A 204,268-nucleotide genomic window follows, 5' to 3' on the forward strand; every position below is an offset into this window, starting at 1 on the left:
CTGTTTGGTCGTTGATACTCAATACTAACATCGGTTAGCCCTATTCCTCCCTTTATTATGCGCGTGCGTACAAATTCGGGTCTAGGTATTTCTTAAAGAGGAAAGTGGGGTGAATCGAAAAGCTGGGCAATTTGAATTTCTTTCTTTCGACATATGAGAGGAAAAGATGGCATTTTTTCCATGCTTCGTATCCTGGCCCATTTTGCTGCAACCACTTATAGGATCACGGGTCCACATTTCCTTACGGCCGAAGTGTCGAAAATGGCTTCTAGGATTGGCCGATGGCGATTTGCTACCTGACATTCTTTTCAAAAGCGTGCAGCTATCGTCAATTATTTTGTTTGCATCAACTTGTGTCATTCTTCATGTCTTTCGTCATCAACTCGATGTTTGAAATAACTTATGGTCACTAATTGTTTTTATGTCCTACGAGATGCACGCTGACTATCGCTTCTTATTCAACTTATCTTTGGTGCGATACTCTATGCAAGCGGGAGTAGTGGTGATAGTAAAAGTTTAAAAGCGCTGAGTAATCTGTCTAGTCAAGCTACTGTATGTAGGCATACCGTCTAGTTGAGACAGACACCTGATCAATTATCTGTCTGTCGTAGTAGTTGTCACGTCGATCATCCAAGTCATTTTTCAGGGAGAAAAGTGTGAAACTGGAGAGGTCATACACGAAAGTGTAAATAAAAAAAAAAGTTGGCGCTAGAAAGTCAGCTCTGTTCGATTTCAAGTGCATAGTTCGTACTCAAACGTATGGACCACTGATTAAAAAGATTGTTGTTTTGTCGCACATTATGCAGTGAGAAATGAGGTGACCTATAAAGTAATAGATTGTTAGACCAAACCAGGACTGTTTTCTCAAAAATAAAACTTTTTATTAAAAATTTTAATATTCTGATGTCTACGTGGACTCCATTTTTCATTTAACGACAAAAAAAATAAACTAAAGGATAAAAATGTAATTCCTTATTCCGATGCAGGGGTAATGGAATTGGCATAAAGAAAATTATTCAGGTTAAATGTTTTATCGTAAAGCCCAAAACAAGAAATTAACGTTTGCTTATTTTTTTTTTCGTTAAAAATTTAAAACATGATTCACGGTTAATGATCAATTGAAAAGTGGAGCACTGTAGACATCAATAAGTTTCATTTATTTGTCTTTTATTTATTTATTTTCGTCCATATAAAACAACCGGTCAACCATCGATTGTGACTTGCAAAATGAAATCTGACACGGATTCATCATGGGCATTGTTACCGACAAAGTTATTGTTTGCGCAGCTGAAAAAGACAATAATTGAATATTCTTCGGTGTACGAATTGACCAGGTGCAAGACGAACGTCAGGTAAGATCCGGCAGATTAGGCGACGACAGCGAAATGACGTTTTCATTGTACGAAAGTAAAAAAAAAAAAAAAAAAAAATTGACATACCGTCATTCTCTGTAAAGGTACAAAAAGAAAAGTTGAACTAAAAATAGACGCTAAAATGCGCCCAAAAGGAAATCAATTCTGGAACAATGATGGTTGATCCAATTCAAAAGCCCCACTACTTTCAGCGTTTAATTGTAGTAGACATCGACCATGTTCATTTGAAGGATGTCACTGTACGTTGAGCTATCCGACTCGATCTTCTGCAGTGTGTCCCGGTCATCTGCCGGTCACGGACCGTCCGAACACGAAACCAAAGTCAACTAGATTCACTAACGAGCCTGAATCAATGTGCAATTAACGTAGCCAAATCTGACGGATATCCGGTCGGATGATATCTGATGCCGGACGTCCCGTTTTTCAAAATAATTCGGTGTGGAAATCACGGCAAAAAAAGCTTGCACAGACCTTGCACATTGTCATTTGGACGCGGCCGAATTTCGATGAGATAATTTAAAGATCTGACATCCTTAGGTACAGACCCGAAATCAGGTCGTATTGGTTTAACGTCACGTAACGGTTTCAATTACAATCGAATCACGACGTACTGCGTGTTGTTGTCTACTCCCGGATGAGCAGTTTTGACGCAATTGGCTGGCCCGGTATTGGAAAAATTCATGACCGACGATCACAGTGTTCTCGTTGGACGTCCATTTTTGTTGGCTCTTCGCTAAAGCTTCTTTGTTCCACTAACATTTCACGAGCGATACCAGGAATGGTTTGAGCTATACTTGCCCCTCGTGTAACATGTTACATTACCCGCAATTTTTCTCGAACTGAGAGCCAATAAGATGGAGGCTTGAGCTTATAACATATGGACGGACGCTCAACTGGAACGGACTTTGTTCCGCCATCACCGAGAAGTCCCGCCTTTTCTCGATGCCAACCTCACTTCAGGGTAAAGTGCCACACCAGATCGTGTTGACCGTTAGAGGTTCCGCAGGCCACTGGGATGTTGCTAACGTGGATACCTGTATGGCAGCCTCTTTTGAAATGTGCTGGTTTAAACTAGGATACGAAACCTCGAAAGGGTATTTTACTTGCTCCGGGACGTAATGACGATCTGTTTTGGTGTGATTATTCGATAACGGATTAGGGTCATCTACCAGATGCTGGGACATCACCATGGTAACACGGCGATCATCGACGTCCTGAAAATGGATATCGAGTTCTCCGAATGGGAGACGATTCCGCAAATGGTACGGTCCAGTATTTTAGCGGAAAAAGTCAAACAATTGGCCGTGGATATCCATTTTAATGCTGACGACCCCATAGAGGCTCTCAGAAAAATGTGGGCATCCTGCAAGACCTAGAATCATTCACAGTCTCGTCTTCTGGAGGTGGAGAATTTGTCCGGTATACTTCGCGACCCAACCCTATTGAACTATTACGGTTCTACATGTTGTGGCAACCGTACTTCGAATACAACATAACTGATATTACCGCAAGGTCATTTATTTCTTTAACAATTGTTTTTTTTTAAAGCAACTTTTAACAAAAAGATTTGGGACGATTGCTGGCACTTATCGCTTATCATCATTCATACCACTCATGACTCTGCACTGTAAACGTACAACGTATAGCGACGAATTTTGTTTGAAATAAGTAGCACTTGACCATATGACTTGCTATTAGACAATTGGCCAAGGGCAGTTGACTGACGGGCAAACACTTCAAAAACCTAAAAAGTTTTGTTTAAATAACTGAAAATTCTTCTGTGAATTTCGAAAATACGACTGTGTCATGAAAGAGTTCCGGCTTCTGGTTAACACTCAAAGCATACGTACTGTATACGTAAGGGCTACCAGTAAACACATTGCAACATAAAATTGCGTGACAGGGGCGAGCCAACTTATTGACATCCATGCAGTTGAACGGTGCATAAGTAATGGATAGCAATTATCGACTTCTTTTACGCGAATTAGCACGTCCATGATTTTTTGTTATTGTGAGTTTGGAGCTGGATTTGCTTTTTGTGGCAGTTCGTGGTAGTTAACGAATTTCAAATCTTTCATTTCAAACATCGAGAAAGAGGAAAGCCGTTAGAACTTGACCATTTTGAATCCACTTGTAAGTCGTACGGCTGACCAGAGACATCATCAAAAAATGATTTCCTATTCGATTTATGGAAATTTCTGGAGGGCGGATGTTGTGAAAACATATTTAGAGCCTTTTAAAAAGACGCTGAGGAGGATTCCTTCGATCTACCCAGGTACGTTTAAAGTTAAACCAAACATTTTACACTAGCGATAAATAATATTCTTAAATTTGAATAAGGCCGGGTGGTACGTATTTATCACAATTTGACACAGCACGACGCGAAACTTAGGGTATGATTAACAATTGTTTAAATCTTAGAAGCCACATCGATTTCTGCAATGCAACAGAGATCATTCAAAATCGAAAGTTGGCCGACATATTCGCGATGACGTGGCGCTCGGTATAGACTACTACTCATGCAAAACTACTAGTTGAATTAAATATCAAACTATATTGCCTTTACAGTTCCTCTACTAGATGGCATAGTGGATGCGTTAATGTGGGGAGATTCGGACAGTCACATAATAGCTCGTGAAGCGGACGCCGCACGGGCGTGGCTGGCTAGCGACAGTGTTTTCGACATAATGAGAGATCATCCTTCGCATTGCAGATTCATCGTTGGATATTCGTCCATTTGTCTTCTTCGTTTTTAAAATCTAAAGAAACTAATTTTGCTTTTTGTGGGGCGTATCTGGAAATTGCAACCCCCTCATTTTTATTACTTTTAAACGGGAAACATCCGTTTCAGAGTGAGAACTTTATTTTACTTTTCATTTCTCTTACATGCCCAACTGTATAAGTCAGCAATATTCAAATATAAGGTCTTACATTAGAAACCTTGTTTACGTTTTTAATAGTTTTTTTCAGGTCTCTGAATACGGAAAGCTATAGAAAACGTACGACTGGTTCTTAAAGAACGTGGACTAGACCCACTGCCTGTTCATTATTATATGATGTAAACCTCATGTAATAGGTATATTATTTTTTAAATACAAAATTATGGAATTCTGCAGCTTGCGCACATAAATCAAGCAATGCAAATGCTAAAGCTAAAGATTTTAGAAACCCAAATTATAGCAATAGCCATGCTTGTCTGTCTGGGGTTGTTTGTGCAGTAGCGAAGGTCAGACTGGTATGTGTACAAAGCAATGAGAAACACTCGGCGTCATCCCACACACATTAAAGCTCAGACAAATACACCTGGGTAAACGCTCTACGTTCTTGACTGCATGCCTTTGCATGAAAAGTATAAGAACTTCAAGTGATGATGTTTCTTTTCTATTTTAAAAATATTTTGCCATGGAAGGTTATTCAATGAGATTGGGTTACCATAGCATAGAGGTACATGTACTTTCCACATCCTTCCAGAATCTGTGCGATGACCAATGGAGTCACGTAGTTTTGATTACAAAGCGTTTTCCTTTATTTTCATGCCATCTCATTGTCCAAAGCCAGTTGAGTTTGAGCCTCAATATAGTGTTTTCAAATCAGGCTCTTTTCAGTTGCTCATGAGAACGCCTCAGTTGTGAATCAAGGAAACGTAGGAACACGACTGTTTTCAGACAGATCTCTTTATTGAATTAAACCAAACAATTCAATTCTCATCTACGAGCAGACAGAGCCGCGTAGTTAGAGGAGTTGTGACACCAGTTAAATTGTTCCAAGTGAATAAAACAATGCGTGTGAATTCCACCCTTATAGTACGTCTCTTAGCAATGCCTACGTTGTTATTGCCCTTTTTCTACATCATCGGTATCATGAAAGTTGAATTCAACTTCGCCGTAGATCGAACGGTAGCAGGGAAGCATCGATCCAGCTCACAAAATCTTACCCATCCTATACCAGAAACACATCAGCAAAATGAGACCAGCAGCACGGAATCACTGCCAGTTGAATACAATTTGATGGAAGAGACCTATGGCAGAAAATGGGACAAGGATCAAGATGCTGTGTATGTATCGCCTATTGATTGTACAATGGGTATGTGCCTATAAAAGTACACATGCTCTGATGTCTGTTCATAGTTCTCTGTAAATAAAGTAGTCTCGATTTCAGATTACGTCAATGCGCACAAGTTGCAACAGGACCATCCTTGCGTTATTCAACTGATTCGACGTGACTACCTCCACCCGCCCGCATCGAAAAGCCTCGCCTATCAAATGGATCATCCTGATTCGGTCGATCCTTCCGATGGACAATCTAAAGTCATTTTAAAAATTCTACAGAACAAAGTAACAAACCAAAGCGATTAAGAATTTCAGAAATTCTTGTTGTAGAAATTATCAATGTACACATGAATTGAGGAGAAATTAAGTGTGGGTTATGATTATTCTTGGTTTTTGAAGCGCCGTGGATTTTTCATAGAAGCCGGTGGCTATGACGGAGAATTTCTTTCCAATACTTTATTCATGGAACGATCGCTTCAGTGGAGTGGTTTGCTGATTGAAGCTGACAAGACAGCCTATAGCAAACTGTTAAAACGCAACCGTAAAGCTTTTTCTTCGCCTGTGTGCCTCAGCACGAAGCCTTACGCGATGGAAGTTAAGTCTCCATTAAATAAAGTAATTTTGAATCTAACGAATTGCATTGCATTTTTCAATGCTGAAAATATAGGTTATTTACAATGGCTCCATTTCTTCTGGAAGTTTCATTATTGACCAAAAAGAGAATGACGGGCTTGCTCCAAATGATGGTGGATCAGCAGCCACCAACAGCGATAGCGAGGGCATTTACACAGCTCAGTGTTTTCCGCTATATTCCCTACTTCTCGCCGTTGGCAGAACCCATGTAGACTATTTTAGTCTAGATGTTGAGGGTTCAGAATACAAAATTTTAAAAACCATCCCATGGCACAAGGTTTACATGCAAGTACGTTTACAGCCTTCTATATTTTGTTACGTTATAGCCATGAAACATCTGACCCCTTTGTGTTATTTCTTATTATTGTAGACGTTGACAGTGGAATGGAATCATGCCCCCGAGGGCGAAGCTGCGGTTACTCGATTGATGGAAGATAGTAATTTCATCAGATTTGGAAGCTTCTCAATGCCGTATTCACGTGAGGTAGTTTACGTCCAAGATTTTCTGTATGGATACAGGATATTCGGAGATCCAGTTGCATAGATAACGTTGCGTAACAATCCTAACTTGTACCTTTAATAAAAAGGCTATCAATTTTGAAAATGGAATAAAAATAATACACAATAGCTAACAAACTATGTATCAGTAAATTGGTTTCACATTAAACTTCCTTGTTTCGTAGCTCGAAATAAGGGGAACTCAGAAGTTCGTAGAGTTGCGACTTCGCTGTTGTATGCAGCGAGTAGAATTGACTTGTATTAATGACCAGTATTTGCAAGTGTGTATCAGCGTGTGGTGTCTGTAATTACGATTAAGGTTAAGGAAAGCTAGGCATGCAACATATACAACAAATACCTGAGATAGCACGAGAGACAGTGTTTGCCACTCAAACTATGGGATCACACTACACAAGTTTCCTGCAATTTAGTTCACGGCGGTCTAGAATGCACCCACATGCAGAATGGGACAATTAGATAAGGCGAAAAGAGACAGAAAATAGAATTTACCTGAAGGAACAGATTCACTAACGATAAACACGGTGATTACTTCAATGACAAATGGTACAGCAGACGAAAAGTTGCAAGAGGAAGGGAAATATAGGAAAACAGAAAGGCGCCAAAACTATACGATTAATAAACACGCGTTGCCAGATATTATAGGCTGCAGCGCTACATTTGCGCCGTAACATTCCTTATACGTAAAAATCTACGCAGATTGGGTCCTGAACTTTCCCTCAATACGACTGTGAGCCAATGGCTCTATAACATTTCGAGCAAAAGAAGCTCAGTATTTTCCCATTCATAAAGAAAATTTGGTAACAAAAAGGCAGAGAATTCGTGGCTGTTGTGCGGGTGCGTTTTTTGAGCGGGTGGGCAAGACTCCACCTAGCTAAGTTTCGCCCCAAGCAACCTTGATTGGTCCAAGTCATGAGAAAGTACCACTCTTTAATGGTTTAGAGGCCAGGCATGGGCTCTTGTACCAGCAGGAATATTTACGAATGGGCCAACCCACTCGTTTGCGTAAGACAAGCCAACGTATGAAGCCAAGTTCTATTTACCCATTTACAACATGAAAAACAAAAACAGTGGTTGGTGCCAGATTGCTTTTATTGGACGACAAAGCTATAGGCAGCTCACCATATGGCTACCACGCCGTTGTCTGACGTTCAGTACACTAATGCTGTCATGGTGTTTAATGTTCCAAAAGTATGTTGATCGACAGATGTGGTCTACGATGAGCGACGTACTTAGAAACAAGGCGGGGAATCCTGGGTGAATAAAATCTCTGCAGTTACTGTACCACAGTTTGTCTCCACGTCTAAGTTCTGTTATGGCGCAAGCTCGTAAGTATTCCCCAACAAGGGAATTGACGGAGTCTCATAAAACAACTCTTGTGTCTCTGTTAATTTCATGAAATCCTGTATAGTGTGTAGACTGAAAGAAGGACCAAGTTGAAATGTGTTACGGGAAATAGCAGTCGGATTCGACTTTTGGCTCCACGGTGGCCACAGGGACGTTTCGATATGAACTCCTTTCGGCTTCGCTGTAGTGACGGATTCGCTATGTGGGTGTTTGGTCGTTGATGCTCAAATACCGACATCGGTTAGCCGTTAGTTGTGCGTACAAATTCGGTCTAGGTATTTCATAAAGAGGAAAATCGGGTGAATTGAAACGCTGGGCAATTAGAATTTTTTTCTCTCGACGTATGAGAGGAAATACCTTTGAAGCGGAGATCGTCCGTTTTTGTTCCGGCATATATATATCACTCTATATGTGTACATTGCAAAAAAATGCGGTAGTTATTCCCAACGTTTTGGTTGCCTTACCTATCCTTTTCTGACATCTTCCTGTAGCTCCTAGTTATAGTAGTATAGTTCAAGGAAACATGACAATTTTCCTATGCTTCGTTTGCTATACCTGACCTGTGACGCATTTTACTGCAACCACCTTAGGGTTAGCAGATGATGCTTGGCTACTGGCATTCTTTTCAAATGCACGCAGCCATCGTCAATTATTATTATTATTTTATTTTTTTTTGTATCAACTCGTGTCATTCTTCGTGTCTTTTGTCACCAACTCCAAGTCTGAAATAACTCATGGTCAATATTTTGTTTTTATATCCTACGTGATGCACGCTGCTATCGCTTCTTATCCAACTAATCTTTAGTGCGATACTCTATGCAATCGGGAGTGGTGGTGATAGTGAAGGTTTAAAAGCGCTGGGTAATCTTTCCAGTCTGTACCGTCTAGTAGTTGTCAAGTCGATCATCCAAGTGATTTTTCGGGAAAAAAGTGTGAAACTGGAGAGAACATTAATAAAAGGGTAAAGGAGAAAAACGTTGGCGCTTGTGAGTCAGCTACGTTTGCGATTTCAAGTGTATAATTCGTGCTCACAAGTATGGGCCACTGATTAAAAAGGTTAAGACTTTAATTTTTTTTTCTATAGTTTTAGTTCTGTTTTGCCTTACATTATGCAGTGAGAAATGAGGTGACCTATAAAGTAGTAGATTTTTAGACCAAAACGAAGACTGTTTTCTCAAAAATAACATTTTTTTATTGAAAATCTTAATACTTGGATGTCTACGTTACTCCATTCTTTCAGCCAAAACAAAAAAATTACGTTTGCATTTTTCGTTTTTCGTTTAAAATTTTAAAATGTTTCGCGGTTAATGATCAATTGAAAAGTGGAGTGCTGCAGGCATAGATAAGTTTCATTTACTTGCCCTTATTTATTTATGCTTGTTCAAATAAAACAAGGTGAGTGGCTTATTGAATTAAATTATGGGCGATCATTATTAGGATATAATAATAGCTGTTCCATCTAAATCGATTATAACAAATTTTCGTGTATTTATAGTTATAATTTTGTTTTAGACAAAACACTGTTGACTAATACGTACATCACCAATTCACAATGGATCGTGGGGAACGGAGTAATGGCCCATTAGATGCGTTGACCTCGTTATCATGCCATCACTATGAAACACCGGAAGATGTCTTTCAAGACATCTTAAGCTGGATTCAGGATGCAAATACCGACCCGAAACTAGCTGAAAATGCCGTCAGTCACATCAGTGAAAAGGTCGGGCGCATACTCAAACCGTTAGAAACGTCTTGTGTTGAATCGCAATACGTCAAGGCCCTCTTGACAACGTGGGTAAAGAACAGTTTAAACATGGCGTTTAGCTACTTGGAGGACGAAACTACTGATATTAGTAAAGAAATGTCTACTATTTTGGATGAACTGGATTCCGTCAATTCTATCAAAGATATTGAAACCAAATTAATCACAGAAAAGTCAAAGCTTTGGACCTGGTGTGTAAAGGGTAAAGGCTGTTGGTATTTCCAATTGATTCTCGTACAAGAAGAATTGCTCAAAAACACGCCCTGTTTCGTCACCCTTTTAAACCGCTATTTTAACAAGTTGAAGAGCTTTATTATCAATAAAATCTTCGCGCGGTGCAGAGATGACGTCATCAATGGCGGATTAAATGGTTCAGAAGTTCAAAAATTCTTTTCGGCTCTAACTGATTTTTTGACAAACGTCAATGAAGACCCAGATTCACATGACGTTCTTAAAGATTATATGCTTGGAAGCATTCCAACGACAAGTGACCATGAAACAGATAGGCAAGAATGGATCAACGAGTTAGTTGAGAAAATTTCAAAAATCTTCCTGCCAAAAACGAGCGATAATGAGAAGGAAGTAATCCCTGAATGGACGCAGCGATTCAAATTAGCCACGTTGCTAGTAACACCTCAAACCTTTCCGAAACTAAAATTGCTGATCAGGGAAATATGTAAGTATTTTTTATTGCCTAAAACCACAATCGAAGTGAGAAAACAGTATGGAAGGGAAATTATTCTTATAAACGGCGTCGCCGTTTTTGTTAGTAAAATGTTGGAGATAATGAAGGAAATGAAAGCTAACCACAAAAAAGTGAAAGAAATACAAATCGTTGGACAGTCGTCCATTCACATCGATTGTGACTTGCAAAATGAAATCTGGCACGGATTCAACGTGGGCATCGTTACCGACAAACTTATTGTTTGCGCAGCTCAGAAAGACAAAAATAGAATGTGGGACGTTTCAGGAAGACATGCTAGTACCGTCGGATCACGAGGTACTTGTCTAAGTAGACATAAAAATGTCCTGTGTTACGAATTTGATGTATTTTTTTACTTATCAGATGATCAAGAAGCAGGCGAAAGTGGTGGTAATGTTCGTATTAAATGTAATGAAATAATTGGCGCTGAGCGATGGACGATCGAGTGCAATGGAGGGGACGGAGGTTCTGCTCGAAAATGGTCCGTGGAAGAATTTAAAAAAGTCTTCAGTCCCATATTACCACTGGTGGAGGAGGCGAAAAATAAAAAAGCAGACAAACAAATTTCCGATCAACCGGCAATAAAAGATCTCTATGAAAAACTGGAGGATACTCTGCTTGATGATTTCGAATTTGTCGGTGTACGAATTGGCCAGGTGCAAGACGAACGTCAGGCAAGATCCGGCAGATTAGGCGACGGCAGCGAAATCACGTTTTCATTGTATGAAAGTAAAAAAACAAAAAATCTACACACTGTCATTCTCTGTAAAGGTATCCAATAGGAAACATAGTTTAGAACCAAATATGTATTCTGTTATATCTCTGATCACGCGCTGTCATTTTGAATATTTAGGCGCCGGCGTCGGAAAAGGTGGCTATGGCGGAGATGTAATCTTGGAATTGTCGAACAAAGAGCGTGGCCTTCCTCTCGCTGGGATGGAAATGTATCAAGCAATGGACATAGGGGGAGTTGTCTACAAGGCATCGGGTTCCGACGGTAGAACGGGACAAGCGAGCGGTGATGCTGGTTTCATTTACAACGGAGACCAGAACCAATCAGGAAATTTCATTGGTTTTGAAAATTACCAAACGCTAGAAATTCGATACTACTCGAAGAAAGATGAATTAAAAAAAGATAAAGTTATATCGTATGCCAGAGCTTATGGTTGCTCAGAAAATCAACGCTATGCAACAATCGTTTCAACATTCGGGCAGCAAAAAGGAAGTTCTGTTTCACCGAGGGAAGCCACAAAGAAAAACGCCGTCATTCGACAGAGCCTCGTCCATCATTTTACAAAGATTAATGTGCGGAAGCAAATGAACGAATCTCTCTGCAAGACGTTTTTGTTTGATCCGTTGGAAGAAAATCAGTCTCTAAACATCGACCAACTGATGGAAGAAATTCAAAGTAATGAGGCACATTTCGATGATCTAGTTTACTTACAATTTAATCAAGAGAAGGTACGATGTACCAAACCAGTACCTGTCGTGAAAAGCAGTGCGACCTGCGCTCCGAGCGTATCCCCAAAAATAGCCAGCAATGTCCGAACACTTAGCGAAGATAATAAAGAAAATCGAAGAATGCTAGAAAGATTCCTGAAGGACAACTTGGAAAATTTCAAGCCGGACACCTGGAAACAGCTGTCAGAGCAACTTAAATTGGAATCAAAGAAAAAAATCGAAAAGCTGGACGAACGACTGGTATATATCTTCAGCTACCTTAACCATGAACGGAATTCACGGCAGAAAGAGAACATCGGGAAGAAATGGAATAAGAAAATCAATATTAACGAAACAGAAGATGGTTTGAAATCGTTAGCCGTATTTTTGTACGACTTTGAGTGCGCCGTACAGCAACTTCGTAAACCCACAGACGACAACTTCCGACTCCGTGACAACCAGATCTTGGCAGTGCTGATGTTGCTCCCTAAACCAAAAATGTCGTTTGATGTGACTAAGCAACCATTTTATCGAAGTTTAGCTCAAGTATCAACTGGCGAGGGCAAATCGCTGATTGTGGCTGCCGTGGCCATTGTTCATGTTCGTCATGGATTCAGCTCTAAAAAGCCAATCGACGTGATTACTAGTAACGACTTATTAGCACTTCGTGATTCCAACCTTTTGGTCGCAGAAGGAGGACTGAAAGATCTCTACGAATATTTCGATGTGTCGGTGGCAAACAACTCCAGCCAATCAGAAGACATTCGCAAAGCAAGTTATTCTGCGGAAGTAGTTTACGGACAATTGGCCAACTTCCAGCGTGATTACTTATTGGATAAATTTTACGATCGTAACATTCGTAGTGATCGTGAATTCACGTATGCCATTATTGACGAAGTGGATTGCATGTTGCTTGATCGTGGCAACAACACTCTCTATTTATCCCATGACATTCCAGGCATGGAAACGCTGGAGTCTTTGTATGTTTTCATTTGGGAAAAGATATGCAACTCCACTATTGATAGGAACAATTCAAAAGAACAAGTTAAAAAATCAATTAAATGTGATGTGTTATTCGACTTGTATGGCGTGACAACTAAAGACGATCTGAAGTCAGTTCATGCGCCATTAGACGATTCGGAAAAAGATGTACTGTGGAACCACCTGATTGAGAAAGAAGTGATTGACTCACAGGGACGCCTACTAATTGAAAATGCCAACAAAATGACTAGAGAGGTCATCTATACCCCCATGCAACTCCAACGAAAAAATCTGGATGAGAAATTGATTTTCTATTTCAGCAGAGTGGCTAATCGCCAGCGTCGAATTCGAATACCTGTCCATCTGCTCGACTTTGTTGACCGGCACTTAAGCACTTGGTTAGAAAGTGCTTTTCAGGCCCTGGATCTACGACCCGACGAGGACTACGTCATTGATCAAGATCGAACACACACTAACCCCGATCTCAATCCGCAAGTGATTATTATCGATCCCGACACTGGAACGGATCAAACTTCTTCTCAATGGGACGGAGCCTTGCACCAGTTCATTCAGCTGAAAGAAGGATGTAAATTGACGCTACAGAGTCTCAAAGCGATTTTCATCTCGAATGCTATGTACATCTTGAAATACTTCGGACTAGTAGGTGTGTCGGGTACGCTGGGATCCGAAGAAGAAATGTTTTTTCTACAAGATACAATTAAGAGTGAGTTGTTCCCCATTCCTAGGGCTTTCGTTAACCGTTTTAAAAAGGAAGATGCCCAAGTCCTGACGACTAAAGAAGAATGGCTAAATGCCATTAGCCTTGAAACCAAAACTATTATTGAAAAAGGACGTTCAATCATCATCTTTTGCAAGTCCATCAAAGATGTTAATCTCATTCATCAACGACTAACGCATTCCATTCTTGAGCTGAATGGAAACAGTTGTCTCCATCGCTACACGCGCGATTACGTGAAATTTGCATTTCAAAGAACGGAACTGGACATTGGGCATGTTATTGTCGCTACCAACTTGGCTGGACGAGGCACAGACATAAAAATCAGCAAACAGCTGAGCGTTAATGGAGGATTGCATGTATGTCTTAGTTATTTCCCCGAGAATGAACGGATTGAGGAACAAGCGATGGGTCGTGCAGCTCGGAATGGAGCACCTGGAAGCGGAATCCTCATTATATGCAAGTCAATTTCGTGCAACGGGATGGCGCGTGACGGAAAGGACATTCGTAACTTGACAGAAATAATGAAAAATGAGCGCGACATTCGTGAGAAAGAACGGATCGCTCGGTTGGAAGAAGATTTCAAATTAATGGGTGATCAGGCAAAATTATTTGATCAGTTTTCTAAGTACTATACTGATCTAAAAAAAAAGCGGAAAAAATACGGTGATCAGTTGGTGAGTGCCATCTGTGGAAGTGTGTTAGATCAATGGGCTTTATGGCTCAACGAAATGAATAGTTGCCCATTAGACGTGAAAATTCATTCATATTTAACAAAATTTCTTCTAAAATTCAAAGCTCTTGATCAAGATAATTTTGATATCAGTCAAATCGGGTGGATGACACCAGCTCGTTCAGTTGTTGTTGCCAAACATTTAGCTACGAGCAACAAGAAGCCGAATCTCTCGGCGGCAACCGAACTATTGGAACAACTCATTCAATCAAAAGATAACCAATTTTATCCCGCCGCTTACTACTACCGCGCATTCCTTTTGCTGAAGGACAGCTATGAAGTAAACAAAAATGAATTTATAAAAACATTACGTACATGCGAAAATGTGTTGAGTGAGCACATCAACATGCAAATATCGTTTTTTTCTATTGTCCAAACGACGATCAGGAAAACTGATCAGCTTCTTTCCTTTCGTGTTATCTATGGCTATACACAACAAAAAGAAAACATGGTTAATCTGTTTCAATATTTTGTTGGTTCAGTTCGTTCATTGCTGGGCACTGATTGTTCCATTGAAGACTTTGAAGCAGCAGGACACCTTCCAAAAAAAATTGAAGAATTTTTTGAAAAACATCTGAAGAACTTTGAAAAATGGATTCAACGCGAAGTTCATGGAAACTTCAAAGTTTTTCAAAAAAAAGACAAAAACAACAAAGAATCAAAGAATTTTACAATTCCACCTGAAAAGGTAGAGGAATATTTCAAGTTATTGCTGGAGGGTGAATCCAAATGTATTGGTAACCAGCTGAATGACGCCAACACAATACCGAGCTGGAATTCTCCCATCGGAAAAAACGCAAAATCAAATCGAGAATGGTCCATTGAAAGAGTAGCAAAAGCCTATGGTGTCTCTGCATTTACCTTAGAAAAGTCACTGAATCAAGCGATAACAAAAGAACTTAACAAAGAGGATATTGAAAAAGAAATAGAAAACGAAACAAAAAAGAAATTTGAAGAAGACAATTTAATTCCTTGTACGAGGGACTCGTTCTGGGCGAGATTAGTTGAATTCGGAGCATTGTTTAACAATCAAAATTTCGTAGCCATGGATGAGTGCAACGTCGACAAGTATAATTTAAAACGGGAGGAGGCCAAAACATTTCCCTTTGACGACAAAGATTACGTGCTATACAACCCCATTAATGACAATAGCAAGAACGGACAAGAAAAAAAAATTATTTTCTCACAAAAGTATGTCGAAGAAACTCTTTATGGTAACCGCATGAAAAGCTTTCGTCGAGATCAGTTTCAGGTCAACAAAATTGCCAAAGTTGATGTCGAAAAACTCAAATCAGTCGATCTCAAATTATTTGGCCAATTGACCTACGACGATCTACGTGAGGCCAATATCAGCCCGACTGAACGTCAAGGAATTATAGACGAGTTGAAAAAGCAAGACATCATTGACGACGATGGTAATCTTTCACCCAATTACAATGGGCAAAAATTCGAATATTCAAACTGTCCTGCTTACGAAGACAGTGTCGTGCGTTTACTGGGGAGCAAATTACGTGCAGAAATAGTTAGACGACACTGGTTGAATTGCAAAGACAATTCAAATCGTCTCGAAGCAATCAATTTGCTACCTTTGACACCTTATCGAGATATACTGGATGATTTAATTGCTGCCTACGTCGTCAGTTACGGTGTCCGGGTGAAAGGAATGGATGAACGTATTCTCGAAACAAAAGTGAATGAAATCACCAAAAAAGACCATGAGCGCGAGTGTATTTTGGATTTTTTGAGAAGCCGGCAAGCAATTTACGAAGCCAGTTGGATGGCAAATCAAAAGGCAGCGCTTGACTTTATCGACAGTGACATCCGCAACGTAAAGGGCAACACCTTCGAAAGCGAATTGTGCCTTCTTCATTTGATAGGATTCGATCACGTCATATATATGAAGGATCGCCACATGTCTACAAAACAGGTGGTCTTGTCATCCCTTATTACACCATTCATTATCATCGGTGGAGTTGCCTCGATTAGTGCTGGGGCTGTTTTAACCATCTTCAGCAAACTATTGCCATTCCGTTTCGGGAAAGATTTGCTTTTCATGGGTGGTCTTTCGGACATAATCTACATATTTACGGCGGCTTTATCAAATGACAGAATCAGCTTTTCTGGTTATGCACGCCAAAAAATTAGGAGCTCAATAGGTAAATCGAATATTGCAGACCAAGTCAAGACTCTTTGGACGTTATCAAAACCTGGAAAACTTGGTGGCAATAACTTTAGACCTGCGGTCCTAATCCATATGGACACTTTTCACGGTCGACGAGGAAAAAATCGTGAAGCGGATAGACAAAAAATATTCAACGCTTTACTTCAGCTAAAAAAATAGCGGAAAATCCAAGTAAGAAAGATGGAAATTCGGTTCATTAGGCAAACTGATAAAATTAGCTGTCGTTTGGACGGTGAAATACTACTTAATTAAATTCTTATTTATAGACGGCGACGTCGTATGTGAAACTTAGATCTCGCCATCGGATTAAAGCAAAGTACGCAATATGGAAAATTAAGGTCAACCGAAGAGTTGATGGAATTCGGAATGCTAATTATAGTCAAAATCGGTACAATAATGAACTATAGAATTATATCCCGAGCAAGAAATGTGGCTGCCTTATGACGTTATTGGACGCTGCAAGATATTGGCAATCAAATAAGTTGAGTGATGTCGACATCTTGCATGAAACATTTGTGCATTGATATATCAACAATATGTCAAAGTGGGATTTTTTTGTCGTTATTTGTTTTTTACTTTGGTTTTCGGTTTTTCAAGAGGGAAAACATTCATACGGTTTTTTGGTTTTCTTTTTTACCCTACTCAATTTTTTAGGGAACAGATTACGAAAATGATTGTTGTAGTAAATTTGGGTAAAAGTTCGTATTCGGACAGCATTTTGGCTAACAGACTTCCTTATGGGAAATGTGTGTATAGCCGATTTGCTAATTCCGGACAGTCATAGTTTTAAAAACTAATGGATTCATTCGATTCAGCTTTTAATTCTGAATCGAATTGCTGAAGACAACAAAGTGGATGCAATGAGAAAAAAAACTGAGAAATTGATTATTAATAACCATAACGAGGATCTGTCAAAACGAAATATCCGTTCCAATCCAACTGACACACGACCAAGCCTTTTCCAAAACAAAAAAATGCATTTAATTGACATAATGATACATTAATCTCAATACGTAGCCTTGGTGCATAAGTTTACTGGTAACAAATGAAAAAGTAAAAAGTGGTGGATATTACGAGAAAATCACGTTAAAATTACCGTAAATATGCCTTAAAGTCCGAAATCTATCGTATATAGTAAAAATTCATCATAAATCAAGGTAATTCTCTCCCCATTTTATTCGAAGTTTTATACGAAACTTGATTGTTCTTCAAAAACATTTTATCCTACTTTCCTTATATTAAGAAAGTGAGCTGCGTAAAGTCGCAAGACATCATCGCATACCTCCTAAAGCAAACGAAGAGAGAAGCAAAACATTTGCAATTTATTTCTTCAATTAACAACTGCAATTCACAACGTTCTGTGATTCACGTGTGCTTCACAAACGGAACGGTTAATTTTACAATCATGCAGAAAAACGACATTACCTATTCAGCAGCCAAAGGAATAAACGAGAGACTAACATTCAAAAGAAGCGATATCCTCATAAAACATTCGACACCTTAAAAAAACCTACTAATATTTCATCCTAAAACATTAAACAGTTCCAAAATGCCTCAACATGCTTTGTGAGCAGATTAATTTAGACGGGAAACAGTCATGAAAAACTTAGACTGAATACGAAAAAAAAAAAAAAAAACAACACAAGCAAACAAACAAACAAAACTACAATACAAGCAATAAAAAAATTTAACCCCATTAAATGATATTTGGAAATAGTGGATATTCAGCGTTGTTGAACATGGGTCGTGGTTCTTTGGTGGTGCCAGTTACTTGCAGACATATCAATCCTACTACTTCACTTCGTCGGCTCCGTCTTCTAGTGCACAGGGCTAGTAAGTATAATTTTGTAACACTTACATTTAAAGTTCAAGTTTCAATTTTTTTTACTACCTTTCTGAGCTTCGACCAGTTCTTTCTTCAACTCTCACCTTTCATTTCAACCACATAATAAAGCATCTTTTTTTTGTGCACCTACAATTCGGATGAAAATAGGTAAGATTGTAGATGGGTTTCTGACACATGATAACCGATTTCAGATGAACCTCGAAATTTGGATTAACTCTTTTTCGCTGACTGCAACTTATTAGATCGACGGCATAGGAATTATTATCTAACGACGTTCATTAGGCGCGGCGAATTGTAAACTCTCACAGATAGCAGGATATCTTTCAGTAGAACAAATGTCACAATCTATGACTGATATTTTAAGTAATATGGTAAAGTTAGTCAGTCTCTTAAAGATAAGGATATCTTTTTATATACTTTCAGCTGTGTCCGGCCAAACGGAAGAATCGAGGACGGATGAACAATCCTGTTTCTCCGCTTCGGTATATTCTATTGGACAATTTGGAGTTACCTTCTCGTCGGTGCGGATTTGGCATTGCTGAGTGCAAAATTTCTCAAGGTCCTCAGAAGTGAAAAATGATGAAATTGTTACACCGTCAATTTCATCTATCTGACGAAGGGTTTCACATTTAATAGTTGAAAAGTCCCCAATGATTCTTTCACTAAGCAATGACCCTGGGAAACGAAAATGTAAGTTATTCTACATTGTGAGCTAAAATATGCAAGTAGGCCTACTCATGGGTATGGTCTTTATAATGGGCGCCACACCAATGCATAGAAAATTGCTGGCCGGAGTACAATGCCGATAATGCCCAGGGTTTCGGAGAGAAGACTTCCTTGAATGAATTTTCGCTCTAGCCGAAGAACGAATTTCGGACTTCTTCGATACGACCATGGAATTACAACTTAAAAAAGGCCCCGCTATTTCTCGTTCGGATGCAAAAGGTAACAATTCAGCAAATGTAGCACATTTTTTAGCAGGAATAATGCCCGACACTAATGGGTTATAGAAGAAAAATTCCGTTAATTTAGTTAATCTATCACTATGAAGAAAAAGTTTCAGACGAATTTTCACAAACCCGGGGTTTTGACTGCGTGCTGCAACACAGGTGTAGTCGGGAAGAATGAAGGAGTGTGAATTTCGGTTTCAGTACCTTCTACGGAAAGTTTTGAGGTGATTTTCATGTTTCCGTTCATTTGGAATTGTTGCGCACAAAAGTCGTCCAGGTCCTCGATAGTAAAAAATGACGAAATTGTAAAACCATCAATTTCATCTACCTGACGTCTGGTTTTACATTCCGTGTTGAGTATGTCATTGCGGTATTTTTCGCTGCAACTTAATGATACTGAAAAATAATAGAAACATTAATGGTGAAAATGACGAGGAAAAAAAAATTGCAGATACTTTTGGATTTTGTCTTCCTAGTACGTCGTCGACTTAGAAAAGGAGTGTCGCTAACCAAAGTGCAATACCGAAGGGCACGAGCTTTCCGCCAAGGGAGCTTACGCAATTTCGTTTTGATTCCGGTCGAACAACGCGAATTATGAGATAGGTCCATAGAACAAACACTATGAACAGATGTTTGTTCTTCCCATCCTTCATTTTCTTTTGGGCCAGTAATCTCGGGAGCAGAAAGACTTAAATCTTTTGGCACAAGATAATTTTGTTTAGAAAGATAAGAAGCAAATGCCTCCTTGTCCTCTTCATGGAAACGAAGCAAAGGTGGAGGCGACGAATCATCAGATTCGTCTTCAGAAAAACTAACACACTCATATGACCATATCTGTGTGCTTGCATTAAGTTTTAACTTGCGCCTGCGGCTTGTAAGGTTCTGTGGACTTCCTAAGTTTGAGAAAAACTGTTCTTGAATGAACACATGACGGATCAAATTAGACCACTGTGCTACATACCACATTCACCATGATCTAAAAAAAGTTTCGGCATGTCAGGATCAACATCAAACATGGACAAGGAAGTACAGGATGATGAGCAAGTAGAAGTAATATTCTCTTTTTTTCCGTTATTTTCCATTTTGTCTTTGATCTTTGATTTAGAATTTTCTAGCTTGTTTCCAAGAAAAATTCCAACCTCAACCTCAAACACAAACAATAATAAAATGTTAAAGCAAGCTAAACATATTCAGGAGGGGGATGGTAACCCACCTTTTTAAAATGGAAGTATGGCCCAAGGTACTGGGTAGGAATGGAATTTTTTCTTAAATACCAGACATTGTTCCGTAGTTTTAGGCACTCACTGCCAAAATGTATAGAGCAAACAAACAGAAGGCATGGTCGAACAGAAGATGGAATGCTGCAATAGAAAGTATAATAAGTTGTAACATACTTATTTTATATTCTGGTTTAGAAATTGAACAACCGAAAGAGGTATGGTCCAAGATGTGAAGATATGCCAAGCTGAAGTTGAAACCCACAGATGAAACACTGACAAGCCATGCTTACCTAATTATCATAACACTTCACTTCATAAAACAATAATACCTGCCTTGAAACGACATCAACACGAGAAGGTAAGCATTAGAACGATGAGCATGGAAATGGACTAAAACATAGAATCACGCAAGTTGTCAGACTCAGATGTGAAGAGTATCTAGTAACTGCCACAAAGCTTAGCACTCTTCTTCAGGCATGCACTCTTTCGAATAACATGATCTCCGCGAATCACCTTAGACCATTCGGGTTGTCCAAGGCTCAACAAACTTTTTTGGCTTACTGATTGGCTCTTTTCTTTTCCCATCCCCACCCTCACCCTTCCATTTCTTTCTCCTTCCCGCTCTAACATTTTTCTGGTGTGCATCTGTAGAGTTGCCGCCTTCATTTGTTTCTTTTTGTGTTATTTACGTTTATTATTTTTTTGTTTGTTCTTTATTTATGCGATGCAACGGTCTTTACCGTAATCCTTTTTTCATTTTTTAAAATATTACATAACTACGCAACGGTATGCTTCCTTTAAAATTAGCGTAAATGATGAAATGGTACAAACGGACATTCGGCTAGCCTAACCAGTTATAAAACCCGATTACATGGATTTGTACCCTGTTTGCCCACTTTTTTGAAATACATTGTATTTTACAGACTTGCCGCGCCGATCAATTTTCCGATCGCGATCTCCGATCCGATCTTTTGAGTTTGATCGGATCGGGCGATCCGATCAAACTGCGAAAGATCGGATCGGCGATCAAATTTTGCCGATCATTTTTAGCGATCATTTTTGTGCAGCATCTAACGGTAAAAATTTACACTGTTTCGCGAAAATAGCATTGGCTGTCACAGCGACAGTCACTGGCGGCCATTGAGGGTGAACACTAAACAGTTTCCTTCAATTGGCATTCGCATAAATAGCAGTGAAATAGAACCCTGCGGCTGAAAATCTACAGCTAGATGGCGAAAAGTTTGATCGCTAAAAACGATCGGATCGCGATCAATTTTTTGGGATCGCCGATCCGATCTCCGATCTTTTTCAAAAGATCGGATCGGCGATCAATTTTTGATCGCGATCGCGGCAAGTCTGGTATTTTATTTATATTTCTTACTTTCCCACTTATCCCGTTTGGGCCGAGTAGTTTCATTTACACTGGGTATCTTGAAGAGAATCGAAACCGCTTCAAAAATCAGGCTGGTCGCGAGGCAATATGTACTACTTAGTACATAATCGCGCCTACAGTTTTCTATATGGAGAAAGTGTGTGTTGTCGCCACTAGGGCTTTGATTTGGTTGCTTTAGTGGTTAAACCGCTAAAGTTAAACCAGTTAAACAATAATGCGTGTAGCGCATGTCTTTTAAATTTTTTTGAAGCGAATAATATGAATTCGGTTGATGTAAATTTTTCCAATGAGGTAATATGTATAACATAAATACTACTATATGTTACAATTATATATAGATATTTATATATATTACTATTATATACATACAATACTGTAATATATTGTCATGCTCAGATTTTTACACTAGCCTTTTGCTTGTCGGTGAACGTTTACTAAAAGTGCGGATGATTGCTCTGCTGACTCCCACACAAAAGTCAGTCAGTAGCAATAAGTCTCCACTGTTGGTGATCAACCCGGTTACACACTAACAACAAACCGTGTCCACAACCGACTACACTTAAGGTAGGAACTACACTCCTAGAAGGAAAGTACACTAAAGTACGCACAAACTACGTTACACAATATTCCCAAAGGTAATACAGAAGCAAGGTGAAGACAAAAGGAAGGGCAAGCTAGATAGCTTGCCCTTCCTTTTGTCTTCACCTTAGTATTATAACCTAGGTTATAAAACTAACAAATAGTCATTTAAGGTTAGCCATTTACACTAGTGTTAAAAGCGATGTTACAATATATTATATATATATTGTACTTATATAATGAATATGTACAATTGGTGTGATAATTGAAATAAAAGAATATAAGAGAAACAATTTTTTTATTATTTGTCAGCTAAATTAATTACCATAATTAGTTGATTAATTATAGTAAATAGCCCTTGGTAAGGGCTATCTATTTCTGGGTAAATGTTATCAACATTTTCAAAGGGAAAAAATCTCAAAGGCAAAATGTGTTTTTGTTGTTTTTCGATCTAAGGTTCTAATGGACGCAACAGATAAAAACAAAAAAATTGATGTTACGCTTAAACTTTTTCCTTTTCTGAAAATTTAACATAAATTTCATAGAATTAGATAGCTCTTGATAAGAGCTCTCGATTGATGCAAAATTTGTCAATTTTGACTGTTTATTTTCCTCATAAATAATTATTAAAGGATTTCATGATTTTAGAAAGGGGGGGGTGTGTGAAAAAGACGAAATTTTGCATTGATCGTTTGATGCTTAAGCTTCGTCAAAACAGGAAATCATTATAATATTTATGTTGCTTGTGATTCCAGGAACAAGTTGCTATAAACAATTACTTTAAGGTGCTATATTTAACCCCAAAAATTACGTTTGAAAAAGTGGCTTTTGATAAACCATTATGGCGGCCATTTTTTTAGCGCGCCAAGTTCAAATTTTAAAAAGCGTAAATAAGTGTAAAAAATTTTAATTATAAGTACATATTTACATTTTGTATGTGTCTAGAGAATTTCAATATCCGTCTTAGATAGAAAATCTTAAAAAGTAACTAAGATAAGCTAAACAAATTTATTTCATGGGTTCTCATTTAATTTACAATTTTAGGTTTTTTTTTCCACATTTCCGCGTGGAAAACTACGTTTTATCGCGAGTTCCGCATGGAAAAACTCCAAGCAGACAATATTCCAAAAAAACATTGACTAACGCCCTGCGCGTTTATCATTTAGCCCATAAGAAGTGCATCTGCAACTATGTACTGCTTAGTACATATGTAGTGAGACCATCTTGTCAAAAATACCGACACGTGTAATAACCGATCGACCATTTTTAGGTAGGTAAGTAGGTCGGTGCGATACAACGTGTCTCGGGTAATCCCCTTACCAAGTAGTACACGAAAATTAAATTGATTTTAATGGTGAAACTATTAGCCTAAAACAAATAATTTTTACAGATTGGATACCTCTTCATGAGGACTGTCCATTCCTGTAAAATTATCGTTTGAAAAGTACCCACTCGAGTAGTAAACCGATTGGCTACTTTTTGCGTAGGTCGGGCTGGTTTGCAGGTTTTTTTTTAGGAATTCGCTGTCCCTGTTATACGTGAAATTAAATTTATTACAATTGGTAAAATTATAAGTTCAAAATTGCATTCGTACGCTACATGACTTGAGCGTTCGTTAAAAAGCGCTGATGAACTCGTATGAACATTGTTAAACGAGCATTTATGATCGCCACCTGATGGTTACTGGCACAACTAACAACAGATTATTATAATTCTTTTCTCTTTTTTTTAGAATTTCATTTTTGATGTAAGCCATATTTTTTGTGGACTCATTCCTTGCGGCAGTCTTGCCGCGATCGCGATCATCGATCATCGATTACGATTAAAAAACGATCGCCGATCAAATCTTTACATTTTGATTTTGATTTGATCAGCGATAAAAAAACTTGTTGATCGACAGCGATCATTTTTGCGATTGAATTCAGCGCCACCAGACGTAAAAACTTAGAATTCATATAAATTTTTGCTAAACAGTTTCGCTGAGGAAGCTGTTTATCCTTCTTTCGCAGCAGACGCCTTTTTTGTCGCCATTGACTTGAAATGGTGACAGTTTAGTTTAAATTTTCACCACTAGATTTCGCCCCAAAAAGATCGGATCGCACAAATTTTGATCACCGATCAAATCATTTTAAAAAGATCGAATCGCCGATCAAAATCAATCAGTGATGATCGGATCGGCGATCAAAATCAAAAATCAATCGCAACGGCAAGTCTGCCTTGCGGCAAAAAAGGTTTTTTGGCTGCGCGCCCACGGCTCTAAATAATCAATGCACAATCAACGTGATCGCTGATTGGCACAATCATAAGTGTCGTGCTTGTTGTTGAACTGTTTCAAAATAAACTCCCAAATTGCTGCAGACGTCATGGGTAAGAATCAGTTTTAAAATTTTGTTTCCGAATCTTCATCAATGCCAGCGCAAGGTTCTAGTGTAATGGGCTACAATAATTTAAAACACCCACATGACCCTGGCTAAGAAATTAAACTACATAAGGCTTGCAATAGTCCTATAGCTGACCTTCTTTATTATATTTGATGTAAACAACATTCAGCAAAGTAGGTATGAATGGGGTCAAAACCGCACCGCTGCCTGCCACGTATACCTTAGGTTACAAAAGTAAATTGTTTAATAATCATCTCATAACTTTTGCTCACACCAGAATTTCAAGATGCGTTCGCAGACAGCATGTGGGTAAGTCTTCGAATGCCTTTTTTGCCTCGAAATGTTTGAATTGTACTTTTAAAAGTTGTTTCTGAACGATAGAAATTGAGCCTACAGTGTAATTATGTTCCAATCAGATATTTAATCTTGGTCGTTCTCGCGTGTGTGCTACCGAACATCTTGGCCGCTCCATCGAGTGCTGCAGTCGACCTTGAAAAAAATCAACTTGCTATGAAGAACTGAAAGAAACGATTCGACTGAAATTGGCAAAGACGTTTTTACCACAGCGAAGTTCATTGCAGTGCGTCGAAATTCTTACTATTGGTCTTGCAAAATTTTCTTTCAATTAATTTGTTTGAATTTAATTAATGGTTGAAAGATCTTTATTACGTGATAGTGGTACTAGCTATAATGCAATTGTTGCTAATACGTTTTCAAATTTTAACAGCCATAGGGCTGCTCATTCGTAAAGGCAGCAGCAGGAATGTGTAATTTAATATGCAACGCAAAAATCGACTATAAAGGTAAAAATTACGCAATGCTGGTTGGCAACATTAATTTTCCTTTTTGTAATTTTTCATTTTAAAAGCAATACTGGAAAGATCTGAAAATGAAGACCTGGATCAAATTGACATGAATCAAGTCCGCGATGTAGTTAGGGCAGAACAAACAAACATTTAAAAAAAATATTTTTGTCCAAAACTGTAATTGCAGGAAAAAAATATGACGTAACATCAGAAAAACGGATGTCCGGTAATAAAAGCCGTCTCGTTTGCCTGAAGTCTAGACTCTATTAACAACTGATTGGGATATCAGGACGGGTACTCGACGGATCCATGGTTGGTTGTGCCCTGATTTAGAGACAACAAAAAAAGAATTGACGTATCAATATCGCCCTATGTATTACGAGTTCTCAAAAATGGTGGATTTCGTTGACAAAAGGTAATTAATGGCTGAAAAGAGTGACGAAAAGGTCGGAACAGTTTGAATAACGATTAATTGTAATCACAGTGGCCAACCGCAAAGAACCAATCACAAGGTCAACTATTTCGTTATTTTGGAATTCGTTCAGAATCAGACTAGACTATGGCGTTAGTTTTAGTCTTGCTAGCCCTTGAAATAAGGCACTCAGGTTGTCACACAGGGCTGATAGCTACGGCTACACGGTCGATGTCAAGTACGAAGGCGAAGCCAAATATCCCAAATTCGTCACGTCCAAATACAACACGTACTCTGCTCCAGCCTACAAGGCACCCTCTGCCTCGTCTATTCTGCCGAAGCCTACAGAGCTCCCGAATACAGAGCTCCGGCCACCGCTGCTCCGGTGTACAAAACTCCAGCGTACACCGCTCCAGGCTACTAACCATCCACCTGCAAAACACCCACTGCTCCCTCCAAATACTAGATGGTAAAATATTGTCGAAGATTATACATGACGCCCGAATGAGGTCTGATACCGCAACAGAAAACTAGTTTACTTCTTTCCGCTGGTTGTGCTGAAAGTAAGGACCACTTTTTTTTCAATGTATCTTTAAACAACTTCCTTGAAAACTTACATAATTGATGAATATTAAGGGCAATTGATGTGGTTGAAAAAATCACAACAATGTCTCCAGTGGCGTAATTGTTTAGCGCATGGTACTTATAGGACAGTAACTAATTGTGCGCAATGAACATGCAATCATTGTAAGTAATGCCGAGGTCGCGAGTTCGAACCTCGCCTGGAGAATAAAAGTACTTTATCAATGTTGTTATTATAGCAGAATAATAGATGATACCTGTGCATTGTTTCTACAATGGTTTGATGACATAGTAGGCGAGTAGCATAGGAAAGATCGTATAATAGGTCGTAAACATTAATCCTAAAAGCTCTAAACGAACCATACGACAATAGTTTGGTTTTCAAAATTTGAATACCTCATAGTATAGCGTTGGAATCTTTAAAGTCACGATATGCTAATCGTTGTTGTAATGGATTTTAGCGCAATATCATTGATTCGTACGTTAATTGTGTCTTTGTGGCCTAAATGATAAGACACCGGGCTCCTAAATTGGTGTTAACAGATTCGATTCTTTCAATAGGTAAGGTGACTAATCATCAATATAGGTAGTTTTTTATGATTTCATCAACGTTGAATATGATTACCTGAACACCATACATCAGGTGAATTGGAAATAAATAAGTATATAATAAATATTATAAATAAGGACATAGTAGTTTTGCTTTAGTATAGTTTAATAAATGATAATTTTTTAATTTGACATCTTTTTGACGTAAAAATTCAGAATTCCGTGGACTTAGTAGTCGCGGGCAACGTTAGCGGAAGTCCTGTAGACTGGGCTGGTTGCGGGACCGATGGAGGCCATATTGTAACGAGCAGGAGTGATGACAACAGGGGAATTGTAAGCAGTGGAAACTGGCGCGGAGTAAACTGGTGCGGAATAGGCACGTGGCGAGTAGGAGGTAGCAGGGTATTGGGCTTCACCTTCGTACTTGACATCAGCCGTGTATCCGTAGCTATCAGCTTTGTAGGTAACGATTTGAACGCGGCCATCGGGCAGGAGGACGCGGTAAGTGCCAGTGGTTACTTTGCTGTCGCTGTTCTCTGAGTGGGAGTAGTCGCTGTCATAACCATCGTTGACAGCCTAGTTGAAAGCGTATGGCCGGGCAGCCTATACGGAATGGGCAATCATTCATTTAGAAAAGCGTTGAATAGATAAAACAAAAGCCAATTGGACTTACGTATTCCCTGGTCTCGTAAGTTGAAGCCGGGTAAGATAGGCTATTGTAAGGGGATGAAGTCGAATAGGTTTGGCCTGGGTAAGCGGAATTGGCTGCGGCGACAGCGATCAGGGCGGCGAGTACGACAAACTTGAAAATTGAAAGAGAGATTTTGTTAGAACGATAAACAATAATTTTGAACTGTTTAAATGCACAACAAATTTTACCTGCATGTTGAGGAGCTGGAAGAATGATTGAGACAGTTAGGCAACTGATGCTCTTTCTGCCATTCTCTCTCCCTTAAATACTGCAGAGCGATGTCTTTATTGTACTTCATGTGAGTTGCTTTTTTCTGTGTTTAGATGAGAAAAATGTTTGTTTATGCCAAAAAAATGGAGAAAGGAAAATTGTTTCTTACACCACTTTTGGGCAACGCTCTCGATTAGGATCTTTCCATGGCCATCGAATAACTCCAAAAAAACGGGACTTTCCCAATTGTGTTCTACACAGTAGTCTTTCTATAACATCAAACTCCCAAATTTCAAATTGACTCACTCGTTGAACAAATGTCGATTCAACCAGTGGAGGTAATAACAACTTGGTTGAGTGATACCTTTCAACATGTTTGATGCTAAAATCGAGGCTAAATGAATAGTTTGACAAACGATGCACAACCCATAAAAACAACAAAACTAAGAATTTATTGCGCATGGCCATAAACCATGCTCGTAATTAACCGTTGTTACTCAAGTTCACCTGCACTAACGTACTTAACTCCGAACAACCGTTGAATCCGGTTACTTTCGTTTCGTGCTAAGCATACTTACAGATGTGCCATATCCCACAGTTTCTCTCCTTACGTTCAACGTTCGGTATAAATATCGCAATCGAATCGACTCAAACCATCAGTCTCTAAACTATTTCAAGCAAATCACGCCTCCTGCAAAATGAAGGTAAGCGACATTTTGAGTTTTCAAAAGCTTCCTTTATAGAAGAAAGAACAATATTCAATTCATTTTATCACCAGTTCTTCATCCTCGCCGCTGTTGTCGCTATTGCCTCCGCTGATTCCTACAGGACCGCGGAATACGCACCAAAGTACGTGGCTCCTAAATATGAAGCTCCCAAGTTCGTGGCTGCTGCATTCGGCGGAGTCAACTATGAGGTAAGTTATCATTTGAAAATGTTTTAATGGTGTGTATTTAATTCGGATTCAAATGAATTGTTTAGGCTTAACCGTGCGAGTTTGGGTACTCCGTGAAAGATGCTTAATACTACGCTGATTTTGATCACTCCGAGAGAAGCGATAGTAAAGTCACGACTGGCTCTTCCCACGTTCAACTTCCAGATGGTCGCACTCAGATCGTCACATACAGAGCTGATAGCTACGGCTACACGGCTGATGTCAAGTACGAAGGAGAAGCCAAATATCCCGAATGCGTGCATACAACACGTACGCTCCAGCCTACAGGGCTATCGCACAAATTTACCCATCCTCCAATACAAATCTCCTGCTACCCGTGCTCCCGTTTACTCCACACAAGTATATAAGGCTACCGCCGTCGTCTACCCTTCACCAGCCTACAAAGCTCCCGAATACAGAGCTCCAGCTGCCGCTGCCTCGGTCTACTAACCTCCCATTTACACCACCATCGCTGCTCCCAGAATATCAGAACCTAAAGCATTGTCGAAGATAATTTAATACATAACGCCCGCATGACGTTTGATCACGCAATGCAAAATTAATTTACTTCTATTCATTGGTTATGCAGAAATTATGGACCATATTAGCCTATATTTTCAATGTTCCTTTTAACTATATTGTTATAGATATTCAAATAATAACATGAGTATTAAGGGAAGTGGATTAGATATGGAAAGTTCAAATCTTGTCCTCGGTGTCGCAGTTGTTTAGAGCATATGATTTGCAAAATAGTAATTAGTTTTGTGGACCTAATATGCAATTATTAAAAATAACGCATATGTCGTGAGTTCATTAACCCCCATCTGGAGAAATTAAGCCTTTTACCTATGCCTTTATTACAAGATGAAAGATTCTATTGCATCGTTTATATTAGTGTGGTAATATAGTAGGCGAGCTGCATACGAAAGCATGCGAATCTTGTTATGGGTGATATCGTGTATCCTCAATGCCCTTAAGGAGCCACACCGCAACAGTTTGGTTATTAATGTTTGAATACTTTATAGTAATTAGGTATACCCAAAATTGTGAAACAGTATTCAATGCGTCGAAGTTCTTCAAAGCTGCGATATACCAAGCAATATTATGATTGATTTGAATGATATTAATTGACAGGCTTGTATAACATGAGCCATTGTGGGTAACGGATAATATACCGACCTTTTAATACGGGCTATGCTAGTACGTATCCTGTGATTGGTAAAAATACTAAACATTGTAACAGACGGATATTAAAATTTCATCAAAAATAATTGTTGATTAGTTGAATACCTTCTCTTCAACAATGGCTGTATGGTATCCATAATAGAATATTATACTGTTAAGTTGGCATTCGGTTTAATAGTCCCGTTTCGGTTTCAGTCGGATATTTTCTCAATTCTTCGGGGAAATCCAACGGTGTTGAGGCTATTCATTCAATTATGATTATGTCGTACTAAAATACGCAATACACTCAGGATCTCGAACACCAATTTATTTACTCCGAAAGCATATGCGAAAAAGAGGTTTAGACATTTTGCATTCTCATAAGATGGAATGGGAAGCCTTCGTGTTGAATTTGAGTACTAAGCGTTTAATTTCGATAGTTTCCACAAACACATTCAATTGATGTTTCACAAGAACCTTTTAACTTTATGCTATCAAAAAATTACTTTACGTTTCAATTGAAAATTCATTCTCAAAAATTATTTTCTTTTCTATATGATTTATTACTCGTCTTTCTTTGGAGTTAGACAATAAATAAGGGCATTGTAGTTTTGCTTTAGAATAGTTTATTAAATGATAGATTTTTAGTTGGACATTTTTTTAATGTAAACGTTTCCAAATTTTGTTGGCTTAGTAGTCGCGGGCAACTGGTGCGGAGTAAGCCGGTGCGGCGTAAGCCGGTGCGGAGTAAGCCGGTGCGGAGTAGGCCGGTGCGGAGTAGGTGGCAGCAGGGTACTTGGCTTCGCCTTCGTACTTGACATCAGCCCTGTATCCGTAGCTATCGGTGTTGTAGGTAACGATTTGAACACGACCATCGGGCAGGAGGACGCGGTAAGTGCCGGTGGTTACCTGACCATTGCTGCTCTGAGCGTGGGAGTAGTCACTGCCATAACCATCATTGACGGCCCAGTTGAAAGCGTATGGCTGGGCGGCCTATAAAAGGGGCAAACTTTCATTTAGAAACTGTTTTGAATGGATAAAAGAAAAGACAATTCGGCTTACGTATTCCTTGACCTCGTAAGTTGAAGGTGAATAAGATGGCCTATTGTAAGATGAAGTTGGATAACTTGAGCCAGGATAGGCAGAATTGGCTGCGGCGACAGCAATCAGGGCGGTGAGTACGACGAACTTGAAAATTGAAAGAGCGATTTTGTTAGAACGATAAACAATCATTTTGAAGTGTTTAAATGCACTACAAATTTTACCTGCATGTTGAGAAGCTGATAGTACGTTTGAGACAGTTGGGTAACTGATGCTCTTTCTGCCATTCGCTCTCACTTAAATACCGTAGAACGATTTCTTTGTTGCACTTCATTTCTGTTTACCTTTGCCTTGCTCAAATGAGGAAAATGTTTGATTACGCTAAAAAATGGAGAAAGGAAAAGTGTTTCGCACCTTTCCATTATAAAAACGAACTATACTACAGATGAACTACATCATTATTCGGTAATGACCTCGATCAGGATTTCATCATGGTCAACGGGTAAGTCCATCGAAAAACGGGATTTTCCCTGTTGTGTCTATACCGGACACTTTCGAGAATATCCTACCTCTCAGTTCTGTGACCCACTCTATGAATAGGTGTCAGTCCAACGAAAGGGGGTACTATTAACTTGATTGTATATCGACTTTCAAAAAAATTATCCAATGAAATCAGCATTGAGCTCTAAATAATTTATTTGACAAAGCAGCGCCCCAACTGAGAGAAACGACACAACAATGAATTTATGGCACAGGGCCACAAACTTTGCTCGTAAGTTACCGGTTATCCTCCAACTCTGTGATGCCTAACGTACTTGTTCCAGAATAACTCCTATCCAGTTAGACGATCACTTTCCATCAAACTGTGTTTGGAAATGTTCCACATCCCACAATTGCCCTGCATTATCCTCACTATCAAAATTCGGTATAAAAGTCGGGATCGAATTGACTTAAACCATCAGTCATCAAACTGTTTCAAGCAACACACTTCTCCTGCAACATGAAGGTAAACGACACTTTTACTTTCAATTGCCATCTGCTGCCATTATACTGGAAAGTATATTCAATTTACTATACCTACAGTTCTTCATTCTCGCCGCTGTTTTCGCCATTGCCGCCGCTGATTCCTACAGGACTGCAGAATACGCACCGAAGTACGTGGCTCCTAGATATGAATCCCCTAAATACGAGGCCGCTTCATACCGCGAAGTTTACTATGAGGTAAGTTAAGATTAGAACACGTTTCTTTTTATGTGACGTATTTAATTCGGATTCAAATGAATTGTTTAGGCTCAACCTTACGATTTTGGGTACTCCGTGAAAGATGCTGAATACTACACTGATTTCGATCACTCCGAGAGAAGCGACGGTAAAGTCACGACTGGCTCTTACCGCGTTCAACTTCCAGATGGTCGCACTCAGATCGTCACGTACAGAGCTGATAGCTACGGCTACACGGCTGATGTCAAGTATGAGGGCGAAGCGAAATATCCCGAATACGTTCAGTCCAAATACAACACGTACTCTGCCCCAGCCTACAAGGCACCGGCTGCTCCCGTTTACTCTGCGCCAGCATACAGAGCTCCGGAATACAGAGCTCCGGCCTACAAGGCCCAAGCGTACACCGCTCCAGCCTACTAACCTTTCACTTGCACTACCCCCACTGCCCCGCCAAACATTAGATGCTAAAATATTGCTGAATATTATTTAATAAATGACTCCCGCAAGAGGTCTGATTACGCAACACAAAACTAGTTTACTTCATTTCACTGGTTGCTTCAAAGTAAGCGCCATATCTTTGTTTTCAATGTATTGTTCAACTATTTAACTAATTGCATGAATGTCAAGCGTACTTCATGCGATTGGAAAAGCATTGGAGTTTTCGCTAGTGGCACGCTTGGTAAGCGCATGGTACTTATACTAACAGTAATCATATGTGCGTTCGAAACATGCAATTAATGTTAGTAACGCTGAGGTCGCAAGTTCGACCCGCGCTATCGGAAATTGAAGTTTTGCCCATATCTTCTGAACTGATTCATTAATTTTGCTTTTCTAATGGTTCAACGAGGAAGTATGTGAGTAGCATAGGAAAGCGGAGTATCTTATTTTCGGTAATATCATTAATCCTCAACGCCCTAGACAAGCGATGCCACAACAGTTTGTTTCTTGAGGTTTGAATACTTCAAAGTAATTGGAATTACTCAATAATGCCGATGCTAATGTTTTAGACATACGACGTATATAAAGATCTCAAGTTAGACGTGTGGCAGTTAGAAACCCATCAAGTTCGACAGTTGTTCAGACGAACATTCATCTGATGGCTCGTTCTATGTTATCTTTAGGATTTGTTCCGCTTTTCGTGGAGATCAGAAAGTGGTGGGACTCCTCCACGAATCATGATGAAATCATTCTACACATATAGAATAAAATAAGGAGCTCAAAGACCTATTTGTTGTACTTCGCAAGCAAAGCAAGCAAAGGTTTAAACATCCTGTAGTCTCAAATGACGAAACGGGAAATGCTTGTGTTGAATTTAGGTAAAAAACGTCCCATGTCGTTCAAAACATACGGAATTCCTACTAATTAGGAAGCTAATTTACATTCACTTTGTAACCGAAACGTTCATTTTCAAACTTTTCCCGTTTTTATGACTGATGACTTGTGCTTTTTTGCAGCTATACAATCAATAAGGACATTGTCCTTTTGTTTTAATATAGTTTATTAATAGGCCAATTTTTAATATCACATTTCTTGATCGTAAATATTTCAGAATTTAGTGGCTTAGTAGTCGCGGGCAACGTTAGCGGAAGTCCTGTAGATTGGGCCGGTTGCGGGAGCGGTGACAACACTAGCAGTGTAAACTGGTGTGGAGTAAGCCGGTGCGGAATAGGCCGGTGCGGAGTAAGCCGGTGTGGAGTAAGCCGGTGCGGAGTAAGCCGGTGCGGAGTAGGCCGATGCGGAGTAGGTGGCAGCAGGGTACTTGGCTTCGCCTTCGTACTTGACATCAGCCCTATATCCGTAGCTATCAGCTTTGTAGGTAACGATTTGAACACGACCGTCGGGCAGGAGGACTCGGTAAGTGCCAGTGGTTACCTGACCATCGCTGCTCTGAGCGTGGGAGTAGTCGCTGCCATAACCATCGTTGACGGCCCAGTTGAAAGCGTATGGCTGGGCGGCCTATACATGGAAAGGGCAATCGTTCCTTTAGAAACGGATGGGAACTGATGGAGACAAAAGCTATTCAGACTCACGTATTCCCTGGTCTCGTAAGTTGAAGCCGTGTAGGAAGGTCTATTGTAAGAGGAAGTTGGATAAGTTGAGCCAGGATAGGCGGAATTGGCTGCAGCGACAGCGATCAAGGCGACGAGTACGACGAGCTTGAAAATTGAAAATATAGTTTATTAGAATTCAACAATAATTTCAAACCACAGTATTGCACAGTCAATTTCACCTGCATGTTGAGAGTAGATAAAATAATAGAAGCAGTTGAGTAACTGATGCTCTTTCTGCTATTCGCTCGTCCTTAAATACTTTGGAGAGATGTCTTTGTTGCATTCACCTGTGTTGCCTTTTGCTGTGTTCCAATGAGGAAAACATTTGATCATGCCAGAAAAAATGGAGAAAGGAAAAGTGTTTTGTTACTTTCTATTAAAAACGGACTCTACTACAGGATCCAACACCATTTTTTTTGGCAACGTTCTTGATAAAGATTTCTCCAAGGTCACTGAAGAAGTCCTTTAAAACGGGGCTTTCCCAATTGTGTTCTACATATCCGTAGCAGACTTTCCAGAAAATCTAAGCTCCATATAGCAATTTGGCGCATTCGCTGAACACATGCCTCTTCAACAAAGGGTAGTAGCAACTTGATTGGGAACGACTCCCAACAAGATCATATTGTGAATTAAGGTTATACAATAAATAGCACACCAGATGACGATTCGATAACAGGTGGATGTTACGAGGTCTTACCGTGTTCCGAAGTCTTGCCGAAATCGTTGAAATAGGTTAGCCAATTGAAAATCGAATTTGATTTTCAAATATCAGAGAAACGACATAACAATGAGTTTATGGCACAGGGTCACAACCGTAACTTGTAAGTAACTCGTTTTGGCTCAAGTTCAGAACCAACTAACGTAGACTACTGGTTCCAGAATCTCCCCTAACCTGAGTACTGTCATTTTACATTCAGCTGACCTTGCAAATGTGCCACATCCTACAATTGGCCTCCTTACTTTTTACGTTCAATATAAATATCGCGATCGAATCAATTAAAACCATCAGTCTTCAAACTGTTCCGAGCAATTCACCTCTTCTTCAAAATGAAGGTGAGAAGCAATTTGATTTTTCAATTGTTACCTGCTGCCATATACTAGAAGCACATATACATTTAATTTTTTGTATCACCAGTTCTTTATCCTCGCCGTTGTCTTTGCTATTGTCGCCGCTGATTCCTACAGCACCGCAAAATACGCACCAAAGCACGTGGCTCCTAGATATGAAGCTCCTAAATACGTTGCCGCTTCATACGGCGAAGTCAACTATAAGGTAAGCTACGATTAGAATATGTTTTTTTATCTGGCGCATTTAAATTGGATTCAAATGAATTGTTTAGACGGAACCTTACGAGTTTGGGTACTCCGTGAAAGACGCTGAATCCTACGCCGATTTCGATCACTCTGAGAAAAGCGATGGCAAAGTCACGACTGGCACTTACCGCGTTCAACTGCCCGACGGTCGTGTTCAAATCGTTGCCTACAAAGCCGATAGTTATGGCTACTCGGCTGATGTTAAGTTCGTAGGCGAAGCCCAGTATCCCGAATACGTGCAATCCAAATACAACACGTACTCTTCACCAGCCTACAAGGCACCGGCTGCTCCCGTTTACTCTGCCCCAGCCTACAAGGCACCCGCTGCTCCCGGTTACTCTGCCCCAGCTTACAAGGCACCCGCTGCTCCCGTTTACTCTGCCCCAGCCTACAAGGCACCCGCTGCTCCCGTTTACTCTGCCCCAGCCTATAAGGCACCCACTGCCCCCGTTTACTCTGCCCCAGCCTACAAGGCACCAGCTGCTCCCGTTTACTCTGCCCCAGCCTACAAGGCACCCACCGCTCCCGCTTACTCTGCCCCAGCCTACAAGGCGCCCGCTGCTCCCGTTTACTCTGCCCCAGCCTACAAGGCACCCGCTGCTCCCGTATACTCTGCACCGGCATATAAAGCTCCCGCACCCGTTTACCCAGCTCCTCAGTACAAAGCTCCCGAACCCGTTTACCCAGCTCCCCAGTATAAATCTCCCGCACCCATTTACCGAGCTCCTCAATACAAAGCCTCTACTACTCCTGCTCCCGTTTACTCGACCTCAGTCTACAAGACTCCGGCCCCTGCCTATCATGCACCATCCTATGAAGCTCCGGAATACAAAGCAACCACCACCACTGCTGCTCCAACCACCAAAGTTCCGGAATACAAAGCAACCACCACCACTGCTACTCCAGTCTACGAAGCTCCGACCACCGCTGTTTCGGCCTACGATGTCCCAGAATACATCGCTCCTACGTACACTGTCCCAGTCTAGTAACCTTCCACTTACATTACCCCCACTGCCCCTCCCCCCGTCCCGAAATGTTAGATGCTAAAATATTTTTGACGATTATTTAATACATGATGCCCGCATTAAGTTTGATTCCGCAACGAAAAATTTATTAATTTCTATTCATTGGTTTTAAGTAAGGATTACATTTTCTTTCCCAATTTTTCCCATTTATTAGAAACAAAAGTTTACGTGAATAAAATCACGTATACGTTTCTGGTTGCACAGTTAATTATTATGATTCTACACATTTTACTTATAAGACAATAACTTCATGTGTTGGTGAAACATGTTGAATGAAAGTAATGCCGAGATGGCGAGCTCGAACTTTCCCCTGGAGAATGTTTCCCCCTGAAAAACATTTTATCTAGTTTAAACACATTGAGATCTGCATTTGGCGAAATAAAGCTCACCGACTGCCTCCTTTGCAAAGAATGCTGTGACAACAAAGGTGCCTTTTACTTTTCCTTAATTGTTTTGGTATGCAATTATCTTCACATGTCTGTCTGTTGCACAATTTCAGCCCTTCATCTGAGTCAACCCGCACCGAGGCATGTTAGACCAATAACTTACCTACAACAGAGCTTACATTAAGTTTTGTGTGCATAGAGTAAAACACTCTAGAGGTTTCTCAGTTTAAATGCCACCGTGCGGTTTTTTTTTCTTGAAATGTGAAACTTTATTTATCGGTGTGTATGTACATTTTAAACGTGTTTTTTTACACTGATTCGTTTAGAGAACACCAGCAGCTCTCAAGTCAGCGAGCATCTTGACGACGTGTTCAGGCATTGGTGGAGGTGTAGGCAAGTGGTCTCCTGTTGCCTGAAACCCATTCTCATCGGCGACCCAGTTGACGGTAATTACAAGGCCATCGGGGGAAGTGTAGGAGTAGGATCCTTTCGAAACGGTGCCAATATCCTCAGGTTTAGGACCCACCTGTTTCTGACTTCCACTCTCCGAAACTTTGGTTCCATCAGCGCTTTCAAAACTATTTTAACGTATAAGATTTAATAAAATTTAATAGTTAAACGGTGTAGTGGAAAAGTGAAACGAAAATCTACTCACGCAAAAGAATAACTGCCATCGGCGTTCATTTCGCTGTTAGATGACACGATTTCGATGGGCTTCTTATCTCCTTGGGGTGCGGCGAGGGCCACGGCCAACAAAGCGATAGCGATGATCTAGTCAAACATTATTTGAATAATTAGTCGAACGATTAAATTGATTGAAATAAGAAAAATATGATACTCACGAATTTCATTTTTTGGGGTGAAACGGGTGAATTTCTTTATTAATCTTCTGTAAACAAACGAAGGAAAGTGTTTGATGTTGGTACCGACATTGGCGTCTTTTTATATTCGGCGGTTGCGTGAAAGTGATGGGAAGACCTTCCGTCACAGTGGCTCAAGAGAGCGTTCGTCTTTAGCTCCGGGCGTCGTAATATGCAAAAAGCATAATGCACAAAAGTGAAAGTGAAAAAAATAAAACAGAACGAAACAAAACAAAAACAAAACAGAAACAAAAGAAAAAACAAAACAAAACTGGAAGACATAACATAATTCCTGTATTTATTGCATGAGTTGCATCGACGACAATGCAAATTTGTTAAATAAGACAAGGAAAACGCATTTGCATCTGATTTTGATGGAATTTTAAATAACTCTAAATGAATCTATTATTGATTTTATCTACATAAATTAATATTCTCTGTTTCGTATGTTAAAATTCCATAAAAGCGAATTTGCAAAGTGAATGCTGTAACGCAGTTAGCGACCCTTCTTTCTTTAAAATGATTAGGCAACCATTTATTTTCACCGATTTAAGCTTCTTTTCACTTTCCGATATTTGCAAAATTGGCAAATTCGGCTAACTGGTTTCACCTTGGGTTCTTTTTTATTGCTACCTGCCTTTTATTAACCATTCCCTCGTACAACTGTAACCTATATAAGGCGTTACCCAAGCCACTTATTCATTCTCGAAAACCATACCGTGCTGGCAAGAACCAACTCTGTTAAGCTCTCGAAATACACGTAAGTTTGTGTAGTAGTGCTGTCGGTTATGGATGTTTGCATTTAATATCACGATACCGATATAGCACAAAATGTACCGATGTTATTTAAAAAATATATTTCTCTTCAGCTTCGACTTCCAAGGAGGGGATAAGTAATTCATAGTTCTTTTTTCGCCTTTTCATTCTATCGACGGCAAGATCACGAGTCCCTGCTTCAATGAATCTATCTTCTTGACATGCTTTGTGGTAATTTTTTATTAAGTAACAATATTCGTTGTTTAAATAAAGTGTAAGACATGAGACATGTTTTGATGTTAATTTAATATTTTCTTAGTTTTAAAATAGTACTAGGTTAACAAATTAGTTTCTTTTACTTTCGTTCGTTGCGTGAATAAAATAATTCAATGAAAGGTCAACCTTCTTGACCGAAATTCTTTTAAACGAAACATAATAAACGGGGAAAATACAGAAAAATTTAAGTAAAGACAAGGCACAATTAATTTTTTTTTCCGTTTCCAAAATGGAATTCATTCAAATTCGAAAGTCACTTAAGAGGCCTCACCAATACGTGTTACAATTTTTTTTCCGTCTTTCGATGAGGACCCATAGATTTTCTTTATATCCTGACTGTTGCGTATTGTAATGAGGCTTCAAGTTTCAAATGTATGCCGCTAGCTGAGAAGGATTGTAATGAGAAATGTAGTAAGAAATATAATGAAAAATGTCATGACACAAAGTCTCATCTGCTGCTAGCTGACAAGGCTAACTGACAAGCGTCAGAACTCCATTCCCGAGACCCTCAAACAGACATGACAGTTGCAATTGGCATGTTTTGCCGAAGGCGACTCAGCATCACGCCATCGTCACGTGATACACCTAGTGAAAGTCACCTTCCACGTCCACAAAGAGATTCGTAGGACCTATAAAAGACTAGAATAGCAAGAACCTCGGTAGGGAGTTTACACCAAGACATACATGCAGTTGTTGTACCATCAGATTACGTGTACTCATCGTGCGTGTTTGGAATACAAACAGAATTTATTCCACCATGTGTATTTAATTACTTTAACGACTCTCTGTGACCATTACATTTGGTGAACGTGTCTAGCTTTGAACTTCGTTCGAATTTTCCAGGCCGGAACCCTGCAAGCAGCAAAACAAGCACCACTTAGCTAGAAATCACAGACGATCGTCTGACGCCTAAAACTTCCCGCGATAAGAGTAAGTCAGTTTATACAAAACGTCAGCTCCATTAAATGAATCTCCGATACCGAAAGAACGTCCAACTAGACAAAATCTAGGGGACACCAAACATACGGCACAAAAAGTTTACCCTACTTTAGAGATCGAACAAAGGACGGAACTCTCAGATGAAGTTTGAATAGTTCCTGTTAAACGAACTAGAAGTGCTGGATAAAGTGATGAGGAAAATCAATTAAACAAGTATTAGTCAAACGAAAATCTACCCAGTAAAAAGACAAACAAATTGGCAGAGGAAAGAAACTTCCTTAAAACTGCAGCAATAGGAATCCAAGAGTCGATAAAATAATGCAAAATAGAATTAGAATCTGCAAAAGATAAGAACGACAAAATAGCTAAAATCACGTTTCAACGAAAAGGACTTAGAATACAAACTAACTCCAGAAAAACTAATAGCGGCCGAAACGAAAATTCAAGAACTTGAAAATCAAGGACTTGCCTTGATTCAAACAACCAGCATTCACCAGCAGGCAATCGAATTCCAAGCACAAAACTTAACCCACCAATTAAAACAGACTCAGAGAAAGAGAAATACAAATTTCCATTCTAACAAAAAAGACACAAGACGTACAGTTACTAGAAACCACTATTTAAAAACTAGGAACCGAACATTCATCAGTAAAAACTAAATTAGTGAAAGAAAAAGCCAAACGCCGAAACGAATTAGAAAGCTAAAACTAAGAGAAGGACAGCTCCTCGAGGAAGGAACCAGTCCATTAAAGAAATTTAGCGTTACCCAAACAGAATTTGACAAATTGCATTAAGTCACAAAGCTCTCGAAACTAAAAACATTGAGCAAGAAAAATAAACCCACACGCTACAAACGGGACACAAAAAGATAATTCTCAATTTAACAGAAAAGAACCAACATATTTCAAACTTATTGCAAACCATAGAAGTAAAGCAGACAGAGCTAGAATTATTTAAAAAGGAACAAATATAACAGAAACAATTCGAAAATCCAACTAGAAAATAATCAACTTAAACAGGAATTAAACTTCACCCATCAAACTCGCAAAACCTTCAACAGAATCAGAACCGCCAAGCGCACGTAATGTCTTCGTTGCAATCAACAAACCAGTTTTTGGAGGACAAGTTGAGAGCACTCCAACTGAGCCTTACGATCGCCGCATGCCTTAACAAGCTCGAATTGTCAGATCACAGCCTTGCGCTGAATAATCGAAAAAATGTGCCATTAGAAAACGAGTTATCAGAACTAACACAGGTCTTACAGCAAGAACGACAGTCTACTGACAAAGCAGCTAATCTAGATTTAGAAAAGGGAAATGTAAAACGAAATCTGGAAGCATTTATTCGTGAAAACCACGAATTAAGGGAACAAGGAACGAATATAGAAGACGATAACGATACCATAGGTAGGACTCAAACCCCACCCACTGAAACGACAGCGAATGATGACATTCGAGCCCTGGCAACATTAATTAGTCGAGGAGATGAAACCCAGAATATACCCATATACAGTGGGAATGTAAATGACCAACTGATAGGAGTACGGTTGCGCGTCGCGGAAGCAATAGCTACAATCCATGAATGGCCTCAAGAGTTCATCAAGATGATCCTGGCAACTCGCCTAAAATGAACGGCACTTCAATGGCATAAAGAGAGACTAACAGAAATTCCAAGAGAAACGTATAACGACTGGAGGAACGCGTTGAAAGAAGATTGTAAGCACTCAGCAGATAGAGCCCAACAAAAAAGAAAATTTTATTCCCTTAAACAATCTCCAAATCAACCAGTTAGACATTTTATAGACAAAATTACGAAGGCCTATAACATGATTTACATGGAGAGCGGCGAGGAAGCGCAAGCTCCGAATAACGAACTAACAGCGCTTGAAAACGACACTTTAATAAAAGTGTTACTAGATGGATTACTTCCACCTATTAAAACAATACTTTTGTATTGTAAGTATCCTAGCACACCAAATTGGCAAAACATCGCAAAAGCAGCCCTAGAAGCGGAAGACATCGCTTACAACACGCAAGCATTAGAACCCAAACCCGTGTTTAGACTTGAAAAACAGAAACCAGTAAGCGATATGGAAGCGGAATTAGTAAAACTACAACGAGAAGTGGAAGATTTAAAAAACAACCTGATGAAAATAAATCTATCAGGTACAAACCCAAAATTGGAACAAGAACCGTTGCTAAGCATTGTTGACACGTACCAACAAGGTAGGAACCCATCTAGACAAAATATCGTTCAATGGGAAGATAGATACCCATCTAGAGATAGCTCATACGGTAGAAACTGCCATGATCGATCGTACAAAGAAGATCGCGATAGATACCATAATAGGAACCGTTCCGAGTCCCGCGACAGGTCCGCTAGTCGTGGAAGATTTCAGAATAGCACCTACAAACAAAGGGAAAGAAGCGATTCCAGGACAAGGTCGTACAGTGGAAGACGAAGGCCTAAGAGCCCGCACCTTCCCTTTGATCCGCCTAAAAAACGAAATTCGTTTAAGAATAATAAGGCGGATCCCATAACTTGCCACAGATGCCTTAATAGAGGGCACATCGCGAAAAATTGTCGGATAAAAAATCCGAAACGATTCCTAACAAAAACGGAATAGGGAAGACAAAGCAAACATGTAAACTAATTTGAATACCCGTAGAATTTAGCAACCAGAAATCCCAAGCCTTAGTAGAGGCTGGAGCAGCAGCCAGTATAATATCGTCAGAAAACTTTGCTCTGTAACCCCCTTAGGCAATTTTAGTTGAGTTAGAACCCAGATACAGACAATCATTTATATTGGCGTCAGGGACTGTCATGTAATCTTTAGGATACTTTACATTAAGTATTAAATTAGCTCTGAACTTTGTCTTACAACATGATTTCTTCGTAGTACCAGAAGCCTAGGAAGGATGTATTTTAGGACTTTGTCAAGAAATGCAAAACAAAAATTGATGTAGCTAATAAAATACCAATAATAGTACCGAACAGAGTAGAAACCGTAATTAGTCTTAGAAAAGTATTAACCCCTATTTATAGCGTTAAAGAAAACTAAACTATTACATTCGAATTACCCCACTGTAGGAAAAGATGGTTGGTCCCTACACCCATTCCAAGATTGCTTTTGGAATGGGCAATATTTCAATTTTAACGATAAAACGTATTCCTGGATAAATGACTAATCGAAAATCCAAGAACCACTTATCCATGTTTTAAAACTAAATTTGATTAAAGCCTTCGAGGAATTACTTCTGAAATCGTACGATTATCGACCCCAACATCAAACAATGTATGAGACAAATAACGTCGACCAGTTAAACGTTCTTAATGAACTAACCAGTCGCATTCAACAACCCAATAGTAATTCACTTTCTGGATTAGTGTGAAACAAAAAAGCCCAAAATAACTTATGGGACATTACAACCTTCATGTCCATATTTAAATATGGTACACTAGCAGTAGGCATGCTAACACTCACCATAATTCTTAGCTATGTTTGTGTTGTATGTATTACATTTACTACTATAATTAACTCTTGTAAAAAAGAAAAAAAAACCAGGATATTGAACAAGAAATTCTGATGATCCTGCAAAGGACTTGTGCTAATGTTCGTAATGATACGCGCATCATTCCAGATAGAGGACTTTACTAGAATGATGGGTATTTGATTGTACCCCAAAAATGGGAAAAAAAATTCTCTTTCTTTCTGTTACATTATCTTACCTTCACACAAAGTGTCAGATACATTTTACCTTGAACCTAGAATGCCTTGAGCCAATTTAAAATAGAACCATGTAATCAAACAAGTATCAATAACTAACCTACCTACCCTTTCCCTTCTACTCAAAAACAAAAAAAGGAAAAAACGGTTCACAATCAACTTTGAAAATAAAATTGTATTCCGACGAAAGCGGATGGCAAAATACCGCACATAGAAAAAAGGGAAAAGAAAACATCAAACAGCGGAACAAAAAGAAAAAAAATTGAAGAAGAAATCAACCGCCCAAGGCACCTTGCGTAGGAGAAGTCTCGCCCGTAAGAAGGTAGTTAAGGATATGGGCAACGTTTCGCAGCGCCATGCGATCTTCGAATCCCTCCTGACGATGCTCCTGCATCAACCGTGAGGAATTAGGGGTAGGATGGTAAATGTCCTAACCCGATTCCAACCAACAGAGGTCCCGGATGAAGCGAATTGAGAACACATCGCGGTAACGAGCACAAAATCAAAATTGAACATCTTCCGAAGCAATTTCGCCAAGCGCCAAGAGAAAATTGAATTCGATCAACTCTGCAAGTGAACCGAATATATATTTTTCAAAAACCCCAACCTACCTGTCATACTAACCAATTTTATACGTTCAGAAATATTAGTGAAATAAGGCCAAGCTCTTCGGTTAAAAGAAAAAGGGCATACAAAAAAATTAAAACATTAAATATTCTATCTATCCCAATGTAACCTCATCTTTCATGAAAATATCCCTCCATCTAACAACCTATGTGGCAATTTCCTTAAAAGAGGGAGGAACGTAATGAGGCTAATTCATGTGAGGTTTCAAATGAATGCCGCTAGCTGACAAGAAATGTAATGAGATATGTAGTAAGAAATATAATGAAAAATGTAATGAGACTATTCGCTAAGGTTCATACTAATGCTGCTAGCTGATAAGGCTAAACGACAAACGTCAGAACTCAATTCCCGAGACCCTTAAACAGATATGACAGTTGCAATTCGAATGTCTAGCCAAAGGCACCTCAGCATCACGCCACCGTCACGTTATACAACTAGTGAAAGTCACATTCCACGTCATCTTCCACGTTACCTTCCACGTCCACAAGGAGATTCGCAGTACCTGTAAAAGAGGAGAATCGCAAGAGCCTCGTCAGGGAGTTTACACCAAGACTTACGTGCAGTTGTTGTACCATCATATTACGTGTAGTCATCATGTGTTTGAAATACAAGCTGAGTTTATTCAACCATGTGTATTGAATTATTTTAACCACTCTCTGTGACCATTACAGTATAAGCACAAATGGTTTGTTCGAGATCCAACCAGATCCTTCAAAATCGCCAAAAATTCTTCGAATTTTCTGGCCACGGATGAGCCGTAATCTTTTCTTTTCCGCTGATCCACTCCTGCAGTGCGTCCGTGTTGTCTGATGATTCTCCGTCCGTGAAGGTGAACTGTGAAGTTTGTGTTAAAAATTAAAACGCGTTGACTTTTCCACTTCACGTTATTCTGAGTACACATACAATTGAGGTTAAACGTTGTTTAAAGGGTTAGAAGCAATAAGGCCAAAAGGCAAGTCAGCTAACTACTAGGCACATATATTGCTATGCTGCCAAAAACTAAATGAAGCAAATTTTCGGTTGGTAAAATAGAATAACAACGGCATCGTTTCTCTTAATTTTTAACATTTTGAACTCAGTAAGTAGTTAAGGATCAAATTCGTCGTTGAACACTTCGATGATTTCACTGGAAAATTCTCTACGTGACAGATGGATCCTACTCCGGCAGTCGTTGAGAACCTAGCCCACATGCAGAGAATGCTTGGTTTTTTAAAATTATATCTGGAATTGTCAAGAAACACGTGTCCGGCATGATGGATCCTAAAGGAAAACAGAAATTGTTAAGAGAGTTTTTACGTTTCAGTGAAAAATCAAACCCCAAAATTAAAAGACTAACCTGAATGTAAGCGGTGTTGGTAAAAATAATGTTATTCCATTGATATCCAGAACGTTGGGCTGCAGGATCACTTGGCTTCGTAGATATTACGTTTGGAAATAAGTTGCCATGAGCACTAGCTGAGGAAGGGGGACGTATGTCGCCTGGTCAAGAGCATCTATAGACCTAAAAAGGCGTCCAGGGTCTGGAACTTAAAACTTTACGAATTCCTCCTGCTGTTTGGACTCACCAGAAGCACTGCGGATTCATGCACGTACTACAATCAGTAACGCCATCGGGAAGAGGACGAAGAATTCACTGTTTTCATCCCGTACGTAGACAGCGGAATCATTCTGAGCAACTTAAATGCAGTCCTCACTAACATGCTCGAGTTTCTGGGTAAAGGATTCGAAATTCGGCTGTTTCCCCCAGACAGGTTCATCGACATCAATAGTGACCGAGTTCAGCTCACAATCCATCTATCACAGCCGGACTAAATCAGGAAAAATCCCAAAGAACGAAGAGAAACTTGCAATGGCAAACACACCATTAATAGTTCTACCAGACTGGGCAACCATCTATGCCATCTAACCCCACTGGACTTCCCTTCTGGACTCCTTAAAACACATCCTGGCGTACCTGCCTGTCCAAGACTGTCAACTTTGATATCCGACGGTGGCAGTGGCCGATTGATCGACTACTGCCACCTCGCCTGTGATCTGGAAACTCGACGATCAAAATCTGGCGCAGTTTTCACTTTATTCCATGGTCCAGTATCTTAGTCATTGTCGCCGTCAATCATGTGTGGCTCTTTCAACAACGGAAGCTGAATTAATCGCGATTGCCGGAGCAACCAAGGAGCGATCACACTCATCAAAAATCCTGTTTTTCACCAACGCACCAAAGCAGCATGGAAGTGCGGTTCTCTTTCGTTGACGATCAGGAAAGTAGGAAGAATGACGTCGTCTATATCACTGAGTCACAACTTGCGGACATCTTTATCGAAACCTTTGATGCTCAAAGATTAACTGGAACAACTTCAAGGAAAAACTGAAACAAGAAGCCTCAGTGAGAACGAGGAGAATGTATTGTCGTTACAACATACGAAGAAAATCCATCGAAGTTTTGGGATTTAGTAATTTTTCTGTGGGTTTTTGTTTACGCAAAATGTGATTAAAGTTTTTTTTTATAGACATGTCCCAAAAGATTACATGGCAAGTAAGTAAAAATTCAAATTAAAAAACAAAGATGGAAAGAAAAGGACAGAAATCGGTAGTGTCTTGCCTTCACCCTTGGTTGGATACATGTCAAGGTGTTGGAGACATTGTCCTGCGTAAAGGCAACTGACCGAAATCTTTAGCAAAAAGGGCAATAATGGGAGATAGGAAGGCATAAACAATAATCAATTCAACTAATGGCCAGACAAATGGCCTGCGAACAGCGAATGGTGCATATAATTTAGAAGTGTCCGATGTACCCTCACCCTTCACTCAACGCCAACTCTTGTATGTTTCCACGAAACATTCACTGAGCGTGTGAATCATCTATCACTTATCATATGCTATCCGGCACCACATTGTATGTCCCAATTTCGTTCAAATTAACCCTCCCCGCGTACGATTGGGTTGTCCTCGACATTATATACATTGAAACACATATACCACATGGCTTATAATAATTTCTTTTTCTTTTTTGTTTTCGCTAAGGTAAAGATAAAGAGATATACAAATTGTGCAAGAGTCCCCACTTCAATGAAAATAAAGCATGTGATTTCTAGATCAAATCGTTACTGTCCGTTGTTTATGAGGGCAATTGTCTGTGCGAAAGGTTTCTGGAAATAAAACTTAGAAATCCCCAACCAATTACTTTGCCTTCTCCTTATTCAATTTTTCTGATTTTAACCAAGCGAAGTCTACGCGAATGGTCAACAGATGGGTTCAAAAGGGATGGAGTTGATTAGTTATTCCTCAATACTCACATGCGTGACACAGTGAGGGGGCATCGCAAATCTAAAACGGAACTAGCACACTCGCGCTTGAGGAGAGAGCTCTTGGCACCGTCCACCAGCAAAAACATAATATTACCATAAAGAATACTAAAATGAAGAGGAAAGATGAAATCAAATAATACAAGACATAATCAAAGGTTGAAAATGTTGTTGGCAAAACATAGCTTTGCGGGTTCAAGAAGTATAAAGGAATGTTTTCGTTTTGTTTGTTGTTGTTTTGTTTTTGTTTTTTTGTTATTTGTTTGTGTGTGTGTGTGTGTTAAAGGCAGAAAAAAAAACATAAACACGTCAAACAAATCATTAAAAAAAAACCCTGCAGGGTTGGCTGGGGAGAACTAAAGAAAAGAAATATCACCCTGTCTACATACGAACTTCGAATGTTTTAACGACGGAATTCTGCAAAAAGGGGTTCGTGTTGCTGGGACTACGCGTGGCTAAAGCGGCCCATTCGGCATCGAACGGATCCGACATTGAAGCGCTTGTTCGATTAGCGACGGTAGGGGAATGATTTGCAGGTGAACTGGCCGGCGAAGTAGAGGAGGAATGAAGCGCTGTGTGGAAAGGACTGCGCGGTGGTATTGCGGGCAGCTGCGGTGGAGCGGCGGCCGCTGGTTGACTAACCGAGTTAATGGAAGGGGTTTCAGGTGGCGATCCCAATGACTGGGATCGCGAATGTGCTACCAAGGCAGGCGGACGGCGAGGCGGTAGTGAGCTCGGTCCCTGAGATGTCACGCTCGCCGTTAAGCTGCCCAGCCATTGTTCGCCTCGTGACATTGAATTGTTCACTGGCACGTCCTTGTTGTTCACTTGAAATCCATTAGTTGGTGGGATCACCTAAGTAAAATGCATGTGTTAATAATTCCAATTTCATCTTTAGACGAGAAATATTACGTTGGCTTTGTTGTCCGCGAGAAACGGATCGTCCGTAGAGGATAAAAGAGACAGTCCTTGAGACAACTGCTGGCACATAGCGCTGACTGCGTTGGAACGTTCCACCATGGGCGAAGTTTCCGGAATAGGTGTCACTGTAACAATCAATCCAAAATTCTATGGCATAAGTTCTCAAATTAAGGAGTCATTTAAGCAAAAAGTCTTCCGACAATCTGCTGTCCCTCTATACATGCAACAGGCCGGGAATGGAAAGCAACAACATAAAAAGGAACGCAAAACGGTGATTCACTCACTAGATGAGTCTTGGCTAGGAGATGGCTGCATACGGTGACGACTAACTCGGGGGGGAGGTTGAGGACTTTCTATATGGACAGGGCAATGGTATTAAAGCATGCATTAAACAAATAATAGAAGAGAAAAAAACCAACAGACAATGTCACAAACAAGGACAAAAATGCGAGCAGACACTGGGACAGGATGCAGACGAGGAATGCAAAAGCTACAGAGAGAGAGACAGAATTGGGCAAAAATAAAATAAGAAAATCTTACCAGGCGTGACGATCAGGTTGGACTTGTAGCTCGGTGCTTCATTGCTCAATGAATTTTGTTGACGCTCGACGGTCGAAGGCAAATCTCCGATTCGAAGTGACATCTGTCGTTTGAAAGGTGAACTTTGATTCAACTGCGAAAGCCCACGAAATGAACCTTGCCGCTCTAGCAGGTGTGGGGCGGCATGAGGGCGTTCGATGGCAAACGGGTTGACAACCGCTTTTGCCGGCGCTGGAGGATCTAAATTGGCAAAAATTTCTCATATACCAAATCCCATTTTATGTGCACACTAAGGTTATCAAATGTTACCAGCTGGTCTGTATTCTTGTGGGTCTTGAATACGCTCTGTTAAGGGCGCAGCTCTAAAACTGCCCGAGCGAGTGAACGTAGAGTTAGACGTGTCAAAATTCATGGTGACACTGCATTCCTTGTCACGCTTTTGTTTCCTTTCCAGGCAGACGGCAAAAGCGCATCCTACTGCATGACTTAATCGCTCTCCCTAAACAAGGTCAGAAACAGGATTATTAGTTTACGAGAAAAAAAAAGATAAAAAGAGAAAGAACGCGAAAAACAAAAAAAAACAAAAAACAAAAAAACAGGAAAACAAAACAGGAAGCCATGAATTCATTATCGTTAACAACGGCCACTTCCAGTATTGAAGCAATCAAGCTTGTCTAGTAGATTGACAGCAATTCATATCACAGTCCTCACCGAGTCCTTGCTGGCCAAGAAACCGTGGCACATCCAACGACGCGTGGTTCCATCACGGCAGATATATGAAAAGCCTTTCTCGTGATTACGATCCGGAGCACAAAACGACACTTTCTCAATCGTCTGGTCGACAATCAAGCCCTGCCATCAAGCGCAAAGGGGAGGAAACTTGGTTTTTAGCTAATAATACCGAAAGCAATATGTATTTTGTTTCATACTTTGGTGTCTTCTTCGACGACTCGTAATCCATCGCCGGAAATGTGTAGCACTCCTTTGACCGGTCGGCGCCTAGAATTCTGTAGGAAAACAAAAAAACGAATGCACTTATTCACTTTGGGATTTGACTTGCGATGTACGGATGGACCTTACCCTTAGAACTTTAAGTGCCTCCTCGCACACAGGCATGCCACGTGACTCGTAAACTTCCACGCATCCCAGATACTGTAAATGTTCAGCCAAGATTCATACATTAAGAAAATAGCAGACCAGTGAATTAATACAACGCCTCCTTTCACGAACATTTGCAACATACAAGTAAGCCGAATCTAACCTTAAAACTTGGTTGGTAGTTACCTTGACGTAAAAGTTGCAGGTTCCAGCTCGAACGGCGGCCTCGTCCGACTGCCATTGGTGCGGTTTAGAACTCTCGGGTACGTGGTCTTTGCGGCGGCGGAAACTCTCGCGGAAGCTTCTCCGCAATCGCTCCATCCTCTTGTGGCGTCCGCTCTCTTTGGTCTCGCTTTTCTCAGCCTGTTGCAAACAATATACAAGTATTAGGTGCCGACCTTTTGTGTTTAATATGCGTCGGATACGAGTCACTTTGATCAGTTCAACCCGGACCTAAGGGGGTGAAAAAAACCTCATTTCAGCCAAATACGCCGTTTCACGAGAAAATTAACGTTGCAATATAACGGTATTTTTTTTTTATACATCGGCTCAACCCACCGGCTCCTGATGCTTTCGCAATAGCCACAGCATGAATCATATTTTGCTTACGGTACCTCTTCAGAATAATAGTTAAAAAATAAAAATAACGAGAAAGAACGGAACACCACCACAAGTATGGGAATTTATCGTTTCTGAAGAAAGAGAAAGAAAATCTATTGCGCCGTCATGACAACAAAAGAATAAACGCCAGCTTGAAAACCGAGAAGGGGAATTTGTATCCTAATCCAATGTGCACGTGAAATTCGGGAAGGACCACAGAGGAGGAGTTGTGCTGCTCGAGGAGAGGGGCGTGACGTCGCTTCACACGTCAGCAAACGCCAGAGGGCAACAGGTCATCGCTTCGCCCCAGGTAAGACGCAACGTGTTACACGCGTCAGACCCAACCTAGCCCGCATTCCAACAAATATTTTTTGTTCTTTTCTCTTGTGCTTCTCTACGTTTGCCATCGCTTTATTTTTAGACGTTTCTCTTGGTTTGAGCCGAACGACTTGTCATGACCGATAATTAACAAAATTTAGAAAGCCCGATAACCTTGTCGATTTCGTTGGCTGCTGGAGCGATAGGATGTGTTACGGCCGACTCAAGCGGATCGTGCGGGAGAGCAGAATGGGCGTTGCCCATTTTGTTTTTGTTTTTTTATAATTTTTTTAGCACTGGGGGAAAAATGTTTTTTTTTTCGTGACCACCCTATTTCTTAAGGTGACGAAATGTGCATCAACATCCGAGTGATACAAGTTCTTGAATCGTCACACGGTTGTTTTCCATCACGCCGGCACCGGCGATTCCCATAATAAAATCGACACAGGATCGGTTGCCATTCCGATACGTAAACGAAAAGTGCTAAATGTTTCCGTCTGTATCTTGTTGTCTTCTGTTTGCACCATCAGTTTCTTACGTGTGCGCACTGAAACAGATTAGATCCACTGCAGTGTGTCGAAACTAGTTCACTATGAAAGCTTAGGCAAGCACTCTTACGACACCGAAAAAATGATGACGAAGAACGTGGCAACAAATAAAATCCGAATGATGGTAGCTACGCAACACGTCCGAAAGAAATCGATGAGAACGACCGTTTGCTGCGTGCTGCTGGAGGAACAAGCTATAACAACAACCGAACCGCCAGGCGGATCATCAAAATGGCGCCCGTGACGTGAGAAACCCAGGCAAACGACTGCCAAAGACAGGAATGTAGTCCCGACCAGGTATAGACGCATGCGACCGTGGTTGGCTCCCTCCGTGTTGCCATAGTACATGTAACATGAGGCTTTGGCCTTCATGCTTGTTCAGCTCGAGGCCATCTTTGAACTCCCTCCTTTTTCTCTGTCTGTTCTTTCTTTTCCTTCTTTCTTCCACTTTTTCTGGCTCTTCTTCCATCAGCAAAAAAAAAACGTGGTACTAGAATTTCCACTCTTTCAAACCTAGAGGGTTAACTATTCGGGAAGAAGAAAAGAACATAGTAGAAATACAGATAGGGTCGGTGTCTATGTTGACGAATTACATACTGCTTGGGTGGACATAAATGAACTACAAGGTAAAAGTTGACTGTACCTGAAGCAAGCACTATGTCATCAAAGGAAGTATAAATCAGCTGCTAACGTCACGTAACTTCCACCACTTTTTCTCCTACTCTAGGAGAAAGCTATCTAAATGGTATCACCGAGTGCAGAAGATAATTCATTGTTTACCTTTGACGTAGACTTTGGACAAGCGTCGCATAAATAAATGAGCTACTTCGTCTGCACAGCGATGTTTCGATAAAACGTGGGCAGACAGCTATAGGACAAGAGTTGGGTAACAATCTGGTAATAAGTATTCAGGTACATTCACAAAGTGGACTAAAGCTACAAAGACAACTCGGTGGTTTTGGTTGGCCTAGTGGTTGCAATGACGCTGGATCACCAACGCTCTGTTAAGAAAACGGCTGACTCTTTCACTCACCGCCAGAAACGAAGAATATATAGAAATCGACGAGAGGAGAAAACTGTAAACGGCTTCTCGCAAAGAATGTCAACATGTACGCAATACTGGCGTGAGAGACTAGGAGGCCTCCACTGATATAGCTCCGATTCGAATACAAGTCCCTTATCGATCCGACTCATACACAGGCACTAGACCCTCTCTGTCTCTCTCACACACACTTACACACACCAACTGCTGCCGATAATGAAACTGATTTCTCTTTTTTTGTGCTTGTTGCTCGCTTTACCAACGTTCGAGGCTTCACCGAAACAAGAAACGGGGGGGGGGGATTAAACGGCCATACACATCGTTTTTCACCGTTAAGTTTTTGTAAAAATACATAAGCGAGATCCCTGAAAAGATAAACTGCAAAAATGACAAGAAACTCTGAAGTGTACGTTCAAGTAAAGAGTGCCAAAATGCCGTCGGTTTCAACTGATGATGTCGACACAGCCCTGGCTTGTTGAAGGAGAAACTGAACACAACCGACCACGAAACGGTTGTCGAACAATACAAGACAATCGGCTAAAGCAGACTTACCCGGTTTCGGATGAAATTGGAAGATCTCAAAACAATATGAATCACAAACGACGAACACCACTCCCACAGATTTTGCAGTAACCGTAGCACAAACTTTTGCTCCGCATGTATTGTAGAAATATGTTAAGAAACCGTTCTGACTGCTGCTTCCCCCCCGGCTCGCCTAGCTCGCCACACAAAAAAAATCGTTCGGTTTCACCTTGTGGCCATCTGGTGTTCATAATGCGCACACAGTAAAGTAACCTAGTTGTGCCATCTAGGTAATTTTTACTAATATCTCGTGTAGTTTATACCACCATTTGGTAGTGGCTTTGAGGCTTGTTGTAGCTGCCATACATCAATTTGTTTTCTTCGAAGTTTTTTTCCAACCTCGTTTCAGAAAATCATTGCAGAAATTCTACCCGTAAAATTGAGCTCTCTTATTTGATTTTAACCAGAAAAATCAATATTTCGATTGCCACGTTTCTCTATTGAATCACAAGTTATTTTGTGTGAATTCAACATGGATCATCACATGCCACCCGGCTACGGCCAGGAAAATTACATGTATGGAGATCCTTCTATGTCCTACCAAGGTAATCCAGTCGGTATGTATGGGTCGGGGGCAAGGCCTATGTCACCACCTCCTGGAGATGAAGATATTTCTGCCCACGAACATTTACCAACAGCACTTGAAGAAGTTCTTGCGTACAAGGAATTGCGAGTGAGAGAAACAGGACACTCTGGAGAAGTTGATAACATTAGTAAGTTCGTAGTAATTATGTGGTTTTATTATAGTTAATAAACATCATTTATTCTATTTTTAGTCACTGAAGTACCTGCTGAAACTGTTGTAGAGGTTGATCAAAATCTAGATGAAAAGAAAGATGACTTGGGTGGTGAAGAAAATGTTGAGGAAAAAACCAAAACTCAGAGAAATCAAAAAAAGAAGAAGAAGAAGAAGCGCACCAAGAGACATCAACAGAAAGAAGAAGAAGAAAATGAACAGAATGACGATGCCGACGAATATCCGCAAGTCGACATTGAGTACGTCCAGGAAGAGATCGTGTACGACGACAAAAATCCATTCTATCGGCAATTTGCTAAGATATTTGACGCTTTCAAAATTATTGATGAAAAGACTGCAAAGAAAGCTGAAGAAGAAGAAGCCAAGAAAAGAGAACTACAGCGGAATTTGGAACTTAAGAAAGTCCCCAAGTTTGCTGAAGAAGAAGACTTGGAGGAGAAGAAGGAAAACGCTGACGACGACAAACCAAAAGTTTCGAAAAGAAAACTCAAACAACTTACTCGGCTTAGTGTGGCCGATTTGAAACAGTGTGTTGCAAGACCCGACGTAGTAGAAATGCACGACGTCACCGCTAGAGATCCTAAGCTGCTTGTCCTTTTAAAAGCCACAAGGAACTCTGTTCCAGTTCCCAGACATTGGTGTGCAAAACGCAAATATTTACAGGTTTGTTTTGCAAAAACGAAAGTTGTTTATCTTTTTGAATGGATTGTCAAACTGTTTAACTTTTATAAACGTAGGGTAAACGTGGTATAGAGAAGCCCCCGTTCAATTTACCCGATTTTATCAAGAAAACTGGCATCATGGAAATGCGAGCGGCCTTACAGGAAAAGGAAGAGTCAAAAACGCTTAAAGCCAAAATGCGAGAGCGAGTTCGTCCAAAGATGGGGCGTGTTGATATTGACTATCAAAAACTGCACGACGCTTTCTTCAAATGGCAAACCAAACCTAAAATGACGATTATGGGCGATTTGTACTATGAAGGGAAGGAGTTTGAGACCCGAATGAAGGACAAAAAACCAGGAGAGTTGTCTGATGACCTGAGAACCGCTCTTGGCATGCCTGTTGGTCCGAGTTCAAATAAGTAAAAATCTATATAAAATCATTCGTCGGTTCCCTGATGAAAGGTTCATTCTCTATTTTTTTTTTCCCCACAGAATTCCTCCTCCTTGGTTGATCGCAATGCAGCGATATGGGCCACCTCCATCTTACCCGAATTTGAAGATTCCGGGACTGAACGCCCCTATTCCTGATGGCTCTTCCTTTGGTTATCATGCTGGAGGCTGGGGAAAACCTCCAGTGGACGAATTTGGGCGACCACTTTACGGTGACGTTTTTGGATTGACTGGAAATGCAGGAGACGTAAGTAGTACTCAGCTGCCAATCAGAAACACTTTTTGCTTGACAGTCATATTTCGTTTGGAGTTCAACTAATTTTTTTGTTTTTATTGACCGATCTTCTCTTGCCAGACGATCCTACTCGACGAAGAAGTCGACCACACGCTATGGGGTGAACTGGAATCGGAAGAAGAGGAAGAGGAAGTCGAAGAAAGCGAGGAAGAAGAAGGCGAAGAACAGGAAGGTGCCATTGATCAGTCGGGCTTAGTTACTCCTGCAGAAGGACTTGCAACTCCTTCTGGATTCTCATCTGTTCCTGCCGGTCTTGAGACACCAGACATGATTGAGCTAAGAAAGAAGAAGATTGAAGCAGAAATGGAAAGGTACGTACTTTAGGGTAGTTATTCGCCGCCTATGTTTATAGTATACATTACCTTTCTTTTCATACCAATCGATTAGTAACGAAACGCCTCAGTTATATACCGTACTACCAGAAAAGCGGACAGATAGAATCGGTCAAGCGATGATGGGATCCACCCACGTGTATGATATTGCGGCTGCCACCAATACGCAAAAGAGTAAGACCCGTTCTTGTCATGTTGGTGTTTCCAGTTTCATTTCCTTTTTCGTTGAACATGTATGGCCGCTATAGGTAGTGGCGGAGTGGAACTTAGTTTGGATCCGTCAGAACTGGAAGGCTTGGACTCTGAATCTATGGCCGCACGCTATGAGCAAACACTGCGCGAGCAACAAGGAAACTTGGCTAAAGAAGATTTCAGCGACATGGTTGCTGAACATGCTGCAAAACAGAAGGTAATTGGTCGTCGTAGCTTTTAATGGTAACTTCGACATTTATTGTTTTATCCGTTACAACAGAGCAAAAGGAAGAGACAGCAACAGCAAACCGACACAAAACAAGCCAAAAAGTACAAGGAGTTCAAATTTTAATATCGAAAAACAAATTCCTCTGGGATCATAAAATATCTCGTAATACACGATTTGCAAAAAAAAGGTATAGACCAGCCAGTCGTTTTGATCACTTCGAAATTCTTTTGGTGATATGCAGATCTCGGATCAATTTGTGAGTGGAAAGGGTCTATCATAACTCTTGGTAAATGCAGATACTACGGTTTTAATTCACCTCTTAGATTGTTTCTTTGTTTCCAATTTGTTTATTAATCTGGATAAGTGGTTTTGAAGACTATTGTAATGGAAAAAACGCTATTTGGCTCAAAATAGAGTTATTGATGATTAATAACGTATTTAGTCCTTACTTTTCAGTGCGTCCTCATCGTATTAAACGCATTGTTTTGCTACTGGCGTCGTATTTTGTAAATTTTTCCTTTTTGATAAAAATGATTCTCTGGTACCCCTTGTGCAAAAGAATTTCTAATGACGAGGGTATTTCTATAGCCTACCTGTGCAAACATCAGAAGAAGTTTATTCAAAACTGCATTGTGTTCGCGTTCAGCACAACTTCAAATATAAAAATAGGGAATATCGTCAGGAAATCTAGAACAGTTGAATTTTGATAGTTGTTTTTATATGTTGTACAAGTTGTAGACGAAAATAAAAGATCTAACGTTGATGATATTTTGACATTTATGTCGAAGCTGCAAAGAACGTCCTTGTGCCAATCCCCAAAATCGAAAATGGCAATATTTTTTGTAGATTGCACGTTGTCGGGCTTGGCTGTTTATATTCCACTACATCGTAGAAGCAAAGCCTTGGTAACATGTTAGGGAATTCTTCCGTCTAAAAGAATAAACCTACCAAGGTCGGGATGAAGTTTCTTTCAGCAGCTTGTCGGGTTGTTTGGTAAAAAGACGAACAATATGTGCAGTATTGCACTGCTGACACTACTGCTGCTCTACAATAAGTGCTGTGTCATTACCGCGATGAACGAGACGCTGTGTTGTAAAATACGGAGGGATAGGAGAACACCTGGTGTAAAGAGCGTGCGACATCACAGCCGTAGAAGCCTTTACGCTAGGTGAACTTCGCACTACGTAAAATAAAGGTAATACAAAAATGTAATAAAGGGAGAATTTCCTACGCTCACGTCCCCCTTTGATGGGACAACAGAAATATAGGAAAGGATAACACAAATAGCTTTTCCTATCCTAACATTTAAATAACTAGATTTACTTCTCGCTGCAACACATCCACGTCACTCTAATGGCATGCAAAGCATGATTAGTTTTATGATTTATTAGTCACAAACTTTCCGCTATTAGTTTATGTTCTACACCTCGTAGGTGTAATCGTTATTGTGATCCAAATACGCATAGTTTTATATTGTCACGGGGTTTTGAGCACACAAGCATGGAGTTGGCAGATCTGGTGCACGTTTCAACCAAACGTGAACCCAAAATGCGTTGCTTTTTTGTAAACACAAGACGATCAATTCACTCAGCCTTGATTCATTGGCTAAAACACGACCAAAGAGTGGATTTCATTGATTCACTAACAATAATATAAGTTACCAGAAGATAGATCAATATAAGATACAGCACGGGAAAACATGCAACACTTGCCAACTCTTAAACCAGACAATATGAAGAAAATGACATTATGAAGAGTCTAATGCGGTTTGCTTTAAGAAAGAGCAACAATTCTTCCATCGTAACCAGCAAATATTTCTCGTAAAATATGAAGCACAGAAAAACGCGATGGTCACGCTATAAGAATGCTACCAACAGCTTAATAATGTTATCTCAATAAGCCTTACTATACCATCTTTTAGTATAACCAGATTAGTTACAGACGACCTACGTACTTCAAGCTTAAAGTATCGGACATTGGCAATATCGGTATTTGAACGCTGTTGAAACCAATTATCAATCATAAAATTTTTTGCCAATTAGAACTAGTTTGCCGAATTTTAATTTAGTGCATATAAGAGCTTAAAATTGGCACGCACCGCAGACTTATGAATTTGTCCAAAAAACCCAATGATCTGCTCAAAATTTTGTATTTTTACCAATGGTAATGCCATCGTGATGTAGAAATGCCATAAAAAATTCCACTATACTTTATTTCGTCGTCCTATTTGATATCTTTTAGTAGCTGGAATTGTTGAATAGATTGAATTGTATCGGACAGTAATGCTTGTCTTTCCTCAGAAAACTCCAGCGACAGTACAAAAGGTTACCAATCTCTCAGCTAAAAGTTATTTTCCGTCGATTGGTTCGGAAATGGGTCACCTAGTTATTTAATTTGGCTGAATCCAGTTTAAGGGCGAAGCCTCGTCGTATGTGCAAGAAAACGGATGCGCCCCTACGTTCGAAGAGTTGAACGGATGATCGATGTCTTCGACATCAACGCCCGCCGATCCTACAGCAGCCAAACCCATGCTCTTTTGTTGACTATGTCTTAGCAGCATAGATGAAAAGCCGTAGCTGTTGGTTGCAGTAGTTCGATGGTCGCTCGATGTTGAGGCTTCACCAGAAGAAGTGGACAGCAATCCCACGGAACGCCAGGACGGCAACGGATCCAGAGAAAAATTTGTCGCTTCAAAATCCACTGTACTACCAGGAGGAGAAGCCAACAAAAACTGCAAATGACGTATGTACTTTATTGCCAACCTGGAGGAGTCAAGAAATTAAGCATCATAGCTTAGTTGATTTGAACCTTCGTACAATAAAAAGCATTACCTGAGCGATTCGATTTTCGATAATTTTTTCCCTGGGGGCTTAATGTATGGCAACTTCTCGCGTAAAGAATCAAATGCTCGGTTCATGTCTCTCATTCGAGTTCGTTCTCGATCGCATGCGGATTTTTTATAATCTAACATCGAATATTTGAGACATTACTGAGTTTCGGATCAACAGTTCTACTTTAAGACAGATCAGCAAACCTTTTTCATACTGGGCTCTGCTCGGGTTAGAACCTCTCAAACAACGGTAGGGGTTTGGGTATCGTTCTAGGCTGACAGCGTGCTGGAGCATGTCCTCCTTTTCAATGTCGGCCGCCATAAAAATGCCACCTTCTTGCAATTGCTCTAAACGATGTCCGCTGTACCCAGATCTGCCACTACGATCCATAATAAAACTTCCACCTGCTGAAGAGCTTTCTGGAACCCAGATCCGCCGATTGTTGGTGTCAAGGTGATACAACGCGTTGGATCCCGCAGGAACCGGCAATGATTTGAATGGATCTTCCATCATCATGAATGATGGATGTGGATACTCCAAATGGCTGTTTTTTGTTGACATCACAGTATAATGGCAAGGCGAGCCAAGCTGCTGATGCGAAGATTGAAGAGCCAAATGCGCTTGAGCTTCCTCGTAGCTGTTCTGCATCCAACAAGACGGATTGAAGTTGAACATGCTTGGAATTGGCATTAAACCATTGGTCGCTTCGATAGACGCGTCCGGAGATTCGTCAATATCTTGGACGACGCTAGGCAAATGACAAGATGCCAATGTTATGTAGCCGGAAGGCGACTGACTATCGTGTGGGTTATCAACATATGAATTTTCTAATTCATCCCTGTCTACGGAAGTTTCCGTCTTGAGGAGTTCATTTTCTTCATCAATTTCTAGATAGTTAGTGGAAGGTTCCAGCAAAAGATCTTTTCTAAGTTCCAAATTTCTTGGCAATTCCACTTCATCGTCTTGCTCATGCCTGAAATTGGATTCTGACACGATGACGCTGCGTTCCTTATTTTCCGCAGAGGGAGTTGTTTGGCCAGAAAGAGATGGGCTAGTTGACAGACCATTTTCAATGTCCCCCAAAACAGCGGATGCCATCGTCAAATCTTCAGCCTTAAAATATATACATATATATACTGTATATACATATATTGCTATTTAAAAAACACATGTCGCTTTACGTTTTAATTACGTACCGTATCCGTATCGAAAACTGGTACCTCCAATAAGTTACCGTCCTCATGAACATGACTATTGCAGTGTTCAGACTCTTGTCCAGCAGGGATTTGAATAACGCTTCCAGCCGATGCTGGCATCCAGTGAATAACCTCAACGGCTCTCTCGCAGTCGGCAATATGTGAAGTTGCAATGGCATCTTTGACTTCGTTGTCATCAGATAATGACTGGGAATCTTTTGCCTCTGCAGTTTTTTTTTCTTTCTTTTTGTTTTGCATTTTCCGGGTTGACGAACGAGTCTTCTGGTAACGTGCCATAGTTAATCCAAGATCGTTCTATTGTTTCGGCTCTGTACACCGTTATGACGAGAGCTGCTGCATCCGTTTGTCATCAAATAATTTAGCGATTTAAATTTTAATATTAAACTGTAACAGCAGCGGAGAATCTGAAATATATCCGTATCTGCACCTAAGTGTCCCCTCCATCCGCTCAGGCGTTTCCTGTGCGACTGCTTTAGTATGGATCTCGACAACGACTATTCAAATGGTACTTCGTGTCTCATTCTGCGCGTTTATCTCAACAGGGGACAGCGATAGGGCCATAGTCTAGGAATATTTATAAAATACTTTTTTCTCAATTTATAAGTTACGAACGTTTCGAAACTTATATACCACAGTTTACGGATTTTAATGTCAAATAGATGTTTACTGTAAATTTTACTAGCGTTCCAAGTTGTATCACGTACCAGTTATTTTCGCTAATGGGCTTTAAAGGGTAATTTTTTAAGAGAAGATGTACGCGACCGAGGTCTACATTCCTATGGTGTTTAGAACCTGCAGAACGAAGCACGGTGTACGAAAGCGATTTTTAACGGAGGACTCAGAACAAATATTTTCACGTAAAAATTCTTTTTAAAATTGGACTTTCCAACATTTATGACGTTGTTGAATGCATCGATCAGCTGGTACGACAGGTTCGTGCAAGTGCTACACGTGGTGCACACAACTAACACCTGTGCAAAGGGGCGAGGTTGGGCTGGCACAAAATGAAGCACGCGTCATCATCGCCACTTTTGAAACGCAGGTGGTGCACAGGTGGTTTATGGTTGATACGTTCAACAAATAATTTCTCTCCTATACACAACGAATTTGGAACAATTTGTTTACTGAAAGGACCATGGTTCATATTACACTTTCCTGTTTTTTCTGTATTTTACAAGGAAAGAAAAATAATTAAAAATGAAGATCAGATACCCGATGGATTTTTAAAATATTGTAAATTTTACAAAGGCTGCGCCTTCTTTCCTCATTACGATCTTCGTGTAATTAAGAAAAAAAAATGGTTTTAAACACGAGCATTTCTCGACATCTACTTGTATCAGATTACGAAGAATGAAATGACACGACTGCGACAAACGGGGCAATTTTCGACGCGCTTGAAGCAATTCGCACAGAGGCAAGCATGTCTGCAAGGCAGTAAAACATGGGTAGTCGGCAAATTCCAACAGATAATGCAGTTGACATTGCCTTCCTTGAGAAATCTCCGCCTTGAACCATCTTCATCTGTACTACTATTATTCTCCTGTGAATACAAAGGCTAACAAAAATGTAAAAAAGAAAATGTCAATCAAGATAACATTTCATCTACCAAATGAGAGATTCAACCAAAGACTTTATTACCTTGAGATTTAATACCCGACCACCTTTGAATTTCAGGTATTGACACAAAGTCGTTGGCGGAACGTTGCAATAACGGTCTGGGATATGGAGTATGGTGATTATGGCTGCTGGTTCCTCATCTCCGATACATTCAACATCGGTTCTGATGTGAAAAGTGACAAACGCGTACGTCAATCTGGGCAATTGACTAATCGAACTCTGTATTAAGAAAGGCTTGGATAAATGAATATCCTCTTTGGCATATCTGAAACAAGATAAATCATGCTGTAGCCATGTTGGCTGATGTCCTTATCACATAAATTAACTGCCAACACCATAGTACTTACATCTGTATATTAGGTAAAATTTTCTCTTCAGTTGTGAATATTCCACTAAAGTTTTGCCATGGCTCATTAATCAAGAGTCTTACTTTGTCTGCTGACATTTCTTTGCAAACAACAAAAAGGCATGGGAAGGAGCTAGTGGAGTACAAAGTTAGATTATGGCTATCTAAAAAAGAAAATCTTCAAAGTAAAGAAAAATCTTATGCAGTTGCTAAACTATATACCTAATCCAATGGTGTCAAATTTTCCTATTTCCAATGAAAAAGGTAAATCAACTTTAGCTAAGAACTGTTCCTGGGCTGGTTGTTTTACCTCTACAACTGATGTCACAGCAAGTTCAAACTCGTGGAGTCTAAGAATGACACAATGATAGACAAACTGTACAATATTAGTTTTTGTCTGCTTCTGTATAACATATGCTTGTCAAATTAGAAATATTACCTGAACTGCCGGATAAAAAGGATCATGGCTGCACAACATATCAGAACAGTGAAGATTGATCCAAAGTTTGAAACAATTGCCAGATAAGTTAGTTGGCATGCAATGTGTAGCATTTGCATTTTTCACGTTAACATTTGGCAGTTCTAGAAATGCATTTCGATGTTAGGCCTGCATAAAAAATAAAAAAACGAACACGAAAAAATGTTCTTTCCAAACCATAGCCTACTACAATAACAGCCAGTCACCGCGCAGGCGCAATCCCTCCTACGCTTAAAACTAATGTTGGGCTCGTAATACCCCAAACCGAACTCCACCTTCCACTGTTTGGTAACTAATACTGAATTGAAATGAGTGGAAAGAAGCAGTGGAAAGTGGAATTTTGCTACAGATACCTGTACTACGACGGCATTAGGCCTCCTCTCCCCCAGAGGAGAGATTGCCAATATCGAGGATATTGGAATGGGTGGGAAGAAGCTGTGGAAAGTTCTCTGTGGAAGAACAGCTGAAGCATTCTTTTCTTGTCAAAATATATGCAACCTTTCGGTTTTTGTTTCATTGCATTTTTTTTGCTTATTGCCATGTTTTTCGGGTTCGTCTTAATAAGTTTAGTTTCGTTAGGCTTGCCGTTTCGCTTAAATTTTTAAGCGGGTGCGCCGCACCACTCAAAGACAATTGAGCGTGATTGGTGAACCGCTCAATTGGTAGTTAAGAGGTGCGGCGCTCAAAATTTGCCGTATCGCACATTTTGCTTTCTGCCGTCTGCTGTCTGCTATATATACGACGGTTGCCTAGGGAGCAAACTTACTTGTGCATGACTTGTAGTTTTGAAAGGGTCGACTGCAATAATTTAGGAAATATTTATGGTACCGACCGTTAGGTGGCGTTATTTCCGTGGTAATGACACTTTTTGAGCGGGTTCTCATCGCACATTTTTTTTTTTAGCGTAGCGCCAATCACGCTCAAATGCCGTTAAGCGGTTCGGCCGCTTAAACATTTAAGCGGAGCGTAAATTCGCTCAAATTTTGTGCGCGCTCACGGCAAGCCAATGAAACTCAAGCAAGAGTTTCATTATGTAAAAGGAGAAAAATAAACTTTGTTTTACTGTTGCTTTTGCATTTAATTGATTTAATTTATGAATTATGTGTAAAATGAAAAGATTAAGCTTGTTAAAGATAGACATAGGAAATCATATGTAGTTATTCAATATAAACATGTACACCGAAGGAGTGTTTAAAAAAAAAAGAAAGGAGAAATTTTTCTAAACGAGCTTGTAGAAATTTCATTGGGGCACTGGAAAAATGCCTGCGAGAAGGGATTGTGTTTTCGTAATTTTAAGAGCAATAATGGAATTGCAAAAATATTAGTTCAAACAACATAGCGTTCACGATATTACAACGAGCACAACTAATAACAATACTGCTTTTGACTAAAATTTCAAATTTCACCGAATGCTTCATTCAAAGTTTCATCATTTCCCTTTCCCTACTCCAATCATCATTGAAAAAATGTGTTCAAGGTAAAATAGTTTAAGTTGTACAAAATTAATCCGTGTTGACCAACACTAAATAACCCATGTCATAAGTTCTAGTTTATTTGTTTTCATATCGATATCATTGACACTACATGCATGCTATCTGAATCCCAAAAGGTAATGCAGTGATCTCTCTCGGTATCTGATATTTTGAACATTTTCCTTTAATCGGACCACGAAAATTTCGAGCCAGTTGTTATGTTCCCAATTGTAGATCTGGATACCCTGGCTATCCAAGGTTTTTTTTGGTAAACTTTCTACGATTGGTGCACATATAGCTTTTACTGAAATTATTTGGAATGAAGTGATCAGACATCTGTAGACACGTGTTTCGTGTATAGCTGAATGACAGTGAAATTCTCAGAGAAATAGAGAAGTGTAATACAGTTTTGTTTCACTGGGAAATTTTCCCAGGACTGTAGTGAGGTAATAATTTAAAAAATCCTATACTATAATCTAAATTGTCATAATAATGTCATTGACTTTCCGAGATTCTTCGGTATTGTCCTATCATGTGAACGTGGACAGGATACCCCATCAGCAACCTCTTTCCTACTAATTTGCCTCATAGCGTAGATGTATGTTCCGGTCCACGACGCCCATCGTATTCAAGAAAGTTGACGACGAAGAAAGGATGCACACTTTAACGAGTTATACAGACTGCATGTTGAAAAACTTTCTCAAAGACTTTCTATTGAGGAGTATAATATGTTATGGTTCTTCAACTGAAAACCAGAAAAACGATTCAGCAGAAGAGGAACTGAATCTTGACGAAACGAACTCCAGTAAGCAGAGTCATAGAAACCTCGTTACTGCACAATGGGCTGTAAGTTCCATAAGAACGTACTGGGACTTGTGGTCAAATTCTGGCCGTTAAAAACCGCCCCTAGTGGTTTAGTTGGAGTACTAGTTGATACTAACCAATGAGCTATGTCCTGTCAAAATTTCGACATTCAATCAAAGAAGACCCACAAAACGAAGGAAGATTGAAATGGAAAAGCTGTTCATCACGTAGCTATTCTTTGTTTATTTAATTCAACTGAGTTTTAAGGCAAGTACATTACGAACAATTTTTAAACCCACAAAATATACCAATATTATACATGATTTGAGTTTTCCATGGGTTTTAACTTGGGCAGAGGCAGCTAGCAACATAGCATTTTTAAGGCGTTTAGACTCAAAATGGTATCGTAGACAAAAAAAACTCTCTTTTTAGATAAGGAAGAAGGAAATCACGATGAACATCGCAGAAAACAGGAATAAAGTTCGCTTTGGCAATTTTGCAAATGCATTTTTGTAAGTAATCTTCCACATACAGCTGCCCAAGGGGTTGAAATGCGTTTCTAAAATGTTTTGAATACCACGAAAAGTTTGGCACAGTGATAAAAAAAAATTAGGAACAAAACATTTCTTTACTTTTATCTGTTAGCTAGATCCTTTCGATGTGGGCTAGAATTGCTAACATATTGTTAAGAATGCTTTTCTTCTCAGACCAATTTGTTATTGTAATAGCCTACTCTCCCTAGTAGCACATCGGCACCGTTTTGGCACCGTTTTGGTGCCGGGTTTAGGTATGTCAGGTACCGTTTTGGTGCCCAGTTCCCATCCAATTCATTACGAATTCGCACACGATGTCCGCCCCAAAACACCGGAAAACCAGGACCTGTTTAACACCCGATATACGGCATCGAAACGGTGCCGTTATTGTAACCAAAATGACATGGGGTTTTCATGCCGGTATACGGTTACGGATCGGGAACCCAATTTTGGTTTACATTGGTGAAGTAAGAATAAATATTGGTAACAGAAACTGATTTCTTTATTTTTCTTATAATTTGACATAAACATGAGATTTCCTTGAACATAAACTACACAGAACGGAATGGAAACAGACATTTCTTGACTAAAGAAAATAAAGGCAAAAAAAGTTTTTTTCTTTTGAGTTTCCTTCGGGTGCCAACTTTTGCCAAAGCATCCCTGGCCTGTGTGTATGTTCTTGGAATATAGCAGCGAATAGCAATAAATGAAGTAAAATTTAACGTGTTAAAATATTGTACATACTTACCATAGGAATTTATGACTGTTGTATCAAGGGTGATCCACCCTGTAGAAGGTGTGCTACCTCTGATTATTAATGTGTCCACATTGTTATTGTTTTCAAGCCAACGGTTGGTATTGGTACTCTTGTTGTACCACGATGAGAGCCCTATGGCCAGCCACTGCAGCGACTTGTTTTCAACAATCACATATTTGTGAGATTTGGTGTTGATAGCCTGCAATTCATTGCAGGCTTCTTTGTAGCTACCTATAATAAAGTTATTAATGAAGGTTAGTTTAAAATTATAATTTACTTTATCACAGGATTTCACAAGACATCCTGGGACACTCTCCCAATCATCTGATGGAACACTGTTTTCTTTCACAAATGACGACACATCGACGCACTCGGGTGGCCACAAGACGTTTTCACCATCGAACCAAGAATGAAGAACGATGGCATTAACTTTTAAATTTTCCTATCGCACTACTAAGTACTTAGAAGGTCCTTCCATTTTTGAATCCTAATGTTTACGTTCAATCTACGAGTATAGAACACTTCTAGAGAAACGTTGCCGTACGTTAAGTATCTGCACTCTACATATTAAGACTTATATGTTTAAATATATATTACATCGAACATTCCCTCCACCACGTTAATTTTATTGATGCAAAAACATCTAATTTATTTTTAAACCTTCAAATATGGCATAATACCCAAGTTTTTCTTAATTACAGGAAGTGAGATAATAATATAGTAAAACAAGTGGCAACGTTCATTTCATCTCTGAAGAAGACGCCATTTTTAATGAGCACAACATTTAAATGATGCCGCTTTGATGCCGATTTCGTGCCTAAAACGTGTGTCGGCTCTCTCCGTCATCTGCGGAAGGTTTCGAGTGACGAAATGGTACCCTTTGCATACCCGGCTTGAGGATGCCTTAGGTATCCTGCAAACGGATACCATTTTGGTGCCTGAAATAGGTGTGGGCACCTTTCGGGAACCGAAACGGCACCGTGTGCTAATAGGGGCTCTTTGCAAAAGCGTCCATTCAGGACGTCATAGGTATCATCCAACAGTTTCGTTAACCTTTTGGTTGTATTTGAATCTGAAACAAAGGTTCGAAATTAACGAAACACATTGCTATAATTATTCCTATTACCATAGCTGAAAGTATCGGTTACCGGCAAACAGTGCTTTAGTTTTCTTCTCCACGGGGAACTCGACAGTCAGACCGCGATTCAAATATAATCCAAGTGCGTTGGTGTTTGAAAACAATTGTGCTGCCAATAGAAGATTCATTTTTTGAAAATTATTCGGATGTAGCATGTCATTAGTAAGCCGACAACACGCTATAAGTTTTTTCCTCTTTGGAAACCGAGCAAATCTTCATAGGATTTACAGCCACTTCAGAAACTTGAAACTGCTAATAAATAAAACGTCATTTATATGCTTGGCAGTTATGAGCAAATATATATAATACGTTTGTATATATAATTACCTGCAGAATTCTATGCTTCTCCGTATGGTAGCCTGTGCGTTCAAGAAGGTGTGGGACATCGGTTAACCAGTGAATTCAGATTTTATCATACATTGGATGAGTTTTGGCATTATCACCGTCTTTGTCACCACAAATACCAAAATTACCCATAGCTGATTTGTTGGTAAAAACAACATCATAAACAGTAGCTATGGCAATTGCACCGGTTCGGTCATAAAGACAAGAATTCTTTTCATTATGAGCTCAATCAGAACCATTCCTGGAGCAGCGCCCTTGGTGCCGAAACATGCGAATGGCTGAATGCACGAACCAAGCAGAGGTCGATCAACAAAAATTAAAACATGATCGGCTATGCCATTTGGAACCCGTGATGGTTCATTCATCCACATAATCTACCATTCCTTTCCATTTCAGAGTTCTTGTATCAAATCTAATGTCCTTCGTAATGGCAATCTCGCCCCACATAATAACGACCCATAGTTTATGCTCTTCTTTGCCTTGTTAAGCGAATATATGTTCGATGGGCTCCAAGGCTCTCTGCTAGAGATTTCCAACGAAATTGACATTCTGAAGAGCTGAACAACCGTCTATTGGTTGACGGATAGGGAAACGGTAGCAATTCATTGTCCCTAATATGGATGTAAACCTTATTGCTCTTTATTTTTAATATCACGCATTGAAGAAGGACAGCCCTACTAGCACTCGGCCGTCACAGGGACATCCTTATGATGTCTTTCGCATCCGAGCTGGATATCCTTTTAGATGTCGCCTCTTAGGGACATCGCAACAAGGATGTCCAATGATATCAATCTTCTGAGATCCCTTGTCGGTTCACATATGGATGTCCCCGAAATGTCCATGTACGGATATCCCTGTAACTTCCCGACGAAGCAAAATAAGGATATCGCGCGTACTTTTATGGACATTATTCGGACGTAGCAAGGACCCTCAAATATTATTAATTAAACGAATAATAAATAAATGTAATGAAACATTTTTTTATTCAGTTATTTTTTTGCTGCGTTGAAGACATACAATCAATGTTACTCCAGCTTGATGGTAACTGAAAGCAAAGTACACACAACTACCTGTGAACACTAAATCACGGTGTCACCTGTCTTCTTAGTTTCATGACTAAATTTGAAATTTAAAAAGCATATAGCATGCAAGCACTGTATAAATTCTGCAGTGTTCCAATGTCTTAAAAGAAGAGTGGTCTCAGCGTACTAGAAAACCTATAAAGAAGGAAAGTATTACTAACTTGTTTACCTTTCAATGAATGAACATATTTCTCAAAACCAGGAGACGCAGAAGCAAAGTTATCAAGACAGAGACCGAGTAATTTTACCCAAGAATGCGTGTAAGAACCTGTGCACAGAACCGAACTTGCTGATTAACAAGCAGTGAATCCACAAACCTATAAAAAATGAAAAATGAATGGCCATTACTACACATTATCGACAAATAATTGCACTTGAAATTTTTAATTTACATTTGGTATTTACTTCTCAGACATTGAAGAATGACTTCAAATTTTAACAATAACAAGGTAATACTACTTACGTTGCAACGAACTAAAACTAAGCACTTGCCAAAAACGAGAGCAGAATACAGTGGACATTGGGGTATTGCGATGCCTCGATAGCAATAATGTCCCCAATGACTGTTTTCATTGTAGCCTACCCGATGAAAACAGATTATCTTACGACATTGCTTGGATGAATCAGAAAATATTTCCAGCTAAATAATATAACTTTAATATGAAGTTTTTATGTATAATTGAAGAAGTATTTATTTGTTAAAATGCACTGTGCTGTGTTCAAACAAATTATTAATAGAAAAATACTATCTGTTGATTTTACGTAGTGATGGCAACGCCATGCTAATCACGTCATTTGACAGACAATTTTGTGACAGATCAGTAGCATTGCAAGTCCTATATAAGCTTATTAGTATTCTATCATGACTGATTGTCCTGTAAAATTCCGTGTAGAAAAACCGTGTGTTCAATCTTTACCTGGGGTTCGGAAAAAACACTGTTTGTAGTAAAACGACAAAGTCGAAGGAGGATCGACATCTGCATTGCAAAGTTCAATAGAAGAAACGAGATGAAAAATGATGTCAGTGATGAAGGCGTAGAACTGAACAGGTTAGTATGTTATAGGATGTGTCTGTATTGAATTTCCATTAATGTATCTCTTGTTGCAGTGCTGTTGTGCCACTTCCCATTGCCACAAATCCATCAATCCTATAAACCTTCTTTGTCCCATAGACGGTACAAACACTTAATGTTACTGCACGTTGGCGTAAAATTCTTAGTAAATAGTAATACGTGTAAAATTAATGCACCAAACGCAGAGAAAATGTTAAGACAATACGTGATCGCAAGAGCCATGGTGCCAAGTTTGTTATCTTCAACGTGCACAGCCCCATTCATATCGCAAACGATGTACTAAAACAAACCTGTCTTGAAGACTTTAGCGCTTTCCCCTTTAAGAACAACCTTCAGAAAATCAAAAACTTATTGAGGAAAAGCGGCAAACCTTTGCAACAAATTGTGCGGCGCTTAGACGAAATTAACAGGTCAAATTCGAAGAGAGATTGTTTGCATTCTAGTAACGGACCCCAGTTAATAGGGTTGCATTTCTCAGGTCCATTGTTACCTCATCACCAATTTACATCCGTGGAACAATATAAAAAACTAATTTCAAAAACTCGCTGTTGACGACCTCTACTTCTGATAATTGCTTTTTCGTGATAGAAGAGTAATACCAAATTGTTGTGAAAGAAAATTTTGTAAAATGTCATGGGCAATTCTATGTATTGGGAAAAAGTTATTTAGAGCTAAATGATATGTACATATACCTGTTGCCGTTATCGGCCATACACGAACATTTGGCATCTCAGTTGTCACCTAATCTCGAGGCATTTCGCTTGATTGACGTGCTTTGGAAAGCCGTTCGTATACCAACTAGCATTTCAGAGAACGGATTCTTCTTTATATGCCCCCTCTTGAATCACAGTGTTTTTTAATTGTATCGTGATTGCTGGCTATGTCTGAATAATAAACTGCCTTAATGATGCATTATAAGCCTCTTTCCATTATTAGTCCCTCTATAAGAAAACACACGTCCGGTTTTTGACATCCTTTGGATGTGGGCATTGTTATTTTTGCGGTACCTCCTCGTTTGGACATCCGCTGTATATCCCATTGTGAGACCACTACCCGAAAGACAATTTCATCTCCTTGTCGGGTATTTCTGAGATGTCCGGCTAAGGATGTTCAAACGACGTACCATTAGTTACGTCCCCAGGATGTGTCAATGGCGTCGAAAGACGACGGACCTAAATCGGATATACTAACGTCTCTATGATATCTCCGACAAAGTGTGGTAGTAGGGAGAATGCTCACATCTCATAGCCTTCCTTTGTGTATTAATTCTGTTGATGAAAACTCTCCGCAAGATGTTTTAACGAGATATTCTTGTCATTGCAGTAATGCAGAACTTTCTGGCAGTTATGAACTTGCACTGTCTTCAAAACATTTTACCGTCAAGTAACGTATCTGGGTTAATGCACATAATTGTTTGATTCCGGCTATTAACTACCACATCCATCCATGCCATCATTTCGTAATTGACCAAAGTGCCGGTGATTAGTATGTGGGAAAATTTGTCTTTAACATTGCATTTGTAGATTCTTTGGTACAGTGCTGGTGCAGTGGTTCTATAACCAGGCGCTTGATCCCAGAGCCACCTATCGTCGATTCCTTCATTACCCAAACTTTGACGGCCTGCGAATCTAAATACGAATAACACAGTGGTAATGCTGTTCGAGATAGAATTAGAAATATGAGGTGCTGGAAGATGAGAATGAGTTTTGGCAGTTACCAAAAGAGAATTTAATGTTTTAAGAATTCCTCCACTTCCAGTTACCCAAACGAGGTAAAAAATCTTTTAATACTATTGTGGCGCCAATGGACTTTGTCGCCTATCGCATGATGATAGGCGATCTGCAAGTCAGGCGTTGGCTAGCATTGCCGCTCTGTCCGGATGTCGGGAGCCTTAAAAGCCCGACTCTGACAAACCAGAGTGGTAGTTGGTAGTCAGTAGTTAGTTAGTTAAGTAGTGAAACAGTAGTCAAGTAGACGTTAATCGAGCTGCTGTGTCACAGTTGTCACATAGTCGATTGAGTTGTCACCTGTGTTTAGTGCTGTGTCTCGTGAGCGTGTCTAATAAACAAACCTTTAACCCAAAGTCGTTACACTACGAAATGGAGAGCCATATTACCATGAATTAAGAAATGTTTCTGGGATTGCATCCGTTCTAAGTCTCCAAATTTTCTAGGGATGTAAAACATTTAATATATTGACTGCATTTACTGCGTCGGTTCTCATCAAAATGACGACTGCATACATCAGATGTTTTCAACAATCGACTTATTGGCATAGCGACTTGCCACCTGCTAACGGACGACTTTGGAACTATGAAGAAAGTTACTCCATTTTCCTTCGAATTTCCTTCCCTATTAGAACAACATATCTTACTCCTATCTTTAAGATATATATATGTCTAGCCGATGTATTTAGTTCTCTAAGATATCTATTGTATATCAAAAAACCATATCAATTTTATATGTCTTTATACATATCTACCAGCTAACTGCTAGATATATTATAGTGCCGGTCACTCTTGCGGTAATTACCTAACTTATTCTATAATTATAGAAGATACATCGTCTCCTGTGCATATGCCAAGTCAACAATCGTTTCAACCTGGTAATAATGATATTATTTACTTCTTAATTTTTGGTTCAGTTACTGTTGTCTTGTCTATTATATCGTGTTTTTGTTCGCCGTTACTTTTCGGATTAAATGTGCAGTGCACTCCTTCTATAATTACCTTACTCTCCTTATTCTATAATTACAGAAGATTCGTCGTCTCCTGTGGATATGCAAATTCAACAGTCGATTCAGTCTGGTAATGTTAATTCTAGTTTAATGCTAAACCTTTTTTTTTCAAAATATTCTTGTGCATTAAATAGGTAATTCCGACGACTCATATGGAACCCACCAGTTCGGTAATCATAAAAAATACCTTTCTTTCATCAACCTCTTTTTCAACACTGTTTTACATATTTTTCTTTATTTTGTTTATTGTGAACATATCTGGCGAGATTCTACATCCCGAGATTCTTCGTCTTATTATGCTACGGATTCTCCATCGTCTCTTCCCATTCCAAAGAAAGTCAATCACGACAAAGAGAAATAGCCTACTTCTCTGACCTTGCCAAGATTAATGAAAAGTTGTTTATGATCGATAAAAAAATTAATCCAGTTGACGAATGCATTGAGGAAATAGATGAAGGCATTGCTTCTCTTCCATTAAAAAACGTAGAAGAATTGGAAGCATTCAAAAAAATTTTGAAAAAAGATGAAAATCTGAAGAAGCTAGTAAGTTTTCAATAATTTATATATTTCATTTAGTATGTTAAACTCCTCTTTCATACATGAATAGATAGTCCGAAAAATCCGTCTTTTAGGAAAAATGAATTCCAAAAATTCTGAAGGCGACTATGTACAAAGAGCGCGGAGAACAGTATTTGAAGATTCACTCTCTAAGGATGTAAATTGGCTTGGGAGACGTGATAAGAGAGTAAACGGCGGAATGGGAAAAAAAGGAATCCACTCTTGTCGTATAACGGAATTAGTAAGAGGTAACCATTTTATACAGAGAAGAGATATAAGTAGTTAGAGTAAAATAAGTAGTTAAATAAAAATATTTTATATTTATTTGGAATCATCTCCAATTCAAAGTTTAAAGATCTGGAAAAAGAAGTGTTCGTCGCTGAAACCAAATCGTATCTTAATAATGCAAAAGGGCATTTTGTGGCAGAACAAGCGAAACTTGCGGCGGAAGACAACAGCAGCGATTCTAATTAATAATAAGACTTGAATGTCTTCTTGTGTTTCTTTGCCGATTGTAATTCGGATTTTGAAAATAAACTGTCTTTAAAAAATGTATTCTTTTTTTTGTATTTACTATTTATTTTAGAGCGATAAGTTCCCTATACAGTTATCTAGAAAGTGGCTTTTAGGATATTCGTAAGATATATAAACAAGATATCTCCACCCCATGACATTTAGCTAGTACAAAGCTAGTACAAAGATAGTAGAAAGATATCTAAGATCTATTTGCCATAGATGTATCGCCATCTTTAAGATTGTGTGAAGACATCTTGTTCTACTAGGGTTTGAATAAATTTCACCACAGCCACTTACCTGACATCGATTCCCGGATGCAGCCATATTCACATGTTCATCTAAATAGTGGACACCATTATCGTCGGGATATATCTAGATCTACTCAATAGATAGTTTTTATCACAGCCAGATTCTCCCACAAAAACGGTGAAACTTTAACGAGGAGCAACCAGCTTTCTATCATTCTGATTGAAACAAGAAGTTGTAATTGCCCCGGTTTTCACGGAATTTTATTGTTTATAGCATACAGAAAGTCGTGTTCGGGGCTTAAACCAGTTCTAGGAGAAAGGTAAAACTGGGTACTGACATGACAGTTATAAAATTAATAATAAAATACGAAGAACACATTTCACGTGTGCCGCGCGAAATCTTAGCGCCGGTAGTAAGCTGTATCTCAGGTAACGCCGATGCCAAGCCCTATCAGTGATGCATTAAATGATGTATTCGGTTTTTGCTTTTCTCAAATGTCGGTTGAACATGATTGAACAACATTTCAAAAAATTGGAACGTTAATAATCACTTTTACTTTTGCAGCAAAGAATGGCATGAGAATAGATTTTATGTCGAAAACCCACTTGCCAAAAGACGAGATATTCGATCTTTTCCATAAAGGTCAAATAATAATTAAATTTATAATGTTTATTATTTGCCTCTTTCAACGAGTTTCATTACAAGAATCCAAGATGGGAAAAAGCAGAAGCAATCATCCAGTGTCTACCTCTGCATGAACTATACCTACACATACAACCGAAGAGAAAAAAAAAACGCGCCTACAAACCAACCCGTAACAGTACAACTTGATTTACCCAAAGTAAGTCTTGAAAATATCATCTAGACCTACGTAGACGAGGCAGTATTTTTTTTTTGTCACATATGTGACTCCAGCTATTCGCCGCTTCTTGTGTCAAAAAGGTCTCCGTTCAGCCACGGCGATTAATTATGACTACGCGGATTTGATGCAGACACTAAGTTACCACAACAACATCGACGGGAATCTTCTTGTCACGCTTGTCTCCTGCACGGAAATATGCAGCGCCGCTGTGGAAGAAACGAGATCTGCCATATAAATCTCCGGGCATTAAAATTAAACTGGTCGCTCAATTTCATAATTTTGATAAAAGTTTGCCAAAGCCTTGGTGATAACATAGTGCCACTGACGTGGAAACTGTTTACACACGCCTCATGGGTGGTCATCAACACACAATCGATGGCAGGCTTTTTTCTGTACTAGTGGCACCTACGAGGAACATGCCGCCTTCGGCCTAAGTCTGGTGCTTGATAGTTGTCTTGTAAGACATGTTGGTCACCCTCTTCGAAGTTTTTTCATCCATGAAAAACACTTCTCAACCTCAACGGACTTAGATGTCTTCATCAACTTGAAGAACATCATAGAAGAACAGAATATCATGAAAATTATCTCGCAAACGGTGCTTCGCAAAGGACTGACGCGTTAGTGCTGAAAGACTGCTATGGAAGGCAGGAACTACACTTGCCACAGGAGGTTTACCAAAGATTTCGAGCATTGGAAAATGTATCTACAGTCGAGAGTAGATCTACTCGTTATCATAAACGCAAAGGCCGCAGCTAAAAAAATTCAAGATGTCCTAATGCCATCGGTAATTTTGTGAAATTCGCGATAGAGATTCATACAAACTAATACTCTTCCGAATGTAAGATGAGCGTTTTTAACCAATTGCTTAATACACTTCGGTGTGACAACGTAAGGGTTAATTCAAAAATTTTTAAAAGTTAGATTTTACTCAAAATTACTCTGTCGCAGGTTTTGTCCTCAAGTATACATTTCTATGTACTACGTTGCTTATTCAATCGACTCATCGTAAATAGTTATGCTTCGTGTTTGTAAGTGTTTACCTAATTCTAAAATCCATCCTCATCCATTTCTCCTTTCAGGAATTTGCATAATATATGCTAATTGGGATGTTCTTCGAACATACCAATGCCTTGAGTACTGTACTGTAAGTATCTTATTTTAGTGGGTCAAAAAAGGAAAAACAATGGCACCATTATTTCAAAACTCTGTATACCCTAACGAGCTAGAGGTCCGTTTATTCTGCTTATGTTGGCAACATATTACATGAACCATATACTTATAGTAAGATCAGGCAAGGATGGCGTTATGGTATATTTTTGAATCCAAAATCAGTGCTAAAAAAAGTCAAGCAACTTACATTACATTACATTACTTACAGCTGGCTAACATTCCACTTTAATTTTAACGGTAATTAAGCATCTGTTTAATTACCTGTTTAAGTTGTTATTTTATTTAATATTGTTGTAATTATCAGTTTAATCTGTTTGAGTGTATCTGATAAAATGCCCGAAGAATTTCCGCGTTGAAAGAGTAACCTTGTCCGTGAGGATTGCAATCAAAATAAATTTTAAGCAAAATGGCTATTTAACAGTCATCTTTTTCCACCCGTCTATTCATTCGCTCACGACATCCGCCGCCGTAAGAGCCCGTATAAAAAAGGTCGAAAAACAGCGGGTGTTTGGACACTAAGAGCCTTACTGTAAACATTACTTCTTTTGATTTACAACAATTGGTTCCGTTCGTGCAAATTCTCGTATCCAGATGGAAGAAAAACAGGATGATGACATTCAATTCTACATTCCCGAGTGGTTAACCCATTCACAGGAGAGGTGCAACCGAAAAGGTTTCTCCTCTGAGTTACGAAGCTGAGTAAAGTAAACACGAATAACTTTTTACTTAGTCCATTTTAACAATGTTAATTTAGCGTAGGTTTGTTATGGCGTTTTGAAGAGTGCAGCCTACACTATTCTGTTATAACAAAAAACTAAAGTCATATATATAGTGACAAATAAATATATTGCCTGACAATGTTCATTTTGTGTTTATTTTTATTTTAAATTAGGGCTTGTAATTCATACATAATATTTCAAAGTAGAAAAAAGGGAAGATGCAAATTTGATACAGCAGTGGACGGGAGGTCCGCTGGAGTTCGTGAGGAATGATACCGGAAGCTCACAGAGATCCATTTTCGAAGGACTCTAGCGATTCCTTGAAACGTCCCATCTCTCCCGCAGAATACAGGATCTTCTACGGCATGTTTTGTGCCATCTGGGTCGTGAATAATGCGATTTGCATTGTTTTAAATATACAGTTTTCGGAAGAATTCCAAAGGAAAAAAATTCTAAACAACAATTATTATTATTAATTGTTTTATTTACATCAACAATAGGCCACAGAACAAAAAGTGACGAAAATATGGTACGGATTGTTCTACGAGGACGTTTTTTTTACTGGGATTTCTTAATGTAAGTTTCTCCAGAACAGCAAAAACCTTTAATGGCATTCTCATCTTGGATTAGAAAGGTGATTTATTCACGAAATTGTGTTTTCGTTTCAGCGAATCGACACTTGAAAACATCGAAAGTGCCCCCAAAAAACATTGGAAAGCAGGACCTATCTAGATATGATTGTTTAGTGTGGGACGTGGTACACTAAGTGGAAAAGTGTAAAGTTGGATCCCTGACCTCACGTTTGCAATGGTGTTGCGAATTATATACCTGATTTTCCTGATTTGCCGATTTCTTCGCGGACCATGCTCTCGCTCTTGTTTTCGCCGATACAACCTGCTCTCGATATAGCTCTTCGTTTTTTTTTGGCTCTAATGGAGATGCACGTACTTCCGTTATCGGGTTATGAAAAAAACCGTCACGTTATTGTACCTAAAAGGACGAATCGTGAAGAACGTAGTTTGAGATCGACACCAATCAAACAAAGACGCCAAAAAACTACGTGACTGTGATTATTATTACTAACTATGACAATGCCAAGCAACAGACTGGTATGAAACCATATTTCCTCTATCAAATGGATCCTAATATAAGAAATTGGCGCTTCTTCGACGTTCCGCGTTTATTAAAATGCGTTCGGAATCACCAGTTAGCTCACCCCTGTCAGGTATTTAATATAATTTCATTGTAATTTTAATTATAAAAACATATATTCAAGTTTATATAAATGAATTCCTTTCCTTAGTGTGCGTCAGAAATAGTAGACTTCAAGAATTACGAACTACTCTACGACCTGGAAGGGCACAACGCTCGCGACTATGCTTCCTACTAACAAAAGAACGTCTTAAGCAAAACAACTGGCAAAAGACACGTTGCTCTGGCATTCAAACTTTACAGCAAAACCAGAAACTGCAACAGATTTTAAATATAAAATACAATTTTAAAAATTATTTTTATCTGTTTATATTTAATATGTATTAAAACATAAATTTACAATTTTTAGATGCTGCGCGGACTCGGAGAATACCATTTCGCTTAAATGATTGTTTTGATATTCTCAAAAGTCGGTTCCCCAAAGATAGTATAAGCAAATCATATTGGCTAACGAAGAAACATAAGCTACAGAAAATGTTACATGTAATAGACATTACTGAAAAAATTTCTAATGATCCAGAGCGTGACCGAAATGAACTGCGGGCATCAAATTCGTGTCTTATACTAGTTTGGTTGCTTGGCGACTAGCAGACTTGCCGCTCCGATCGGTTTTTTATCTTTATCGAGCCACCCGATCGATCCCTCGTGAACCGCTCACCGATCGAATTTTGCCATTCGTGTTTTTCCTACATTTCTGGACGTCATCTAGTATTGGAAATTTTCACCGTTTAATTAATTCAGGATTTTTTAAATAAGAGTGAACACTAAACAGTATCTGTCGTTTGGCATTCTACAGCAATAGTAGTAAAATACTTACATGCGACTATGACATTAATCGCTAGATGGCAAGAAGTTTGATCGTTAAAATGATCGCATCGCATCAATTTTTTGGATCGCCGATCAATCTCAAATAATCGAATCGGTGATCAATTTTGAGATTCAAGTAGTATATTTAATAGCATAACTGTTAAACACTTATACTACTGACCGTTACTGGTGTCGATGATCGGTGTTTGCTTTTAATATCACGATTTCGATATATCGCAGAATTTTATCGATGTTGACATATGTTGTCATAGTCTTTCATTCAGACTCGAACATCAACATCATGTTACCAAGAAAGAGAAGCCCAATGAAGGGGGTATTCATTTTGTAGAAAGTGTTACAATATATTGATGTAATCGATACGGTATTTTTGGTTTTTAAGACAAAGCGTTTTTGGTCCATGTACTTTAAAACGGATTTGAACCCAAAATTCTTTGGTCGTCTGCTATTATTCTAAGGTACATATTATGGTTATAAAATACAATTAAAAAATCTGTCGAGTGATGTATCCCAAAATCGATCCGATCTATCAGATTTACAAAACCGCCTAGTACAATCTAATGCAACTTTATACTAATGTTATATGGTTTAACAGTTAGAGCGAGTGAAACTTGCGCGGGAAGCAGAGGTTTGAGCCCATCAAAGATGTTCTTCCGTATATGCTATGAAAGTATCATCTATTAAAAACAAATAATTGTTTAAAAAAACATTACACTAATTTTGGTAAATTATCTATTCTTTAAGGTTTTCAAATCTTTTCTTGAATTAAGCGGGGAAATCGGCGTTTGGTTATTTTACCGGTAGATGGTGAATGCAAAACATCGGTATCATATACAGATATCGGGTTTTTCAATGGGATATATTATATCGGTTTTCAGTATGTTTTCCGATACGATATATCGACATCACTATCACGGTGTGGGGTGTAATATTTTACCTTTTAAAAAGTGATCTCGAAGGAGTAAGTTAAAGAAAATTTGCGATGTCAAAAACAACAAAAAGAAAACATGTCACAAAGGAAGTGCTGGATGGTTATGTTCTTCCAGCAGAAAACCAAAAGATAGTAAAGGTATAAAATTCTTGTGCTCAATTTTAACTTAGGAAATTCTGAAACGTTTTTTGTTTTCCTTCTTTTTACCCTTAATTTTGTGCCGCACCAAGGTATTGGGTGGAAAAGGGAATAACTTGCATGAAGTAGAAACAGCAGAAGGTGAAAAATATTTAGTTTCCATGCCAACAAAATTTAGAAAAAATGTGTGGATTAAGCGTGGTGATTATGTCCTTATCCAGCCTATTCAGGAAGGAGAGAAAGTTAAAGCAGAAATTTTTGCCATTCTTTATGATAGCCAAATTAAATACATTCAAAGCCAGGAAAAATGGTAAGCCAGTGCTTATTTCCTGAAGTCAGTTTTTTCTATAAAACAATGTTTCCAGGCCGAAAGAATTTGTTCTGCCTTCAGCAACAGATGTGAACCCTGACATCAGTTCCATTGATACCGATGGCTCTTCCCAAAGCGATGATGATTTATTTGTGAACACAAACAGGCCTCAGTGTGTTTATGAATCCACAGACCATAGTGACAGTGATGATTCAAGTTCTGCTCAACGGAAAGATAAGGATTATGAATAAACTTCTATCATCATTATCCAACATTGTTTTTCCGTTATTACCCTTAAACGTGAGATGGGCTTGAAATCATCCTTTCTTAAACTAAACAGATTTTTATTAGGGTATTTTCATTTAACTGGTGGATTGGTTTGCACTGCGACGTTCACAAGTTAACGAAGAAGAGGGAACGCATACTGAACTCGGTAAAACAGCAATAAAGTTTTAATCTATAACACCTCGTCAGATGAACTATGAAAAATCAAATCACAATCAAATTCCAGGAACGACAAATGGGGTTGAGTGGACATTTGATGGGAATCTAGAACCAAAAGTAACGGAGTAAACGTCTGTCCAAACAAGAAGCCAAGGAACCGTTGATTAGCATCCACAATTCTTCCCTGAGAGCATCTCCCCGTGACATCAAACAGAAGATTGTGGCTGTTGTAGTTGTATGAGGTGATCCATTCGTTGTATTTTAAAATCGTGAAAATCAATACAACTCGAAATGGACTCTATAATCGGTTGTCGAATTTAAAAAGTGACAATAGTGTGAAACAGATGTCTATTGCTGGAACGAACACTTGGAATTTCGAAAATAAATGAAATGCTTATCTTTTTTATTTACCACAGAAAACCAATATTATCTTTGAAAAAACAAGTAGTATTGCAGACAGAAATCAGCAACAGCAATATGAAGTGCAGGCATTACTTAAAACAATATACAATTAAACTCCTAATAGAAAGGATCAATAAATTTAGAGATCAGAGAATACAAATGAAAAATTTTTAGATATCCATTAGTTTCCAAGCCGATTAGATAACCCATGATTCATCAGCGTAACAATCTACTCTAGAGAATGGCAAACCCGTTTGTTGTTTTAAGTCTGTTTATTACCAGATACCAGATTGCAAAGCGTCGTTTGGTCGAAGTCAATTCCATTGTAAATTAAGATTAATACCGTTTTGAAATACCATTCGCATAATACAATAACCGAAAAAGACTATTTGTTAGATCTTTTGGTTAACGCATATTGCTGATGGTCAGTAAATGATGCAGCCATCCTCAAAGCCACTCGTTAGCTCTACAGCCAATTTAGAATTTCGTGGTACCTTAAGCTACGACCCCACTGCTGTTTCAGTTTTTCGACGCTTTGACAAAAATAAGCCATCCACGGAATTTTGAATTAACCGACATAAAAATAAAAATTTATCGATAAATTCACCGTGTAGCGTTATGTCGCCTCGGTGGCATAAGGAGGCAATCAGGTAGGCTTTTTCACAATAATAGCAACTTTCAGCGAGAGAAATGTGGCCTGTTAAAAAAGCTGTTTAACCGTTGGCAGAGAAACACAGAGTACTCTCATTCATAGGTGCATTTATTAAAATTCTTTTTTACAATGTAGATATTTTTCTCTTTTAACTTGACGAATCTAAATTGATCCCTCTATTTCAATAGATCTCGCAAACATCCACGTAATTATTCACTGAAAATACAATGGCGCCTAGGAATCTTCTTCTTTTCGTATAGTTGCACATGAACCAGGCAAATAATGACATAACGCTTTAATGTCAATGTTGACGTACAGTGAACCCAGACACATCTCACACACTTCATTGCATAATCGGCACCTTTTACCCTATGAAGGCTCGCGAAATTCCTTTTCTAGTTTTACTTGCATTTTTTTTATTTAATGATTTACCGCTCGGACGACATGCGTTTTCTTTGAATTCCATACTGTTTGAATCTGAAAGCACGCGTGAAACTATTGGTTTCTACAAACGAGAATTCAATTGAGATAAATGTGGGAATAATACGATGTTAGTGTAGGAAGTCGCAGAAATGAATTGAACTTTCTAAACTAACAGTCATAAAAACTAGGTTGGAAGGATGACTGCCGTCCCATCATACTTACGCCTGTACAGAGGACACTATCAGACATACCATCCTTCCACCGTTTCGCCCTCAAAAATAAAAGGCATTTTTTAACATATTTTTATTTTTATTTTTTAATTTTATACAACAGAATTATGGTTTTAATATAAATGTTCAATGCAACTGATGAAGTGTTGGGCATAACACTGCTACATAATTTTAATATAAGCGACGTTGTAAAATTTTTAACTGGGCTATACCTACCAATTTTTCGACGGGCAAAATTTATATGGACAACGGCTAAGTGCATCTCATTTCAGTAGGTAACACCAAGATACAACTGTACTTTACTAACAATCTTCATTACAACGCGTTTTCAATGTCATGCCTAATTGAGGGAATGCACAAAATTGTGCTGCTACAAATTTTATGCTTTTCTATAATTCCAGATAAAGCGCGCAGCCAATGGTAAATGATCAGAAGGTGAAGCCAATGAAGGTATACCACCAAGTGCATCTAATTCTTCTCCAGTGAGCAATCCCAAACGACTGAGTAGTTGCAGATTCGGTCTCAGGGACTCACGACCGCTTAACACAAGAAAAAACCATTAGCTTCTATTTAGTGTAGGGTTTGTTTAAAAATAATTACTTGTGGAAAATGTAGTCAACTGTCACCCAATCGTTTTGGTACGTAGTGGCCTCTTTAGCTCCGTTAAAACGATTCGTGCGATGTGGATAAACAGACTGCAGCTGAAGCTGATGTGACAGCTGACCACTTGCGAAGCGTAAAACAGAACACTCGGCCTTAGACAGCTCTGATTTCGCAATCGTGAAGTTCTCCTGTAGAGTGCGTTCTCCAGTAGAATTGAGATGTTGACATTGATCTGTGATGTTGAGGTGTGGCGGTATGAGTTCATTTTCAAGCGTATGGCCTCGAGCGTCAAGAGTTAATTGTCGTCTACTCAAGCCTTTGTACAGTAGAGAACCCTGCGTGATGAACTGGTAGATGCTGGTATCCGGTGTCAAATTAAAATCTCCGGTCAGGATAGTAGGATGATAAGATGCGCAGTTAGTCTTCTCAGAGTTTGGTTTCCGTGAATCGGAGGCGATTCGATCTAATTCTGCGAAGAGTAATTGTAATTGTGCAAGCTTGATATCGTGCCGTCTAGGATTGTAAAGAAGATGGGTTGTAGCCACTACAATGAAAGGCAAGTCTTCATCGGAAACGTGCTTCGACTGTAACACGCGTGGGGTAAGTAGCGCTATTAAACCAATATTGTCACGGTCAAGAATTTCCACATTTGGTTTGCAATACTCCACCGGAATGCTTTTCTTCAATTCGAATTTCGAATGACGGAAAAATATGGCGCAACCGTCACGTTTGTTCCCGGTGCGTTTCTTATACACTCCTTTGAATCCCATGGCTGTGAGTCTTGGAACATAAAATGTATCATAGTGATCTGACTGAACTTCTTGGAGACATAGAATGTCAGCATAGGTGTTTGTTACTTCTCTCAGTATTCTTTCAGCACGTTTATCCCAATTAAGTGCCTCTGTCTCAACATTCCTGTATAGGTAAATATGCTCTTCCAAGAGGTGTTGTGCCAACACATTATAAGACAGCACAGTAAATTTAAGAGAATGGGGAGGCTGCTTGATTTTTTGTTTTTGAAGCTCAGTACCAAGTTTTGTATATTCCCATTTCCTTAAGGAACTGAGCCTGTGTCTGATTCTTGTTTCATTACGCTTGATTCGATGGGCCTCTGATTCCTCCATTAAGACATCAACACAATCATATGCATGCACTTGTCTTCTTTGGTGATTTTCGAAAGTTTTGGCATTGTTTTGATATGTTTTTGGTCCTGACATTGTTATTCCAGTTGTTCTAATTGATTGACTGCTGGGGGTGTAGTGATGTTTTGCACCCAAATGCCTTCTAACAAATGTTTTTTTTTCACTGGACATTTTCAAATCAGCAGTCACAAGGCAAAGCGGTTGACACAAAAATCTGCACCTAACCGAGAGAATAGGGCGAAGGGTACACCTGCAAATTTTTGAAGTAAACATAATTGAATACAAACAATAGGAAAAACCGTTGTGGAGCCTCAAAGAAATGTCTGAATCACTTTGCGAAACTTAACAGCATCCCATGAAAAGAACGCGTTCGCTAGAACCATTAATAATACAATGACCCAATTTTTGCAAAACTTACGTCATGTATCACGTGTAGAGATAATGCAACATGCGAAAGCTGAGAACGGAGGTGAGCGACCTCTGGGACGATATACTGCGTATTTGGAAAGTGGAACGGTATGCCATGGAAATCATACTGGATATGGGATGTTGTCATCCGCGGATATCATCTGTGGCAGATCTGACAGAAATGGATAAATTAATGTGGAACATTTTACAACATTGTATCAAATCATTTTGCTTCCTCCTCAAACTCTTTACCTATTTCACATTCCATTTGGGAAACAGCGTCTGCAACTTATCTTTACTGAATATCGTTAAAAACTGTTGTTAGATTTGGGAAGGGATTGAAAAGCCTGTACTGTACTGAAATCGGAAACAAAAACAAATTTCCTTTTCCGAGAAACTCAACCAAGTGATCATACGTTATGGAACAATCCCCGTTAGTGAAAGCGGGATTTTGGCTTTTAGGTAAGAAGGGTCGTTGCATTTGTTACGGTTTAAATGTTTTTTTAAGAATTAATTTTAAAAATTCCAATTGTTAAACAAAACTGGAGTTCCCAAATTTTAAAAACTGACTTTTAAATAGAATGTATTGTAGTTGGTTTCCTAATTTTATTCGTTACATTTCTATACTTCAAAGCATTAGCGCGCAGCAGACTTGCCCCGCCGATCAATTTTCCGATCTCGATCTCCGATCCGATCTTTTGAGTTTGATCGGATCGGCCGATCATTTTTACCGATCATTTCTATGCGACATCTAACGCTGAAAATTTACACTATTTAACGAATTTAGTATTGGCTGTCACAGCGCAACATGGTCTCCGCGAGTTGACTCGACCGTTCGGGTTGTAAGAGGCACAAAATTCCTGCGTTTTGATTGGCTCTCCAGCTCTGATGCCAGTGGCAACCACCACTGAAAGAAAGCAAACTGTTGATGTGTCGTCTGCATGTGCCGTCTGCCTGTCGTCTGCATCGATTTTAATTTTCAAAATAATTCAATTTTCAAATCACAAAATTACTAATCAAAAATCATAAAACGTTCCTAATATCAACACTGACATCTTTTACCACAACCCCTTGGACTCGACGGTAAGCAATTTTTTGGTTTTTAGTGAGCCATGATAATGTAAGTAGTTGTAAAAATAATGTAAGACTGTAAATATTTGAATATGAAAATAAACCAAATAAAAAAGCTTTTCTTTTCTTTTTGTATTATAATAACGATTATCCTATACCATAAGACAAACTTGGAATCGTAAAACTGTTTTTAACCTTTTTTTACGTTGACCATAATGGAAATTTTAAAAATGCCGCCTAAAAATAATGGCATCCGTTTTCTCCGTTTCGCGAAGATCGGATCGGCGATCAATTTTTGATCGCGATCGCGTCAAGTCTGGCGCGCAGGACATAAGAATGTTCTGTATAAAACGAGGACTACGAACTTTTACTGTATGGGATCGGCCCGCACACAAAAGTCCGTAGTTACCAGTCCACAGTCCGCATTTTACTAAAGCTCAATGCGCGCCAATATTTTGGGCATGGCTAACAATTTTGAATTTTAAAATGGAACTTTGTTTACGAATATTGACACGGAATTAATTGTTGTTTCGAACATTTACAAGTCTAAATTCTTATTCCACTACGCAATTAAGTCATATCTAGCTGCATAATTACGAAGGTTAAGGCAGTCTCTAGGTATAATAAAGATTAAAGGAAGAGGAGAAAAGGAAAGTAAAAAAATGCAAATTTCAGCATATACACTCCCTGAAATTTCTTCACAGGATCTTCGTTTGAAAGCTGTCATTGGTGTTTAGCTGGTGCCAGGCATGACGTGCGACACTTTTTTTTTGTTTGATCGTCCGTTTAATCATTTTTAATGATCTTGCTGAAAAAATTTTTTGCAATAATTTTCGGCGATCATTTTTAACTGGTCACGTCATCTCACGAAAATTTTGAAACTTGCATTTCAAAAATTGTGGTATAAAAACTATAATTCGGAAGAAGTTGTACTTTTAATTGCCAAGTGGCACCCAATAAAAAGACACCCAAAAAATTGTGCGCTAAATTTTTGTTACTGCAATCAAAGTTTTTGTTAAATTTCCGATTTTTTTTATCGGACTTTCAAATTACAGTTTTAAAAAATTGTAAGCACGGAATCATAGCAAGTTTGGTTGCAGGTTACGGTTTCATTTTCCTGGAAAGCTAGGGGTTTTTTTTTTGCTTTTGAGCCAGGATGGCTCAGGGTCATGCAACGCCCATATGCGCTCCCTCCATCGTATTTCAGTCCGCAGAAACAAAAATCTAAACGTAGCAGCAAAATCCTGCCAATAACAAATGTCCAAAAACGAGGGTGGAAGGCCTGCTTCAGGGCGGTTGCAATTATTCTTTTATATTTAACGTATCATACCATGGTGTGTTACGATAGTTTTAATATCAGTATGTAACGTCTTCCGAACGAAAATTACTGCAAGCCCATAACACCCTATTTGTTCGTTATTTCGTTTTTGCCTGTTTGTTTATTTAGGCTCCATTGCGTTATCATTTTGTCATTGTTTATTAGCGCCGATCAATTTTCCATTGCGTTATCATTTTGTCATTTTTAGCAGATCTAACGAAAAAATAGGAAGCGACAGTCACTGGCGGCCATTGAGGGTGAACACTAAACAGGGCATTCGCATAAATAGGCCCTGCGGCTGAAAATCTATAGATGGCGAAAAGTTTGATCCTTGTTCGTCGCCGATCCGATCTCCGATCTTTTTCAAAAGATCGGATCGGCGATCAATTTTTTGATCGGAGATCGGATCGGCGATCAATTTTTGATCGCGATCGCGGCAAGTCTGCATATAGCCTTGTTCGTATGCTAGCGTTTCATTGCATTATCATCAGCTCATTACAACAGTGTTATATATGAAATACGGAATTCGTCCAGGAGAGTTGGAATGGGAAGAACATCGTAATTTTCCATTAAGCTAAATCACACCTAGTCCGAACATCATATGACATGCAAAGTGGGGATGACCACTATATATATATGCCGCAGTAAACTGATTGAAATTATTTCAATTTCTTTTTGCCTTATGGATGCCTAAAACACGTTTATAAAATTATGTAATCTTACCAAATTCATTTCATACTTAATTTCATTATATTTCATAGAAGTTGGCGAAATAAAATTTTGAATTAAAAAATTTTGTGACTTCCTAATTTTTTAAATTTAATTTAATATTAAATTACCCACTAGTGTCAGAAGTAGTTCTGCTTCAAATTTTCGTCTGGTATTTAGCATTAGAGAGTCTTGCCACGGCTTTGTCATTAACAAGATCTATTGCGCATGTTTGGGTCCAGCATGAAATTATTTTTCGTGGTCTATCAGTAATTCAGTTACTCAGTTATTAGGGGCGACAAAGTGTCAACTTCTTTAGTCCTTGCACCAAAGGACGAAAAAGAGCCAAAATGCGCAGCAACACGCGAATACCAGCGAAGAGCCAAAGCCATAAATCTTGAGCACTATATTTACATTTTTTATGTATCGTCACACGATTCCTTAACCAGTCATTTCTACGCGAAATAGCTGCTTATTTTCAACTGCCTTTCTTTATGGTTAAGGGATAAAACATCTTGTACATCTTGCAAGTCTGTGCCAGGATTGTTCAAAGTTACACTTATAGCCAGCGCTCCTTTAAGTTTTAAAACAGGTTCAAAACAATCTAAACATACGAACAGCAACAAAATGTTCACACATTTAGAAATAAAAAATTCTAAAATTATTATGTATGTATGTATGTGTACATAATTTACCTTTGTTGCTTCTGCTAGGCTCCAAAAAAATGTGTGTTTTGATGAGATTGTCTTTTAATATATATGCCAGCTTTAAATTAGGTGTTGAAGTTGTAGCAGGTTCAAACACAGAAAATTTGTTGACTGTATTGTAAATCTGAAGAAGTTCTTTTGTTCCTTCCATTAACTCCTTAAAGAAAAGTAATTTGAAAACCACTATGGTTACTTTTTACAGCTGATATTACTTTCCACAAATTAGTGTCCATCCATTCAAAAGTGTAATATTCATTTCCATTCATCATAATTTTGCAACGAACAAAACGGAACTCCACTAGAATAAAACTGGTCCTGTTTAACTAAAAAAAAGTATACCGTGCATTTTCCTGTCAACTTCATTTGAAAGTACCAATATGGCTTCAGCTTAAATCAAAAGACGGCATTACGGTTCAAATTGAGAGTAGCATTTCGTTTCTTAAATCAATGTTAATTTCAAACGATGAATCCTGTGTGGGTCAATCTGCTTTTCATACCTTTAGATATTCACGAACTGATCGACTCATGTTATGATGTTGTGTTGTTTCACGTGAAAAACGTTGGCTGCTAATTATTAACAGTTTTAAAGGAACGTCTGGCCACAGTAAAGTGCGGACGCGGTTAAACTGAGGACTTTCATCTGCGGGATGGGCTGCAAAAAGGAAGGCCACAGTAAAGTGCGGTCGCGGACTTTGGCCTGAACAAACTGCGGACTTTTAGCTGTGGGCTGGCTGAAAATGTTTCACAGCAGTCCGCTTTTTCCCTATTTTTTACGTATTGCCCGAACACTGTTTTCTAAACTTCGGCGACAACATAGATATTCAAATATATACTTCCAGACTCCTTTTCATCTATAATTTCTAGTTTGCTTGTTCATTAAGAAGTATAGTGTTTCGAACAATTCGTGGTACTGCGTATTAGTGATAAATAATCGGGGCCAGTCCATACCTAAACATCTGCAGTTTACCCGGTCCATAGTCCGCAGCCCACGTCCGTACTTTACTCTGGCCCTTTTACGGTATTAGATTAAAGATTTCTCGATTAGAAATGGAAATATGTACAGAACGGAAAAAAAAAAACTTTTTTTTGCAAATATAAGGTAGGTTTAATTAAGCAAAGTATTTAGTCATCAGGTATTTAGCTCTATTGTACTTTTCTCTCTAAAAGGAATGTACGTACTTGGGAAAATGGAGTATGCTCTATCAATAATACCATCAATCAGGAAAATATTCCTACTTGGTGGCAGTTTGGTTTAAGACAAATGCATTTGGTTTTAAGACAAATGCATTTGGTTTTAAGACAAATGCATTTGGTTTTTCTTGTTGTCCGGGAAAAGAAGTGAGATACGCAGTACCTACATAAAGTATTTGAACACCTTAGGGAACCTTATGGGAAAATGCCGTTTCCGCTACCCTTTTTAATTAGTCCCCTTTGACGAAAACTCGATTTTTCGTAGCGTCGTGAAGACAAGGTTTTCCACAAGGTTCTCTCGTTTTGTAGGTAAAATATAGCTTCTTCTACAAACTGGAAAAAACGAATATTTCGGTGACCAAATGTACTTGCTCAGACTGTGCCAGCACATATTAGGAATAGCCTCCACCTATTCAGACAATTTTATATTTCAATCTCCTTTAACGAGCCTTGTGCAAAACTCACTTACTTCTTCGGAACAATGGTCAAGCAACGTCGACTTGTAGTGATTGAGCAGATAAGCATATTGTTACCAAATGTACCTTTTCCGCCATGTTATGTGTAAAACAAAGAAAAACTACCAAATCTGACGGGGACCGCTAGACACGGATGTGACATACTTAGTGTTCTGATTTAAACTTTATAATAAGTAATTTTTTGAAAGATGAGAGTGCAAGGTATCGTCCCCCCTCGCAAACGCTGTGAGCTGCTTGTTATTTGAATTTGTTGGAAATTCTGTTTTAAAATTTCAACGATCATTCAGGTTTTGGCTCATAGATGGCATTATAGGAAGCTAGGTTCCAATCTTCTTTTCTTGCCTTTCTGCCAAGTTTGTCAAATACTGAAGAAATTTATTTAGTTTTGTTAATATAACGCTGAAATAATGCTTAGAGAATTTGCACTTAAAAATTATTCATATCAAATGATTTTTAAATATCTTTTTAAATTGCGAAATTTCAGTAACACTACGGCAGCACTGGATCAGTTTCCGTTTGGGCCGGCAGCCATCTTTCTCTCAAAAGCCGTAGAAGACATCGTTTTCTCACGTCTGCAGCGTGTCAGGGTAAGAGCATGTATATTCGTCTCTCTCAGTTCCTATAGTGAATTAAGTGTCCATTCCTGCTAATTTGAGATATCATTGCTGGTTTAAGTCATTCGTGTTTAAGTTTAAGAGATTACATTTCCAACTTGGTTACATTGAAAATAAATCGTGCATTATTGGCATACATTTTTTAGGCAACAATATGCAGATTTTCGTTAAAACTTTGACGGGTAAGACCATCACCCTTGAGGTCGAACCGTCTGATACTATCGAGAATGTTAAGGCGAAAATCCAGGACAAGGAAGGTATTCCTCCTGATCAGCAGCGTTTGATTTTTGCTGGCAAACAGCTTGAAGATGGCCGTACTCTCTCTGATTACAACATTCAGAAAGGTAATGCAATTATTGCATTTGTTTTGTCTTAGTAAAAAATAACCATTTTTTCTTGACTTTTAAGAGTCAACTCTCCACTTGGTGTTGCGTCTGCGTGGTGGTGTCATTGAGCCTTCTCTGCGTATCTTGGCTATGAAGTACAACTGTGACAAGATGATCTGCCGGAAATGCTATGCTCGTCTTCATCCCAGGGCAACCAACTGTCGCAAGTCAAAGTGTGGTCACACAAATAACTTGCGCCCCAAGAAGAAGCTGAAATAAATGTATTCACAGGCATCTTGCTTGGAAACGAAATACAAAAGTTTCAATGGTATTTTATTGACAAGTGTTCTAATTTGACAGTGAAATAAGTGCAGACTGGTCAATTTGCAGGAGTTCAGTATATACCTAAAACAAAATGTTATTGGTATAATCTACAGGAACCATAATTTATTGTTACTTACTTGCGTCATAAATGGCCTCCGTTTCTTTTCTTGAATGCAAGATAACGCTATAGAATGTAAAGTTGAAGCCATGTTCTCTGGCAGTGGAACTATTTTAGGATCTAATAATTGAATGAAGTTGGTATCATCCAGAGCTGAGTCAACATGTGAAATCTGCAATGAAAGCTTTATCAGTATTTAAACTTTGAAACTTGTACTTAACATAAATACTATCTTATTTTACTCAATCGTGATGGGCAAATCAGCAAGGCCAAATGTTTAATTAGAACAAAATGTCATTAATTCCGTATTAATTTACATTCTCTACGGAAGAAAAATATCATTACGCTCCCACCCAAAGAAAAAACGAAATGCAAATTGATGGAAAACTAATGTGAAGAGCTTTTTCTTCTTCGCCAAGTATTCACTTACCAAGTCGTTGCCATCTCGTTCTTCATCATAAGGTGGAAGGCCGGTGAGCAATTCCAAGATGATCTACAGATTAGAGATAGACTTTAAGAACCGGCTATTTTTTTTTTTCTTTTTCATTTTAGATCAGCAACTTACCACTCCGAAGCTAAAGGTATCAAGTTTCACCGAAATATCACCCCGAAAAGCTTTGGCCAAGAAACGGAATCACGATAAAGACGTGGACAATATAAATTTATGAACGTCATCTAAAAAATTAATTTAAAACACCTTCTGGAGCCATATACGCTGAAGTTCCTAAAACGTTCGATGTGAAAGCTATACTTTTGGAACCTCGCCCAGTAGCACCGATTCGGATAAGGCCAAAATCTCCTAGCTGAAAAAGAAAAAAAAAACAAGTTCTTGGGAAACTTTAAAAAAAATAAAAAATTCTTATTCAAATTACGTACTTTTGCCTTCATGTCATGATCAAGGAGAATGTTGGCACTTTTAACGTCTCGATGAACAAGCGGTTGGGCTCTTCCCGTGTGCAAATAAATTAGCGCTGAAATATCTGTCACATAAGCCATTGAATTTAAAAGAGCATTGCTACAAACAAACAAAACCTTTTGCTACGCCATGCGCGACGTCAAGTCTTTGATTCCATTGTAATGGAGAAGTTCCTCCCTACAACGTGAGTTGAAATGAGAACTTTTGGGTCAAAATATTTTGCATTACTATGGCGGATACCTCGCAAGCTAATCGAGCTTCTAGTGATCCATTCGGAATAAATGGGTAAACAAGACAGCAGTCCGGTCCATCTGCGGAATACGCTAGAAGAGCTAACAAGTTTTCATGTACATATTTGGACATTGTTTCTACTTCTGTTCGGAAAAGTCGATTTATGTCAATGTCTACATCTGCCTTAAGCCAAAACAGGAAGTTAAACCATTTTCTTGTACATTTTTCTCAATAATGAAGCTAAATGTACCTTTTGATTGTGGAGTCTTTTTACAGCTACTTTAGTTTGAATAGGTAGTTTCAATTTTTGATAGATCTGAATGCCTCTACTGTCTAAACGTTGATTTTCTTGTAGCATACCAAGAAACACTGTGCCAAATGCCCCAGCACCTAAGAGATCAAACATTAACAATTTCAACTTTATGTGGAAGTTTAAAAGCATTACCTAGTTTTCGACCATTGGAAACTGGATTCTGGTCAAAGTCGTTAGTCAAATATTCTAGATCAGTATACGGTAAATGTGGCAATATAGTGTTAAAATCTTCAAACGGGGTCTGTGAAGGAATCTTTTTCTGCTGAAAACATTTTAGGTGTTCATTGGTTGCCTCCAATATTGTTTGATCAATTAAATCAAATGTATTGCTTTGAGCCAAATTTATGTCAGCAATGTTGGAGGGTACAATTGCTGATGGACCATTAGTAGGCCTTTCTAGAGGACTACCTTCAAGAAGATCCTCAGATAGGTAATCTGCCGCTTGATATAATTCCAACTTGACAAGTAGCTGAATAAGCTCTTGAATAGTTGGCCTTTTTTTGCCACTGGTTCCCCATTCATCAATAAGAATCTCAAAAGCAGGCTTAATTTGTCGTTTAGCTTCATTCTCAATCAACCTAGTACAAAACTGGAAACATTTTTATCTCTGGGTTTTTCAAGAAATATGGCAGTGTTTATTTACCTGACATCTTCCGACGAATACTTCTTTGTTTCTCCGTTTTCAGCGGATTTAGGGATAGCTCCCATTAAAATTTTCCAACTGTTATTAACATCTAACATAGCCGAAAGTCGGGATCTCGCCTGGATCGGCATTTTGCGAATTTCCAATTCTGGATTCATTTTCTTTTTGTTTTTATCACTTTGCAGGTGCTGCAGGTTTGTTTAACTATAGCGCTTGTGTTCGGATTGGCCACTATTTTCAAAACAAATTTCGACTGCTATTGCTAGGTGACGCTGACAACAAATAAAGTCCCACCCATATTTCCAGGTCGTTCTGCACCGAGTTTGGACATGACGGTATAAGCCTAACGGATTTTCATCCCAATTTTGCAACTTTACATCGATATTTAACCATGTTTAACTGAGGGGCAAATTTTCTACAATTTTGCCATCCATTACCAGTGTTGATTACCACTGTGATACACTGTAGCTTGTTGCAAGATGAGCACCGCGCTTACAACCCCCCTGCAAATCCATTCAAATTTTCGATTAGTGAATAGGTATCTGAAAATTGTATTTTAGGTGGCAGGCAAACGAAGCCACTGAAAACGCAGCCGAAATGCAGTGAAAAAAATGACTGGCAATAAGGAAAACTAATTTGAAAATCAAGAAAAGAAATAGCTTTCTTGTTGTTGTGGATTTATGGATGCTAAAAATGGTTTCGCATTAATTGTCTACCTGTGATGTGTCGATCACAAAAAATGTAAGTGAAAAAGATGATTCTGAATAACTGCATATTCAACAATGTTGGAGGCGGACGATAATGCTTAAAAAAACGTACAACCCTCAACATTGGATGCAAATAAACTATTCGGGACAAATGGCAGAGAAAGTCAAGTTGTTAGATAGAAAAAAAAGCGTCTAGATTCAATTGGCAATATCAAATTTGAGCAGTCTTGCAAGGCTACTACTAATAGAAGCTTTTGAGCTGTATGGGCTTTAAGATAATCTTTGGGAAACCTACTGTATAGTTTAAACTTCTTTTTATTCTCTTGTTGAGCCAATAAAATAAAATGGCAATAATTAGAGAGTAAAATGTTAAAATTTGAAAAAGAAATTGAAGCTAAAACTAATTTTTTCGAAGTATTCTTCCAGAAAACAACGGTTAATGCGTATTTACAGCAATTAATGCTAAACTAAACTGTCCATCACTTCAAGACTGCAAATGTTGCTGGCACTTGAAAAATTGGATCAATCTAATCATTTGCATTTCAGCTGCATACTTTTCAAAGCCACTGCGGGAGATCTAATGCTTTAGAAAAAAATTAGTACGTAACGGATGGTTCATGAAATGAGTGTTAGCACAGAAAACTAGTTTTCGCTAAATTAGACAAGCGATTGCTCTGCTGCTTCGATATCGTCTAACGGTACCAAGCATCACTCCATCGGATATTTATTTCTCACTGACACGTTTCTTGTTCCGCGTGCTGGTCGCAAACGGTTGCAAAAGACAAGAATTCATTTGAAACATTATGAAGGAATCGTAAATTTCCATGTACATTTAACTTGGAAAATTAGAGCAGTACATAACGACTGTCTGTGACTGTGGTGAAAAATCAAAACTGCGAACGCAAAGTGCTAGCAAAATTTGATCGGCATTCACGAGTCAAAGCTATTGCAGTCCCGATTTTCTATCACGAATTTCGTTAACCTCGTCGCCTTTGACAGAGGTATCTTTTAAGAAAATGCAAAAGACAAGTGGAAATAAGAATTCTCTTCAAAGCTCTTTGCCTAGGCTGCATACAGTACATGAAATTATGACGCGTAAATTTAAGCAAGCGATCAATCTACCGTAAAACGCATTCACTTTTGGAGGAGTATAACGCACTGGTGATCGCGCCATCTATAAACTACCTTAGAAACGGTTTTATTAGTGGTGTAGATACAACTAATCTCATAAGCATTGAGCATTGCATTCTGATGACGGGGTTGCGTGGGATCCCGACTTTGGCGAATCAATACTCGTATCTAGGAGGAGAGACACAGACGTAAGGAATGTAACTTACCATTAGTGTCAGGCAGATCTACTACTCGCCGACTTCAAAAGGGACGTTCATCTAGCAAAGAGTAGATTTCGCAAGATGAATCACGCAATTACTTGCAATACACTAGACACTGTATACAGAGCGGCCAAGTCAACAGCTTGGTTAACAATGCCAAAGCATTTCATGTGGTCATTTTCTAAGCCGATAGCTAACACGAGAAAAAGATTTAAATGTTCGATTGTTTTTGTGTTTTGTTTCAACTACAGGTACGGCCAGTGTTCCAGTGTGTGCCTCAATGAGCTAGATAGCGAAGAGAAGAGAGCCGTGAAAAGGAGAGCAAGTCGATAAAGAGACTTGTCGCACCATTTCAGGGGGATTTTGTGCATAGCTAATGGGGACGGCCTGCAGCAGTTTTACACCCTGGCCAAGAGTATACGGCGAGCTTGCTCCATGCTTTATCGGACTAACGCTACTGGTTTTGCGTTGCTGTATTGATCTGCCAGCCAAAAAGAGGAGGGACATGGCAAAAAGGCTGGGACGTGGGAGGAGGCGACGGCAGTCGAAACCGACAGAAAGTTGCAACGGTGGCGTCGTCGAGCGGTGGGATGCGGCGCGACGCCAACGTCACTCACAACCAATTCGTATCAAATATGGAACGGATCTCGGAAGATGAGACCAAGAGCCAAAGAGCTGAAGGAAAGGGGTGGCAGAAGGCTTGGGGGGGGGGGGGGGGGCCTTGGAAAAAAACAAAATATTTCTACATTATTATTGCAAAAAAAAAAAAAATTGTAATAATAATAAAGTAAACATAAATAAATAAATAATAAAAAAAAAATGGCCAGATTGAGAAAAAGAGAATCAGTCGTAGAAAAAAGAGGCTACAGTACAAAGAGTAGGCAAAAAAAAGAAAAGCCATGCTCTTGATAAATTTCCCGAGAGAACTCCTTGAATCGTGTTTTAGATTTCAATATCACGGCTGATGGTTTCCTCGCGGCGGCGACCGTCTTCTTCCTATTCTCTTCGTTCTCCCACTCATTCCCCATCACGCGTTTTTGCCCTTTCGTTCCTCTTTATCCCAGTTCGGTGTTCCTTTTTCGTTTCATTATACGTAATTATTATCATTTCATTTTTGTTTTTTTTGTTTTTGTTTTTCTTTTTGCTTCACGGTGGTGTGTTTGTCTCTTTCGTGATGGGAACGATGCAGTGAAAAAAAAAAAGAAATAGAGCAATCCGAAAGGCCTGGAGGCGTACGAATGTGTTATCATGGCGAGTGATTTGAAGCCTCTGTCACATAGTCTACACCTAGCACGCACACGGTTAAGACACGTGGCTTCATGAATTGCAGACGAAAATAGAAATCATTAAAACAATGACACTTTGCAAAATTCATTTCTAAAGCAGCTGCATTTAAAAAAACGGGATACGTGGAAGGAACTGACGCTGACAAATGGCAACGAAAGAACAAGCAAAAACGGATCGAAAAAATTGTACGCTCATCTCTTACTCATTGATAGAATGTAACATCGTCTACGTTTTGAATCGGATATAGATTCGTGACATGGGTATCAGTAAAGAGTGCTCGCAAACTGCTCCACGTGGATTCGAATCCATCCATCAATCAACATTTTGTATGTCGATGGACAGCGTAACCAACGGACGCTCCCTCTATCATTGCGGATGTATGACATGCGCTGCGCGCGTTGTCCACATTTTTGGTCTTGCTCTCATTGCGTCCATCTCGTGTCAAATAGATGATAAGAGTCGGGACAGCGACCAGAGGCACGCTAAGCTAATCGATTAGCAACTGTGCGGTGCCACTGTTTTAACACTGACACTAAGCTGAGTACAGAATCATTGCGACAGTTATGACATTTTTTTTTTTTCCATACAAAATGCACTTATTTAGCTTTCTATCGGAAGCTTCGCCCATTTTTCGTATTCGTTAGAGTGATGACATTGCTGACACATCGTCCCGTGTGTTGGTGCATTAACAAGAAAAGCAACAAACACAAGAAAATATGCGACGGCCATTCACAATGTCATGGCTTCTCCGAGTTGACCGACAAAATCGGACTTGATCCAACGCCATAAATTAAATAAATATACTTATATTATTGCACTACTGACTACTACTCGACCAAGAGTACAGCATGTGTTGACAAAAGTGATACCGGTTTTAGCCACTCTGCGCCAAAATCTCGGCTGTAATTTGTCGCCAGCCGGGGCCGCCCCAGTCATTTATCGTGCTACTTTATCGCCGGGAATAAGGCAACACACACAACTGGTGTTTGCGTTGCGCACCTGGGACCATACGGGATATGATTGATTGTTACAATTGATTTTTGTTTTTTTATTATTATTTATGTCGCTATTGAAAACATTAGGGAAGCCACAAGTGGATTTTGTGTTATGGTCCATACAACCAGGTGGCAGGTGGCCTCATTTGCCTATATGGAAATCATTATTTGTTAAAAAATGAGCCGTAGTGGATGAAGAATGAGTTCCGTTGTTGGTTAGCAACCTCGTAATGACCTTTGCGTGAAGCGTCAGTCATTCGCCCGGTAGCGAGTGTCCAGTCAACGTCGACTGCCGGCCGGATGGTGAGCTGAAATGAATTCCAACGGCGGTATTGATCAACCAGCAACCTTCTCTCATCTCTTCTTCTTCTCTAGTTTCTCTTCATCTTTTTTTTTTTTTTTTTTTTCTCTTCATTTTCCTTGTTTTCTTTCTTTCTTCTTACTCGTCTTATTCCCCTTCTCGCTCCGTTTTCTTATTTATTTTATTTTATTTTTTTTGCGTGTTTTATGCCTTTTGGTTTTGACGGGCATCCCAGTGTGCAACTAGGATGCCAATGCGGATAAAGGTACGCAATCGAATTTACGTCATAACCAACAGAAGAAAAAAAGAAATTCGAAAGAACGTCGGTAATATTTTAGACTGCCAAATAAAAAAAAAAACAATCTTTTTTTTTTTTTTTTTCAGAAAAGAAAGAGAGATAACTGTTGGGAAGAGTCGACCAATTACGAATGAACCTTAAGCAAGGCCCAAAGGAAAAAAAAAAAAAACGGGATGCAATGGTTTTCGGTTCGCCAATCCGCGGTTTCAAACGCCTGCCAAACGACGGTTGACTCACGAACTTGGCCAGATCATTCAAACATTTCAAAAAAAAAAAAAAAAAAAAACTGTGGCAAACAACTGCCATTTTTGCTGTAGCTCTTTCGAACGAAACCCATCCAACCGAACCATAACACTAACCTCACCTGAGTTACAACATTTAGGGGTTAGGTAAGGCACGACGGCGCCATACCATGTTGTTTTCACTAAGGTTATACAGGTAAAAAGCAGGTCTCTGTGGCGACTAGCATATAGTTGCGCACACGTCACGACGTATCGTAGTCAACTATTGCAATCGAATCTTTTGGGGTATAAATTATAAGGGGGGTCGGAATGAAAAGAAGAGGCAGATAGGAGAAAGAGGCCGTATATACTCTAATATTATTTAGAGGTACAAACCGAAAAAGAGAGAAAGAGAGAAAGAGAGAAAGGAAGAAACGACGAGAGAAAGAGAGAGAGAGAGAGAGAGAGAGAGAGAAGAAACGCTTGTGTGTGTGTGTGTGTGTGTGTGTGTGTGTGTGTGTCATGGGGACTGACAGTGGGGGACTGGGCTTGCCCGAGCTTTAGACCGTCAGTCCCCTAACAGCCGCCATATCGGACGGTTGCAGTCGCTATTTTCCTCAGCGTTTTCACCTTTCCGATCGATCTCTGAACGCCTTGCTGTTGTTCTTCTTGTTCCACGCTGGCCAACACCCCTCTCTCAACCCCTAAACGGACGTTGGCTCTTACGCTCACTTACACCTACCTCGGTTACACCCCGAACTAGAGCAAAAAGAAATATCCGTTCATTTTTATCGTTGTTTGGTTTTTTTTTTTTTTTTTTTTTTTTACATTTGCTCCACTGACGAAAACGACCACACGTTTCGATCGCATTGAACATCGTACGAAAAAAAAAAAAAAAAAAAAAAAAAACACGAGGGGGCGAACATCTTTGATGAGTGCGTTGACAAGAGTTTTGCCGTAGCGATTGGGGATTGTGTGGCTGGATGTGCTGTGCTGTCGTGTCGTGTACGGTGAGACAACGGTGCAAACAAAAAAAAAAAGAAATTGTTGAACGACCAGTAGAAAACCGCCCTTTTTGACGGTTTGGGAATTGATCGTCGTTTCTTCTTCGTCATCCCTTTGCCAGCTCAACACTTAGACACGCAACATTGACAAGCAAGACGCCGGGTTGACAGTCGTCGACGACACTCTCTCTGGGTATCTGTGTTCATGTGTGTGTATTCTCTGCGTGTGTGTGTGTGAGTGTGTATGTGTGATTGTGCGTCTGTGTGTGTGTGTGTTTCTGTAGCGCGTGTGGGCTTTGGCAAGCCGTGATTAGTTCCTGGTCATCGCGCGCCTTCCTCAACCAAGATCTCGCTTTTTTCCGAAATCACGTTCCTGCCCGACTTCCAACACCTTGGCCCGCGTCTGACATAGAACCTTTAAAGGGATTACTACTCGTCCCGGTCAAGGAACACTTTGACAAAGGTAAGAATTACAAAAAAAAAAAAACAATTGCCTAAACATCGTCTAGCAATAGCGTGTTTGCATTAGGGATAACTAGTAAACAATCAGCACACAACTTGCACCCAATGCCAAGTCCAAATTGGCAGTTTCCTGTCCAAATTCTGTGATCCGTTTTTTTGTTGTTCTTCTTTTATTTCAAGCTTTCCACATGTTATTTGAATGAAGGCAAGAAAGAAAGAAAAAGAGAACCAGACACTGTCGTTCACCTATACGAAATCAACCGGTCTGTTTACTTCTCTTCCTCCCTCTTACGTTCTGACAAATCCGATTGATATCGTCTGGTAGCAATCCATCCGTTCAATCCCTTTTTTTGTTTCAATAAAAATACTCGTATCAAGGTCTTCCATTTTCTTTTTTCGTGGTTTCCCCCTCTCAGTACCTGTTTTGTTATTGAATCATGTGCTTCGAGAAGCGCCCAGTAGATTTGATTGACGTTCGATTCCGGTACAACGGCTGTCAATTAACTGGTAATTATTCTCGTAACGCGTGTGGCTCTTGATTGTGAATTAGTTGAATGCAACACAAGCAAAACTTTCAGTTACCCAGGTAGTCAATTGCCTAGCCAGAAACCAGATTTGTTTTTTTTTGTTTTTTTGTTTTTGTTTAAGTTCCAGACATGCAAAGCATTTCTTGATTCCGACACGGACTTTTTATTTTTCTTTTTTTTTTTCCTATTTTTTAATTTCTCATCGTCGTTTGCGTAGAGGGGAACGAACAAGAGAAAGAAAGAGGTGGGAAATGGGAAGCCTCTAGGTGGGATGAGGCCAAAAAAGAGTCGTGAAGCGTCTACTTTTGGCGGTTAGCCTCGGGGCGGGCCGAAGACCTGTGTCTCAGGTTGAAAATGAAAGAAGAGATAAAAACTGGGAAAGGAAAGAAAAAGGGGGAAAAAGGAAGACGATGAAACAGGAAAAAAAATAAAAAAGGTTATACGAACAGAGAAAACAAAGAATCGAAATAGAACAAAAATTAAATGAAGAAGAATAGTGTTACTGCTTGGCACGTACCGTTTGCAAAGGTGAAAAATGTTTCAGTTTTTTTTTTTTTTTTTGAACCACAAGCTGAACATTTAGGGCCGCTATGCGACAGTCGATTCCGGCGTTTGAATTTAGCAGCCGACGCCTGTACGAAAAAAAAATAAAAATAAAAACCATTCCCCTTTGCAACGTACGGTATATTTTATGTCTTTTTCGTCCTCGCTTCGGTCGTAATCGTTGTCGAAGGTACGTATGCACAGTGCAATAAAAATCGTGGCCCAGAAAACAAGCGAGAAAGAAAACAAGAATACAAAATAGAGAAAGAAACAAACTAAGAAACAACGATGAAGGAAGTGGAGGTCGATATTGTTGCGTGAGTATGCGCGTCGGCAAAACGCGCAGGAGGTGGGTACAGAGGTGAACGAAACCGTCTGAATAAAGTAGGTGACTAAAAAAAAAAGAAAAAGAAAAATGAAAAAAAGAGAGAGAGAGAGAGAGAGAGACGGAACGACAACGACGGTTTGTGCTGGCCCGGAAAATGTTTTGAAGGCCAGACTCGGTAGAAGAGCCGTTGGTTTTTGTCGTCTGCCATGCACGCAACTCATCTACTACGTTAAAGGTTCCCCACGTATACGTGTGCAAGTAGGATATAGAGGGCGAAGAGGAATGGGAACCCCGAGTGGCAAGAGTTCTACTGCAATGGACCCTCTAAAAAAGAAAAAGAAAAAGGGAGAGGTGGAAGCGAACACGGAGAGAAGGGGGAAAGGAGAGGTGGGGGGAGGGGAAAGAGAGGGAAGGGGACACCCGAGGTAAGACAGCCATTCAAAACTGGTGGAAAAAGAAGCGCAGGCATTCTTTTCTTAGGAGGGTCTCTCTCTCTCTCTCATCTCTCTCTACGTTGCCACTATTCTTGGTGCTTTTCATCTCTTGCGCCAAGCCACCTCCCATTTTGCTCCATGCTGAATTCTCCTCGCTTCTTTTTTTCTTTTTTATTATTCATTTTTTTTTTCTTGTATGTCTGTGTGTGTTGGGGAAAGGAAGAATAAAAAAAAAAAAAAAAAGATGAAAAGAGATTTGGAAAGGAAAGAATAAAACCTACGCCAAGCTGCTTTAATAATTCATCAGTCATTTCGTTTTTTTTTTTTTTTGAGGGGGGGGGGGTTTGGTTTTTCTCCCTCGGCCGCTAGTTGTGTTTCTACTGCGATAGAAATCAACCGCGTTCGACCTGGCCATCGCCGCCGTCGTCCTCTGCGCTTACGGACTGGATGGAATGCGAACCGCTATCGCATTCTCTTCTTCATTGCATCTTTGTTTTATTTATAAGATTCTCTCTTTTCGTTCATTCTTTCTTCTTCTTATTCTTGAGAAGAAGGAAAGAAGGACGATGGAGTTGCAAGATTTTTTTTTTTTTTTTTTTTTTTTCGTTTTTGACATCCTGTAATCGAAGATGGATACAAGATGAAGCGTTGGACGTCGGAGAGAAGAGGGAAAAACGAAACCGATGACGAGAAAGGAATCCATGTTAATAGTTTTTCTATTGTACTGCACTTCTACGCTTGTAACGTATCCTTTAGCTTGCAGCGTAGTGCTTACCTTTATTCTAATTGAAGCTCCCCCTCCCCCTTGGCTTTCGCACTCAGCTAATCGTCATATTTTGGTAGAATAGTCTCAATAATTAAAGAACACAAACAGCTGGATAAGCTTTGATTTATTTTATTTTTTTTAATGCTTCGAAAACAAAGTAGTTCGATATTCAGATTAATGGAACGGTCAGTCATTGACCAAACATGTTCCAAAACGAATAGGGCTTTTGATTTTCGTTTTGTCTGACTTTGTCTTGGCAACACCGCGTGTGTGTGTGTATGTGTGCCTACTTCTGCTATACGATCAGCTGTTAAAAAGAAAAAAATATAAGTACCTCCCCCCTTTTTCTTTTGTTTTGCCAACCATTATATGGGCCGCTAAAGCGGCGGATGCTGAAACAGCTCTCTCGAAGACTTTCTAGCTTCTCTCTCAACTTATCCCGGACACAGTGCGAACATATCGTTCTCGTCTCTGCCCACTTGTCTTCTTTCGTCGACTCGTTTTTGTGTGTGTGTGTGTGTGTGTGTGTGAAGACCTATTCGACCAGACCATCCATTTTAACGGCGCCCTTTTTGTGGGAGGGTCAGTGAAATAAATAATAAAAAGAAAACGAACAAGACAGTAGAAAATAAAGAGAGAGAGAGAGAGGGAGGAAGGATAGAAAGTGTCGGGTCACCCTACCTCGGCCTACACCTGATCGGCTCTACACCGTTGCACAAAACTCTTCAGGAGAAATCAGGAGAGAGAGAGAGAGAGAAAAAAAGGAAAGGAGGCGGAGACGCTTCCACCCAGACATCATAGTTCAAGTTTCACAATTTTCTTTGGTGTGCTTTCTATCGAGTTAGGTCGACACAGTCTAGCCGCGATGAAAACTGCCAACAGTTTGAACAAGATTTCCCACCGATAAGGGAAAACGAAATATTCAAAAAAAAAAAAAAAAGATTGTCAAAAATCTTTTGAAACGTATCTGGTCATACACGTTTACCTATTGGGTACAACCAATTCACTTTGACGTTTTAAAGTTTGAAATTTCATGGTGAAAAACTACAAAGCGACGCGAACTGGCCAGGGGTAATAGAAAGGCAGTTAACTAGAAAAAGCGTTGTCAGGATATCCGATACCAATAAAGAGTCAACAGGACTACATTCTAAAAACAAAAATGAAATAAAGAAAAGAAAGAGAGAGAGAACTGTGAGGAATGCGGCATTCTGTCACGCATGCGCGTAAAAAGGCTGAGAATGAATTATTCTGTTTGTTGGTTTAACGGTACATGTTCTATACCAATAACATTAGCACCACCCATCACTCAACTGGCGGTCCGCCAGCTCTGCTATTTCACCTGAGGGCAAATGCATTTCCATATCGAACGAGCACCGATGAGTTTGATCGGACAACCTGCAGTCATATTTCATTTCTCACAATGGAACCACCGAATAGAAGCGACGCCGTTCACCGTGAAAACTTTTGCCTTTTCGTCTGTTTTGTAGGCCCTCAACCTTTTTCTTTTTTCTTTTCGTCTACTCAATTTTTTGTTTGTTTTTGTTTTGTTTTTTTATTTTTTTTTTTTCCCGGGGGTAGCTTGCTGTGTCGACTAAATGAAATCGAATCGCTCACCAGATGACGAATGCGCATGTCAAGAAATCCCGTAAAAAAGGGAAACATACAAAACAAATAAACATGCAGTGATCATCCTTGAACTTCCTGTTCGGTTACGATGCATTCCTATGAACAGGCACGGACGATTATTCCACTGTGGTTCTTGTTTTTTTTTTCGAAAATGAGCTTGTGGTTGTCAATGAATTATTCCTTTTGGCCTGCAGGGGTTATAAGAAAAATCGAAGCTTGCCAGCTGTTGTGTTTGCTCTAACTTTTTATATGAAGCAATTGGTCCAGGTGAAGAACCCATATCAAATGATTAAAGTGTGTCACATTAGAGGACGCGGCGATTGAGCGGCGTTCGGATTGTGATGTCATCTGCTATTCGTCTATATATACAAAGATAAAGGAAGTGCGAGGGGGGGGGGGGGGAGAGAGGCTACAAACGACCAAATTCAATTTCCCCCTAGAAATTGTAAGGGAAATCCTGGCCATAATTTCATTTTCTTTTTCGTTCACAAATTGTGTGAGCGGTGACGAAAGGCGGCATCGGTAGATGTCGTGGGTCCAGGTGCAATGCCAAACGGGAGAAAAGGTGGGACCCCACATCGTAGGGGGTTTGGTACGCACGAATCCACGGCTAACCATCCATTTTCTACAAACAAAATCAGGTTGATTGAATTATTGATTCGCTGAAAAACAAAAAACAGGAAAATAGGAAGAAAGAAAAAAAGGGAGGTGGGGGTGAGTGGGGAAATCCATGGAGAAATATAATCAAGAAAAATAAAAAAAAAAAAAAAAAAAAAAAAAGCGAACAAGAGCAACGCTTTTTATGGCGTAGAAACAATGACCGACCAAGCGAACAAATGCAGTGTCCGCCCTCCCAATCCGTCAGTTCTAAATGAGCCTCGGTTCCGGCTAACAGCTACTCTGTATCTGTCCTTCTTTTTCCCTATTTTATGTTGTTTTTTTTTTGTTTTTTTTCTAGTTTTTCTTCTTGTTTTCTATTTGTCTATTTATTTTTGGCTGTCGGCTTCCTGGCGTACCGTGCGGTACATACGCATCGTGTGCAAAGGGAGGGGGGGGGGCAGCAGGTACCTTTTCGCTTTTTTGTTCATATTCTATACGTATATACACATACTATATGCAGCACATAAACGTAGCCATCTCTCAGCTGCCTTTTTTTTTTCTTTTTTTTTTTTTATTTATGTATTTTTATTTATTTTTATTTTTTGCCCGCCATATACATTGTACATTCATTGGAATCGTCGTTTGGCGTGACTAGCGGCTATAACACCAACGTAAAAACCGAAGGAACCGCGACCCATCGGCCACCCAAAAACCTCCTCGGCCGATTCCCTCCTCACGTCATTTCCATTCCACAAGGAGGACGTGAGCCAAGAGCTAGGCAGCCATATACACACTAGTCGTGTACATAATATTATGAAAGAGCGCCTCTATGTACACACACACACACACACACACAGCATAGCACGAGAGGTCGTTGCAACCCATTTTCGTATTCCTCTTTTTCTTGCCCTTCATTCCATTCCTTTCACGCCATCACGTCCCGCACAGCGTGGCCCCTTCTCTACATAATCTTTCTTTTCTTCTTCTTCTTCTTCTTTTTTCTTTCGACCTGGCATCTGCTGCAGACGGTCGGGAAAATTGTTCAGCATGCCTATTATTGACGGCGCAGGTATACACACACACACACACACACACGCAGAACCCGTAGACGTCGTTTGCATGAAGAGGCGGGAAATGTGTGCCCTCTCTACACGTACAGCAGGTGAGCTGCGAAACGTGAAGAAACAAGCGGGAGGCAAGAGGAAAGAGAGAAGCAGAGAAAAATAAAGTTGAAAACGCCTTGAGGTAGACTTCTGTGAATACCTAACGGTCATCATTTCACTCTCAGTTCAAGAGTCTTCGGTTACAACCTTTCGGGATTTTTCGTTTTTACTCGTTTCGTAGTAAAGATCATAATCAGATATACGTGGAAAGATACGACGAGACGATAGAAGTGCGTCAAGCATTCTTTACATTCGTTGTTATTGATCCACTTTTTGTTTGGAAAGAGATGACTTTTTCCTCCGTGTTTTTTGTCATGGAGCAGGTGCTTTTTTTTTTTCACGCCATTTGCTTACGAAAAATCTTGTACGCACATTTTGACACATTGTCGGGCCACCGAACAATAATTGGAAATAGTAGGCGAATGATTGCTGTTCATCAAATGGTGTGCAGTTTCCAATTAGCATGGAGCGTCAAAAAAAAAAAAAGAATTACATATTTACATATCAATTCATTTTAATTAAAAAAAAAAAAAAAAAAAAAGCCTTGCAACGGTTTGTTAAGAGTGAACGAAAGGAAACGCTGCAATGGCTGGCTGGAATGTGTTGACTGAAGGTCAATGAAGCGCATTGGCCTCGGGAAGATTCAAAAACCACGTAGCCGCAACGGTCGCAACCCACCAATAACCACCACCACCAAGTTAACTATCAAACCGTCAGGTGTTTGGGGAGCTTTGGCTTTGTTGTTTGCTTTTCCTCTATCGTTTTTCGATGTCTATCGATTGCACGCCGCAAAACCACACCCTTACTGTATAGGGCCAAGAATAGGGCTATCCACGTCAAACCACGATGAACATTGTAGGCCCAAACTACATAGTAGACGTAGTGCATACTTTAAAAGATCAAGTCCTGACGATGATCTATAGCCGTTTTCAAGCGACCGACATTTGAAGCCTGTCTCCAATGCAGCCCGGAGGCCGTCCGTGACAAATGAAACGAGAACAACGGCAAGTGAAACTACTGCATTCATGCACACCGACATGAACGCAAAAACAAACAAAAAAAGAGACGTTTAAATGGCAAACGTCAATCTCGTCTCCGACGCAAGTCTTTTGAAGCGTAAGGAAAAAAACGAAAATGGTTACGAAATAAATGAGCTATTGTTTCAATCTCGGGATACCTAATTCAATACACACGCTGCGGTTCTGTGTTTTCTTTTGCATTGGCTAAGAGCCCACCAACTGGAATTGATTCGTTTGACAATCACCCGCGTTTTTATTATTCCATCTATAGAGTTGTCTTGTTTAAATTGATCTTAAATTATTATTTTTTTTTTCGTGTACTATTTGTACACAAGTAGTTTAAAATCAACTCTCTTCTAAACTTTCTTTACATCCTCCCCGATGTCTTTTCTGCTTGTCCGCCCCATTTTTATTTTTTTCTCTCTTCCATTTTACCTTATGGCTTCCACCGATGATGCCGTGTGGGGGCATGAGGATGACTTGCTTTGCCTCTTGAGGAGTAACCGGCTAAGGGATTTCGTAACGATTTCTTGGCATGTTTTAACCAATTGACATGCAACTCCGGTGCATTTGTCTGGTGCGGACGTGTTCACATCCATCTTTTCATGTCCCCTCCTACTATTCCAAACGCAAATATTGATTCTTTTCTTTAGTCATTTTTCAGAAAGAAAAAATAAAAACTTTTAGTTGCTTGTTTGCACTTGCTTGTTTGTTTTTTTTTCGGGCCTTTTCTTTTATGGTTATTATCTCCTCAATTGAATCTGATTTTTTTGTTTTTGTTTTTGTTGTTGTTGTTGATGGCTTCCGTGTCAAACGAGAACCGGTGGCTTACCGCATTTCAACGCCAGAACTGCACTACCCTAGTCTGTAGTGGACTGTTACCAAAAAACAGCAAGAAAACGAATAATAATAGTCAAGCGCATGGAACGTCAGTCAAATAGCAAACGCGGCTTTGCGTTGATGCTCTCCTCCACCTACACCGCCGCTATACGTCGAACTGCCATGCGATTTGCGCAGTATAAAAAAAAAAAATGTCTTTCTAGCGAAACAAAACAAAACCGAAATAAAACGAAGACTAAAAGTACTTCTCCAGGGAATGAGCTGTAACTTGACGTCGAACGGTCTCCCTCTCTCCCTTTTTTTCTGCTTATTTCCCTTTTTTTTTATTTTTTCTCCCGTTTCATTCGATTTAGTTTCCGTTTCTCGGTAACGTATACGCATTCCCTTTTTGACAACGTTCGCAGTGGGCCGCTGTGAGACTCTGAGAACGACAGCAACTCGGCAAAAAAAAAAAAACAAGCAATATATTTCATTCCTTCTTCCTCTTCTTCTCAAGAGTTTTACAACTTTTCCAGCCCGGGCTGGAACAGTGTGGCAAGCGTCAAGAGTCACGATAGAGCCAAAGTCGCTCTCTGCCAACCGAAAACAGAAGAGGGAAAGCGGATGCCGTAGCCACGGGTAAAAGTAAAGAGCAGTCCCTCAGTATATAATATAGCTTGATCAATATGCTTGGGCTATACGTTGACGTGAGTTTTAGAACTGCCGCTTCCCGTTGGTCCCAAATTGAGTTGGCTTGTGTGCAGGTTTTAGCTGACTGTTCCACTTGCTACTTACTCTCTTTTTTCTTATACGTCCCGTTCTCTCTCAAGCGTTGCCCTACACTGCGTCTGTTTGTTCTTGTTTTTGTTTGTTTTCGACATGCGACGTGACGGATCTGGGCGGCTGCGAGTGTCGTCCCGTTACCCGTGCCCCCCCCCCCTCCCCTCCCCCCACTATTCCAATCGTTTCACCGTGTCCATGAATCAGTCGACCAATGGATGGGTTGGCTTGCTATTTATCCCACACTTAAATCGTTTGTGTACTTAGTCTTCTTAGATGAAGGGCCTGGCCAGGGCGTATCATCCGCACCAGCACAAACACTTCATTAATGTATGAAAGTGAGTGAGTCATGCAGTCAAGACGCTCGACGTCCTCATCGTTGGCCATGCAATAGTTTTGCGCCCGTCGTTGTTCTATTGCTTAATGCTACTTGTATACTTTCGTGTTTGGCTCTGAACGAGCCCACACCGAAGCCCCTGCGCCCCCCCCCCCCCCCCCCCCCCGTTTTCGCAATGCAGATTGTGTCAAAGAGGCTAGTAGGGCTGGGTCCCGGGATTGCAGACTGTGTCGCCGGCATTTGAAGCGATAAGTCGGACTAAGGCACACTAGCAAACTCTCGACTTAAATAAGCAGCAGCAAAGACGTTAGACTCTGTGTGTCGTCAGTTGGGGTACTCTTAGGTGTTCGTGCGCCTCTCCTTGCCCAGCCAATGAATAGACAATGATCTTCCTTAATGACCGAGCGGCCGGTGAGGAGGTCCTCATTGAACCAATGACCCAGTGTACTTGCAACCGCCCCTCGTTTAGCGACGAATATAAGTGGAGCTAGGCGTAGAACTTACTCATCTAATATTCTTTTTATTTTATTTTTTATTTATTTATCTTTTTTTTTTTGTTTTTTGACAAAGTGTTCCACGTTTAAGTATGAAAGATCATGTGTCCAAGAACTCTTCACTGTAGACTTATTATTATCCAGAGATCATTATGGCACAGCTGAAGTGACAAAGAGGGGAAGGCCGGCACGAGTACAATGTCCGTCTCTCACTCTCTTGAGCGCATCGCTTTACGCCACGACAACACTGGAATGAGATCGTATTAGTTGGCACACCTTCCTTTACTATTTTTTTTTTTTTTTGAAAATCTTTTTGGGATCACAGCTGATGCTGTTATTGCCTCAAGAAAATTGATTTTAAATTTTGGTTTCCCCACACGAACAGAATGCAATTTTCTGATTGGGGAGCGCATATGATATTGAAATAGAAAGAAAGCAAGAGCGATCCAAAAATGAAATGCAATCAAAGCTCAAGTATCAGCAGCGTGGTTTGGAGTACATACTTCAACTTGAGCAGAAAATATCCAATTACAACGAACTGTGTGCACGGGCTCCGATTCTTGACCAGAAAACGCCGACCTCCCTCTGTTCTTTCCGAGTTCTTTGGGGTCGACCTGCATGATTGATGAGTTGGATCGATGCATAGCGCTAGCATAGCAGTTAGCCCCACGATGACAGCCGAAGCAAACAAAAAAAAAGGCTAGGAAGACGACACATAACTAATTGGAGAGTTGGCCCTGTATTTTCGTCATTCTCATAATATTAACTTACTAGACAAACTGCGCCATTTTTAATGCACCCCACCCCATTTTTTATGCACACCCCTCCCTTTTTTTTATTTGCACTGACGAGTAGAGTTATTTTACGATACGCATACTGCAACTCAAAGAGAGGTTAAACACATAATCGCAGTCAAGTAGATCCACCAAAGGTGAGCCTTTGGAAGCCTCTCAGCTAAAGAGGAATTTTGTGTAACTCATATGGAGATCAGAGATGCCTTTCCCGTTCGGGTTTCACAGACTTGATCTTCTATGGCGTTCATATTTACAGCTCTCGTCGCTCGTCTAACCGCATCCGCAATGACGGATTCATTTTTCGAACGGTGTCGATCCCCTTCACACGTACAACACGTAAAGTAAAAATGGCGGCTTGCGGCCTGAATCACCTTTGTTTGAGAAAGGCCGCTTAGCAGACCACCTTTTATTTTATTATTATTATTTTTTTTTTAATTCGATTTTTTATTATTTTTGAAAGACGGCCGAACATTAATGTCCAGCCATCCGGGGATTGTTGGCTGTCTTTTTCTAAAAAAAATCGAATCCAAGTGTTAAGATATCCGCAATGGAATGCTTTTGAATTTATCTTAAGTTTTGATACTTCTGGTCGCACTTTGCCGTATATCCCTATACATACAACGTGTTATTACCGTTCGCTTTGTGACTTTTTTTTTTTTTTTTTTTCAATTCATAATATCACAGGGAAATAGAAAGGGGGTGGAGGGAAATCTTTTAGTTTATTGCTGCCCTCTGCCCCCTTCTCTCTGATGCGAGATACTTGGACGTTCTCTTATCTTCCCTGTATAAAATATACATATATATGTATGACGATGCTTATCCATCACGGCTTAGTTTTTCTTAAATGTATTCCAGAAATATGACTGGTAAAAAAAAAAGGGAATTATTTTATTTATTATTTTTTTTTTTTTTTTTTTTTTTCGTGTGTATGTGTGTGAGGATGTGGAAACGAATATGGGGAGCTGAGGTAATGGAGAGCTTTGGCTGGCTTTGCTTCCGGCCTCTCCTCTTCTCCCTTATGCGGTTGTCCATTTCCTTCCATCTCTGTCGCTTTCTCCTTTTTTGAGTGTTCACCAGATAAACATGAATACATGTCCTTTTGTGATACTTGACGTGCTACAGGAACCATATAAAAAAAAAAAAAAAAAAAAAAGACGAGGGGGGGGGGGGGCCATGATGAGAAAAATAAAATAAATAAAAAATAAAAACTTGTGACACTAGAAGGAAGCCACACACGATCATTATGCATTCGTAAGGCTTCAAAACTACTTGACGTCCCCCCCCCTTACGGTGTGGAACAAACGGTGAGAGAAGAGCCAGGCATTGACCACAACTAACACGGCCCATGGTTGTGTTCTCGTTGTTAGTAATACACACACACACATGGCGGTGTGGAGCGCATTAAAGTGCAAGGACCTCGGCAACGTATACCGACGACGGCTGTTGATTCGAATAATACTGTTGTAGGTTTCCTGTTTCCGGTGTGGAAAGGTGATCAAGATGGAGTGGATGAGTAGGTGCAATAGCGACGCATAGATTCTTCTAGTGCTTCCTTCCGAACGCTAGGCAAGCCGAGTTAACTCGACAGAACATAGAGGATAGCTTTTCGGAATCAGCTGGCCCTGGTCGGGGTTTTGCTCTCTGCCTGAAAACGTGCGGTGGCCGATGCCAAAAGAATAGAACCCAGTGCCAAAAAAGACGGAAAGAGAGGGACAAGGACGAGCAGGCGAAAAACGTAGCCCTATGACAACCGAACGCCACCACGCACGATCGATACACATAGTATAGACTCGGTGTATCAAGGATGTAATGGGTTGAGTGGGGAGGAATCGGGCAAGTGTAAGATGGGATGGGGTGAACGTCGGCGTGAAGTTCTCTGTCGTTTTTTTTTTTTTTTTCTATCTTTATTTTCCTTTTTTGTTTTTTGTTTGTCCTTACCCGCGTCCATCTTCCTAGCGGCGTGTGGCACGGGCGGGCAATAACGACGCAGTGAATAGGAGCAATGGAACGTGTAACTCTGGCGACGGATCAAAAAGAAAATGATGGTAATAATACACACACACACACAAAAAAAGGAAAGCAACAACAAAACGAAAGGAAAAGATGATGCGAAAGCAAAGCAAAGGTTTTCGCACGAGAATCCTTTTGTTCTTCCACTTACCTTCTTGATTTTCACCATTTTCTTTTGAAAGAGTCTCGGTGTTTTGTTTTTTTAAGGGGAGAGCGGGAGATTCAATTCACCGTTTACTTTACATATGCCTAATAATACAAAATAGAAACTGAAATGCTTTAGCTATAACTCCGTAACTACAACATGTAAGATTTGCAGCGTATCGTCATCAACTCAAAGCTACTTCCCTCTTTCCCTTAAAAAAAAAAAAATAAATAAACAAAAGAAAAAAAAGTAATGAAAAAGCGAACAAAAAACAAAAAACAAAAAGGAAAAAGAAAATAAAAAACAAGGAAGAAAAAAAAAAAAAGAAAAAAAAGAAAGGAACTAAGAAAAAGTTTGCTCGGGAATCAGATAGGGAACCAATCGACTGTCAATGGTGGCGGCCGTGCAGAAACTACTATAGAGAAGATTCGGTAAAGGGAGTCCAGGGAAGGACGATAGAAGAAAATGATGTATGAAGAGTTGGACTAAGAAAAGAACAAGACGCAACTGGGGTCTGGCCGCAAGAAGAATCAAATCCAATAAGAACACGGACCAGGAGGGAAAAAAAAAAAAAAAAAAAGTTTTGAAAGGCAGCGAGAAAGAAATAAGGAGCGAGAAAGAGAATCGACTTGGAAGGCAGTCGGACGACTCTATTCCCCCTCCTTTTCCTTTTTTTTTTTTTTTTTTGTTCTTTTTCTTTCTTCCGATTCCAAGTCGTCCGTCTCGCAATCGTTCTGCTCTCTATATCGGCCTTAGATGGACCTTCTATCTCTGAGTGCATCGCGCGCCAGCTCATCTTATTTCCAGCCCGTCGTCATCTTTCTCTGTCGGGTTGTTTTCCTTTTTCTCTTTTGGCCTCTTCCCATTTTATTATTATTATTATTATTATTCGTGGCTTTCCGTTCTCCTGTTGTTTACGTCTTCAGCTTTTTTTGTTTTGTTTTGTTTTGTTTTCACCCTGTTCCTTGATGCTCTGTGACGGTCACGAAATACGAATCTGCGGCAACTTTCTTCGAGTTTTTTGGTCAAAGACTTGGATCAGCTGGACCATTACAGTTGATAGTTTGGTTTCTTTCCTTTTTTTTTTTTGGTTTTTGCTTTCCATCCATGGCTGTCTTGCTTTTTTTTTTTTTTTTGCGGTTTAACTGGGTCGGGTTGTATATTTTTTTTTAAAGGAGGTAAATGTCGGCGTCTTATTGCCGATAAATCCGCGTCTGCAACCCCTTGGCAGACGGAGAGAACACGGACGAATTTGTGGAAGAATTTCGCTTTTCTCAACTAGGGAATAAGCAACTGCGTTATTAAGAAACACCAAAAAAAAAGTCCGTGTTTTGGGAACGCGATGATTAAAAGAAAAGTGAGAAAAGGGATAACAAGAAAGAATTTCGGCCAAGAAGATGAGGCACACACACACATTTAGGGAATCTTTTGTTTTTATGATGATTTGAAAATGTTTTGACTTGGCCCGTTTGTCGGTTGGCCCGTTGTCGGTGAGGGATGGCGGCTAAAAAAAAAAAAAAAAAAAAAAAAGTCCTGGAATTTCCCTCTGCTACCCCCATCGATCCTTTATATAACTATCTAACATAATGATTGAGCGGAGCCGAGCGCTATACGGTATGAGGAAGATGCATGAGAATGCGACGCCACCACCACTGTCAGTCGATGCATAACATGTACAGCGCGTACACCCATCACGACCCCCTTATTCACCCTCGCCTTTAAAAAAAAAATAAATAAATAAAAAAAAGAGAAGAAAATACAACGATTCCTTTTTTTTTTTTAGGCACACAAAGGCAATGGGGAGAGAAATAACGAAAGGAAAATAAAGAACATTACAAATTACGCCGGCTCTTCTTCTTTTTTTCTGAAAGACTCACCATTTATGACCCTGGCACTAAATGTTACCCTGATTCTTTAAGCTTTCGGTTAAGACGTGGAGCTCGTTAAGGGTCAAAGGGCCGTTCAGATAAGAATACACAGCCATCGGTATACCTCTTGTTATTTTTCCGTTGTTGCCTTTTCCTTTTTTTTTTTCTTTTTCTATGCCGCTCAGGCGGAAAAAAAAGGAGTGTCAATGAAAACCTCCTCCGACATTATCAAGTACCCCCAAGTTAAATGGATAGTTAAACGAAGAAACGTGATAATGGCTGTCATGCTGATCCCAATCCGAGTTCAGTCAGGTTGCGCAACCTCGTACCGCTTCAACAGTCATTTCTCTTTCTTCTCTTCATTTTAAATTCTTCTTTTGTTCTTTTATAATAGATCTAAATGTCTTCGGGTGACACGAACTTTTAGTGCGTCAAATCTAATGGTTATGAAACTGATTTTAAAATTTGGTGTCAAACGTACGGCAAGGTAAATGAAGGCCGCCAGCCATTTGTCTCATCTCCGTCTATGTAATGACACACAGCGATGATGATGATCTCTCCATTGCGTAACGATTGCACCCGTTTCACTTTCGTCTTGGAAATGAATTCGGTAGTGGCGCTTGATTGCGGAACCAACACGACACTGCGGAACATGCGTTGCCCTACTGAGATTGTAGATGCATCACGAAGGAGAAGTTTAATTCACGCACATTTGGGTTTGTTCAAATGACAAAACTATCGAAAGTCGATCGATTCCGCCTGACGGCCAGCAAGGAACGCACAGATTGTTGAGCCGGCAATGCGCATTCAAGACGCTTTGCAACTAGTTGTAGCGCAAGTAACACAAAATCGATGGCGTTACGATCATTTTTTGTTGTCGCATTCAATATTCATTCAAAATGCGCAACAAATTCATAAGCCAGAGGAAGTGTGCAACGGAAAGTGTTTTGAGTGGGTAGATTCGATCTGTTGCGATTCTCTGGGGACAATGAATTCAAGACGTGGGTTCTGGTTTCTTTTAAGCCATCCGATTTTCTTGTTTTTTTGTTTTGTTTTTTTGTCTCTCATCATTTGTTTTGGCATTCCATTCTTTGGATATATACAGTAGGTTTTTATTCACTTGATTTCCGCCATACATCCTGCGTTGCGCTTTAATAGTTGAACGTCAATTTTTACAATCGGTTTGTGAGATTGTTTGTTGGCCTGTCGATACTCATTACACGCTTGCGTGGATGGCTTCAAAAAGACGAGTTTAGAGAAAAAGAGTGAGACAGAAGACGAATGAAATACAACAAATACACGGGGCGACGCGATTCAACTGCTGCCGTCTGTGTGTCGGTATTTATTGAGCGGAAAGTTGGACCCCTTTTGTTCCATCGTCTTTTTGATCCTCCCCACTGTCTCCTCATTCTCTCGTCTGCCATTGAAATGTTTGGGTTCCTGTTTCTTGTGTCTCATTTTCAACTGTTGTCGGGCATGTTGACGACCTTGTCGCCTTTCAAACATTTTATTTTTCATCTAGTCTTCTTGTTTGATGTCCTGATCGACTGGCCGACTACCTACTGGCATTCTCTGCGTGCCTACACCGCCGGTGATTACCCCCCGCCCCCCCCCCCTTGCTCAACGGTCCATTCTTATGACCAGATGAAAACTGACAAACTTCAATTATTTTCATTTTCCCCTTCAAGACATACGCCCAGCTAAAAACTGACAGCGGAGGATAACACAAAAAAAAGAAATCAAACAGACTAACTAGGAATTCTCTGACCTCCGTATATCGAAAACCATTGAATCCAGTGTTCTTGCAAACTCTGACAATGCGGGTGAACGATGTCCTATCGAACGCAGAACACCATAAGGCTGCGTATGTACTATATACCAGTGTCGAATGCACTAAATATATTGTTGCCACAGTAGAGCTAGTTGAGGCAGCACTGTTTACTGAAAAAGCTATCTGGCAATGGAGGATCTCTTAACTGCCGAGTCAGTGCGCCGCTCTACTCCAGGACGACAGTTATGAATTTAAAAAAAAAATAAATAAATAAAAATACCTAGATTTTTTTTTCCGCCTTTTTAAACCGATTGCTTTGTATAATCGAATGCATAACGCGGCCACAACTAGATGGAATGCATGTAGCTTGACAGACCCATAAAAATGAATGATAGTTAGGTAGGGGGGGGGGGAGCAAATGGCATAGTCATTGCCTAAGCTTTGTACGAGACGCCAAAGAAAAAAACAAACAAAACAAACGCGCATAAATAAATAGAAAATACAAATCAATAGTGTGTCTGTTTCTGCCGTGTCACCACCCCCAAGAGGACGAGGGAAGTTGGCAGACGAATAAGAGAGTTTTATTCGAATGATGGAGGGTGTTGGAAATAAAAACCGCATTCAGAGCCACCGTTACGTTGTACCACTGTACCTTGCCATTTTTTTTCCGGAAATGGGGAGCTGGGAGGGATAGAGGCGATAATAAAGACGGGCGTAACGGGAGAGAGAGAGAGAGAGAGAGAAAGAACAGCGCCGGGTACTTGCTGAGGGGGCCAAGGGAAAGCTAAGATTATTCTGATACAGCCCATATCTTTTTTTTTCTTTTTGTTTTCATTTCAATTTTGTGATTATATAGTGAAGAATGGATTTCAAAAACGAAAAATTACAGGGCATATCGCACACGGTATACCTTAAGCTGAGCACGACATTTAATGTGACATCAACAGAAGTAGACTATTCCTACCACGAGTTTCATCCGCGTTAACGCGAAAACGTGTCCAATTCACTCGACTCCCATCGTCTAGAATTAGATTTTTTTTTTCCCCACAACATTTACTGATTTCCGGCTGACTTTCGTCTGTCCTCGTACCGCCAGCCAAGTCCGGCCGATTCATTTTCTCTCTTAACTTCAAAACAAGGACACTGGGATGGGCTTTTTCTCACAATGGTTCTCTCTCGTATTATCTAGTATCAAACTGGAACACTATTTACTACGTAATGAAATTATTAGCATCGCTTGTACAGTCCGCGCATGGTCCCTCGTTCAGTGGGCTACTTTATGTTGTTAACTTCACAAAAGAAAAGGAAAATAAAAAAAAGTTCGTCCTACATTTGCTTTAACATTTGCTATAACGCCGAAAGTTGAAAGGTAGGAATTTTATAGAGAGAGAGAGAGAGAGAGAGAGAGAGAGAGAGAGAGAGAGAGAGAGAGAGAGAGAGAGTAAACGGAGATAAAGAGAGAGAGAGAAAGAGAGATGGGTGGGTGGGTGAAGCTTGGGAACAGATCAATAATCTGACTTTGCCATAGCTAACGTCTACACGTTTTCTTTCTCTTCCGTCTTTATCTTTTCCCATGCGCTTCATCCCTCTCTATTTTTTGTTCTTCTCCTTTCTCTTTATCTATGTTTCTCCTCCCGCTTGTCTATCTCTCTTGCCTGCCATTCTTCCACCCTCAGCCGTCTCCAACCCAACGCATAAGAACTAGGCGCACTCTTTTCTGCAATGCCGCATTATACTCTTCTTTTTCCATATTTTTTTTTTCTTTTTTTTTTCGTCGGCGAACGCACCTTACGGCCATCGAATGTTGAGGTTGATGATACGAACTTAAATAACCAGGCTGCCAGCAAGCCACTTGTCAAATAACAGTCGGCTTCATTGACTTGTACGGGTAAACGTACTGTACGTACATACGAGCGAAAGAAAGTCAAAGTTTGTAAACAAGTTAATTGTAGAGAAGTGGCTGTCTGTCAGCTCCTACAAGCCGCTTGTGTGTTGGAAAAGAGCAGGTGCGCTGTGCCTAATGGCAGTGGTGAAACTCAATAACATCGCCGACTGACAGACAAGACAGGCCCCATCGTTGCTATCTCCGCAAAAGAACGAAAGGCGCCGTGACGTGTTAGATACGATCGCCCTTTTACAGTCTGCATAGATCAACGCATCCATATTCCATATGGTTTCATACTATTCCCACATTCCCATCGATCAGCCTAATGATTTTTTTACAGAACAGTTTTACTTGAAATCTTAAAAAAAAGGCACGTTAACGTCATAAGGGATGTTTCACTCGGATGGAACTGACCAAAGAAAATGAGTGTAAATGTGGGAGGAGAGAAGTCAGTGGACCAGCATTTTTGCCTCCAGTTTCCAAGCCAAATAATCTGAGAACGGGAATTGGTAGCGATCACCAGGTGTCAGCTCGTTGGAGGCGTGTCTGGTATTTCCCCCTTTAAAGATCTAACGCCGTCTTGCTCGGCAGATTCTTCCGGCATTGCTTAGCCAATGGAAACCCTGCAAGGGGAAAGAGGGGAAGAAATTTCTGGAATTTAAAAAGTGCTTTTATCGGTAGTGAAGACGATGACCAATGTCAATCAGGCACAAAGCGATAGCATTCTTTTTTAACACTGAACATTGCTTTGCGGCCGTTACACTAGGTTTTTCGTCTACCTATCGCTCTATCTCAATTAGGCAGTTTAAACGTGGATATGCATGTTGTTTAGCGATTATATATTTCAATTCCTAATGCCTTGCTGGCGAGACTGATGATTAGAAGGAACACCTACATGAGAGGGGACGATATTAATTGTGAGTATTAGGTAAACGGAACCAAATTTTGCGAGATTGGGAATCCTCATTGAACATACTTAAACGAAGTGTATTTCGAAATTTTTGTAGGAAATATTTTCGGAATGTCGGAGCATGTATAATTTAAAATCAAACCAAAAAACACCTTGGTCACAGTGCACTGAACGCTGGTCTTACTGCATTGTGCCATAAATGCAGAGGTGTGGTTGACGTGGCTGACGTGAACGCAAAGAAGGGATCAATTTGAAAAGCCGAAAGGCGTTGACATTCTCGTTTGAAAGTGACGCAAAATGCGTCACTTTAATGCAAGTGACAAAACTGCCCGCTAATTGCTGCGTAGAAGGGGGGGGGGGGAACATCATATCGATCGTGTCTCAAAGGCAGCGCTGGTAGCGAGATGGAGGTACGAGTTCTATGCGAATGGAAAAGAAAGAGACAGACATAGAGAGAGGGCGAGAGAGAAAGAGATACAGAGAAAGAGTAAATCGAAGAGGAAAGAGGAACGAGATGAGCACCACCGGGGAGACTGAGCAGAAGAAAACGGGAGAAAAAGCGTAGAAAAGGGAAAGAACAGAAGACTGACGTAGTATAGTCACTAGCGGAGCATTAAAAAACAAATAGGGGAAGCAGGAAAAAAAAAAAAAAAAAAAAACCATCCAGCTATTTGCTGCTGAAAATGAACGGAGACCTGGATGCCACGCGTCTCGCAGTGGATACTCGCAACAACCGTAGACGAGTATGAAAATGCGGGGATGTGAGGTGGGGTGGGGGGGGGGGGGGGGAAAATGGACGCGGGTGTTGGCCTTGTTTGCATAGAAGCCAGCCAACCGCGTGCTGTTTAAACTAAAAGGGGATGCAGAGGAAGCGACGTGAAGAGCTGAAATGAATTCGTGAAAAGGGAACGCGTGACAGTAGTAGAGCCAGCAATGGTGGCAGCAACATCAACAACAGTAGCAGCGGCGAAATCTGAGCCGTTGCTGACGGAGCTGGCAATCGTTTAACAAACAAAAAATAAATGAATGAACAAATAAATAAATCAAAACAAATCAAAAAATAAAAATAATAATACTAAGACAAGCAGCGTATAACTCACCCATTACACATCAATGCACAATATTCCCATGATTCGAAAAACCTAAATAGAAATTCGACGAAAAACAGATCACGTTTGCCTAACGCGATTAACTTTTTTGTTTGATTTGATTTTGCTTTTTGGTTTTTACGAAATGTTTGCGGAAACCTTTTTTTTTTTTGCGCTGTCGAAAATCTAAGTGACCATTTAAGGACACTTGATAAGAACATTAAAGTAAATGACGCGAAGAAGTCAGGATTGTGATGCTTGACCTCTTCCTAATCGTTTAGACGTTGCTCTAGAACGAGTTAACGATTGAAACTTTGCAGAGGGTGGAGGGGGAAGCAAAGAAACAATGATTGTTTCATCCTCGGTTATCCTACAACCTTTCTATTATGGATACACTTGGGTTTAGGACCTTTGAGTACGTGCGGCTTGCGTTCCAAAGTGTTGCTTTCGTAGCGGCCAGCCAAGTATCAATTATTACTTTTGAAATGGTACGATGGTGGCGTTGCTGGATCCAATAAAAGGATGCAAAACTGAAATAAGCGAATGGGTAAAAAGGGGAATCTTCTCTCTTTCACTTGTAACTAAATGACTAACTTTTAATGCCAAGTTGTCAACTCTAACGGAGCAAAGTCTTCGTTCTGATGAACGATTACAGTCCCGACTTTTTCCAATTTCCCGCTTCTTTTTTTTTTCGCATTATTTGACATTTCGTTTTGTGGGTGGCAGAGATGGTTCTAGACCAGTTGAGAGATGACAACCTTGTTCCCAAGATAAATGTACACATCCCCCCCCCCCACAAAAAAAAGAAAAAAATTGAAAAAATAGAGAATGAAAAGGGATAATAAAAGACTTTCAGTGAGTGGAACCAACATGAAATGCTGTCGACGGCGTTGGCTATGGCGGTCGCAATAGAAGGTTCTTGCAATATCATGTTACTGCGTAGCAAAAAAAAAAAAAAAAAAAAACTTGTTAAAGTTATTCTTTATTTTATTTGATTTTAATATATTTCTTTTTCCACGTTGGTCGTTTTGGTGAGGGGTTCCTGTGAAAGATGACAGCATTGTGAATGTGTCTGAGCCAGTCGCGATTTATGTACCACAGCCAGCCAAGATACAGAAAGAAGGAACGAAAAAAAAAGGAAAAAAAAAAGAAAAACGAAGGATCGTTACGTTATCCGACATAGAGAAATCGACGCGGTCATCTGCAGATATTGGATTTCCGTTTGTATTTTTAACCGCACAGGCAAACTGTCTATAACTTACGTCAGTCTCGGTACAGTTTTTATCATGCAAAACATCAGCTAATGCGTGAACGGACTAGGCTACCATTTGCCACGCGCTAAAATTCAAGGAAGCGATCTCCTTCTTTTGAATTCCTTGTCCATTTCCGTCTTGTTTATCATCATAATGTACAGCTGTCAGAGAGAGTTGAGCCTCTTCTTCCACCACGTGTAGGGCAATGCTTGCTTTATTGTCTTCATTGTTTTGGCAGAGCGAAAGTGCGTCGTCCATCAATCTATAATAGTCTCGATGACTCCTGTGTCTTTGGCTAATACGAGCAATCGAAGGAAACAAAAGGGGACAGAGTGAGATCAAAAAATAACACAATGGAGCATGCGAATGAAAAGAAAAGAAGGGGAAGAGAAAAAGGATCTCCTCGAGGACAGAAAGACAAACTGCTCTTCAGTTGAGTTACCAATGGAAACAATCCCCTGTCAGCCGTTCTGCTCCTCCGTTCGCCAGTGGATACAGATCGTTACCAATGTGCCGTTCTTCCCTTAGTAAATACGCATGACATCTATAAGAAGAAAATGGATCCCATTTCTTTGATGGACGAGCTACTTCCATTTTTACGTTACCGCTTTCTAAACGCGTAATATTTCTCGGCGTGGCCTCGTACTTTCTTTAACACACAAGCCGAAGCTGTCCTGCACATAGACCAACGGTAGAGCTATTGTCCAAAGACGACGCGTTACTCTTTAACCCCGCTCGAACCTAACGAGATCATTCGATGAAACGTGACGTTTCAATATTTTCAGCAATTTTTTTTCTCCAAATGTTTCTTATTACATTTTCAGTAAAATGATTGGGAATTCTGTAAAGCTGGACGAGATACGCAGTCACTGAATGCGCTTCCAGGACAGTTAAAGTAACCGCCGGTTTACATAAAGGCAAAAAGAAGGGCTACAGTGGAAGGATTCCTTCTCAATCATTTACCTATTTATCATGTGTTCCTTGCGTACGTCATGTTCTATAGTTAACCTTTCTTCCCGGCTATGCAGCAACGATCTGGAATGCTATTTATAACCATTTCACCTCATATCGCCACTGTCTAATAGAAATACAATAAAATCTAGGATACCAAGACTTCATCGAAAGAACCGAAAACAAATCAAGTATGTTAAACTTGAAACTAAAAGCGTTCACAACTTGCGTGTGCAACTTACAGGCGGGGGGGGGACGATAAGCTAGTGAATGCCATAGCCAATGCACTTCGTTGCGTTATGTTACTGTAATGGACGTATCTTATTGGAAAATGTTCTTCCAAGTGGAAGATGGGTCAGACGCAGTACGCCGTTGATGGACAAGAGTTATTTCCTCGCCTGGTGGACACTTTTTTTTTCACGCCGGGCTCTTCTATTCCAGCGTCTTGGCATGTGTTATGGTTCCCATTTTATACTTTTTTTTTTTGCTAAGCCAGCAAAACACACACAAATAAAAAAACAAACAAAAAAGCTCGAAAATGATAAGGTGGAAATAAAAGAAACAAAACGAAATACATAAACCTAAACCAAAAAATTTGAGGATCAAAGGCGCATTTTTCTTTCAGTAAAAATGGTTTAACCCCGTTTTTACGGTCGGCTTGCTATACTGACTCGTTTCTGTATTAGTTTCTCATTTTTTTCCAGCTAGACATCATTGTGACTTGCCGTCACTTGTCGCGTTTGATGAGCAACCGTGACATGAAAATGCAACTGGGCTTACTATTCTTATGTCGTCTAATCATTGTCTCCGTCTGACGAGTTTGCACATGACTGCGCTGAAACGGTTGAAATAGCTCAAATCTTTCAAATTTGAAAGCGTTTCACTATTAGATACGCGTTGCTTTGGTTTTCGAACGCAGGCAACGGCCCAGGCAGAAGCAACCAAATGTAGAAAATATTATCTACAGTGGCTGATGAGATTGATTGTAATTGCCTGAGCCTTTTTTGTTCGCCCTTATCGTCTTTCACTGGAAATTCAGACGCACACGACATAGGTCGTAACTCTTTAAAGGTTGATCCGTTCGAGAGTAATACATTTTAAAGAAACGATTGTGTCAATTCATGTTTGCTAAACGTGTGGCATAGCGATCGATCACCTAAAACAAAGACAACGCAACAAGAAATATGGAGATGATACACGTGAATTGATAAACTGTGAGGAAAACTATGAACTGTTGTCGTTGTCTGAGTGTCCGTCTTTTCGTCACCAGATAAGCTTAGTCCTTAATCCAATGACCCTATTCCTGCTGACACTCGTTGCCGCGCATTGATGTGCCGTTGTTTATGTTTGGCACTATCTCACGAATTGTTGACAGTCTAAGCCACGGGTGAGGCAACGTTCTCCAAAGCTAAAAAACGACACGTCGGCAGGATCCGGTCCCGATTCAATTAGCTTTTCAGTTTGACAGCCGCGGGCTTGGCTTGCCAGTTGAAAGGAGTTGGGGAAGAGGCAGTCGCTTGCGAATACATTTCGACGTGCTCTCACGACAAACCAACGTGAAGAAGATGGGAAAAACACAAGCGCAGACTAGTTCCTGTTCGGGAACTTTTCCCATTCTGAATAAAATCGCTTAAGTCTTGAATATTAGAACACCACCCAGAGTGACACATGGAACCAATCTTCAAGCGGATGAATCTATTTTCATCGGATTTTCTTTTCTCCTCTCGTGTTCTTGCCGTCGCGCACACGAAAAGCAGTTGCATTTGATTAGCTGCCCCATTTTTTTCATTTTGGCTTTTTTTTCCAAACAGCTGTTTGACTTTGGATTGACTTGGAAATACTAAACTAATAATTAAACCAATCTTAGAGAGGATCACATTGCTTTACGTTCGAAATAAATGAATAGGAACACAAAGGGATAGATTTGCTGTGTTTTGTCTGTGCCTATACCCATGAGCCAAATGGCTGAAACTTTCGAAATTTGTTGCCATTGACGTCGAATAATTTAAGCTCACGTTTAGTCAAACTGCAAGGTCTATCCTGAATGTGAAAAAAGTCAGGCTAATTTAATTCACTTTCTTTTGCCACAAATCTTTTTGGTTTAATCCCATTTCTCCCTTGCCTATCTCGCTATCTTTTCAGTCCGTTTTTCGTTCCGTTCGTCGCCCTATACCAAGTTGAGTGCAGTAGCTTAAGAAGGACATATTGAACAGCGACGCGGCGACATGGTGAATATAGACCAATTTTTTTAATAACAAAACTGCGATCGGAACGCTGGCGGCGACATCACGGCAAAATCAATCTTCTCTGTTATTGATCGTCTTATGAACATGAAAGCTAAGATGTGAATAAGTCATCATCAAATGGGATCCCGTCACATTATTCTTTTTTGTTTTATGTTTTTTTGTTATTTTTTTTTTTTTAGCCCCTAAATTTCCATTTTCTCGGCCCGATGACTTGACGTCCTTGTTGGAGCAGCTCTTGTATTAGCTATTAGTTGTCATATTCGTTAAGGTTGGAATGTTATTATTCAATCTTCCTTCCGAGAAAACGAAAATTAAGCTTTGATTTTTGTTTCCATCGAAAACGGTTGTGACAAACTCTTGTGCTGATTATTGATTGTGACTTACTAGGTTATTTGTGGAGTTCTATTTTAACGAAACAACCATTTTTGGCTTGTGCCTTAATTAGCAAAAATTGATTTGAAATAGTTACTCTCCGTCGAATTCCTTAGGCCTTAAATGGGAATTTTGTCATAAAATTGAAACACCTTGCGTTTGTTTGACCATTTGCAGTAAAAAAAGGCATCATGCGAGCAAGTAATTCATGAAGTGAGCCTACATAAAACACTGTAAAGTGGATTAGAGGCTGTTGTAAAACGTTATTGACTACTACTGCAGACGCGCGGACATCCCTAGTTCGACTTTGTTTCATTAATCCATGGTGGTGGTTTGGCATTTGCAAATGATCTTACTGAGGGATTTTGGGAACCTGGTAATTGATGATTCGTCTTGTGCATCCGCCCTTCAGTCTAATGTTCTAAAGGCAGTGGAATTCAAACAACACGTTGCATTCCAACATGTATCCTTCCATTACAAATATCGTCTTCTTTTTTTATACCATTCCGTTGAGGAACATGATATAATTAGGGAAAGAAGCTTGTTTATCGAATTCTTGCTATTTAAACATGATCGCGGATAGTGCTTAGCGGCAGGCTGGAGCGTGTGATTCTCATGCAAATCGACACAAACTTGCTCACTGCCATAAAATTTCATTGATTCTTCAGTTCAGGACTGCTGACTACCCTCAAACCTTTTACGCGTGATCAGGAGACACGTACACGAAGCACGCAAAAACAGGTTGCTGGACTAATTTACCGGAATACTGGTCCGATTAGTAGACATGTTACGACATGTTACTCCAATTAAAGCTCAGTGTTAAGATATAATCAAAAACTTCCATGTTTCAGGCTACTGAGCGTTTGAAGTCTATTTCAAATAGGGTTGATTATGTCTTCAGCGAGATTTTTTTTTATATTAAAAAAACAAAAAAGGGAAAAAAAAAATACTAGAAAAGAAAATCATGTTGCCCCGCTTCATTTGACATGTCGGAGAACGCTTTCCTTTAGCATGTAATAAGCTCATCTCTGGGAGCAATGACTGGTCGTAATACGCTTAATGAAAGCAATAGTCGGAAAGGCAGCTGCCGGAAATGAGGTTCCTTCTACTGTACAGCGAAGTTGCTGGGCCTGCAGCGAATCTCAAAGTGTTTCTTGCATCGTGCACTGCACCGTTGGCACCGACGAAAACAAAGAGAAGGTCGTCATTTTGAATGAACGGGCGATAAGATTGTTGTTGGAGTGTATAAAAACTGGGCTTTAAATCGTTCATTTCCGCCAAGAGACTGCCATCAACCTCTCATGTCTCGTCTACGACCCGTTTCTGAGAACTTTCTTGTTTGTTCCCAAGATACGACCAATATCAAACCGAAAGTGCCGTACGGGTTTCGTTTAACCAATTTTGGCGAGTATACTTTCTTCTTTTCTAATTGATGTCCGATGGCGTCATGTTTGGTGCAATTGTTCTTGTGTGTCAAGGTAATACCAATATGCCACGCTAGCGTAACACACAAATTTCAAATGAGCAATATGCACTTCTTTTGTAAAAGAACGGCGAAGTCATTCTTAAGCCGACTGAAAAATTCGGAAGGATACACAACAAAACGCATATTGCCTATTTGTTCTTCTTTCTTCGTATGATGTACAATGCAAAAGCGGCAGATGCGAATGCAAACTTTAAATAATACAATGGCCTACCAAAGAAACTAATGGGACGTTTTTCTTTTATAGGTAATGCTGTGCCAAGGAAGTAGCAGTCGTCAGAATCCTGCTCCGGGATTATGGCGCCGGTAGAAGACGTAGTATCAGTATGGCTTGGGTCCGAAGGCGCATGGCTTTCGGCTTCACCCGATGTTGCCACGATTTCATGCCCGCGTACTGTTCTTGCCGACAATTCAGTAAGTGTTTTCTTTCATATCAATGGTGAATATAAAAATACAAAATAGATAAGCAAAATAGATACAACGAGAAAAACGGACCAGTTTCAACAAAAAATGAAGAAAATGATTGCTTCGAATTGTAGGGAAATTACATAAAAATTTACCCTTTTCTTTGCCGATGAAGTCATGCCTGTTTAGGGCACAATCGTTATGCTAATGGACTCAATGTGCCGCGTTTTACAAGAAATGGTGCAATTTTAGCCAAAGGTGTGTAGGGCATGAATTTTAGTTTAAAACGAAATATTTGAAAATGAATCGAAAATTCTTGTTTGAATGTGACTCAAAATATGATAAGAACAACGTTTCATGGTTTTTACATACCTACACACTTAATATTCCCAGTTGCTCTTTCTGCAAAATTGGACTTTCCTAGAAATATCCGGTACACCATGGTAAAAATGCTTTCGCTTTAGTTTTTAGGGTGATGTGATAGGCTACCCTGAAAATGAGATTATTTCACGAGCAAGTTCATAGTAGGTCTCACACTTACTTCAAGCGCATATAACTAGCGTGTTTCGGACAAAGGCTTCGTTGCATATGCGTAATTTACCAAGAGGAACGTTGTCGGGGTGGAGGTAAATTTGAAAAAAAAGGGATGGCGTAGATTAAAAGTTTTGAACAGAATCGAAAGCTTCGCCTGGGATTCAATTTTCGTTGTAGGCTTTATGGCTTGCCTTACGATTTAAAATGCTTGGTGGCGAGTCTGCTGCAGATTAACCCCTTACCATCCGTTTGTACTGATTTCATTAATATTAAAGAATGTTTAAACCGGGTGAACTTAATGCCATATTGTGTAATCTATCTATTAAGATATGTTGATCGCAAAATTTGTACCGATGTACTACTTGGGAACTGTGGCGTATAACGCAATTGTTATTATTCATCACTAATTTCAGGTGAAAAAATCAAGGAACCATCGGATGCTGGTGAAGCCCAAGATGGCAGGTCAATTTTCCTCTCTTCCGATGCTTTCAGCAGCTACCAGTGCAAAATTAAGTCTGGCAGGCTGCGGCGGCATCGATTTGTCTCGTCTCTTCTACCACGAACCACCAACGATGGCTGCCGGCAGTCGCTAGAGCAGCTTGTACTACGACCTACGATCTCTCAACGCTCCCACCTTATGCCCATCATCTCGTCCCACCACACTGTTGTCTTCATCATCGTCACTCTTCTCCACTCGCTATTCACCTCAGGTAGGCTATATTCGTTAATCAAGTGCATTTGAAAATGGTTCTCAATCAGCGAAGATGAGTCAGGGCAATTTGGCTGCTATAATTGGCAGAGAAGGGATTTGATCATTATCCAACTGATACAAACATTAACAATTACCACAAATGAAGGCACGTTTTATTAGATTTTTTTTCACCTGTCTATTTAATAAAGTTAATAGCGTCCGCTTAAGCATGCCACCAGACCCAAACTTTTTAGACTTTTTTTTCAGGCATCAATTTTCAGCAGAGATTTTTGAATATATTAGAAGGTTGCACCTAAGTGTGGCTCTTGGTAGAAAGTTCGATTTCTTAAAAGGCCAAACAGCCATGTGTTTCCTTTCTTCTACCTGGCAGATGAAGTAATTCAGTATGGAATACGGCCGTCGTACAGGCTAACGTAAATAGCAAACTAACCTTTTCAAATCCTGAAAGTTTCTTATATATGTGACTAGCTACTCACGTCTACAAACAAAAGCTTTGTGGGCGTGAAAACTGTCCAACACGGCTGAAGAATCTCATTACCTACGTTTTACTTTTTGAGCGTTTACTTGCAAAGGCTTTTGTACCCCCTTACTTTTTCTTATAATCCTTAGCACTTCCCGGGACTTCCATAAGATGATCATGATCTAGAAGGGCATTCCATTTCGACGAGATCCATCTATAGGCGTCACTCTAGAAGTAGCCAGGCGTGAAATTCGTTCTTCTTTTCTAGAACATAAAAAGAAAAAGGGAGTTGGATGAAAGACAACAGTAAAAGCTTCAATAAAATTGTCAGAAGATAAGTAGGCAGCACAGCATAGAGGTTTAAGTCGTCTTTTTACTTTTCTGTTGATTATCGTTGATGTTATAGTTCTAAAGGATTCTAGAACGAATTAATCGTAAACATGTTTTGAAAAACAGATTATTTGTTTCGCTGCCAAAGTCTGAGATCATTTTCATTTAACTATATTGAATGAATCCAAGTTCAGAAATTAATAATAATAAATTCATTCTTGAATACCACATTATACTTGGGGACCAGGAGATGCCAAGCAGGTGCTTACATTGTACGTGGTCAATCATCCTTGATGGTCCATAAATCCTAGCCTTTAGACTTTTATATGCCTTCATAAAAAAGAGAAAGACCGAGTCGTAAGAAGCCGAAAAGAGTCCTTTCACTGGGACGGAAAAGGAGAAACGCAATGAACCAGGGTAGACTGAGGGCGCTAGAGGAAGGACGCAGAGAGTGGTTTCACTCGGAGCGAGCCAATTCAACTCGAATGGGAACAACAACATCGCAAAGAATGAACGTTGATGCCCTTCCGATCGATGGAAGATTCTATTGTTTAATGCCAGCACGCTGGAGCATTAGGCTGATGAATTAAAAGCCACATCAGCCACCCACATGCAGCCGATAAGATAGAAAAGGCATGGCCAGCAAAAGCATTTGAATATTTCCATAAAGAAACTTGAGTAAAACAAGAAGTTCAGAAGGACGGAATGATGGGCATATGCAGCCAAATAGTTTCGAGAACTGGGAAGACGAGAGAAAAAGCAGCGTAAAGTAAATTTCCCTTGATCTGCACACGTTCCGGCCATCGATGTGTTTTGTTACAAAAAAGCAGTCGTTGGTGTAAATCACTTTGGAAAACGAATTTAAGCAAACTACGCTATTCCTTGTTTAAAAAATTATTTTGTTGGCTTCAGAGTTCTATGCTTTAAGTTTAAACAAATAGTAATACATAACGTGATGTATCTAGCCATATTTGGTTTTTCTTGTCTGTCTCTTCCTTTTCCGTTCAAACTCGGTTCTCTGGTGCTCATTCTTGCTATTCATTTTCCACAGGATTAAGCAATCCACAGGACGCTGAACATCTGACGGCCATGGTGGGCGATTCGATCGTCTTTAACTGCCACATCGAGTTTCCGGAAGCCCATCCCGTTCCTTACGTCATCCAATGGGAGAAGAAGGTATGGTATTATTCTTCTTAGTAGTATTTTCAGAATTTTTGTTTTGTTTACTTGCCGTAAAATATGCAGCTAAGGCCGGTCTGGTAAAACGTAAGCATATGGGCCTCACCTTCCTATATAGCTCTCTTCTTATGGATAAAATACAAAAACCAGGCATCTTTAGTGCAAGACTTTGCATTTTACATTCAACGTAACATTTGAGCAAATAAACATTGAGCTATACTCTATTAATGGCAATAACAGCAGTTTTATGTATAACTGCTCTACGGTCATTCGACATTGTAGCCGTTCCTAACATGCGTCTATATGTTTCAGAAGATGATAAAGAAGGCGATGTGCCTATATTATTTGGTAATTGTAAACCAAATCGATATAAATGCTAACCAACCGTATTTTGTTATGGCATTTTTAAGGGGGTAGAGATACCCATCTTCATTTGGTACGAAAACTACCTGCATACGGGCGAAGGATACGAAGGCCGAGTGTCTCGCGTGGCTCAACAAGGCTCCTCTCATTACGGCCTAGCTTCGCTCAATCTGACGCGGATACGCGAGTCCGACCAAGGGTGGTATTCGTGCTTGGTCAACTTTCTCAATCGTTCGCCTCGCCAGGACAAGAATGGCACTCTCTTCCATCTCAACGTTCACGGTAAAAATTTGTAAACATAATTTTCTGTTTTATCCACTGGCTTTTGAAATGCTAAAGAATACCAATACGATTGAATACTTAGCCCACAAAGCTTCGTTCTGAAAAAAAAAATGCCAGTTTAATAAGACATACATTCCGTAACAATCAAGTAATTAGAAATTTTTTTTTTTCATGTTAATATGATGACAGCACCGCCAAGGTTCACTATGACTCCCGAAGACGTGGTGTACGTCAGCCTTGGAGATCCTATCATCTTGAGTTGTCTAGCTGAAGGAACACCTGTTCCGGAAATTCTCTGGTATCGCGATAATGAGCTAGTGCAAACTTCACCCTCTTTAGCGGTGGCTAATGATGGCACCGAACTGCGGATTTCAAGTATACGGCAGGAAGACATCGGCGACTACACGTGTGCAGCCAAGAATGGTCAAGGAAGTGTGCGGCATAGCACGAAACTCGTCGTAGCTGGTATGTTGTTTTTTCTTTTACCAAAAAACTCCATTACAGGTGAATGAATCCCAAGCTTTAGAACTAGTAAACGAACACGGGTTACTTCTCGGGACGTCTAGTATGTAATTTGCATCGCACACGGCTTATCATGTGTGCTTTAGCTCAAAGCCAAATTGATCTACCGTCTATTTTAGGGCGCCATGGTCCCGGAACCAAAAAAAATATAAATAAAAAATCCAGAACATTTCAAAGAGCAAGTCCGTGCAAATCTGGGTGTTTTGGTGAATAGAATATCGATCTTGTAACTTATTGAAGTTCTTCGTTTGTGGGAGTAAAAATTTGACAAATGAACCCCAGACGTCCCAATTATGTAGTAACAACCGAAAAGCATTTCGATGTATTCCCAGTTATTTGCAAGAAAGACACAGTCTGAACACATTTACACACATAGAGTGGCAGTTTGAATGCAAAAATGAACCTAAAAATATCAGACAATCAAAATAAATATCAGTTAACACAAAGGCAATTCAGAAACGGGGAAAAAAGTCCAGCTTTTTTTTTGTGTAATGGCTTCCGTTTCTAGAAGAATGAAACGTGGGACATAGATAAATGTTTTCATAGAAAAAAAAATAGGTCGTCTACAAAAAATTTTTAATATTAACAAAAACAAACAACATTTTATAACCTTAAACTTAACGTGGTTGAAATCCATGTGAGCTAACCTGTAAATGATCCGGATTCAACTTTATAACATGTGGGATTTCAAGTTACGAACAATAGACGAGAATAATTGATTGTCCCATTAACTCCATTGATCATGATTTTGTGCAACAGGAGGGGCGGTCATAATTGTTCCACCATTGAACGTTACAAGACTGGAGGGAGATAAGCTGGAAATGCCATGCGAAGCTCGAGGCCTTCCTGGCAACTTTAGCGTCACTTGGTTCCGCGAGAACCACGCTGTTCGTTCAATTCCGTGGCTCGAGTCCCGTACTTTGCTTAAAAGAGACGGCACATTAGTTATCAGCCCCGTTCACTCGGACGACCGAGGACTCTATTCGTGTGAGGTCACAAACGGCATTGGAGAGCCCCAGAGAGCATCGGCCTACATCGAAGTCGAATGTAAGTAGAACTATCCCAACTAACCATTGAACCAGTTGCTGTTGTGCGTAACGCTTGAACTTTTTCATTTCAAGATCCTGCTCGAGTGACGTTCACCCCCACCGTTCAGTATCTTCCATTACGCCTGTCCGGCGTAGTACGATGCCACGTTGAGGCTCACCCGCCGTTCCAGTTCATCACGTGGACCAAAGACAAGCGTATCTTCGATCCATTCGAAACGCCTAACGTCGGCGTCCTCAAAAACGGCTCGCTGCTTTTTGAAAAAGTATGATGTCTTATGGTGACGAGGAATATCATACGAACGGATTGTCTATCAAGTTCTATTTTATTGATTTCACGTTTTTTGTCGTTGTTTGTGTCTCAATTTAGGTGACGCAAGAAAATCAAGGACGTTATACTTGCACGCCGTATAACGTGCACGGAACTGCGGGCTCGTCCGCCATCATGGAAGTACTGGTCCGAGAGCCACCGACTTTCGTGACTCGTCCCAAGCCTATATACCAGCACAAGATCGACGATGACGTCCAGATGGCCTGCGAGGCTCAAGGAACCCCCAGTCCCCGCGTTACTTGGAGAAGGGTAACGCTATTGCCGTCCGCCAAATGTGTGGGATCCTACATGCTTTTCTTTTCTTAATTGGATGGACAGATGGACGGGCGGCCTCTGCCTCGTGACCGTTCCCGGGAGGAACTTGGCGTATTGACGCTGAGCAAGCTCCGCCGGGCGGATTTTGGCTACTACGAATGTCACGTCTCCAACGAAGTGGCTACATTGGTCGCCACTGCTCATCTGGTCATCGAAGGCACTACGCCCCACGCTCCTTACAACATCACCACCGAATCCACCGAATTCTCTGTCAGCCTCGAGTGGCTTCCGGGCTACAGCGGTGGATCCGATTACTCTCAAAAATACGTTATTTGGTAAGTCCCTCCTTCATTTAGCCATCCCCTATTTGGTCAACAATAACACTGTGGCCACATTTGAACTTGTGCAATCGTATCAACGTGAACGAATCAGGTATCGACAAGAAGGTGCTACCCAGTGGATTCCTGTAGACGTTGACCCACCAGCAAACACAAAAACGGTCATTCACAATCTACAACCAGGAACCTCTTACGAGTTCCAAGTCATTGGCAAGAACATCTTAGGGGACGGTATGTTCAGCAACATCGTCAAGGAACGCACTAAAGGTATACACAATATAACGTTTTAGCGCATAACCAATCCATAATAACTAAGAAGTAAGAATCGTGTTTTAAGAGTAACAATGCGCCTCTCCAAGTCAAAATATTTTTTATTTTGAAACCAATGAATATTCCGAAACAACACATAGCAATAAAAATTCGCTGAATGTATCTCAGACATGTCTCGGAGGCATAAGTATAATAACAAAATTTCACGCACGATCGACATGTCTTTGCGCTCAGGGCAAAGGCCACCTGACCCGCCACCTCCAGGTCCTAGTCGAGCGACCACTTCTCCGGCTCCGTCAAATAGCGGAGATTCTGACGGTAACTAACCATCTAATGAACAAACGGGAATGCACAGAGCACGCGTAGCTAAAATATCCCCTGTCTCGTTTTCCTAATTTTTGTTATGATATTTGCATCGTAAACTAGATTTAAATATTTCCAAGTGGCAAAGGCATTTGTTTATTTTTGAGTTTGAGTTCCTTTTTTTTTTATTCGTTTGCGTTTTAGAACTTCGGAAGTACAATGTGATCGTTTACCCAACGGATGCTCGTGGGTCTACATACATTCCCGCTTTATTTCGCCCAACAGGTTGGAATTATTTTCGGTTTAGTTTTTTTTTTTATGATGTAACCTTTTGTTCGTGAATGTGTTTGGTTTAGTGGTCTGTAGTACTTGGTGTACAAATCTACAGTCTAAAAATTCTAAGCAAATACCAAAACTCAAAGGACAGCATTGCACATTATTTTTCATCTTCTGTACGTTTCCTAGGCCCACCTCCCACAGCACCAGAGAACGTGACACTGACAGAAACGTCCGACGGAGTTGTACTCTCATGGAGCTATCCGCGCAGAGGGAATATAGCAATTGCGTATTTCACTGTGGATTACTGCTACGACGACCAGTGGAGGCGGCTGAGCAAGACAGAGCTCAAACCCACCGAACATTATTTTCAAGGTGTTCGTCGATCCGATAACTAATCAACGAAACAATAATTGATTTTAAAAATATGTCAAGTTTGTTAACGCATTCGTGTTTTTTTTAGTAAAAAATCTTAGTCCCGGGAAGACCTACGTGTTCCGGATAAACTCGCATACGTTGACAAGCCAGGCCTCAAGCGAGAAGGTTACGTACATAATTCAGCGCAAAATCAAAGATAAAGCAATCACAGCTGGCATTGTTGGGGGAATTCTTTTCTTCATTGTGGCTATCATCTTGGCCGTTTGCACCGTAAAATGTGTCAACAAGAGGAACAAAAGACGAAGACGTGAACAAGAAAATGGTAATTTCTCACTATGACTTCGCATCCGTGGTGCCAAAATATTCCACTCGTCCTGTATTTGCACCCATGTCTACACTTCCGCATTTACCTTTCCATTTTCAGCAGACGGAAACATCAAAATCATATTATTTCATTGAAGTTAAAATGTGCACCTTATTGAATAGGTTATAAATTTTCTTTGTAACCTTGTGCATTTTCCATATAGCTTACAGCATGGTGGCGTGTCAGATGTCAGATACTCGGAACGGCTGTCAGTCGGGCCCTGCCAAGTCGGTGCCTTCCAGAAAGTAAGCTTTTGTTATTTCTACATTTGTCTCTTAAAACGACGTTTGGAAATTAACAGTCGGCAAGAGCTGCTGTTTTTCTCAGTATTGGCGTGCACTGTATTGTACATAGAGTGTACTGTACCGTGTTCTATTCTCTAGAAATGTCTGACCTAATACCAGAATGATAATTTTGCGACTCTTAGCAGCATGTAAGATACATTGTTTAGATACAGTCAACCAGCATAAGTGTGGAGAAGTCCGTCTAATGAGCCAATTGGTTTGACTTACCTTAATGTTTCTGTAGGCTCTCATCCGAGCTCACCTCCTCCGAGGCAAGCGTCTTAGCGGCTACTATAGCTAGTCTGATGCTCAACCGTAATAGCGTAGCGAGTCATCGTAAGAATCGCTCATTAACTTACCACTGGGAATTTTCCGTTTTCAAAGCGGCACATCCTGTTAACTATATTCTACCAATTTGACAATCTAATCCCACCGTTTGACGGCACAAAATCTTTCAGTCTCATTGACTGGAATCCCATGCAAGTTCTCACCTTCCCTATTCTTAGCGACTAAGGTTTTGGGGTTCCCTTATGCGTACGAAAAAAACTTTATTGATTTATTTTTAAAAATTACTTTTACCATTGACATTGACCTATTAAATCGTGCTATCCATGGGAACTGTTATCTGACGTCTTCTTTGTATTCTTTTTCTTCTCACGCTGCTCTTTTCGGGTACCTAAGGAGGAAAGGTGAGCGACGTCTGATTTCTCGTTTCGATTGTTTCCGTTTATAGAAGATTAGCTTCATTGCATGGCTTACCTCACACGTCATCTTAATTTTGAGACAAAAAAAATTATCGCAAGAACAATATATTTACCAATTCACAAAAAAAACAAAAAAAAACAAAAAAACTGCTGTTCAAATCGTATTGGCGATTTCTTTGACGCATGAACACATAAAAGGAAACTAAATGGCGCCGCTTGATTTCTTCGACAACGAACGCCTTCTGCCTTTTTGGAGAAAAGGGCAAATAGAAATTGACACGAGGTTTCAATGGCAGTTGTTACTGTGAAAGTACGAATACAAGATAAATATATTGTTTGCGAATCTTTTCGGAATTCAATCCGGCAACTTCTTTTATGAACGCATGCTGTACGATTCGCACTGAATACAGTCATTCACGGGCGAAAGCTCTCCGGAAAGTTCCGGACTACTTTGCACTTCAGTAATGCCAGTCCTTTAAGATACTGGAAGACGATGGCTGTTTATTTACCAATTAATAACAAGCGTTTCTAAATTATTATTGTTGTTTTTTAAATATCATCACAGAGGATGGATTGGCCGATTGCCCTCTATAACGCGGCTGTCACATGTGAAACGAGGAGCGGTCTCAATCCGCCATATTTTGCATATTTGTCCAGTAAAGTTGCGGGAGCAAGAGCGAGAAGGGAGAAGAGCGTCAACAGCAACGTGGTCAGGGACAGCCAACCTGCAATCTGGATCTGAAACGACTAGCAGGGAGGCTGCTGATTGGCTCGAGTACGGAGCGGCTGAATTGCAGACACGGAACGCCAGAAGGCGTTTGCAGGCTAGATACAACGTCCAGGCTGAATTTCTCCAACCAGCCGGATGGATTTCCCGAACACCAGAGGGCAAGTTCGTAGTCGAAAAAGAAGGTAGCCAACCGACCCATCCAATCTACGGCTACGGATCACCGCTCACAAGTCCCGTGGTGGAGAGCGGTGTTTACCGGATTGGCGGCGACCGTCTTATTTGGCCACGGCCAAAACCAATCTTGCGCAGGGAACTTAGCCCAGTACCACCCTATGGCCGGCCTTTACCTTCCATGATGTCGCAACCAGTTGCTTATTCGTCAGCAATGTTACATGATCCTACCGTTATCTCTCCCCAGTTCGGCCGCCATACAATCCCACTCCAACCATCTTCTGCTGCGCCAGTGCTACCTACAGGCCGGCGCGGAGCTATTCGATCAAGTTCGCCAGGTCCGGGACTGTTGCTGTCACCTTCATTGGCAAATTTTAGTGACATGAGTTCAGTTCATCAGCCCAGTTCGGCAGACCGGTCCTTACATACCACCCGTTCGTCACGCTTTTCGTCTTTTCAGAAACAACCTACACCCGATTTGCCTCCGCGCCAAACACGCAGAATCAATCACTTTTTCCCAAACACTGCCGTTCTATCCTCTTCTGGATCACCAAGTCATTACACACGCGAGCTTCCTTCGTTGCTACCGATTCATCAGCAGCTGGTTGCCCAACAATTACCGGGGGAAACCTCACCTTTGCTAGAACAGATGCGTACTGTTCGCGCTGAAGTCCACTCGACTGAAACACCACGCAACGCATCCAAGCAAAGAGTTGAAAACGAGTTTGGCTTGCTGTTGAATACTGCAGGAAGACACTTTCACGCTCCACCTCCTTTCCGGCCGCCTCCACCACCAGTTTACCATCAGCTGCCGTACACCATTTCGTATCCGCCGTCATTGCAGCGCCCGTTAGCTACGAGTTCACCACCGCGGAGTCGTCTCTTCCCTATTGGTTCTGCGCCTTTTCCTCCTGGCCATTACTCCCGACGTAGTGATGATCCGCTCGGTTCGCCCAGGCGACGCTCACCTCTGACCATAGCAGTCCGTTTAAGTCCATCTCGGACACAGCAGAGATTGAGTGAGCGAAGTCGTAGTCAAATCGTTGAGTACTCTCCACAAAGCCAATCAAGTTCAAGTGGATTCGACAGTAAGAACACATCTCAACAAAACCAGAGTTCGCAATCTGGGTCCGGACAGTCGCAACTGGTGCCCACTGACTCTTCTACGGCACTATGGGGGATGTCTCCGCATAGCCAAGCGAATTCCGGTGAATGTACGTACGTCAACTGGCCAGTCAAAGGACTAACAACTGCTTCTTTCTCTCTGCTTGATGCTAGTGTCGACAATCACTACGAATTCGATACGACGCAGAGTCCGAACGAGACGGGACAGGATCCTACTCTTCATTCGGCTACTTTCATTTCACCTCCTACAAGCAAATCTGTTGATGTTGCTGCAGACTCTTCCGGACCTGGACCAGGACGACATAGAAAAGCTGGGCCAATATCGGCACGATCAGAAAATATTGAAGCCAGAGTTCAGGCAATGAAGGAAGAATTTCAGGAATACCGGAAGCGAAGGGCTCGGGGTCTTCTCGAAAGTGCGTGTTAACTTGCTGTTCTTAAATAATGACTGATGTTTGTGTTACTTTATTTATTCGTTTGATTTTTAATACTGAATGCCAGATAAAGAAGAAAACGAATACTCATTACTTTCAAATTACGCTTCATTCCACGATCGCTGCATTCCGCATTCTTTCCTCCAAGTCTCAATTCCTTGCTATTATTGACCGCAAATGTATACCTTGTAACAATGTGTGCATGCATTTCGTACATACAAACTTGATTCACGAAATTGCGTGGCAAGTGCCCTAAACGCAACACCTCGTCGTGAAGGTTGGATCACATTAGGCAGAAACATTAAATCTATCATACGAGTGAATGTCATTTACGTAGATTTTCCACTGCCAATTGCTACTGTAATTAAATTCAGAAAACATTCATTTGCTTTCATTTTCACCCAATATTGATTACAGATTTATCAGCTTCATATGTAGTACATCAGATTATCAACAGAGCGACCTTTCCACGGGAGGCGAAGACCGTGTCAAAATGAGAAGAAATGGTCGCTCGCCTGGTCTCATATTTTACATAGTCTACTCGTTCGATTTAGCACACTTCCTTAGTTCAATTCTCCTTTGATCGCAATTTAAACGAAGATTTCAGTTCTCTTTTGAACGATTTTAATGGAAGAATTGTCGTCATTGTCTTTGACTACGTATGTGTGTGCAAACTTGCGCCTGAAAATAACCATGTTTGATACGATACAGCTGGTATTACAGCTTGTGGGTGTGAAATCCTAGAATATAAATACTCTTGTTTCATGCCAGATTCCTGTTTCTCTATTTAAAGCAGAAACTCTGATGATTGGTTCTGTAACCTTACTTGGTTTCTTCCAGTACAAATTGGAGGCTTGTCTCACCCTTCACATGCGTTTACGTCATTTATTTTAACAATGCAGACAGTTTCATCATTAGATACATAAACACATCAGCAACCTACTAATTGACTTTTCCCCGATAAAGTCTGCTTTAGTCTGGCCTGATCAATTTTCTTGGCTACAAAAAGAAAACATAAGAAAGGCAATAGTAATAAATATTATTCTTATGGTTGCCCAGTCACTAATCTTACTTGATTGTCGTTGATTTTTTTGACCATACAACATTTGCTGGCGAAAATTTGTTGCAATGCTAAAACCAGGTTTAGAAAACTTGTTCTTCCATTTTTTTGATGCAAGGATTGCTACACTAAAATCAGGTGATGTTACATCATCTGTCTCCAGTGGTATGTAATGTTCAAATCCTAAAAGTAGTAAAAAGGCTTCAATAAAAACAGTTTCCTATTAGATTTCTGTGGAACTACTTATGTGTTTGCTTGATGTGTCCTTTGATTTAAATTCCTTTCTCCGTTTTACTTTACTTCCTTCTTGGAATTGCATGGGCTGAGCAGAAATTGTATCCACCAGATTGTTAGGTAGTCTTTTTGAAACCAATGACTGTAAATGTTTATGCTTCTGTTCTTTCATTAATGCTTCCTTTTTCTGACCCTGCTTTTTCTTTTCTCCCTTCGTAGTTTTCTTCATCTGTTCTTCTGCATTAAGAATTGATAGTGCAGCAGTTTTTGCTTTACTAAAGGAAACTTCATCTGGAGCTTCATCCAAATCAGATGCAGGTTCGTTGATTTCCACAGCAGATTCTTTAGCGTACTTTCCTATCAAAACAATGTGATTAAGAGATGAGTGTCATCACAATCAGACAAAGTGAATCCTTCTAAAACCTGAGGGAATGTTGAAAACCAGATCACTATCCTCTGGATCTGGACAATATTCATACTGAGTCGACGACATTTCTCCTTTTCAAAGATACCTTCGCATGCGTCTGGGAAAAGCGTAATACAAACAGAAGATGATCGAAATCTGCTCACTAACAAGGCCTATTAGATTCAGGTCCTGGGTAGGGGGGGGGGAGCATGCAGCAACAGAGGGAAAAGCTTGCGGGGAATCAAGGCGTTGCCGTCATTCAATGTTTTAATACTTATTTACTGTTTATTTGGTAATGTTGTTATTTTTCTTAGGGCAACAAAATGCATATTCTCTTTGGAATTTTACGTTTACGTAAAATAATTAACTACGCTCCACATCCGATAAAAATTATTAAATGTAGAACAAATTTTAACGCGCACAAATGATGACAATAATTCATCCAAAAAGAATAAATAAAGGGATATAATGTAGAAATCGGTTGCACAGCGAGAATTTTACAGAAGCTCGGCAATGGTGCTTAATTTGGAACGTAAGCCAGAGATAGCAAATAGGACACGGAGGTGTCAAAGCGCAGCATCTGGCGGCTAATTCTTCTCTCGTCATCATTAGCAGACGAATTCCCTACAAGGAAAATGTGCGAGGCGGTTGATTCGAATTTGGTCAAGGCAAAGCAGGGAATTTGCCACCTAAGAACACACAACGAAAGTTCTGTGATTCATAACACGGAGGGCGATGGAAAATTCGATTAGGCGAAATAAGCCGTAATATCCTTCCGTACCCTCCCACCGTCCACACCAACCAAATAACATTGACACAAGACATTTTTTAGGTTTAAGCAGTGCATTTTCAGATTAAAACCAAAGCATGATACATACAAACGACATTCATACTCTCACACACACACACACATACACACGCACAACACGCAATAATTTTGACTAGGATATTACACCAAAGGTATACACATTTACACACGCAGTCATTCTTACAGACATACAACAGAATTTTGTCAATGCACGCTACTAATAATTTAGGCAAAAAAAAAGAGAATTTCACCACCTCGGACGTTTCTCGTCAGGAAGAGTTGCGGTAGCATCTTCTTCCCGCTTAAGTTTACCCACTGGTTTGGACGGTCCAGGATTGACAAGTGTCTCTGAAAAAACAGGAGCTTTAGTTTTAACCAAATTATTAGCATTAATTAGTTTTTGCTTAGCCTCAGCCTCAGCCAATAGTGCTTGCTGAACCCGCTTTCTCGTAGCCTCCAAGACGTTTCTCTCTTTTTGTGATTGTACCCGTGCCACCCGTATGCGTCTAGGCTTTACGTCCCTGTATGTTTCCTCCATAGGAAGCAGTTTTACCGGTGGTAACTGGCGCATCGTATCAGGTTCTGGTTTCGGCTACACAGGTATCCATATCCCTTGCAGCCGATTTAGATCAATCGAAACTGGGAGATATGGTCGAACGGTTGGCATTTTGTTGTTAGCTTGTGAATAGGTAGTTAGAATTTGAGCCTGAATATGGGTTGTAGGAGAGGTCTGCGTAGCTATTGGTTAAATAGTTCAGCAATTAAACTTTGCTACTTTTCAAATTCAAATAGACGATTGTAGGTAATGCATTCCGGATGGCGCGCAGGCCATACGCGACTGTTCATCCTTGAGAAGGCCAATAAGCCCTTGCCCGTGCAGTCTGTACACCATCCGGCGACTTTAATTCAAATTTGCTCATAGTCCGCCTTGGCTCGGCTCTCCCGCCACTCGCTTCCCCGTCAATAGAGGGTGGGATAGCCTGCGTGAGCAAGCAGGCCACCATTTGGGCAATTTACACTCAAGGACGCATTGCAGACCAGGCAAAGCCTGGGTTGGGCATGTTGCAGCCAGTCTCACCTGAAACGCACAGGTTCGTCTTGAGACTAGCCACATTGTCGCAGCATTAATGCTGCAGCCTAGACCCATACCTTGGGAAAAAGAAAAATAAGTTTTTAAAAATAGCTCGTTGGAATTTTGTTTACTTAAAAAGTACGGCTAATACTTCCCGTAAGTGCGGCAGCAATTACGCTTTTTCCCGCTTAATATCTTCTGTTACCGCCGTCTGGTACGATGTCGGGATATCGGCGTCTTCGGTCCTCCTAATAGCGGAAAAGCAGTCGCGAAATTACGATAATGTTTGGGAAATTCCGTTTTTCTGCCACCAGGTGGCACTTTCCAATGGTATTGTAAACTAGATATTCGTCTGCTATTGTTTTTTTTTTCTTTTTGTTTTAGTACTAGATGATACCCTCAAGCCGACCTAAATGCCCTTAAACAGAAAAACGGCACCCCAAAACCCAAAACGATCTTTGATCGGTCCAAAAGCCACCCGATTAACGTGGCGCCAAGGCTTGTCTTTTCAGGCCGAAGGGGTGCAAAGAAAATTTCGTTGAAATAGCGCCAACCCTACTTGTCTATATAACGCGAGAGCCCATACAGAAAGACATAAACAAAAGCTTTTTAACGTAATTGTTCGGTTCTCTCCCACACTACGTTAATTGAAACCTATTGTTATTTCACCTCATGACACACACAGGAATGTTACAATTAATGATGGATTTATCAACAGGTGACAACACTTTTACACCAAGAGATGCTGAGGTTTTTGATTTTTCTATTCTTAAAACATAGTTTTTCCTCTGTTAAACAACAGTTCACTCATAGTTGCCTATCAAGTTTTATGAAATTTATAATTGTCTTGCATAATTTTGTAGGTGAAATGTTTTGAATCTACTAAATCCAAAAACACCATTGCATGTTTAAAAGCAGGTTTGGAGGAAATGTTTGGTGCCATTATGTTAATTCCTTCAAAAGCTTCTGAAGTTTTGCAGGTATGTTTTTCTATTATTCTCAGTATTTTAAGGTATCTTTCTGATGATCTATCTAATCAGCAGGTTTTGGTTTTCTTTCTTTGCATTTATTCATTTTCTTTATAGAAAGACCCCTATCTCGGTTGCAAATGAGAACTATTTCGTTATCTTAGGTCCTTGAGGAGCAAATCGTGCTGCTTTGGTTTACCTCATTCATTTAGAAACAATTGAAAACCAAAGCAGTTTATGAAAGACACTATCTTCTTTTGTGCTTAGTCTTCACAGGTTTACCTGAAATGCGGCTGGCTTTCTAATGGTACTGATATCAAAGTATTTTTCATTCTTTATCTTCCATTTTGTAAGTCATCGTGCGAAGGAGAATTTTAGCGATATTCCGAATATGAACGTATAGAAAAGTTAAGCCACCCTAAGGTTCTTCGCCTTTTGGACATACGCCGTATTTATCGACCGCCAATAACTTCAAAATTGCCAGGAAACAACGATCCATCAGAGCCAACCGATTCCACCGTATTAGTTTATGCTGACGATCTCGCTGATCAAGTTCAAAAATTGTCCCCGTAACATTACAGCCTGTAGAGTTACCTGAGAATGGTCCGTCCTTTGTGCGTCGGCCAACAACTTAGTCGGGTCACGTAAGTCGTTGCAGGCATTCTGATTTCCCTGCACGTCATCACCGAATTCGAGAAGACGCTTATCAAGCTATGTGGAATGATTTTCACTGAGAGGTGCACCACAGCTAAACAATTCTATCATCTTTTCACGGTAATCAAAAGATGACGTTACATTATCCTTGTTGGGTCAAATATCTTAGTTTATTGTTGTCTAGGATGTAAGTCAATGCGGCCCTCATTAGCGCATCGCGTGAATTCCTCTCACTTCCATGCCTCTGAACAAATTCTGCTAAGTAAAAATGGCTATCACAACTCTTAGGCTGAGTTCGTCAATCACAGTGAAGATATGCTCAATAATATTGGGAAACCGTACACTTCTGGTGACGCTTCAAAATCTTATGCGTCTTTAAAAACGCCATCGCCATCATTAACAGGTATAACGCAAATGGGTTTTAAATTAAAACGATTGTAATTTTCAGAAAGATAAATATTTGTAGATATTGCGCAAAGTTGCCTAGTGATTGTTTCACACGCCGTATTCCTATTTGGAAATACGAACAGTAAGCGAGAATACGTTGACCCATCTGTATGGGACAAATGGTCCGAACTATTTCAGAGAAGTGATTGCAGCAGAGAAAATACGGTCGAACGTAGCGTATGTTTGCTCATTACAACTACTAATAAAGTCTCCAGTACGGCAAACTGTTTCAGGTCCATAACTTTTATCCCACCGAAAAGGAAAATCTTCAACTGGGGGAGAGGATTACAAAGCCAATTCGGAAGACGAAATTGTTCCGACAATTTGCCACGTCCGGCCACTACGAGAAAACACTAAATCGAAGACAGTAACGTACCAAATGCGCCTTCAAAGCCGCAGAAATGAGAGAGTAAGGAAGCGAAAAGAGCACGGGAGATTCTCTATTGGATGTCGGAGTATAGAACCCCTATACGATTGATGGCAACAATCAGAATGGTAATACGTCATAACAAGCTAGATCGCTTATTTAATAACAATGCTATTTCCATTTTGTCATACAGGAACGGGAGAAACGGTCGATGAAGGGTATAACTATAGCGATCTTCAAGCAATAGCTCTGCTGGCCAATGATAATGGAGCAGATTTTGACTGGTCTGAACCGGTAGTGGATCTTTCTGGACTAAAAGACTTTGTCTGTCGAGGAGACGCCGCAGAAGAAATCGAAGAACTCATTGACCAAAAAGAAAAACATTTAAAAGTCGAGAGGAGGAAAATTAGAAGGTCAGATAGACGCCGAAGAGCCTTATGAATAGTTCACAGATTTGCTTAGCATGAAAAACCGATGGAACGTTGATCTAACAAACAGTGATTTGGAAGGCAGACGAACAAAGAGATCCCTATTGTATCGCCTTTCCATCGTCGGATTATGGACCATCCAGACAATCTGGCAGAAGTTTCGGAAATGTGAAAAGCTCCCACGAAATCTCTGATACAACAACAGGCAAATCAAATCGACAACTGGCATCTAAGAGCCCAAATATTCTAGAGCTTATTCGCCTGTTGCTGGCACAGTGTACCACTGAAATTCATGACGAATGTGATCCAACTTCTGATCCCTCCACTGAACTCCCCCGCATAGTCCGTCCACTGCAAAAAGAAGAACCTGTATTAGGAACGGGAAAAATGTCAGTTCCTGGTTTAGATTTCTCCTTCAGTTTTGACGAACACGAGGTTTAGAAAGCAATCCGGGGCCATCTCCAAGCGTGATCCTACAGGCATTTACAATGTCCAGTGCCAATGATGGCATTAATTTAGTACGAATGGAAATGATTGGCTATTCGTTTTTAAAGTACTCCATCACAAATTATTTGTACTGCAAATATCGCAATATTCACGAGGAGAAAATCAGCCATCTGCTCTCGCGTCAGGTTTCTAATCTCCATCTTTATCAGTTGGGCAAGAAAACAGGCATGTACTCTTTTGGGCGAGTTACAAAAAGGACTCCAGGGTTTCCGACTTTTGGTTTCAGGTTTCCCGACACTTGGACATCTTTCCACCGACGTTTGGAGTCCAAACTTTGGACCAAACTATCAGTATATACAGTACCCGCCCTTAGTATCCGAACACCAAGGGTTTTTGGGGCTTTTTTACACGGTGTCTTATGGCGGTAGGGTCCCTAGCGCAAAGGCAAAAAAGGGTCAGTAATAATGACGATAAAAAAATAAAATTTTGTCCTGATGTTAATTAAATAATGGGCTATACAGCACTATTTTTTTAAATTTTTTATCTATAAGACTTTTTGACTTGCATGCTAGTCATATATTATCCGAACACCGCGTTGAGCTTATAGGATGTCTTATGACACTACCTCATTTTTTAGAAATTTTTTTTTAATACAAGGAAATGTTTTATAGACGTCGCAATTACATTAATCGATAGGATATTCATTAAACTATATCCCATTGTAGTAGTATAACTTAATATTAACTATTTTAGGAACGGGAATTTCTTTAAGTGAAGACGGTACTAAGTTTTTCCCGTCAAAAATAGTTTATCTTGTTCCTACTTGAGGCGCTGAACTCATTACGTTTTTTTCAGACAGCTAACACAGTTTTCTGTAAAATCAGGCGCATTTCTGTTTGCTTTTACGTAATGAGTTCAGCGCCTCAAGTGGGAACAAGATATTTTCCCCTCTGTTTGTTGCAAGTATTTGACAACTTGACTTGTCTTCTGGTATTATGCCAGAAACATCCCAATTCTGAAAGGTATTACTTTGTAGGTATCTTGGGTACGTCGGCGAGATTGGTATATTTGGAGTGCGGATTCTAAAGTATATTCAAGAGAAGAAAGGATTCGTGTTACTTCGGTGGACAATACCGAAAAAATTTCAAAGTTACTCATAAAATACATATGAAAAGACGACGAGGGTATCTATTAAATAAATAAAAACTTGATAAGTTTACCTCTGGCATCAGCACATAAACTCTTATAGTTTTATTCATACTTTTTTTCTATAATACAAATATTAATATCCATAAACCACCGATACATCATAGAAACACATCTCTATGGTAATTACATTAATTAAATACCCTATCTACTTGGCATTAGTATTGTTGCGGAATCGTCGACTAACCGACGATATCAACGCATAGCTTCCGTCTCAAAGGAAACAAAGGAAGAATTGAGGAAGACTGAGAGAAGAGTCAGTTAGTTCTAGGGTAGTGATGTGTTAAGTTCGGATGTTCAAAGGAGTCCCCAAAATCTTAAAGGTTAAAACTATGTACTGTTATTACTATTATTCTATTGTATTGTATTACTGTTCAGACCGTCCGGGTATTTATGTCGTTGGGACGGACGGTCTAGTGAATCATGTCGTGACTTGTAATTGTACAGATCGTCCGGGTATTTCTGTTGTTGGTACGGACGATCTGGGTATGTTTCTTGGTGGTACCTGTTCGTGGTACCGGAGACCAAGAGTAGGACGTTGGTAAAGACGTCCGACTATACTCGCCAATTGTTTCTAAGTTTATGTAATCTAGATATATCTGTTTAAGGACTTATATGCTAAGTAATAAAGACAAGTAATTAGGCTGGAATGTAACAGTATAAGTGAAAGAAATAAAAAAAATTATGTGTACCTTTATCGAGAGTCCATTTGTCGCTAGATCGGGAGTCCGTTTGTCGTTTTCATGGGAGTCCGTTTGACGCTTACAGTCCCAATCATCAAGTAAAAAATGCCCCAAGTCCTAATGTCGATGCACGGGAGTCCTCTTGTCGGAAAGTGTAGCGCTCGTTGAGTTCAGCAACAAGTTATTGTTGCGCCCAAACGTCAGGGACCAGTAGGCCGAACGTCGATTGGCAGATGTCCTTTCGTTGTGTATCAGTTGTCCAAGTGCCAGACCCTTAAGTCCTTTTGCCAAATAGCCCAAAAGACTCTATCCCAAGAAAACACTTTTTGGTGGATGCATGGTTGCATCGAAATTCAATCCGCACGGGAATTGGTTGCCACTTGGCTAAGTAATCCCAGATGCCTTGGAAAAAGGACTGATTTCATCCGCAATCCCATCGAAATTATTGTAATATGCGTGGATCTTCAGGTATTTTAACAAATTCACTTTAGTGGGCTGCCACGTTGTTACTCGTGAAAAAGAAATTGATTTCGTAAATGACACTCCAACAAGGTGGGGTAGGCAGTTATGACCTACTTCGATACTCGGATACTCGGTCTTGAGGATATATCATGGATATCATGAATGAATATCATGGGGATTTCTCAGCATGAAGGAAGTCCGCGTTTTGTGCAAGGTACCTTTCATTCTACTCTAATAATTACTGAAAACAGCGTTGAAACACAGCCGTTAAAAAAAAACAAAAAACAATATGACTTCCTCCTTTTCATTCTTTGATACACCAAAGTGCCAGTTAAATTGACCGCGTACACGCAACAATGGTACTTTTAAGTGTTACATTGCAGGCTCTTCCCTCGAGACGATGCAAAAATGCTACGCTGATTCTTGAGCAGCAAACGCTTGATCTACCCAAATGCGTAAACTGCGAACCTATAACGGAAGACCTCCGTTTGCCAATAAAAATGGCTAAAATCACACAAAGAGCAACGAAGACGTCTAAACAGCACCGAAAATAGCGAAAGACAGCTATATTATTCTAGATCAATTGCAGAGCTATAGTCGGCAAAGGGAGTAAATCAGGCAAGACGATCGGCAGAATGTTTTCGAAGCCATTATGAAGAGCAGAGCATCACTATATCGTCCTTCTTAACGCAGTTGGCCATAGGAATTAGAGTGCACGTACAATAGAGTTATGCGTCTTTTTATGTTTGAATTCCCGTGGCCAGAATGATTACAAGTTACGCGCCACAGATCGCATGTCAGTAGACCAGGATCGACGTGAAACATACGCTGACGTGGAGGACTTAAAAAACCTGATTTTCAACGTGACACCGGCCTTAATTTGTTCGCCGCATTCTCCTTTCGTCCCGGTTCCATGCAAAAGGAGAACAACAGTGTTAGCTTTTGGAACGCCCATTAGATTATGACGAGACCCAGTGATTACTACCCTCTTTTTTTATCGTCCATGCTGAGCTATGTGTTCCAACACATGAAAAGGCCTAAAACTGTTGATCTACACGTGTAGCGTGAGGAACAACCGCCCCTTGCGTGAACTTGTGGTTGCCTCGGGATCGATGAAAGAAATCAATGAAGGCCAAAGTTACGTGACCTACAACTTGATTAATTTTTTTTTTTACGGAGAAAATTCAAGACCGGGGGGGGGGGGGGTCCCTAGAAATCCGCTAGAACACAGATACTGGTCAAATGCTCACAGTGTTTTCCTCCACAGTAGGCAGACTTTTGGAGAAGAGTTTCCCTACCATAGGCTCTATGTCTGTAACTATGGACCAACTGGGAAATTGTTTGAATCCTCCAGTTTTCGCCCAAGGAGCCGCTGAATCTGCCTGTCCAGCTCCGACTTCAAACAACGACGGGTTGTGCGCTAGAAAATTGCACAACTTTTGAAAATTTGTTCCGCTATTTTTGAAATGATATAATGCTAAAACTATTTCTTATAGCAGCAAGCGCTTTTTACGGTTTAAAACATGGCGAAGGAAATTTTAGTGGGTTCAGTACACTGTGCACAAAATTCGGCTTGAGCTTAACGATTTTTAAGATCCTTACGAAAACAATCCTCTCATTGTTACGGTTTCCAATCTCTCTCATCTCTTAACCTAGGCCATCTGGGCAGTCTTCGACCTATAGGAAACAACATGATTTTTGTTGCAACACACATGAAACACAACATGCTCAACTGCTTTTTCAAACCGGATGCATAACTAGAGTCTAATGAAAAGTACATTGCGCTCAGAACTCACATCTAGCATTACAATCAGTCGCCTGTTGTAGCCTACTAAGCAAGCGTCCTCAGTCACATCCGCAGTCACGCCGCTCCCTTACCTGTGGAGCTTATTTCACTGCTAGTTTCGAAAATACAAAGTGCGTTTTACTTTTCGCAAATTAATTTATTTTTTCGAAAAAGAGCTAATTCTCAATTGAAACATTTTTGCGCAAAATATTTTCATGAAAATATTTGGCAATTAATCCATCTTTCCTTAAATAAAATTTCAGAGGAAATCATTTAATGAATTTTGTTTTATTTTTGTATGAGTAAAATCATCAGGGCATTGTGAAATTCAATGATGGAAGGTTAACCAGGTTGTATTAATATGGATTATTATTTGCGACTTGATGCAAGTTATGACGGTCTAACTGCTTTCGTATTGGATCTTCCACTTTTTCTTCTTTAAGATTCGCAAGTTCCAACAGTCAAGCCCAATAGTTAGACTGAATTTAATAGGTCGCAGCAGACAATGTAACCGGTAGTGGGATGATGGGCAAGAAGATTGCGGTTACTATCAGTTATCATAAAGTTATGATACCTAGTTGCACGTAGTAAACAACAATGGTTGTTTGTTTACATTAAATGCATTATTCCCAATGTTATTTATATTATTTTCTATCGTTTAAGAAAGATCACTGTCGTTTTAAGATACATTTAAAACATTTAAAATCCCTTAAATTTTGCGATTTTTTGGGATGAATGAACTGTGCACCACGACAATTTTAATTAAAACCCGGCAAGTTTTTATTATTTATTTTTTTTTTAAACATAAGCATTATTTTTAAAAATTTGTATTTCTTCCATCTAGTGTAATTATTTTTTTAAAAATTTATATATGTAATATATACAGTATAAAGTATATGTACTGTATATTTTTCCCAAATTGTCATAATAATATTGGTGAAAATTCAAGATAAGAAAACAAATGTGTGATAAGTTAAAAATTATTTGCGTCTCTGATTTCGTGGCCCCAAATCTTAATTAATTATTTTAATCATTTGCTAGTTTCAACCAACCTTCGGTCTACCGAAATACAAAAATATTGTCAAATAAATTTTTGACGTCGAGAACTTTGGTCGGCATCGATCAGTCAATGTTTTCCGCCGTTTTCCAACTTTCTTTTTCATTGATTCTATGTGATAATTCCGGATGTTTGAATTGCTGATATTCGATCCAAGTTTCTTATCTATTACTACTGAACTATTCAAATCCGAATGCACACATTTGGTTGACAACACGTTCTTGTAAAGCCACCTAATATAACGTTTGATTTTTATTATTGGATAAATGGATGATATGGCCTAGGATTTATCATCGGAGCAACAGTTGCCAATGCGTTTGGTTTCCGGTCGTTCATTGACAGCGAACGTCGATTAATCAAGGTATTTAAATAAGATCAGTCAAAGCATATAACAACCTCAGCTGAGACCTAGAATAATGAGGACTTAAATATTGTTTAAACTGAAGACGGATTTTCATGCGCAATGTATTGAACCCACTAAATTCCTTTGCCATGTTTTAAACCGTGAAAAACCCTGGCTGCTATAAAAATGGCTTCGGTGGTATATCATTTCAAAACTAGCCTAACAAATTTTAAAAAGTTGTGAATTTTCAAGCACACAATCCATCGTTGTTTGAAGTCGAAGCTGGACAGGCAGATCCAGCGGCTCCTTGGGCGTAAACTGGGGAATTGACATAATTTCCAGTCGGTCCATAGTTACAGACATAGAGCCTATTGTAGGGAAAATCTTCTCCAAAAGTCTGGCCACATCAAAGACAGGATCAGCGTCAAAGTTCAATTGCTTAAGAAGAAAAAATGCCTTACAGCAGTTGATTGATAGTAAGCCACTCCACAGCCTACGGTATAAGTAGTCGCCCATACAACTTGAGTGTAATGTCCAATAACAGCGGGTGGATTTGATCTATACCATGAGATATTATGAGAATTAACACTCCTACAGTAGAAAATGCTCGGTTTGGTATTTTCTTACGGAAAGCTTGTGACATAAGCAGGTGTCATGTCAAAAACTTCATTATACCAAGACGTAACAGCTGCAGGCCAATCAGAAGAGTCTAGCACGTCGGCAGAAGCCCCAGAAATGTAAATATTCTGACCCACTCGGAATCGGGCTATTGGTATATAAAAACCGTGTCAAATATCGAAATTAAATAGACTGATTCTGGACAAAGTATAGCGTATTTAACAATTTTACTTACGGACGTTACGGCACTTGTCGTGGTTAAATACGCACTGCTGGGCGTGCGTTTGCGCCATTACGGCCAATTCTTCATCCCAGATCTTAACAAAAAACAAACATTGAAGATATCATAACATTTCAAAGGCACTTAGAATATGTTTTTACGGTGAAAAATACAAGGAGTTTTTACATACCAATTGCCTTATGTTAGACGCCGATGGCTGAGGACCTGGAGTTCCGCTGGTCTCGAGACCCTTGGCAACTTTGCGCCGGTAATCGTTATGCGTCTGTAAAATGATGTCAATTTCTTCGGCGTTGACGCTCGATTTCGTTGGATACGATGGTAAACAAGCTGCTCCCCAGGTTAAATTCTATTTGTAACAAAATGAATATCATGAATTTATTATCATTACCATTGAATATCTTTAAGAGTATACCGAATATTTGCAGAGGGTATTTTCGGTAGGAACGCTGCACGTAGCAATGTTGCAGTATGCATTTTGAGCTGTGCGGCTCTTAGTTAGCTGCAACACCACCTGGGCCTCCTTTTCATACAAAAATGATTAATTAAGCATCAGAATGGTTAAAAACAAGTTTGAATATAAGCGAAAATGTACACATAGATTTTTTTTTCATGAAAAATACTTACTCCGCAAGCGGATAGGATGACGGTGATCACCAAGGATACAGCGAAAAGTTTCATTTCGACTAGAGTAGAACAAGCAAACAATGCTCTGTGTATATAAGCTGTTTCACACCTCATTATTTATACATTTATTTTTCCCGGATTGTAAGCGTATCACAAAATTTGGAACGCAAGTGTTTAATTCGAAACGGATCCAGCTGCATTTAGAACAGCACAAAGGTGTTGACTGAAACAAAGCTTGCGCTCCAATTAAAACTAGTGCACCTTAGAATACGAAAAACACAAAATAAGTGCAACAAACTTACTAGGGTGACGTGTTCGTCTGTAAAAAAACGGATCTAATGAAATCTAGGTCGTATTGCAATGTTAGCGTCCGGGTCGGGGGTTGACGAACGGAACTAGGTCACCACATGTTGGCACTTACGTGTTGAATAAATCCGTAGCGCGTGACATTTTTTTCGCCGTAGATCTCAATGAAAAGATCGTGATAAACGCAGCAGGCATATGTTGTTCCCTTTTTTTCTCTGTAAAAAAACAACGACAACAAACAAGCGGCAAAATGTTTCTGCGCTAAGTTGGAGTGTTGATACACGAGCTAGAATTGCGACACTGACTAAGGCAGTTGGGCTGTGATACGAAAGAAGTGGTTATTGGCTATCTCAACGTGAAGGAGCTCCTAGAAAAGAAGTTCCTCTTGTTAAGGAGAGCAGTTACGTTTGTTTGGGGAAAGATAACAATAATTGTTTATTCAACTGATGCACGTTATGACGGTCTAATTGCTTAAGTATGGGAATTAGCGCTTTAAGATTTGTAAGTTCTAACGGCTTAACCCAATAGGTAGACTAAATTTAATAGTCATAGCAGACAATGTAACTGGTCTGTAGTGATGGGCAAGAAGATGGCGGTTAGTATCAAGTCTCATAAAGTTATGAAAAGATTTGGCTAGTCAACTTGCAAATCATGCATGTATTCTGAATCAGCGTAAAAATTCAAATTTCAATTCAAATACCTACCTTTGTTGAGGTAGAGGTATATCTCTGCCTTTGTTCCTTCTTCCTACCAGAGCTCGGCAAGATTCTGAGACAAGGCTTACTAGCGGAAGCTACTGGCATGATACACGATTTGTTTTGTTTTTTCAGCTTCGTGTCCGTATCTTCTGACAGAAGGCCTATCTCAGGTTTTGCTTAATAAGAAATCGTATCCTGTGAACTTATCTCAACCCTCCTGTTTTCAGTTTTTGATATTTTGAAAATGTTTGTGATGTTCACACATCTCTTATCCGGTACCTGGTATATTCCTGAAATAAATTTTCCCATCTATTCCATAAAAGAATTGAATAAAATTGACCAAATCATACAAATATGATTGAACTAAATTTTTTATAATGGGATTTTTATATCTTCTTCTTTCATTATTTTTTCTGGAAATATGAATTTTAAAATACTGCTTATTTCATGTATATATTAAAACTTTTGTCTTGGTATACCAAACGTTCTCTTGGAATATAACGGCTAAAGCCGTTTTTTAAATCTAAGTATTTGTAAGTCATCCAACACATTTTTTAAAAGTTGTGCATTTTTCAAGCGCACAACCCGTCGTTGTTTGAAGTCGACGCTGGTCTAGCGGCTCCTTGTGCGTTAACTGGGAAACCAACATAATTTCCATAGTTACAGACATAGAGCCTAATGTAGGGAAACTCTTCGCCAAAATTCTGCCGACATCAAAGACAGGATCAGCGTCAACATTAAATTACTACTTAAGACAAGAAAATTTCTTACAGCAGTCGATTGATATATGCATCTCCACAGCCTTTAGTACAGGTGGAAGTCCATACAACTTGAATGTAATGGCCGATAAAAGCAGATGGGCTTTATCCACATCATCAGATATTATAAGAATTAACGCTCCCACAGTAAAAAATATGCGATTTGGTAAAATTGATGAAACCAAATTGGCATTTCTCTCTGCTTCGAGTTCTTTGATGTCTGTTAACTTGTGCGCAATTCGATATACAGTACAGCAAAGCTGAACGTCTCCCTGACGGCCATCTAAGAGTTACCGTTGACGCCATCGGGAAAGGGACTTTCAAAAGAAGAGGTCGGAATTATCGTTTAATTCGACGGTATTTAATTAGGAATGAAAATTAGCTGATAGGGCGTCAATGTTTTTACGTCAACGTGCAGTTTAACTGTTTAACGAATCGGAGCCGTCCACACAAAGCTTGTGTTAACAAGGCACTTGCTTGTGCATAGTCTGTCGCCAGAAAATAAAAGCACAGCAATTGCTTTGCTTTATGGTAAGGACCATCGCTCACAAATGGAAGTAGTGTTGGCTATACTTTGTCACTTGCACATCGTTAGGGCGAAATAATTTCTTTTGCATCACAATATAATGTCTGTAAATAACGAAAGTAAGTGTACTGTAATTTAACTGTGTCAGCACTTGAATCTGCTGTATTGTGCGTCAAAATCGAAAATACACTGCGTCCGAAATTGTACAAACTGTTTTGTTCGTTTTTCGTTTTTTTTTTGTCTTTTGGTTAACCAAAAGTTATTTTTATTGTAAATAATTAAATTTAGCAATAATAATTTTTTTTCTATTTCAACAGAATTCTCGCAGCTAACATATCTGATACCTGGTGATCTTCAAATTACCATATTGCACCAAAATAAATGGCAGCTACGTCACTTGCGCTTAAACATCGGAACACAGGACGGCAGGGTTGTTTTTCCAAGGCCCGTTTTTTAGCTTCGTATTGATGAAGCCGAGTGGAAATTTTTGGCTGGCAGTTTTGAACGGATAGCGAAAACAAATATCTATTTTGAAAGGATAGTGAAGAGAGGTATCTTACGTTTGTCTTTCATTCCGAAGTGCCTTGGAAATAAAGAACGTATTTTAACCTACCTTCTTTTTCATTGATTTTAAAAATTAATTGTGTGCTATTTTTCAAATTCCTAGTTTTATCCGCAGAAATGGATGAATTTTACACTTGTGTGAAGTAGAAAGGACGACAAAAGGTCGGATATCAAATTTATTGATCGCTCTATGCTTGGTTTAATCTATCATCTCTTCATCTCTGCAAGCAGAGTGCAGCAGTTCACGGTGGATTTCTGGTGTCAACATATGGTGGTGTGAACAGTGATTAGCTGAAGCAACGCCTCTTTCTGTTCACTATAAGATCCGTTTCGTATCACTGCCAAAACGTCAACAGCGACTGATGTCGCACAACGGGCATTTCCTTGGAATCGAGCTGAAATCCTCACAAACAACATCCGTACACACACATACACATCATTCACAACAAGAATTTTGACTAGATTATTGAAGTAAAAAAAATAATGCAAGCCGTGTAGTTTTAATTGCCAAAATGGGCAATCAATAAAATCCTTGAAGAAGTCCCCAACATGTTACATATTAGTGCGTTTACCAGTTGAGTTGTGGCGAGTAGTTTTAAGTAAGATTGTCGTAGGCGCCGTTTTTTGGCTGCGATTATTGGGGCCTTTAAAATCAAGAAATTAAATAAAAACACCTTGTGGTTAAAGCACATTTTATGAAAGCAACTAGTAAGACTGAAATACAGTAAAATCTGGTATGCGCGTTGTCTCTTGTAGCTCCGTACATTTCACAAACAAACTTACGCAGTACCGAACAAATGACGGCAAGCGTGACCGGATGGCACAACCTATGAGACTCCAACTAAATAATTATAAATTGCAGTTTTTTCAGTCCAATTGCAATAACCAACGAAGGTTAAGTACCACACTACGAAGCTCTCCGATTTTGGAGCAAAATTGATAGCCAACTCGTAACTGCTTGTGTCCATAGTTAACTAAGCTGTACAGAGGTTTCTTAGTAACTTATTTGGCAATGAATTCCGGTGGTTTCGTTCCACAACGTTCAGTCCGAGGTTGTATATTAAGTGCTCGATTTACATCCTTTTCCAAGTTAGACCATTCCTCTTCTGAAACCCTGTTGATAATGTGAATGGCGGGGCAAAGAGGAGTTTTCACAAAGATGGAAACCCTCCATCATCAGTCGATTCCTAGTACACCATGCTCAGACCACTCAGTTGTATAGTAAAAAAGTTCGATTTGTTCTGATTGTTCGGCTATATACTTTTTCCCGAAATAAACATGATGGTAAATAAACTTAAAATTATTTAGAAAGTATATTGTAAAAAACAAAGATGAAACGTTGCACCATCGCATTTTTCGGAGAGGGAAACGATTCGTGGGTGGGGAACCGACTTGACGACGTCTGCTGTAAACCATGCTAGCACCACTTGATTATCTGGATTCATCGCCTCTACATTGTGTTTTCTCCAAGGCATGGCCTACTATAATAAACGGCCAGCAAACGCGCAATACCCCCTGCGCCTAAAACTAAATTGCCAGAGGGGCCTAATACCCCAAATCGAATTCCACTTGCCGCAGCTTCATTCCACCCATTCCGATTTCCTCGACTTTTGCCACTGAATGGCAAAGGAGGAGGTTTACTAGTGTCGCGGTAGCGGAGTAACTACAAATACAGTGGTCTAATAGAACACTCGCTTGCAATGCGGGAGTCTCGAGTTCGAACCTAGAATAAATCTTTCTTTTTTCTCCTTTCCTAACGTAAACTGGCCACGCGCGGCGCTAGGTTCCACTTTCCACTGTTTTTTCCACTCATTTCAATTCTTTATTAGTTACCAAACAGTGGAAAGTGGAGCTTGCTGGTCGTTTATTATAGTAGGCCATGCTCCAAGGTAAAATAAGGTTTTTGTAAACTTCTTTGGCAAATTCTTTTTCAGTAAAAAATTAGTCTTCAATAGAAATGTAGCATACTATCGAAAGCTTTGCTGCTCGCATTTTGTATTGTTATTATTCCTTAAGTTCATGTGGAATACGTTGTCATCTGCTAACTGCAGGTAGCGTGGTAGATACGAATTCCACATATTTTTTCAAATAAAACAATTCCTTTGTTTAATAATTTTCTGTAAAAAAACTTTTTCGTTCATCGCAATTTACAGAATAAAATATGCTGATTCTATATCCAAAAGATAAGCAAAGAAAATTGCCTAAATTATGCTTTGCAAACCTAATTTTTATTTGTTCTACAGATATGAATCGCAATGTGAGGGTACCGTATCCTTTGGCGCGCTTCGTCTCGTTGGTGGCTACTACTTGTACGTTGATTTAATATGTTTTTAAGTAATGTTAAATATGATGGAAAATTTATCCACTCTCAGGTAAATGATGTATCACTTATTTCATCCTTACCTACATTCTCTGAAGCCATCACTAAGATATCCATGTGTTCGAAATGTATTGAAGATTAAAAGATTGTCTTTTTTCCAGGAAATTATGTCTGGAGCAATGTTAGGCGAGACTACGGCATGGAAGGTGTGTGTTGCATGTTACATATGTACTAGATGGTTATGGTGATTTGTTATCCATGTCATACAAGATCATGGTGATGTTTTAAGAATGGTAACTTTAAATTTCTGAAATTACTCAGGGATGAAGTGTTTGGGTTTTCTATGCTTTGGTTGTGATTGAGTTTTATTTTCCAGTTGCTGTTCTTTCATATGATGTGTTTGCTGGTGATTTCTGTTGGCATGGTGGTAATTTTATATCTTAACGTTGTGTAAACGGGTGGGCACCGGCACGTAAGCTAACGGCGGGGCGTTTTATTATTATTATTCTAATTAAATTTTAATTAATTGTATTTTATTTTATTGGTTTTATTCATTATTTTTATTGGCGGCGTTTTGGCGGGCAGAGAGGGGTTGGAGGGGAACAACGGCGAGTGGTTGGCAAGCAAAGTGGGTTGACGGGCAGAGGCAAAAAGTGAGTGGACAGGCAACTAAACGGGCTTTTTGACGGGCAGAGACTGCACAATAGATCGGATAAATGCTTTTTTTTAGTCTACGGGCTTGGCTTAAAACGGGTGTGCGCTACAATAGGTAAGCCGACGGGCAGAGACTGTACGGTGGAAGACGGGTAACTACAGCGGGTTTTTTGGTGGGCAAAGGGGGTTGATAGGCAGAGCCTATTCGAGAAAAGATGGGCAAAGGGAAAAAATGGGTGGACGGGCAACTACAACTGCCGTTCTCCTGGCTGAGACTTTGAAGGAAAGACGGGCCAAAGCAAATGAAAAGGTCAATGGGTAACAATTGTATATCGGTCGTTTTGGCAAGCTGCGAGTGGGTCAACGGGAAGCGAGTGGGTCGACGGGCAGTGAGTGGGTCGTCGGGCAGCGAGGGGGTCGACGAGCATAGAAGAGGTCGACGGGCAGTTAGGGGATCGACGGGCAGTTAGGGGGCCGACGGGCAGTGAGAGGGTCGACGGGCAGCGAGTGGGTCGACGAGCAGAGAAGGGGCCGACGGGCAGAGAAGGGGCCGACGGGCAGCGAGTGGGTCGCCGGGCAGCGCGTGGGTCGACGGGCAGGGAGGGGGAGACGGGCAGCGAGTGGGTCGACCGGCAATAACAGCGGGCTTCTTAGCGGGCAGAAGCAAAAAATGAGTGGACGGACAACTATAGCGGGGGTTTTGACAGACCGAGACTTCGACGAAAGGGTGGGCAAATGCAAAAAAAAAGGTAGATGTCCCCCAGCAAGCATTTTTGCGGGCACAATGTGAGTTGACGGGCAGATAGGGGGTCGACGGGCAAAGAGTGGTTTGACGGGCAAAGAGTGGCTTGATGGGCATAGAGGGAGTCGACGGGTAACTTTAGCTGGGTTCTTGGCCGGCAGAAAAGTCAGGTGATGGACGGGCAGAAACAGGGAGTGGGTCGGCGGGCAAGAAAGGGAAACTCCTAATTTGTAATAGGAATTAGTAGTAGACGGGAAAAACAATAAATGTGGATCGGTTGTCTTAAAAATAGCGTTAATTACGCTAGCGCCACCTATACCCCGGCCCTGGACGGGCCCAACGTTACTAGTCTATACTATATAAAACAACAAGGAAATTTTGGGGAGGAGTTTGTTTGTCTGTCACACTGTGCTTTTGCTGTGATTGGCTGGCGGGGGGACTACCTGAAAAAGGGTTCAGACCGCCGCCGGCTGAAGTGAATCGGCGTGATGGGGATTTGGAAAACTAGAATGTGGGTGGAAATGTGGACTCACGACAATTTTTCAGTCTACGGGCTTTACGTAAAACGGGTGGGCAACAGCACGTAAGCCGACGGGCACGAATAGCGGGTGCGTTAAATATAAAATAAAGAGTGGCGTGACGGACAAAAACTGTGGGATGGAAGACGGGCAGAGGCAAAGAGTGGGTGGACGGGCAACTAAAATGAACATTTTTGGCTGTACGGGCTAAATGGGACGATGAACATATACTGTACGAGGGAAGACGGTCAGAGGCAAAAAGTGTATGAACGGGAAAATAAATCGTGCATTTTGACGGACAGAACTGTGACAGAAGACGGGCAAATGCAAACAAAAGGTCGATGCGCCATACAGCATGCGGTTTGGCGGGCCGACGGAGAGACAGAGAGTGGGCCGGCGGGCAGAGAGAGGGTCGACGGGCAACAACGGCGGATTTTTTGGCGGGCAAAGGGGGTTGACGGGCAGAGACTCTACGAGGAAAGGCGGACCGAAGCAAAAAGAGTGTGGACGGGCAACTATAACGGGCGTTTTGAGGGAAGGAGACTGTGACAAAAGGACGGGTGTTGCGAAATGCCCAAATGCAAACGCTTAGCCCTTGAGCGTTTTGTCTTCCTGTTAGCCGTGTGCTAGTTTGTATCCCTGTTTTTCCTAACCCCCTGTTTTTAACCCCTTTTTTTTGGAGTCGAAATGTGACGAGTCAGCAGAGTGTGACGAGACGCTTTGCGAAACGAACGTCGTTAGGCAAGGCCTAAATACAGAGATTTCAACGTGTTCGTTGTTTTGCGTTTCGTTTGGTGGCAGCGGTGGGATCGCAACTGAGGTAATAATTCCAGTGTCCTGTCTCGCGAGGCCGTGAAGTTTTTCGTTACCGTTCTACGAATTCGTCACGAGGCAATATCGGTGGTTTCGTGAGTCTTGCGAGTTGTCCGTTGTAAGTCAACGTGGAAATCGCTCGGTGTCGGTCGTGAAATTCGCTGCGGGTCCGTTATACCCGTTTTATCTGATTTGCTGCGCAATCGATCAACGTAACGTTGCGAGCACGCGGTTTCCCTCGTTTTAGTCGCATCGTCGTGGAAAGGCATACCTTGCCTTGCGTGGTGTCTTGGGTCGAATCGCCTCAAATCTACGCCATTCGATATTAGATTGATCAGTGATTTTGCGTAAAGGGACAATCGAACGTGAAAGAAAACAAAAACTTTTGAACACACGTCATCTTAGTTAGGCTTGGCGAGGTGCGAATGAGTCGTTCGCGTTGCCGCTGCGGAATAGGGTTTTGTACTAGGTGCGTGTGCGCAAAGGGGCATCAACAGTGCGACGAAAGTTGTTCGTGCTTCCCTGAGCGTTGTTCGAATAGAAAACTTGAGGAATTCCTAGACGCCGAAGAAGCAGTGGGAGTCGAACTGACCGACATGGATCCGAATGTCCTGAACGCCGCTTTGGCCGCACTAACGGCCAATCAACAGCAACAACAACAGCAGTTTCAGCTTCAACAACAGCAGATACAACAACAACAGGAATTGCTGACGGTCCTAACCAACCGGCTCTTAGCCGTTCCAGCTGCGGCTCCACCCGGCCCTCAACCCCCAATCCAGGCCCCAGCCGCCGTTGTACGTATAACGCTCGAAAGCGACGTGAAGTATTCAGGATCAACAGACGAAATACTCCAGGATTGGTTGCAGCTGGTTAATCGGAAGGCTCTGGCGGAAAACTGGGGAGACGCTGATAAACGAAGAGCCGCCATTAGCTCACTGTTTGGGAAGGCGCTTACGTGGCACGAAGAAATTGGAACAAACATCCTTCAGTGGGACGACTGGATTAACGGTCTACGAGGGGCCTTTGAAGTACAACTAACGGAAGGCCAGTGGCAAGTACTGGTGGAAGGGAGAAAACAGCTGCCAAACGAATCCGGATCCGCCTATGCAATCGACAAAGTGAAGTTGTGTCGTCGACGGGCTATACCTCTTACTGATGCCGAGTTGATCCCATGCCTAATCCGAGGACTATACCGTGCGGAAATGCGGTTAGTCATGATGGGGAATCCACCCGCTTCAATTAACACGTTTCTCACTGAAGTTCGCCGCTTAGAAGATATGAGCGAGCCACTGGCCCACCCCCCTAGCGTATCACTAACAACTGAGGGAACTACAGGAAACCAGGAAACCAACAACTCGCTATTCCAGGCCGTTGAAGCCCTCACTAACCAGGTAGCTTTCCTAAATCGAAGATCCACTCGACCTACGTCGCCTGTACCTGAAAGGCCAGTACCCAAACAAGTAACGTTCGAACGTCGACCTCCTGGCTCGAGGAACGAAGTACAGTGCTGCAATTGCTCGGGCTATGGCCACATCTCACGTGACTGTCCTCATCCTAATCCGTGTTGGCCCACGTCGACGTCGGGAAACGCATCAGCCGACCCCTCGGGGCAAGGTCGGCAGTAAATTTCATTCAAGCCCCCGTAATTAAACCATCGAATGAGAGTCCCATTATCGACGTGGATGTTTTCCGGGTTGGCCCGTTAAAAGCTATGGTCGATTCGGGAGCAAAGAACAGCGTCATTCGTGCCGATCTTGTTCGCGGGCGGTCGAGCTTCCAAGTTAGAGAGCCTTCTAGCACTTGGCGAGCAGTAGATTATCAGGTCCTTCCGCTGGCTGGAGAAACAACTCTTATGGTGCGTTTTGACAATGCAGTGACTGAGTTGGGGCAGGTGTTGGTGATGGAAAACGCAATTTTTCCAATGGTTTTGGGAATGGATTGGATCGCGAAAGCTGAAGCGGTCATTCGTGTTAAGGATGGCGTGGCTATTGTGGAAGTTACGAACGATCGGAAGTTAACGGAAAATCTTAGCGGCAATGGCATGGTGAGTGAAGAGATTGGACAGAAGTTAGGCGGGTCGGTGGCAGCTAAATCAGAAGGAAGTCGTCAAACATCGAGAGCTAATCGGGCTGATTACGGGGGAAACGAGTCGAAACCGATTCCCAACGTGACTAAAAGTGAATGCAGAGAGGCGGTCGACGAATTTATGGTTATGGGAGCCCTAGTAGAAGAGGAAGTGGTTGCAGAGGAAGCTCCAACCGAAGAAAAATGCAGCGTCAAGTTGAAGAAAAAGAAGAGCATTTCGGCGTCGAGCGTACAATTCGTGGAGGCAGTGGCACCTGGGAAACGTGATGGGGTTTGGTTGATTGGAACCGCTAGATCTGTCCGGTCGGGCAAGGAGTGGGTCACACCAAGTTGTCTCTTGGAAAGCCAGGGAGGGAAGGTGCTCATTCCCGTTATTAATCTCAGTACGGAAGCGTTAGCAGTACGTGGCCCTTGGAGCGCCTCCCTAGTGTCAACTGATCAAGTGTTCAAGATAAATGGAATAGGACCTCCGGTAGTCGGGTCGCTACAATCTGGGGGCACTTCTAGGGACGGTGAAAAGTTGGTGCTCAACGAGGCTGAAGTAAACATCAACCCCGATTTAACCGAAGAGGAAAGGGAAGAGCTGATGAATGTAATTAGGCATCACTGGCGATGCTTTTTACCCAAAAAGGGACTGACGAAGCTAATAGAGCATCGTATAGAAACCGGCACAGCGAGCCCCGTTCATTCGTCACCATACCGGGTGAGTGAAGTCGAAAGGAAAATTATTCAAAACCAAGTGCAGAAGATGCGTGAAGATGGGGTCGTCACTTTATCACATAGCCCATGGAGCGCGTCGGTCGTCCTGGTAAAAGAGAAGAATGGGGAAATTCGATTTTGTGTGGATTATCGTCGCCTCAACGCCCTGACCATCAAAGACGTTTACCCACTTCCTAGGATAGAAGATGTGCTGCATCGCCTCAGCGGGGCTCAATTCTTCACTAGTCTAGACCTAGAGAGTGGGTTTTGGCAGGTTCCAATGGCTAAGGTACACCAAGAAAAGACGGCATTCGTTACCCCAGACGGGCTATTCGAGTTTCTACGACTTCCTTTCGGGTTGTGTGGCGCACCGCCCACGTTTCAACGTCTTATGGATCGCGTACTAGACGGACTTAAATGGACAGAGTGTCTCGTTTATATGGACGACATTCTTGTTTTTGGGAGCTACTTACAGGAGCACAACGATCGGCTCCACCGAGTCCTACTAGCCATCGAAAACGCCGGCCTAACGTTAAACGCACGCAAATGTGCCTTCGGTACGTCCAACGTGGTGTATTTAGGTCATCGTATCGATAGACGAGGCATCTCTCCCGATACGACAAAAGTAGAAGCAGTGCACCATTTTCCCCGTCCTAAAAACTTGACGCAGTTGAGAGCATTCCTAGGGATGGCCTCTTTTTATCGTCGCTTCATTCAAAATTTCGCAGCCATCGCCCGGCCCCTCCATAATCTTCTGAAGAAAGGAGCCGACGTTGAACGATACTGGACACAGAGTCACGAAGTAGCAATGTTGGAACTAAAGGCAAAACTGACCTCCGCGCCCGTACTGGTGAGCGACGACGGGGTATCGAAGATAGAGTTATACACGGACGCTAGCATCAAGGGAATTGGAGCCGTACTAATGTTGGCCGGAGAAAAGGGTCTACAACCGGTAACGTTTATCAGTCGGCGCCTCACACCAGCTGAGGAAAAATATCATAGTAACGAACTGGAGTGTCTAGCTCTCGTTTGGTCGTTGAACAAACTACGGCATCACGTCTATGGACGGCCACTCACGGTAAAAACGGACAGCTCAGTATTGCGGTGGTTGTCGCAAAAGAAAGACCTGAATGGCCGGCTAGCCCGATGGATCATAACTCTTCAAGAATTCTCTATTAACATCCAACATCTCAGTGGGCCTTCTAACGTCGTAGCTGATGCCTTATCTCGGGCCCTTGTTGGCGTCGAAGAACTAACCGATCCGGCCGACCGAATATTATGCGGAATTCAAGTGGCAGAATACTCCCCTCGACAACTGGCTCTCCTACAACACGCCGACCGAGATATAAAGAAGATTGTTCTCTGCCTTCAGGGGTACGGTGACAAATACGGCCCTCAAACGGGAAGCCACGACTTCGTTTTGTACGAAGGAGTATTGTACAAGAAGAATGTAAAACCAGGTCGTCAACGTCTCTTAGTGGTACCTTCAATCATCCGTCGGGATCTTCTGTTTGCATGTCACGATACACCGATCGGCGGCCACCATGGCATAGAGAAAACCTTGGCTAAACTATCTCAGCGATACTGGTGGAAGAACATGAAGAAAAGCGTAGAGGCGTATGTGAGTACCTGCGAGTTCTGTCAACCTTTCAAATCTCGGGTAGGATATCCAGTCGGAAAACTATGTCCTATTCCTCCACCTAAAGAAGTGTTTGAAATGGTAGCAGCAGACCATCTGGGTCCCTTTCAGAAGACAGCAAATGGGAACTATCACGTGATAGTCTGTATCGACTATTTGACCCGATGGATCGAAGTAAAAGCGGTGAAAGACACCGGTACCAACACGGCAGCCGCTTTTCTAAAAAACAACGTTTTCCTCCAGCACGGACCTCCACGAAGGTTCATCAGCGATAGAGGTCCCGCTTTCTCTTCGGCAGCCTTCGCAGACTTCTTGCACGAATGGCGAGTTCATCACATATTGGCTTCAGCCGAACATCCCGTAACCAATGGGTTGGTGGAAAAGGCGAACAGAACCTTAACCGCTACGCTAGCAGCTTTCGTGAATTTCGAACATGACGACTGGGACAAGGGGCTACAGGAAGCGGCGTTTTCCATCAATACCGCGAAGCAGTCAACGACACAAATTACCCCCTTCGAATTGGTGTACGGACGGTCTGCGGTTCTCCCTCACGAAGCCAACTTTCCATGGCCACCCAACGACGCCGAAACTCACGAAGAACGCCGAAAAAGGGTTACAAAATGGAGGAAATGTGCGCGTTACCTAACCTTCAAGAGGCAGCGGAAGAGCAAAACCACCTACGACATCCACCGAAAGCCCAGCCCGCTTTTCGAATTGGGCGACTTAGTGCTCGTGGAACGCAAACCTCGGAGTAATGGAAGGACAAAGAAGTTTTTGGCCAAATTCGTCGGACCCTATCAAATCTGCAAGCGAGTGTCAGCAACTTGCTACAAGGTAGAAGACCTTCCTGCCCATAGAAGAAAAAGGATCTGGCGCCGCTTTAACGTCCACGTTTCTCAACTACGACGTTACTTCCCTCGACGTGAAGTAGATTGGATACCGGACGAAGAGACTGACGAAGAGTGTCCTGGCCGTAGTGAACAGCCGGTATCTGCAGAAGACGCTACGGACGCCGACAGAATCGAACCCGAAGATGACCTGGGAACGGAATCGACGGCCAACGACGAAGAGGACGAAGAGGAAGTTCCAGTTAGAACGTCTTCGGTCACCACAAGATCGGGCAGACTGTCTCGTCAACCAAACCGATTTGTTGCCGGATCCCGTCGCTAAAATTTTAAAATCTCTTAGGAGACGCGTTCGCCCGATTACATTCGATGTATCAGTTAGTTTTGTGTTCCCTCCCTGTTTGTGTTCGAATTTTAAGACTCAGACGACCAAGTTTAACTTAATATGGTTGACATGTAGGCCTATGCAGTCTCTTTTTCGTCTCTGTACTTGTTTTTTTGTTTTCCCCAAATTCCTCTCTTTGTTGTTAGATCAGGAGATCTATTTTTGTCAGGAAGGGCCGAATGTTGCGAAATGCCCAAATGCTAACGCTTAGCCCTTGAGCGTTTTGTCTTCCTGTTAGCCGTGTGCTAGTTTGTATCCCTGTTTTTCCTAACCCCCTGTTTTTAACCCCTTTTTTTTGGAGTCGAAATGTGACGAGTCAGCAGAGTGTGACGAGACGCTTTGCGAAACGAACGTCGTTAGGCAAGGCCTAAATACAGAGATTTCAACGTGTTCGTTGTTTTGCGTTTCGTTTTTAAGATTTTCCGCAACACGGGCAAATGAAAAAAAACGTAGATGGGCCCCTACAGCAGGCGTTTTGGCGGGCAGTGAGTTGGGTTGACGGGCAGAGAGTGGGTTGACGGGCAGAGAAGGGGTCGACGGGCAACTTCAGCTGGTTTCTTGGCGGGCAGAGAAAGTTAGGTGATGGACGGGGAAAAACAGTGAGTGGATCGGCGGGCAAGAAAGGGGAAATCTTGATTTGTAAAAAGAATTAAGAGTAGAGGGGCGAAAAATAGGCGTTGGTCGATTTTCTCAAAAAATAGCGTTAAAATACGCTAGCGCCACCTATTCCCCGGCCCTGGACGGGCCCAAAGTTACTATAGTTTTTATATTTTTCTTACAATGATAGCTTTTTATGATGTATCCGTTATACGCGAGGCACTGCAGCTAAAACGTGAAATCTCTTACCCTCACTGAACTTACTTGTAGTCCTTTGGGTGGCAGGCGTTTGATGGTATTCTGTAACTGTTTTCTTTTTTGTAGGCTTAGCTGAGGACTCTTTGGGCGTTTGTACATTTTAGCTGGTGTCGTTTCGAGCATTGGTCTATGACTTGTGGTGCATCGTGTGCCCTTCATGGAGTCATATCATTCGGGTAATTATGTTTAATTTCCTTATTCCTGATCGCCACGCCTCCGCCATCTCCGTATTCAATGGGAAGAAAGGTGCCATCTTCTTGAAAGGGGTACATCACACTGCCACGTAGGAAGCAACCGGGGTTATTTCTGCCCATCGGTTGTTTTGTAAACGGGGGCAACAATTTTTCATCGCCTTTGTTATTGTTTAATGTTCTGGTGTTGTTTCTCAGTAGGTTCGGGATGGTTTCTGATGCCCTTGTAGTGCATTCTGCACCGGCCCTGGTTTTGAGTTGTTGGCTTTGGTGTTCGCGTCGTTGGGGCCATCTTGGTAATTTTTTCCCCTTGTTTCTCGTTCTGTTGTTCGATTGATTATTTCTACTACCGCCCCAGGCTGAAGGACAATGTTGATTGGTTGTATTCAATGACGTCAATTACCTTCATACTGGAACTATTATTTTTTCTTAGGAATTGATTCCGTAAGTTTATATTCAGAATCTGCTGTATCGATTTTGTCGACTTTACATTATCGCTCTCTGATGTTTCTGCCAATCTGTTTGAATCACGCTTCAGGTAATATTTTTTCTTTATGGTGCTGATCTGTTCCAAATGATGGTACATCTTTCGGGTCTGATAATTTTATGATTATTCCCTGTTTAATTGATGGAACAGTTTGGCACGTTGTTCCTGATTGTCATTCTTCAATTTAATGTTTTTACGCAGATTCTTGGTTTGGTGGCTTTAGTCGTCCAACACGTTTGTAGCATCGCGCTTATTCCATGGAGTTCGGTCGTTTGAGCACCTCTTCCTGGAACCATTTTAATCTGGTAATAGAATTTGTTCCACATTTTTTAAACAATTGTACTGGTGGTTGCAGTGCTTCACTGGTTAGAGAACTGTGTGTCGCCGTGCAGAAGTCTTTGCCCTTCGTGTGGGGTTTCCTTTATTAACAAGGTTTCATTTATTACTCCCGTGATGACTTGCTTATTGGTCCGTATTTATGATCAAGTGATTTTAATTAACAGTAAGCTCTGATGAAGTTAGTAGTTTATAGCGGGAGTTTGTACAGGGTAATGAACTTATTGCAATTTCTTTTTAAATGGCAGGCTGTTTGTTTAGTGGTTGCATCCCCCGTTCAGCATGTGGCCTTCTAGGTATGTTCTTCTTTACTGCGCTATCTTTGGTTTGTATGTAAATGATGAAAAATTTAAACATCAGAGCATTGGGATATGAATTATAGTGATTTTTATTATTTGTGACATTAGTAAAGTTGTTGCTTCTGTTTGTTTCTTGGGGTGGTTAGTAATTGTTGTCCAACTTTAGGTTTTTGGTATGGGGTTCCTGTGTGATTGGACCTGACTGTTTCAGCGTAAGTCTGAACTCTTCCCCAGTATTCAGGTTTATTATTCTATATTGCTTTCTTGGATGTGTACTCCATTCCGACTTGATTTTGGTGCCTTGGATAAAAGAAATGTGGCTTTGTTTCAATACTACCTGTACTAACGAGATCGATTACAAAGAGACTTCATGGGAACAACGTTGCGTTATGTTCCTTTGTGTCCAAGTAAAACGTTATGAGGTTTTGTAAACACTCGATGATTTCGTCTGATGGAGGCTGTTACTTTACGTCGACCCGAAAAAAGCGCTAAATTGCGCTGACCAACTGATCAGTTTCATCAATGCCATTTTAACTCACATCCACAAAGGAGGTGTAAGGTATCGGCTTCTGCTCGTCCCTATTTCTATTTGCGTCTGGTAAGGGTATAGGTGTTCATGACAATTTTTCAGCCACATTCGGCTGGAACAATTAAGTGTTTAAATCAGATGATGTATAAAATGTAACTCGATGCAGTGGGCCACCTGAATTGCTGCTGAACAATTTGTAGACCGACTTTTATTCATGTCGTACACTACTTTGTTTATTACTGACTAGAGTGAAAAAAGAAAAACGGCGATGGTTAGTCGGTCAGCTGATCGAGAAACAATTGGCGCCCTGAACGGAAATGCAGCAACCACGATGCAATCGCCCATTGTAAACCCCATAGTTTATCGATGGCTGTGCTGCGCTTGAATGCATTTCAAATGCAATTCGTAGCCATGGAAGTTCTCTGTTTCATTTCCAGGTCAGTTTTTAGATATTTTTTGCTTTCTGGTTGCCTTCGTCGTCGTACTCTGACGTTTCAGAAATGCTTAAAAACCCGACCCCCCCCCCCCCCCCCGCCCACCTCGTCTCTCCAATTCGTTTGGCTGTGATATTTTCGAATTACAATCGTTTTCGTTTTTTTTTTTCTTTTGATTTACGAGAGGTCTTTGAAAATGATGCAGTTTAAGAATGCACTGAATCCGTCTTTTTGTCGCGCACTAATAGTAGGCATTGCCTTCCAGTTCATCTTTTCTGGCCACATTTCGCCATTTCTGCTTCGATGGCGTCAGAGAGTGAGGCGTTACATCGTATTGCCCGAACTGACCAATAAGCGATCTGTATTTCTGTTAGTAATGGAATGGCTAAAGATTAGCTGTTTTTCCCAATCATTAGATGGTCTGGCAAAATTTTGAAGAACTCATTCTTTCTTGCCAACTTCATTTGATTGATTTTTCGCGTTTTGCTTCCCCAGACTTGTGAAGGTTACACCAAGAAAAGTGGCTTTTTCTTGGTAGATGTCTGCTCGTTCAAAAAATCATGAAATCAACTACATACCAGCAGATGATTTGGCTAAAAACAAATGGACAGAAGTCATATAATACAAGGGTTTTAAAAACCATTAAAACACTTGTTTTAGTAAATTGCTATGCTGTTCATGTGAACTACACACTTTGTGTAGTATTGCGGAGCCTCGGTATAGTACGACGGGGCAGCATAAATTGTGGTGTAGTAACTTGGGGCAGCGTAGAACTTAGGGGCTTCAGTATAGCATGTCGGCCCAGCGTAGTAAAATGCAGCAGCTGCGATGTAGTATATTGGAGCTACGTAGTACTTTGACGCCTCTGTCGTGGTGTAGTACGATACAGTTGTTTGTGTAGCTCAGAGCAGAATAATATTTCGAAGCCTCAGTGTAGTAAGAAGGAGAAGCGTACGTTGTGGTGTAATACTCAGGGGCCTTTGTGGTATGGTAGTTGTGAGCGGATCCAGACGATGAACCCATCGGCACACCTAAAGTAGACTCAGTTATCAGGAAGACAACATCTAGCAGCAGCATCACGCGAAAGTAACCTGGCATAAAACAAACACATTAGTTAACGTTTTTCCGCAGGGAAACTTTCCTTAAAGTCCACAAAACGATCATAAAGAATCATTTCACCTACTTGAAACATTCATGAAAACGACATCCGCATCACCACATTAACTCAAACAATTTAACATGTGTAATGTATACTTTACCCATGATTGCAGGTTGGAACTGAAACAGACTATATTGTTACGTTTCAGTCCGATTGATTATCTTTATTACTTAGAATATAAGTTCTTAAACAGATATTTCTAGTTTACATAAGTTAAGTAGCAAATGGCGAGTTTAATCGGACGTCTTGACCAACATCCTACTCTATTAACCTTGGTTTCCAGTACCACGAACAGGTACAACCAAGAAACAATACCCAGATCGTCCGTACTAACAACATACATACCCGGACGATCTGTACAAATAAGATAACATGATTCACCAGACCGTCCGTCCCAACGACATAAATACCCGGACGGTCTGAACACTAAGACAACACAATAGAATAAGAATAATAATTTTAACAGAACATAGTTTTAACCTTTAAGATTGGGGACTTCTTGGGACATCCAGACTTAACACAACACTACACTAGAACTAACTAACTCTCCCCTAAGTCGTCAACAATTCCCTCTCTGTTTCCCTCGATACGGAAGCTATACGTTGATATCGTCAGTTAGTCGACGATTCCGTAACAATATTTAACTCAGCAATCCAATTAGATACGTTTCCCTTAAAATGTAGTTTTAAAACATGCCTTTTGAAGAACGCTAATTAACAGGTTTGCTAATAGGAAAAATATACGCATACAAATATGTGACAAGCACAATCATATATTGAGAGAATAGACAAAGAAAGTTTCATTGGGTCAAGGAAGAAAACACACTCCGCTAATTGATCATACGAAAGGATTCGCTTCACCATTTAATATAGCCTACTTCATGTGGAAAGTGACCCTCATAATCTCGAGTAATTAGTTATCTCCGAACTATGGTTGAAAAATGCGCTGCAATTTGAGAAAAAACCAATTTCCTCGCTTAGCCCTTGGAAAGGTTATTGGGATCAAAGCCCTTTCGTCAGATCAAATCCACATTCCTCCGTGAATTTTAATTACTACAAACAATAAATAAAAATCATAAATTATGCGATATTCATCGAGTGGACTGAATGACCCTGCAGTGAACGCCTTGATCGCATTCGTTGAAAAGGTGCTGGTCGCGAAGCGATGCCACTCAATTGCCGAGACAACGGTTGGGCGCCTAGACTAGATGAATGTATTTTGGGCTGGCCTTGCGTTAGTCGTGAACTCATCGGCGTATACGTCTGCAGCCGACGGCACGAATTTCATGAAGCTAAATAGATTTTTTTAAAATTCACTATCGGTTTCCTTTTACCTGTGGTATAGCAACAGCAACGGTAGGAATAAGGGCTGGATTACTGGGTTCCGGCGTTCGGGCAAGATGTTAAGTGGCTCTTCTGCGTTTGTAGAGCTCCTGGACAATCGTCCTGAGCGTTCTGTTGCCATGGTTAATCTCGATCAACCGTGGAACACAAACTCCATCGCAACTCAAATAATGGATGGTAAAAGAACGCTAATCGCGTCGCTGATTGTCATCGTTATTCATGCTGGGCAGTAAATAATGTTCAACGAATTCCATGCGAATAGAAACTACCAATTTCTTCCTGTAGCACCAAACTGCCAAACTTGGTGATAGTCAGTGGTAAAAGTACCCAATGTAGAACCACCAAATCGAACAGATTTTTTCGTCTAATAAGTTAATGAGCAGGACACAATGGCACTGGTACAAACGAAGGGATCCTTGCTGGGCAGCTCTCACAGAGCAGAACATAATAAATAGAACGTAAGCAATATACGTTTGAAGGGAAAAACGTATATGTCAATTTCTTCCAAGAATATGTATGTGTATATTTTTGGAAAAAAAGAACTTAGGTATCCAAGTTTTTCAGCATTCCCTAATTTCTCACTAGCAACACAAAAGTAATGCTAAGATTGTTTTTAGTTTTGGATAAGAAACCAATTAAAACTCAGCAACATTGCAACATCACTCAAATTTTATTTTAGTTACATAAGCTTGTATTTTTTTTACTTCGAAGGACTCAGCAGCATTAAGCTTATTCAATAGCTGAGCTGCCTGCCTTATTTAAACGAAATATTCATTTATTTTATTTTTAAACATAAACTTTCAAAGTATCATTAATGGCGCTCCAAAATTCGAATAAAGTTCATTTTAAAAATAACTGGAAAAAATTGCAGTGATCAGTCAACTGTTGCGAGTAGTAAGTCACACTAGACACTTGCCCACTTTAAATCCTTTTTCCTGTAAGCGTGTCCTGATTTTCTCTGCCAATCTGTACATGAACAGCTAGAATATCTCAGCCAAAATGTAGTTGAACGGGTAGAGACACGTAAAATAACTTCATTCGCAATTTTTTTGTGGATGTCAATATATGCTGGTCACAACACACACGTACATACATGCAAATGTAACTAATAACAAATGTAATTATTCAGTCATCAAGATCTATGACGAGGAGACTAAGAGCTATCCGATTTACATAATGTATTGAATTAAAGGTAATGCTCGTGTTGTGGCCTAACGCGCAATATACTTTTAATAGGACATTTCAGCCATCAACCCCCAGTTATTTATCAATCTAGTTTTCTTATTGATTATTTCTGACAATTTTACTCAATCTTGTAACTCTAGTTGAAGATCGACAACGCCATAGTACTAAGGGGCATATATACTGTATATTTTTTCCAAACTGCCATAATAATATAGGTGAAAATTCAAGATAAGAAAACAAATTCGTGATAAGTTAAAAATAATTTGCATCTCTGATTTCGTGGCCCCAAATCGCAGTTTCCGACATCGTGGAAATACTTTCCGTCCAGATGGCTTATTATTTATTAGCTTCAACTAACCTGCGGTCTACCTAAATACAAAAACACTGAAAAAAAAATTTTGACGTCAAGAACTTTGGTCGGCATCGATCAATCGATGCTTTTCATTGTGTTCCCATTTTCTTTTTCATTGATTGTATCTGGTCGTTTCTGATGTTTGCATCGGTGATATTCGATCAAATTACTTATCTATTACTATTCGGCCATTTAAATAGGAATGCACACATTTGGTTGACAACACGTTCTTGTAAAGCCACCTAATATAACGTTTGATTTTTATCATTGGATAAATGGATGATATGGCCTAGGATTTATCATCGGAGCAACAGTTGCCAATGCGTTTGGTTTCCGGTCGTTCATTGACAGCGAACGTCGATTAATCAAGGTATTTAAATAAGATCAGTCAAGGCATATAACAACCTCAGCTGAGACCTAGAATAATGAGGACTTAAATATTGTTTAAACTGAAGACGGATTTTCATGCGCAATGTATTGAACCCACTAAATTCCTTTGCCATGTTTTAAACCGTGAAAAACCCTGGCTGCTATAAAAATGGCTTCGGTGGTATATCATTTCAAAACTAGCCTAACAAATTTTAAAAAGTTGTGAATTTTCAAGCACACAATCCATCGTTGTTTGAAGTCGAAGCTGGACAGGTAGATCCAGCGGCTCCTTGGGCGTAAACTGGGGAATTGACATAATTTCCAGTCGGTCCATAGTTACAGACATAGAGCCTATTGTAGGGAAAATCTTCTCCAAAAGTCTGGCCACATCAAAGACAGGATCAGCGTCAAAGTTCAATTGCTTAAGAAGAAAAAATGCCTTACAGCAGTCGATTGATAGTAAGCCACTCCACAGCCTACGGTATAAGTAGTCGCCCATACAACTTGAGTGTAATGTCCAATAACAGCGGGTGGATTTGATCTATACCATGAGATATTATGAGAATTAACACTCCTACAGTAGAAAATACTCGGTTTGGTATTTTCTTACGGAAAGCTTGTGACATAAGCAGGTGTCATGTCAAAAACTTCATTATACCAAGACGTAACAGCTGCAGGCCAATCAGAGGAGTCTAGCACGTCGGCAGAAGCCCCAGAAATGTAAATATTCTGACCCACTCGGAATCGGGCTATTGGTATATAAAAACCGTGTCAAATATCGAAATTAAATAGGCTGATTCTGGACAAAGTATAGCGTATTTAACAATTTTACTTACGGACGTTACGGCACTTGTCGTGGTTAAATACGCACTGCTGGGCGTGCGTTTGCGCCATTACGGCCAATTCTTCATCCCAGATCTTAACAAAAAACAAACATTGAAGATATCATAACATTTCAAAGGCACTTAGAATATGTTTTTACGGTGAAAAATACAAGGAGTTTTTACATACCAATTGCCTTATGTTAGACGCCGATGGCTGAGGACCTGGAGTTCCGCTGGTCTCGAGACCCTTGGCAACTTTGCGCCGGTAATCGTTATGCGTCTGTAAAATGATGTCAATTTCTTCGGCGTTGACGCTCGATTTCGTTAGATACGATGGTAAACAAGCTGCTCCCCAGGTTAAATTCTATTTGTAACAAAATGAATATCATGAATTTATTATCATTACCATTGAATATCTTTAAGAGTATACCGAATATTTGCAGAGGGTATTTTCGGTAGGAACGCTGCACGTAGCAATGTTGCAGTATGCATTTTGAGCTGTGCGGCTCTTAGTTAGCTGCAACACCACCTGGGCCTCCTTTTCATACAAAAATGATTAATTAAGCATCAGAATGGTTAAAAACAAGTTTGAATATAAGCGAAAATGTACACATAGATTTTTTTTTCATGAAAAATACTTACTCCGCAAGCGGATAGGATGACGGTGATCACCAAGGATACAGCGAAAAGTTTCATTTCGACTAGAGTAGAACAAGCAAACAATGCTCTGTGTATATAAGCTGTTTCACACCTCATTATTTATACATTTATTTTTCCCGGATTGTAAGCGTATCACAAAATTTGGAACGCAAGTGTTTAATTCGAAACGGATCCAGCTGCATTTAGAACAGCACAAAGGTGTTGACTGAAACAAAGCTTGCGCTCCAATTAAAACTAGTGCACCTTAGAATACGAAAAACACAAAATAAGTGCAACAAACTTACTAGGGTGACGTGTTCGTCTGTAAAAAAACGGATCTAATGAAATCTAGGTCGTATTGCAATGTTAGCGTCCGGGTCGGGGGTTGACGAACGGAACTAGGTCACCACATGTTGGCACTTACGTGTTGAATAAATCCGTAGCGCGTGACATTTTTTTCGCCGTAGATCTCAATGAAAAGATCGTGATGAGAAAGATCGGAGAAGATCGTTTTTTGAAAAAGAGAAATGGATATAAGCCGGCGCTCTTACGCAATACATTGCCTACCGGATTGGAGGCTCATCGTTCCCCTTGGAACAAGGTAAATGAAATAGAACTATTTCTAAGGAGAAATAGGACTGATGCCGAGGAGAAATAGGACTGATGCCATGGAGAAATAGGACTGTCCTAAAAGTTTTTAAAAGTCAGTCCTAATTCTCCCAGTCCTATTTCTCCAGTCCTATTTCGTTTCAGTCCTATTTCACCGCCAATCGATCTTTCAATGCGTATACAAACGATAGCTAATACTCTGCTACACCGAAGACTTCAAAATTGTTCAGCTGAAGCCGGCTTTTCATGCGCAATGCATTGAACCACTAAAATTTCCTTCGCCATGTTTTAAACCATGAAAAACCCTTACTGCTATATGAAATAGTTTTAGTAGTATATCATTTCAAAAATGGCGGAACAAATTTCGAAAAGTTGTGCATTTTTCAAGAGTACTTACCTTCATTGTTTGAAATCGGAGCTGGACAGGCAGATCTAGTGGCTCCTTGGGCGTAAATTGAGGCTTTAACATAATTTCCAGTCGGTCGTAGGGAAACTTTTCTCCAAAAGTCTATGGCTGCAAGCATTCGTCAAGAACACATAAACCAGTTTCCTTTTTTTTTAAAATATATTATTAGTATTACTATGAACGGTGTCTTGAATGTCCGAATTTGCGTTTTTTAAACCTGTTGGCTTCATTGCTATCTCATCTGCTTGTGACTGGTCCGAAACAACAGCAACAACAACCACTTTCTCCGTCTCATCCTAGCCATCAGCCGGGAACGTTGAATTAGGGCACTATAGCCGATCTGCTTGTAAGGGCGGCTGCACAGGGTAAATTTAATATCTTCGAACAGTTATTGCTACAGCAATTAGCCTAACATGATTAATACGAATATATTTAATACATTTAAATTCAACATGAAGTCTTTGCCTTGGATTTTGCGTGATGATTATGTCTAGTTATACTGGATATATTGTTAGTGACTTTAATACTTTTGTAATAAAGAATTTTCTTAGATTTGCGGCCGTGCCGTACTGTATTGATTAGGGATCCTTGTAATTGTAACAAGAAACTGAGTGAAATTTAAAACATAATCGCAGCCTGGATACGAGCGGAATATTACCGTCACATCACTTGTTCTTTTTTTTTTTTTTGGGGGGGGGGTCTTGAAAAATTTCGAAAAACTTTCACTTTTCTGTCGTTTTAACCGTGCTTGAATATGCACCATATGATAGAGGACAAAATTCCCTTTAGTGGGAATGAGAGTGTTTTGAGGGTTGCACGTGGATGATAGAAAAGTACAATTTCGGAAAAAATAAGAACCGTTAGTTAAGGCAAGAAGTGTGTTGGGGCGTTGGACTCCCTAGAACTAATGTTAGTCACTGGGGAATAGAATTACAGTTTATTGCATGTGGCAATAAGAGTTAATGGGAAAATCGAGGCGACGACTCTTGGGGGACGTAACTAATACGTTGTCTCCCGAATCTATAAAAAAACCCCGAAGTCCAAGCCCGAAGTCAGTTAGTAACCAAGATCTTCTTGAAGTGTTTGTAAGTCTACTTATTCATTTGTGTCAGTGAAATAAAGTCCTTAAACTACGGTCACAACAAAGTGTTTGAAAATTTCTGTTTATGCAATCGTTGAATACGGCTATTTATATTAGGATGAGCTTATACCTGTTTTCAGGAGTTTGGAATTGAAATCATGCTCAAAGAGCATGACTTCATCATAACTAAAAATTTCATTATGCTACATATTATTATTGTTGAAGGCTTTTGTTTATGAGTTACAAAGCTGCAGTGCGATAGTGGAAAAACGGTCTGAGCGCAACGAAATATTTCGATACAATAGGGGGAAAAGGCCCTTAGTGCAACAAAAGCTTTTGTTGCAATAGATTTCACTAGAACTGCAGTCCGTTTTCGTATGGAGATTTATTGACAACCCGGCGCTACTGAAGACTAGCAGACGTACCTAATCGCATCACAGCTCTTAAACAAATATATTATTTTTTGTTCAACTATGACGAAATCACTTTCTGTTTAGGCAATAGACGTCTGGATAGATAAACGTGACGGAGAATTTCAAACAAGTTCTTAGCATAATTTCATACTGCTCTATGATCGTAGGTAAATTTGGTTAATGTTTAAATTAGGGTTATCGTTAGCATTGGCATATTTCCATTTTTTTTAGAAAGAAAGGTGTCTAAACGAGTATGCCGTCTTGTCCTTTGATATGTCAGCCAAAGCCTTTTTAAAAGGGTCGTTTGACATCATTTGATCATTTCAGCACTAAGAAACACATAAACAGTAAACTTAAAAGTGGCCATGATCTTGCTTGGCATAAATTTTGATTTCCATTTACCACTTGAACGGCAGTCTTTAAATGAAAACTGGAATGCACATACATTTGCATGCGCAACAAAAAATGCAAGAAGAAATGTGCAAGAAAAATCGAGATGGCTGAATTTATCGGAAAGAAACACACAAAAGAACGATAGGTCTACTAGAAATGGGTTAGAACTAGCCAATTTAGCTACCAACTAACGAGATGGACAGCAAGAAAAATATAAATAAATAATAAAGAAAGAAAAACAAAGAAAAGCAAGACAAATAGCATGGTGTTGTCAACGAACGTTTAATATTCAACGTATAACTCGTCTTTCCCACCGAACAAGGTTATCTGCATTACATGTTTTATTCATCCATATCGTCTCCAATGGCGGCTTGGTGCAGAACTCGTTACGCGACGAAGTAGAAGGTTGGGCTAGTAACGGGCAAAAAAGAAGGTGACAATTTAAGAGGAGGGAGAAAGAAAGTAAACGAAAAAAAGGGAAAATGGAAAACAGAAACAAACCAGTTTTAGTCCTTATCAAAGAAGACAAATAATAGGAAGAAAAGAATAGGTGTTGAACAAGCTCACGTACGACAGGGCACAAGGTCCAATTCATCACGTCAACCGAAACATGTCGCATTGGTCTACCTTATCGGTCAGTTGGAGGTCCTCTTATTTCATGCGGTCAAACCAAACTCGATCAAATATATCTGTCGAATGCCTTGTATTCATAGCTATTCTATATATGCAAATGCAGACAGCCAGCAAAGGATAACCATCTGGAGGTATGGCCAGCCAACAAGTCCAGTTCGTTTTGAACTGTGTATGTGACTGCTGCCTGTGGACATATTCAATACAATGGCTTCTTACCTCTCAGATTTTTAATCAATCATTAATCACCAAAGCTAGGTTTTGTCACCGTATGCACGACTATAACTTTACAGCAACAGAGCGATCGTTAGTTTTCAATGCTACCAGATTAGCGCGATTAATTATATAGCGCAGAAATGATACGGGCCTTTAATAGCTACAGGTATATGTACGAAATATCGACTGCTCTTCGTATGGAAAATTCAGCGGCTTACTTGATGTGAATGAGCGTACGTTTATGTTGCTCGCAATGAAAAATTATTTTTTAAATGTTTCTTATAGGGAGGATTTCGTTAGCAATCAACATTTGAAATTTTGGAATTATTGATGTATTTCTTGTAATATTTCTGGTATCTACCCTGAGATTTCGACCCAATTTTGACAATACTTAAAGGACGATATTGTGACGGGCACTACGATAATTCACTAGGTTGTTGTTTAAGCGAATGACTCTACTGCTAACTGCACTCAGTGCATTGACTGCCACACTCAACACTTCAAATACAACTGTCCACTGAGAGCCCCGTGTCACTCGTAGGCTCTCCTGTTTAAAGGAAAACGTTGTTACCCGCCATGGGTGACGCGGGAAGTAGAAAGAAGATGGTCACGTAGATAACCTCTACGTGACCATTCGATTGGAAAACGTATAGAAAGGGGTAAGCTATTCCGGTAAGATACTCAAGTAGATAATTCTACTGGTCCATACGGTAGTGAAAGCGTAGAAAAGGGTTGGGGGCTGATGCACGAGGCGTCCTAAATCCGTATATGTCCTCAGACTCCACATATCAATCGTTAACACGTGGATGTCCTCCGAATCCACGTCACAATAAAAGACTTCCGAAGCTGTAATGGATAAAAAAACCGGAAACCAAAATACTGAATTCGGTGGTGGATAAAACGAAAAGATCTATAGATAGTAAATTTTCGTTCAGCTAGTGTGGTAGTATTTGACCTGACCGGAACACAACATATCGGTACTATTGATTAATGTGTCATTGGCGAGTTTGTTGCCCTCGTTTAAGAAAAATCTTAATAGTAAGCTTATCTCCCACAACTCCATACTCCCTTCATTATTGATTCTCATATTCTTTTATTTTGTTTAGGTATATTCGTTGTTTGCCCCAAAATAGGGGCATCTTAGAAATTTGTTTTTTTCCGTAATTAAAATGGCACATTAAGAAAAATGAATCGTGTGTTTAGAAAGAAGAATGAATGTTTCATTTAAATTATATTTTTTGAAATTTTAAAATAATTTCGCAAACCTCCAGTTGCAGAATTGTAAATAAGTAGGCAAAACTATTTTAAACCGAAAAACTTCTTTTATTTTTTAATTACGCATCATCTGGGCGGGTTTTTCTTTTAAAAGTTGTGGGTTTATGCTGTTAAAAGCAAATTATTTTTCCAGGAATTCAATTTTATTGCTGGTCGCGAAAAAATGGATTAACCAACATACACCTGTGCCTACTAGCCACACTTTCCCCTTGTTCCTTTATCACAGTTTTCTTCTTTTCGAATTTCGAACACAGCCGCCAAAACGCCATCTCTGGAGCTAAACATGCGTAGCGCAGTTGCTTTGAAACATGGACTGCTTCTGATGTACTATGCTATTTATGGTACTTGTAACTTTGAGCCTTTCCAGAGCCGGGGAATACGTAGCACTAACATATTTTTAATGCCCTTATTTGTCATTTTTTTTTGTTTGTCAACCCCTTAGTCTTAAATCGAAACACTCTCTATCTGTGCCCGTCTACCCGCCCATTGCCTCTATCCGCCAAAATGCCGCTGTAGTTGCCCGCTAGTATTCCGCAGTAAGCCCTCAGTAAATTCCGAGAGCTCCACGGTTGGGGAATTGACCAACGGAGTTCCGCAACAGCGTTTTATACTGTTGCGCGACTTAACCCTGTCCGGGACTGAGTATGTCCGTATTTTTCTAGAAGTGGGTGCAGCGTGAATCATCCCTGTGAAGAGCTAATCACTCTTCTTTTTCCCCGCGACAATAATAATAACCTTAATCTTAATCACTATTTTATAATAAAATGAAATAACAATCTTTTTTTTAATTTTTTATATTTTGTTCAGGCCAAATTACACAAACAATATTCTTATTGAATTGTAGTCGAAAGTAGAAAAAGGTTAAGTTGTAAGAGGTGCAGACGAGATTGACTCAGATTTTTCCTCTATCGGTTGGATAGGAATCTTCCTCCGGAAGGTTTTGCAATTGACTTTAGAACTCTCAGTTTACCATTTGTATCTTGCAGTGAATAGAAAGATGAGATTTTGTCCTTCATTCCGTTGAACTGCATGTCAAGTGACGATAACTCCTGTGATTCTTCTTCATCGTATAAGTCTGCGACGCATTTGCCATGTTTGGTATATTCTCTAGAACATCAGAGCAACCTCAATCAGAATACTGCCGCTTCAATCCAACGAACCAGATCAACGTACAAGAAAAATAAGCAGCGGCCCGAGGAAAAAGCAAGTGGCACGGATAAGAAGATTCAAATCCAAACTTTAAGCCGGGTGGGAAGAGCCCCAACATTCAACTAACCTCAGAGGGTTGCTGGAACTGCGGGGCAAAAATAAGGAATCCAAAAGAAGAATGCCCCGCACGTCGGTCATAGTTACCATCTCACCTCGTCGTGGACCGACTATCAGCAAAACCGTCCCTTTTTTGCCTGACACCGGAGCCGAAATTGACGCTATTCCGTCCTCCGCATACCGAAAACTTTTTCCTAAGGTGAAACTGCGACACGCTGCAGCACCCGAGACAGCGGTTAGCACAGTCATCATCAATTCCTGGCCACCCTCGACTGGATGGCTGATGATGAAGTAAGGCGACCCGTCACAACCGCCATACACGTTCTACACGACCTGAGGCAACCGGTCCTCTCGAAACGGACCCAAATGGCTATGGGGATGTTACCTCCCGGATACCCGCATGGCTGAGGTAGTCAAGTAAAAACAAATAAAAAAGTAACGTTCGGGAATGACATACCTACTGCGACACCTTCCTCACCGCCTATTGCACCTATACCGCCCACACCAACGGTCGACGTCGAGCAAATTTTTTCTAGATTGCTCTCTTCCAACGTAGCGCCAGCCATGTCTATGGTTAGCAACAATTCAACAACCGTGACAGGCAATGAAAGGGATCTGCAGAAATTAATGGATGTCTTCCCAACCATATTAGACGGCGTCTGCCGGCCCATGAGTGGCCCACCATGTCACTTCGAGTTAAAAGACAATGTCCAGCCAACTGCAATCCGTGGTTCTCGACCTGTCGCCGTGCCGCTAATGACTCGTTTAAAGAATGAACTGGACTCATTAGAACAGCAGAACATAATCAAGAAAGTCACCTACCCAACGAGATGGATTCATCCCATTGTCCCAGTCATGAAGCCGGATGGAAACATCAGCCTTTGTGTAGACTTCGTGAATCTAAACAAGTGCATTATCCGCCCGTGATTTGAGACCGTGACACCGTTCCAAGCGCTCCGTACAATCCCAACTGGAATGAAATTTTCACTGTGGTGGACGCGTTGAAAGGCTACCACCAAGTGTTACTGGACGAGGAGTCGACCGAACTCACGACCTTTTCCACCTCATTTGGCCGGTACCAATACCTACAGTTACCATTCGGCTTGACCCATGTAGGTGATGACTACAGCCGCCGTGTGTCAGACGTTTTTGACGACATCCCGAATAGCCATCGGGTCGTTGAAGACATCCTTATATTTTTTTCCGCCACTTACGAAGAGCACCGAGAACTGGTGCGCTCATTATTCGCTCTCGCGACTGAGCACACAGTGGCACTGAATAAGAAATAACTAATATTCGCCCAGCCTTTGGTAAAGTTTGGCGGATATATAGTTGATGGTAGTAGATTCCAAACTGATCCCGAGCTGACGACATTTATTAGAGAATTTCCAAAACCAGGAAACGTCACCGATTTGAGATCATTTTTCGGACTCTGGCAACAAATTGGCAACTTTTCTGACAAAATAGCCACCTCACTAGCCCCTCTCTCACCACTACTAAAAAAGTGTTTTCAATGGGAATGGACTACGATCCATGACCAAGCTTTCAACGAGGCAAGATCCGCTCTCTCGGTCATCCCTAACCCACATTTTTACGATCCCTCACGTCCAACAGCACTGCATGTTGACGCATCCCGTCTCAAGGGCCTTGGATTCGTCCTGAAACAACGAGGAGCCGACGGCAGCTGGAAGATGGTGCAAGCTAGAGCGCGATTTTTATTAGACACGGAAACCCGATACGCAATGATCGAGCTTGAATGCTTGGGCCATGGAGAAATGCAGGCAATTCCTTGAAAGCCTGCCAACGTTTGAGCTAGTGACCGACCACCAACCCCCTGTCCCCATCCTGAACGAGTACAGCTTGGACAAACTGGATAATCCACGCCTGTTGCGTCTCCGTCCCAAAATGGAACGATACGACATCCGAACCAGATGGATCCCTGGATTCTGATGCGCTCAGCCGGGCACCAGTCGGCAGAGCCGCAACATCTGATGTAATCGCTGAAGGCATTTCATCAAACTCCGTTCGCCTTGCCATTATTAACACAATCTGTGGTGCAGACACCACGATCCTGGACCCAATACTCGAACGAGCTAAAAAAATTGCAGCATCAGACCGAACTCACACAGAGTTACGCAAAACCATCATGTGAGGTTTTCCGCCTAACAAATACAACCTTCCACCCTCCCTTAGGCCCTACTGGTTCGTACGCGATCGACTAGCTATCGACGACACCGACGGCATGATCGTTGTCCGATCACGCATAGTCATCCCTAAAGCCATCCGTCAGGATATACTTAAAGACATCCTCCGTATGCATCAAGGAGCTACTAGGCTCCGTTAACGCACCCGACTATCCGTCTAATGGCCGCAAATGGATGTAGACATAGAGAACGCGGCAAAAATTTGTGATGAATGTACGGCTCATCTGCCGTCTCACCCCCTGAACCGCTTCGCCCGAACGAACCCGCGCAGCGCCCTTTTGAGCAGATTCACGCTGATCTGGCTTCCGTCAGGGGCAGACGATTTTTAATACTCATCGACCAGTTCAGTGGATGGCCACATGTCGTCGCATTTCCCAACAGCAACACTTCCGCCCGCAAAGTCATTGACGCTGTACGCACATTCTTCTCGAATGTATGAGCGTCCGTAAAGTTTTGGTCGGAAAATGGACCACAGTTTGCTGCAGTAGAATTCACAACTTTTCTCTCCGACTGGGGCAAATCAGCTGGAACGTCATCGCCGCACTATCTCTAATCTAATGGAATCGCCGAAGCAGGCATCAAATCAATGAAAAAATTAATCGCAGGATCATGGATAGTTGGATGTTTTGACGAAGACAAGTTCACCAAAGCCATCCTTCTCTTCAGAAATGCTCTCCGCTCTGAGCGTTATCTCCAGCCCAGCTCATCTTCCAACGTCAAGTTCGAGATTGCCTATCAGCTCACCGCCGTTCTTTCGCCCCAGAATGGCAACGTGCATCTGACGTGCTGGGAAAGAGAGCACGCCGCGCATCAGACCTCCGCACGGAAAACTACAATCGAAAAGCCCATCCCTTACCGTCATTAGCTGTAGGAAATCATGTCCTCATCCAACATCTGATCACTAAGCGCTGGGAAACCGCTGGTGTGGTGGTGGAGGTGGGTCAACATCGGAACTACCTTATTAAGACACCAGCTGGTCGCATTTTCCGTCGAAACCGTCGTTTCCTTTGCTCCCGAATCCCTGTAATGCCTGGCGGACCGCCGCCAAGGCCCATTCCGACAAGCCCTCGCCCCGAACAACTGATAGCCGAAGTCCCTGTTTCTGATCAGCCCGAGACCCCGAGACGCGCACGCCGATGGGCAAAACCATAACTGAAGTATCCAGCCCACAACTGGACAAAACCACACAGCAGTGTCAAGAATAATGTTGTTATTTGATTGTTCCCTCGAACCCTGTGTTTCTCAAGCCGAAATGCATTTACAAAGAAAAAATAAGGCATGGAATGACGTTGCAGAAACGTCTATCCCTTCTTGTGTTGCCCTACGGCACCATCTCCAGATTGCAGGCCAGTTGACCCCAACGCGTCGTATTGTACAGTTGTGTGCGCGTCTCAAGCACGGAAGTAAAATACAAAGAGTTGATAAATCGAACCGACTACAAGTCGTAACACCATGGATGTACTATTTTTCTTCAACACCCAATTTAAGCGCGTTAATGTCATAAAGGATATCCGAGAAAACATGCAACATATCTGTTTTCTCAGCAGGGCCCGCTTCAGGCGATTTATCAGTAACACTAGAGAGCATATTATTCATTTTTGATCTCTGATCAAGGTCTGTTTCCAATCCATTGAGGTCATGAAGTATTTTCGAGAACACCTTCATCATGTCGGTTTTCATAAGTAAACCTACATCTGGTGTGTTTTCTTCACGGGTAACACTGGAGAGCACGTAGGTCATTTCTGATTTGTGTTTAACGTCCAACTCAAGTGCTTTAATGCCATGAAGGATATTCGAGAAAACATTAAGAATGTCTTGTTTCTCGGCAGGGTCCGCTTCAGGTGATTTTTTTTCGTCAGTAACACTGGAGAGAAATTTTACCATTTTTGATTTTTTTTATCCATTACAGTTTCGGAAGTCTTTTATTGTGACGTGGATTCGGAGGACATCCACGGATCAAGGACGCCTCGTGCATCAGCCCCCAACCCTTTTCTCCGCTTTCACTACTGTATGGTCCAGTAGAATTTTACTTGAGTATCTTACCGGAATAGCTTACACCTTTCTATGCGTTTTCCAATCGAACGGTCACGTAGAGGTTATCTACGTGACCATCTTCTTTCTACTTCCCGCGTCACCCATGGCGGGTAACGACGTTTTCCTTTAAACAGGAGAGCCTACGAGTGACACGGGGCTCTCAGTTGACAGTTGTATTTAGAGTGTTTAGTGTGGCAGCCAATGCACTGAGTGCAGTTAGCAGGAGAGTCATTCGCTTAAACAACTACCTAGTGAATTATCGTAGTGCCCGTCACAATATCGTCCTTTAAGTATTGTCAAAATTGGGTCGAAATCTCAGGGTAGATACCAGAAATATTACAAGATATCAATCAATCATTCCAAAATTTCAAATGTTGATTGCTAACGAAATCCTCCCTATAAGAAACATTTAAAAAAATAATTTTTCATTGCGAGCAACATAAACGTACGCTCATTCACATCAAGTAAGCGCAACACTGGAGAGTACGTGGGGAATTGCTTCTCCTATAGTCTCCAACATTACGAAGAACACCACTAAACATCTGACTGCAAAAACTCTTGACACTGCCAAGTAGCATGTTGAAAACTTGAAACCATTTTCAATTTTTGAGTTTGATCAGAATGAGATTGCTTTCGATCATACGCGTTTATCATGAAATGCACCGCCGATGTGAACCCCGTAAGTGTAAAATCTTGAGGTATTCTTGCATTTTTCCCAAAACATCAATACTATTGCGGAGGCTTTGTGGGTCTCCGCCAATCTTGGTAAGATTGTGCTTTGCAAGTGTACAGGGACGTGAGGCTAAGACGAAGTTTAGACGGAATTGAGTAATTGGACTTTCGTGTATTTTCAAAGTGATTACAGTATACTGCCTGTCTGCTTGATTTGCTAGGTGAGGTCGCTTCTATCATAGGTGACAATCACTACGGGGTAATGCCAGGAGGCTGGGGAGGCACTTCCTCACTAGGCGACGTAGACGCATCCGAAACATCGCCGGCCCCGTTTCGGGACGAAACATCGTAGGATGCGTTTTCGAAGATGCAAAGTTTTGCAACAGGTCTGTCGAATTCGCTGGTTCGTGTTCGAATACGACGGATCTGACGACTCCGTCGGGTCCTGCATAGGTGTGTATAACTTTGCCGGATAGCCATTCACCACAGGGAGACGGTGGGTCGGCTATGAGGACATAATCTCCTATCGCTAAGTTGTGACGTTCTCGTTGCCACTTGTGTCGCTCTATCAAATCAGGGAGATATTCGCGGAGCCATCGGTGCCAAAAGTGGCTCGCGATTGTCTGACTGCGGTGCCAGGTCTTGATGGACGCCACTGGGCGTGTGGCTTGGTAGTCTGGTACAGGCTCAATGTTTGCGCGTCCAAACAAAAATGATTGGGAGTAAGGGGCGCTGGCTCGCGAGGGTCAATAGCCACATAAGTTAAGGGACGACCGTTAAGCAGGTTTTCTACGGCAACGAAGGCTGAAAACAGAGAGTCGTCGGTGAAAGTTTGTCCATTCAAGACGTGTGAGAGTGCCTTTTTCGTGGATTGAATGAGCCTTTCCCATGAGCCGCCGAAATGTGGAGCAGCAGGTGGATTAAAGTTCAATTTGATTGATCGTCTAGCAAGACGGTCTGCAACAGCTTTCGTGTTTAGGCTTTGTAATGCCACTTGTAGTTCTCGGCTGCCGGACGTGAGATTGGTGCCATTATCGGATTGTATTTCACTACGGCAGCCACGACGATTGGCGAAGCGCCAAAAGGAGAGCAGAATCGACTCCGTGTTCAATGCACAGGCCATTTCGATATGCACGGCACGGGTTATCATGCACGTGAATAATACGCCGTAGCGTTTCTCACATTTCCGACGAATTACTACGTCATAGGGTCCGAAAAAGTCTATGTCCGTTAATGTGAAAGGCGGCAAGTGCGATTGTAGTCGATTTGCGGGAAGAGCAGCCATTAGAGGAATCTGTGGACTAGCGAGATTGTGGCGACAGATGAGGCACTTGGAAAGCACTCGTTGAACGGTGTGCCGAAACCGGAGAATATAATATTCGGAGCGTAGCGCGGCTATCGTGTGTTCGATTCGTTTGTGTTGGATGCGATTGTGGGCCTCGGTGATGACTAGTTGGGTGACGGAGCTGTCGTAGTGAAGAATGACTGGATGTTTGAGGAATTCTGCGAAGTCACCTCGTTCGAGTCGGCCACGAACGCGAAGAATGCCCTCGTTGTCAGTAAATGGGGAGACGTTGTTCAGCTTGGATGACGGTGGGAGCGTCTTCCCGTTCTTCAGGTGAACTAGTTCAGTTGCGAAATAGTGGCCCTGGTCAAGACGTAGAGCCATCGTTTTTGCGTCAAGGATTTCTGAGACGGTTAGGTACCGTAAATATTGGTAACGCGGACGCGAAAGCATATCATGAGCCGTAGCTGATGTTTGCGATGATAGACTTGACTGTTCTGCGGTTCTAGTGACGAACTGACGGGAAAATCGCGTGAGCCACCCGATGACGTGGAGGTAACAATTCCAGGAAGGGGCGCGCTGCGAAAATTGAAACAATTTGTTGGTTGGGTTCACGAGGATGAGTGCGGCCCATCTAATAGGTGCAACTTCAGGATCCAGTTCAGACGGTTCCGGGAGTCCCGGAGTGGTTGGCCATGCAGAAGGGTGATGGCGCAAGAATGATGGCCCCGTGAACCACCGATCAGTTGCCGATAGAGATTCGGGTGGAATTCCCCTATATGCGTCGTCAGCGGGATTTAATTCGCCTGGAACGTGACGGCATTGGCGAGGCGCTGAGAAATCTAGTATTTCAGTGATGCGATGAGCGACAAATGCATGATATCTACATGATGTTGAGTGTATCCAGCGCAAGACGGTAATGGAATCAGTCCAGTAAGTGATTTCAGTCTCCGCACCCAGTCCCAGTTCTTCTTGGACTGAGGCTGCAGGTGAACAGCGGTGATGGCTCCTTTCAGCTGAAGTCGAGGCGTTGATTGTTGACGGAGCGGTGCAACTTTTGCCTTGCCGATGATTAATCTTGTAGATACATAGTCATTGAGATGAACGGCCCTATAGTACACTGCTGAGCCGTTTGCCAGATCGGAAGCGTCGCAGAAAACATGCAGAGACATAGAAATTGGGCTTGCCGAGACACGTAGACAGCGAGGGACCTGCAGACGTTGCAGCTGAGGAATGTTTTCAGTCCATTTGGCTCATCTTGATTTGAGCATTGGTGGAAGTTCATCGTCCCATGTGAGTTGCGCTCGCCAGCAGTCTTGGAACAAAATTCGAGCAGTGAAGATTACGACTGCCAAGAAACCGAGAGGGTCATAAATGGCAGCGGTGGTTTTTAGTACGTGACGCATTGTAGGACGTTGCAAGGCGTTGACATTTACTTTGAAGATGAATGATTCGATTTCCCAGTTTAGAAGAAGACCGAGAGTGCCTTCCGTTGGTAAGTGATCGTAATAGACATGTTTTGTTAAGTCCGTGACGTTGAATGCGGTGAGCAGCTTGCCAGAGTTGGACATGATTTGGCAGAGGTGAAAGCCCCCACGAGCGCAGAGGTATTTGGATTGCGTGACGTAGCTGCATAATATATTCTCGTTGTCGTGGGAGGTAAGTACTTTGTCAACGAACGTATTTTTTGTAATGATCTCCCTAGCGTCTGGATACTCCTCTCCGAAGTCGCTCGCCGTTCTCTTTAAAGCGTAAATGCATGTAGTTGGGGACGAGACCGCACCGAATACATGTCTTGCCATTTGATAGGTCTTGATTGAATCCCTGGAACCGGGTCTTCGGTAGACGACACGTAGCGCCGATTGATCTTGTTCTTGGTCAGCAACTTGGTGGTACATTCCTTTGATGTCAGCAGCTGCGGCGTACTTATAGTGGCGAAACCGTAGAATGATTCCATGGAGTTGACGAGTAGGTCGGGGCCTTTTAAAAGTGAATCATTTAATGACGTGCCCCAAAAAGTGGCTGAACAGTTGAGGACGACACGAATTTTATCGGGTTTCCTTTGGTTGACGACACCATGTGCGGCCAATTGTACCAGACTCTTCATTTGCGACGGTGACGGCGTACCCAAGCGTGATATATTCTTGCATTGCACGATCATATTGGTCAGATTTGACGGGATCACGCGAGAGTTTTTCTTCCTGCCACTTGAAGTACTTCAGCGCGTGAGTGTAGTTATCGGGAAGTTTCACCTCCTCGTTTTTCCACATCAGGCCTATTTCCCAACGCACTCCAGTGTGGGGAATTGTCGTTTAGAGGATCTTCATGGCTTTTTCTTCGCCCTGTGTTAGTCGGAGCTGTACGGGTTTCGTCAACGTAATCTTGCCGTCTTCCCAGAGCATATTTACATGTTCGCAGAGCTCCACATCGGTAACGGTTGCTCGAATGAAATTAACTCTTAGGCGTGGCAGAGGCGCTAGAGACTTTGGTATAAGCCCTGCTAGACACCAACCAAACGGGGTAAGAATGGCGTCAGGGCCTACGGGTGCTGGTGCTTTTTCTGGTTGAGAATGTCGTGAGCTCCGCGCACGTTATGACCAATCAGTACGCTTACTTTTGATAGGTCGACAGCTGGAAGGTCTAACTCTTGCAAATGGTGCCATTTTGGCTTGAGAGTTGGCCAGTCGAACTGACGTCGTGAGAGTCGAATTGATGGAACGGTGTAGGCTGAGGGAACGTCAAATGTGGCGGAGTGGTCGTTGGAGGTTATTTGAAACGATACTTTGCGAAATCGAAAAGACGGGTCCTCTCCGTGGAATGTGCCGATGCATTATGATTTCCTCGGTCCCTGGGTACCTAGCGTTCTTGCGGTGGCTTCCGTGATGAAAGTTGTCCCGGCGCCGGTGTCGAAGAGAGCATAAGTCTTGACCGCTTTTAGCTCGCTTCGGAGTTTTAACGGCATTACAGCTAGTAGCACGGGGTACTCAGCATTTTCTAAGTTCGTGGTGCCAACACTTGCCACGGGAACGGACGCGTCTTTAGTCGGCTCGTTGGTTGATGCTTTGGAGAAAATCCGCGGTGCTCCATGAAGTAACGTATGGTGGTTCTGCAGCCTTTTTCTTCACAGTGCCTTTTTAGGTAGCATTCGCGAATTCGGTGGCCGATGCGGAGACATCTAAGGCAGCACTTGATCTCGTGGACGACATTCACTCGCTCGTTTAGGGACATGGCAATGAAAACATCGCATTTCGCTAAGGTATGCGGTCTCTTGCATACCGCACAGGGACGTTTTGACACTGCATTTTCGGCTGCGCTGTGCAGAACCGTTTCTTCTAACTTTTCAGAAAGGAAGGCCTTCGTTTCAACCGGGCACCCCGTGGACTAAACGCCAGGGCGAGTATATTTCGTCCGACCAGGGCCCTTGTCTGATTTTCGATCGTTGCTTGCCGAAGTAAAGAGCGGGTGTTTCACGACCATTTCAGCTTTGACTACATCGTGCAGCCAGCAGTCAAAGTCTTCGAATGGGAGGCTCTTTGGATATGCTTTAACGATTTTCTTGCCCCACTTGCCTTTGATGTCATCTGGAAGTTTGTCGATGAGGGTAGACAACAATGCGGATGATCCGAGGGCGGCGCTGCAGTTTATGGTGCGTAGGGAGGCTGCGGCGCCCCTTAACGTTGAACTTAAGTCTAGCAAAGACTTGTAGTCTCGGGAAGTTTTCAGGGCAGGAAGGGAAGTGATGATACCGATGTACGAGTCCGCGAGTACATGAGGGTGGCCAAACAGTTGCTCTAGTTGCTCCAGTGCTTCTTCGTAGAGCGCTGTGCTGTTAAGGCAGTCTCCCAGGAATCTGTGGACGGTGGGAGCGAGGCAGTGCCGTAATAGGGCCATTTTATCGGTCGTCGAAAAGTCCGGATTGCTCTCTACTTATTCGCCATTTCATCGGGTCACCATTAAATGGCTCCAGGTCAATCTTTGGTGGAAGAAAGAGTAGCGATAGGTGACGGTCCTTTCGGTCGTTGCTAGATGTTAGTGACATGTGACTGTACCATTCCTCAGGTTTCTGTCTATGCATCTCGGGTGGACGCAGACCATCTGATGTTTTGAAGGGGAGACTCTCAGGTGGAAGCACGGCGGCGCTTGTCTTTTCGGGTGATGGAGTGGGATCGCTCCAGTTGAGCACAGATTGCCTATTCGTCTGTTCCAAAAGTTTGATGCGGTCAAACATACTTTCCATTGCCACTGTGTGTTCTTCAGGCAATGCTTTTTGCTCACGCTCGTAGCGGCGTCATCGTTCAAGCTTCATGGTCTCTTGACGTCGCTGGTTTGTCTGCCACTCGTTGCTCAACTGCTGGATCTTTGCTTGGGCTTCGGCTAGCTCGCGGGTTTGAGCTAAGACGCTCTGCTGTGATTGTTTTAGAGTTTCTTCAAGCTGCCAGCGTTCCTCTCGTTCTTCTAGCAGACGCAAAAGTAGTTCAATTTGGGATTGAGTAGAAACCTGTGAGACGGAGGAGACGGCGTCATCGTCTGCGCGGTGCTGCTCGTATGGCGTTACAACTGCTTTGGCGGCTAAATCGGCCTCTGCTGGAGTGATAACGTTCACTTGTGTTATTCCAGTATGGTGTCGTAGGCTTTGAGATTTGGAGCTAAAGGATTGAACAAATGAAGCTCGATGTTCGAGATATTCTTCGATTCTTGTCACCCCACACAGCACACTGCTGCCCTTTAGACAACCATTTTCGGTCCTCACTGGACCACTAGGACGTACATAAGACGCGTTGAAATTCTTAGATGACGTGTTTTGGCTGCCTTCTGTACATTTAGATGTCCGGCAGTAACGTTGCCCGTGTGCGTCTTTAACCAGTCGTCCACAACGAGTTTAGGCGGTGAGCTGGACCACTTTTGGACCGCTTAATGATATCATTTTAAAAGTTTTGTCTGTGGCTGGTATCGAACTCGGGTCTCCCGCATCACTGTCGGACGCTCTTTCCACTAGACATACTTATAAATGTCACAATTTTCAAGCAATACAATAGAAACATAGAAAAATGCTTAAGTTTTTTTCGACAACAGGCCACAAAAAAAATTTTAAACATAAAGTTAAAATCGAAATTAAGTTAGACCCTCGATCCTTCAAAAGTAATTTTTTTAGATTTTGAAACTTAATTATGATTTGTAAATATTTTATGAAAATGAATTATTTGAGATAATAGTTCTACCATAACTAATGCTTGTTTTGAGCATATTTTATGCTAAATAAAATATATTTTTCTAACTCCCGTATTTCATGGAATTTACATATCAATTTACTTACTATTTTAGTTGTAAAGAATAAAATTTGAACATTCTACGTTTGAATTTCATGTATGTCAAAACTGGCAACACAGGATTTGGCCAAATGTGGGACTAAAGAAGTCAGAAAAAGATGTGACTTTCCTGGACAACATCAGCAACAGCATAATGAAATTTTGAAAACTAAAGTTCTCATTACCGACAAGGATTGCCGCGAATTGGCATCTGTTCAATAGCTCTTCCCATCCGCAACCAGTCTTTTGTGCCATTTCCACGTATTATGTGCAGTGGATAAACGTGTGGAAAAAGCACATCTATTGCTGGACCAAAGGGAGGAGATATACGAATCATTCAGAGCCGCAGTGCATTTGCATTCTGAAATGGACCTAATACACAAATCGTATAAGCTCTGCAATATCGGTAAGAAAAATTATAAATGTTACTTAAATATTTTATGCTAATTCTTGAAAATACTTCAATAGAACACGACGGGCTCGGTGATTATTTTGCCACTTACTGGTTTAAAACACCAGAGCTGTGGGCGATGTGCTACCGCCTTTCGGTCTTCGGTATGGGAAATAATACTACGAATCGCCTTGAAAGGTATTACCCTTTTCTAAATAATTACAATATTCTTCCTGTAAAAAGAAACATTAAAAATTTTTTTTTGGGAACAGATTCCATTCCACAATAAAAAGACCTACCTAACTTACAACATCAACAAGTTATGTTCCCGGAACTCATACAAATTCTTCTAGACATACTTCTGCTCCGCCTTGATGACCGGAATAAAAGAACGTTGACGTGTAGCATCAAGTTCGCTACGAAAAAGCCGCATCCCATCCTATGCAGAGTGTTTGACATATTCACGCCTTATGCAGCTAAACTTGTTGAAGAGGAACTCTATTTTCCAAAGACATCCTACACTGCATACAAGGTATTGTGAAAAAAAGATAAATTTTTATTAAACGTTACCTCAAAGTTAATTACAGGAACATTCGGCGTACAAATTACATCATGCTCCAATACGTATGAAGTTTCCGAGACACTCAACGAGTGCAACTGCACCTTCTCAACGTGGTGTGGTTAACCCTGTCGTCACATTCTTTTCGTTACTCTGCAAGACAAAAAAGAACTACCTGTGCAAGCATACAATCAACGCTGGCTCTAAGAAGCAACCGAAGCGCTAAAATTATTTCGAATGGAGTCATCGTCAACTTTATCAATATAACAATTACTTATCTTATAGGAAGATTATCCTGAAAACACTTCATCTGAAAACTTTAGTTCTCCGATGATTTCCAGGAGACATTTCAATAAAACGTCATACACCAGAGAAGCAATGTTTTCCGAAGCGAACTTACTGGCACGTTCGCTCGCAAATACAATGCAAGATTTGCCTTTGCCTGTGTTTAAGGGATATCTTCGCTTAATGCAACAGCTTCACGAAGCAATAAGAAGCCATAAATTCGTCACTATAGTTGAAGGCAAACGTTAACTAGTGTAATTTTATAACTTAAACTGATTTGCGGTGAAATAGGACTGAAACGAAATAGGATTGGAGAAATAGGACTGAAAATTTCCAGTCCTATTTCTACCGGAGAAATAGGACTGGGAGAAATAGGACTGACTTTTAAAAACTTTTAGGGCAGTCCTATTTTTCCTCGGCATTAGCCCTATTTCTCCTTAGAAATAGTCCTATTTCATTTACTTTTTTCCAGTAGGAACGATGAGCCTCCAAACCGGTACAGTAGCGTCGGTTTATATCCATTTCCCTTTTTGAAAAACCGATGGCGTTAATTCACACTTAAATGGTTCACAAAACATTTATCTTTTATCCTATTTTAATTTAAATTGCTGGGGAACATGAATTATGTTGAATCTAATAGAGTTCGTTTAATAAAATACTATTAGAGCAAAATCAGAATATGTAAGAATAGCTGTATATAATGTAAAGATAGTTGTATAAAATAGTAAAACATTAGTGCAATTGGAAAAGTTGGTTATGACCACATAAAGTGCAATATAAGTAATAAATATTTCTGTAGGATGTCTAATAGTATTTTGTTAAATGAACTCTATTAAATACAATATAGTTGTTGAGAAATACAAAGTGGCGCTCCATGTCACCATGCGCACCATGTCATCAATGTACCCCTACTTATCATCTGAATTTTCCTGTAAAGCTCAATCAGACAATAAAATGAGTGATCTCAAAGCTTCCTTTCCATCAATAGTTCATGTTCTCCTGCAATTAATATTAAAATAGGATAAGAAAAAAAAGTTTGTGAATCATTTAACTAATGGGTGAAACTGGAAATTTTCAGTCCTATTTCACCGGCTACCCTTAAACTTAAACCATTAAATTAAGTGTACTATTTCATTTCAGATGATCAGCCTATTCCAGAATTTTTGCCTATGATAAACTAAGATCCTAAAATGCTCCAACAAATTGCGTTAATAGTTTATTCGACGGATTCACTATTACAGGAAGTCATTACCGAAATGGAAGATGGTGATTTCTTCCGCAAATTCATGGACAATCCTGCGTCTGCTGAAACTCCTGCGTCTGCTGAAATTCCCGCTTATGCTGAAATTCCCGCGTCTTCTTAAACTCCTGCATCTGCTGAAACTCCTGTGACTGCTGAAATTCCTGCTACTGCTCATGTGGCACTAGATCCAGCTCCAGTTGACCTTGTAGCAACCGATCAAGCGAAAAAGCGAAAAATCAGAGATGTTGAGTTGGCTGAACTCAAGCTGCAAAACTTCAAGCCAAAAACAGGGCGACCAAGGAAAACAAAGAGACTCGATAACTATAAAATTACACCTGCCAGATTCACCATCAAATCAGCAACTGAGAAATCTAGAGGTAAGACATGTTATAAGTATTTTTCTATAAAAAATAGTTTAACATACCTTTGAACCGAAACAGTGTTTTTGACATGGGTTATTGGAAGCGAGAAGGCTGCTGAAATTCTTCGACTAGTGGAAGAACATGACATCAACCCTATGCCTGACATGGTTATCAACGCACTCACAGAAGAGGACGTAGTAGTAGAACTTCCAAAATTTCAGAAATTATTTACGGAGGAAACCTGGATAGCCACAATAAGCTTGAGTAAGTTAGCAGTGAAACATGTTAATTTTTACAACAAAAATAATCTTTAATATAATACTTCCTTACAGTAGATTTTAAGAAAAAACATCCCATATGGGGTGACTGTAAGAAGAATATTAATAAAACCACACCCAATGTCGTGCTCTGTGACAGTTGCCTGGAATGGTGTCACTGGGCTTGTAAATATTAAAAAACAATCTGACTTGGCCAAATATTTCAAGTGTTCCACATGTGGTGCCTTGTTTACACTGTGACTCTGTTTTGCATATTTGCCATATTTGAAAGAAAACTGTTATGACTGAATATGTTAAGCATAAATATTTACCGTGCGACTAAAGCGTCTGCTGTATTATTGATACATCATAAACATCGTTGTGACTTCGTTAAAATAGGTGGAATTGTATTGCAGTCCCAATCTAGTTAATTTTTCTTTAGTATTTAGAAATAGGCAAATTATACATTACATAAAAAAAGTTAAGCGAAACTATGGCAGAAAAAACATATATATACAGATGCACACAAAATAACCATTTAATTTTATAACTCTTCAAGGAGTTACAAAATTATATTACAATTATTATTATGTCAATATATATTGTTGAAATTAACGAATTAGACGTTAGAACAACTAGTATAGCGTGGTGAAGCTTTTATTATAACCAGAGTCATAGAAACCTGGTTGCTCTACGCGTTAATGCTACAAGGGTTTGTGGTGACTTGTGGTCCCAATTTGACCGATTTTATGGGTGGAGCTGGCAGCGACAAAGAGCCATCTGTTGACTAGAATTAGAGATATCCTGACATCCAAAAAGAAAACCATAAGAAAACGACGTATAACTTAAGCTGAAAGGCCTTGTGGAAAGCACCTCCGGTTGCAGTGCGGGAGACCGGTGTTCGAATCTAGCCGTTGCATTTTCTTTTTTCCATTTCCTAACGTATGCTGGCCACGCGCTGCGCTAGGTTCCACTTTCTACTGTTTTTCACTCATTGCAATTCTGTATTAAAATTTTATATTACGTAATTTTATATTAGTATTAAATCTATTAAGCCTCTCTGACAATTAACTTATTTGCGCAAGAAGTATTGCGCGCTGACAGGCCGTTATTGTAGTAGGCCATGCTTGAAAGACACGCTTGACTTGGCCATCCGACTACTCTAAGTACAAACCGCTGGAGTAAAGTACTAAGTACTTCCCCCTCGTTTGGCGGGTCTGCTATGATTGGCTGTCGACATTTTGGCAGGACATAGCCCATTGATTGGGGACATGTAGTACTCCACCGAAACCGCTAGGTTCGCTATTTAACTGCCAGAATTGGACCACAAGTCACCACAAACCCTTGTAGCATTTACACACAGCGTAGGTCAACCAGGTTTCTATGACTCTGTTATAACTGATCATAGAGACGGAAGACAGTCACACTATATACCCGACTACCATGCAGACGACAGTCTAAAAGGGTAGAGTAAGGGCGTCATTTAAAGGAAGACTCTGCCTGCCTGTTTTTCAACACCCACTCAAGCATGACAACAACATTAATGTCTTCTCATAGCTTTACAAATCTTGGTCCACTAAGCGCCTTCGTAAGAATGTCAGCGAGCTGCACATCTGTGTTGATATAGGTGACGTCAACCACTTGATCTTCTTGCAAAACACGGATGAAATAAAACATCACGTCAATGTGTTTGGTTCGTTGATGGAACTCCACGTTCTTTACTAGTTTGATGGAAGACTTGTTGTCACAAACTAGAGTAGTTGGTGCAGATTGGTGTAGGCCAAAGTCCTGGAGAAGACGTCTCATCCAAACAACTTCCTTGGCGGCTCTGGCGGCTGCAACATATTCGGACTCGGTTGTAGACAAAGAGACACATTTTTGACGTTGACTTTTCCAGCTTACTGGACCTCCATTCAGTAGAAGGACAACTCCGGTCGTTGACCGCCTTTCGGCTAGGTTTGAGGCAAAATCAGCGTCAGTATAAACTAGAAGAACATTTTGGGAATCGAAATTTCCAAAAACGATTCCATGACTCATGGTCCCTTTCAGGTAGGAAAAAATGCGTTTAACTGCCTACCAATGGGCCTGGGTTGGCGAGCTAGAGAATAGTGACACCTGGCTAACAGCGAAGGCTACATCAGGTCTCGTGCACGTGATAGTAGAGATCCAACAGCTTCACGATATGGCTCCAACAGCGTCTGATTAGTCGGCGAGTCACTCCCACGTTTTCGTGACAGGCGTGTGAAGGGATCAGCAGAAACGATGCGCATGCTGCAGTCGGAAAGGCTAAATTTTTCCAGAAGTCGCTTAATGTAGTTTTCTTGAGAAATGTGAATTGTTTTCTTAAATCTGTTCCGAACAATCTGAATGCCAACAAAACAATCAGCAGGACCAGATGTCATTTCAAAATGCTTGGCTAGAAAATCCACCACACTGGCAAGTATTGAAGAATGACTAATGCAAATTAAACCATCGTCGACCCAGATCGCGATCATCGTTAAACAGTTTTCTTCTTTGAGAACATACACACACTGATCTGCACAACTTTGAACAAAACCGAAACTCGTGAGAAAACCGTGAAACATCAGGTTCCAGGCCCTTGAAGCCTGTTTAAGTCCGTATAGGCTCCAATTCAGCTTGCAGACTTTCTCTTCATGACCGTGAGAAACAAATTCCTCAGGCTGAGCCATATACAATTCTTCGTCTAAATCTCCATTCCAAAACGCAGTCTTGACATCGAACTGCAACATCTCAAGGTCCAAAACAGCAGCTATGGAAAGAAGAGCACGTAGTGATTCATATTTTACAACTGGTGAGAAAGTTTCGTGAAAGTCAATTCCAGGACGCTGAGTAAAACCTTTGGCGACGAGTCTGGCTTTAAACCGACGGACTTCTCCATCTCCATCCAGTTTTAACTTGTATACCATCTATTTTGAATAGCTTGTCTACCAGAAGGTAGGGTCGTCAGTGTCCAGGTTTGGTTTTAATTAACGAATTCATCCCTTCCTTCATTGCCATTGCCCATTGGTCTGCTTGAGGAGACTTTAGAGCGTTCTTGAAATCTTTCGGCTCTTCTACGACACCCACTGCGAATTTTGCGTAGAACTTGTTTGTTGACTCATCAATCCATCTCACAGGTGGCCTTCGTATTCTTTTCCCGAGAGAGGGCTCTTTGTTTGGTTGGTCTTAAAATCGCCGGCCAACTCTTCAGTGTTGACCTCTTCATGGCTCAGTGTTACAATTTCTTGAGACTCCCTGGGTAGCTAGGGGGACTCTTAGCTTAGCTAGGGCTCTTCCTCCTGGGTGCTATCTGGTTTAACGGATACGTAAGGTTGAGCGGTTTGCGACAGCCTTATTTCCTTTTCGAAACAACAATTCGCCACAAGATCAAAAATGCTGCTTGACTGCTCAACTTCAACGGCTCGATCATCCAGTTCTTGAAAAACGACGTCTCTAGAAATAAAAACTTTTCGGCTTACAGGGTCCCAGGCCCTGAAAGCTTTTTGTGTTTCACAATAGCCAACATGATGACATTTTACTGCTTTTGGATCAAACTTGCCTCTTTTTTCCTTAGGAATATGTACAAATACCGTATATCCAAAAACTCTGATGTAAGAAACATTGGGCCTCACACCTTTCCATACTTCATAGGGTGTTCTTCCTTCGACCGTTTGGGTTGCCACACGGTTAAGCAAATAGACAGCACAGTAGGATGCTTCAGCCCAGAGCTCTAGCGGCAGGGAAGAAGAATGAAGCATACTTCTTGCTGATTCCAACACCGCTCTATTGAGTCTTTCTGATACTCCATTTTGTTCTGGATTATAGGGTGTCGGAAAATCCGACGTCCGACCCACAGTCAGGGGTCCAGGCCGGGGCAATAACAGGAGATTTGGGTGAGAACCCGGTGGACGGAGAGACGGAAGCCCCAGGCGGACAAATCCAGCCGAGTTCTGCGACTTAAAACCGACCCACCGTACGACGGACTAAGGGTTAAGCGTGGCCGGGGGTAAAGACCACCGCACCGCATGATTGAATAATGAAAGACCGGGAACCCATATTATCATATTGAAATATGTTAACGACTTTCCCATCTACATGGAACGGTCTCTAGCGACGAAAGACGGAATCGAATATTAAAAACCAGCGGCAGGAAGAAGGATGGTACCCGCAGGAAAATCCCTTCGAGCATCGGAAAGGGGAAGGTTGAAGTGTCGCAGGAAGGGGTTATCCCGCGGTCAGAAGAAAGAAGAATCAGAGGCGGCCTCTGGACCAGCGCTTAAACTTATGTTCCATTAATTATGTTTAACTGTCAACCGTGGATTTTTGTATGGGTATATGAGGGCCACTCATTCCCGGATAATACACACATTTTTGCACCGAAGCGGCTCACTTCTCTTAATTTAAGGTAGCCCTTTTTTAGTGTTTTTTGGTGTGCCTTGTTGTGTCTTTGAGTGTCCGCCGTTGTCGCTGTCCTACTGCGGCCCCACGTTGCCGTCCGCCTCCTGCCACCCACCTGCAGCCGCGTCGCATCGAGATCTCAAGCACCCCCGGAACCTCCTCTGCTAAATCTACAAGTAATTATATTTTTTTCCTGTTCCATTTACGAATCATTTTTTCCTAGGTACGGTTCTTTTTGGCGCTGTAATGTGCCACAGCCCATAAACCTGCCCCACCTCCCGGTCGTGTTCCCCATAAGGGACCTTCCGTCTACAATTAACGGCAACTCCCAATCGAGACGCCGCCTAAAAATACGCTGGCTCCTTACAAGGGCTAGGCCTCACCAGACCACCCGCCAAATCACAACCCTGAGTCGACAGTCTCCGACGGTGGAAGATATTCCACATTTGGTCCTTCGAACCGGAGGGGCCGACCCAGAATTTAAAAAAAAAAACAAGCACACAACACAAAAATATATATATCCTTAATAAAAATAAAACACAAAACATTTTTTTCTCATTACAGTGTCGGATAGTCTCCTGACACAGCACCAGCACGCCGTGTTCGCACGGTTCCGAAGTCGGGCAAGATACCTCCTGGAGACTAGCCGTCTTCGGAGGGACAAAGAGGAAATCTTGAGGAGGTACAGGCGTTGGCAAGGTCAAGGACCTCGACCCCAATATTCCTTGCACCCAGGAACTGCTTCGCTATCGCCCCGGAATCATCAACCTCCACCAAACCCCCGGCTGAACATGTACCAGAGCCGGCGACGGGGCCCCAGGAAACCCCGAAAAAATCCAAATTTTCCGCCAACACTCCCAGAAAGTGGAAGCGGATTGTGGAAGAAGAAAAGGTCAACAAGCAGCTCGCTCGGAAATTAGCGAAAACCGGGCTCTTGTCTTCATCAGACGAAGACGAAATTTTCCGCTCGCCGTATTCGGCTTAAACCTTTATATACTTGTTGTTGAACTTCGTTAATAAAGCACATCAAAGAAAAACATTAACCCGTTTTTTTCCTCGACATGTCAGCACCGAGCCGACCCAAAAGACCGACGGCAGCTCGACCAGCAGAAACGTCGGGCTCTTCGGCAACTCTCATAATGAGCAACGATTGAGCCATGTCGAAACCGAGATACGACGGCTGAGGGAGATGATGGTAGCCGAGGCCGCGGCATCTCATCAGATTCAGGCAAAATTAGACAAGTTAGAAGGGGAGATAGGGGAAAGAGCCCGCGGAGAGCTAGAAGCCCCGATACAGAATCGGGTAGAATAGTTAGAAAACAAGATTCAGGGCTACCAAGAAGTAGAACAAAGGATTGAATCTCTGACAGAGTTAATTAACACTATCAATGAGCGTAGTAACGGAGCGTTAAACTCCGTGGCCGAGTTAATGGAGCAGACCGGACAAAGCTCCTCTTGGGAGGAGCATATCCCGATGATCGTGGAGACCGTCAAGGAAGAAGTTAAAAACATCATTAACCAAGCAAAGGACGAGATCAGAGATCTACGAGAAGACAGCATGTCGGTGCAGGAGAATAGCCCGATCAGGCGGTCAGAACCGCTTCGCACGTTCTCACGGGCCGAGACTATCGGGGGTTCCAGGGTCGAGCTCTCGGAAGACAGGGAGTTTATCCGCAAGAGCTATTAGGAAGCATCGCTTTAGTGGATACCGACAAACAAAACAGGGAGCAATACTTGGACAGAGCTGAAGCCAGGTGGACAGCAATAGTCGCCCTCAACGAAAGGCTCGGGCAAGTATCCACGGTCGCAGAGAAAGCGAAGGATCGGGATTTAGAAGATAAATACCGCAAGAAAATGAGGAGACTTAGAGAAAAAATAAAAAGATCGAGGCGCAGTCGTCGGTAGTGAGAACTGCATTACCGTTGCCCACCTTTAATGGAGACATAAACGCATGGAAAGGATGAGAGTCATTTGGGCGACCTACGACCTCGATGTTAGACTAACGGAGGTCTTTTTTCAATACTTACGCCTCAGCTTGAAGGGGGAAAGCGGCGGAACTCATAACTCTCCTCCACTTCGACGATAACCAGTTTCAAGCAGCGATGGAGTCCCGTTTTGGAGACCCCGAAAAATTAAAGACCACATTACATGAATGAGCTGAGAAGCCTCATAGCAAGCCGATTAGGCGAGTCCGCCACTATCGAGCAGCTTCAAGCCATGTTCGACGGACTTACCAACACCAAACTTGCCTTAGCGAGCCTCAAGGTCGATATGGGGAGCTACGGCTCGTATATTGCGGGCGATCTCCTGAAGGCCCTACCCCAGGAATTCAAACATAAAATGGGCTGACGCTTCAGACGGTTGGTTCGGAACCGACGGATAAAGACGCTTGTTTTTAAAGCGATTGATTTTCCCGCCACAAGGTCCCATTACCCCACTTCTCGAAAAAGAGGCTCCTCCATTTACTATGTCACCCATTTCAGGGATTAATGCTTGTTGTTGAGGCTGACAACCGACTAAATTATTTAAAGAAATCGATGAACCAATTGCTCCACCCATCGCGCCTTCAGACAAAGACGATGACACTCCTGTGCAATTCGGGAGGGAGGTTGATTCAGCGGACCTCTAGATCCAAAACCATCCGATCCCGATGATTTCTCTGAACCTGAACTGCCAGAATCCGAGCCAGGACCCGGTTGTCACTGAGAGCGATAAGTTAGACTTCGGGTGCGACCTGCGTACATCATTTGACGATTGCTTATCGCAGCATCGTTGCCACTGGCCGTTTCTCCAGTGTTCGATTCCAGTCGAACACCGTGCCCTGCTTGCCACTGAGCATAATCTTCTTCCCAAGAAGGACTCTGTCCACGTACTTTATTCGAAGCAGTAGCTACCATATTAGGCTGGAAAGGGCAGGCCGCGTGTGGAGGTGAATTCGCGTCAAGCGAAACGGCAATCATTCCAGGTTCAATGCCTTCATGACGTTGACGCACCTGTTGACTGTTTAATGATGTTTGACTCACAGGTGGGGTCTGGGTCGTCCTTGTAATGAACCAGTAACATGACAGCGAGATCACCCCGTTGACGTCGTGTTCCTTCACAAAGAAGAGGATGGTCCGCTTCCGATACATTTACCTGATTTTTATGCATTACATTGCTGATTATCTTACCTATTTTTATTTACGATATTGTTGCCTTCAATCCTAGGGCAGACACGGCTGCTTCGAAGCCAAAAGTCTTATCGGTTGGAAGCCGATGGTTAGAATAAAATGGAGCACGAACTTGCTGTGCTCCTGACGCAGTGACCAATGCTTCGAAGATAGAAGTAGCAAGTGAAAGTGGCAACAAAGCATCGCCTCTTGATATAATATGCCATCTCGTAACTGTTCAGCTTTCTCACGCAATATCGACAATTCTGGATGACTTGTGAGTTGAAACAATAGAATGAATTTCTTGAACAATTTTAAAGAAAAAATATTTAATTACCTAAAGGTATTCGTTTCAATAGTGTAACCAACTCAGATTCTTGGTGAGCCCAGCTTCACTAATGGTTTCACGGTAGCAGGTGGCCGTGTTAATGCCAATACAAACATTCCTCCCCTGAAGGCGAGATGGTAATAGCCGCAATTTTCCATCAAAACTGTGCATAAAAATGCGCATTTGGCTAGGGTTGCTGAAGCCAAACAGCTGATTTGATGACAAGCAGGATTCGTCTTCTTTTTCTTGCAATTCGTTGTGATGACAGGAGGCAACTAAACCACCAAATCGCGTGGATTGGTAATAGTTCTGTTGCAAATTGTATGATCAATTCATAAGCTTCGGCGCTATGCCCATCAGCGTGAAGTCCCTCCGCTCTTGCGAAGGGGATCAACAGTGGATTATCAAATGGCTTTAACTCGCCAAAGACTCTATCGTTCCGGTTAGGAACGGTAACAACGCAAGGCTCAGGTGGCACGGCACCTTGAGCTGCTGGTAAGGCCATTGTTCTAGATTCCCGAGGACTGGCAGACAAACGCTGTGAACCCGAATGGTCGAGTCGGCTCGCGGAGACCATGAACATAAGTGTTATTTTTGTTACATAAATTGGAGCCTGTGCTTTTGTAGGCTTTCCTTTGCGGCCACCGTGCGTGTGACAGCTGTTCGCAAACGCTACGCACTTGTGATATATGCCAAAACTTGGTCGCACGTAAAATTAATCTGTACTGTTCAAAAGGAGAATGCGAGTGGCGTTAACGGGCGGGTTGGATCAGCCGTTTGTCCCAAGCGAAAGGAAGTGTGCAACGCTTTGCTGCTACCGTTTCCAGTTCAAATAGACAATAGGCTACTTGGGAAGGCCTATTTCAAAAACTGCTAGAGCGGGACCTCAGACTATGCAATGTTTCGCCCATCCTAGCCGCACCTCATTTTTGTGTACATTTTATTTATTTTGGTTAAATTCTATATGAAGTCTTTGTCTTTGATT

General features: G+C 40.9%; 20 protein-coding genes, 2 long non-coding RNA genes, 1 other non-coding gene and 1 pseudogene across 35 annotated transcripts; 10 read left to right on the plus strand and 14 right to left on the minus strand.

The window, feature by feature from the left end:
* Nucleotides 1–5,018: 5,018 nt before the first annotated feature.
* LOC130693038 (protein Star-like) lies at nt 5,019–6,670 on the plus strand. Of its 2 annotated transcripts, none has more exons than XM_057516149.2 (5): nt 5,019–5,456; nt 5,532–5,707; nt 5,822–6,016; nt 6,090–6,344; nt 6,426–6,670. In XM_057516149.2, the coding sequence occupies exons 1-5, from the start codon at nt 5,153–5,155 to the stop codon at nt 6,597–6,599; spliced, it is 1,104 nt and encodes a 367-aa protein (XP_057372132.1). In that variant the 5' UTR covers nt 5,019–5,152; the 3' UTR covers nt 6,600–6,670. The 2 variants fall into 2 exon arrangements, with proteins under 2 accessions (XP_057372132.1, XP_057372133.1); XM_057516150.2 differs by having other exon boundaries at nt 5,019–5,427.
* LOC130693048 (uncharacterized) lies at nt 6,481–7,109 on the minus strand. Its single transcript, XR_009001618.2, has 3 exons — nt 7,064–7,109; nt 6,912–6,995; nt 6,481–6,855 (listed from the first exon to the last, which is right to left on the minus strand). It is a non-coding gene; the product is annotated as an uncharacterized LOC130693048 (long non-coding RNA).
* A 2,346-nt stretch (nt 7,110–9,455) lies between these two features.
* LOC130693116 (uncharacterized) lies at nt 9,456–16,629 on the plus strand. Its single transcript, XM_059494795.1, has 3 exons — nt 9,456–10,692; nt 10,756–11,154; nt 11,237–16,629. The coding sequence occupies exons 1-3, from the start codon at nt 9,471–9,473 to the stop codon at nt 16,612–16,614; spliced, it is 6,999 nt and encodes a 2,332-aa protein (XP_059350778.1). The 5' UTR covers nt 9,456–9,470; the 3' UTR covers nt 16,615–16,629.
* A 1,223-nt stretch (nt 16,630–17,852) lies between these two features.
* LOC130693030 (uncharacterized) lies at nt 17,853–20,913 on the minus strand. The gene is made up of 10 exons (XM_057516130.2): nt 20,679–20,913; nt 20,465–20,612; nt 20,213–20,396; nt 19,707–20,144; nt 19,381–19,647; nt 19,037–19,297; nt 18,719–18,976; nt 18,499–18,652; nt 18,347–18,427; nt 17,853–18,285 (listed from the first exon to the last, which is right to left on the minus strand). Exons 1-8 carry the CDS (start codon nt 20,753–20,755, stop codon nt 18,567–18,569), a joined length of 1,719 nt encoding a protein of 572 aa, XP_057372113.1. The 5' UTR covers nt 20,756–20,913; the 3' UTR covers nt 17,853–18,285; nt 18,347–18,427; nt 18,499–18,566.
* Nucleotides 20,914–26,712: 5,799 nt separating this feature from the next.
* On the plus strand, nt 26,713–26,832 carry Trnai-uau (transfer RNA isoleucine (anticodon UAU)). The gene is made up of 2 exons: nt 26,713–26,750; nt 26,797–26,832. It is a non-coding gene; the product is annotated as a tRNA-Ile (tRNA).
* Nucleotides 26,833–27,401: 569 nt separating this feature from the next.
* LOC130693115 (cuticle protein 19-like) lies at nt 27,402–28,058 on the minus strand (annotated as a pseudogene).
* A 4,155-nt stretch (nt 28,059–32,213) lies between these two features.
* LOC130693111 (cuticle protein 7-like) lies at nt 32,214–32,854 on the plus strand. The gene is made up of 3 exons (XM_057516233.1): nt 32,214–32,219; nt 32,297–32,434; nt 32,504–32,854. Exons 1-3 carry the CDS (start codon nt 32,214–32,216, stop codon nt 32,852–32,854), a joined length of 495 nt encoding a protein of 164 aa, XP_057372216.1.
* A 2,678-nt stretch (nt 32,855–35,532) lies between these two features.
* On the plus strand, nt 35,533–36,785 carry LOC130693109 (uncharacterized). Its single transcript, XM_057516231.1, has 3 exons — nt 35,533–35,538; nt 35,621–35,758; nt 35,826–36,785. Exons 1-3 carry the CDS (start codon nt 35,533–35,535, stop codon nt 36,783–36,785), a joined length of 1,104 nt encoding a protein of 367 aa, XP_057372214.1.
* A 713-nt stretch (nt 36,786–37,498) lies between these two features.
* Nucleotides 37,499–38,164, minus strand: LOC130693044 (endocuticle structural glycoprotein SgAbd-3-like). Its single transcript, XM_057516159.2, has 3 exons — nt 38,053–38,164; nt 37,866–37,981; nt 37,499–37,788 (listed from the first exon to the last, which is right to left on the minus strand). The coding sequence occupies exons 1-3, from the start codon at nt 38,059–38,061 to the stop codon at nt 37,533–37,535; spliced, it is 381 nt and encodes a 126-aa protein (XP_057372142.1). The 5' UTR covers nt 38,062–38,164; the 3' UTR covers nt 37,499–37,532.
* Nucleotides 38,165–46,779: 8,615 nt separating this feature from the next.
* On the minus strand, nt 46,780–53,478 carry LOC130693032 (protein numb-like). 5 transcript variants are annotated; one of them, XM_057516135.2, is made up of 10 exons: nt 53,317–53,478; nt 50,443–50,619; nt 50,239–50,310; nt 50,088–50,165; nt 49,870–50,010; nt 49,468–49,657; nt 49,159–49,398; nt 48,903–48,971; nt 48,610–48,743; nt 46,780–48,552 (listed from the first exon to the last, which is right to left on the minus strand). In XM_057516135.2, the coding sequence occupies exons 2-10, from the start codon at nt 50,575–50,577 to the stop codon at nt 48,079–48,081; spliced, it is 1,533 nt and encodes a 510-aa protein (XP_057372118.1). In that variant the 5' UTR covers nt 50,578–50,619; nt 53,317–53,478; the 3' UTR covers nt 46,780–48,078. The 5 variants fall into 5 exon arrangements, with proteins under 5 accessions (XP_057372118.1, XP_057372119.1, XP_057372120.1 ...); XM_057516136.2 differs by lacking the exon at nt 53,317–53,478 and adding an exon at nt 52,756–52,942; XM_057516137.2 differs by lacking the exon at nt 53,317–53,478 and adding an exon at nt 52,503–52,695.
* A 154-nt stretch (nt 53,479–53,632) lies between these two features.
* On the plus strand, nt 53,633–56,468 carry LOC130693028 (splicing factor 3B subunit 2-like). The gene is made up of 8 exons (XM_057516127.2): nt 53,633–54,059; nt 54,123–54,766; nt 54,841–55,184; nt 55,258–55,462; nt 55,571–55,821; nt 55,898–56,016; nt 56,091–56,251; nt 56,315–56,468. Exons 1-8 carry the CDS (start codon nt 53,819–53,821, stop codon nt 56,384–56,386), a joined length of 2,037 nt encoding a protein of 678 aa, XP_057372110.1. The 5' UTR covers nt 53,633–53,818; the 3' UTR covers nt 56,387–56,468.
* A 1,930-nt stretch (nt 56,469–58,398) lies between these two features.
* LOC130693031 (uncharacterized) lies at nt 58,399–60,741 on the minus strand. Its single transcript, XM_057516132.2, has 4 exons — nt 60,291–60,741; nt 59,298–60,207; nt 59,095–59,227; nt 58,399–59,025 (listed from the first exon to the last, which is right to left on the minus strand). The coding sequence occupies exons 1-4, from the start codon at nt 60,585–60,587 to the stop codon at nt 58,653–58,655; spliced, it is 1,713 nt and encodes a 570-aa protein (XP_057372115.1). The 5' UTR covers nt 60,588–60,741; the 3' UTR covers nt 58,399–58,652.
* Nucleotides 60,742–61,627: 886 nt separating this feature from the next.
* Nucleotides 61,628–62,961, minus strand: LOC130693039 (cell growth regulator with RING finger domain protein 1-like). Of its 2 annotated transcripts, none has more exons than XM_057516152.2 (5): nt 62,714–62,961; nt 62,497–62,624; nt 62,276–62,438; nt 61,950–62,193; nt 61,628–61,866 (listed from the first exon to the last, which is right to left on the minus strand). In XM_057516152.2, the coding sequence occupies exons 1-5, from the start codon at nt 62,830–62,832 to the stop codon at nt 61,648–61,650; spliced, it is 873 nt and encodes a 290-aa protein (XP_057372135.1). In that variant the 5' UTR covers nt 62,833–62,961; the 3' UTR covers nt 61,628–61,647. The 2 variants fall into 2 exon arrangements, with proteins under 2 accessions (XP_057372135.1, XP_057372134.1); XM_057516151.2 differs by having other exon boundaries at nt 62,497–62,650; nt 62,714–62,846.
* A 16,752-nt stretch (nt 62,962–79,713) lies between these two features.
* On the plus strand, nt 79,714–80,454 carry LOC130693042 (probable RNA-binding protein EIF1AD). The gene is made up of 3 exons (XM_057516157.2): nt 79,714–79,872; nt 79,965–80,182; nt 80,238–80,454. Exons 1-3 carry the CDS (start codon nt 79,786–79,788, stop codon nt 80,431–80,433), a joined length of 501 nt encoding a protein of 166 aa, XP_057372140.1. The 5' UTR covers nt 79,714–79,785; the 3' UTR covers nt 80,434–80,454.
* A 1,996-nt stretch (nt 80,455–82,450) lies between these two features.
* LOC130693034 (protein angel homolog 2-like) lies at nt 82,451–84,649 on the minus strand. 3 transcript variants are annotated; one of them, XM_057516139.2, is made up of 3 exons: nt 84,411–84,445; nt 82,934–84,328; nt 82,451–82,872 (listed from the first exon to the last, which is right to left on the minus strand). In XM_057516139.2, exons 1-3 carry the CDS (start codon nt 84,428–84,430, stop codon nt 82,713–82,715), a joined length of 1,575 nt encoding a protein of 524 aa, XP_057372122.1. In that variant the 5' UTR covers nt 84,431–84,445; the 3' UTR covers nt 82,451–82,712. The 3 variants fall into 3 exon arrangements, with proteins under 3 accessions (XP_057372122.1, XP_057372123.1, XP_057372121.1); XM_057516140.2 differs by lacking the exon at nt 84,411–84,445 and adding an exon at nt 84,497–84,649 and having other exon boundaries at nt 82,452–82,872; XM_057516138.2 differs by having other exon boundaries at nt 82,453–82,872; nt 82,934–84,481.
* A 3,136-nt stretch (nt 84,650–87,785) lies between these two features.
* LOC130693043 (uncharacterized) lies at nt 87,786–88,870 on the minus strand. The gene is made up of 4 exons (XM_057516158.1): nt 88,788–88,870; nt 88,503–88,613; nt 88,279–88,447; nt 87,786–88,187 (listed from the first exon to the last, which is right to left on the minus strand). Exons 1-4 carry the CDS (start codon nt 88,815–88,817, stop codon nt 88,039–88,041), a joined length of 459 nt encoding a protein of 152 aa, XP_057372141.1. The 5' UTR covers nt 88,818–88,870; the 3' UTR covers nt 87,786–88,038.
* Nucleotides 88,871–90,435: 1,565 nt separating this feature from the next.
* LOC130693047 (ubiquitin-ribosomal protein eL40 fusion protein) lies at nt 90,436–91,228 on the plus strand. Its single transcript, XM_057516161.2, has 3 exons — nt 90,436–90,544; nt 90,718–90,915; nt 90,980–91,228. Exons 2-3 carry the CDS (start codon nt 90,726–90,728, stop codon nt 91,174–91,176), a joined length of 387 nt encoding a protein of 128 aa, XP_057372144.1. The 5' UTR covers nt 90,436–90,544; nt 90,718–90,725; the 3' UTR covers nt 91,177–91,228.
* Nucleotides 91,214–93,674, minus strand: LOC130693035 (interleukin-1 receptor-associated kinase 4-like). The gene is made up of 11 exons (XM_057516141.2): nt 93,443–93,674; nt 92,932–93,377; nt 92,737–92,876; nt 92,496–92,669; nt 92,372–92,432; nt 92,216–92,310; nt 92,037–92,142; nt 91,905–91,954; nt 91,770–91,832; nt 91,359–91,511; nt 91,214–91,302 (listed from the first exon to the last, which is right to left on the minus strand). Exons 1-11 carry the CDS (start codon nt 93,598–93,600, stop codon nt 91,246–91,248), a joined length of 1,503 nt encoding a protein of 500 aa, XP_057372124.1. The 5' UTR covers nt 93,601–93,674; the 3' UTR covers nt 91,214–91,245.
* A 5,794-nt stretch (nt 93,675–99,468) lies between these two features.
* LOC130693021 (protein turtle-like) lies at nt 99,469–138,923 on the plus strand. Of its 5 annotated transcripts, XM_059494476.1 has the most exons (18): nt 99,469–100,049; nt 126,508–126,674; nt 127,613–127,909; nt 129,753–129,877; nt 130,291–130,525; nt 130,715–130,990; nt 131,807–132,094; nt 132,169–132,359; nt 132,464–132,673; nt 132,743–133,014; nt 133,112–133,284; nt 133,522–133,605; nt 133,795–133,875; nt 134,056–134,241; nt 134,330–134,566; nt 134,772–134,853; nt 135,137–135,228; nt 136,162–136,341. In XM_059494476.1, the coding sequence occupies exons 2-18, from the start codon at nt 126,587–126,589 to the stop codon at nt 136,188–136,190; spliced, it is 2,946 nt and encodes a 981-aa protein (XP_059350459.1). In that variant the 5' UTR covers nt 99,469–100,049; nt 126,508–126,586; the 3' UTR covers nt 136,191–136,341. The 5 variants fall into 5 exon arrangements, with proteins under 5 accessions (XP_059350459.1, XP_059350460.1, XP_057372101.1 ...); XM_059494477.1 differs by lacking the exon at nt 135,137–135,228 and having other exon boundaries at nt 99,472–100,049; nt 134,772–134,863; nt 136,164–136,293; XM_057516118.2 differs by lacking the exon at nt 135,137–135,228 and having other exon boundaries at nt 99,485–100,049; nt 136,162–138,923.
* On the minus strand, nt 138,922–139,932 carry LOC130693040 (uncharacterized). The gene is made up of 4 exons (XM_057516154.2): nt 139,774–139,932; nt 139,360–139,707; nt 139,129–139,299; nt 138,922–139,055 (listed from the first exon to the last, which is right to left on the minus strand). Exons 1-4 carry the CDS (start codon nt 139,841–139,843, stop codon nt 138,988–138,990), a joined length of 657 nt encoding a protein of 218 aa, XP_057372137.1. The 5' UTR covers nt 139,844–139,932; the 3' UTR covers nt 138,922–138,987.
* A 2,800-nt stretch (nt 139,933–142,732) lies between these two features.
* On the plus strand, nt 142,733–145,465 carry LOC130693873 (uncharacterized). Its single transcript, XR_009001777.2, has 5 exons — nt 142,733–143,378; nt 143,443–143,661; nt 143,725–143,882; nt 143,939–144,200; nt 144,266–145,465. It is a non-coding gene; the product is annotated as an uncharacterized LOC130693873 (long non-coding RNA).
* A 5,127-nt stretch (nt 145,466–150,592) lies between these two features.
* LOC130693684 (venom allergen 3 homolog) lies at nt 150,593–152,095 on the minus strand. The gene is made up of 7 exons (XM_057516871.1): nt 151,968–152,095; nt 151,756–151,863; nt 151,513–151,689; nt 151,338–151,419; nt 151,112–151,250; nt 150,946–151,042; nt 150,593–150,881 (listed from the first exon to the last, which is right to left on the minus strand). The coding sequence occupies exons 1-7, from the start codon at nt 152,079–152,081 to the stop codon at nt 150,732–150,734; spliced, it is 867 nt and encodes a 288-aa protein (XP_057372854.1). The 5' UTR covers nt 152,082–152,095; the 3' UTR covers nt 150,593–150,731.
* A 21,054-nt stretch (nt 152,096–173,149) lies between these two features.
* Nucleotides 173,150–174,652, minus strand: LOC130693683 (venom allergen 3 homolog). The gene is made up of 7 exons (XM_057516870.1): nt 174,525–174,652; nt 174,313–174,420; nt 174,070–174,246; nt 173,895–173,976; nt 173,669–173,807; nt 173,503–173,599; nt 173,150–173,438 (listed from the first exon to the last, which is right to left on the minus strand). The coding sequence occupies exons 1-7, from the start codon at nt 174,636–174,638 to the stop codon at nt 173,289–173,291; spliced, it is 867 nt and encodes a 288-aa protein (XP_057372853.1). The 5' UTR covers nt 174,639–174,652; the 3' UTR covers nt 173,150–173,288.
* An 11,636-nt stretch (nt 174,653–186,288) lies between these two features.
* LOC130693108 (uncharacterized) lies at nt 186,289–187,458 on the minus strand. The gene has a single exon (XM_057516230.1). It carries the CDS (start codon nt 187,456–187,458, stop codon nt 186,289–186,291), a length of 1,170 nt encoding a protein of 389 aa, XP_057372213.1.
* Between the last annotated feature and the right edge of the window lie 16,810 nt (nt 187,459–204,268).

Source organism: Daphnia carinata, chromosome 3 (genome assembly GCF_022539665.2).
Source record: "Daphnia carinata strain CSIRO-1 chromosome 3, CSIRO_AGI_Dcar_HiC_V3, whole genome shotgun sequence".
Classification (NCBI taxonomy): Eukaryota; Metazoa; Arthropoda; class Branchiopoda; order Diplostraca; family Daphniidae; genus Daphnia; species Daphnia carinata.

Excerpts from the sequence above, each read along its gene's own strand:
- LOC130693021 (XM_057516118.2), top strand. The coding sequence starts at position 126,587 with ATGGCTTGGGTCCGAAGGCGCATGGCTTTCGGCTTCACCCGATGTTGC. Across the intron at positions 132,095-132,168 it reads GGCCTACATCGAAGTCGAAT|ATCCTGCTCGAGTGACGTTC; the intron begins GTAAGTAGAACT and ends TTTCATTTCAAG. Across the intron at positions 132,360-132,463 it reads GCTCGCTGCTTTTTGAAAAA|GTGACGCAAGAAAATCAAGG; the intron begins GTATGATGTCTT and ends GTCTCAATTTAG.
- LOC130693030 (XM_057516130.2), bottom strand. The coding sequence starts at position 20,755 with ATGGCTTGTCAGTGTTTCATCTGTGGGTTTCAACTTCAGCTTGGCATA. Across the intron at positions 18,977-19,036 it reads TATAAAGACCATACCCATGA|GGTCATTGCTTAGTGAAAGA; the intron begins GTAGGCCTACTT and ends TTCGTTTCCCAG. Across the intron at positions 18,653-18,718 it reads TTGGCCGGACACAGCTGAAA|TCATAGATTGTGACATTTGT; the intron begins GTATATAAAAAG and ends TTAAAATATCAG.
- LOC130693032 (XM_057516133.2), bottom strand. The coding sequence starts at position 51,438 with ATGGGCAACGCCCATTCTGCTCTCCCGCACGATCCGCTTGAGTCGGCC. Across the intron at positions 48,972-49,158 it reads CAACCTGATCGTCACGCCTG|AAAGTCCTCAACCTCCCCCC; the intron begins GTAAGATTTTCT and ends CTGTCCATATAG. Across the intron at positions 48,553-48,609 it reads TCGCGGACAACAAAGCCAAC|GTGATCCCACCAACTAATGG; the intron begins GTAATATTTCTC and ends CATTTTACTTAG.
- LOC130693034 (XM_057516138.2), bottom strand. The coding sequence starts at position 84,351 with ATGTTTACTTCAAAAATTTGCAGGTGTACCCTTCGCCCTATTCTCTCG. Across the intron at positions 82,873-82,933 it reads GTTGACTACATTTTCCACAA|CGGTCGTGAGTCCCTGAGAC; the intron begins GTAATTATTTTT and ends TCTTGTGTTAAG.
- LOC130693039 (XM_057516151.2), bottom strand. The coding sequence starts at position 62,812 with ATGCCAACTAACTTATCTGGCAATTGTTTCAAACTTTGGATCAATCTT. Across the intron at positions 62,651-62,713 it reads CTTTTTATCCGGCAGTTCAG|TTTGTCTATCATTGTGTCAT; the intron begins GTAATATTTCTA and ends AATATTGTACAG. Across the intron at positions 61,867-61,949 it reads GTCGGGTATTAAATCTCAAG|CCTTTGTATTCACAGGAGAA; the intron begins GTAATAAAGTCT and ends CATTTTTGTTAG.
- LOC130693028 (XM_057516127.2), top strand. The coding sequence starts at position 53,819 with ATGGATCATCACATGCCACCCGGCTACGGCCAGGAAAATTACATGTAT. Across the intron at positions 54,060-54,122 it reads TGGAGAAGTTGATAACATTA|TCACTGAAGTACCTGCTGAA; the intron begins GTAAGTTCGTAG and ends TTCTATTTTTAG. Across the intron at positions 55,185-55,257 it reads GTTGGTCCGAGTTCAAATAA|AATTCCTCCTCCTTGGTTGA; the intron begins GTAAAAATCTAT and ends TTTTCCCCACAG.
- LOC130693043 (XM_057516158.1), bottom strand. The coding sequence starts at position 88,817 with ATGAGTCGATCAGTTCGTGAATATCTAAAG. Across the intron at positions 88,448-88,502 it reads TGGACACTAATTTGTGGAAA|GAGTTAATGGAAGGAACAAA; the intron begins GTAATATCAGCT and ends CTTTTCTTTAAG. Across the intron at positions 88,188-88,278 it reads GCCTAGCAGAAGCAACAAAG|ATTGTTTTGAACCTGTTTTA; the intron begins GTAAATTATGTA and ends TCGTATGTTTAG.
- LOC130693044 (XM_057516159.2), bottom strand. Across the intron at positions 37,789-37,865 it reads GATGGCAGTTATTCTTTTGC|TTTTGAAAGCGCTGATGGAA; the intron begins GTGAGTAGATTT and ends ACGTTAAAATAG.
- LOC130693031 (XM_057516132.2), bottom strand. The coding sequence starts at position 60,587 with ATGGCACGTTACCAGAAGACTCGTTCGTCAACCCGGAAAATGCAAAAC. Across the intron at positions 60,208-60,290 it reads CAGTTTTCGATACGGATACG|GCTGAAGATTTGACGATGGC; the intron begins GTACGTAATTAA and ends ATATATTTTAAG. Across the intron at positions 59,228-59,297 it reads CAGAGCCCAGTATGAAAAAG|ATTATAAAAAATCCGCATGC; the intron begins GTTTGCTGATCT and ends ATTCGATGTTAG.
- LOC130693108 (XM_057516230.1), bottom strand. The coding sequence starts at position 187,458 with ATGCTTTCGCGTCCGCGTTACCAATATTTACGGTACCTAACCGTCTCA.
- LOC130693684 (XM_057516871.1), bottom strand. The coding sequence starts at position 152,081 with ATGAGGTGTGAAACAGCTTATATACACAGAGCATTGTTTGCTTGTTCT. Across the intron at positions 151,864-151,967 it reads TCATCCTATCCGCTTGCGGA|GAGGCCCAGGTGGTGTTGCA; the intron begins GTAAGTATTTTT and ends TTGTATGAAAAG. Across the intron at positions 150,882-150,945 it reads CTTACTATCAATCAACTGCT|ACTTTTGGAGAAGATTTTCC; the intron begins GTAAGGCATTTT and ends TGATGTGGCCAG.
- LOC130693047 (XM_057516161.2), top strand. The coding sequence starts at position 90,726 with ATGCAGATTTTCGTTAAAACTTTGACGGGTAAGACCATCACCCTTGAG. Across the intron at positions 90,916-90,979 it reads TGATTACAACATTCAGAAAG|AGTCAACTCTCCACTTGGTG; the intron begins GTAATGCAATTA and ends TTGACTTTTAAG.
- LOC130693111 (XM_057516233.1), top strand. Across the intron at positions 32,435-32,503 it reads ACCGCGAAGTTTACTATGAG|GCTCAACCTTACGATTTTGG; the intron begins GTAAGTTAAGAT and ends TGAATTGTTTAG.
- LOC130693040 (XM_057516154.2), bottom strand. The coding sequence starts at position 139,843 with ATGTCGTCGACTCAGTATGAATATTGTCCAGATCCAGAGGATAGTGAT. Across the intron at positions 139,300-139,359 it reads CACATCAAGCAAACACATAA|GATTTGAACATTACATACCA; the intron begins GTAGTTCCACAG and ends TACTACTTTTAG. Across the intron at positions 139,056-139,128 it reads AAAAAATCAACGACAATCAA|CCAAGAAAATTGATCAGGCC; the intron begins GTAAGATTAGTG and ends TTCTTTTTGTAG.
- LOC130693683 (XM_057516870.1), bottom strand. The coding sequence starts at position 174,638 with ATGAGGTGTGAAACAGCTTATATACACAGAGCATTGTTTGCTTGTTCT. Across the intron at positions 174,247-174,312 it reads ATACCCTCTGCAAATATTCG|AATTTAACCTGGGGAGCAGC; the intron begins GTATACTCTTAA and ends TGTTACAAATAG. Across the intron at positions 173,439-173,502 it reads CTTACTATCAATCGACTGCT|ACTTTTGGAGAAGATTTTCC; the intron begins GTAAGGCATTTT and ends TGATGTGGCCAG.
- LOC130693116 (XM_059494795.1), top strand. The coding sequence starts at position 9,471 with ATGGATCGTGGGGAACGGAGTAATGGCCCATTAGATGCGTTGACCTCG. Across the intron at positions 10,693-10,755 it reads ATCACGAGGTACTTGTCTAA|AAGCAGGCGAAAGTGGTGGT; the intron begins GTAGACATAAAA and ends CAGATGATCAAG. Across the intron at positions 11,155-11,236 it reads CACTGTCATTCTCTGTAAAG|GCGCCGGCGTCGGAAAAGGT; the intron begins GTATCCAATAGG and ends TTGAATATTTAG.
- LOC130693035 (XM_057516141.2), bottom strand. The coding sequence starts at position 93,600 with ATGAATCCAGAATTGGAAATTCGCAAAATGCCGATCCAGGCGAGATCC. Across the intron at positions 92,877-92,931 it reads TTCCAATGGTCGAAAACTAG|GTGCTGGGGCATTTGGCACA; the intron begins GTAATGCTTTTA and ends TTGATCTCTTAG. Across the intron at positions 91,512-91,769 it reads AACGAGATGGCAACGACTTG|ATTTCACATGTTGACTCAGC; the intron begins GTAAGTGAATAC and ends CTTTCATTGCAG.
- LOC130693042 (XM_057516157.2), top strand. The coding sequence starts at position 79,786 with ATGTCAAAAACAACAAAAAGAAAACATGTCACAAAGGAAGTGCTGGAT. Across the intron at positions 79,873-79,964 it reads AAAACCAAAAGATAGTAAAG|GTATTGGGTGGAAAAGGGAA; the intron begins GTATAAAATTCT and ends TGCCGCACCAAG. Across the intron at positions 80,183-80,237 it reads ATTCAAAGCCAGGAAAAATG|GCCGAAAGAATTTGTTCTGC; the intron begins GTAAGCCAGTGC and ends CAATGTTTCCAG.
- LOC130693109 (XM_057516231.1), top strand. Across the intron at positions 35,759-35,825 it reads ACGGCGAAGTCAACTATAAG|ACGGAACCTTACGAGTTTGG; the intron begins GTAAGCTACGAT and ends TGAATTGTTTAG.
- LOC130693038 (XM_057516149.2), top strand. The coding sequence starts at position 5,153 with ATGCGTGTGAATTCCACCCTTATAGTACGTCTCTTAGCAATGCCTACG. Across the intron at positions 5,457-5,531 it reads GCCTATTGATTGTACAATGG|ATTACGTCAATGCGCACAAG; the intron begins GTATGTGCCTAT and ends TCTCGATTTCAG. Across the intron at positions 6,345-6,425 it reads GGCACAAGGTTTACATGCAA|ACGTTGACAGTGGAATGGAA; the intron begins GTACGTTTACAG and ends TTATTATTGTAG.